General features: G+C 42.8%; 20 protein-coding genes and 1 non-coding gene across 51 annotated transcripts; 10 read left to right on the top strand and 11 right to left on the bottom strand.

The window, feature by feature from the left end:
• Positions 1 to 9032: 9032 nt before the first annotated feature.
• Positions 9033 to 13849, top strand: otc (ornithine transcarbamylase). Its single transcript, XM_086221263.1, has 10 exons — positions 9033 to 9210; positions 9329 to 9467; positions 9542 to 9623; positions 10816 to 10903; positions 11077 to 11230; positions 11314 to 11436; positions 11566 to 11619; positions 11696 to 11845; positions 12496 to 12633; positions 12713 to 13849. Exons 1-10 carry the CDS (start codon positions 9134 to 9136, stop codon positions 12770 to 12772), a joined length of 1065 nt encoding a protein of 354 aa, XP_086077389.1. The 5' UTR covers positions 9033 to 9133; the 3' UTR covers positions 12773 to 13849.
• Positions 13850 to 14625: 776 nt separating this feature from the next.
• Positions 14626 to 22220, top strand: gpr161b (G protein-coupled receptor 161b). Of its 4 annotated transcripts, XM_086220429.1 has the most exons (7): positions 14626 to 15103; positions 16698 to 17085; positions 19284 to 19633; positions 19784 to 20005; positions 20092 to 20199; positions 20922 to 21047; positions 21168 to 22220. In XM_086220429.1, exons 2-7 carry the CDS (start codon positions 16742 to 16744, stop codon positions 21443 to 21445), a joined length of 1428 nt encoding a protein of 475 aa, XP_086076555.1. In that variant the 5' UTR covers positions 14626 to 15103; positions 16698 to 16741; the 3' UTR covers positions 21446 to 22220. The 4 variants fall into 4 exon arrangements, with proteins under 4 accessions (XP_086076555.1, XP_086076553.1, XP_086076552.1 ...); XM_086220427.1 differs by having other exon boundaries at positions 14627 to 14882; positions 19284 to 20005; positions 21168 to 22219; XM_086220426.1 differs by having other exon boundaries at positions 14629 to 15103; positions 19284 to 20005; positions 21168 to 22219.
• Positions 22028 to 45813, bottom strand: dcaf6 (ddb1 and cul4 associated factor 6). Of its 7 annotated transcripts, none has more exons than XM_086220425.1 (20): positions 45649 to 45813; positions 39842 to 39903; positions 37831 to 37923; positions 37331 to 37516; positions 37146 to 37259; positions 36881 to 37016; positions 35957 to 36168; positions 34759 to 34852; positions 33995 to 34114; positions 33259 to 33597; positions 32695 to 32859; positions 30394 to 30453; positions 28293 to 28491; positions 27382 to 27491; positions 26730 to 27054; positions 25514 to 25652; positions 24182 to 24338; positions 24007 to 24095; positions 23543 to 23648; positions 22028 to 22971 (listed from the first exon to the last, which is right to left on the bottom strand). In XM_086220425.1, exons 4-20 carry the CDS (start codon positions 37460 to 37462, stop codon positions 22913 to 22915), a joined length of 2556 nt encoding a protein of 851 aa, XP_086076551.1. In that variant the 5' UTR covers positions 37463 to 37516; positions 37831 to 37923; positions 39842 to 39903; positions 45649 to 45813; the 3' UTR covers positions 22028 to 22912. The 7 variants fall into 7 exon arrangements, with proteins under 7 accessions (XP_086076551.1, XP_086076545.1, XP_086076546.1 ...); XM_086220419.1 differs by lacking the exon at positions 45649 to 45813 and adding an exon at positions 43747 to 44152 and having other exon boundaries at positions 22029 to 22971; XM_086220420.1 differs by lacking the exon at positions 45649 to 45813 and adding an exon at positions 43747 to 44152 and having other exon boundaries at positions 22029 to 22971; positions 28293 to 28488.
• A 2577-nt stretch (positions 45814 to 48390) lies between these two features.
• On the top strand, positions 48391 to 54882 carry mpc2b (mitochondrial pyruvate carrier 2b). The gene is made up of 5 exons (XM_086220418.1): positions 48391 to 48729; positions 50222 to 50262; positions 51992 to 52076; positions 52321 to 52432; positions 53868 to 54882. The coding sequence occupies exons 1-5, from the start codon at positions 48636 to 48638 to the stop codon at positions 53908 to 53910; spliced, it is 375 nt and encodes a 124-aa protein (XP_086076544.1). The 5' UTR covers positions 48391 to 48635; the 3' UTR covers positions 53911 to 54882.
• Positions 54883 to 55597: 715 nt separating this feature from the next.
• On the bottom strand, positions 55598 to 59229 carry rpl24 (ribosomal protein L24). The gene is made up of 6 exons (XM_086220417.1): positions 59160 to 59229; positions 58959 to 59034; positions 57636 to 57746; positions 56609 to 56745; positions 56098 to 56161; positions 55598 to 55726 (listed from the first exon to the last, which is right to left on the bottom strand). The coding sequence occupies exons 1-6, from the start codon at positions 59162 to 59164 to the stop codon at positions 55646 to 55648; spliced, it is 474 nt and encodes a 157-aa protein (XP_086076543.1). The 5' UTR covers positions 59165 to 59229; the 3' UTR covers positions 55598 to 55645.
• On the bottom strand, positions 56953 to 57133 carry LOC147252215 (small nucleolar RNA SNORA23). Its single transcript, XR_015118852.1, has one exon. It is a non-coding gene; the product is annotated as a small nucleolar RNA SNORA23 (small nucleolar RNA).
• Positions 58648 to 65360, top strand: cep97 (centrosomal protein 97). Of its 4 annotated transcripts, XM_086220413.1 has the most exons (12): positions 58648 to 59835; positions 59940 to 60015; positions 61090 to 61232; positions 61358 to 61516; positions 61982 to 62083; positions 62194 to 62307; positions 62418 to 62584; positions 62686 to 62850; positions 62988 to 63160; positions 63321 to 63975; positions 64096 to 64171; positions 64278 to 65358. In XM_086220413.1, exons 2-12 carry the CDS (start codon positions 59979 to 59981, stop codon positions 64761 to 64763), a joined length of 2277 nt encoding a protein of 758 aa, XP_086076539.1. In that variant the 5' UTR covers positions 58648 to 59835; positions 59940 to 59978; the 3' UTR covers positions 64764 to 65358. The 4 variants fall into 4 exon arrangements, with proteins under 4 accessions (XP_086076539.1, XP_086076540.1, XP_086076538.1 ...); XM_086220414.1 differs by lacking the exon at positions 59940 to 60015 and having other exon boundaries at positions 64278 to 65359; XM_086220412.1 differs by having other exon boundaries at positions 58648 to 60015.
• A 3649-nt stretch (positions 65361 to 69009) lies between these two features.
• nxpe3 (neurexophilin and PC-esterase domain family, member 3) lies at positions 69010 to 74129 on the top strand. Its single transcript, XM_086220416.1, has 6 exons — positions 69010 to 69207; positions 70692 to 70875; positions 71092 to 71873; positions 72641 to 72711; positions 72800 to 73015; positions 73099 to 74129. Exons 2-6 carry the CDS (start codon positions 70783 to 70785, stop codon positions 73662 to 73664), a joined length of 1728 nt encoding a protein of 575 aa, XP_086076542.1. The 5' UTR covers positions 69010 to 69207; positions 70692 to 70782; the 3' UTR covers positions 73665 to 74129.
• Positions 74130 to 76263: 2134 nt separating this feature from the next.
• me3 (malic enzyme 3, NADP(+)-dependent, mitochondrial) lies at positions 76264 to 89752 on the bottom strand. Its single transcript, XM_086220411.1, has 16 exons — positions 89678 to 89752; positions 88966 to 89165; positions 88312 to 88541; positions 85692 to 85825; positions 83503 to 83652; positions 83069 to 83144; positions 82817 to 82978; positions 82615 to 82718; positions 82427 to 82536; positions 81270 to 81367; positions 81077 to 81190; positions 80869 to 80974; positions 80171 to 80313; positions 78817 to 78990; positions 78519 to 78617; positions 76264 to 77853 (listed from the first exon to the last, which is right to left on the bottom strand). Exons 3-16 carry the CDS (start codon positions 88534 to 88536, stop codon positions 77692 to 77694), a joined length of 1857 nt encoding a protein of 618 aa, XP_086076537.1. The 5' UTR covers positions 88537 to 88541; positions 88966 to 89165; positions 89678 to 89752; the 3' UTR covers positions 76264 to 77691.
• Positions 89753 to 93149: 3397 nt separating this feature from the next.
• ildr1b (immunoglobulin-like domain containing receptor 1b) lies at positions 93150 to 101125 on the bottom strand. 2 transcript variants are annotated; one of them, XM_086221261.1, is made up of 8 exons: positions 100838 to 101125; positions 99442 to 99612; positions 97743 to 97892; positions 96794 to 96913; positions 96562 to 96708; positions 95878 to 96003; positions 94441 to 95336; positions 93150 to 93644 (listed from the first exon to the last, which is right to left on the bottom strand). In XM_086221261.1, exons 1-8 carry the CDS (start codon positions 100887 to 100889, stop codon positions 93606 to 93608), a joined length of 1701 nt encoding a protein of 566 aa, XP_086077387.1. In that variant the 5' UTR covers positions 100890 to 101125; the 3' UTR covers positions 93150 to 93605. The 2 variants fall into 2 exon arrangements, with proteins under 2 accessions (XP_086077387.1, XP_086077388.1); XM_086221262.1 differs by having other exon boundaries at positions 93150 to 93639.
• A 2828-nt stretch (positions 101126 to 103953) lies between these two features.
• On the bottom strand, positions 103954 to 116329 carry ildr2b (immunoglobulin like domain containing receptor 2b). 4 transcript variants are annotated; one of them, XM_086220409.1, is made up of 10 exons: positions 116143 to 116329; positions 113320 to 113649; positions 112103 to 112222; positions 108433 to 108489; positions 107596 to 107742; positions 107343 to 107504; positions 107011 to 107124; positions 106207 to 106408; positions 105277 to 105934; positions 103954 to 104413 (listed from the first exon to the last, which is right to left on the bottom strand). In XM_086220409.1, exons 2-10 carry the CDS (start codon positions 113594 to 113596, stop codon positions 104378 to 104380), a joined length of 1773 nt encoding a protein of 590 aa, XP_086076535.1. In that variant the 5' UTR covers positions 113597 to 113649; positions 116143 to 116329; the 3' UTR covers positions 103954 to 104377. The 4 variants fall into 4 exon arrangements, with proteins under 4 accessions (XP_086076535.1, XP_086076533.1, XP_086076536.1 ...); XM_086220407.1 differs by having other exon boundaries at positions 116053 to 116196; XM_086220410.1 differs by lacking the exon at positions 107011 to 107124 and having other exon boundaries at positions 116053 to 116196.
• A 616-nt stretch (positions 116330 to 116945) lies between these two features.
• On the bottom strand, positions 116946 to 124036 carry gpa33b (glycoprotein A33 (transmembrane), paralog b). The gene is made up of 7 exons (XM_086220400.1): positions 123832 to 124036; positions 123346 to 123512; positions 122274 to 122487; positions 121972 to 122136; positions 121749 to 121865; positions 119309 to 119429; positions 116946 to 119192 (listed from the first exon to the last, which is right to left on the bottom strand). Exons 1-7 carry the CDS (start codon positions 123881 to 123883, stop codon positions 118391 to 118393), a joined length of 1638 nt encoding a protein of 545 aa, XP_086076526.1. The 5' UTR covers positions 123884 to 124036; the 3' UTR covers positions 116946 to 118390.
• Positions 124037 to 127317: 3281 nt separating this feature from the next.
• Positions 127318 to 148258, top strand: pou2f1b (POU class 2 homeobox 1b). 9 transcript variants are annotated; one of them, XM_086220392.1, is made up of 15 exons: positions 127318 to 127363; positions 134540 to 134605; positions 135146 to 135237; positions 136057 to 136152; positions 137056 to 137235; positions 138206 to 138326; positions 138452 to 138543; positions 138740 to 138913; positions 139327 to 139468; positions 139611 to 139765; positions 140065 to 140250; positions 140478 to 140592; positions 140714 to 141050; positions 141181 to 141269; positions 143293 to 148258. In XM_086220392.1, the coding sequence occupies exons 1-15, from the start codon at positions 127318 to 127320 to the stop codon at positions 143562 to 143564; spliced, it is 2163 nt and encodes a 720-aa protein (XP_086076518.1). In that variant the 3' UTR covers positions 143565 to 148258. The 9 variants fall into 9 exon arrangements, with proteins under 9 accessions (XP_086076518.1, XP_086076521.1, XP_086076520.1 ...); XM_086220395.1 differs by having other exon boundaries at positions 138203 to 138326; positions 139620 to 139765; positions 140068 to 140250; XM_086220394.1 differs by having other exon boundaries at positions 138203 to 138326; positions 139620 to 139765.
• A 1381-nt stretch (positions 148259 to 149639) lies between these two features.
• LOC147252206 (T-cell surface glycoprotein CD3 zeta chain-like) lies at positions 149640 to 158994 on the bottom strand. Of its 5 annotated transcripts, none has more exons than XM_086220403.1 (9): positions 158486 to 158994; positions 157268 to 157435; positions 156636 to 156902; positions 154281 to 154384; positions 152554 to 152589; positions 152357 to 152380; positions 152212 to 152271; positions 152087 to 152116; positions 149640 to 151032 (listed from the first exon to the last, which is right to left on the bottom strand). In XM_086220403.1, the coding sequence occupies exons 3-9, from the start codon at positions 156694 to 156696 to the stop codon at positions 150961 to 150963; spliced, it is 387 nt and encodes a 128-aa protein (XP_086076529.1). In that variant the 5' UTR covers positions 156697 to 156902; positions 157268 to 157435; positions 158486 to 158994; the 3' UTR covers positions 149640 to 150960. The 5 variants fall into 5 exon arrangements, with proteins under 5 accessions (XP_086076529.1, XP_086076530.1, XP_086076531.1 ...); XM_086220404.1 differs by having other exon boundaries at positions 157379 to 157435; XM_086220405.1 differs by having other exon boundaries at positions 158852 to 158993.
• Positions 158521 to 167647, top strand: lamp1b (lysosomal associated membrane protein 1b). The gene is made up of 6 exons (XM_086220401.1): positions 158521 to 158863; positions 162580 to 162761; positions 162843 to 162971; positions 163141 to 163207; positions 164323 to 164490; positions 165190 to 167647. Exons 1-6 carry the CDS (start codon positions 158803 to 158805, stop codon positions 165327 to 165329), a joined length of 747 nt encoding a protein of 248 aa, XP_086076527.1. The 5' UTR covers positions 158521 to 158802; the 3' UTR covers positions 165330 to 167647.
• Positions 167648 to 168383: 736 nt separating this feature from the next.
• Positions 168384 to 171870, bottom strand: LOC147252204 (growth hormone-regulated TBC protein 1-A-like). Of its 2 annotated transcripts, XM_086221259.1 has the most exons (8): positions 171734 to 171870; positions 171120 to 171265; positions 170882 to 171040; positions 170683 to 170807; positions 170244 to 170340; positions 169778 to 169950; positions 169506 to 169691; positions 168384 to 168929 (listed from the first exon to the last, which is right to left on the bottom strand). In XM_086221259.1, exons 1-8 carry the CDS (start codon positions 171781 to 171783, stop codon positions 168831 to 168833), a joined length of 1035 nt encoding a protein of 344 aa, XP_086077385.1. In that variant the 5' UTR covers positions 171784 to 171870; the 3' UTR covers positions 168384 to 168830. The 2 variants fall into 2 exon arrangements, with proteins under 2 accessions (XP_086077385.1, XP_086077384.1); XM_086221258.1 differs by having other exon boundaries at positions 171120 to 171775.
• A 2118-nt stretch (positions 171871 to 173988) lies between these two features.
• Positions 173989 to 182422, bottom strand: dcun1d2a (DCN1, defective in cullin neddylation 1, domain containing 2a). Its single transcript, XM_086220390.1, has 7 exons — positions 182289 to 182422; positions 178623 to 178839; positions 178369 to 178537; positions 177931 to 178061; positions 176653 to 176735; positions 174760 to 174856; positions 173989 to 174670 (listed from the first exon to the last, which is right to left on the bottom strand). The coding sequence occupies exons 2-7, from the start codon at positions 178795 to 178797 to the stop codon at positions 174591 to 174593; spliced, it is 735 nt and encodes a 244-aa protein (XP_086076516.1). The 5' UTR covers positions 178798 to 178839; positions 182289 to 182422; the 3' UTR covers positions 173989 to 174590.
• Positions 182423 to 182584: 162 nt separating this feature from the next.
• On the top strand, positions 182585 to 190977 carry tfdp1a (transcription factor Dp-1, a). 2 transcript variants are annotated; one of them, XM_086221257.1, is made up of 13 exons: positions 182585 to 182729; positions 183866 to 183988; positions 184794 to 184878; positions 185074 to 185140; positions 185320 to 185441; positions 186527 to 186648; positions 186801 to 186966; positions 187091 to 187237; positions 187339 to 187407; positions 187695 to 187846; positions 188414 to 188580; positions 189622 to 189700; positions 189777 to 190977. In XM_086221257.1, exons 3-13 carry the CDS (start codon positions 184867 to 184869, stop codon positions 189913 to 189915), a joined length of 1242 nt encoding a protein of 413 aa, XP_086077383.1. In that variant the 5' UTR covers positions 182585 to 182729; positions 183866 to 183988; positions 184794 to 184866; the 3' UTR covers positions 189916 to 190977. The 2 variants fall into 2 exon arrangements, with proteins under 2 accessions (XP_086077383.1, XP_086077382.1); XM_086221256.1 differs by lacking the exon at positions 183866 to 183988.
• Positions 190978 to 193972: 2995 nt separating this feature from the next.
• Positions 193973 to 202999, top strand: LOC147252200 (rhodopsin kinase GRK1-like). The gene is made up of 7 exons (XM_086220388.1): positions 193973 to 194886; positions 195460 to 195587; positions 197551 to 197708; positions 197783 to 197866; positions 197968 to 198092; positions 198174 to 198375; positions 198485 to 202999. The coding sequence occupies exons 1-7, from the start codon at positions 194188 to 194190 to the stop codon at positions 198772 to 198774; spliced, it is 1686 nt and encodes a 561-aa protein (XP_086076514.1). The 5' UTR covers positions 193973 to 194187; the 3' UTR covers positions 198775 to 202999.
• Positions 199372 to 202868, bottom strand: mettl21cb (methyltransferase 21C, AARS1 lysine b). The gene is made up of 5 exons (XM_086220389.1): positions 202709 to 202868; positions 202044 to 202176; positions 201723 to 201877; positions 201533 to 201650; positions 199372 to 199991 (listed from the first exon to the last, which is right to left on the bottom strand). The coding sequence occupies exons 2-5, from the start codon at positions 202165 to 202167 to the stop codon at positions 199594 to 199596; spliced, it is 795 nt and encodes a 264-aa protein (XP_086076515.1). The 5' UTR covers positions 202168 to 202176; positions 202709 to 202868; the 3' UTR covers positions 199372 to 199593.
• An 8348-nt stretch (positions 203000 to 211347) lies between the features above and the next one.
• On the top strand, positions 211348 to 222348 carry jam2b (junctional adhesion molecule 2b). Its single transcript, XM_086221255.1, has 10 exons — positions 211348 to 211526; positions 214951 to 215016; positions 217492 to 217602; positions 217767 to 217916; positions 218258 to 218439; positions 218545 to 218653; positions 218736 to 218843; positions 219782 to 219800; positions 219886 to 219928; positions 220069 to 222348. Exons 1-10 carry the CDS (start codon positions 211475 to 211477, stop codon positions 220105 to 220107), a joined length of 879 nt encoding a protein of 292 aa, XP_086077381.1. The 5' UTR covers positions 211348 to 211474; the 3' UTR covers positions 220108 to 222348.
• The last annotated feature ends 2240 nt before the right edge of the window (positions 222349 to 224588 follow it).

The following is a 224588-nucleotide window of genomic DNA, read 5'->3' as shown; positions in this document are numbered from 1 at the left end:
TTGCCACTCTTGAAACCCTCTTCTGCTGTTGACTCGGCCGTGTGCTGGATTAGGAAACTCATGTCAGACTAAAACAAGCCTCTGAAGTTCACACAGAAGCACACAGCAGAAAAATGAATGAATTCTTTGTACCTGAGTGGACACGTGCACCACACGTCGATGCTTGCATGAAGGAGAGCACGACTTCTCTGACAAACTTGCCATAATAAGCACTTTGTGAAGGTATTTCTCCCCCCCCCCCCCACCCCTTGGTCTTCATTGGAAATCTAGAGGGGAAAAAATAATTAGATTCCCCAGTAAAATTGCCAAAAGGGAAAATTAAAATAAATCTGAAATAGGATTCTTACTTACTTACCACTAGGGGGCGGGACGACTTCAAACGCCACTAAAATATTGGCGATCACAGACTGAAGCCACCAGGGACTGAAAAGCGACGCCATGATCAAAGTGCCTTAAAGCTGCATTCTATCACACGGCCAACAGAGGGCGACTCCCCTGTAAACATTTCCCTGATGGGTTTATGTCTCCATCGCTAATTTCAGTTCTTCTTTTTTAATTTTAGCATTGTGGTTTGTTTTTGTTTTGTTTTTCTCGAAATACAGTTCAGTTGAGCTGCCTGTGAGCCAGGACTCACCATTCTCACAAGGCATCACTCCGAGGACCATATGACCTGCTAGCTAGCATATGGGCCTATTTTCAATATTTAAACTCATCTTTTTTTTCTCAGAATTATGTAATGGGATGAATTTGATTATTCTCCAAAACAATTACTACAATATTATTTAAAAATAAATAGCTAATGAAATTAAATAAAGATGTAATACCTATAGTTAAACTAACAGCACTGCGTTTCATAACAAGACTTTGAAATGATGACAGCCTGTTTACCAGCAGAGAGATGATTCTCTCCAGCTTCACCCTCTCATCCTAACAACCTATATGGTGTCTTATGCTGCTGTTAGCAAAATTTCGAGATGGTGATGGCAAAAATGCTGCACTCAAGACTCCAAGACAACACAAACCTATGGATGACATCCAAGAACATCCACTTATCCCACTGTTTGAAGATGATGCCAACATATACAGCTGCTGCCATGTTGCACTGGTGATTTAGAGTGTTTGAAGGATGAAGCTGCAGGACTGATTATTCTTATCTTGAGCGGTTTATAGCAGAAAACACAAATGCCTTCCTCTGTACTTCAGTTCCCCTGTATGGGGACCATCATTTGCTCTTTTGTGATGATAAAATGTTCCACACACTCCTCAATAGTTATATTTAGACACGTATATATCACCATTATCCATGAAAAGCTGGAACACCATTGTCATGAAGCACAGTAAGACACGGACTCAGTCTTACTTTAAACATGGGTACAAGTTTACGCTGTTTTACTATTTCGTATTGTCCAACAGAATATGATGCAAGTTCTATTCCATCAAGTTTTACCTGAGAAAATAATCTTTTGCTGTTTTGTCACTGATATCACATTTACTGCAATAGTTGCTGGAAACCTAGTGAGTATGATGAAGCATAAACCTTTTTTTGCCAATCAACTCTAGCTTGAAGTCCATGTAACTGAAGCTGATAATTATTCTGTTACATAAGAAGTTAAGACATACATCAAGACACACTGCAGGAAAACCGGGCGAAAGTGTTGAGAGACGGAGCAGCAGTTAATGTTCGCCACAAACACAAGGTCAGTTTGCAGGCTGTGGGTAGAGTGTGCAGGGGGGCAAGTTTACACACGATGATGTTCAGAGATGATCTCCTCATCTGTAATTCCATGCAGCTTCAGCCAACGGGTGCACCTGCTGGGGCATGAACGTGCTCTCAGGTCAGATGGAGAACCGACCGACGTCTTCATCGTTCACTAAAAGTAGTCAGACTCTTTGATGGGTTTATCGGCAGCCAGTGACTTGGGATTATGTCTAGGATTTCTATTCCTGCAGCTGTTAACACTCAGCTGCTGCTATGTATGAGACATACCATTAAATGATTATTGAAATATGAGAGGAAACCTTTGTCTTTTAAAACCGGAAAATCTTTGGTGTGACTGCAATGACCCCTCCACCGCACTAGGTGTCACTGTCTTGCAAAAGCGTGGCTATTACTTTAAGCAACACTGTTACTACGTTTAGTTCCTCAGCTTCTACATGACTCCCTTCTACCTCAATTATTTTCACTTGTTACTATGAAAATAAAACTTTCTTGATGTGTACATCTGCTCTAGTGCTCCATTGGGACTCTAAATCCTCATGTGTACTTTTTCGTCAAATCATTCCTATTGATGACCGCGACTGTGTCTGCTCCAATTCGTAACATCACATTTCCTCTTACGCATCTCCACACTCTCATTTCCAGTCCATATCTGTTTGCTTTTTTGTGGTAAATGTAACTGTGGTTCAACATTTAACTTCTCCAGAAGCATGTTCTCTGTCTCAGCCACCACTGTTTAACATACAGGAATAAACTCCATGGTATCGAGGAGCCTGAGGCTGCTTAATGCTTCACTGGTGTAATCGACACAGCCACACTAGCACAGATGTACAAATGATCGCAACGACATCAGTCACATACATGGGTCATGTGTCCAGGTCACACCAGTCGGCTCCGTGTAGACCAAGCACACGATCATAAATCAGCATTTAGAGCCAGGCTGTGACAAATGGGAGCTGGCCCTGTTGATCTGGTGCTCACAAGCTCATTATGAATGCCGCTTTCCTTTTTTAGTCTTCCACTTTGCTTCATTACTCCTCTCTACATCTTCTTTCTCCTCCTCTTCGGTTTTGTCTCCATGATCCTCATCAGAAGACTCGCAGTTTTTGTCCCTCTCTTTTGTAGTAACGTTGGGAAGTTTCTATGTTTTTTTAGTCGACAATTCCTGTTCACCCTCGACATGCTTCACCGCTTCCTGATAACCAGTGATTTTCAAGATGGTGGCAGGAAACTGATCCTTCCATCTTTTCTTGTGTCTTCTTCTGATGCACTATGTTTCTCGGCGGAAGAAGGGCTGCGTAATTGGATTCTGCTTTGTGAATTGTTTCAGTTGGCTTAAGATTTTAAGTGGAGGAGAATGAGTCAGAGCCTTACTGAGCAGCTGCATCTGCCATCCCAACAGCTGGAAGAAGAAAGGATGCATCACTGATTCGTCATCCCCACCGGCACTTTGTTTTTTTCTTACATCAGAATAATCTTCCTGACTCACTCAAAAACAAGCAGATGTCTGTCAAAACTTTCGAACATTGCAGCGGATGTGGAACCCCAGACGGAAACAATAGGGCTCCGAGCAGTAACGAAGAGCTACCTTTTTGGCAGCTTGAAGCTGCGGATTGATTAGCATTTAGTTTCATATTAGTGTCACCGTCTTAATTACATGGTTTTGTTTTTGCCCTGGAATGTCGCGCTGTCCTGTTCGTGGGAAGGTTTACCTCCTGTTTCTCACTTGTTCCTTGGCCCCTGATTGGAATGTTTTCTGTACAGTATCCTTGAGTTTTCACCAGAGGGCATGTGACCTCTTTCAGTTTCTCCTTGTGTAGTTTCCAATTTTTAGCATCATTCTGAGACAAATTGGTGACAAGAATGGATTTTCTTTTCTTTTCTTTTCTTTTTTTTCTTTTTTTTACCTCTAGTGATGATTTAACATCCTCCACTTTACTTTCACCTTCATATTTATGCAGATCATTTGTTGGTTTTCAGTGGTAGCTCCTCTTTAACAGGTTTGACATTGGGAGGTTTTATCTGGTTTTCTGTATGTTTGCTGGCTTCCACATTAGATTTTCCCTCAGTGGCCTGAATAGTGATGTTTATGATTCTCCCTGCTTCTCTCGTGAGGGTAGCTGGCTCTTGCATTCTCTCTGTAGGTGTTTTGATCTTCTAAAGTTCTATTTATCCTGAATTTTTTTGCTGTTGAGTTTTTAACCCTCAGTCGTGATCATTTTCAGACCCTTTGGTCTGTCTTCTTGTGTTTTCATTTTATTGCGTGGTTTAGTGTTGTTTTGGACTTTGCCTTTTTCTCAAGGGTTTTCTTAGGATCTTCAGCGAGACATCTGGAGCCTCTCAGGAGATCTGCAGGTGAGACCTTGAGGAAGTTCTCCTCCGTCCAAGAAACAGCTCAGCCTCTTTCACAATTCTTGTAAGTACTTGGCCCCTTTTTTTTCTTTTCCTGTAATGAATCATTGAGAAAATAGTTGCAATTTTAGAAAAAGAAAAAAAAAACACGTAAAAATAAAATGGAATTGGCAGAAAAAGGTCATATGCTGCGTAATACTGTGTTTGAAAATGTACAAATGTGAAATCACAGCAGCAGACCTGCAATCAATATAATGAATATGTAATTGTGGCGTTTTAGGTGTATTCTACTGCCAGATTTCATGTCTAGTTTAAGAAAGTGGCATTTTACTGGATAAAACAAACCAATAGAGTATAAATGGAACTTATATGAACAGACTCTTGACATCTTATAGGTGTAGATCTTGTAGATACAAAGGAAAAATCTGCTTTTTCTGCACTTTGATGTAAATGCTAAGAATATCCGTTTAACCATATGGGCAGTGTGGGCACACACAACGGATAATGAAGTAACAAATCTGTGCTCAGGTGTAAAACCACAGATGTGGGTAGAGAGAACTACAGAGAAGGTCGGGGAGAGAACAGGAGTGCTTTTATCTGTTTACTCTGGAGAAGAACAGAGGGTGGTTAATTAGAGGTTTGTGAGGTGTGATTTAAAAACAGCCTCGACGTCAGAGTGATCTACTGAGGACGCCATCCTATTATTTTCTGTCTCACTTTACACACAGGCAAGTTTGACTCTACAACAAGGACCTGCAGGAGTTAATGATATTGCACCGCAACAATGCTGGAGACCCTTTCACATCTTGCTTCATTACTTGCCGTGAAACTGAGATTCCTGCCAATTTTTCCCAGGAAACGTATTTTGTGCGTATATATATATATGCTTCTGGAGTTGCGAGCCCATTTATATCATTCTAATCTCTAGATCTGTTTTAACAGCCATTACAAACATTCCTGGGAGAGAAAAAAAAAGAATGTGGTACCAAAAATAAGAGACGAAAAGATTCAAATTCAATTAAACTTGATGGGTAAACCATTTGCCTGAGTGTTAGATTTAGTGGAAAATGTCTCCACTGACATAAATGTGTTTGCACACACATACACACACACACACACACACACACGTGTGCACGCACACACACACACACACACACATCAACTATGAATGCTGAGCTTTGCACGTTTCCTGGAAAACTCAGTGAGTGTTCAGTGTTGCTACTTCCTGTCCTGGGGTGCACAACGAGTACAGCAAAAACAAGGAGCCTCAAGAGGAAAATAATCTTCTACAACCTCGACAGTGGTTTTCTACACTTTCACAGTCAAACTAAATCACAGCTAGTAATGATTTCTGGAAGAAAAAAAAAAAGAGTCACATTTCACTCCTTCCTTAGAGCTTACATCTTACACGATGATTCTGGAAAGATTCTCTTCCTGAAATCAAAGACACGAGTTGGTTAAACCACTGTGATCACTGGAGAAACCTCAGCTCTGCTCTGGCTACAACTGATATTCCAGTGCTCTAAGCTGTTAAAATTATAGGTTCAAAATACCTGCTTGTGGGGAGGCAGGACACTCATCCTCACTGAGGGGTTTAGAGGAGACAAGACTGGAGGATCTATCGGGCTGCAGGCTTCTCTGAGTGAAAACTGTGTCACTTTTGGACTGTTGTCTCTCAATTTTTGTGTCATAGCGTTGTGACATAGTCAGGGTCAACTGAGATTCTTCAAGTTGAAAAGATATGCTGAAAAATGCGGTCTTATTCTCCCCCTTGATAACAGGAATCTGAAAGTATTCTCTTCCAGAAGGGAGGAGAGGAGTACTATCGCTCCTGTTGTACTACACGGCAAATGATTTGGTTCTTGTCAAGATAAAAAAAAAAACAATTTAGATTTAGAAGTGTTCGAAGATTTGTCTTGTTTTAAGAGTTCCTTATTTTAAGTATTCAACTTTACACTATAATCTTATTTCTAGATTTAATAATCTTAATTCCAGAAATCCTGCCAAGTGAAATTATCTTGCTGCACGGACAGATAATCTCACTTGTTTTGAGTACATTTTCCCTCAGATTAAGTGTTTCTATCTTGCTTGTAGACACCCCTTTTTTGCAGTCTAATACTGTTTGTGCACCTTTTCAGCATCTTTTAGGAGAGTATTACATGTTAAAACCTTTAATCTGTGGTTGTTTATCCAATGCCCACAATTTGCCAATCATGATCTGATGACGCTGTGGACTGAGAGCCATCATGGCTGCTGGTGAGCGGCAAGGCAACCCAAGCCAGCTGTAACAGCAGCACCTCACATCTCTGACAACACCTCATGTTCAACCACTTTAAAGACTGTGAAGCCAGTAGAAAACCTAAAGTTGATTTGATCCTGTATGGCAAATCCCGATGGTGGACTGTCCAGGTCCAGATTAAACAAAAGCAGAGTAGTTGAACAATCACGATGATCCATCCAAATCCGAGTCAACTGAGAAATACGAGTCAGGTAAAGCTTCAGACTCAGCCGGTGAGGAAAAGCCAACTGTTTTAAGTTAGATGAGCTGGCGCTAACGGTTTTATCCTGAAAACGTGGGCCCGATGGCTTAAGAAGAATTTACTGGACTCTCAGGAGATTTGACGGAGATCTGGGGGAGACTGGTTGGCTTCTACCTCTGACTGGGGGTTGTTGAATGATGAGGGGCTTACCAGTGCTGTGAGGGTTTTAGACACTTCGGCTCATGTATGCCAAGAAGTTCTCTGAAAGTCGGAACTGAGATGTGGGAGGTTCAGGAACATCCCTCCAAATGGCTCAGCAGGAAATTCCTGAAGATGTCAATGAGTCAAGTTTGAAAATCATCCTTGGAGCCCCCCCCCCACTAAGTTCCTGCAGCACAGCTCATACATGGCACCAAACTGCTCCCTGCTGGACTGAGAACATGATTACAGTCAGAGCTGATGACAGAAACCTTGTTGAAGGGGGATCAGGAACTCGTAAATACTTTATAAACGCAGCATGTTGTTTTGTCTGGAAAATTTGTGTCACGTTTTCTATGCAGCCAGCTGGAGCAAATGGGTCATGTGAGAAGTATTGGGGGAAGAATTCCTGCACAGCTTATCGTCCACAAATTCTCTGACTCTTACTTGGTTTTCTGGTGGTCGGACAGCTGCCGGGACCAGCATGTGATTACATCCACAGGACATGAGATCACATGGGTCCTGGTGTACTTGTGAAGCCTTTCAGGCCCACGTTAAAGCAGTGTCTGGGGGTTCATTATTTTGAACAGGCTCGCTCTACCATCTGCTCCCACTTCAGACCTTCATTCACTCACTAATTGTACACCGTCCTTGAGAAAACGTGTCCAGGGTGCCAGGTTGAACTGGTTCATGAAGTTCTCCTCCCCCACACCCAGTTTTCCATGGTGACCATCACTGAAAGTGTCCAGCAGCCCACGAGCTGTGGAGGAGGTGCACATGTTAGATCAAGTTCTGTCTCTGTTGCACCACTCAGGTGTATTGCCTGTAAATGGATGCTGATTAAATGACAAAACACACGAGGTGAATCCAGAATCGTATCGACAAGAGATTATTGCGTTTCCAGAGGTAGACAAGATTTTTCAACTTTCCTTCAATGGAAATAACTCTGAGATGAGCAGTGACAAATGTGAACAGGCAAAAATATTTCAGAATTACACAATTCTAGTTACAAATACAGACCCCAAAGCAACACAATGTAGTTCTACTTGAGCAACAGGGACCTCTGCAGGTAGAAGTGATAATTACAGCCACATTTATTTCTATTTTAGGTCGTCTGAAAATGTTCGAAAGATAATATCGCGATTCCATTCCATTCTATTCCATTTTTTCCCGCTTAGCCTGTTAAGGTCACCAGTCCATCTCAGGGCCAACACTCATAGACAGACAACCATTCACACTCACTGTCACACCTACGGTCAATTTAGAGTATCAATCAGCCTCGTCCTCTCTTGATGTCTTTGGACTGTGGGAGGAAGCTGGAGTACCAGAGAGAACCCACGCAGGAACAGGGAGAACAATATCACGATTCGATTTATAAAAATATATTTAAGTTTATGCATACTTGGCATATTGTGGCTATCTTTAAAGAAGTAATGATAAGTCTAAAAATCTGTATCCCCTGGTAATTCTGCTCCGGGAAAAGTAACTGTCCCCTGTTCACCAGTGCTATTAGGTATGATCTGAAATATGGAAAATTTAAAAAAAAAAAGACGGTAGTGCATCATCTGTGGATTCTGAAGGGGCGGGGCTCCATTTGAACATAGAACATATATCCTCTTTTAACTTCAGCTATCGGACAGAGAAACGTTGTCCATATTCATCAGTGTTATCACAAACTATCATTACCTCATGGAAGTTGTGCAGTTACAGCCTTAATACCTCTTCACCTAAAACAAAAGACCTCATCGAGCACCGGTCCTTCACATCACACAAATCCGGTTTTGGTTTCTTAGTCGAAAAGTTAAAACCTGAGGGGGACGGGGGGGGGGGGGGGGGGGGGGGGGGATCAAAATTAAAATTCAATTTAAATATAAAAAAGCATTGACATTATATACACAAGAATTCTGTGTAAAAATAAATGAATTAATAAAAACACGTGTACAAAAGAGACAGTAGCAATGATAGGTTTCTTATTTAAATGAATGGTCAACACAATCGGCTTGCAGTAATTTTTAAAGGGTTTATTATTGCAGAAGTTAGGTTATTTCACTGATTGCAATCAGCGAGCTGGTGTGACGTCACAACAATCACATTTTTGGATTCTGAGTATTTGGCAATGTACAAAAATCATCAAGAGTAAAAAAAATGCAAATGTTTATTCTTATCATAGGCCTATTATTCATTCATGCCTTCATAATGACAAAGTGTTCGTAATATGATACAGACATGAACACGAAGCCACGCCCCTTCACTGCTGTGACGTAGCTTTGCTCTCTGTCTCTCTCTCTCTCTCTCTCGCTGTCATTTGAGTCAATGAAACTTAATTTCTCGCTGATGAAATCGTCTCACTGTCACACTCCCTTACGCTTCCACTTCCTCTTGCGTCATGTCAGCTAAAGTGTTTAATTGTTCAGTTTCCAGGTGTTTGAAAACTTTCCTCAACAGTCGGGCGCGAGGCTTTAGGTGAGAAATTCCCAATGGAACTTTGTGTATAAATGTTAGCCAAGTGTTGCTAGCTAGTCGCATCAGGAGGAGTTAGGAATCCTGCACACACCATGACTTGATCCATCTTATTTTCTAGGACCGGAGCTTCCTCTCACGGCTCGGTGAATGTGAAGGGTCGCAGCTGTCTGACCCTAAAAGATTTCACTGGAGATGAAATCAGGAAACTTTTGTGGGTGTCCGAGGACCTAAAACATCGGATCAAGCATGAGAAACAGGTAGCTAACACTTGCTAACTTGTGCTAGTTTACTGGTTGGTCATCTGTGAATCTCGCTGTCGTTTCTATTTCAGTATCTCCCTCTTCTGCAAGGAAAGTCCATCGCCATGATATTTGAGAAGAGGAGCACCAGAACAAGAATGTCCACTGAGACAGGTGTGTTTGTGCCAATAAATGATAGCTCCTGGAGGTGGGTCTGTGCCAGCGGATTCCTGTAGAAGCAGTCATCAGGTTTACACACTTTTGTTCAATATCGGAGCAGTTTAAAGAAAATGGATCCTCTCGTACTGTTAGCTGATGGTGTATAATAGTGTGTTCAGCAGTAAAACTGTGCACACGTGCACACAAAAGAAATGCTGACACGAATCCCTTCAACAAAAGTGCCCCCCAGCAGCATTTGCACTGAAATTCCTCGTCTCAACTCAGGAACAGACGGGTGGCAAATTAAAGGAGAAACCAGCAGAGTGTCTCAATAGGTTCTGAGGCAGGGGGGCTTTCATATACACAGGTTTAGATTCTACACACACGCCTCTGGTCCACAGTCGGTGGGGGTGTCACCCATAGGTGTCCACCATAACCACAGCATAGCATAACCATACTGAGGAGTATGATCATTTCTTTTCTTTTTTTAAAGTTATCTTAGGGTTAACGTGACTATATGGGAACTATTGTCGGACAACAAACCGCATCTGAAAATTATTGCGATGAACGATATCGTTCTTAATAGACAACAACTTTTCAATGACAGGATATTAGCATAATAATGCAGTTACACCATCCCAGAGAGAATCTTTTCATTCTCCAGAATATTTTTCATCAACGATTTGAATGTGAATGTGGGAAATAATGAGCTCACCTAAATAACTTCTTTGAAGTAAAATAAAAACAAGAAATCTTGGTGGTGTTCTAAAATGAACAAACTCATGGAAAAGCAGTGGGTGATAAATGAAGTTTCTGTTTATTTATAATCTAATTCGTTGATACAGTAATTTTAGCGACGGTTATCGGATGCAGCTTCAAACTTCTTTTTACGAATAGATGGACTCAAAAATGTCATTTTAAAATGCGTCTGAATTTGTTAGCATGCATTTTTGCTCCTGAGAATATAAAAGTAAATACTTATGTCTGTATATGAAAAGGTAAACACAGTTGGTATAAATTCCACCTTATTCCTGTTAATTCCCAATGAAAATGTCCAACGTTGAATATTCCTGTCATTGATCAAGGCAACCCCTCTGTTTAGCGAGCCACTCATCCCTGAGCACATTGTTTGACCTCTTTTGAAACACTGTGTTGTGACTAAAAAAAAACAAACCAAAAACTAAAGTTGCTGTAATATTAAATCCAGGTTTTGCTCTGCTGGGAGGACATCCCTGTTTCCTCACCTCGCAGGACATCCATCTGGGGGTGAATGAGAGCAGCACAGACACGGCCAGGTGAGCATCACGTTTTAGATAGCGGTCACAAAATAAATGCGCCGTTTTTATCAGTTTTCTTGCTCCATCTTGTTAAACACAGTGTCACACAACCTTGCTTTACACACACCATTTAGCTTGTTGCTGTTCATTGCTATGGTCCCCACCTGTGTCATTCTGATCCCCCACTACAGGGTTCTCTCAGGACTGTGTGATATAGTCTTGGCGCGAGTGTACAGCCACTCCACGCTGGAGGAGCTGGACAAGGAAGCATCCATCCCCATCATCAATGGTCTCTCTGACCTCTACCACCCAATACAGATTCTGGCTGACTTCCTCACCTTACAGGTGCTGCCAGCCCTCCCTTTACTGCAACAGTTCTCCAGTCAGTCACAATGATGATGTGCTTCTAAATGACTGCGCTCTTCTAGGAGCATTACGGGTCACTCAGCGGACTAACAGTGAGCTGGATTGGGGACGGGAACAATGTCCTCCATTCCTTCATGATGTCAGCAGCCAAATTAGGAGTTCATCTGAAGGTTGCCACACCAAAGGTTTGTCTTTTAAATGTTCTTTTACATTTAGCCTCCACTTAAATCACCTTTTCACATCTGATTTGTTTGCGGGCAGATGTGACCTTGAGTTTAATCAGACACTAAACTAACCACTGTCTTTATTTTCAGGGTTATGAGCCAGAAAAGAGTGTTATTCAAGAGGCACAGAGACTCTCCAAAGAGGTAAGATCCTCCACACGCAAACACACATTTTTTGTGTGTCTTTTTCAAGAGCTCATCAGGATTGCTTTTGTTCCAGCATGGTACCCAGCTTGTCCTGACCTCTGACCCTATGGAGGCAGCTCAGGGCAGCAACGTTTTGGTGACTGACACCTGGATCAGCATGGGACAGGAGGAGGAGAAGACCAAGAGGCTTAAAGACTTCCACGGCTACCAGATTACTATGCAGGTGAACGAGCCGCCTAGCTGGACGTGGCTCGTTGAGCTGCTGTGCACAACATTTCATCGCTCCATCAACATTTTTTTTCTATCAAGTCTTCAAAATTTTTGCACATCACAAAAGAAAGCAAACATTTTAGTTAGAGTTTGATACTATAGTTATAATCTTAAAGATCCCAGTTCTGTGAGACGTAAATCAGTCGGTCGTGCAGTCTGGAGTCACTGACCTTTTCTTTAACTTTTTTGCTGGCTATGCTAGCTGCTGGCACAACAAGCACCGCTCCCTCTGTTCTGATCAAGTGAGTCCAGCTCTAACAAGGGCAGGCAGACGACGAATTAGATCAAGGTGAAAGATAACAGGTGGGAAAAGTGTTATTAACCGTCCCCACCAACACCTTCGGCTGTCATCAGTGGGCAGTTGGCTCAAACAATTCTGTCTTATACAATTTAGTTATGTAGACATTTATTTCAGTAAAAAAAAAAAAAAATTAACATTACTACTTTAAATTTGCTTGGTAACTTGAGTGTGGCATATAATGTATCAGGAGTTCTAAATCACCAATCAAGCCATTGTTAACAAATTGCAGAAGGCAGAGAGGGGCATGTTTGAGATAAAGCTTTCATTGAAATGAGCTTTAACTCCATGTTTTGCAACTGCAGACAGCAAGTGTAGCTCAACCAGACTGGACCTTCCTGCATTGTCTTCCTCGGAAAACGGAGGAGGTCGATGACCAGGTTTTCTACTCGTCCCGCTCCCTCGTCTTCCCCGAGGCTGAGAATCGTAAATGGACGATCATGGTGAGGAACCCGGTGGATTAGTCATCACTGACAGTTTGATTGTGTCGGAACGAATCTAACGACCCCTCCTCTGTTCCAGGGTCTGATGGTGTCTCTTCTGACTGACTACAGCCCGCAGATACCCATGCTTAAGTTTTAACTTTTAGGGTTTAAGTGGAGTTTTAAGGGTGTCATATTGTGGTCGAAACGCTCTCACCTCAGCTGCCTGTCGTGGTTCATAGACACACTTGAGCGTACTGTAATTATATTGACGTGCCCTCATTCTTGTGTTTAAAAAGAGTAAAAAAACAGTGGGCCAGTTCTCAGCTGAATAAACTAATCAGCGTTATGTTTACATTTTTCAACAGAGTAGAGAAAATTCTGTCTGTACCCCCCCCCCCCAAAAAAAGACACCACACATGTAGCCAAACCCATGAGCATGTAGACCATGTGACCATATTGATGCTGCAATTGTATTCATGTTTTTAACATGACAAAAGGGAATATTTTAACTCAAACCATGATTCCCCCCAAACCTAACCAGATTATTGTTGAGGGTTTAGCATGTTCGCCTCTGTCAGCTATGTGTCATCAGTGTCTGAGCATGTTCGCAGTCTCTTATTATCTAGCAGCAATGTCTTTGCCTGTGTTAGCAGGGTATTAGCATCTGTTCTCAGTGGGTTAGCGGAGTGTTAGCTAAGTGTTTATTTCTTCACAGCGACAGCCTCTGTTAGCAGTGTTTTATCAACTTGTTGCACTGTACTTGCCTCCATAATGTGCTAGCAGTGCTAAAGCAAATGTTATCATCGCCTTCCATTGCCTTGGGTTGTGTTTACAGAAGAGTCCGTATGAACGATCCTGTCTTGTGGTATACACAAGAAGTGGACATTTTCTGAAAGCTCGGCGCTCATAAATTGTGTACACAACTTTTCATGTTGTAAACACAAGCTCATGAGATCCATTTTAAAAGCAGCATATTATCAGCTCCTAGCAGGTTGTGTGTGTTAGCCGGGATTGGGTTGTGTTTTGTGTCGCTGGTGGGGCCAGATTAGTTGAGAGTAATCCCCTCGAAAGATGGTTGAACCAATGAATATGATTATGGATGGAGCTACCTGTGCAGCCGGCTGGGAGGCGAGTGTGTGTGGTTTAGTGTGATAGGGAGAACAGTTACAGCGAGCAGAAGGTTGGAGTGGAAAAATCTTTGTTCCTGAAAACAAGAAATTTATTAAAAACATTATTTCCAATGTTGCTCCAAGCCTCTTCATTCACTGTCAACTGCTTAGTTTACACCACACTCCTCCCTCCATGCTGTTTTTTTGTATCGATGTTTTAGCTTATTTATGAAAAATAAAATGCAGTTTGTATTTGCCTGACTGCAGACTATTTTTCTTGAATGCAGTCATGGTGTTTTATGATTTAGAATCATTTATAAATAAAAATCTTAAATCCTGTTCAGTGTTATGGAAAAATATATCATCACATTCAATGTTTGGTTACTGTGTTTCCATATCATGTTAAAGATGCTTAAAAATTATGGGAAAAAAATATGAAATTTGAATTTCGTTGAACAACTGGGCTAAAGATGGGCTACAACATATCTACGATCTACCATTCAACATGCAATTTGAGAAGAGATAAACACATTAATGAGAGTCTAGATGGACATCATGTAGCTTTCCTTATTTTTTAGCTTTGTTAATTTGGACACACAGTTCGTTTTGAATGAGAAGCTGGTTAGTTGTTATGTGCCTGTAACCATTATCAATAGGCGAGTGTAGTTCTATAGAAATATTATTTTACCATTCACATTATTCAATCTTCTAACTTGTTGCGTTCCACATGCTTCAGACTTCGAAGGAAAGTGCGGCCTCTTGTGGACACAATGAGCAACGCCCGAGCTCGCTGATTGGGTAAGAGCTGGTGACGTAAAAATGCGGGAAGCTTTGATCTACCTGGGTGGTCCGGCCGGATTAAAAATGATGCGACGGAATTTTTCATTCATTAAAACCACGATACTCTCAGTAATTACATCCACATTCTTACGACGACAGACTGAGAGGAGCACATTTAGTTAACTAGCTGAAACACTCAAAGCTGAATAAAATGTCATTTTAATCTTCAACAGCTTTTACGGTGTCTTTTAGTTGAATAAGTATAACTAGTAGGAAACACGTTAAGCACTAAGAAGCAGCCTGTAGGACAGCGATGGCGATTCAGAAACGTTTTTGACGACCACCCACACTGTCTGCTGGGAGAGGGAGGTAGTCGAGGTGGGAGGAGGACGCCATTGCAGCCGCAGCTGGTTGTTTGTGTTTCGGCTGAGAAGGGACAAACGTTCTTGAGTTGCTGGAAGATGTCGTGGGGGTTTTAGATTATTTCGGTCTGGGCTGTCAACTACTTAATGACTTGTTATGTGGAAACGAACGAATAGGATGGACGGCGGGTTGTTACGGAGGAGAAAATGTGCAGGCACATCGGCGAAGCAAAGCAGGTAGAGAAGGATGTTTCAGGGGGACAATGGGGAGAAAGTTTCTGAACTAAATTAGGCTAACTAGCTAGTTGAGTTAGCAGTTGGGAGGCGATGCTAGCGAGCTGGAAGTAACATTAGCGAGTAGTTGACCGGGTCCAAATTTGTAGAAAGATAACCATTTTGTTTTGTTTTGTTTTTCTGCTGTTTGGATAGTTTACGTACACTTGGAGTTAAACTTAACCATTGTTAGCGTTTTCACTGTCTCAGTCTGGTCACTTGTGTCGGAAACGACCCGGTGTGAGGTCAACTAATAAGCTGCTAATTCATGGCAACTAACGGGGCTAAAGTTAAAGGTCAGACCGCTACCATCACTCCGACGAACGTTAGCTAACATACCAACTCCCAACGCCGGGCGAGAAGTTTAATCTTGAATACGTCCAAGTTTTGTACAACGTTCTCATTGAAGTATGTCAAAAATACCTGTTTAATACCTTTTACCTAAATGAAAGTATCTACACAACGTTGTACGATATTTGATGACAGTGCTATAATCATTTAAATGTTCATTATGATTGTGATGATTACAATGTTTTGATCTACTTGTGTAACTCAGCTGGCAGCCGCTTTTAACAGCTATTCGCCCTGCTTGGTAATCAAATCATTCCACAGTTTAAGTACGTCAAACTTTATCTGCATTGTTACTTCAGCTGTCAGATAAATGTTATAGATTTTATACTATTTATCTCCTGATTGTGATCTGGACGAATGTCAGTGCTTCTAATTCTGATGGAGGCCCTGATGGACAGCTGATGTCTTGACAATCAGCAGATGTACCTGTTGAGATAATCCACAGAAGCCCCTTCCTAGGGTTCTGTCTCCGGCAGCAGCTGGCCTCCACTGATCTCTGTGCAATATCAAAAGACCCCCCAGCAAACTGTCAAAACTTAAGTTATTCATCAACACCTAGTCTGTGTTAATGTTAATTTTTCAGTTGTTTTATTGTTTGGTGATGACGGGACAGTTTTCTCAAACCAAACATAACATCAACAGGACTGAAACTACATTGAAAGATTAACATAAACCTGTTCACTTATTTGTTTGATCAGTCTAAAAGATGTTCATTTGCAACTCTCTTGTTATTAAACCTTTAAGCTCATTGTCGAAATATCATTTCACATCTTTGTGGTTTTAGCCAACAAATGTTCAGACCTGCTTAAATGTCGTTTTAAGCTTTTTTGGCAAACAGAGCGCACAGATGGAAGAAGTCACTGATGATATTATTTTCCATAACATTAAATATATATGTTATAAGTATTTGATTGATTTATCATGAGATGGATGCTATTATTTATCCTGAAAGCCAACTTATTAAATAAACCAGTAAAGCAGACGTAATATCCATTGGGATAAGAGACACGGAAACAATTTTTTTATATTCGGTTTGATTGTTATGTCATGTGGAAATCAGTGAGGTAAGAGCTTCGTGGGATGCAAAAAAAAAAAAAATCTAAAATGATCCAGGTTTTACTTGAAGTGTATCAACAGTGTAGAGCCTTGTATGCAAACACACGAGTGCTGATGTCAGTCGTTCATGTGTCATCCTCCTCTGCACCAGGCTCATACCATTCCTTCACCTGTCCAGTGGCCCAGCCTCTCACCATGAACACCAGTAGGAACTGCACCGTGGTGGGGAATGTTCCGGGTCTGGCAGCTCTGGAGTCAGTCTCCATTGTGACCATAACCCTGCTGGCCTGCCTGGGGAACCTCCTGATTGTGGCCACCCTTTATCGCCGGCCTTATCTGCTCACGCCCAGCAACAAGTTTGTGTTCAGCCTGACCCTGTCCAACCTGCTGCTGTCTGTGCTGGTGCTGCCGTTTGTGGCCGTCAGCTCAGCAAAGCGGGAGTGGGTGTTTGGGGTGGTGTGGTGCAACTTCACCGCCTTGCTCTACCTGCTCATCAGCTCGGCCAGCATGCTCACCCTGGGAGCCATCGCCATTGACAGGTGAGGGCTGGCTGTAGTCCGAGCGCAGGGCTAGTAGCCCTAGTTCTGTTTAAAAGCAGAACATTGGCTTTCTTGTTCAGACTTCAGTGAGATTGTTAATTCGCTCACATCTGCCCACTGTGGCAGAGACAGTTTGCTCTTCTTCACATACAGAAATGGAAGCAAAAATTGTTTCTGTTGTTGTTCTCGCTCTCCCCTGTCCCTCTGTCTCTCTCTGTCTGTCTGTCTTTCTGTTTGTCATCTTCATGTTTCCCATCTCTCTCTGTCATCCTCTCCCCCTTCCGTCTGTCCCTCTGTCCTTGTCTGTTTCTGTTTCTGTCCCTTTCCCTTTTCCATCCTTGTCTGTTTCTGTCCCTTTTCCTTTTCCATCTTTGTCTCTGCACCTGATTTCCTGCTCTCTTTCCCCTTGACCAGTCAAAGTAAATGTCCAGTGGGCCTGAGTCTGCTCCATGTTCAGAAGTCAGAAAACACCGACCACATATTTGTAACTTACCAAAGCTACTAGAAGTTCCTAGATTTGAATACTAACAACCTCACAATGTGAACAAATTCAACTAAATGTTTAAGCAGGTCACAATCATTCATGGTTGTGCTAAACCAAGAATTGTAGTTTGTGAGTTTGTAGTTCATGTCCAAGTGTTGTGCTGATGATTGTGAATGCAGCAGGGGTTGAGAACAGACGGACTTTGGAAAGTTTAGCTGTTGTTAGCCTCAAGATGGCAAATGTGTCAGAAATGCGTCGTCACAAAAAGATAGTCTGGGATTCTTCTTGGGTTAAGTATCACTCGGGAGGTTTTGTTCGGAGTGTTGTGGTGAGACAGATCAGCAGATTGGTGTGTCTTACATGTAGTGCTACATGCAAGCTAACAGCTGCTGGCTGTTGTCTCAGTCACGAAGGAAAGGTCATGACAGTTCCATCACTTCCCCTCCCAGGGAGAGACTAAGTAAGCTCAGCTCTCTGAACTCCAGGCTATTCTTTTAAAGTAGAATCCACCGCCTTCATGTGGTGGTATTGGTGGTTTCAACGGAATCTTATAATGAGCTCCTGAGTTAAACAGCAAACCTGTGAAACAGCTCGTCAGCCAGCAGCATCAAATTGTGGTCATGGTTCTTTGCATCCACTTGTGTGTGTTTGACGCAGTGCGTAGCTGCGGAGGAGTGGGCGCCTATTGAAATGAACACATTGTCTGTATGTGACGTCCGTAGCCTTGAACGGTGATGTCATGTTCTCACAATGGTCTCCAGTTGATGCATCGCTCGTGTTTTCTCGACACACGCCACATGTATGCTGTTTGTTCACTTCAAGGGTCAAAGGTCTGATAGAAAACACAGCAAACTAATAGAATAAAATGCCTTTTATTTCCGAAGCTTTGATGGGTGGTTCTGTCAGAAGTTAACCCTCACTAAGGTGATAGTGTTCTTTATTCAAATAATGAGAAGTAGCTGACGATATGGATGGAAGATCAGTGGTTCAAAACATCCAACACCCAACCAGACATTTAAAAGTAAACAAATCTGTGTATTTGACAAAGTAATTCTGGCCAAAGACGGTTCAAAAGAAACAAACCCTTTCTCTTTCATTCAATTAAAGAGCGGAGGTGTCCACCGAGGTCCATGGAAGAAGAAATGCAGTTTTTCCGCTGTGATAAATTTAGCTTCAGCAGAATTTCTTTTAAAAAGAAAAAGAAATGCAACACTTCATTAATATGAAAAATGAGGTCTGCATTCAACCCGACTAAAATAAATAAGATGTGTTTGAATAATGTCAGATGTTTTCGTGCAGTTTCTGGAGATTTTCCCAGCTCAAGTGAGGAGCATCAGACAGACACCATTGCTCCACAGGTCTTTGAGTGGATATTTTCTAAATTCTATATTAATTTATATATCAAAGTCTTTATTCCATGCAGGCAGTGTTTTTGCCGATGCTTCTTGTTGAAAAAAAAAAAATTCATGGGTTCATTCTATGAACTACAGAAAAATGTTCTTATTCCAGACTGAGGGCATGTGGAGTGTCGTCAGTATCATTTCATTGTCTGTCCCAGAACTCCTGTCCCGTTAGCCCTTGTTTTAATTGAGATGAAGGCCTATTAAGAAAAAGTAGAATATAAAACAGCAGGTGACTCAAGGAAGAGCAGGTTCTCTTATTTCAAACCAAAGGCTCTTCTGAGAACGATGTCTCCTGGCTCTCATCCCAACAGATATTACGCTGTGCTGTACCCGATGATCTACCCCATGAAGATCACAGGGAACCGGGCGGTGGTCGCCATCGCCTACGTGTGGTTGCACTCCCTGGTGGGCTGCCTGCCCCCTCTCTTCGGCTGGTCGTCCTTTGAGTTTGACTGCTTCAAGTGGACGTGTGTTGCATCCTGGCACAGGGAACCAGCCTACACGGCCTTCTGGGTGGCCTGGTGTATCCTTCCTCCTCTCCTCATCATGCTGGCCTGTTATGGAGTCATTTTCCGTGTAGCCCGTGTAAAGGCACGTAAAGTGCACTGCGGGACAGTCGTGGTGGCTCAGGACGACTGCACTGGAGCACAGAGGAACGGGCGTAAGAACTCGAGCACCTCCACCTCCTCTAATGGAAGCCGGCGGAGCCTGGTGTATGCAGGGAGTCAGTGCAAGGCTTTTGTCACCATCCTAGTGGTGATCGGGACTTTCCTCGTGACTTGGGGGCCGTATGTCTGTGTGGTTTGTACAGAGGCCCTGTTTGGACAAGGGAGTGTGTCTCACAGGCTGGAGACTCTAGTGGCGTGGCTGTCCTTCTGCAGCGCTGTGTGTCACCCGCTGATCTACGGTCTATGGAACAAGACTGTGAGGAAGGAGCTCCTGGGGATGTGCTTTGGAGACCGGTACTACAGAGAGTCATTCGCCACGCGTCACAGGACGTCCCGCCTCTTCAGCATCTCCAACAGAATCACAGGTTGGAGAAACAGTGAAGAAGGACAATACTGCATTGTCGTGGTTTTATGTGTTGTATTTTGATCACATTTGTTTGTGCCTCAACAGACCTGGGCATGTCACCTCATCTGACAGCCATGCTGGCGGGGGGAGGGCACCTTTTGGCCCCAGGCAGTAGCACAGGAGACACTGGCTTCAGTTTCACTCAGGACTCATGTAAGTGTTGCACACAGCAAGCAGAGTGAATATAGGACTTCTCAAGATAATCTCGAAAAGAGGTGCTTTTAAAAAGGACAAGAGAAGTTAGAACTCCCCCGTGCAATGTCACGTAAATGTGCGCAACTTTGTCTTCGTCTCTGGACAGCCGGTGCAACACGGCCAGCTTCTCTTCATTCTTCAAGACCTCTCTCCATTTTTTCACCGGTGTATTTGCATATTTTCACGTTTCTGTACATTTTCAATGCAAAAACTATTTGTGTTAATCAAGTCAAAAGCTAGTTTCACTTTTAAATATTCCAGTAACTCCATGAAACCTCAAGGGAACATCAGTGACACCTTGGTCAGCTGCTAGTGTGCGTATCTTAACTTGCTGCTGTCCAGGTCCAAAAATTGGATCATTGTTTCTTTGCATTGTTTTCTCTGCAAACGTTAATTAACCAGTGGATGCGACGCTTGTGCTGTCCCATCTAAACTTGAATATAAACCAAGGATGACGTGAAACACAGCGTGAGTATGAGTCTCGCTGGCAGGCTGATGGTCTTAGGAACTCCACCGCATCTTAATCTTACAACTTTGTTCCGGCCCACCTCACATTCCTCTGCTCTCTAACCAGGATGGTGTGGGTGGGACCAGTAAAGTCACGCGTCATAGAGAGAAATGTCTGACGATGGTTCCTATCTATACACTTGGAGTAAATGTCTGCCACATTTCCCTGACAGGCACAGACGTGATGCTGCTGGATAACTTGTCCACAGATGGCTCCACCCATCCACAGTATCACGGGAATCCATCTGGGAAGAGGAGGAGCTCAGTCACCTTTGAAGACCAGGTGGAGCATTCCAAAGGTATCCATCACTCTCTTTACTCTTGGAGAGGATAGGAGACTCACTGAGGGGGTTGAAATGATTAAGCTGCTGTGTGAACAGTCAGGAGGGTCTAACATCCGTCCTCATGCTCCTTCTCAGCTGAGAACACCAACCCATCGTCAGTCCAGGTCCATGCAGAGGTACACAAGACTCTGGACACCTTCGCCTCCTGCCTGGCCAAGGCAATAGAGAGCGACGCCAAGCTCACCCTGTTTGGGGACGACTTGGGTTTACCTGGGGGGTTGTTCGCATCCAGGACAGCGCCGCGACCCAGGTACCTGGACGGTCAGAGACTGAGGCTGGAGAGTATCGATGAAGGAATCGTCAAGGACGACCGGGATGAAGAAGAGCAGGACGTGGAGGACAAACCAGCCTGACCTCTTACACCTGTGCTCACAGCTCTCCATTGATGTATTGGTAGAGTTTCAAAACCTCAACCTGCAAATTCCACCTTCCTGGGACTGCTCGTAGCGCTCTGGTGCAGTTTATGAAGATTTCTGTCAACACTTCATACTGGAATCATGAGGAAATAAAAAGATGCACATGATTCATTCCATTATGTTGTGAGAGAACACCAGCAGTGTCGCTGTCCTTCTCCTGGTAGTGCAGTCATGTAGGAAGCCTCCACTACTGCGACTGAATGGTCCCATCTTTGTAGTCTTTTGGGTACCACTATATATGCTGTGTTTACAGAATGTACGACAAATATCGAACTCCCAAAAAACTCCGCTTACTCTGACGGAAATGAAACGTGTCTGCATTTCTTCCAGTAGGTACACCCAGCGTTTACCATCACGCAAGGCAGCAGTGTGGATTCAGGAAAAAAATCGGAGATTCCAATCAATATTTCCAGATTATGAGTTCCAATATAAATGTAATTACACCGATAAATGAAAATATGACCAAATAGAAGTTACATCTAAATGAGATGCAACACTATTTTAGTAAATATTTAGTGGTGCAGCTCACTTTACTAGCGGAGTCATCAAAGTAACTCGAGGACATTTGTAATAATCGGAGCACATTGTCAATGCGCCAGTCTTACCTCGTGTTTTCATATCATGTTTGAATGGTACTTTTGTAAGATGTAACCTTTTGGAGTTTCACTATACAGTATAATACTTGTATCAAGGTTCTATAAAAGTTCTTTTACATAAACTGCTCTGAGAATGTTGTTTTTACTTCTTTACACTCCATGTTTTCAGAACCTCAGCAGGAATCATGTGACTTACTGAAAGTTTACTTCAAGAAGTTCACTCACGGGTTGATGAGGTCAGTTGTACAGTTAATACGGTTTAAATTCCAGACTCGACATCTGTGAGATGCCATTGAGCTTTATTTTTTTCAAAACTGTGTAAAAGATTAATTTATTGACATAACCATTTGGGCAGAAGAACCACAGCTTTGTTTCTTTTTTTTTTTTTTTGCTTTCCAACAACAAAATTAAAGCATTCTCCATGTAACCTTGTTTACACACTGGAGCAGCACATCTCGTAGCTTTTAGTATCATCAATTCAAAAAAGTCACATGTTAACACTGATCGAAGCTCACACTCTCTCTCTCTCTCTCTCTCTCTTCTAACAAAATAATATTGCACTTTAACATCCTCGCACACCAGCCGCCATTGTTCTCACACAGAATATGTACTGACGTCATTGCATTCACACGGGTGTCCTCACTCAGCAACATCAGTAAGAAAGTCTCTTTAAAAAACACGGGGGAGGGGGGCTAGAAATGACACTAAAAATAAAGTATTCTACACTGTACTTGTACAAATCTCAGGTTTTCAAGTGCTATGCAGCAAAAAGAAAAAGGTTTTTCTTTCGAATCAAACTGCCACCGGGTTACTGCTCATCCTCGTTTTCCTGGCCTGAGCCTTCAGAGCGATCGCCCTCTAGTCGATCTGAAAGATGGAAAAAGCGGATATTAAATCAGAAAGAGAAACTCTTTACGAGACGTATAGAAATGAGTCCTAAAACCCCGAAATAATACATTATTTTGTTTCAGTGCTTTTTTTTTTTTTTGTTAAATTGGTTCTCAGTTAAATGCTGGGAATGAGGATTGGGTTTCATGCTAGTTTGAGATGTTTGTTAAACTATAAATTGTGTTCTACATCATAAAATACAACCATAAATACTGTACTTGGGAATTTTTATGCATCTTAGTAATGGCGCTTGCTAACGAGAGGCTAAACGAAAACTAATATGAACTCCATCACGCTGCAGTGTCGAGCTAGTAGAGGTGACACTGAAGTTGTGGACCCAAGCTGTGGTTTGCTGATAGCACAACTTTAGCCTAGTGTTTTTTCGTGTGTTTTTTCAAGATTATCGGGGGGGGGGGGTGCAAGTCTCAGCGTTGTTTGCTATAGTTTATTTTCAGCACGAATACAAAATCTGATGTAAAAATCCAGCTGCCTTTTGGGAACCCGTAGTGATGCTGACGTAAATATTCCAACCATCTGACAGTGTGTTTACCTGATCTGATGTGATTGAGGGAGGCCAACATTCGGAGCATGAAAGAAGCCGGAACTGTGATTGTATTCCTCGTCTCCTCGAGCATCAGCTCGTTCCGAGTTATTACCTGAAAAGATGAAGAAGCAAACTGTTAGGAAACGTATGTAGAGTTCTAAAGCAGCTCAGCATGCGAGCCACAGGAGAACAGTTCTGCACAAGAAATCCTGTGTAGTCGGGATAATGTTCTTAGCGGTCTTTGAAACCCAAAGCTCTTCTTACGAGATCAGAACTGTGCACAGCATCCAGATATTTACTAATTCTGTAAATAAATAATTGTGAAATGTTTCCTGAACCAGATTCTTGTGATTGTTTTTTCCCAGGTCATTAATAATGTGTCTGTATTTGATGTGTATAACATAGAATTTCCACTCTTTCTGATGTAACCGAGTCCAAATGTATGACATTGTACATGTGTCTATCACTACCTCGTCAGCGAGGACTCTGTTGAAAGACGGGGACTCCTCCAGTGGTGACCAGATCTTGATGTCATAGTCTATCCCTGAGGAGGCCAGGACTGAAACAGAGCAGACAACAAACACGGTAGGAGACATGGTAGTAGAGGAACGTGGAGTTGCAGGGTGAGGCCGCCGCGGGACTCACTGGGGTCGTAGGGGTGAGGCTGCAGGCAGTTGACCACGTGGTTGTCGGCTTCCAGAAGCATGAGGTGCTCTGCAGTGTGTCTGTCCCAGATGAAGATGTGACCACAGTCTGAACCGCTCATCACAAAGTTGTTGCCCCAGAAACACGACTCCTTGATCTAGAAACGAGAGGTAGGGCTCCAGTTCCAAACATCTGTGCATATGTTTATCCTGACCAAGTCGATATTGTGATGAGAAAGCAGATCTAGTTAAGTCTGACATTAAAACGAGCATGTGGGTGCATCACTACATTAATGATCTTCCTTTAATCCTGCCTGCTACAGCGACATCCCCCCTGATTTTGGCACACAGGCGTTCATGTAAACAGCTGATTAGCGCACAAACAGGAAGAATCCAGCTGTGAAAATAAGGTTCAAATCTTCTACATCGGTTGCAGTACGCGATATAAAAGAAGTGGAGGGACCCTCAGGATCTCAAAAGTGAAGCCACAAAGCTGGCAATTCCCTTTGAGAAAGTTAACTCTTTCACACAAACCTATTCCTTCTGTTCTTATTGACATATTGGCTCTTGTCCCTTTAACAATCCAGGTTACTGCAGAAAGTCACCACTAACCGGGTACTTAAGCAAAACCTCACCCAAAGAAGTGCGTGTTGCTTTCCAAATGCGAGCGAGTTGGTTCAGCTGGTCACGCTCCTCGTTCATTCACAGTAGTGCTGGACTGCAAATGTTATCGTTTGTTTTTAACTCATGTGTTTGTGGATTACCGAGCAAATGGCTGGATAAGAAGACAAAGATTATACCACAAAGATGATGTGCTGGAGAGTTGGCGTACAGAAATTGTGGAGGAGTTTTTCTGTTTTCAGCAGCCAGTCACCATTAGCTTCAAGCTAAATATATGCAGCTGGCTCTTTCTGCATTCTGGAATCATAAAATAGTGATGGAGTAGGGAAAAAAAACAAAACATCTTAAAGATCTAAAGGAAGCGATTGGTGAGCACTCAGAGAGCAAAAACACTTTTTGTGTGCTAAGTTACCATGACCCGGGTGACTGTGAAATGTCAGAATCACAGTCCTCACTGGGTATTTGCTAGTTAGTCAATAACAGTTTAAAGTTACCTCTTTTGTGAGCATCAGCTAGTTCATTGCATAATGGTTTTGTGGGGGGGGGGGGGGGGGTTGCCCTCGAATTCAAATGTCATACATGGTCAGGTCATCACATGGTAAAATCCCTGTGCCTTCTTCTAGAGAGTGGAAGTTTTTACTTATCAGGAAGAACTTATTAGGAAAAGGTGCTTTCATCTCCCAAAGAGTGCATCGACGCCTTCAAAACGTACCATTGTCCTGGAGTTGCGGTGACCCTTGTACACCATTTTGACTGAAGGTCTCCTGATATTCTGTGTCTCACTCTCCTCCATCTCCCTTCGTTCTTTCCTCCTACGAAACAGCTCCTGGATACGAGCGGCTGCTGATCGTCTGGAAGACAAGGAAGCCTCGTGAATAAATCTATACAAAAGAAAACAACGCACACCTTCATGCTGTCACTGTCTTTTTTTTTTCTTTTTTCTTTTTGAACCCCCATGCTTCAGATACGATTGATCCGTTCAACCTATGACGAGCGTTTGAACACAAGCTGGAAAGCAGCCATCGCCAAGGCAGAACACCGTCATCACAACTGAAACAAGCTCTTCATACTCCGTTATGGAAAGTCTGAACTCACCACTCAGGAGTCACTAATGCAAATGTAAAGTGATGCTTCACTCAAATATCAACTGCTCATCGATAGATGTCGCTTACTTATTTTGTTGTTAGTCAAAATCAAAGTGTTTGTGGATTACTGAGCACAAGACACGATCGAAGAGACTTGAATTACACTGAACGATGCATTTGAGAGATTTTAAAGCAACGTTGTGTACGATTTTGCTGTAGTTACTTGTTGGTCTCCATTACCTTCCAGCAAAAAAGTATGACGCTAATGTTTTCTGAATTCTCGATTCACCGAGAAGTAACCCGAGGGCGAGAAAACTTTTTCATGAACAGAGGACATCTGAAGGGGAGAAACTGATTAACAAATGATGATATTTGGGTGAAGTATCACTTTAAGTTGTCAAAAAAATTGTTCTTAAAGGATCCTACAGAGGAGACCATTGTAGGGTGTATCTATCTGGCTCCTCTCAGCCAGGATGGCATGCACTCCTCCTTCAATCGTTCAGTCTTGCTCTTGTAACCGTGCCCCTCACACTCCTTGAGTCAGTCCTCTCATGCATGGTTAGTTCTGTGTGTATTAGTGATGTTGTTTCTCTGGTGACACACGCATCATGTTGTGCTCTTGAGTTGCTCTGCAACATGTCACACACCTGACAGGTTAGATGCTTCAGTTTCCAGTGCAAAGACTTTACCTGATCATTCTATCTCCTACTGCAGATCCTCTGGAATTAAATCTAGATTTGCAGTCAAACAGTCAAAGCATCACAAATCAGACAAGTTACTTTAAATGAGACCAGCGTTCGAAGCTAACGTTCAGACACATGAGTAGGGACCTGTCCAGCGTACCTCTGCCCCTGTCCTCTGAACCTCGTAGACGGGATGAGGATCGGATCGTCATCACTGTCATCAGAGTCCTGGTGACCCCGTGCAGGCTGACTCTGGCCCTCCTCGGCCTCTTGGCCCTCCTCTGTCGTGGGCTCCTGTCTCCTGCAGCCTCCTGATGTGTCCTCTGTGGTGTCAGCCTGACTCCTCTCCACGCCGCCCCCCTCAGAGGAGCCCTCAGCTGGACCCAGAATTGACGAGCCCCCAAGGGCACCAGAGCAGGAGGCGCCACACGGAGGCTCTGTGCAGGCTGTCGTCCCCCCCTGCTGCCCTGATGACTCCAAGGGAGCTGGGGGGAGATACAGATGAATACATGCAAGTTTGTACACTTGTGCTTGATTATCAGTTATCTAGTAAGGTGTTATGGTTTTGTGTGATTACAGTTAGTCATGTATTAATGCTGCTTCTCAACCACAGAGTGCTGTTTCTTCTCAACTCAACCCATGTTTGCTGCCACGATTTGCCTGATTGTCTTTGGTGCTCATTAAAACCTGGGTCTGTTCTCTAGACTGGACCTTGAGAGGAACTTAAATATTCATAAACTATATGGGAGAGGGGGGGATCTCATATTTAATTCAACAGTGGCATTTTGATCATGGCCAGGGACACAACTGACCTTGTGGGACCGTGGAGCTCTCTGTGGTCAGGCTCTCTCTGCTCTGCACCGCTGCAGCCTCCGAGGCTTTGGGAGCGCCACTGCCCAGAGAGCTGGATGTGCTCCTGCTCCTGCATAGAAAAACACACTTTTGAAGTTCTCAATCAAGGATAGGAAACATTTCTTTTCCCAGTGAGCCACATTGACTTAGATAAAGTAAGCACAAGTCCGCAAATGGAACAACTGAGTTACAACATGGGTTTGTTTGCTCTTTTGGCTGCTGATTGTTGGATGAAACGCAACGTTTTCAGGGTTAACGTTGTTGATTCTGTGGTCACAACAGTTACCAGCCTGTCACTCTAATGAACAGAAAGCAACATGAGGCCTTCAGTCCCACCTACATGTAGACAGTGCCCTCTGCTGGATTCAAGTACAATAGCAACAGACTTGCTGGAGTCAGTTGCATATAGATGTTATGTTTTCCTTTGAAGACATTGCAGCTCAGATTGAGATGCTGGCGCGCTGGCCGGTTCTGGTCCTGGAGCCATGTTCTTCCCATGTGTGTTCTGAAGGTTTACATGGTTCAAATTTAGTTTTAATTGTTCCTCAATGTGGAAATGAGTTGCTTTTTGTATATCTCTTTACTTGAATTTATCTAAGAGCTCAATATTTTCACCAAGCAAAGAAAGAAATAAAAGAATGGAAAACAACATTTTCAACAGTTCCCTAATTTTCTTTCAAATCATTTTCTCAGGAAGTCCTCAGATGATCTGTCGTTCATGGTGAGTTTGGCTCTGGGTTGACTGGCTGCTGATGCTTTATTTCTACCTATATTTGATTGCATCTGTTTGTTTTTAAAACCTTGTAGTTATTTTATTAGGCTTAAGCAAGCTTGAGGTTGTCCAGCAACTGTTTGCGCAGGTCCAACTCACCACTCGTCCGTGAAGTCCAGCTTGATGGTGCTTGTGGTGGTTCCCTCTGAGCTGTAGTGAAGGCTGAGGACCGGTTCCGCTGCACTGGATCGACTGGTGCCAGTTGTGGAGGTGGTGGGAGCACTGCTGCTGCTGCTGCTGTTGCTACTGCTAGTAGCCGGTGCAGACTCATCAGGAGGTGAAGCTGCCGCTCCTCCTGCTGGAGGAGAAGACGATACACAAGCAGAGTCAGCCAGAATGATTGATTAGGGAAGTTCTGGTGTTCTGCTTTATAGCGACAGACTTTGCTTAAAGATCAGTGTGTAATTGGGTCTTGCAACACACTGGACACACATGCAACCTTCTGTTGCATTGGCTTCCACTAATGAACACCACACACAGATATGGGAACATGCAGTGGACACTTACAGAGTGGGCGGAGACTATCAACAGCCACAACAACATTCAGACACGCATCAGAAATAAAACACCAGACGGACAATTACACGCTTCACCTGACATTCATGAAGACTGAACCATACTTATATAAGCTAGAGTGTGTGTGTGTGTGTGTGTTCTTGTACTTGCTACATATTGAGGACTAGAATAAGTATTTAACCAACAGAGTGAGGACATTTTTGGAAAGTGAAGACATTTTAGCCGATCCTCACATCTTCATAGGGCCGTTTGAAGGTCAAGACTTGGTTTTAGGGTCAAGGTTAGAATAAGGCTCTGATTAGGTTTAGGGTCAAGGTTAGGGTCAGGCAGTCAGTTGAGATGGTTAGGTTCAGGGTGAGGGGCTAGGGAACGTATTACGTCAAAAAAAGTCCTCACAAAGATATAAGTACAAGGATGTGTATGTGTGTGTGTGTGTGTGTGTGAGAGTGTGTGAGAAAGAGAGAGAGAGAGAGAGAGAGAGGGAGGGAGCTCTGATAGCGGTGAACGCAAGCAAAATTTTAGAACAAGGATTTTGTTGCTGTGATGTTTTTAAATGTTTTTATTGTTGGAAGCAACAGAAACAAATCCCTACATGTCCCTGTTATATTTAATCACACAATCAAAGATCAATAGACAAGAAAAGGGCCAACTATTGTGAAAATAATTCATATGCCAAAATGTCACTACCGTAGGAACGTCTGAAGCTTCCACATAGGTTCAACCACGTTAAACCAAATCTTTTTGAGTTTCGCTGGGCGGATATAGCTCAGCTTTAATAGGTCAGGACTTTTTTCTGTGAAGCAAACTTAATGACAACAAGAATCCAACGCTGCAGTCTTTCTGACATGATTGTTCTCCTCCTCTTTACTGCAGATCAGCAGGAAAACACTGAGCAAGAAGACACACAGAGGCTCCATGTTGGCTTCGGTTTAAATTTCGGTTGACGAGTTTTGTTCCCACCATTGTTGAAGGCACATTAATGACAAGAATCAACCTGCTTTGATGATCATTTGAGCACCGTGAAAACGTATGAGCAGATCTTTAGAGGATGCTTCGAGGTGTGTTGGTCCTCTCGTAGCACTATGGGGGTTTTTTTTGGCGATGTAGTGGAGTTCTGCTTATAGTTACAGATTATTCAGAAAGCTACAGGTGGCTGGAATGTGAAGGGAAACAGAAAACAGGGACATAAACAAGGCAGGATTTGATGTTCTTAAAAAAAACTACTTTGCAGATGTTTTATGGGGAAGGACAAGAGGCCCGCACACTTACTCCATGCTAACCAAGGTTTATTAGGACATTTCGACCCTCTAGGATCCTCGTCAGGTCCAACGGTTGACCACAGGGTGACGCTGTGATTGTGAGTCCATTAATGAAAAACTCTGTGACGCTCGTTTTGCCTTTAGAAAATACAGCACCGCCTGAGGCCACATTGTGATAAAGTTTCAACGTATTTTTCTGTCATTCCACCTGCAACCTGTAGACCTTAGCTGAGAAAGACCTGTTCTGTCCATCTGCAGGCTCTTTGATAGAGATACAGATACATGGGAGTGATGGGAAAATAAAGCAATGGATACGGAGAAGCACAGCATGATGGAGGAAGCGGATGTGACAGAAAGCGTTTTTCTGCACATGAGGGAGGGTGATAAGGACAAAGCGAGTGGCAGGGTGGGAGGAGAAGACGCACCCTGCTGTTCATCAAGAGTCATGGATCCCAGCTGTTTGTTTACCACTGACGAAGGAGAATCTGGAACACAAAGACACTGACTAAACACCGGACACAAATCTTGACTTCAATTTCATGTAAAAAGAAAACAAAACAATAAGAACAACAACAACAACAACAACAGCAACAACAACAAAAACGGCCCAAGGCCAAGCGGGAGATGCTGTAAAATCAGCCAAAGTTAAAAAAAAAAAAAAAAAGGTAATGCTTAGCAAACCAGGAGAGCTGTGGGTGCAGCTTCAAGTTTTAATGCAAAATGGGCTTCAGAGATTAGTAATACATGCTTATTATGGATGTACTACTTCCTTCGTAGCCTCAAACTTTCAGACAAGAAACTTTGTTACGTGAATAAAAAAAGCAGTTTTATCGCAGTCTCGCAGCTGAGTAAGCACCCTAGTCGGTTGCGTCAAACAACAATAAAGTTATTGTCGCGGATAGCGACTAACGTTTCTATGACACCGCGGCTCACGTATGCGTTGAATGCCATCAGATTAATGTGAAGCAGACAAGGTTGTATTTGCAGGGACTGAACGCTCACCGTCTTGTGAGCACTGTTCTAATGAACGTGAGGAAAAAAGAAAAGTGGCAAAAGATCAACATACAACATGTCAGGGAGAAAGAAATCAACAAGAACTAATTCAACGTTTTGTTATTCTGTGAAAAGTGTCCGTTATGACTTGCATCATTCGTCTATCGGTTCATTAATTCCAGCTTCCATCGGGGATGCAGCCAAGAAGAAAACAGGTAACATTCATCCTCCTCCATAGCACTACTCTCTCACCAAGAATGGCACCTAAAGACACCCAGAAAAAACCTAAGATATTGTGTAAGTAACTCTTTAGAACTGAGGATTTCCTGAAAAACATGACAGAACTGTCAACGTACACTAAAACCTCGATTTCACAGCCTCTGTAGCAGAGAGAAAATTCAATGAAAAACTAATACCTTTAGTTGCTGTGTAAAATAACGACTTGTATTTGCCCTAATGTTCACATAAACCTAATTCTAATAAAATCAATAAACACCTGAAATGGTTTGGTTTTAAAAAGGCAGAACAACCTATAGATACAGATCTAAATAGGTTAATGCTACTGACTGAATTATATCAATACAACCAAACAATGATTCCTCTGAAAGAGAGAGAGAGAGAGAGAGAGAGAGAGAGACAGAGAGAGAGAGACAGAGAGAGCGAGAGAGAGAGAATCTCTACAGTGTGTTCGGCCCAACACAGGGTAATACACAGAAAGCTGGATTTCTTAAGTTTTATTTCTACTGTAAAATGCAAAGCTGAGTCATGGCAACATCCAACCTTAAGACTGCAGGTCGCCATGAATCTCCCATCTGAACTGAATAGCCTACCAAATGCTAACAGCACACCTGGAAGTTGAGACGACTGGACTTTTATAACTGAAATTGCATTTTTGTTATTCAGGAGAAAGTTAAAGTACCACAAAAAAGAGCAGGTGGGTACAGAGTTCCAGGTACCGGCTCCAATATTGATTCAAAAGTGAACCCTGTGAAACAGCTGCCTCCTTCAAACCGGATGACCAATCCTGTGAGAGCATCATGTCTTCACTTCCACCAAGGAGGTCATGTGATCACCGGTGTTTGACTGTTAGCAGGATAACTCAAAAAGTTAAAGATGGATATTGATAGAGCTCAGGTTGAAGGACACTCAGCTGTATTTTCATCCAGATCTGATGACATCATATCCCCATTTTGGAGGAGGAGGAGTTCTCCAGAGCCCTCTAGTTTCTATAAATACCCTGTTATGATCCTGGGACAGTCACACAGACCCACAAGACAAAAAGCTACTGATACGAATCCAACAACACTAAACATTCTATCAAATTGAGCGGAACACCAGGTAGGGCCAACACTACGGTGACTGTTAAGACAACCCCTGTGAGCGCCATCAAACATGGGCAGCGTGGGATGATGCTGAAGCACAACTCCACACAGGCTGGTGCCACTCCAGCAGGAGAGTTTGCAGGCGAGAACTCAAGCAACAAGTGAAGCGATGGTGTGAGATTACTGGTGAGATGACGAACAGTGGCGAGGCGAGACAGTGATAGCTACAGAGGTTAATAAGCACATGGTGTAGTACTGGGAATGGATGAAGGATCTCAGTGGGATTAGTGGTCAGTTAGAGCAAGACTGGGTCCTCTTGGAGCCTAACTCTGTCTACACAAACAACTGGCGAGGGAAAGAGGTAGGGGGTCCAGGCAAACAGGATTTTGGGGGCTCAGAGGGGTGGGTAACCTGTACGGGGTCGTGTCTCAGCTGCAGCAGCAGTAGCGACCCTTTGTCTCTCAGAGGCTGCAGAAGTGGACGCTCGCAGACCCTGTCCTGGGGGGTCGGCCAGCTGAAGTAACCTCTGCAAACGCCTACACACTAAACTTATAGGCAGCCGATGAGGACCGTACTCTGACGGAGAGGCAGAGGGAGAGAGAGGGAGAGTGGACGAACAATTAGAAGACTGAGGAGGAGGATGTGGGAAGAGGAGCAGGAGCAGACAGTCAGGCAGAACAAAAAACAGGAGGAAGACGACCGGATGCTGAAGGAAAAGAGAGTGGGTGAGGCTGCTGCTTAAGTGGACTGGCTCCAAGAAGTACACACACACACTCACACACACACACACACACACACACACACACACACACACACACACACACACACACACACACACACACACACACACACACACACAGAAAAGACCAAGTTCACCTGAGCAGACCGACTCACTAGAGAGTTAAATTCTGGGATAATCTTTGTGAAACCACCAGTTTAAACGGCAACAGCTGCATAAAGGTGTTGGACTCTTACCTGAGAGTGCAGGCTCTGAGGTGGGTGTGGCCGTTGGTGTGGGGATCCCGGTTGTATTGGCCTGACTCCTCTGCTCTGAGTCAGGAGAGGAGGTCACAGGAGAAGAGGACGGGGCTGAACTCTCTACTGATGAGGAACTGGAAGGAGGAGGTACTGTGACTGTAGACCCTGAGGAGGAAGAGGAAGTCGATGCAGGTAGAGGGCCCGTGGCGGTGGCGGCAGCTGCAGGATTGGCTGACACCTCCGAGACACCTGCCCCCGCGGGCCTCTCGGGGGCGCTGGACTCCTGACTGGAGGCTCCAGCAGGGGCAGATGGAATATTGGGACGCACAGCTGTTCCTGGAATGGAGAAGATAAATAGATGTTTCCACATCTGGTGACAATGGTAGCAGACAAGATTGAACTCACCATCTTTAAACCTGCATGAGTAGAGAACATAAATCTGAGACTTTAACTGAATCCAAAAAGAATAATATGGCCAGTATTCCAAATCTAAAACCTGTATTTCTTATTGCACAAATGTCACCGGAATCAAGAATCAAAAAGGTAACAAAACACTGAATTCTGTCAGTCCCACAAAGTTTACCGGAAGGTAACTGCCAAAGAAACGGTTGACCAGTCACGTCGTAGCTGACTTCATAAGGTCAGAAAAAGGCGCTAAGCTAGCTTATCGAGTCAGTGCTTCCTTACTGCTTGGTGTGAACACATACTCAGGGCGGCTGGGTGGGGGTCTCACCTCTGGGTCGCGTCTGAGGCCGTGTCCCTCTGCTGCTCTGAGCCTCGCTTGCTTCCTCAAACCATCGAGACAACATGTCTGACATCCTCTGCATCAGAGACACGTTTGGGCTTTGCTCCCCTGCAAGATCAAGGATAAAAAAAACAGTAAAATTTTATGTGTCAGGAAGTGTGAGGCAGGCCTCAATATTTCTTTCAATGAAATAAGAAAAAAAAAGGCAGTTTTCTATTCTTTTATAATGTACAATATAAGGGTCAAGATTTTTTTTTTAAATATGGGACCTGCACAGAGATTTCATGGGAAGAAGAGCAGCTCCAGGGATTTATTATTGTTTAATTAATGTGTTTTTTTCATTTACCAGAACATGGCTGTCCTGTGTTAGTTGTAATCAGTTGGGATATAATTTTATTACAATCAGCACTATTTTCTTCAAATTTACTATGATCAATTATTGCTATTAATATCAATTATCATCACTATTATTAGCAGTAGCAGTAAGCGGTTGGGTGAAAGGAGAACACTAAAATTATTTTTTCTGTCAAATAAAAATGTATTTGTTAAAAATAAGAAAAAAAGGAAATCAAGCAACTAAATTATTTCGATTATTATCTTATGTACTTTATTGTCCTCTTAACACCAGGAAATAGACTGAGTGATTTGCTGAGGTTAAATATGCACAATTTCAGGGAGGTGATGAGGCTATTGTGGGTTGGTTGGTTGGTGTCTACTGAGCAGTGAGAGCAACATGACTACTGAGATCTCACCATCCCTCTCTCTCTCGCTCTCAGGACGGGCCCGGGGTCCGGTGTCTGACCAGTCACCTCGTAGACGGAGGCGCTTCACGGGAGGCTGCCTCAGCTGTGGAAACACACAGACAGAAAGATTAGCAGTTTGTCAGTCAAAGCATGGTCAAAAATAGCTCTGCTGCCAAAGCCAAACACTGCTCATCTCTGTCAGTGCACCCCCGCCCCCCCCCCCCACCCCCCTCTTCCTTCGCTGCACGACTGAGGTTGAATTCACTTTCCAGTCCCTGGCCTATCTCTGTAGGGCAACAGGCTCGCAGCCAGGAATAGAAAAAAGGGGGTCTTAGTGGAACAAGTGTCAACCGCTTTACTCTGGAAATGTCATCAGGTCTGAGTGTGTGGTGGTGGTGGTGAAAAGGAGTGTAAGCGACAGCAGAATAAATCAGAGAGAAACAGAAAGGCCCAGAACAAACAGTGCTACAGGTAGAAGACGAGAGAGGGAGGGAGAGAGAGTGAGAGAGAGAGAGAGAGAGAGAAAGAAGGGGGGGGGGTTACTGAACCCCCCTGCAGCTATTTTAGAGGATAGAGGAGAGCTGCCTGCATCAAGGCACTGTATTTGGAAAGGAATGCGTGTGGTGGTTGCATCTCGACACAGCTGAACTCACCACGAGGCTTTGAAACACGGGCACCATGATGGAGCACATTCACTTACACGTGAATGAAGCAGCACGCTCTTCAGTTGATCTGAGTAACGAGGGATCTGATTTCCGCTCAAACACACTGATGTAACGGCCTAAATACTTGTGAGAGAAATATTCAATAAAATGTTTCAGCCTCCGACAACCACCATGTTATTTGCCTCTGTAGCGCCATGTTTCCTCTTCTTTGATTTTCAGGGTCATTTGCTGCGCTGCACTGCAGCACCAGCAGCTACAGATTTAGCTCAGATGTCTGCAGCGCTCTCAGAGAAACAGACACAACAAAGTAGGCTTGGTTTACAATCAACAATACTCCCACCTCAATAAAAATCACGGTGGCCGAATTGTGCATGTTGGGTAGTGAAGGGTTCACTGTTTTAATGATCCAGCATCAAATAGTAAGTAATCCAAACACATAACTTTCCTATGGTCCATAAAGCCACACATCTGAGCGAATACTGACAGTGTTTTATGATTAAACAACAGAAACAAGCAGCTTCCCAGCCTCCGTGCGTGCTCACCTCCTCCCTCCGCTCCTCTGACGGGCCCTTTAGCTCTCGGGCCTGGTCATCTTTGGGATCAAATAGGTAAATGTAATCAGACGAGTAGCTGACCAGAACCTCCTGGCCGTCCTCGCTGTAGCAGAGAGACGTCACTCGGCATGATTTGTTGGACAGGTGAGCGGGGACGAACCTCACACACATGCCCGTCGTCCCTCGGCCCATGTAGTTACCTGAGGATGAGGAAGAGTCTGTTTGACATGACTCAAAAGGTTCCTTGATATGATGGAGCTCATTCATTTCCCAGTATATTTTAGCACCAACTCTACTGTGGTCTTTGTCCTAAAATTCATCAAATATGGGGCTGGTAACCCCCAGTGTCATTACTGAGAGTTACATGATTCAGCTGAGTCAGCTAACATAGCCACCACTACTTCAGCCTCAGGTAAATGATGGCCCAATGACAGCCCATAGAAGAGAAATAAAGATCCACGCCAGGGAGCACCCATCGAAGGAATTAGTTATGCAGTTACAATTCGAGCAAAACAAAATGTTATACATTTACCAGCGATGGCCAAAAACAGCCAAAAGTGTGTGTTGACACACTCAAGAAATCATTGTCCGGGGTGGATGCATTTATGTACCGGAGGTCTTTTATTACCTGCTAAAAACTGCACCCTCTTTCAGGTGAGTGTGGAGGAGATGACTTCCAAAACTGACCTGAGAGTGATAATACTTATAACTACTGATAATACGAATAAAACTCCTCAGATGGAACCGCTGAAAGCCCCGCCCCACGCTGTTGACCTGCCTGGTGTCGGTTAAAATCATTACAACAAAGCTTTGGACTTCAGTTGTGTGCATTCTGCTACAGCAAAACTAAACAAAAAAAACTAAGTGTCAGTGGGAATGTGAAGTCAAAGGAGGGTGATGATGTCACTTTACCCGTTGCTCTGGTGCCCAGCATGCGTCTGTCGTAGATGCGCACCGAACTGTCAGAGCAGCCCACCGCCAGGTAGTAGGGCACCAACGGAGAGATGGATATGGAGGTGGCTGCTCTTCGGCAGTTGATCAGGATGTCCTGTCAAAGATTCATTCATAACAATTTGTTGTTGTTGTTGTTGTTGTTGTTTTCAAGTAGCACAAAAAAAGACTCTCGTAAACAAGTACGCAGACATTCAGGACAATGTGATATTTCTGTTCACCGTACATCTTTGCAGTCTTCTTTAGTGCAGCTAGTTTTCATGCGAAGGTCAAACCATCGCACCGTGCCATCCTCCCCACACGACAGAAAGGTGTAGGGGTCATTTGGTACCGTCATAATCTGAAAGATTGTGAAATGTGAGAGAGGAATTGATACGCGATGTGTGAACTGATGGCCAGAGTTCTTGGTACCTCATACGCTGTTCCGTAATGGCAGGTGAACTGACACTGTCGGTTGTACTCAGGACTCTTCTCCGTGTGGGTGTAGTAGATAATGCCGTCTCCGGAGCAAGACACTATCTCCTGGTCGTTGGTGTGAGGCATGAACTTAGCGCTGAAGATATTCGCCCGGTGACCTGAGCGTATTGACTTCTTGACCTGGAGGAGAGAAGCAAGAATAGATGTTTCCTGACTGGATCAGGCTGCAGGAAAGGAACTGATGAAGCCAGCTGAGAGCAGCAAGGCATCCTCACAGGCACCCACGTTCACCATTGGGTGCTAATTTAGTTTCCACTACAGAGTCATCAGTCGTGTTTCCGTTAGAGATGCGAGATATTTGTGCATGTTGGGTACTGGAAAAAAACAATTCATAAGCTACCATAAAACATTAAGTTGTAATTTCTTTGAAAAGATACAGTGAAATAAAGGCATTATGGGTGAGCTTTGAAGTTGCTTCTAGGTAAGTGACCAACCTTTTTGTTGTAAGGGTTGGTGATTGCCAGAAATGTATCGTCTGACCCTGACAGGATGTATTCTCCCGTGTCGTTCCAGGATATAGTGTTGACCTGCGGACAGACAGATGGACACACGAGAGCTTGAATTAAGTGAACACACTGACCCAGTAAGCAGTTTAGTTACATTAGAGCTGAACGGATTAGTCCGTTCATTGATTGGCAGACGTAAAAGACAGTTAATCTGCCACCGTGTTTGAGACTTTTAGGTTCAAGCTCCCAAATATTCTGTGGTTCCAGGTCGTCCAATGTGAGGGTTTACTGGTCGAACTGGTTTAATATGCTGAAGTTTAACATAACTGATCTGGTGTTCTATGGTGAAAAATGTGGTGTTGACAGGACATTTCAAAATTCATCTCTGGCTGCCGGAAACTGAATAAATGTTTATTTCTAACATTAGAAACGAAGTGAATGTATCAGATATCGTCGATGTTGTATTCTGTTATGCGTATTTTGTGTTTATTGTATGAGGACAACAGATAGAAATGAACTTTCTACTAAATCTGGTGCACCTATCTATCATCTATCTAAGTGCTCCTTTTCTAATTTTAGTTTATAAAAAATTGTCTTAAAAACAACTTAGAATTTATATTGGATATTTTCTGCAATTAAAAAAAAAAAGGGGGGGGGAATCCTCAAATGCAACACAATGGGCTCGAGGAAGACGTGACAGGATTCTTTAAAAAAAAAAAAAAAGTCTTTTCATTTTCAAATAAAAGAGGGCCGAACAAACACAGCGAAAGCTGAAGCGCTTTCCGTTCCCGAAAGCACGGAATTCCATTTCAAATGTGCAGCACAAATGTTTGGGAGCTTGTCAACAAAGTAATCAGCAGCAAAACTCTGATTTTACGGTCTTCAATTGTGATCACAGATTCCATTTCAATCTATCCTTTAATTTAAAGTGGAGCGTGACAACTGCAGATCACTGAGTTCAGGGTTTGTTGTCGCTCTGCGATCAATATTTCATTAACAACTGCTTCTGGTGTCCTTGTGATGCTCTTCATCTCAGAGGACAATCCGTCAGTCTCTCCCACGTTGAGCACACGCTTCAAACGTGTGACATTTTCGCGGGTTTTAAGAGACGAGGCTTAACATCTGTAGATACAAAAGTATGTAGGCGGCTGAGCGTAAATGCTTCTGACGCTGTCTCTCGTGATGAAAGATTAACGGACAGATGGAGACGGGCAGATTCAGTCAGAGGATGAGATGGAGTGATGAAATGTGACGTATCATGGGGCCTTCATCAAAAACCCTGCGCAATGTAGAGTCGCAGTCACAGAGGCACATCTTGGTATTTCTCTGGATAATTCTATGAATCTCTCATTCTTTCACAAATGCTTTACTTTAAAAATGTTTCCTTTCCATTGCAAGACCCAATTCAGCATATTTGTACTGATTCCTCATGTTTGGTGTGTGTCTTCCTTGTTTCATCACCACCAGCTCTCCCATCCTACGTTAAAAGTGTTTGTTTTGTAAGAAAAGCAGATGCATTTTAGAAAAGAAGTTGTGTTTTTGCCACATAAATGGCTCACATTAATATTCTAGACTCCAGCGTAGAACCTGACAGATTAAGGCTCATAAATTTCACTAATACAGCAAATATATTCCTAAAATGTTCCTTATTTCCCTGAGAACCGGAGCAATCCCGAAGTGGAGTTCCCCTGCAACCGAAGCAGTTGTTGTTGAAGTGTGTCGGAGCGCCGGGCTGGCAGCAGGCTGATAGTGTGACAGGACGTGTGACTGTTGTGTCAGCCTCAGGTTTCTCAGAGGCATTTACCACCTGGCCTCGAGTCAGAGATCAGCTCCCTGTCAGACGCTGAGGCTTCACACTCTCAACTCAGGAAAAGTGACAGGAAAGGGGTTTCTCTGCAGTGCGTGCGCACCTGCACCCACACCCACGCACACACACACACACACACACATCTTGATAATGTTTCTCCGTTTATTTCTAAGACTTGTGTGAGGTACTCACGCAGCCATCGTGTACATTCAGCGTCGCTTCAAGTTTCAGCCTCTGGACAAATTCTCTTCTACCTGTGAATAGAGAGAAGCAGCGCACGCTGAATGTTATCTCAGGATTTTACTTTTGATTAAGTGAATTTGTGTCTTCTGTTTGTGTGTGAATCCGTCTAGCAGCAGGATGACAGGAAACAACTTGGTGACATTTTTGAGACAACATGGCTTTCAACATTGAATTTGGATGGTGTGTTCATTCGGTTTGCACTCTTTTCTTTAAAAAAAAAAAGCGATTGAAACAAATACGTCATTTGATAGAATATCGTAACACTAAAACACACTTGTCTTTTTACATTAAATGTTCTTATTACAGGGAGACTGTTTTTGTAGGTTTATTAAGCTTTTCTTATCTTTATCATATTGCTGCATCTATGTCTTTGTTATTTGACTTTTAAAATGACTTCTATAGTTTTACAGTTGTTCCTTTTAGCTTTTGCACCGTGTGCACACTGTAATACTTTGATTTGCCACAAAAGAAAAGGTCCTTTAAGGTATTGCCATTATTATTCTTTGCTATCTGTGTTGTCCATCTGCAAAATTATGCAAAATAAATAAATATATTTTGAGTCAGATCTGGATCGGAGGCATATTGCGAGGCCAGTGGTCATATCCTGATATATACGGTAATTATAATGGAATATTATATGGAGCTTCGTGAAAAGAATGACTGATGACATCTATTCATTTACAGAATGTAACGCATATCCTGATAAACTGGCACTATTGGTCTTAGCTGATGCACGTTTCACCTCACTGAAAATGAACACAATGTGAGTTTTACAGACTAGTAGAACATATCACATCATACGCTCCCCCCAGTGTTTCTGTTCTTTGTACTGATATGATGCAGACCGATCGTCCCCTCCAACAAATGGAGACGGTTCATGAGCTCTTGCTGGTCTTAGACGACACCCAATGCAACGAAAAATGTCTGATAAGCTCATCTTTCCTCCAGCAAATTCAAAAAGAACACGTCTGAGTTCTCATTTTGAACGTTTCTATATAATTCAAGGTTTGTTTTTGTGATGAAACACAGCTATTTTATGACAAGTTAAGAGCTCGAATCCAAAGTGCACACACTATTCACGCGGTGCGTTCACATGACGGTACAATTGAAATGGTCCTCGTGCAAACACAAAAAGTCCTTCATTTATGAGAGGTGCTGTTGAAACACAAAAACTCATAACCAACAGCACTAGAAACAATATAGCAGGAAAAACGAGCTTTCAAATTTTAAAGTTGCAGTATGACAGACATCCAAAGGTTATTCTAGAATTCTCTGTTGGAATAAAACGGGATTGTTGCAACTCGCTGGGTTTGAAAACCCTTCATACAAGTAGGAAGGTTATTTTTCTATCTGGAAAAAAAGAACAATAAAATGTCTGAGATAGATTTTGTGGTAGCCAGTTGCTGCAGAACAGAGCTTCAGTTAACACTGTTGCAAATGAGCCCTGATAAAATTAGAATGAAAAGATATTAAATATGGAAGAAATATCGCTCAGGGTTATGAACAGACTGCAGATGCAAAGGTGGGCTTTAAAGTCACCAGATTAGTTATTGGTTGTTCTTTCTTAAAAGAAAGCATAATCAAGGTTCCAAAAAAATCCTTACAAAGTGTCACAAATCAAGGGCGTACATGATGCGTATGTGCATACTAATATAGGGGGAAAATCAATATATACCACATACGCAGACACTGTCCATCGACAGACACAGATCACAATATCTGCTTTTTGTATGTATGGAAAAATCCGATGTCAGATAATCGGATCAGTGCTCATCATTGACAAATGTTACAATACAAACTGAAACAGTCATTTTCACCTGGCATGTAAGAGAGTTCACAAATCATCTTATCAAAAATTTAGCAATTTAAGTGAACACATTTTCTATTTAATTTTGCAATCTTATAACTCAATGTTACCATGAGTCCTTGATTGGTTATTGAAAAAATTGCACACATATTACTGACAACTTTAACATTTTTGGTTGTACTAAATTTAATGGTAACAGTAATGCCAAAAATATATTTCATGGGAATAAAAGACAACTGATAAACAACTATAAATGTACTTAAAATAGTGGTAGTAGATAGTGGGATGTGCTAAATGGGGATTGAAAGGAAACCATTTGGTAAGTTTGTTATAGTTTTTTTTTGGGGGGGGGGAAATCATTCTGATGTTCTTCCAACGTCCCAAAAGTTTCCACGTCAGATTTTCAAGCAGACAAAAAGCTATTGCCCCCCCCCCCCACCACCACCACCACTTGAAGAGCTAAAAATACCCCACAAGCGCTCTGACCCACACACCAATGCAAAGATTCTCTGACCATACACAATAACAGGTTGAAGCAGATCTCAGTCAAGCTAAATAAAGCAGTGACTAAACCTCAGTAGCCCCTGCCCTACCTACGCAGGCCGGCCTATAAATCTCATTCAAGCACTATCAGGTGCTGACTGTTAGACGAACGTCATCGCACACAAATTCTCGAAAACAGACTCTGGTGTGTAGTTGTGTCTCAGAACGGACACGGAGTCACACGGGCGTGACAGACAGAAACAGGACACTTGATGATATAACGAGGACAAATACTGCAGGAAAATTAAGTATTTTGCTCTGATTATCTACTCAGAAGGGTTAAATGACACTCTTACACACACACACACACACACACACACACACACACACAGGCAGTTATTTACTGTACTGGCAACTTCTTAGCAGCATACCTTTTGGTTTTCTTTTCTTTTCAATAAACATGAATCCTTCGCAGCCTAAAGAGGTCTGACACCCAATAAGGCCAATATCATCTAGGCTGGTATTTCATAACCAATATGGCCGATAGCTGGTATGTACTGATGTCAGTTTTATCTGTATAAAAACAAACCTATGTGATATTCACATTTTGTACATACTGAAAAATGCAAACATTGTGAATTTTAAAAAAAGTAATCGAGGAAATGTAGAACACAGAAGAAAATACTTGACTTGAAAAAGACCAATATTTGCTGATGATGTTTTCATTTTTGGGATTTCGAACCATTTACATTGTATGTTTGTTATACGTCTAAATGTATGAGACTTTGAGAGGGATAATCGAAATAAAAATCATATCGCAATTATTTTTGACAGATGTGATAAGGATATAATCATATTGTCATTATATATGGGAATGGTCATTTAAGCATTTCCCCCCAAAAATAATAAAATAATATTGTGATTTTTACTGAGGAAACTTCTCAGACAGCGCTGTTTCATTTATGGAAAGCTGATGGAATGTAATTTATCTTTAAAAATATAACAGCTCCTGGGATTGGTCAAATTTTGATTTTAATAATAATTGAATGAACTGACTTTCAGCTCTTTGTTGTTTCATGGCAGCTGCCTGCACACTCATGCAGCACTCCAAGATGCCTCCTCATGAATACATTGACTTCATCGACCCATGCTTTCATGTTTTACATTTAGAGCAATACTCCTGCTAATGCATATGCAGCCTGAACAACGCCAATGGCGACTTCAACTTTATCCCTTAATTACCGAGAAATTGCACTCATGCTGCACCTCCTGTGCAATGTAATAACGTAAATAAAGAGAACTGTCACTCAACCCTCAGCTGCACACAACTTCATCTGGTAAATTAGCTACTTTAGCACTGGGATCTCACACTTTCACTTTCACAGGAGTATAGCATATTGTTTGAATATCAGTAGATGGTAGATAAAGGCAAGAGAACAGACGTGTGTGGTCAGTTTATCAGCTGGCAGAGGGGCTATATGCTAAACACACACAGAAATATAGTCCATGTCCTCCTGGGAGCTCACCTGCGACACTGTTAGCATTAAAGATCTTTGGTCCTTACCTAAATAGTTGGTCCTGATGGTGTTAGGCTCGCTGTATCCAATTAAGCGTTTATTTACATCCCAAACCAGGTTGCCAGAGCAAGACATTGTGACCGACGGTGTTTTTAATTAACAATAACATTGAAACTAAGCTAACACTACCCCGCTAATGTCGCCTATTATCTACAGTCGCTTCAGTTTTGCCATCAATATCAGTCCCTGCCTAAGGGGACGATGCTAACGTTAGCTAGCTAAGACACTCAAGGTTTGCATCGCTGGGAGAGAAAGACTGTCTCCTGAACTGTCTCCGCCGTCCTTCTGACTTTCCCCTGGCTGTACTCCTGCTCACTGGACTGCTAACTCTCCGTCCTGCTAGCCTGGCCTGCGGACAACAGTCAGCTGTGACCAAACAACGCGATAGCATACGTGTTTTCAGAGACAGATTAAGTGCGCTCGATTTATATTTATTTAGCCTCAAAGGGGCGGTTCCTCTACCAATAAATTAATAAATTTGACATGAAAACCTCCATACATTGAAATAACTCTAAAATACAAATTCCTATAAATAACGCAGCAGTGAACAATTGAGTCCCATTCCACTGTAAAATTGTTTTTTTGCATACCTAAAGGGACTCCAAATGCAATCTCTTTAAGATAGATTTGAAACAGGAGGACAGCTGATAGCAACCAGTAAAATCTTTAATACTAATAATCCAACTTTCTCTCTGTTTCCTTCTCTCTTTAAATGCTTCCTGTTATCAGTGTTGTAAAGTTTCACATTTGCGACTGTCCGCAGGTTTACAGTCGTTTTACAGGGTAATATCTGGATACTAATACCTGATAAGACGCTTGGTTGAAATGATTGTTTTTGGCAGGTGTGCAGTAGAAACCATAGAGGCTGGTTATGTATGCGGCCTATAATTTGGGGATGCACTCCTCGATTTGGCTATTTGAAAAACTTTAATTTCGTCTATGTTGAATAGGCTTCCAGTCCAACGGGTCCCAATGACAGTCCCTCCTCCAGACCCCCTTCACGGTACCTGGGAAACGTCAGGATATCAGAAAACGAGCCATTCTGTTGTATTTCCAAGGAGTTAATATGGAGGAGTGACGGGGGGCGTTTTTTGCAGGCTCTGTTATTAAAGTTTTGAAACCGTCCAAGACAGACTGTTCTTTGGGGAAAACAACCAACTGCGCAGAAAATTGCATGAAAAACTCCTGCGCGCCAGGGAGTTCTGGTTTCGTCGAGGCAGACCACTTTTTGCTCCTTCCCAACGTGAAGGAGACGCTAACGCTAACGGACATGGACGCAACCTGACGGCCCCGCGGGAGGCAGGTGATGAAGAGGAACTTAAAGAAATAGAGGCGATGAATGGAGAAAACCAGAAAACGCTTCACGACCACACACCACTGCCCAGACCAACCCCCCCAAAAATGAAACCACAGAGTCAAGACAAGAACAAACAGCCGGGTGAGGTTGCAAATCAAACCATCTTCAATTCAAGTCAAGCTCTGATAAAGAGATTGGATGAACAAGATGACGGGCTGAAAACATTGGAAAGTCGAGTGGAAGTAAACACACGAGCGGTGACAGAAAACAAGGGAGAAATACGCAAAATGAGAGAAGAAATGATGTTGCCGAGAATAGAAAATGTTTCTCTGCAGCGGATGTGTGTGGAGCGAGCCAGATTGAAGAAGCTGCTGGAACTCCCCCAGGCACGACGAACACGAGTTATTTCCTTTTCAACAGGTTTAACGAAGCTTCCAACTCTCCATCAACGCTGCGAAAACTGGACAAATAATACAATTGACACAAAAATAATGAGCTCACCGAGCACAACACCAAACCGTATACGACGTAGGTAAAGTATGACATGTAACTAACAACGATTCAGAGGAATAATATACAGAAACGTAAATACCTCGTTGGCTGCGTGCCTCAATGAGGGAATTGTCAGCAGATCTTGAAGACGGCAGTCCTTGTAGACTTTATAGTATCTCCCGAGTCCTAAGATGAATAAAGTTAGAATGTGCGTGAAGGTGAAGACCCATGGGTTCATTCAACACTCCAGCGAGTCAGGAAGGAGACGCCGTCGCGTGATTCGAAAGAAAGTGAAAGTCTGCTCAATAGCGCGAGAACAGCCTCCAGATTTGGATTGTGGTAATTGTCGCGCTAAATGAAATCGTGTTATTCAGTAATTAACGAATAAAATAAATGTATATACCGATCATAATGAATAGGAAATGTAAAGAACTGTAAATTAACTGTGTTTGAATTAAGTATCTAAACAAACCATAGCTACATCCACAGGTGGGAGCTCAGACTGATGGGCCTTTCTGAAAAAGACGAGGAAGACACAAGAGAGCCTGTGATCGGCGTCCTGACAGGAGGAACCCCGCTGTCAGTGGAGAAACTCTGCGAGCCAGTAGACTGCAGCTACCAACAAGATGCCCGGACCTGTACTCATCCAGTTGGCCTTGCAGACCGTTGGTGATGACGTGTGGATGAGCTCAAGAGAAGCAATAGTCTGCAAAGAGATGTACGTTCAGTTCGAGGAGGACTTCTCTGAGGAAGATCGTGAGGCTCGTGCAAAGCTGTGGCCCCAAGGTGCAACAAGCCAAAGGAAACGGGAAGAAGGCCCCCTGAAGAGAAGGATATGCACTCAGTGACGGACGCAGAGTTGAGCCTTCAATGCTGCTTAGCAAGCAAACACACAGGCTCTCTGGTTAACGTACAAATGCTTCTACAAAGCAGAAATTCAGTGACATGGTAAGAAGTATTTCTGTTTACAGAAGCAAACCCAGGTGCTTTTTAGTCAAATACTGAAAGAATAACTCCTACCAGGTGAAACTTTCACTGATTTAACTGTTCAAAGAGGTGTGAAGACTTTTTTTTGGGGGGGGGGGGGGGTACGATGTTATTATTATGTTAAGGACAACATGTTCATTCCTGCATGGAAGAAGAAAACAAAGTTCAGCGCATTTTGAAACAATCATAATTTCTTTAATGTTATTGAATGAAAGCCATTTTTTTTGTTTTTGAAGGATCCATAATCACAATGTGTTTTCCACAGGAGACTCATTCTATTATGGCTGATGAAAAGTTTTGGAAAATTCAGTGATGTAACATCAGACTCAGCAGGAGTTATGATATTCCGTAGACTTCCAGGTAGTACAAGTGATCATGAAGAGGATACTGAGGGTCACTGGTCAATGGTGATGGTGGAGATGAATGACAAACATTAAATCTTAATATGCGTTCACGGCGGAGCCTATGTGGAGCCTATCCCAGCAGTCTTTGGGTGAGAGGCGGGGTTCACCCTGGACAGGTCACCAGTCCATCTCAGGGCCAACACATAGAGACAGACAACTTTTCGAAAGTCCATGTTGTGTTCATTTATTTGATTAGTTTACTACAAATTATAAGTTCATCGCTAAGTTTTCATATGTCTTATGTTATTGAATGCACCATTGTTTTCCTGAGGCTATTGAACGCATCACACTCGCGTGCGGTATACGTCTCGCTTCTGATACGTGCCCGGCAGCAGTTAGTTGTGTTTTTTTTCCCTCTGTCCATTGATTTCCATGGTTTATTTCTGAGTGTAAATGACAGAAGGTGAGTTTCATTACGTTTTACGTTTATAGTTAAATGCTGACACTGTGATAACTTTTTATTTATCTGATAGTTGACTGATGTTAATTTATGCTTATTTGAATAAACTATGCTAATCCATATAAGCCTCCTGTGAGGTGCTGTTTATGAATAATATAATATTGTGCTTATTAATACAGTCCTTTATTACTTTAATTTTATACTTAGTTTGATTTTTTCCTGTATTGTGACTACAGACCGCAGAATAAACCACGTTAAAGGAATATCTGCCACTTACGTGCTCTTTAACGGGAATACCAACCTCCTTACCTTGCCTTTCTATATGCAAGCAAATGTTTCCTCAAAGGAGTTTGTAAATTAAAAGTGAATTTTAAAAAAAAGAAGGTTTGGCCATTGGAAGGGTACTTGGGTACTGGACCTCCCATACTGGGGCAGCACACAGGTTCTCATGCTACAGCTGATCCAGAATGATGCTCCTCATTTGAGTCTGCATACTGCAGCCTTCCAGCCCGCTATCACCCTGACGCCATCAGAGCATCAACCTGCAGCTTCCAAGCTCCCTGCCCCACCTGCTCCACCCCCCAGTGTAGAGTCGACCCTCTTCTACTGGCTCGTCCTCCTGAGGAGCTTCCCTCTTTACCCCCCCCCCCCCCCCCACACACACACACACACACACGCACACACACTCATCCCTTCTCTTTGCCCTCAGACTCATAAATGACCTCAGCACGGAATCCATTTCCATCAAATTTGACACAGTCAGAATTCATACTGGGACATCAGAATAACACAGCATAGGAACATATATATTTTCGTTTTATTTATATATATAAAACATTTATCCTTAAGCAAACCTCGGAGATAACTTTTAACCTCTAGCAGGAGAAACAAAAAGCATGAATTATGTAGACCGGTCGATCCTGCTCAGTTTAGATACGCGGTGTTAGAGAAGCAACGCTCCGGTCTGAACCAATCACATGGAGCTACCGAACAGGCGGGGCGAGGCGGACCAATCAGGGGGAAGGAAAACAGGGTCGGTTGCAGCGCAAGCAGAAAGTCACCTCGGAGCAGCCTGTGACAGCTAGCATCGTTAGCCCGGACCCAGACAGAACCACCCGGGACGGTCGACAGTAGGGCAGCAGCAGCATCCTTCCCTCATTCGAACCACTCTCATGTTTGTTTATTTAATAACATCCAAGCGTATTGTAGAAGTGGGAGACCTTTAAAGCAGCTGGCTAACTGTCTTACCGAGCTTGGTTCCATCTCCGGTCATTTCTAAGAGGAAACTCCACAATCATGGCTGCACTCAGAGCGTCCTATCACCGGATTCTGGACAGAATCGAACACATACTCCCTGCAAAACTGAGACCTCTATACAACCACCCGGCAGGTAATGCTCTTAACCCCCTCAGCAGCCTCCTGGTTAGCGAGCTGCCGGGTCTGCGTGATGTGGCTCGGGGCTCGGGTCTGTGTGGTGGAGGTAGATCGGTTGAATGTGTCGGTGTTGGCTGCAGGAGACCCTAAGCTGCTGGATAACCGCTGCTAAGCTGCTCAGTTTAATTTATCGCAGTTAAGACTTTAACTTTACTGTACTAAAGCCAAGACTTCCCGAAGTTTAACGTGCTGGCTTAGAGGTGTGACCTACACCAGCAGGTGAAATAAGAATTTAACACAGCTACGACCGTCACCTCGGTCACGTGAGCAGCGATCCAATAATTTAAAATAAAAAGGCGAGAATCGTGCGTTCTGGGTCCAGTTTGATTCAGAGGAACTTTGACACTGCGATGACAGCGAAAAGAACACCCAGTTCTTTTGCTCATGTTGTGGGAGTGAGAATCATCATTTTTGATGTACAGAAATTCAAAACAATTCCCTGAAGTTTTACCCAACAGTCAGAGGAAAGCAGCAAATCTTAATTTTTGTTGTTGTTGTTGTTTTGAATCTAGCAAAGTCCCACGTATTCTTACTAAGTTGTCTATAAACTATGTTACAGTTTTATGACGCTTATATCTGGTTTAAACTGCTCCAAATAAATATGCACCTTGTTTTATTTTTTTTACCCCCATTTTTTCACCTGTGATGGTGGATTGAATGTTAGGGTTAGGGTTAGGGTTAGTGCCTGGCAGCAACACAAAGTGTAGTGTGCGACCTGTTCACAAAGATCCCTCCCCGCCTCTGTAGCACGGAGACAATAAACTGGGAACCCTGTGACCTTCATGATGGCAGGAGTGATTGTGGAGCCGCTACGTTGGAGCTGTAGAAGGTGTTTTCAGTGCGTTCAGGCCTGCTTGACATTGGCTAAAGGGGATTAAGACAAAGGACTGGTGGGACTGGACTATGTTTTGTCTGTCCAAGGGTATTTGAGTTCTGGTTGTCAAGGACAACTTTCTGACCAGGTATGAAGGGGGCGGTGACAAAAGCCAACTCCCTCAAAGATGATTTGCAGGAACACGCGTCCCATTTTTTGTTTAGCCTGCAGCATTGTTGGGAAATGTAAAGACAGGAGAGCAGCAGCTCTGTTCTTCCCTGTGTTGTCGCGGAGGAGGATTAGGATCCTCAGTGAAATCATGTAGAATCAATTATAACGTAAAAGCCAGATTTCCAAATTTTAGAAAGGACTGCTTAATAGTTTGGTATTCAGATCCAAATGAAAGATGGTGCTGCTTTGGTGGATTTGATTTGTGCTGAGGGTGTAAGAACATGCTGAGGCTTGGCTGTCCGGATTTAGGTTTCATCTCCTTTCACTCCCGTTGTAAAATCTCAACATGCAGATTTGTGGACAGAAAAGTTTTCTGATGTGAAGTTTAATCAAATGATGTCTACATACCTAGCGTTACATGCTAAATTTCTATTTTCCCTTCTTTTGTTTTTGTTTGTTCCAGGCCCCAAAACAGTTTTCTTCTGGGCTCCTGTGTTCAAATGGGTGAGTGTACTGAGATACAGTCTAACCTGTTCCACTTGTAAAAGCACGCACGGCTAAGGGGAAACTTCCTGAGATCTTCTGATATCGAGTCTGATAGGTTTAAAGGAACGTTCCGCCTTTTGGGGAGTCTAACGTCCATCATTTTTAGAGCCAGGGAAGGAGATTGATCCCCTTCTCTCCTGTCTGAATGTATCATGGAGCTCCAAACCGTCACCAGACCGCTCACTGCTAGTTAGCTTTACTGCAGTGAACGCTAGCTGTGGGGCGGATTAGCAAAAATAATCAAATACACTTTTCTCCCTATCATTCACCTCCATTAATGGAATTAAAGTTGTGCTTCACTGGTTCTGTGTAAATAAAACTGTCGAAAATGACTGTAATCCTTTTAGTCCAGGAGTCTACACCTGCAGTTTTAGACTCCTTATGAATGAGACTCACATAACTGATGAACATTGTTTTGAATGTTCAGCTTAGTTTCTTAAATGCAGCTTCCTTAGGCGATGAACGTCGTTGCACCACGTGAGTCACGCCAGTTCCAGCACTCGCTCTGTCTGTGTGCCTGACATGTCCGGGCCTGGAAAAGCTCCCGTATCCACATGCTCACAGCTTAAATTACACATTTCATTTCACGTAGTTGCAGTAAAGTAACACTCCTCTGATTTATTTTTATTCAATAGATTCGGATTTCTAGAAGTGTCCCTCTGCGTTAAGAGTTGAAGTAATGGTTACAAGTCACCTTTAAACAAGTTTTTCACCGTGAAACAGCAAACTGGAGCTCAGCAGGTCCTGATGGGAAATCTGATGAGACTGTTGGCGTGTAGGGGTGAAACCATACAGAGGTGGAGGGAGGAGTCCTAAAACCAGGAAGTCAGCATTGTTAAACATCTGCTTCCCTCATCTCAGAGTTGATGGGTTTTTACTTCTGTGGCTGAATATTAAGTCTGTGGTTGACACCTGCTCAAATTGATTGAAATCCCACTGGCTTGTGGTTAAGGGAACCCATGCTAATGCTAACATCCAGTTTGCCTTTAAAAAAAAGAAAAAGAAAAACATGCCTGCCGCATTCAAGGACTTGGAGGTTAATATGTTGGAAAAGCCAGATCTTGATCCTGCTACTTTGTTTGATGCAGGGTCCCTGGGGGTGTTTTAAAACCGTCCTCATTTATTTGCATGCATGTGATACAACACTCCGTTGATTTTGTGTAAAGGACGTCTGTGAAGATCAACGGAGGTCTGAGACTGGGACCCACATTGTTGGTGAATGTTGCTGTTGTTCACATACATATTGATACAATCTCTGTCTTGAAAGTGGGACTTGAACCAGCTCAGGTCCGGGTCAGAGGGACTACTTTGGGTCAAAACTGTAAAAGAACGATAAAATGTTCAGATCTGCAGTCTGGACTCCAGGAAGATTTTCCAGTATGAGGAACATCAGAGAATCTGCTCCAGTTTCCCTGCAGACGTCTCTGGGATCTTTTCAACTTTTCCCATTCCACTCACGCGGACTCCTTGTAGAGAATCTGGGCTTTTCATCATAAATCAGAAGAACCCAACGGAAGATTTAGGACGTCATGGCGTTCATATTGCAGTCAACCTGCAAAACAAAAAGTACCACTCTCTCTAGAGCAGTGGGAATGCTGGGAAGTATTTAAAGTAAATGCATGTAAAGGGATGGAACATGGCGAAGACTAAGTCGGTGGATAATGATGGCGTCTCCTCACTGTTCCAGGGTCTGGTTTTTGCTGGATTGGCTGACATGACGCGACCAGCAGAGAAGCTCAGTACCTCTCAGTCAGCAGTGCTCACGGCTACAGGTAAGAGGTTCTCCAGCTGCACTATAAAACTGAGCAGACGGTTTGTAGAATTCCTGATAGGACTCGACTATTTTATTCCACTGTTCTGATTGTATTTTACTAATCTGTGCCAAAGGTTAGCTAATGTGTATGCTTTTGCAATATGTTTCTTCAAACAAATCTTATCATGTCCTCTTGTGCCAAAACATAGACTCTGTTCTCAGCAGTGTGCATAACCTTCGCTCTTCTTATGCTACTTCGCCAGGCCTCATCTGGTCCAGATATTCATTGGTCATAATCCCAAAGAACTGGAATCTGTTTGCTGTCAATTTCTTTGTGGGCAGCGCCGGAGCCTCTCAGCTCTACAGGATCTGGAGGTTTGTGTGCTGATGGTGAAATAGAGTCAAGGTTGAAGGCTCGTGACTGCGTCACTATCCGATTATTAGTTATCTTACAAATGAGCCAAAAGATTCAGGCCCTTATGGACCAATAACATCGCATCATTACCTCCAACCAGGCTGTCACTGACGTTTGTTTGACAGTCAGCAAGATTACTCAAACACTACCAGGCTGATGTTCACCTCACACGGTGGAGGGCTTCAGAGCAGGATGAGGATGAACCCTTGACATTTTGGGGCAGATTAGTTTGGGTGCCACCTGGTGGTTACAGGAAACGAGACATTTTTTTTTCCGCTTTAATATAATCTTCTAGCCTAGAAATCTAGACTGCCCCTAGTGGTAGCAAATTTAACTTGCAGCCAGGGTCAGTCTAGCAGCACACTGCTCAGGCTCGGAGCAGCAAAACCCAAACTCAGGTCAGGCCAATCACATCCTGCAGGCGTATTCGTTGGTGGGCTCAACATCATGACGCCGCGTTTGCGACTGTTTTGCAGTTGTAGTTCCGAAGTTCCTGTAAATAATTAAGATGGCTGCTGCCGGCGAACGGCACTCCTCGGAGTCTGCGTCGGTCTCAGTTAACAACTGAACAATTTGAAGTTAAACTTTTCCTTGAAAGAAGAACAGAAAATGGCATTGAAGTCACTCCTATTAAAGAAAGATGTTTTTGGAGTTTTGCCGACTGGAGACGGGAAAAGTCGGATTCATCAGTTAGCTCCACTGGTGAGTAAGCGCATGGGACCCATCAGCGGAAGACCACTTGTGATTATTGTCTCACCGCCACACCAGCAAGTCAAGTTCAAGTCTCGATAAAAGGGTGAGACACCACTGGCAAAGTCAACACTTTGCTGGCGTTTTCACTCCTGCCACGCCGACATGCAGTAATCTCTCAGCAATACTTAGGGCCTTCCTCAGTTGTTCGAAGATGCCTGTTAAATGTGCGAGCACGGCCGCAATTATCTTTCTCTTTATCGTAGAAAACGTCAACTGTCGCCGGGCTCCTTACCTTTAGAATTTCAACCCCATACGCGAAACACCTCCACGGATTCTGTTCTGTCGCTCCGACCTGTTCACCTTCTGCGTCGCTCTGATTGGTTGTAGCGCTATCCTATTGCGTGCGTAGACAGTCTGAAGGATCACCGTTTATCCATCCCCTCTGATTGAGCCCGTGTTTCCAGACCAACGTCTTGGTGTAGGTGTGGCTTGCCAGGCTAAAAATCTTCCTCACGGGTCACAGTTTGGTCAGAAAGTGCCAGAGGCTAAAAGTTTGTCTTTAATGAACAAATGCTGAAACCGTCACACTGGTTGTATATCTGTTGTGATTCGCAAGCACCACATTAAGCAGGCGGCTGATCAATAAGCTCTATTGATGGGATTCACAAGCAGAGGTAAAATGTCCTTTCTTCTTCCTAACAGATACAACCAGGACCTGAAGGCTCAAGAGGCTGCAAAGTCCTGAGTGCTTCTGTATTGCCAACGCTCCACTGCAGTGGTCTGACAGGGAGACTCCACAGCGGGTATCAGCCTGCCCCTTCTCATCGTCTCTGCATCATCACCATGCTGTCACCGTAACAACCATGCCATAACCATGATACTACCACATTTAGCCTGTTTCCCCTGTTGGAAAGATGCACTTTTCTTTAAGTTTGAAATTTCCTCAGGGTGTAATATTCATATTTAAAAGTTCTTTTTTTTTTTTTTTTTTTTGGGCTTGAGTCAACACACAAGAATGAATGGTCACAACGCACAAGTACCGCTTGTTAAACAAGTTGTATGATTGTACATTCTTTACATGAAGTCATATTAGTTGGGGGAGGTTTGGCTTCTCCCTTAATCATTTTTCAGGTGTAGCAATCATTACCTCATATAGTCGTTTCCCAAAAAACTTTATGTGTCGATCGTGATTGAAGGAATGTTCCGAAATTAAAACCAAGAAGGATGTCATCACATTTATCATTTCTTGACTTATTTATCATTTGTTTGCAGTCGCAGCAGCAGTACTAGATTGATTATTATCCATGTAATGATTCCTTCCATTTTAATGGCTAACCCTTCAAATTTGTGTGAGAACAAATCATCCTTGATCAATTAATACTTATGTATTCTGTTGGGGTTTTTTTGGGGGGGAGAGGTATTCTTTAATGCCACATTTTAAACTTGTGCAGCTTTTTATTCCGACAGAAGAGTCGATAAGTGAATTACACCGGTACAAGAACTGCTAGGGGCTCTCTGATCACAACCTCACTGTTGAATGCCTATGTGTTTTTTTTGTGTGTGTAACGATGAGTTCTTACTCGAGTTATATTCCCTAAACTATTTTAGCAATAATTCACTGTTAAATATGATTTGAGATACTGCCTGTAAGAACAAATGGCACTTTGAGGCTCTGTGGAAAATGTAATGGCATTGTAACTAATAAATCCTGTTTGACATCAACACTCGAGTTACAATATGGACATTACAGTACATGCAGTAGTTTCACTGTACTGCTTCATACTACGTCATCCTCAAGTTTCAGAGTATGAGAGTGCAACATTTACAGAAATGTCCTCATGGCATTCAGAGATAATGTTCACATATCAGTGACCTTTGATTAGAATATTTTCAGCTGCTTCTTTCAAACGCCTGCAGTTTAGTATTTCTTCCAAAAGTGACATCTTCCACTGACCAGCAGTCCCCTGCTGACCTGGGCTGCTGGAGACACTCCCTGCAATGCCATTTTACCACATTTTGACCAGTTACCTCATGCTAGGTGCTAGGTGGACACAGTCGCGGGTGATTTTAGGCCTTTAAGAACTCCTCACAAGTGCATCCTCAGTGCAGTTTAGGCACAGGAGCACCTGGATGCTCCAACAGTCCAATGACGGACCTTGATGACGCATCCTCAGAATGTGGCAGTACGCTGATGGTACAGTACCGTTTCAGTTCTGTACGGGTCCCTGAGTGTCGAACCATGAGTTCATTTAACTACATACTACTCAGAATTCTAGTTGCAGGTTTAACAAACGTTAACCAGTTGGCGTATTTGACTCCACGTCATCGTGAGCTGGTGTTCATAACAAAGGCAAGTAGACACACGAGGACATCACTATGCTTCTGCATGGTCTTGCCACAACACCTTGCTTTTAAATGATCATCACACGAAAGATGGTTAACCACAAAACTTTATTAACAAGCAGATTCGGGTGTCTAGGTTAGCGTTTTCCACCAACACGGGGAGCGCTGACCTTCATGGGCTTGGCGATCTTGGGTTTCTGTGCAGTCTTGGTAGATGCCTGTAGAAAACAAAGACGCCGTGTTCCTTGTTAAGACAACCATAACACGGAATGTTGGGTGAAATAATCATGACTGTTTTCGACTGTGTACAATCGCTTGAATCTACGCATGTCTGTCTACCTACAAAGGGAGCAGGCATCCCCGAGGCCAGAGGAATATCTCCTAAATATTAGCTTGTGTTAGCATGCAAATGCACAAACAAGGACAGGTACTGACAAGTTCTCTGCATGAAGTCCATTTGCTATGAAACACAAGGTCCAAGTTAACAATTTACTCATGAAAATGGAAGCCTTGTGCCACATAATGAGGGACTGACTGCAGTCATAAATGAGTGTTAAACCAAACAAAGTACAAAAAACGGACGTCTTACCTTTGCACTCGGGGCAGCGGGTTTCTTGGCGGCCTGCTTTGCCTTCTTAGCCTCCTTGGCAGCCCTGAAGAATATAGAGCAGAAAATAACTTAACATGACAAAGAAATGATTTAAGCCTAAAATGGTGAGAATAAATAAGTTTCCAGCTAAACCAGCAAATTACAAGGGAAGGTCAAAGAGCTGAGCCAACCAGAAGAACTGAAATGTTGTTAATCACTTGAAACAACAAGCAGGCAAATCCAAGCCTCTAAGGCAGTGTAAGTGAACGCTTAAGATCTAGAGAAAGCTGAAGAGACATGAGAACCATTTAGAACCTGCAGATTCCGATACCAATGTTGTCCAGAGTCAAATCTCTACGAAAACAGATGGAGATTTTCTCACTTCTCTGTGGTCTCCTACCTCCAAACTAAATCTCCTATGCTGGAGTTATAGAGTTTCAACTGTTGAGGCTTCAATAGCAGGACTGCTGAGAACACTGGTTTCTGTGGAAAAACTGGTTTGAAGTCTTACCTGATGGCCTGCTCCCTCTGAGCCTTGCGGACCTCGGGCTTCTGGTTCCTCTTGGCCATGATCTCAGCCAGGGAGGCGCCAGTGATGGCCCTCTGGAACTTGACGGCACGGCGGGTACGCTTTTTGGTCACCTCTTCCTGTTACAACAGAGGAACCAACATTTAATTTGATGGTAATTAAGAGTGGGTGAAATATCACAACCAAGACAGCTGTTACAGTGCTCACGCCTGCGCAAACCTTCATAAAACCTCAAGACCTGCAAACACAAACCATCACTTACCTTTCAGCCTCACTGAAATAATGGCACATTATTAGAACAAACATTTAAGATCTAACGAGGCCAAATGTGTTGGAGAGTTTGGAGGCTGGCCGATGGTGAGAAGTCAGTTAAGACGTCAAGGGCCGGTACTATGATCTCCAGTTGCTCTATGGCCGCAGGTGTGGCGTGAGCACTGCTGCACAGCCTGCAAAACACAGTCCGGCAGCAACACGTAACATGGACCGATACCATGCACCCCATCCACCTACGGCCAAATGGAGGTCCGCTTCACGGAGAAGCGAGATGCAGCAATATCTAATATTTGAAGAAGGGGCTGGGCTAAGGAACTGGAACTCCGCCACCCAGTGGAAAAATATACAGATTCCCTAAACTAAGAGTAGATGATCTTTTCATTCACATTAGCAAATCAATTAAACAGTGAGGATGCATCTTTTCATTTTAATTAAATGTAAACTGCTTGGAAAAAAACAAACCAAAAACACAGTGACGTCATATCAGCCACAACCCTGCATCATTCCCATGAGTTACCCAAAAACACACATCTGGCACAAATAATATACAGTAATACCCGTTTATATTATGTACACTTGGGGTAGTCTGAGAGTATAATGAACAGCTGGGACATCAAGAGATGTACAACTACTTGGTCTCCTGACTGACAGCTAATTACTGATGAACTTGAATTAGGGAGGGAAGCAGCACGGCATACCTTTACACACACAACTTCAACTACACCCCGTTACTTACAGACTGTCCCTTCTTGTGCTTGCGTCTGTACAGCACAGTCCAGTTGATCTGTCTGGGGTTCCTCTTGGCCAGGAACGCAGACTCACATTTGGCGTTCAAAAACTGGAACACCTAATGACCACAGGGGAGAGACGTTAGCGTGGAAACTTCATCATATTCAACACCAGAGGTTTAAGCATTACAGCGACAGCTACAGTGTGAAATGTAACATCATATGCTCTTGTGTAAGCTACAATTGTGGCTGTAAAATTAAGAATAAATCATGTTGAGTGTCCAAATAACACGCATTCAACTGAATAGTCCCTCTGTCACAACTTTAAATTGGTCAGGTAACATCTGGGAAGCCTTTAAAGCAGGATTAAATCATTTAACTACATTTAAGTTTGGAGAGGTCAAACTGGCTCTACCGTAACAGGATGCTCAGTAATGTCTCTCACACTCACACACACATTTAGTGTGAATGGCACACAGGTTTACCTGGCCAAGATGAACTCAACATGGGTTGAGTGAACTCATTTGGAAAGGGCTTTAAATGCAACAGATGTTCATTTAAAAGAAATATGACGCACTGTGTCTTCAATACCAATATTAAAGCCAAATACAATGCTTTCTCTTGATGATAAAACAAATCTTAGCACGTACATTAATGACTTGATTTGTTATCTTCAATCCAATAAGTTTACCTTTACAAAACAGACGTACAACCTTCAAATACCTTACTGCCAATCGACTCAATCTGTAAATTCACATTGGGGTTACTATTCTCATTTCCAGCAAGTTGTACAGGCTAACATCAAGCAAGCCATAAAACGTGGAAAAACATGCACTGATGACAACTGTTTTTAGCCGTGTTAGCTAATACATGGACAGAAACAGGAATATTCATGAAGCAGACTGGTTGCGATTGGGTACAGAAACAGCTCTGATCCAACAAGAGGCAACTGGTCTTGCCCATACGCGACATTTAACGGTTAGATAGAAAATGTGTTTCACTTACGAGAACATAACACCTGGCTTCTCTTCAACTGCGGTTTGCTAAGTACAGCTTTTTAAAATTTGTGATAAACACGGGGGTAATCAGAACCAGCGGTGCCACTGATAAATAAGGTCCCGGTTATAGTGTTTTGTGAGGCTAGCCGGCTACTTTAGCAGCTAATGTAGCCGTTGCATAGGGTTAGGTTGGAACCGGCTAGGCCCACTCTGCTACCCACAGTACACATATTGACGTTGACATAGTGAGACATGTACCACAGTTATTCCAAAAACGTATTGGAACCGTCAGCGTCAATCTGATAGTGGATTTAGGACGGAATGAAACGTTACCTTCCCGTCTATCCTGGCGTATCGGCGGCCATGGCCGGGGTATATTTTATACCCACTGAAACTGCACAACTCGACCCTGAAAACCACAAATTGGATCAATCACTGAAAGAAAAGACTGCGACTTAATGTGAACTTGTGATAGTAACATAACAGCGTTTATTTGAACTTGAGATGGCATTTGATAGTTTACAGTACACTCACTTCATGATGGCTGCAACAGGGCCCTGAACCGGAAAGGAAGATAGCGGAAGCGGAAACTGATCTAGAAGACTCGGAATCGATATTTATTATAAACTAGAATTGGTTCGGACGCTTTGGATGTTCTTTAGTTTAATTGGAATTTTAAATGAAATAAAGGGGGAGGCAGTTCGATTCATTTGCGTTTCGATTTCTCTCTCTTGTTGTAAGAGGAAAGGCATATTAGAGGGGATGCAAAGTTTAGAGATTCAATGTAGACAATTAATGGGCCGCCAAAAAAGACAAATATAAATAGAAAACACACATTTTATATATATACAGAGAGAGAGAGAGCGAGAGAGAGAGAGAGAGAGAGAGCGAGAGAGAGGGAGGGTGGATTTGGTGCCTGATACCGCAGGATGGCAGTAAAACATCAACTTTGATGCAAGTGCCGAAAACACCACCGAAGAAGGAGGCGAAACTAGAACGAAATGGCTAGAAAATTTCTCAGTGCGTGAAAGGACACCCTCCAGCTTAAAAACTCGTCAGCGAACTGTTAAATCACGTGAATAAAAAAAGTACAATTTGCAAAAGACATAGTTTATAATCTCTTTTAGCTAGCTAGCTGGCGGGGTTCTTCAACATTTTGCGCGCTGTGTGAATTGTAGTCTTTTTAGTATCATAGACGATACTTCCTAAGGTGAGAAACGACTGCATGGAACTACATTTCCCTGAAAATCGTGTGGTTACAATTTTCGAACCATTCGGCAACCGACAGATTCATATTGTATTCACCGCTAACAGAGTTGCTAGCTAACGTAAGGTGCTGTGTTGGGCGGCAGGATGGGTGTATCAGATTTACAGTCTAACACAAATGCTGGTAAGTGTGTGACTGGATGTTTTGGTTTGAGCAACACTGATAATCCAACTATGCCAATGCTGTTTGCTGGTGTAACGGTATGTTACCGTGTTAGCTAACGTCAATCATCCTGAGTAACTACTACCTCTAGCCACTACCTTCATAGTGTAACCAAGTGTAAAGATTAAAAACATGATGTGTGTTAATCTGGTCGACGAGTCTCGGCCCGTTTATGTTTTTCAGTTTGTCCCGGTAGACAGAAAGACGCCGGTCACATCTATACGACTATATATTGTTAGATACCGTTTTTCTCATTTTAATTTTGTCAATTTAAATTGCAAATATGACAACAATTCCTGTTATTCTTCAATTTTTAAGTCACCAGCACAATGCTGACGAAATTTAATATGATAATCAGCTCATGTGTTTAGGCAGGAGTAACTTTATACGAAACTGTAAGTGATTGTTTTATCCTGCTTTGTTCCTAAAGGGAAGCTCCGACCAGACAGGCATTGCAGTTTTACCAGGGCTAAATAATTCTTCAATTCAGATATTATCCAATATTCTCGAAAAGTACATAATTACTGATATTCACTCCAGTGACCCTCTGTCCTATGAAGCTAACCATGACATTCTTGCCACATTTTTGCTCTGATGGTCGCAAATTCATGACAAACACCCTCCCATCTTTTTTTTAATTAGCATTCACTGAGGCCATATGTATTAAGAGCAATTGTATCTCTTTTTTTTTTCTAAATTCCTTGTTCAAAATCTCCATTTCTCATTCACAACTTGAAGCTAGCCAGTACAAACAGTTGGGTACATCAATGCCCTTTACTTTATGTCTGTTCATTTTTATTGTCACTGTGTTTCTTTCCATGCATAAAGCAATTTGTAATAGTTACTATAAGATAAGATTAACCTCACTTTTTGTTAAGGGGTGTGCAGATAAGCTTGCTACGTGGGCAGGATATAATCCAGTCACGATGCTACCTTAAACTCACCCTTTTCCAGTTGCTGTTTGTGCTGTAGTCCTGGTAGGTTTTTTTTAGTTGTCTGGTCCATTCAATCTCCATCTTCTCTATCTGTTATAAGGTCCTGTGATGGATCTTTCAGACATGGGGATGCAAAAGCTAGATCCCAGTTTTATCTGCTCTGAGGATACTCGCACTCTCATCCTTGACCGGAACCAAATCATGAAACTAGACCACTTGGAAAGGAACCCAGGTCTGCAACAGGTGCTGAACCCTTCAGACCTCTATATTTATTCATATTGCATGGTGACAAAATACCATAAAGAGTTGTTTCATTGCATTTGTCTTCTTTATATATGTATATACTGTATTTGTGGTTTCCTTTCTAGCTATCTGTAGCCAGTAACCGTCTGGTGAGAATGATGGGTGTGTCTCGACTGACAGAATTAAGAGTCCTCAATCTTCCCAATAACAGCATCGGCTACATTGAGGGACTGAGGGATCTGCCGAACCTCAAATGGCTCAACCTGTCTGGAAACAATATAAAGGTACGGAAAGAAAATAGTGCTCAGCTGCAGCTCATGAATATGTCATCTAGATTTATTTTTTTGTTTTTTATGCACAGAAATGTTCGTGTAGAGAACCGGGCCCAGCCCACATGAGATTTTGGGAGCTGATACAGATATTGGGGAGTACAAAATTACAAATATTACTACAAATTAATTGGCCAATATTCTTTATGAATTGTTTAACACAAAATTTTTGTACTGATCCATTAAGTATGGTTCAAACACTTGTGACAAATGTACATATTTTGGAGGAGGAACATTTCACTGTTTTACATCAAATAACTTTTACTCTCAAAAATGAATTCACAACTGGTTCACTAAAAACGATGCAAGCACATTTCTAAAGCAGACCAAGCCCCTTTGCCTTCACTGAAACAAGCGTTCACGGGTCAATATCAAGTGATTAATCACTGATACATGTTAATTGTGTGTGTTTTTTCATAGGTCATTGAACAACTTCAAAACTGTGTCTCCCTACAACATTTGGATCTTTCTGATAACAACATTTGTAGCATTGGTGATCTGACTAAACTTGTAGCGTTAAAGGTGAGTGCAAGATATTCTGAGGATTTAAAAAAAAAAAAAAAGCAGCCCAATCAATTCTCAATTCAAAGGGTGAACTGTCAGCTTTGATTGATTTGCTGTCAATTTTGCAGACACTTTTACTTCATGGAAACAGCATCACAACACTTCGTACTGTTCCGGCCCACCTACCTGCCCACGTGGCCATTCTCTCACTGGCAGAAAATGAGATAAGAGATCTCAATGAAGTAATTATTTCCTTGTTATTGTCTGGCGGCTCTCAACATTTCAGTTCAGCAGAGCCTTATTGCCACTGACTGTTTCCTTCCTGTCCGTCTGTACTTCTGCGTGCTCATAGGTGTCTTATCTGGGTCCTCTCCATGAACTGGAGCAGCTCTCCGTTATGAACAACCCTTGTCTCATGGCGACCCCGTCGCTGCCAGGCTACGACTATCGGCCATATATCATGAGCTGGTGTCTGAGACTGAAGGTTCTGGATGGTTATGTCGTGTCTCAGAAAGAAAGGTTTGTTCATTGTTCCGTGTTGTTGAAATTTAAGATCAACACTGTTGTTACTTTTCAACACATTTAAAACTTTCTGCTGTCTTCAATGATCACAATTTCAGTCTGAAAGCAGAGTGGCTTTACAGTCAGGGCAAAGGTCGTTCATACCGACCAGGCCAGCATTCAGAACTGGTTCAGTACCTCGCCATGGTCTGCCCTCTGACCTCATCACCAGCTCTGGAGACGGCAGAAGATGCTAAACTGGAGAAGATCCTCAATAAGCAGAGGTAGAAACATGTGTACATAGTTTTTCCTCTGTATGTTCTTTCTTGTTTGCTTCCATAAGTACGTTTACTTTGCTTTTCCAAGCTTGAAACTTAAATTTGAAGCTGCTCATGGTTGTACTGACATTTTTACTTCTCAGGTTCCACCAAAGACAGTTGTTGGAGGAGACCAGGGGAGGTTGTCCCAGCCCTCCTCGCCCAACCCAGCTAGATGTGGAGAGACCTTTAAATTCAGCATCTACAGGGGGAGCCAGAGAGGTGAAGAAAGTCCCGGCAGCATCGCCGGCTGCTGTTCCATCCAGCCAGGAGACGGGTGAGAAGGATGCTTTGTCATTTGATGAGTCATCATTATCTGGCTGGACTCTGGCTTGATTATTCAAATGAGAGACACTGAGTTCCTACTTTTCCTTGACTGTCACTGATGTCGTTGGGTCTTTCTTTTTAACTTTGTGTGTCTTTCTGGTGCATCACAGATTTAGCTGTGCAGTTTAACACCTGGATAAACACTGAATCGTCCCCTCAATCATTGCCGGTAGTGCGCAGCCCCAGACTGATGGAGGACAACATCTGTGTGGAGGATGTTCAGACTGATGAGGACAAACTGAATGGCAGCATTCTCTCCTCAGACTCTACCTTCCTCCCTTTGACATCTGACCTGGAGCCACAGCCACTCCACTCTGACAGTGAGGATGAGACTGAGACATTTGAACCTGATTCTCTGGCCCCAAAGCTGCCAGCACAACCCAGAAAGTACAGTACTAAACAGATGCATCATTCAGCCCCAGTGGATCAACAAAAGAAGGGGACTGAAGAAGAACAAGATGTGAGCGCTAGTGAAGCTACAGCAGCTGGTTCACTGGTTGTCAGAGGTCACACACCACAGAAAGAATTGGAAACATGCTCTTATTTTGAAACAGAAATGAAGGAAATCCTTAAGCAGGAAGAAGTTCTTAATTTTGCCAGTCAGTCATTTTCAGAGGAAGCTGACCAAGCAGCTGTTAAAATACAGTCATGGTGGAGGGGACATTACACTCGGGCCTGTGACCCTGCCGCCAAGGAGGTGCGCAGTGAAATCCGCCTGCGCAGGATGCAAGATCACATCCTCTCCTTGTCAGAACAGTTGGACAGGTAACAGACTAATTTTTAGTTTGTTGTGGGATTAAGACGGCTGCACTTTCACACATATCTTCTTTTTTTTGGGGGGGGGGGGGCAATGGATGCAAATTGTAAGCTGTGATTTGTTTGCAGAGTGCAGAAGCAATGTGAGGAAGAGAGGTTACAAAGGCTGGTCCAGGAGGACGCAGTCAGGTTTCTGTGGAAACAGGTCAGCAGATTCATTTATCATCACTGCATGCTGACGTCAGCCTAAGTGCTGCCTGTGTAACTGATCTATTTTTCTTGCTACATGAATCCCATGGGTGTTCATCTAGCTCCAGTCAATGCAGCAGTGGAGACAGTCTGTAGAGCAGCATCTGGCTCGCATCACTCCAGCTCAGATGTCTGCTCCTGAACTATGTGAGGCGTCTCCACCCGTGGCCTCCAGCCCCATGAACCCACCTGGTACAGATGTGTCCTTCCCTGACTCTGGCTTCCAGTCAACAACTGATCAGCAGGCAGCACAGGAGGACAGTTTTCTGAGCAGTGGTACCGCAGACTCCTTGAAGACGGTGCGAGCGCTGAGCCCCGTTTGTTGCAGCAAAAGTGGGGATGGTGCGGAAAGCTCAGACTGCAGTCTCCTGGATCAATACCTCTCATCTATACAGCAGAGGGAGGAGGAGGATGAGGAGGTGATCAGTGATAGAACAGAAACTCCACAGCCCTCCTCACCAAGCTCCCCCAAAGAAACACAGTCCAACTCCCCACCACAGAAGCCAGAGGAAAACCAATCAGAGGCGCAAAGAGTTGTTGGAAACTAGTCTCAGCCCAGCCTAGTGTGTGTGCGTGCGCGCGCCTGTGTGCGTGTGTTGTAAGAAGATTTGTTTCTCCTTTGGCTCGTCTGAAAACTGCACTTCCCTGTTCCCCAGCCAGATCTAATTACAGTGCACTTATGGACCTCTGATTGTCTAGGCGTCAGTAGATAGCTGGGCACAGGCTTGGGAACTGATTTTACTGTGAATGTAACTGGTGTTTTTACACTTCTGTACTATTGGAGGTGTAAACTGTTTATTTATTTTATATATTATATACATATATATATCTAAATATATGTATACGACCAGAACCACTTGTTCTCCTGATAAGAATCTACTACATTAAATACTTGTGATACACTGCAGTAAATCAAATTGGTAGTTGCTGTGATAGATGTAAAGACGGTGTGACTATAATACACGTGAGTAAGCATACTGTTCATCTTTAAAAAATACCTTCTTAAAGGCTTTTCCTCGTCTTTTTTTCTTTTTCTTTTTTGGCCCAGCGCAAAAGGTTCCATGTTGACGTTCTTGAGATATCATGAACTTGTGAAGTGACTTTGACCTTTGACCCCTAAGGTCTTTTTTGGTTCATCCTTGGGTAATGTAGAGGCAGAGTGGGGTTTCTGGCACAACTTCACCAATTGGCTGCCCACAAAGGGAAAACAAATCCTGAAGAGGTCAAAAAGATCTCCAGCAACACTTGTCGTTAATCAACAGAAAATATAGCAGACGTGTACATCCTGTATCTGATGTTATCCCAGCTCAGCTCTTAGGGAACTCTTGACCATTTTCGACCCCGCTGAACATCAGCCTGACACACAAGTACATCTTACCGTGCAGTGTGACCATTCGCACACGACCATCCTCGCCTCATCAAGTAGCTGAGGGCAGATGTAGGCGTCACTTCACCCAAAGTTTATTTTGTTTTTCCAAGTACTCACAAATTGGTGTCTTGAGATCACGTGGACATTTTTTTCCTGACGTATGACTTTGTGACCCCAAGAAAGCGGAAACAGCCAGCCATGCACACTTAAGCTGAAAATAGCAAAACTGTTCATAACTCTCAAGATCTTTGCAATCCAAGTTTTATTATTATGTATTAGCTAATCAGACTCCAACACCGTACGCTTTGGCAAGACTGCACACAAGTGCGGATGTTATGGTTTAAATTTCACGAGTTAAAATGACAGATGTCCTCTTAGACCAACACAGCACAGTCACAATATATGTTGAACAATTTATTTTATGAACACTTACCTTTGGACAAAGAAGATAAGGATTATACTAGATAATGCACTTGAGTTTGAAAATGGTCATTGTTGAAGTTCGTAGTCAGTCGCCGTTAGCATTAAGCTAAATACAGATGGCTAGGTCTTTCTAGATTCTGAAGTCATTGAGGAAGGACAAAAACGTCTTCCTGAGTTCAAGACAACTAATAGTGAGTACTTGAAAGGCAAAATTTTGAGTGAAGTAGTAGTAGTTATATCTACATTATTGCACTTGTGCTTTTGTGTTCAATTCATTTGAGTATTTACATGCCAAAGAACTCACTGCACCATTACCCTCAGATGTAATGGTCCATTGCCTGCTCCATAAATGTTGACTGCGTTCTTGAAGTGAATGGAGCCTGTCCCAGCTGACATGAGAGGCGGGGTTCACCCTGGACGGGTCGCCAGTCCGTCGCAGTACTTGGACATGGTCGCCGGGGAAAGTGAGGATAGAACCAGCAACCGTTCCTTTGCTAGACGGCCACTCTACCTGTAGAGCGATGATTCAAAAGCAAAAAATGTAGTCGCTAAGAGCTGCTAAGCGGGGGGGGGGGGGGGGGGCACTTTACTTGCCAGATGGGATGTCTTGTCTAAATCTTTGCTTCAAAGATATAACGTTTACATATTTATGGCAGATTTAAAAAAAAAAAACAGCAACAACCACTTTCCAAAGTGGCTATTGTGGGATCATTTCCAAAATGCTCATGGAGCAAAGCCGTTGCTGTGCCGTATCCATTTCCATCAGTCATAAAGTGGCAGCTCCTTGTGGCTGCTGTGGCTGCCCCCTGGTGTATTGCTCCCGCTAGTGAAGGCAGTCCCTCTCATCGTTGTTCTTCAGTTTGACCTCTTTGTTCAAAATGACTGCATGAAGACATGATCTTGCAGTGGATTGCCACCAGAGATCTGAATGTCCCTCTTTGGCAGTGATGCTAGGCTTCGCTGATGCACCAGCTTCCATGTTATTTCATATTGTTTTTCCGTTGCAGACATCACGTTATGTTTGTTGCTGATGTTCCTAGAAGAGGGTACATTCGCATCTTTGAGATGAGACACTGGAGGCGCTGCATCATTGGGATCTGTGGTTTAGTCGGCATTGAGGACCTCTGCCGGGCCTTGACAGCTTCTTCAAATTGTTTTGCCTTTGCTCCTCCAAGTCCACACAGTTCTCTTCCAGCCTTTTCACCTTCACGTGACACGAAAGGCTCTGCATGGACATGAAGCCCCTTCTCAAAATAAGACTCGGTGCAGTCCAGTGTCTTAGAAGAAACACTCACTCAATCCAGCAGATCTCAAAACAATCAAGAACATGATCGAAGCGAAGTAAAATCTGGTCAACTGGACGTAAGTTTAGTTCAGTTGACCAGATTTTACTTCGCTTCGATCTACGATGACCTGGATGAATGAGAACCTACACAGACATCAATCAAGAACATGATTTTCCTTGAGCGACTTCCCTGTGCCAGTAAAGCAGCCATTTTAGCCTCAGCTCTGGGGCGTGCAGATGCAGTAGATGACATATTAGACTTTCCTCCATGTTTCACGCTGCCTTTATTCAAAATGTGGTCAAATGGCATTATTTCATCCTGATCATTTTGGGGATTTTGTTGAAATTGAAGCACTTTTCCATTTTCCACATCCTCCTGTGTTTTCTTTCCTACTGCTGAGGCCTCATGCGGCTGTGACCTTCCAGACGTGAGTTTCTGAGAAGACTTTAAAGGTAGGAAAGAATAAAACCCATAAATGAATACAAAATGAAGGCCAAAAATAAATATTTGTCGTGTGTAAAATGAACATTAATCAAAAGCTATGCTAAAAAGGGGTCTATAATATAAGAGAAGAATTCAGATGCGGAATGTGTCAGTACTCAAGGGTCTTTGTGTGTGTGTGCGCACGTGTACGAAGAAGGAGAGAAAGAGAGTAATTTTGCTTTAAATGAGGCTTTGGAGTGGTCTTTGGTCAGCGCTGTCACCTCACAGCAAGAAGGTTCCAGGTTCAAGTCCCGGCTCCAGCACAGGATCTTTCTGTGTGAGTCTCCATGTTCTCCCTGTTCCTGTGTGAGTCTCCATGTTCTCCCTGTTCCTGTGTGGGTTCTCTCTGGTACTCCAGCTTCCTCCCACAGTCCAAAGACATCAAGAGAGGACGAGGCTGATTGATACTCTAAATTGACCGTAGGTGTGACTGTGAGTGTGAATGGTTGTCCGTCTCTATGTGTTGGCCCTGAGTTGGACTGGTGACCTGTCCAGGGTGAACCCTGCCTCTCACCTGAAGTCTGCTGGGATAGACTCCACACCCCCCCCCCCCCCCCCGCGATCCTTCACAGGATAAGCAGTAGAAAATGGATGGATTACTTGTTCATAACGCTGCCTAATCAATCCATTGTGTGTATGAAATGAAATAGATCTTAATTAAAGACATTCTGAGAAATATTTGCTTTTCATGTGTGATTCAATGTAGCACATTCACACGCCTGAGTTGAGAATTACGTACTCTTTAGGTTCAAAAACTTCTGTAGGTCAAACACAGGTTGGTTGTGGAAGCATGTGTTATGTTTACATATTCATTGCAGATTAAAACAAACAGCAAAAAACACTTTCCAAAATGTAAAAACTACTCATTTGATAGAGCTGAACCATCAAAAAACAGACAACAGCAGTCAGCAAAAGTGAGGACCCCCCATCTTCTTCTTTTGGTTTAACGGTCGCTGTTAAACCAAAAGAAGAAGATGAAATCATCACATATTCCAATAAACTACAGACTTTAAATAGTAAAACGTGTCTTGGTCTCTTTTCTTTGGATCGAATGTGCCCCTTCGACAAAACCCTTGGCCCCACACGGGCCCCCTCAGTGAAATGGGTCTAGAACCGCCACTGCCTGCACGACCTCCAAGCTACGCCGCCCCACAGTCTGACGACGTAAAATTCCCTTTAGTTTCATTTTCTCCAGGCCAGTAGGTGGCGGTAATGCGCATAGAAGAACGCATCAAACTAATGAAGAGGAATAGAGGAGCGGAGAAAAGTAACAGACAAATGGACGGGTTATGTCAGTGACCCGGAGGCTCCACCTGGTGATCATCACCAGACGGACTCGAGACGGCCCCATCACAGCTGCTTCTCCTCCGGCTTGCTACCCTCCAAGCGTTCGCTCCCTCCCTTCAGCATCCATCGACATGCCACCGCTAAGTGAGTATTTACGCTCTTAGCTATGACGTCTTCGCCCATGTGTTTACCTGGTCTAACTAATGCCATCCATCCGTCCTTCCATCCGTCCATCTTCTACTGCTTATCCTGTTATGGGTTACAAAGGGCTGGAGCCCATCTCAGCGGCTTTATTGCGAGAGGCGGGGTTTACCCTGATCAAGTCGATAGTCCATCACAGGGCCAACACATAGAGACAGACAACCATTCACACTCACAGTCACACCTACAGTCAATTTAGAGTATCAATCATCCTCGTCCCCTCTTGATGTCTTTGGACTGTGGGAGGAAGCTGGAGTACCAGAGAGAACCCACACAGGAACAGGGAGAACATGGAGACTCACACAGAAAGACCCCGAACCTTCTCAGTGTGGTGACAGTGCTAACCACTGCGCCACCGTGCCGCCCTCTAACCAATACATGTAACGTTAATACCCGCCAATGGACTGAATACTACGTTTTGTTATGGCTTCTTGCCTCACCGCAGCTGTCGGTATGATGGAAGCAGCTGGCGTCCAAGCACAGACGTCGCTTGTGTCACGCAACGAGAACGAACGGCCCTCGGTGGCTCTCCAGTCGCCAGAGTTCGATATGAACGTGGCGGTGACGTTCGCTGACAGCTGCGGGATCTGAGGGCCATCATATGACTGCAGGCGAAAAAATCTAGTCACTGATTAGCCAGCAAGTAGATAATTCACCAACGACACTATGAGCAGGTGAATTATGTGAGGGAGCAAACTTTCAAAGGCTCCAACAACAAGCAGTATTTGGCCCTTTTCCCGTTCTTAACCCTTATTTTGGTCTTACAAACAGGAATTAAAGGCGCGATGTTCTGGCCCGGGTGCTATTAACGCTATTCATGTAGTCGCGTGTTGCCCCTCCCTTCCTTTAACATGACTTCCGTTGTTGTTCAGTAAACTCCAAGCAAAAAATACACAGATAAATAGTTCTCATTTGAAGTACTTAAAAAAAAAAAACCCTGATCGATAAAGTCATTGAAACAATTATCCTGGGCTGCAGGTTTAGCTTTATTATTGACGAGCATAAAAATAAACCAGCCAGTAACTCTGAAGTGAGGGAGATAAGAGGGAGTCCTTCGGTACACAACGAATGCTAATATTTGCACGTTTTATTGGCTGCGCTTAAGAAGCGCAGGTAAGAGTTTGAAGCGCTTTTGTATCCGTGGCCATAAACTGCAGGAGCAGTCAAAGTGGGACAAGTGAGAATCGTGGCACTGCTGCTCTCAGTGCTGCTCCTGGCTTTAATCGTCATCATCATCATCATCATCATCATCACTGTCCTAATGGTTTGTTATCATCGCACTACGTTGCGCACAGTTTACGTTTGTGGTTATTAAAAAAAAAAAAATCATTTCGCTTCATTTTTTTAAACCTAACCAGGATTCTTTGCTGTTCCTGTGTAAACGTGCATTATTTGTGTATTCAGTTTTCTATTGTGGTTGTTGACAGTTTCATCCGGCACTGAAGGCGAAACGGTGCCATCATCGCCGTGGTGACGGCGTGAAACTGCGTTGATCATGGGAGAAGTGAGGAGGTCACCATGTGCCGAAACATATCCAAATATTCTCCCATCTTCCTTATCCTAGCCCTGTCAGGCCTCATCTTCCTGCTACGCAACATCCACACGGTGGAGGTGAGAAACACAACCTTGTCTTTGTTATTATTTCATCAAGAAAATTGGACAAAGTGATCTTTTTGGAGATATTGTTCCAGCTGAAATGACATAGAGTAGAAATACTTGAAGTCATCTTAACGTGACAGTTGAAACTGTCGCCATAGGAACATGACATGGAACGAAGGTCTGGTGGGTAATCAGACGATCACTTTCAGCTCAACTCTCTCTCCTCAGAACTGGAACTGCCACTCCATCTCAGCCTTGTACCAGCTCCACAGCAGGATCCAGTCGTCCTTCATCCCTGGAGGTATCCCTACTTTTCATCACAACCGAACCTTCTGTGCTCATCTGGGCCAGAAACCGTCTCCTGAAGAGGAACTGGAGGAGCGTTACTTGTTGGACTCAATCACCTGGCCTGAACCTCCGGCTCGTTCCACGCCAGCCTCTCTGCGCCAGACGAGTGACCCGGTGCACAGCCTGTTCGCCATCCTTCCCACCAAACAAGGAAGGCAGTGGCATGTGGGCGATCAGCTGGAAGCCTTCATCCAAATGCACGACTTCCAGGGTCGGCCCAAGCGCTATGGCGGGGACTTCCTTCTGGCCAGACTACACTCTCCGCAGCGTGGTGCAGCTGTGGCAGGGCTGGTGCTGGACCACAGGAATGGATTTTACTCTGCTTTGTTCCCGCTCCTCTGGGTGGGACCTGCACAAGTGGAGGTCACGATGGTGCACTCTAGCGAGGCAGTGGCGGTGCTGCGACGCTTGAGGGAGGAACGCCCAGATCGAGTATATTTCAAGAGCCTCTATCGCTTGGGCTTCCTGTCTGAAACTACTGTGTGTAACATGTGCTTGCCGCCAGACCATCAGCCTCTGTGTAACTACACGGACCTTTACAGCGGCGAGCCCTGGTACTGCTACAAGCCTAAGATGCTCAGCTGCGACACCAGAGTCAACCACGCCAAGGGAGGCTACCTCAAACACATCATCACCAACAAGGAGGCTTTGCTCTTTCAGAGGTTTGTACTTTAAAGACGAGAACAAAATATTTCATAACGGGTTTTGAAAATGTATGAAAAGTTGAAAAGCACAAAGGACACTTATTGCATTTTAAACACTTTTCACTTTGAATTTTTTTGGCATAAAATTTGTCAAGATTGTGTATATTGGAGAGTTTTTATTTAATTTTCAACCTCAGTTCCTATTAAAAAAAAAAGTATAATAAACTTTGCACCCAAAATTATTAAACTTGTCCTGTTGAGTGCTAAAAATGTACCATTTCTTCTCATTAAAACTGCCATTTTTGAGTCCATTAGAGCTTTAAAAACAGGCATTTTATTATTCCCGGGTGTCAGCCTGGATATTTTTAGTTTAATTTCCTTTCCACCGTGTTTACTCTTTTTCTGATAGGGTCACCACGTAGGCTACCAACAAAATGCATTTATGCAACTAAAATCATGAGCATGTTTGTGTGACTGTCAAGAGTGTTTTTTGTGTGTGTGTGTGTGTGTGTGTGTGTGTGTGTGTTTTGGCACAGTCATGTAAAAGTTAGATTTCTATTTAGATCACAATCCCCCCTTCTCTCCCCGTAGTGGCACGCTGTATAAAGGGTTAAATTCTGGAACACACAGGACTGGTGTTGCTCTTTATTGCGTAATATTTTTATAGTTTGATTTTAAAAAGTTGTTTTTGGCATTTTGGGTCCAGTGGGTTAAAGAAATGCCCATATATATTTGTTTTTTTGTTTTTTTTTTAAAACACTGATCAACTTTTTCTCTCATCTCAGTGGAGTGAACATCAAAATTAACATACACGCTTCAGGAACCGACCGAATCGAAGTGCTGCCTTCGAGGAAAGGTAAACCTCCGGTAGATCTGAAGAACTTGTGCGTTCTTACACACAGCACGTTTTGATTTATGATGTCATATTTCTCGGTTTCTATCAGACAACGTAGAAAGCAGCAGCGTAAAACCCGAAGCTGTCAAGCTGGAGCCGTCTGGCTTCTACTACGAGGACTCCTGGAGGCCGTTAGGTGGCTTCACGTCGCGCGGCTTTAATGACTCGTCCGTCATCACTCAGTGTTTGAAGAACAAGATGATCTACATGTATGGAGATTCCACCGTCCGCCAGTGGTTTGAGTACCTCATTGCTTTACTACCAGGTCAGTGTTCTTGTCCCGTCCGTTTGACCCCCCATGAACGTGCAAATCATCTCTCTAACGTCTGTTTATTTCACCTCGCACAGAGTTGAAGGAGTTCAACCTTCACAGTCCAAAAAACGTGGGGCCGTTCATGGCAGTGGACAGCACCCATAACATTCTCCTGAAGTACCGCTGCCACGGCCCCCCGATCCGCTTCTCCACCGTCCTGTCCAGCGAGTTGCGCTACATCTCAAATGAGCTTGACGGTCTGTCCGGGGGCCCCAACACTGTTGTGGTTCTCAGTATCTGGGCCCACTTCAGCACCTTTCCCGTGGAGGTGTACATCCGGCGTCTCCGACACATCCGCCGAGCCTTGGTACGGCTCCTGGACCGAGCACCGGGGACGCTGGTTGTGATCCGCTCAGCCAACCTCCAGGCCCTGGATGACGAGGTGAGCCTGTACAACAGTGACTGGTACTCCCTGCAGCTGGACACCGTGCTCCGCGCCATGTTCAAGGGACTGAATGTGTTACTGGTGGACGCCTGGCAGATGAGCTCGGCTCACCACCTCCCTCACGCCCTCCATCCACCTCCACCCATTGTCAAGAACATGATAGACATGTTCTTGTCTTACATTTGCCCAGAGAAGAAGGAGAAGCAACCATATTAGCGAGAGATGGTGAGTGAAGTTCCTCCAAAGCAACACGTGCTTTAGTGACCGTCTGAGTTGGGGCTCATATCTGGTTTTCGTCAACCTGTCTTATTTTCCTCCGGGAATGCCAAAGACATCGGCACAGCGATTGTCACTGCATGTGTTGTGTTTTACTTTTTTTTGTTTTGTTTTTTTTTTACAAATGTATAATTTGCCAATTTTCACTGTTTGTTTTTTAGTTTTTTATTGTGTTTTGTTCGTTTTCCAAAGTTCAAGACTCAAAGTCTCTTTTTCTCAGGCTTGTTCAGAATTTGCGTTCCCATGCAGGGAACCATGTTCATACCTTCTGACTACTCTCGGGTACTTGGCGATATTTCTGTCAGGTTCACCGTGAAAGTGGAAAAGGAGCTTGAATTCATTATTTTTTGTACCTTATAACCTGCTGTTTACTTGAGTGAAACATCCGTCCATTTTCTCCTGCTTATCCTGTTAAGGGGGCGGGGGGGGGGGGGGGGGGACTGGAGCCTATCCCAGCAGCCTTCAGGTGAGAGGCAGGGTTCAACCTTGGACAGGTCACCAGTCCATCACAGGGCCAACACATAGAGACAGACAACCATTCACACTCACAGTCACACCTACGGTCAATTTAGAGTATCAATCAGCCTCGTCCCCTCTTGATGTCTTTGGACTGTGGGAGGAAGCTGGAGTACCAGAGAGAACCCACGCAGGAACAGGGAGAACATGGAGACTCACACAGAAAGATCCTCTGCTGGAGCCGGGACTTAAACCTGGAACCTTCTTGCTGTGAGGCGTCAGCGCTGACCACTGCACCACCGTGCCACCCTTTGAGTATCACATAGTGGCTGAATTCTTCACCTTATTGCACTGTAATTGTAGCAGATCGTGGTAGAGGAGAAACCTGCCAAATAAGCAGCTGCTTGTTGTTTAATGTTTAAATCTTAACAGGTATATCCCATTTCACCCTCCACATCCCGTCCTATAACCCTTACAAGCATACGAATTCTTTTTTACTGCTTTTCAATTGCCAAAATAATTTTCTATTTTCAGCTTGATCATGTTTATTGTGATTAAATTTATTATAATATCATTTTTATGTGGGTTGATTAGAGATCAACCAGTACCGTTTTCTTTTTAGGGGCCGATATCGATTATCGGTAAGTGACGGAGGCTGGTAACTGATACTACAACACGAGGCTGCCTTTAATAGAAAGTTTCCCTTCCCAGAGTTTACGAATACATTTCACTGAACTGAACACAAAAATAACATCCAGGTACAGAACAATGTTGAAGTGTTTTCTGATGAAAAAGGAACTTACTGATAGCTGATAATAGGTCGATTCCTAATCCACGCTCACGTGTGACGCAAAGAGATGATGTGCCTATTTTAAACTAATTCTCTGTTTTCACCATCCAAGCAGTCAGATTCCGTCCTCATTTTATCAGGTTTGCCAGCAATTGCTATTGTCATGTGTGTTTGTGTGTGTGTGCGCGTGCGTGTTGGCTTGGCAAGATGTCTGAGTCATTATACATATGAATATTGTTAGTATTAACCATTTGTCCAAACATGTCTGTGCCATAATAAAACAAATCATGTAAGCATCAACTTTTTCTCACTTTTCTCGTTTTTTTTTTCCCGCCTTTGACAGCCTGAAACGTCACACCAACTCAGCTCTACATGGTGTGTGTGTGTGTGTGTGTGTGTGTGTGTGCGTGCGCTGCGCAAAATAATCAGAAATTGGAACGCAAATAAAAAATATGACGTTTTGTTTTATTTGATTTTGAAAAGAACTCACTTGTTTTTTCCTGAGGCTCTGGGACCCATCTGTGATCCTGAATGATAAAACAAACCTGGTCGTGTTTTTTTCCGTGCAGGTTACCTGCATCCATGTTCTCTTGCAGTCATGGCTGAATCTGTGCACACAGAAAAAAAAAAGCATACGGCTAAATGAGGACGAAAACCTGGACAAAAGGACATGTAACCACCATGTGGAAGAATGCGTGTCAAAAAATTGAACTACACGTTGGGGAACAGGAAAAGTGGAAATTTATTGGAAGAAATGTAGTCATAAGGACAAATATAAAATGGAACTTTTATTAAAAAAATGCATTTTGGCATTCAGGTGCTCTTGAAAAAGCTTAACGCAACTATTTGTGAGGACTAAGGGTTGTTCTTGCAAATTTCCCTTTGGTGGGTGGAGCCCTGGAGCTACCCTGTTCCAACCAACCCTTCTTCTACCTCCTCCTCTACTTCCGGGAGGATGTTTACAGGACAATCCCAGAATGCTTTTCTGTGTTTCATATCTGTACCAGTGAAATTCGGGGGTGAGGTCCGGATGCAGTAATTATTGTGACTACATTCTGGCTAACGACATTAAAGTATTCCTCGAGTTATTTGTCGTAAATATAAGCACACTAACAACCAGCGTCTTCAATTAAAATGATCTATGCACTAAAATATTTAAATAAAGCTTTCTCACGCGCGGGACTGTAGGTGGACTTTCAAGAATTACACCACATTGATTTGACCTAGACGAAACTCTTCAAACATCACCCACGATATCAAAGAAATCTTTAAGAATTCAACAAGTCGGTGAGATCTGGTCAAACCTTTTATTACAAAGTTTCATGTTCCCTTTGAAAACTTCAAGCATATCTGTGTACTAAAGCTTAATAGAGCATCGTGTTTTCTACCAGTAAAAGATTCAACTCATCAGTAACTTTGGTAAAACACAACAAATGTGTACAAAACTAAAGGAGGAACACATCACAGGATACAAAAACAGCCCGATGCTGAAACTACGAGCACACATACATTCAGTCAACCTCTTCTGCCTTCCAGTTCCTGGAGTGTTGGTTTCTTATTATGTGCAGGTTGTGACAAGCACGCGCATGAAAAGGAGTGTAAAATACAGAGCAGCTGGAGGGATAAACCACATGTTGCTGTGCTGAATGGCCTACAGAAGTTCACTCAGGAGAGGGAAATGATGACTTCCTGAGGTTGTCCAGGAAGAGGCACTATGAGTTTGTTAGATTTACTGGAACTTCGATCTTTTAAACGCGAGTCTGCTGAGGCAGACGTGAGAGAGCATCTGGGTTAATGCCAACTGCTGCTTTATTTTCCATGCACGAGTTCAAATTCATGCCTACAATCAGATTATGAGTTAGTGCGGCCATTTACCCTCTTCCCCAGAGACACACCCTTGTCTCCTCTTTGCTGCAGCTGACCGCTAGTAAGCTTAGCACAATGGATGGTAGTGGATGAGAAGTGTTAGCATACCTCAGTCCAAGTCACATTCCTCTAAAAACAAACAAACAAACCTTTGCCTGCATGAATATAAACAAGGAATCGTCTTATCATTTGCTGTGAAATAATTCAGAATGATGACACAGTCGGGACTACGTTCCTGATGGGGTGCAGTGATTTCACCTTCAGCCACAAAACCGAACATTTATTGATAACTAGCAGAGCTGCTGCTGCTAATAAACATGGCCAGCTTTGTCAGAGAGCATGAGGAGGATCAATGCTGGACAAACCAAAACCTTGAACCTGAACTATTTCATGACTTTTGAGAACTATGCTCACACTGCCATTCATTGTGCTAAGCTAACTAGTGGCCAGGCGGGGGGAGAGTAGGGTATGAACAAAAAGTGTATGTCCCGAAAAGTGGACATGTTCCTTTAAGATAGAGAAACTGTTGTTCTAATGTTTCGTATCCAGTGGTATTATTAGTCAGACCTTCAGCCCAAAAACACAACTAAGAGAAAAAGAGAAGTGTCCACATGAAATATTGAAACTTGAAGGCAAACAAGTTCAGCGTGTTCCACATGGTTTGAGTCATCACCAGAAATCGACTTCATCGCGAGCACTACATGTTAGATTTGTAAATCATCTGTGAACAAACTGAAGAAACAATCGACAACAGAAAAAAACTATTAAAAGGTGAAAATCATTGGCAAAGTTTGACTGGAGGCTGACATTGCACGTGACATCACGGCAGCACATTAATCTTAGAGAGAGAGAACATCAAACATCCTGAACTGTCATGGCCTCCTGCGGCCAGCTGTATGTGTCCAGGACGAAGGAGTCGTAGTCGGGACTGTAGATGTGTGACAGGACAAACGCCTCCTTGTCCTTTGGTTCAGGATACAATGAAGCAATGTTGTGTTTGTATGCATAGTTGACAATCTGATAGAAAGGAAGACACATTAATAGCAGATGAGCGATAACAGTAACTTCTTTCTTAATGAATAAAGGGGGAAATTCAAACATGAGCATCTCTGAGTATATCTTAGTTCCTGTGGGTCCCTATTTTAGCAGCTTGGGAGGAAGTTGAACAAGATGTGTGATACCACTGAGGATATGCTGGAAACAAAGCCAGCTGCCACATTTGCATTGTAAATATTGCTCTTTGTGATCTAGGATGAGATGCAAAATGCACATTGATTTACCTACATAAAAAAAATCAATGTGTTAATATTTGGATGCTGTTATCTGCTATGTTCAGCAGTAGAATCTGAGTTTCTCCTCTGTTCAGCTCCCTGATGCAACCAATACATCCTCCTTGTGATAGCAAGTTGCATTCCAGAGAAGAAAAAGCCTAAACTCAAAGCCTCTGATGCTCTTCAGCCCCCCCCCCCCCCGTGCTATTCAATATGTTGCGCTAACAAGCAGTCAGCTAATCTCAGCTCACTACTCTATGTACAGGAGGGGTATTTAGCTTCCAGTCTGGCTCTGGCAGTGATAATAAACACGACTATTTCCCAAAAAGTTGCCTTGTTTCCTTAATATCATATAAATATGATAGAACTACAGGCATGGTGGCTGACAACTGACTGGCAATGACCACTTACCTTCACAGCGATCTTGAAGGACACCTCTCGAATGGTGTTGAGTGGAGGATAGAGTCTCCCCTCGGCCAAGTGCTCCTCTGTTACCATATCAGCGATCGCCTGACACAGAATCAAGAGATACACCCATTGGATGAAATCTCACTTCAAGAAATAAACAGATGTGGTCAACCAATTGTATTTGCTATTAAAGATACACTTTTAAGTTTCCAAGTATCTACAATCCACTTATGTCTTTACTCTAAAGTCAATTTCATGTCCAAGACATCCTGGTAATTAAATATGAGAGTAATACACAGACCTCTGCTGTGGTGAGGAAGATATCATCTGATATGTGCCGCACTCCGCAGGCTATGACACCCAAAGCGACCCCTGGGAACACGTAGGCGTTGTTTCCCTGCCCGGGATAGAAGGTGCGTCCATCAGCCAGAGTCACCTTGTTGAATGGACTTCCACTGGCGAAGATGCCGCGGCCCTGAACAAACATGAAGAGAAGACTGTTTTTATATTTATTCAATATATAGTTTATTCTTTCGACTCTGTACTGGGATGTTGACACGAAGTAAAGATTTGACCGAAACAGTTTGGAATCCTCACAAGAAAATGGGTCTTTAGAATAAATGGACCCTACCCACAGCTACTTAGCGCCGGATATCAAACTTTGATACTTTTACAACACCGACCGAATCGCTGCAGTACCGCGGAGGGCAGAATGATGCCTTGTCCTTCAACCCCTGAGGAGTAAATCTCCAAGTTGTGATTAAACTGTTAAGTTGTAAAACAGCTTTGAGTGGAAATACGGCCAACGGCATGAAATGTAGTTGAAACCATCCATTGTCTTCCACTTATTCCTATTAAGGGTCGCAGGGGCTGGAGCCTATCCCAGCGGCTACGGGCAAGAGGCGGGGTTCACCCTGGACAGGTCACCAGTCCATCACAGGACCAACACATAGAGACAGACAACCATTCACACTCACAATCACACCTACGGTCAATTTAGAGTATCAATCAGCCTCGTCCTCTCTTGATGTCTTTGGACTGTGGGAGGAAGCTGGAGTACCAGAGAGAACCCACACAGGAACAGGGAGAACATGCAGACTCACACAGAAAGATCCTGAGCTGGAGCCAGGACTCAAACCTGGAACCTTCTTGCTGTGAGGCGACAGTGCTGACCACTGCACCACCGTGCTGCCAACTTTTAAATGTAATACGTAATTTTCATTTGTTCAAATGGGTTTAAATATATATCATGACAAAAAAAAATTGTCAAAGAAGAGAAAGTATCAGTGAGTACCAGTAGAGCAAATTTTGAATGACACGCAGTCCTGCAGGTGGCCATGAAAACTACCTACTAGTCCATTTTTAGTTTTTGCATATTCATGTTTTTTTTTTCTCTTTACTGCAACAACAGAAATGCAAATTTGTACTCTTTAGTTTGTGTTTCTATTACACTTGGGTGTCAATCCAGTTTTAGGAGCCGATACTGCAGGTTGGAAGGAAATGTTTTTCACCAGTTCCCACATGCAAACAGCAGGGGGCAGCAGTGTGTCAGCCTGCTGGTGATGACGGCAGTCATTAAACTTCAAGCAGTCCCACGATGAATTTAGATGAAAATGAAAACAAAATAATCCCACAGCGGTCCCTAAAGTGACTACCTCTGTGAGCGTGTAGCACTGCTCAGCTGTGCACTCCGCCTTGCTGGTGGGGTTACTCAGGGCGAAGATGATGGGTCTCTCGTTGAAGGATGCCATGTCTTTGATGATCTTCTCTGTGAATGCTCCTCCAATGGCAGCCACGCCTTAACATTCAGGACAAAGAACAAAAAGAATCACGATCACCAGCGGTTGGGTGACTTGATTTAACTGTTGCCTCAATTCCCTGTCTTGAAATCTGAAGCAGTTTGGGCGATTCCAAACCAGAAACAATTATTTGTCAATTATCCTGAAGCACAATTACAGCACCAGGTAATGGAACATTTGAAGAATTCCCTTTAAACAGAAGATGTTGACAAAGCAGGGCATCAATATCCATTACAAGTTCATAAGACATGCAACTTATTGATTTTGACAAATGAAAACTAAATAACTAAAATCTAAAAGGAAACTTTAGTGAATCTAATTAGAGAAGCCATGTGAGTCAGTCGATTTGTAGGGATTTACCACGTTGTTATGGTGCTGAGCAAAGTCGAAAAATGAAATCACCTTTAATAAGTTTCTCGGTTTTGCCACAACTGGTGAGGAGCGACCGTGAATGGCTGAGAGAAACAGCGTGAGTTATGACAACAATGTCTCAGAACGATATCTCAGTGTGTTTATCTCCTCTAAGTGCTTCTTTGGGGGGGGGGGGGGCTCACCTATGATAGCAGTGGGTTTGATGGTGTGCACCACCTCCTCCAGGGTCTTCAGGTGCGGGTGCTCATGAGCAAACTCCTCCTTCTCGTGGTTGAGATTACCTCGTCCCTGAATGTGGAGGAAATATCCTTGATCACTTCTGTACATGGTGAGGTTTTGGGATTTGGACATGAGTAGGGAGAGTGGCGAGCGCACGCACCAACGCATTACCTTCACAATGAGACCTTTCGAGTCCACCATCCAGATCCTTTTGGCAGCTTCTTCTCTGGACACACCCTCCTTGGCCATGGCCATCATGAGTAGGTGAGCAATACCCAGAGCAGCCTGGTATCACAAAGACAGTCACTGTCACCATTAGAGACCACCACACAGTTATAAAACTGAAGCCCGATGGTCCTCTCACCTCGCCAGCCCCCTGGAAGACGACGGTGTGGTCTAACAGGGTGTTCTTGGTAATCTTCAAAGCTGCTAAAATTCCCGCCACAGCTACGGAGGCTGTGCCTACCAGACAAACATGGCATGATCAATGATGACAACACAGGTCACTCTCTGCCGATGGAGGTCCAAGGGGCCCAATTAGGCTTTTTTCTGTCGTATAATGTTACAGTGGCTACATTTACATGGACTGAAATAATTCCATCACTTATAGATAAGGGGCTATTTCAGTTTAGGTGTTTACATGAGTTTGTGATAATCAGGAAGATGGGATCCATGCGAGCCACATCTTTTGTTGACTTTTGCATTGAGCTGACATCACCTTGTCACCAATCTCTCTACAGGTAATTGTCTCAGGGACGCTTCCTCTTGACAGGCTCCTGAAAGATGTCAATCAGTGGAAAGGGGGCTTTTTGGGAGGGGCTGAAGCCTTAAAGGCACAATGAATAGCTTCTTTACATTGTTGTGAGAAAACAAACAGGCTCGACTCTCCCTTGTCTCTCCCTGCACTCCTGATGAACATATCCCCTCACCTGTGCTTGACCTCGGTTGCTAGGTGGGGTGTATCCCAGTTCACTACCTGAAGAATTCTACCATCCCAGTGAGTGAGCATGCTTAATAAGCTAGTGATCTTCAAACATGAACTGGAACAAAATATTACAAAACATCGATACATTTGAGCAAACAAACACGCGCTTTGTCTGCCTTCTCATCGTCATTTTTGTGACATCCTCTGAAATGTGTGTGGACCACCTGCTCGAGGCTGAGGGAGCAGACAGAAACATAGACCACCACACACACTTCTAATGGGCCACGAGTTATGATTGTGAGGGATTGTGTTTATTGACAATTAGTGTCTTTTTTGAATGACGTTTCTTAATGTGTATAAAGACAGACAGAGGTGACAATAGCCTTTTTCAGACAAAGAATGAGCTGCATAGTAGAGGGTCTAATCTCTCAGACACTGAACCAGAGCTGAGCCTGACGCAGTTAATGTAAGTCAAGCACTGAGTTGATGCTATGCTGTAACACAACTGCTGGAGCCTGCAACCTAAAGAAATGTGGTGGAATGTCAGACGATCAATGTAAAGTGTAACGTGCAAGAAAAAATACAAAGTGAAGTACCTTGGATGTCGTCGTTGAAAGTACAGTAACGATTCCTGTATTTGTTCAGGATACGAAAGGCGTTGCTGTTGGCGAAGTCCTCAAACTGAATCAGACAGTTCATCCCGTACCTGCAGAGTGACAGTGTGATCAGCCAGGAAGCAACAACACTCCTCAACACCACCTGCTGGACATTTGTTTCTACTCACTTATCTGTTACCGCCTGCATAAACTCGTCGATTAACTCGTCGTACTCCTTTCCTCTAACTCTGTTGTGCTTCAGTCCGATGTACAGAGGATCATTGAGCAGCGCCTGAACCAAATATGACTCAGTCAGTCAAAAAGAGACAAGGTGTCGCTGCCCTGACCAGCACAGCTGACAGGCTGATGTGTGCAGCTCATGAAACAAACCTGGTTGTCTGTGCCGACATCCAGCAGCACCGGGAGACACTGTGTTGGCCGAACGCCACCACAGGCTGTGTAGAGAGCCAGCTTGCCAACAGGAATACCCATACCATAGCTGCCCAGGTCCCCCAGGCCGAGGATACGTTCACCGTCTGTCACCACAATCGCCTAGAGAAAGACAAACTGTTAGCACACAATTATCATCTCATACACAAGCAGCTGTGTGTGTGTGTGTGTGTGTGTGTGTATGTAAGGTACCTTTATGTCATCTTCTGGCCAGGAGTTGAGCATGGTGGCGATGTGGCCTCTGTCGTGGATGGTGATGAAGAGTCCTCTGATAATAAAAGTGAGATTATTATTGCTATTATTTCTATTTTTAGTAGAGATGGTGGTCTTAGAAATTACAAACAAGGCTGCACCCAACAATTTTGTTCAATTGGCCTGCTTTGTCCAACTATTAGCTCAAATTACAAATGTATTTTAGAAAAAACCAGCAGAAATTAACATCTGAGAAAAAGAGAACCATTGGGATATGAGGTCATTGGGACAGAAAAATACCTGTTAAGTTAATTGATAACTGCTGCAGCTCAACTAACAGGTTTGATTAGCTTTCATTCTCACCAGAATGATAAGAAAAACCTTTCAAATTTTGTGACTATTGTATGGTTACAGAACAGGTGAGATGTTCTCACCGCGGTCTCCTGAAGGCCAGGCCGTACTGTTGGCAGGCCAAGCCCACGGTGGGCGTGTACACGATGGGCATGAACTCCTCGATGTCAGAGGTCAGCAAACGGTAGAACAACTTCTCGTTCCTGTCCTGCAGAGTCATCAGCAGGATGTACCTGAGACCAAGAGAGAAACACACAATAGAATAAGCTGCGAGATCTAAAAGCGAGTTGTTGTTGCTGCAAACACACCACAGCATCATAGTCCACGAGGAGAGTTTTGATTGGTCAGTTCTAGCTTGTTGTTGATCAAACACTTACCTCTCTCAGCCCTGCGATTCAAACTATTTTTGAGGCTGAGAAAAATATATCAAATGAATTATCATGAAGATTCAATGACTCACAAATCGCCTGACGTATGGACCTCAAGCCCCAATTATTAAACTGAAGTGTATCAAACGTCCTGAAAACAAAATCAATGGGTGCCACATCATAACAATCACATTACTGATAAAATGTGTGGCATGTTCCATCCATCCATCGTCGTCTTCCGCTTATTCCTTACTAGTAAGGGTCGCGGGGGGGCTGGAGCCTATCCCAGCATCTATGGCCAAGAGGCAGGGTACACCCTGGACAGGTCGCCAGTCCATCGCAGGGCCAACATACAGAGACAGACAACCATTCACACTCACATTCATACCTACGGTCAATTTAGAGTATCAATCAGCCTCGTCCCCAATTGCATGTCTTTGGACTGTGGGAGGAAGCTGGAGTACCAGAGAGAACCCACACAGACACGGGGAGAACATGCAAACTCCACACAGAAAGATCCCACGCCCGAGCCAGGACTCGAAACCAGAACCTTCTTGCTGTGAGGCCACAGTGCTAACCACTGCACCACCGTGCAGCCCGTGTGGCATGTTGAAGAGATTAAATATATTTATAGAGATGTACAAGAATAATAAGAACAGATGTCATTTCAGGCAGTATTTAGATGGTAACATGTAAGTGGACGGTGAGGATGTTTTCTAGCCCTCTGAAAGCACTTTAACACAGTTGTGCACACACACACAAAGTATAAATGTGTGTGCGCCGGTAAAGGTGCCAACTTGCTGATGCTGATGCTATCAGAGGCAATCAAAGGATCCGTATCTTGGTCAAGGACAGAGTATGCGGGGGCACCACGGAGGCTTTTATCAGGCCATAATGAGAAACTGGTGGATAAAAATAAGCAGCCATCATCATTACTGATCATTGCAGTGATAAAGAACATATTATTTGCCAGTAACAGGTTTTCATTACTGATAGGCAGTGATCAAAGGCCATTATGAGATTAGAAATTGAGAGCTATCTCAGCATATAATCATGGACTCATCTCTTAAAAAATGTATTTTGCCCCATGTTATCAGCAGGTCCTTGATCATGTGACAGCAATCAAAGATTTCCATCATGTTGAAGTATGGTGAAAACCTGTCCTCTGATGAGATGATGACCTCTTGTGACATTCTGCGAGACTTTCTCCACTGTTCCTTAATCTTAACAGGTGAGCAAAGGTTTTCTGCTTCGTCTTCATATGACAGTAAAAAGTAGCAGTTGAACGATGTGACACACCACGGTTAGTGCTTTTTTATATCCTGTCCTTGATTAAGCTTTGTGGGTGCTGCGCTCATCTGTCAGGTGGCATCACACGTGTTCGCTGCGCCTACACTCGTGCGTACGCCTGCATTCATGGCACAGAAATGTCACATAAAAGTGTTTAAAAGGGGTATTTCAGATTTGCTGAAGTGGGGTTGTGTGATGTTATCACCCACAGCAAAGGTCTTCAGCCCAGTTTACACGAAAGATTTGCAATAAGACCAGTAATCAAGTTCCCCAGTCCTGTATAACATCTCCCCAAATATCATGGTGTACGAGTTTAATTTTAACCCCTTTTAATTCAATTCACTATCACCCCCCAAAAAAGACAAACAACTGTTTTTATATATGGCAACTTGCCCACACTGTTTACAGCGGGGACGGGAGGCTGCTGACATCAACTGGGGAGATAATTGGACGGTGTTAAGCATCAGAGCTGCTCTCTGCACAGAAGCCGTGCTGACCCACATCTACTGAGGGAAAGACCCTTACTGTGGACGACCAATTAACACAAGACCACATCCAAAAAAAAAAAAATCATAGCTTTCCTTTCAAACACGAAGGACAGTAAATACCCTCACTTGTCCAGAGGGTTGACACGAGTCTCATAGCTCTTCATGACTCGAAGCACTTGGACATCCTGGGAGAGGAAGCAGGGGGGCAGCAGGCCATGGATGCCCAACTGGAGGCGCTCCTCCAGGGTGAAGGCCATTCCCTGCAGGCAGGAGGAAGTGCAGTTATACAACACTACAATCCCTCCAATCGGTGTTTACACAAGCTGAAGTCTGCAAACTAAATAAGAAAGAAGGCGACCCAGACCACAGTGAGTCATGAGTTAGTCATCGCTGTACGAGTTCACTTCTGACTCATACACACCAGCGACTAAACACAGCAGTCTTTTTGATTTTTTCTCCCAAATTATGAATTGCAAGCCCTGTTTCTGTGGTAACAGTGAAACAAAACAAGCAGGGTTCACACACCCTTTCAAACGTAAAATTCAAATGTCTACACTTTTTAACCCTTTGCAAATACAGACTCAAATACCTGACCAGTAATCATGACAATGTGTAATTTTTAGAGTTTAAGTCAAGTTTGGTTTTGCTGCACACGTCACAGAGGTGATCGCAGCTGCTTGATTGGATGAAAAAAATCTGAGCTTTGCTAAAATATAGAATTCGATTCTTATAACCCCAAACAATCATTGGACATAATCTCATCGATCATGATTAATTTATTCTTGCTCATTTTTAATTCCAGGAGAAATGCAATGATACAATTGTTTGATTGCAAATATTACTTTTTTTCCCCATTTACAAACAATGATAGTTATGATAGTTAAAAATCCAACATGTTTCAAGGACATTCCACACTTTGAAATTACACATTTTCCAAACAATCCAGACTTTGCATGAAGCTTGTGTTTGTGTCACTTGATTAAAATTTATGTTCTGTTAATTCAAAGAGCAATCTGTGTTCTGGTTATTGACCGAAAAGCTCAGAGTGGAGTGTGAAGTTTCCTCTATTTATTCTGTCCAATAGTGTGAGAGAGTGAACACACTCCCCCGGCAGCCTGAATTCTCTCTCTCTCTCTCTCTCTCTCTCTCTCCACTGATGCCTTCACACCAGAGGAAAAACTGACCCACGTGGAGAATAAACTGTCCACTGAGGAGCGAATCCAGCATGTCTTCTCAACAAAAACCATCATGAAGGAGAATAAAATACTTTGAATAGTTTCTACTAGTATCATCCCCTACATACACATGCTCCGGGTTTTCTTCTATTGCGGGACAGAACGACAACAGGCGTTACACTGTAAAGAGGCATTTGCTACAAACGCCAAACGCCAAGCAGAGGTCACTGAGAGGAGACATGCTGCAGCCTTAAATATCCAACCAGATGAACACGAGACAATGCCTGTGTGTGTGTGTGTGTGTGTGCGTGTGTGTGTGTATATGTGGGGGGGGGGGGCAGTCCAAGAGTCACATATTAACAAAGCTATGCTAAACCTATTAAAGTGAGCAGGAAAAGAGGCACTAAGTAAACCTATTAAGAATACACTTCCAACCAACCACTGTCATGGACTCTCTCACACACACTCACACACCCAAGAAGAAGCAAAATCAACAATAGCAGATCTGCAACAAACAATAATCTGGTTAAAAAAAAAACTATTATGCATTTGAGAACTTGTAATCAGACTATGCACATTTCTGATCTTAACCGCTGCCTTGCCATTAAAAGCGAGGGGAACTGTGACTGACCTCATAATCTAAATCAAGCAATAAACTCAGATAAAGACAGTGTGCCCTGCTGTGCTGGTAAAGCTAACCAGGCAGAAAAAGAGGATTTCCTGTTTGATCAAAGTTTGAAAAACAGCCGTTAACACCCGAGTGAGTCACTTGGATGTTTGTTTTGGATCCATTCTGGCAAAGTCGATGCATTTTTTAAAAGAACAGGATGAGCGAGCAAAAAGGTCCGTGAATTCACATGAGTTCCTAGACGTTCTTCAGTCAGAGACACAGCAGAGCAGCAGACATATTGAGGCAATACATGGAGGGACCCTTCAAGCTCCAACATAGAGGTTTAAGCACTTGACAATCTCCTAGATAGCAGCTTTGGAATTCATGTTGTACTGCACAGCAGTACAATGCGGTACTTATATGGTATTCTCTGTTTATATATGTTCCACCAACACACAACACATGCAGGACATCATGTTGTCTGCAGTCATGTGAAAGCAGCAATAGTGTAGGTTTGACCCCGTGGTGAGACTGTGCATGCATGGGTTCTTTAATTTTTGTTTTGAACTTTTGTTCCATGTTTATGTTTCGTTTGTCCTTGTTGTTAAGATGTCAGTCTTTTGTATTCATGGAAACCTAAATAAAGTAATATTCTTCAAAAAAGTGTTTGGCGGTCCAGTCCATGTTAATGAAGACAGGAGATGGGACATCTTAAAACACTAAATATTTATGAATATACACATTGTTGATATCAGCAGCAACCTAAACTGTACAGGTAAAAAAAAGTGATACTCCAACATGAAGATGGAGACATGCCACGGCACTAAGATATCATGTTTGAGGTAGGTTATTCAAAATGGCAAGAACTGACTGCTTTTAGTTATATAAAAAAGCAATAGTAGGTCTTTGTTTTGTTGTACATGTGAGTGTTCATTACTCCAGGACCCATCAGTGGGCTCACCTTGTTGAGGTGAGGGTTTCTGGTGATGTCGTAGCCCCTCTTCTTGGTGCTGACGCTGCCTTTTCGGCTTGTACCGGAGTGACAGACCCTCACAGCCTGAAGACAGGCCCTGTCCGCCGCAGGGAAGGCTGCAGGATGACCCAGAGAACCCGGGAGGACCCGCATCCCGCTCGCAGCTGTGCGTCTGCACAGCTGCAGTGCTGCTCTTCCTGGGAGAGAGTTCATGCTGCCTGCACACGGACACATACACAACTCTTACACAAACTGTAACTCGGTAAGGGTAAGTTGAACCTCACATGTCAAGAACGCCGTAAATGATACTGAAGCCTATGCGTCAGGAAAACAACTCGCGTCAAGTGCAACGAGCGGCGAACCCACATCATCACTTTAGTCACATGAGTACACAAATAAACAACAGGTGCAGCCAACGCAGTGTATTTCAGTACCTAACCCTATACGTGAATAAATTCCATCGTAAATTATTCTATTATTCTATACCACAGACCCCCGTGAATTGTGTGCATGAGTAAATCAGCCAGGAACGGTTGAATTAGCACCACTAGCTGCGGTTAGTTCTTTTATGATAATGTTTTCTTTCTGCGCAACTGTTCATGCTAGCTTGCGAGCTAGCTAACTAGCCAACGCGTATCATACCTGGGAAAAATAACGAGAAACTGCTGAGCGCTCGACTTCAATCTTCATAGGAAGCTCCTGCCTCTCTGTCCTTGTTTCTCTCGGAGACTTATCTGTGGCTGGGGAGGAGGATCGACGGGGACCAGCTGATCCAGGATCGTTTGACATTGACACTCTCACCAGAGATGCTCCCTTTCACACTGCGATTCAAGATAGCATACCTACAATGAAAAGACGTAACGGCCGTTTGTATGGCGTTACTCCGTACAAACTGAACTGTGTGAAAATAAATGGGTTATTTCAAACAAACGACCGCTTTGACTATCATTATCAGTCCCCCCCCCTGAAACTAGTTGTTAGAATACCACTTATTAAGAGTGAAGATGAAATAATAGTCATTTTGCGAGACAAGGGAGCGTTAGTAGTGTTGCGACAGACGGTACTTATTTACGGCAGCTTCACATCGTAGCCGACCGCATCCATAGACCGCATCAGCCTGAAATATTTCAGAAATTTGTCACACTAAAACATTACACATAGGTAAAATACTCGAACATAGCGAATCTCTCATTTAATATGGGCAAGCCCACAGAATTCTGCTCTGTCGTACCTAAAAAAAAAAACTGTCGTAACATGAGGAGAACGTCATGTATTTGACTTCAGTGAAAGCTTATTTTAGCTCTCTCTCTGGTCGAGGTAGTTAAACCTCTCTTGATTGACACGCTTCACACACCGTCAGTCTGCACACGCAGAGCGCGGGGTGCCGTTGAGGATGCCTGCGAACCGTAATTGGCGCACTACACTGAATCGAGTAGGATGAGATTTCCGTTATGACTTTCAAAGTAAAACAATTGCGTTTAAAATCAACCTCGAGGAAAAGTGGTGCATTTCTTTTGAAAGCCAAACTCATCAATTTCGTTACAAATCTTTCATTCGTTTATCGTTAACTTGATACATTACGAAAGCGTACATTTTCACAACAAACTACAAACCTAATCTGAATTTATACGAAAGCAATTGTCATATAGCCAAATGAAATGCTATCAAATTTCAACCTCGATTTACATGTAATGTAGATGTATTTTACTTCAATATTCAATAGTCGTCCAGTTTAACGATGACCAGGTTGCTGGAGCTTTATAGGCCTACATCATGCATCTCAATGGCAGCAATGAAATAGCAACAGCTCATCGGTAGTCCAGTCACGACCCAGCAAGAAACAGCATTTACAGTAGAGGTTAAAAAATGTAAGCTGTAAGGTAGGGCAACAGCGACACCCAGCGGTAAAATAATGTTTCAATATTCAAATAGGCAAAAGTCCTCTCGTTATTTACTTCATCTTCGAAGAAAAACAATAAACTAATAAATGTCAATCACAATCTTAAATGCCATTTTGGACACGTAACATACGAGCAAATTCTATTTCCTTTTTGCACGTGAATACAACAGAGGCACAGTTTCTCACTTTTACTAAATCAGAATCAGAATCAGAATCAGTTTTATTGGCCAAGTATGTTCACAACATACAGGGAATTTGACTCTGGCCGTTGGTGTCACTCGTGAAATTTGCAGAAGAAACATAAAATAAACATAAATAATAGAAAGCATATACACCTATAGAAATACAAAATATGGTCCATGCAAAAACACAATTGGTGCAAGGTACACAATGTTGTGCAGACTTAAGTGGGTATCCAGTTGAACATGAGTGTGTGACCACTCAAGAGTGCAGCAGGTTAACAGATCAACTGTTTAAGAGAGTAATGGCAGTGGGAAAGAAACTGTTTTTCAGTCTTGTGGTTTTTGTGCGCAGGGGTCTGTAGCGCCTGCCAGAGGGGAGGAGTGAGAACAGTTTGTGTCCAGTGTGAGAAGGGTCTATGATAATGTTCCTTGCCCTCTTCCTGACTCTGGAGGAGTGCAGTTCCTGAATGGAGGGCAGAGGGGCTCCAGTGAGTCTTTCAGCAGTCTTAACTATGCGCTGCAGTCTGTTCTTGTACTGCTGTGTGTACCACACGGTGATGGAGGTGCACAGGATAGACTCGATGACAGCGGTGTAGAACTGGATCAATAGCTCCTGAGGCAGACCGTGTCTCGAGATGAGACTTGAGCGTGTTCAGCTACAAGTTGTTCTGACTGCACCAGAACACCAGCTGCTCAACCTCCTGCCGGTATGCAGACTTGTCTCCGTCCTGGATCAGGCCGATGACTGTTGTGTCATCTGCGTACTTCAAGAGTTTCACCGCTGGGTGCTTGGAGGTGCAGTCATTGGTATAGAGGGAGAAGAGCAGGGGGGACAGGACACACCCCTGGGGGGCGCCAGTGCTGACAGTCCGGGTTGTTGAGGTGAAATCTCCCAGCCTCACCTGTTGACTCCTGTCTGTCAGGAAGCTGGTGATCCACTGACAGATGGACGGGGGCACGTTGAGGTGGGAGAGTTTGGAGGAGAGGAGTTCAGGGATGATCGTGTTGAATGCCGAGCTAAAGTCCACAAACAGGATCCTTGCGTAGCTCCCTGGGCTGTCAAGATGCTGCAGGATGTAGTGCAGTCCCAGATTGACAGCATCATCCACTGACCTGTTTGCCCGGTAGGCAAACTGCAGGGGGTCCAGCAGGGGTCCTGTAGCAGTCCTTAGATGGCTCAACACCAGTCTTTCAAAGGACTTCATGACCACAGATGTCAGGGTCTGTAGTTGTTCAGTCCAGTGATGGAGGGGTTCTTTGGGACCAGGATGATGGTGGAGTGTTTGAAGATGGTGGGGACTTCACACTTCTCCAGGGAGCTGTTGAAGATCCTGGTGAAGACTGGAGCCAGCTGGTCAGCACAGGCTTTCAGACAGGATGGGCCTGGTGCTTTCTTGATTTTCAGTTTCTGGAACAGCCGCCTCAGCTCATCTTCATACACTCTAAGTGTGACAAGGGGGGCAGGTTGGGGAGCAGCTGGAGGTGTGCGTTGACGCTGGGATAGGCAACCCTTAATGTAGGAATAAGTGGAAGACAATGGATGGATGGATGGACGTCTGAAGGCGGTTTCACACTGAACGCGGCAGACGCGGCGCGCAGCGTGGGATGGGGCGCGAGCACGCGCAGTGCTACCAAGTTGCTGGGCTTGGTTTGCGCTCATGTGACATCACACCGCACCCACATACACAATGAATGGACCTCCCCCGTGCAGGGGGCCTTGCGCGTTCAGTTTGAAACCGCCTTGACACGGAGTCGAGCCCATGAGCGCATCTCCGCATGCGAGGCGTTTCTGTTTGGCTGACAGATGAACACGTGGGTCATGTTACCAGCATTGTTAGCTTTGATTGGTTAAAACCACACGTGTTCTGCTTTCACGGAATGAAAAAAGAAAGAAAACAAAACAGAGGGCAAAATCAAAGAACTCGGCTGCTGGCTACCTGCTTTGGCACAATGCAACGTAAAATAAGTGACATGTTTAAGTGAAAATGTGACAGAGTTGAAGAAGCAAGAGAAAAAGTTAGCAAAATTAGACCCATGGAAGATTCAGACTCATTGTTGAGAATGAGTTCCAGGGAGAGACTGTCTCTGTGGAGTCTGCCAGTGAGAACCGACACGAAGAATAAATCATTGAGTGATATTGATGATCTGTTTTTTCATGTATGCATGTCTGCCTGTTCCCTGTTGTTAGCACTGTAGTGGGCAATTACTGTAAAAAGCAGTTTTCAAAGCATTTCCAGGGATAGCACAGGAAGGGTGGGGCTATGGGGGCTGCAATTTTGTGGGGAATAGACACCTGAAAACTGTAATAAAAATCACCCAAAACCGATTAAAAAACGTATAATTTCGGCGGCGGCGCGCGCCCTTTGGGCGCCGGCAAGACTTTCAAGCCACTTTCACCCCTGCTCACAGTGATGAAGACAAAACCTCACCGTTGACTGTAAATATGTAGACCTGTGGCGCCCTCTGCTGGACACACCATAATCCACCTGTCACAGCCAGAACCTTGTTATTTATACAAACACAGCCTTCTTTTAAGGCTGAGTAAGCGGTCTACCTTCATTAATGAGAATGGAAGGCAATTTGGTCGCCAGATCAACAGCTAACCATTCCTAAAACCTAAATCTAACATAAAGCTTTGGCACACCCTTGTGTCCTCAATCAATTTCATATACAGTATTTATCAGAAACAAAGTTTCCACCTTAATTTTTAATGTAGCTTCATAAATGACCCACTTCACGGTAGCTGTATCTAAAACCGTTTATTGTAAACACACATTTAAGGACACGTTGAACATATTCAAAAGTAAAACATTATTGCAAAATCAATACAATGTTAATGTGGGTAAAAACATTAAATAGAATGCAGTAATGGAAAAAACAAACATTCTAATTCTAAAAATACACAGCGTTAGTGTGTGTTCTACTGCACACACGTAAAGAAGCTATCATCTGCTAGTTTAAACTGTATAAATGACTTCACAAACACAAAGTATATCGTAATCCATCACCACAAAACATACAATTTACAAAATCCAACACAAATTTTCTATTAAAAAAAGACAGTCACTTTAGTTGCAATTACGTTTTAAGGACTCATGATCAAATGTGCTGACCATACAGCTCTCCTTTTACAATATGACAACTACATCTTCATTTTCACCGCTCAGGAAACGAGCCAAAGCAAAATGGACAGAAATGTTTCAGATGACTACGCTGGTGCTGCTATGGGAGCTTCTATCCTAGGAGAGAAAGTGACAGAGGTCAGGTTAAGTCAGAGAGGGAACCTGCGTGAAACGTGAAAAGTATGGAGATCATGATGTAACATTCGAGACAAGCCTGGTTAAAAGTGGCGACGACTGCAACATTCTCTGTTAGCGTAGGTGTGAAGTAGAGAAAGGATGAGGGCTGATGGCCATTTCACACCAAAGACACATGACCAGACACAATAATCGCAGACAAAGTTGCAGCGATGTAAACCGGTTCACCTTAGCTTGACTTATGCTGTCTGGGGGTGCTGCCGTCAACTCAGCTTGTCAGGTCGTCAGAGGCTGGTGTTAGGACGTAAAACATGTCGCTTTTGGTAAAAAGTTCTCATCAGCCGTTCCAATGAAATGCTGTATCAACGGTTACAGCCGTCTCTTTTAATCAGAGGTGAACTGCTCCAGGAGAGAAGGTGACTTAAGAGGGGGATCTCTTCCGCCAAGTTAGCTTCCTGGGTTAACCATTTTTAGCGTCAAAGGAGAGCTCTGAATTCTCTCTTTAATGTTTTCATTGTTTCCTCAGTACCATCTGAGGCACGTACAGTAACTCACTATCACCGCTCTCAATCATTTTTTAAAATGCTGCAGAAAAACCCTGAAAAGCTGGCAGACAAAGTGAAAGTACAGCGAGTCGTTGCTATGGAAACGATATAGTGTCATGTCTAGTTGCAGTGGTGTAAACTGGCCTTAAAATAAAGAAAAGGATGGAAAATAAGAAAGATCTCAGCAGACTACTGGTGCAGTGTGCGTGTCACTATGTGTGTGTGGCTCTTACAGAAAGATGGTTGTAGTTCCTCCGACTGTTACTCTGTCCAGGTTCATTCTCAATGGAGGAGTAGCTGGGGGGCTTCTCAGGCCAATCCTTCCCTTTACCCCCCTTTCGCCTCCTGCTGTCTTCCTCATCAGAGCTCCAGGAGCCTCTGTGTCGCTGAGGCGAGTAATTCCTCTCCCGCCGAGCCGCTCTGCTTTGCAGCTCCTCTAGAAGGTCATCATGACTCTGTTTTCGTGACCTGGATCCACCACTTCTCCCCGCTGATCCTCCTCTCTCGTTCCTGGCACCACTGTACGCTGCTCTTCCTCTCCTCTTCTCCCAATCAGAATCGTCGCTGAAATCACGCAAGATCCCCCGCCTGGGTGGAGAGAGGTCTCTGTACCCACGACTGTTGTGCAGGAGACCCCTTCCAGAGGGGTTTGTGCTCCCACTGGACTGGCTGGATAATCTTTGGGCCCCCCTGGCTCCTTCACCTCCTGGGCCCCTGCGTGATGAAAGGCTGGGGACCCGCTGGATAATAGGAGGCAGGGTGATCACCCGTCTCTCTGTCCCTCGGACCCCCATCTCATCAAGGGCTGAGAGCATGCTTGGAGGCCCGGGGTTGTAGGGAACAGTGGGAGCAATGGGCTGAGGCTGAGGGAGAGGCGGGTGCATATTTTGGATTGTGTGTTGAGGCATTTGAGGAGCCCTGACATCCAGCCCCCTCACCTGGTTCTCCACATAGTCCAGTACCTGTCTAGTGCCCTGAACGCTACCAGCAACACTGCCATTCATGTGGTGATGATGATGAGGATGAGGAGGCTGCTGATGAGGGGGCTGCTGCTGCTGGAGGCCCATAGGTGACAGCTGCATTGGAGCCATGGCAAAGTTCTGTTTGGGGGGGTGGTCTGAGAACGAGCCTGAAACCAGAGAGATTGTGAGCATCAATCATCTTAACTAACCACAGAGTTTTCATGGGGGCTATTGCTCCTCCCAACTATTTCACTTTTATCGTCTCACTAAAATCTCTGAGTTTACAGCAAACACTGTCAGTTCTTCTGCATATACAGTAACATTAGCATGCTAACATGCACACACAGAAAATGCAACTAATATCTTAAATTAGCAGGTAAATGCAGTGACACAAACACAATGAGACTCAACATTTTACAGATATTTGGTCATAAAACCTATTTTGACCAGCTGGTGGCACCAGATAAGGACATAAAAGGATAACCACATTGTCATTGTGTCTGACCACAACCTTTAGGATCTTTTTGCGTAAACTAATAGCAAAACTTCAGCACCCGTAGAATTTTACAGTGAAAGTTAAAGTTCAAGATGCTCGAGCTGAACAAAACAATAAGGCAGAACTGCATCTGGTGAATGCCTTCGAGGTTTGGCAAGAATAGCACAACTACTCATCCAAGGAAATTCTTGTTGCGCTTCATTGTTACTCACCTGAATACAATATGGGCACGCCTTGGGATGAGGCATTAGAGCTGATGGGCGCGTAAATAGGTTGTCCGTGCATCCAGGGAGCCATGGCCTTCTTGGCGTCCCGCAGCATCCTGTGCTGCATCACAGCTGAGAGCAGAGCAGAGAAGCGTTTGTAGGATAACAGTGTTGATTGACAACACTCTGTTAATTATAACCTAGGTTTTAATGATGGAAAGAAATCATGAATCACTGCTGATTCACCTGTTATTAAAGCCATCGTGCAACATATTCTCATATTCATTCCAGCCTTCACCAAACCAGTTCTCACACCACTCATGAAGCTTATTGCTGCCAAGGAAATTCCTCTGCATTTCACGGCATATGGAGTTTGTGTATGTGGTGACATTCCCACGCTGCAAGGAGGAAGACTGAGCATGCTCTACTGGCACAACACCGTAGACCTTCCTGTTAGCCTTTTGCTACCACAAACAAGAATAAATACCTCAACTTTCCTAAAAATACCAGACCAAGTGGAATAAAAAGTGAAACGAGTCATTTCATGGAGGTTGTGACACCCAAAACAAATTCTCCTAACAACGGCTTAGGCTACGATGTTACTGTATGTTTCCCTACAGCTGTAATTCAGGTGAATGTATGAGGGATCTGGCTCATGTGATACAAGGTGCATCTAGTAGTCGTTTGAACCTTTTTCTGGGCAGCAGCACGTCTGTGGACAGCAGGGGCAGCGGACGTAGCAGCAGCACTTCTGCGGGCAGCACTGGCAGCAGCAGATGCCCAAGAGTATGATGAGCAGGAGGGCACCGAGGATGATCAATAGGACAGTCAGCCAGTCTGGGACAGGTCAGAGGGCACCACACTCAGCTGGACTCTCTCTTTTTTTAGAAACTAACATTCGTGAGACAAGACAACTGCTTACGATACACGATGAGTTTAACTTCTCGATCCGAGTCCCCTGATGTGTCGCCGGCAGCATCAATATTGCAGAAATACACGCCATTATCCCACCACATCACCTCATTGATGACTAGGTCAGCCTCTGTTGACACATAAAACACAATAATGTTACGAGGAGGGATATTAACCCTGCTGTACACACCACTGCAGCCCAAATAGACACAAAACATTCTTTAAGTTGTCTTTTCCTGGACGATATTAAATACATTCATATAAATAAATCAAATATTATAAAAATAGATATTGTTGATGTCTTGTGACACATATACTTTAATGAGATCAGTAATCAGAGAAAGTCATGCTAACATAGTGAACATCGTGACAGTGAAGCATTTGCAAGTGTGTAAGCAGTAAGTCTTTTGACTCAAAATGTCCACCAATATCGTGACAAAGGCCCTTTAACATTGCTGTTGTTCCACATCGCTACTCTGTAGACATGTGCAGAGATAAAGAGGCGGAACAGTTGTCTGTCACAACAGATGGTGGCGCTGACACCACTGCTTGAGCTGAGTCCGTGAGTTGTGAACACACAAACAAGTGTGTATTTGAACCCAAACCATGATCTTTCACTGAACCTATCCTCACGTTTCTGTATAAATCTATTCAGTGGTCCACCATCGTGTTGAAACGTGAATCACCTGGGGCTGGCAATCAACTTAAACTATTCATCTGATTTATTACATGAGTTATAATTAACTGATCTAAAATAATTCTGTATATCAATGCTGGCCATGACAAATCTAAAATATTTCAATTCCAGATGTTGAATTGGATCCCGATGGACTGCACAAACACTGGTTTCCTGGGTTTTATGTATTTCTAGGCACATTTATGCTACCTGTGGTGTTTTTTGTGGTTAAAAAAAAAAATCCGTGGTTCATATGCAACATTGTTATTAGGATCAAACTTACTGTTTCGAATGGTGATTTTGCGTTCTCTGTAGTCGACACCCAGTATGGGCTCACTAAGGCCTCTCTTCTGGATAACAGTCCGAACTGTTCGCTGGCGGTCCGGGCAGTCATTGGAAGGGTCCTGACCCAGCTGCAGAGAGGCTTGGTAGGCTTGACAAACAAGAGCAATACTATTTTACCCAGTGTCCTGTGTTAGGATCAGCGTTCTGAAGCTATTAGTTAATTAAACAGCTCTCAGCAGCAAATAAGAAAACCTGTTGCTGCTGCACTTCCAATGAAATATTTACTTGTCCATTAAAACACTGCTGTCATGTTGATGCTCTTTAGCATGACATTCATCTACACCACTGAAGAACACAAACCATCCAACCATCCATCCATCCATCCATCTCACTTATCTGTTAAGGGTCATTGGGGGGGCTGGGGCCTATCCCAGTTGACACTGGGTTCACCCTGGACAGGTCGGCAGTCTATCGCAGGGCCATCAGGAGCGATTAGGGGTTCAGTATCTTGCTCAAGGATACTTGGACATGGACACCAGGTGAAGTGAGGCTTGAACCAGCGACCCTTCAGTTGCTAGGGAGCTACTCTACCTCTGAGCCATGCCACCCACATGAAAACAAACCATTTATGAGCTAAATCTAAATGTTCTTTCTCAACTTTCTTAATTTTTCCTATATTCAATTCTTATTAATTCCATAATCAAATCATCAATAACAAAACAATGAAATAACCCAAAAAATGAAGCCAGACCTGCTGCAGCATTACTATAACAAGTTGTCTGCATTCACATTTTGTTAGATTTTAAGTGTTGAAGAATGAGATCTCAATTTGTCTTTGGAACAAATGAGACATAATAATACATCAAAGGTTCATTAATTTTTTTGAAAAACGGACTTCAAATGAGTGACACCATTTTTAGAATTTTAGTGACATTTAGCTCCAACCTCTACATGTAGAATCGACTACTGCTATAGAAAACTAATGATGGCTGTTTGCCAAAGCATGCTCGCTGCTTCCGTTTGCGCTCCTACAAAGTTAATATTTAGTCTTTCATGTCTTTTTATCAACTGAGCCCAAACACTGGCTGCTCAGTCACTCAAAGGCCTTTCCACTGATGGCAGGTGCTGAGCTATCAGAGGCGCAGATAAGATCACAATAACAACACACGTAGGAATCTGCAGTTCTTCTGTTATAGTTAAGTTCCTGTTATAGTAACCTTTTCATCCATATGTTCTTTCTGTTAGTTTGTATGATTAAAGGGCGATGTCACAAAAGCACAACTGCAATATTGATGCGACTAGTGACTACCTCTTTATTCCAGTTGGTGAGGGCTTCTACGTTTAATCGCGCCGCGTTCAAGCTGGCAGCGGATATTAACAGAGCAGGGTATGAACGGGTCAGTGAAGATTTGAGGGATATCTAGGTCTTCAACAGCGTTGTTTTTATCCTGATAGAAGTGGCATCGCATCTGTGTAAAACACATCAGCCGTGGCAAAACATCAACAGAGTCGGCTCATGTCGTTTTAGCCTTCTTGTTTAAAACTCCAGAACATTTACACTTTCTTCCATTTTTAAGTATTCAGGAACAGGATCAGTACTCTGAAGAGTTCACGTCCAGCTGAACATTCCAGACATTTTTATTGTGGTTTGCTTTTTTTTTTTTTGGACTCTTTAATATCATTGCGCTCCATCTCACCTGTGGAATAGTATTCCAGCACTGGGTCTTTACAGAAGGACTTGTACTTCCAGGTGACCAGAACATCCTGCGGGTTTGCTGAAGTGGAATAGTCGCAGCGCAGGATCACCGAGGCAAACAGAGTTGTACTCCTCTCAGATTCTGGCACAATCACCTGGATGGAGTGCAGTTCTGGTGCGCACACACACACACACACACACACACACACACAGATGAGAATATATATATATATATATATATATATATACACACACACACACCAGACTGTACACATTGGTGTGTTTGTATAAAGGTTTTACTGCTGAATGCAGGGCCGATAAGAATCTGGCCAGACTGGTTAACAGTTTACTTCACACATCTTTGAACTGTGTTTCATAATAGTGACTGTCAGTCACAAGCAGCGATGTAGAATTCAGGAGGATTTGCTGATGACAGGCAAACTGAGTTGTTTCAGGGGGAGAAAAAAATCATCAACGAAAATCAAACACTCTCCCTTTTAAATATTCAAATGGAGCTCTTCAGTAACATTAGCAGTTTTTATAAGCAGATTCCTAGCTGACACACATAGTAATGAACAACAGTCACATGAAATGGTAAATAAACAATTTGCTGACAACAATAAACTACGCTGACAACATAAACAATATCTGTGAAAATGATGCAAAAGCTAACGTGAAAAACTGCCTTTTTCGACGCAAACACCAAACTTTGCTGGATTGTCTTCCATCTCCTGAAGCTGCAGTTGCTTTTGCGCTTTTCACTGAAATTAAAATCACTTGAAAAAACTGATTTGAAGCTGTTAAATCGGTCAGCAGGAAAGGGAAGCGATTCTTTGCATCAATAAAAAAAAAGAAGTAGATACATAGAGGTATATATATTAGACATTTTTTGTATACATTTTCTGGCCAGGCACCACAAACACAATGTTGCTTGAGGCTTTACAAAATGATACTTTGCTTTTTCTGCTTTTCTATTAAATTACAGGCTACACAAAATAATTAATTAATGGATTATTTGACAAAGAACTGAGCAAAATATAGGCAGTTATATACACACACACACATATACATACACACATACGTGAACAAAAGTATATCTGCACAACTTCACCTAATCATCTTTCATTTTTGCCAGACAACTACTGTATACTCATGACCTTCACACGGGCTGTAATAGATTGTGAATGACGCTTTCAAAAGACAACCCTTGAGTGCTAATATGAGGTCACGTGACGACAGTTTGCCTGTTTACACCTGTCGATAATTAACTACTTTCTAGTTTCGACTGTTTGCTTTAGAGGCTTCTCTCAACATTCAGGGTTCTAGCGACGACAGATAATAGCTGTACTACTTCAAATGATGCAGGGGTTAACCGACTAAATACGTGAAAGTTTCACCTGGAGCTAGGAAAGCCAGCAGCACCAGCAGCACCGGTATCATGTTCTCCATTTGGTTGCTCTTTATTCCTCCGCGGAAGCTTCACTCTCTGTCCTGTCAGCACTTAAAATCCACCGAGAATCCTGAGAACTCGGTGAAACTCGTCATGTAGGCGCCGACCTGCATCGTAATCCAAGTTTGCGTCTAAGAAGACATATTATCCAGGCCGTGTTGATATTTCCTCAGGCCCAGAAAGTATTTAACCGTGCGACTTTCCCCACTAGCAGCTAGGTGAAGAAGGAACATCATCTCTCTCTTCTCCCCCCCCCCCTCCGCCAGCTCCAGGTGACATCATTGACTCCGCCCCCGCAGACAGGTGCTGCACCGACAACAGAGTAGAACTTAGAAGAGAGTGTTCGGTTGAAAATGAATTCAACCTACGTGGGTGGAATTAATTCACTTTTAAAATATGGAGCATGTTCATCTAAAAGTTAAAGCACAGGTAAGAACTCCCCCTTCCAGCTGCAGCAGTCATATTTTATCACTTCGCTTGCACTATTTTAAAACATCTACTGTACTACACTCCAAAAATGGGGGCCCGATTAATTTACTTAGCAACAAATCAATTAACACACTACCAGAAACATTACACACTTATGCCTCTTTTTAATGGTATGCGTGATTCTTCAGCATATTCATTTACAGTAATTATTTGAGTCAATGCTGTTTTGCAAAAAAATAAAATAACGTGACTTGTGATGTGATTTCCTTTTGTTGACAAAAATTACTCAAAATTTAGTGTGCAAAGACAAGTGTTAGAGAACCACGGCCTGGTGCTTGGTTGGTTTAGCGTGAACAATTTATCAATTTGAGTTAAGCCATTTGTGACTGCAGGAATTGTATATTTTTAATCAAACAATTTACTCCAGAGTTTGTTGTCTAAAGTTTTAATCACCCACATTTTGACATGAGAGGAAGCTAATTAGCAAACAACACTAATGAGGAAATCTGCTTTTCTCTCCTGTATTTTGGGGTCGGCGCTAATGCTATTCAATCTTTCTCAACAGTGAGGAAAACAAACTAACAACCAAACTATCATCTCAACAAGACTCAAACACGCACAATCCGAATATAAAAGTAGAAAAACAGAGGCAGGTCAGCTGGGTCGGTGTGATGCTTCTCATTTATTTGTTAGTGGCAAACAGCCAGAGCTTAAAGTTCACTCTCAGGATGAGTCATGACGAGGGAGCGCTGGACCTCTTTGTGTGAGGGTGTTTACATCTCTTATCGAGGATGGAGACCCTCGCGAGGTTAGCGGTAGACACAGAAACCAGCCCGCCTTAACTGAGCTCAAGTGTTGCTCTCAGCTCACTGGAGTGTGTGTTGGCTGCCTACTGGGGGAAAATGCTGCACGGGTGAAAAGATTTCCCACATCTGTTACTGGTTTCACACTGAGAACTGAACCGGGCCCGTTCCTAAATTACTGCTGGGTAGTTTATTGTCAGGCTGTCTGAGGAGCACACTGCACCTTTCACGTCTTTTAACCCCGTTCACACAAAATGAACACATCACGGTTTCTCAGGCTGCGTTATGAAGTTCCCCTCAAATCTCACTGTGACTGATATCAAACGAAACATCTAGGTTTTCTCTCAACAGAAAATAGCCATTTCTAGACAAAAAAAAGCTAGAAAATGTTGGAAAATTCACATAAATTTACTTCTAAAAACATGAATATTGGAGTTAGGATTGACTTAGAAACATGTATTTTTAGTTCATATTGATTTACTTGAATACATGTAGCAGTAAAACCACAGAGCTCGTCACGGAGTTTAGTTAAATGTTCTTGTGTAAGTTCTGACAAGGATTCCTTTTTTCGGTTGTCATTTGTAGAACAGTGTATCAGTGGAGGTATACAGTATGTGGTCATGAAAAATTTCCTCACCGCTGAAAGAAAATCAGGAAAATGTTTGGAGCTGTTAAAAGCACGAACGCTTCCTTAATGCTCAAGTTTATATGTACCATCTATACAATTCATATACATATTTATGGCTGTGTATATGCTTATGTGAATGCTGAGTGTTTGAACTTGTCATATTGACTTGACTCTGTATTTGCGATGATAAAAAAACAAACACGCACACATTTCCCAAGGTACACACAAATTATCATGAACATTATCAGACACAATAAAACAGATTAGATTCTGTCACCGACGGTTCTTAAGCCTGTCGGTCACATCTATTATCACAACTCAATCGTGATTAACAAACTGTCTGATTCCATGTTGACTTGCCCATATAAATAAAATCACATGATCTTAAATGTGTTGTTAACTCCTTAGGGAGTCGGTGAGCACGGAGACAGGACCTGACTCATCTTAGTAGCTTTCTTTAGTATTAAGAAATCTCCAGAGAGGATCAGCCGCCTCGCTGAAGAGTCCGACAGGTGAGAGAACTGATCGGGAGGCATTACGCATTTGTGGAAGAGAGACACCGGATGGAGGATTCCTCCACAGGGAAAAGGACAACCTGTATGTCGCTGCTGCATGAGACACGCAAACATTCACGGTTAAAGGGAAACACTTTGTGTGACTGAGTTGCGCGTCAATGCTGCCGTGTGCAGGGCTCATGTTTGCACAACAGATGTGACACTTGACCATAAAAAAACTGCCATTGCGCCAAAATGTTCAATGAAAACAGAAATAATGGCATTAGTCTGTCAACATGTGATCCACTGACTCGATATCAGTACCATATTTTATCATTTGGAGAAATAAAACACATTTCTTTTTAATTATTGTATTATTAGGGTTGATTCCGTTAATGTATGAACGGAATAATCATTCTATTCATCGGTGTGTTTCATGCCAATCTGGTTTTGCAAAAAGCCAACAGTGATACCTCATCAAATATGTTGTCATGAACATTTTTTTTCCGCAGTCTTGTGTAGCTGGAGGTAACTAATTTTTTTTTTCATCTTAAATTCATGTTGTGACTTGGTCCCATACTGAATATATGACGATGTTACTGTGCTATCATTACTGTTGGATCTTCTAGTGTCTTGTTTATATATGTTTTGTATTTATGTTTTAGGCTGTGATCAATAAAATACATAGTGGAGATATTTCAGAGTTTGTTTTGTTTTTTTTATTCAAAGAATATTTAGCAGTGCAAATAAAATCTTCAGAATACATTTAAGGTAAGTCACTTATAAAACAGTAAAATATCAGCAAAACACACAAGTGAACCTGAGCTGCAGTGAAAAGTAAAACACGATAAGACTGGGACATCCTGTAACAGATGGTGAAAAACATCTTGGCACTGGCATTAAAAGGCACTATATACATGCATTTGTATTGAAAATTACATAATGCACATGAGGCACAACCTGTGCGTCCATCAGAAACCACATACTGATTTGTTGTTTTTTGGTGCCGTTATTTCTGTGCGATGAGGCTTCTGGTGGCTGATGTCGGAACAGTTAGATCCTCCTGCTTTGCGACAGGATGGTTTAAAAGAACAAGTTGGCAGTGTTGTGCAGGCTGAAGCTGGCAAACCTGGTCACACTATGAGAGAGTCCCTGCCCAGTGCTGTGCTCTGTTAAGGAAATACACCAACGTCAGAGACCTGTCCTTCAAGTTAATGCTTGGTTAGTCCAGCGAGGCGCTTGAGTTGTTTTCAAAGCTAGATTAATAGAGATCATGCAGCTCCAGTTGTGTTAGTAGGAATGATGGTCATTCTGATTTTACAGAAAAATTGGGATTTTTTTTTTTTTTATAAGCGAGAAAGTGAGTTGCTTGCAATGCGGAGGTGGTGGCACATAAATTTAATATGATTTTATTTATTCTAATTTTCTGCAAAAACAGACTTAAGACCTAAATCACAAGAACTGTCTGTAATACCCTAACTCTTGATGTACATTGAACAAAAGACAGGTACATACATATACACAATTACTGTTCTAGCTTGGCAAATGCTGTATTCTATACTTTCTTCTTGTCAACAAATCTCACAATAACCAATTTCTCAATAACATGCACTATTTGATTCGAGGTCATATATTGTGCAGTTGTTAGACAAACTCCATCAGAGCACAGACAGGAAAGGAGAGCAAGATGGAATCAACGACACAGAGGTTGGACGTGTCTGGATGAGGGCATGTGTCTGTACGAGCGCTTCCTCTGGTCTGCTCAATGTCATGTGACATGTGTTGGAGGAAGGATGTGGTAGTTGGCCAGAGGTCAAAAACCAGTCCAACAATGTGGCTCACTGGTGTGTTTTTAATCATGTCTGGACAACACTGTAGACCAGTATCAAGCTCTGGCATAAACATGACCTCATTCTGATCTTTCATGGGATTTGTTGAGGAAGAGAAACTACAGAATAATCATCCACAGGATTTAGAGGCTCGTTTCCTGAAGGCCTGAAGGAAGTCCTTTTTCCTGCTACAAGTAACTCACCAGGTTTCGGCTCTTATCTCTGTCCTCTCTGCCCCCCTGTAGTGTGTGGGACATCCCCTGCTGAGAGCGGGTGTACGAGAAAGGCCTCATGGCTGGTTCATTGGCCCTATATCGCTCTGTTCTGGGAGGTTCTATAGTGTGGTACCGGTCTGTGTTCGGGCCAGCCCTGCGGTACCGCTCCGCTTCCCTCTCAGAGTATGGAGGCAAAGAGTCCTCATCTTCTGGACGATTGCTAGGTGACCGACTGTAGTAACTACCACTGCCTTTGCCTCTGGAGCTGCTTTTAGAGGGAGTGTCACTGTCCTCGTCTGCCCTCCCCGCACCTCTGTCTCCGCCCGGCCCCCTTGCTTTACTCTCCAGTACGCTATTGAGGAAGGCGTCATCGTAGCCTCTGTTTTGGGACGGTCGACAGGGGCGATCGCTGTCCCAAGTGTCCCTTCTCTTTTGCAGAAAAGGTGAGGGACTGCGACGACCCCAGTCTTCGTCCTCATCTCTGTAGAAATGCCGAGGAGGACTACAATCCCTATAGCTCAGGGGCTCAGCCCGGCGGCTACGGGAATCATAGGACCTTGCAAATTCCTCCAGCTCATCCAGCGAGGCCGTTCGCCCTCTTCTGCCCAGCGTCTTCCTCTGCAGGTGCTCTGAACGAGGGTTCCACCTGTAGCAGGGGGGGTGCACACAACACAGCACAAGATGACATGGAGGTCTCTAACCTTGGCTACTAAAGAACATGCTGGAGATAACACAACAATACAAATACAAGCATCCGCTATGTCATACATGCTACTAGACCTGATAGATCATGTGTTAACCTGTGCCCCCTAAATTAGCTCTGCTGCACATTAAACTGCAAAACTACACAAAAAACTTGAATTCTCATTGACTGAATAAAGGATTGGAGAAATTATTCTTAAAAAAAGACTAAATTACCTTCGATCTAGTTCATCATCTGAGTGGTTGTCTCTGTTGCGTCTGTGCCTGCGACTCTGGCGGGGCGGAGCTGCTCTCAGCACTGACTGGTCGTCGGTGTCTTTGATGGGCGGCAGTGCCTTCATCTGGACGGTCTGATAGGTGTGTCTGAAGTCTGTGTTTCCTCCGTCGTGGAGGGAACTCAGCTCTGAGAGGCTGCTGGCTGTTTGGACAGATATATTACTGAAGACCACTGCTAGAAATGCAGCTCACAGTTCTCAGGTTCTGAAACCGCCAACTGATATTTACAACACATAAATGACTATTATATAGCTGTTCTTTTCAATTCGCTTTGCCGAACAGGTTGAAATCAATTCACAACACAGAAAGCGTGAGGAGGTTTGTTGCTATAGCTGTGAGCAGACAGTTTGTTTTCTATCCTGGCATAAATGGCGAATTTTCTATTTCCTGAAAACAAGTAACAGTGTTTTGTGTGGTCTTGGTAGGTCAACGCTGATCTCAACCAAGAAAAATGTTTTTTCCTTTTGTAAGAGGCCCTCTCATTAACATGACAATACACTTGAATATATTTCCCTGATAGAGAAGTCATTTATTCAATTTCGGCTTCAACATTAGTCATATTGTTCTCAATCAATGTGGACAGCGAAATGTTAATGGATGTGAGGATTAGATGGAAACTAGGGCTACTTAAGTTACACACACATCATGCAAATGGGACAGAACACGCACACACACACACACACACACACATACACACACAGTTACACTGCTATACAGAATCTGTGCTAATCTGTGCCGTCTTACGCTGGAGTGCAGCCATCTTGGCCGAAGGGAACTGAGCCAGCTCCTTCTCCATGTAGTACAGGACTCTCATTGAGTCCTGGTCTTGACCGGCTTTGAGTCGATAACCACTGCGCACTGTGGATATGGACACACATACACACACATACATGTGCTCACACTCACAGACACATAATCATGCAAGGATTGTACAAACAATGACATTTGGGTTGAACAAAAACCCAAACATATTAAAAGTAGTTTAAAATGAAACATGCGTTTTTGAAACACGATGACAGATGACATGAGAGTTAGTTGACAAAAACACTTAGAACAGTGAAACAGATTCCACTCACCTCCAGCCAGGTTGTTCTCCACTGAGGGGATAGACACCATCTTTGGGTCCACATGAGATGAAGGGGCAACAGGTACCACGGCAGGGACCCCGGGAATGTAGTACGGATACACAGGGACCTGGGCAGCCTGTCCACTCTTGGCCATCTTCCCTGCCTCATATACTGCACAAGGAACAACGAGTTAAGCTCCCACTCAGAGTAATGGATGTCACATTGATGAGGCGGTGAGGTGTGTGTTTGCTGAGTTACTCACAATGTCTCGGGCAGCAGCATGTATCAGGACAGCAGCAGCAGCTGACGTAGCAGCAGCAGGAGTGAGGACAACACTGGCACCAACAGATGCCCAGCAGCAGCAGGAACAAGATACTGCCCAGAGCTACAGAGCCCACGAAGGCCCACTCTAAAGCACACATACACACACACACACACACACACACACACACACACACACACACACACACACACACACACACACACACACACACACACACACACACACACACACATATACACACACATGTCAAAATTGCAATTGTATTTCAATTAATGGAGCAGTGCTTCAAATCCCTGCAACACAAAGGCTTGGAACACAATCCAGTTCCACTTTGTAGTCGCTGAATTTGTGGCTTTTCTCTGCAGTGAGACATTTAATACAGATATCTCACTCGCTTTGGGTTTACCTCCAAATGTCCCTCCCAGTGATGCACCCACAGAACACAAAGCTCTAAAAACAGAAACTCAGGCAACCTCCGGGGAACTCTTATCCAACATCACATTTCTAAATCATCCCGACCCTAACAACACACTTCCTCAGGGCGTGCCGACAAACTTACCCCTCTGAAAATCTCACACTAAGTCAACATATATCCCCGGTGGAATTTACATAAAAATGAAGAGGCTGATATTTGCTTTAAAACGCCTCACTAGCAAACTGTCTGTCTGCATCGGAGTAGACGGCAACTGCTTTCTCCTCATTCTGTTTAGTCAGTTTATTAGTAAAAGAGAGTTTTGATTGGTAAGAGGGAAACACATTTTAGGAAGAATTAGGGAAGCAGATGCCAAAAAAGTGCGAGAGGGTGAGGTGGCGTACCTGGCATGATCTCCACGTCAAACTCAGGTAGGAGATCGTCCTGCTGACCTGTCCTACCTGCAGAGAGACGGAGAGCAGAGGTGAAGGCCAGCAGAGGAAGCAGGAAGTGAGAAAAGGTCAGGCAAATTAGAAATTTTGGGGTCAGAGTGGCTGGTTGGTGGTCATGCATGAATTATAAGGAATCAAAAAGGTTAATTTTACACCGTCAGCATTGGCAAACATATTCTAGTGAAGCATTTATTCAAACGAAAATCTCCCTACAGGTGTCTGTCTCGTTATTCCTACTGTTGGATGTTTGAGCCTCAATAAAAGCGTTTCTGAACATCAGGTACACCTATGAGCAAGGCTTGTAGGTAGAAAGTAGGTACTTCAAACCTTTAAAAACCAGTCTTGGTCCAGATTAACCCCTTAAACTAATGTAAAGTGTAATGTCAATTCTTAGCTGCTGCCTGCCTCTGCTGATGTTTGCGTTTGGCTTCAACTGCCCCCATGCTGCACATAACCAACACACTGAAAATGTGAGGGGAAGTCAAGTCATTGTTGTTCCAACAGTTTAAGCGGCAAAAATCTATGTATCAGCATAAACTGATGATCAGCCGACACTTACTGTAAGTGCAGTTTAGAATTGCAGTCAGGTTTAATACTGGGTTTAAAGCTAAGATTAGGTGACTTAAAAATACTCTTTAGATTAGGGTTTTGCTGGTTTAGTGATGAGACAACATGCATCGGGCACACAATGCAGGACGTCCTAATGTGACAGGACAAAGAAGGTGGTTTGTAAACTGGGGCAAAGATTTACCATGGCAGCTCATAGGGGAAAAAAAAGTCCCACAGTTTAATCGTCAGAAAATAAATGGGTCAAAATAGTAAAACCTGAAGAAGAGAGGGTGAGCTGGAACTAAGATCCAGCAGGTCTTTATTTTGAGGTGAGAAAAGACAGATTACTGCGATTATTGCCTGACCTGCCTGACAGAATAAGCCCCTGCAGGCTCCTGGCTCCAGAGTGCTGAGCAGACTGTTACTATGGAGGAGAGGAAGAAAAGTGTACTATTCCTGTCTGATAAAAGTAATCTAGCTACTTTGGCCTGACACACTCGTCTTCATACCAGGGGGCTCTGAAACACAGTAACCTGAGAAAGACGAAAGTTATGCAGCTCTGAGAGGGAGAGTGTCGGTGATTGAGGCAGGAAGAGACAGAAAACGCGTCATAGAGGAGTACAAGTTTTCACCAGGAGAAAGGGAATGAGACTCAAAGAAAAACACAAAAGAAAAACAAAGAAAAACCTGCATTTACTTGTTGCTTAGAGGAATATGTTGACTTTTTGGGTTACACTTACATGATTAGGAACAGGCAGAAACAGCTAGCTAACGTGTGTTCTCTTCATCTTCATAAAAAAAAACGATAAAAAGCAACACTTGCAGTTTTATAGGATACATGTTAAACTACTACTAGATTAAATATAGTGGGAACTGGATATCAAGCTCAAAGATGGCGTCCATTTGTACAAATGAGAAGTTCACGCGGTTCCTGGTTTGCTTCTGAAGTCTGTGGCTGCTACACATCACCACTTGTATTTCTCTCCTTCACTAACAGGCTTTACTTTAGGAAAACAACAAGAATTTCTATTATAAAATTGGCATATCCAGCTCTTCTAGGCCCAGGGTGAACCTACACGTTGAAATAGCTCATGCAACAACCTGTTTCCTCTGTCTCCACTTTCAGTTGTCCAAGGCAAAATTCCCCCAAATCATCTTAAACAACAGAACTTCTGAGGTGCTGGAAGACACATTTTCCAGAGAAGGCTACTCTCCCTGTTAGTCAGCCTCCTCCATTATTATGTTCACTGAAGCAGTAAAGGAAAGGGTTTACATTTCTATGGAGTAACAAGGTCGTTTGAGAACTGCTTCATACAAACATGTAACTGTAGCAGGGGTTGACATCGGGGTGGAGGTGCCCCTGGGACAGTAGGTGAGTGCTGATGTGACAATTAACAAATAGAATGTGTTACAACTATTAATTACGTGGCTAATGCTAGCTAACAACAGCAGTCCAATGAAGGGACACAGTGTTGGAGGCGCGGCCCCATTTCTTCCTATGAAAGTTGCTAAGTTGTGCATGAAAAATTTAAGCTTCCGAGTGTGAGGGAAAAGCTAGCGAGATATGCGCTGGCCACAGCTTCAAAGTTCCCGCCTCTAACTTGGGTGGGGACAAAATGATTTAGTCTTGTAGCTCCTCTACACCTTCAAAATGTCATCAGACCGAACAGATCAAATTACGATATTTGAAGGATTCATTTCATAGGGGTTATGAATCTTAAAATGCTTGTTTCAGAGAAAGAACATGTCATTTTGAGTGGCAGCGTATCAGATGATGGTGGCCATAACTGTAATTACATGGTCTGACCACTGAGTGGTTTCAACAGTGGCACACATCACGTATGCAGTTCTCGCTGTACATCCATGTTGTTTCTGCCAGGTGCTGATGTCCTTGTAATTTCTGGTTTGTTTTCTGGCTGCTAACAGTAGCTACTGTTAATGTTAGCACAAGCTGTACTGTACATTGAGTATTCTTGCAACCCTGTTAGTAGCAGGCAGAATTGCACAGTGACAAGGGAAGCATAGATAATCGGTCCAAATATTGATGGTATGAGTATCATTTAGTCACTACGTATTGCAATCAGCGCTTAATTCATAGTAATAAGTGGAAGCAAAAACTTCTATCAAAACGTCAATTTATTATTTAGTGGACAAAAACACAATACTTTCACTAATTCCAAATTTGTACCAGTTGATGTAGCAAAGTTAAGAAAACAGCTCCAAAAACAAAATCTTTCTTGTCGCGCTCACAAAGACCCCCCCCACCCCACCCCTGTGAGCTGATCTAATCAGATTAGTGCTCAGTGGGAGAGGGTCGTATGTATCAGCAGACTTTAATATAGTACACATAGGCTGGTCAGTGAAATGACCATCCAAGTGAACTGACTTCACGCTCTGAGTTCAGCCTGGTTCAACCCTTTTCTGTGTCTCTTCATGTCAACACCAGCTACCCTTAACATGCTCGCGGTTCCTCTGGGGGGGGAAAAAAGCCTGTTGCCCTGGTAACGGCTTAGAGAGCAGCTTTTGGCAACAATAGCTACTATAATTTCTCTCAGTGAATAGACCGTAAAACACCACATATGGAGAATCTCTGTCTTTCCATGCTAATTTAAGCAGCTCAGGTTTGAGCTGCTGTGGGTATGACAATGAATCGGCAACAAACATCCTCAGTCAACAAAATGACATGATGCCAAACAAACAAACAAAAAAAAACAAACACTGCTGATGGCGGCAATGTGATCCCATATTGACTTAGCAGCCACACGACACTGACAAAGTGTCTGACTGATGTAGCTGATAGCCACGTCAGCCCTACAGTACATCGTACAAAAACAGCAACTAAAGAGTCTGTCTTGGAATTTTAGGAACAAATGAGGTAAACACCGTTAGCTTGTCTCTATGGAAGCAATTGTAGGGCTACTTTGGAACGCCAATCAAACAAAAACCTCCGATTTCAACATATAGAAATAAATATCGCCAAGCTTTTCTGTACAAACAAATGTACACAAAGAAAAGTGAAGCCAGCGAATCATCATCTTATAATGGCTTTGACTGAAAAGAAGTGTATCCATACCAAGCACCAGTAGCTCCAGCTGGGCCTCATTCTTCCCCTCCAGATCATCAGCGATGACAACTTTACAGAAATAAACTCCACTGTCGCCCCACTTCAGCTCCCCGATCCGCAGGTCTGCCTCTGCAGGAAGACCAGAACCCTGGTTACATGAGCGGCAGGAACTGAGCACTGATGGTCTTAGATCAGGGTCAAAGTTTGAAGACTGATGCGTTAACATTTACCATTCATTCTTCTTATAATTAAAAAAGGTCATTTATTTTCACATGCAGATGCAGTATGAATATACCTGCAACGCGATCTAAAACAATGTGATATCTAATTAGGGCTGCAGTTAATAATTGTTGATGGTTGTCCTTTCCATTTGTTTTAGGCCCATAGAGAACAGAGAACAGTCTAATTTGACCTGTGATTATTTCCTATTACTTAGAAAAGGACTGATAACTAAATCTCATGAGGATGACGTGGTTCTGTTAGCATTACCGTGAGTTTCCTCACATTCTTACACTGGATTTTGGTTTATTGCAGAAAACACATTCAACGGAAGTTTATAAGACTTCCATGTTTAGTTTTGCAAGATAATCCTCACTCTTAGGACTTTTGAAACACAATCATAAAGAGCACAAAGCCAAAACTATCCTAACTTTTTTTTTCCAGGTCATAACACTCACTTCTTAAAGAAAGAAATGGCTTACAGTATATTAATTATCATATAAATCAATCATTATACCAGCACTGATTAGGTTTATTTGTTTCAGAACAATAACTACCAGTTTTCTCAACCAACTGGCACGGGTCACAGAAGAATCCATCTGCTGATGTAGTTTTTTCGGTCGACGACAGTGCGCCCTTCAAGTTTTGACTGTATTTTAGGAGCCCATTGTTGAATTTGTTGCACAGACAAATGTGTAGAGAAGACAGATGTACTCTGTTGATAAGGCTCAAGGTTTAAAAGGAATCCACGGATAAACAAAGAAGAAGAAAGTGTGTGTGTGTGTGTGTGTGTGTGTGTGTGTGTGTGTGTGTGTGTGTGTGTGTGTGTGTGTGTGTGTGTGTGTGTGTGAATAGTGGAGCACCAACTCTATTGTGACACAAAGACAAAAGAGGTGTATTTAGAGAAGGTAAAGTGCCACTCTTCATTCCTGTCTGGGGATGAATAACAGAGAGCAGCAGATTTCGCTTCCATTCTTAAAAAAAGAGGATAGAAATGTCCACATTACTGTTGACGATGGCGATGTCTCTGCCTTTGTAGTGTTCTGCCAGCGTCATGGAGGCTCCCTGCGCCGAGGCCACGACCCGGACTGTGCGGATGCTGTCGGAGCAATCCAGGTGGGACTTAGGACCCAGCTCTGAGGCTTGGACACCCAGATTCTCTGACAGCGTGAAGGACTCTCGTGTTCGGTCACGACAGTAGGATTTGTACCACCACTGCACCACTGGAGTCTGAGTGGAGGCCGTCTGGTAGTGACAGGGGAGGACCACCGACTGGAAAAGCATCGCAAACCGCTGCTTCTCCCTTACTGTGACATGCACACCATCACACACACAGACTGACACACACACACACACACACACACACATACACACACACACACACACACACACACACACACACACACCAAGAAATAGATAAATAGATAAAGATGTGGAAATAAGCGTTTTCGTAGTGAAAATGAACATTTTCACATTCTCTGGAAATTCCACGTCTGCTTCATACAATAATGAAAACCAGGAACCTGCAAACCAAACAATAAAGACTTTCTAATCTAATCTCATTGATATAAATGTTTGCCTGGCTGTTGTATTCACTGTAGTGGGATGTACCTAATAAACTGGCCCCAGATTTAAACTGTTTAAACGCAGGAAAAGGAAGGAAGGAACACAAAAAACAGCTGCATCACGTCTTTGTGTGTGACTCATGCAAATGGAGGATTACACCTGGGAGTTAATTTGTCTAATATCAAAACAAGAAGAAAGACAGGAACAGAGATTAGCTTTGTGTGTTTAAGGAGGGGTGAGGGGGTGGGGGGTCAGGGTCAGGAGGGTTAAATTCCAGTGTGTGTGGGGGGCTGGGGAGGCCTGTGAGGAGGCAGGGAGTCATCACAGACGGAGGGGATGAAACGGTCAGACACTTGTGGGTGCTTTCTGTTGTATGGCTGGTTTATTGGGTCGAGGTGGGGCAGGAACTCCTTCTAAATATTTCCCAGAGGACAGGAAATGCAAACAAAAGCAGAACCACCAGATGAGGAGAACACACCCTAAAGTTACTTTATGTATCAAAAATAAGAGATTCTTCTTCTGATATGAGACAAAGTCTACCTCTTAAACTTGAATATTGATGATTGGAGGATGAAATGAAGCTCGGCTGTATGATGTAGTAGACTTAAGCTGCCACAGGACAAGTGATGATGATGATGATGATGATGATGATGATGATGATGACGATGGTGATGGTGATGATGATGATGATTGCAATTAAACCTAATGATCTTTGAGGGTGACCGAACTCATAAATTCCTCCCTCAAAAGAGCTCTGGTCCTCCTTTTGTGTCTTTTTTTTCCCGTGGACCAGTCCATTGTTAGAACTGGGCAACAACCCCCCCTTTCCGTCCCACTTAAGGATCTGCGAGGGGGAGGAGATCTCACCCTGCTGACCAATCAGACAACTGGCCTGGCCCAGTTGAGTGTGAACAGACCAATCAACTTGTAGAGATTTAAACCAAACCGTCACTGTATGAATACAGTCGGCAGGTTCCTGCAGGAATACGCAATGTTGTCACCTCAAACTGATGGTTAACTACGGTTTACATCAGGTGGGACACACTGGCGGATAATGAGCAGGTTACTGCACACACTCTCTACCACCACCTGCACTAGGCCTCATTTCAAGCCTGGCTTACGCTTTAACCAGTGTGTATGTTCGCAAATGTTTTCCAGGTCAGAGCCTTTCTGGTGGATGCAGCGTGTTTCCTGAACACGGTCAGACTTTTCCTCTGCAAAGCCGTCACATTTCCTGCAGTTACTGTGTCCGACATTCCTTCACATTGACTCAAACAAAAACACGCTGATAAAAAAAAAAGCAATATGTTTGAGAACGTATAACACTGCCTTTTCACACAAATGCGATAACACTTCTGTAAAAAGCTTACTGCAACTTTTCAAGGACGACATCTGGTACAACAAGGGTACTAACTATGCTACACCTTCACTACTGATTGTTCTCTTGATAAACCACCTCTTTCATCATGTCAGGTAACGATGAAAATAACTGGTGTGATTTCACGTGACCCTCTTTTTAAAAAATGTAAAAAACTGAGTGAAGAGTACATGACTACAGAGTAGTGCTGACATTATTACACATGGGAGGCAGTACTAGCAATGCCAATCTGATCTGATGAATTAAAAACTTAAAAATGTAAATGTATGGCGATAAAGACAAATTTACTACAATCGTATACTACTGAAGAAAGAGTATATAATGAGCAATGAGCATAGTGACTTTAAATACTTCAGTGTATTGTATAACAGTTATGTACTTTTACATACATTTTTAAGACTTGTGCTTGTATTGAAGTAAACTTGCAGTATTTCAAATTCTATTTAGGCCTAATAAAAGAATATCACCACAGTATAGATGGTCCTCCTTTGCTGGAGTATATTATTATCATTAAATCTCAGTAGATAAACATATTCCTGTTAAACTAACACTCTACAACACCATCAGACACCAGATATTATAACACCCCCGCCCCCCCCCCCCCCATATAACCTAAATAAATCAAATACTGTAACCATAATGACTCAGCATCTCACTTCGTTCAGGCTAACAGAATAAATATTAGGATAAAGACCGAGGTGCGTGTAGGGAGCAGCAGCTAAGCAGTTAAACTACGGTCGGATCAACCTGTTGCTGATGCAGCAACCACGACGCCTTCGAGCAAAGACACACTTACCCAGCAAAGCTCCCACTAAAACAGCTACGCGATAAAAGTTCATCCTAGAGTCCGTTTTTACAGTCCAGGACAGATTATCCTCATGTTTACCATGGTCGCTGTCCGTCCGTCGTCCGTCCGTCCGCCGTCTAACTCAGCTGCTGGGGCCGGACGCTGACTAACGGGACTGTACCACTTCATCTAGAGGTGAGGCCTCGCAGGACGCTACTATTGTGGAGGTGTCTCCGCTGGAGCTGGAACTTCGGTAGTTATATTAGAGCGCTCTTGATTCTTCGGTGTTTGACCTGTCTGGGAGGTGTAATAGTGTCTGCACCTGGTGGAGCCTTCTGCTCTGTGTGTGTGTGTGTGTGTGTGTGTGTGTGTGTGTGTGTGTGTGTTTTACCAAGAGAGGAAGGACATTTAAGCCGGTCCTCATAATTTCAAGGGCTGTTTGAAGGTCTTGGTTTCAGGGCCGGGGCCAGGTTCATTTTGTTGTGATGGTTGTGGCTCAGGTAGGGCTTGGGAATGCGTCGCAATATTCATTGTCCTCCCAAAGATATTAGAACAAGTATATGTGTATGTATTTGTGTGTGCGTGTGTGTGTGTGTGTGTGTGCGCGCGCGCACATCTTCATCATCACCATAGGCACCTAAGAAGGTTTTCAATCCAGCAAATGTGTAATTTCAAAATTTCTGGTTCAGGTTAAGATTTATGGAGCCAATGAGGATTAAAGTATTGAGTAAGTATTACTTTCCTTATAAGGATAGCTGTATAAATGTGTGTGTGTGTGTGGGGGGGGGGGTCTTTCAAATATTTAAGGATCAAATCTGTTTTGAAACATTCCTGCAATGTGAAGACTTCTATCATGGAATGGTCTGTTATCAGGTTCCCACTGGAGGTACTAGGTTCGTCCACCTCAGAGTTCAGCTGAGACGGTTAAGAGCTCAGAAGGACTGCATGCATCATGTCTTCACAAAGACAGACAAACGTGTGTTTGCCAAAGGTTGAACTCTTGTTGATGAAATCAGGTCAAAGACTTTTGAGAAATTTGTGGTCACTGATTTTCTCACTTTGAAAAACTTAGATCATACAATTACATTATAAACGGTCAAAATAGACAACAACTGACCGCTGCAAGTAACATTCAGTGCTGTATGACTGGGGCGAAATACAGAAATGTTCATCAAGAAGCAAAGGTGCTGAGCACACACATTAGCAACACAAACAAGCAAACAATCAGTTTGTTTTAAACATCAAACTTAAATCACAAAAAAATGAGCAAAAAAAAAACGGTTATGATCTCTCAAGTAGATTGGTGGTTCGGGTTCTTCAGTAAAAAATGCTGTGATTAATTTTTTGATAAAAAATGAGTTTACATTGAAGCACTGGTAAATTATTGTGTCAGAAAAAGGTGTATTCAATTAAATCATTTTATCACCCAGCTCTATTCAGACAGTATAAAAGGCCGTGATCTAAATGGACCCTGCTGCTCCCTTAAAAAGACACTAAAATGCAGCCTTCGGTGTTTCAAAGTATCAAAAAGGAAACAATGAAACCCATAATATTGGTAAAGTTTCATCAATCAAATTTGTATCCATGTTTCTATATTGAAGCACATTTAAAAACATTTCCAAGTAAAAAAAAAAAAGTATGAATATTTTTAGAACGATAAAATCACATTTACATTTAACAACAAAAGTTCAGCGCTGCAGTGTGTAGAAGCTCACTGTAGCCGATCAAACCTGACCTTTGTTGTGATATTTCAAAAACTGTTTCCTCGTTGTGTTGTGGGGGGATGTGACAAGTCATGAATTTACGCGTATTACATTTACTGTAGCACAATTTTTCATCCATTTATAGCAATTTAATCAAAACAACATTTACACAGGGAATCACTTAACATTTTAACTACCTCCACCTCCTACTTTTATGGACCCAGACATGACAACTGTTAGTTCTCTGACTGGAGGCCCTCCAGTGCACGCAGGGCAGCAAAATTCCTGTTTTGGTTATGGTTGACAAAAAATTTTTTTGAAAAAAAGAATAGAGTGGTTTATACATGACATGCTTCTGAGACCAAGCACAAAAAATGCAACCAAACAGAATCCTTGAAGACTGATGACTGCGTTCAGTAACAAACGGGTTATTCAAACTGGTTTCTTCAATTATGATCAGCATTGTGGAAGCGCTCAGCGGTGACACCGTAACATACATCTAAGCGATGGGTGAGTCAGCCATGATGAAGATGTTGATCATCAGGGCGATCACAACTGCGACCATAGTGGTGACATTTTTCAAAGACATGATGATTGTCATCTTGTTGAACCCGCTGATCCCAGGGTCAGTCAAGACTGCCACTCTAACGATAAGGCTGATCGTCGAGCCTATCACGGCTGCCTCCATAATAATCACGACCATCATCCAGCCTATCGTGACTACCACCATAACCATCGCGCTGATTATCAAGCCCGTCACGGCTTCCCCGGTAACGATCGCGCTGATCATCGAGTCTATCCCGACTGCCGCTGTATTGGTCACGTCGAACATCAAGCCTGTCACGACTGCCGCCGTATCGGTCATGCTGATCATCAAGCCGGTCACGACTGCCGCCGTATCGGTCACGCTGATCATCAAGCCGGTCACGACTGCCGCCGTATCGGTCACGCTGATCATCAAGCCGGTCACGACTGCCACGGTGTTGGTGACGCTGATCATCAAGCCCGTCACGACTGCCACGGTGTCGGTCACGCTGATCATCAAGCCGGTCACGACTGCCACGGTATCGGTCACGCTGATCGTCAAGCCTGTCACGACTGCCGCCGTATCGGTCACGCTGATCTTCAAGCCCGTCACGACTTCCTCTGTAATTGTTCCTCTCTCTGATGTGATCACGACTGCCACCGTAGTGGTCACGCTTATCGTCAAGGTGATAGTGATTGAACTGGCTGTCCTCATTGCTGCCACTATCACTGCCCTTGTCAACACGCCTCTCTACACCACTTTCATATCCACGTTCGGCCGTAGCTGCTTCTACATTGATGCTTTTTTGAGGAAAGTCATTGTCTTCTCTATGGTTCAGCTTTTCTTCATGATTCTGATCCCTGTACCCCTTTCCAGCTTCAGGAGCATCGCCATCATAAAACTCCATTTCTGTGGGTGAACTAACAGACAAACATGTAATTAACACACAAAGGATACAGCAAAGTGTGGGTGTGGATGGTTTAAAGAAGTACTCAGATATGAGACGTGGCAGAATCATATAGAACAAACTACATACCCCTCCACATACTTGTCCTTTTTCTTTTTCCTGCAACAGCAGAAGACGAGAACTCCTAGAACGAGGAAGCCTGCAAGGACTCCTACGATTATTCCTGCAGTTGACCCAATGTTCATGCTGCCTGGAGAAAGAACAAGGTGTTTTGTCAAAATTCATATGTTGCTATTTCATTAGAAAAATACTTTGGGGGAGAGTTTCAGTTTTTCGCATTATTAGAATATGAGCACTGAGAAAAGAAAAAAAAACAGGCAAGAGAATACAGTGTGTGGTTGAGTGGCCCGGCGTGGGGTGGACGTCCGGCGGAGCAGTGAACAGAAAGGAGGCAGTGGTCTCTTTCTCAAACCTTACACACACTTTATTCATGCATGAGAGAGAAGTTACAGCACTCATAGAGCATCAGAAGTTCTCTGATGTTTCTGAGGAACAGTCAGCTATTTATCACCGTCGGGGAGGAGACATATAGTTCAAAGGTAGAGTCATGTCACATCCCAGAATTCCCAAAATCTCAAAATAGGCGCCCAGGTTAAGCTCAAATAGCTCAGATTTCCCAAATTAACATACAGAATGCAATCATCAATCTGCCAACCACAAAACAAGTTGACAACTTTGTAACCTGGAACATGGGGGTACACACTTCAGCACCTGTGGTTCGACCTAAATATATTTTAAAGTCTCTGCAGAAGCATCCTATCTTGCATGAATAGCACATTTGCATCACAAGCAAACATTCTCTAAGGTTTTTAATAATCTCAGCTGTGACGCTCTTTCCCATTCTACTTGATCTTTTGTAGAGAAACATAAAAACCAACAGGTCATCTTCAGGTGCACAAATCCTGAGTATATTTTCATTCGCTCTTTTCTTAATAACTCACATTAAATAAAAAAGATAAACAATAAAGATGTTAAAAAAAAAGATTCTACAAGTGACTTCCCTCAATATTCCCTTTAAAGAACCCCCGACTCGGGCCTGAGCAGTAAAGCAAAATATGTTTCTGAACAAATACAATGGCACAGAAACAAGTCCTTAAACCGGCCTGTATTCTTAAACCTTTAGTTAACTTGTCTCAGTGTCTATGAGCTTGTCTCAGTGTCTATGAGCTTTTTAAAATAAGACCTGTGGTTAACACAAGGTCAAAACAATAGTCAAAACAGTGTTCATTTGTGAAGACAAAACAAAATGTAGGTTTCATTAATGTAACATAACTTGGTTTGCTGCAGAGCTAATTTTCTGCAATAATGCCAAATTTACTGTAATAATCACATTGGCTTTTGGTGAAGGGAAACCGTGGTAATGCTAAATTCCTGACATACTGGCCTGAAAAAACACATCATCCCTGTGGCTTTCTGTTTACGGTGACAAATAACCACGCTCTACAAACTCGAATTTATAAGTTTGCTTTCGCCTCTTTCACAGCAGACCTTTAAATCAGATAGTGTAACGTGAGTGAAGATTCGGCCACTGTATTTTTGCCGTTTCAAGTAAAAGTTTTGCTTCACACAACACAACTCTTCTGTGCTCAGACCTCTCCTAGGGAACCACAGTTGGACCCTTCTCGTTCAAAACCGTGGTCGGCCTCAGCTCTGAGGTCAGGAGCTGCACTCACATGTTCCTCTATCTCCTAAGTCAGATCAGGGGCCTTTGACTTCACTGCTAGATGTCACTGGATCCTACCCACTAGACCAGGGGTCGGCAACCCGCGGCTCAGGAGCCGCATGTGGCTCTTTCATCCGTCGGCTGCAGCTCCCTGTGGTTTTTGAAAGTAAATGAGTATTTGATTTAAATTTATTTTATTTTAACTCAGCAGTTTTTTAATGTAATACTAAATTTGAAGATTACGGTGATCTTGGAGTGTCAAAATAAAATGCTTTCAATTTCTTGAAACTCCTAATAGTCGTTGCAATTGCGGATCTGCGACACCCGTCGGCACATATTTTATTGAACTTTTCAATCCTCGGTAGCAGAACCATGAATAAAGTCAAGAAAAGAAAAGTTTCTGAAGAAACAAATTTTGAAATAAATTTTCGTTTTCACCGCAGCAGTTCGTTGACTTCATAACGGGTTGTTTTGTTTTCTTTCCTATGGTTATCAGGTCCAAATGGCTCCTTGAGTGTTTAAGGTTGCCGACCCCTTGTCTAGGTCCCAGTGTTTACTTTGATCTGAGTTCTTGGATGGGCTTACTTTCTGACCACGCACCCTTCTGGTAATATGATGAATTGAATTTGGCACTTCATACACATTACCTTGGCTGAGCTACAGTTGCTAAACTAGAACTGAACGGCGACTGCTTGGGGGAGAGATGCAGATGTTAAATAGACTGAAGAGAGGGGACTATGTGACCTGCATATTTAAACTCCTGAGGGGACCCTCCGGGGTTTGCAGTAATTCTCTTTGGGTTAATTACCAAACAGGAGAGCAGTTAATTCATATTAAAATACTCACCAGGCATCACTGCCAAGGTAAAGTTGCAGCTGGCAGAACCAATTCTATTCGATGATGTGCAAATGAAGAACCCGGACGTTTCTCTTGAGATGTTAAATAGCGAAAGAACTCCATTCTCTGAAAGATAATGTCCAAAATCAAGAAAAACAAATTGGGACGAAAATACTGATGAAAGAAAAATAAATGTGTGCTTCAAAGACACACGAATGGTTAAAATGCATACTGTCAGTCGTCGGCGGTGTTAATCGTCTTGGTATGTTTTCGACACTGTAACTTCTCCATTGATAGACAGGTTTTGGGGACCCCTCCTCAGACTTGCAGGTGAGGGTGATGTTTTGCCAATACTCTGCTCTTCCCTGAATCGTGCAGAGGGGCACAGATGGAGCAACTGGAAGAAAACAAAATAAGTTGATTGGTTCGATACAAAAAAATATAGGATTTGATTACAAAAAAATTATTAAAAACGCAATATACATTTATGTAGAGTAAGCATGACCACAAAGCATATCAATAGTCAATGCTCACCCAGGACTAAGAGGGAAGTGGCGGCGGCTGTTGTTCCCTCATCATCACCGGGGATGATGACGCTGCATTGGAATGTACGACTATCCTTCACGGTCAGCTTTGTTAAGCGGAGGGTGCTCACTTGATTGGCGACGTCAACTTCCAAAAAGGCTCGACCTTCATAAGCAGGTGCAATATCGATGGCATTGTTTAAAACAAAGGTGGCCACAGTTTTCTGGGGAAATACACAAAGATGAAGAATGAAGTGTGTTAATGATTTCATTTAATTATAAGTCTATCCATCCATAGTCTTCTGCTTATTCCTGTTAAGGGTCGCGTGGGAGGGCTGGATCCTATCCCAGCAGCTAGGGGCAAGAGGCGGGGTTCACCCTGGACAGGTCACCAGTCCATCACAGGGCCAACACATAGAGACAGACAACCATTCACACTCACAGTCACACCTACGGTCAATTTAGAGTATCAATCAGCCTCGTCCCCTCTTGATGTCTTTGGACTGTGGGAGGAAGCTGGAGTACCAGAGAGAACCCACACAGGAACAGGGAGAACATGGAGACTCACACAGAGAGATCCTGTGCTGGAGCCGGGACTGGAACCTGGAACCTTCTTGCTGTGAGGCAACAGTGGCACCATCGTGCCACCTGTCACACTGTATTATTTTCATGATCATCTTCTTTTTAATCTTTTTATGTGTGCAAATTATGACAAAAAAACAACAGCAAAGTGATACCATGAATTTTGTAGTGTATTCTCCAACATATAATGAAAAAAGTTGAACATGAATTTTCTGTCTGTCTCTGTGTGTTCAGGTCATGTTTCGATTTATTGAGAAACTAATCAACTGCTGACAGGCCATCATTACTGGATATAAACCTCATTTTTGGTCTTAACAATTTTAGGAAAGGGGTGGCATGGCTTGGAGGTAGAGTTGCCATCATGGAGGGTCACTGGTTTGCTCCTCAGTTCCCACAGTGACCATGCTGAAGTATCCTTGAGCAAGATACTTCACCCCTAATCGCCAAAAGTCAGCTGGGATTTGATGAATTACTGCAAAAATCGCTTAACTTCTTCTCACCATTGGATCTTGGAGATTGTCAGCGTCAGCGTACCAACTGAGAATGAGTGTTGTGATGTCAGGATTGGCTGGGATGAAGGAGCAGGTCATGGTGATCTCTCCTCCACTTTGAGCCTCATATTCCCTCTGTGGAATAGAAACCTGCAAACTCCTGCAGTTGGGAAGGACTGAAATAAAGCCAGCAGAGAGAAATGAATAACACGTATAATCCGTGTCTCATTCATCGCATTAGTTTGTCATCCGGCATAAAATTTTACAACATCTGCTTGTTTATTGTGTCATAATCAATGATTACAATATAACATTAATCAACTTTTTTTTTTTAGAGAACTTTATTCGATTTTTTTTTTTTAATCAAACATTTTAGTAAAACGGCAACCTGCTTCCGGTTTAGCAGCAAAGTGCTGGATTAATGATTAACAGCAAGAGAAAGGTGTGGTAGACGTTAAGGAGAAAGAGAAAGAACCCAATTTTAAATGAACCTACCTGTGAATATCAGAAGAAGATTTTTCCATTCAAGTATCGATGTCGTTGCCATTGTTAATCAAGGATGCAGGTTTAAATCAAAAACTGTAGTCCTGATGCTCTCACTTTGAAGGAAAGAGACCACCTAACCTTCACAGTGAACTTCCAGGTATGAGCACTTGACACTTCCAGGTAATGAGTCAACAGTTATAGGTCACATGTTAACAAAGGGCCAATCACTGCCCACTTTGATGTCTTCCTCATTAAACTTTGGCGTTAGAGCGGTGATAGTAAATCATTTTGAAGCAAGTAAACTTCATTATATTTACTGCTCGCAGTTTTATTTTTGATTGTTTTAATTGTTTTACAGACATTTCAATCTTCTTTTTTTTTAACCTTGTGGGACATTATATATAAAGTGAATTGTATCATATATGGGTGGCACGTGGTGCAGTGGTCAGCACTGTCGCCTCACAGCAAGAAGGTTCTAGGTTCGAGCCCCGGCTCCAGCACAGGATCTTTCTGTGTGAGTCTCCATGTTCTCCCTGTTCCTGTGTGGGTTCTCTCTGGTACTCCAGCTTCCTCCCACAGTCCAAAGACATCAAGAGGGGACGAGGCTGATTGATACTCTGAATTGACCGTAGGTGTGAGTGTGAATGGTTGTCTGTCTCTATGTGTTGGTCCTGTGATGGACTGGTGACCTGTCCAGGGTGAACCCCGCCTCTCACAAGGCTGCTGGGATAGGCTCCAGCCCCCCCCCCCCCCCCCCCCCAGCAGTAGAAATGGATGGATGGATGAATTATATATTTTCTGAGGTAGTGTTGTGCCAAGTTTGACCTGTAGGCTGTAGTATTGGGCTAACAGTGAGATTGTCTCTCTATGCACACTAGTTGACTGAAAGGCAAACTCATCCTGGTATACGAACGTCAAAAAAGCAGCTGAAGAAGTCAGTGACCTTTGACTCTCTTGTTTCAAATTGTCGTCTCTCTTCAGGGTTGTTTCTAGGCTGAAGGGCTGAAAGCATAAATCAAAACTCCTTCTGGTTTGGAGATAAAACCTTACTTATTGGGAAGTTTGTGACATTTTTACAAGACAGTGTGCAGTCATCAAGCGGCTGGAGTTTTAGAATTAGACCTTACAAATAAGTACACTTGAAGTTCATTTTTATCAAACTTAAGTATATTTCCCCAATGTAATTTCCATAAGGGACACAATATCAGTCTACAAGTTGTATACTTCTACTACATCAATACTTCTTGGGACTATACTGGTCCACTTTAAAGTTTGTAAAATTATTCTTTCAGCTTGATATGTTCATTTCCCTACAACTACTAGGGGTACACATCCAATATAGCATTCTTACACCATATTTCATTCAACCCTCCCTCCACACTCGGGAAACACAAAAAGCACAAAATACATCAAGGCACGGTTGCGATATTAAAGATTTGATGAAAATTAATAATCCAAAATGGCAACAGGAAGCAGCAGTGAGCAAATTTAAAAAGGATTTAGTTTAAACCAAACTGAAAACATAAAAGAGACAGAAATAATTATATAAAAAGAAGACGGGACAGTTTCAGGGAGGAATATTTAGAATCCCGGAAACACAGCTTAGCGGATTTGACAATGTGTGCGAAATATGTTCTGCTATAAAGAAAACATTAACTTATTAATAAGGCAAAAATATTTTCGTAAGTATATCTTTATTCAGAAATTAAGCACAATTTGTTCGTGTGTGTATTTTGTTCAAATAACAATTCACATTAACAAACATTTTTGTAACTGTGTCAGTTAACTCCTGTTAGACGACCATTTGTATTTCTATCATCTAAATGTACTTAAATATACTCTTGTTCTGTATATATCAGGTGAGTAGATAAACGGTAAACTGCAAATATTCTCTATTGTTTAACAGAAGTTTAACAATTGTTTTTCGTGGCCCAACAGTTCGGTTGTCTTAAAATATTAGGTTACTCATCGGCAAAATATCTAACGACTTCTGAGACTCCAAAGGTTTTTAATATTAATGTATAACCGGTAACAGAGGACGAAACATACAACCCCACAGATGATTTGAAATCCTTGTGTTACCTTGCACAAAAGGACTAAATAAATAAGTAAACAGCCAACACTAATGTTTTTTGGGAAAACATGCAAAAAATGTTAAAAGAACACAAAAAAACAGCTCTGGGTGGAGGGTAAACCCAAGTGGATGTCACATCAAGTGAATTGGAAATTCGAAGCAAACCTACAAATGTATTTTTACCTTCCGGTTGCATCAAGTGATTTCATACTGCGTGGAAATCACTTGGTCAGTTCTCTTTAACTGGTCATAGTGTCACTGACCCCTCACCTCACTGACAACGTTCTAAACTCTGGGCGGTTTGTTTTCAGACTCTCAGCTCCTTTAAGTCCAATACCAACAGTCGACACACCACACACAAACCAGTTCACCGCCAATATAATACAACCAGTATTTATCTCTATGTTTAATTCAGTTAACTGTTCACAGATGATGATGCACTCTAAGGTATAAGCATTTGTAAAATAATTTCTTTACTGATTTAATTTATCTTTCAAAAACTTCTCTTGGTCTTCAAGTCACTGATTTTAAAAATTCCATGGCATTTACAGGCTTTTCTTGACCATATAATCTGACAATTCAGGACCCACTTCAAATTTACATAATCATTTGACAAAGTAAGTTATGCACCCTTCACTACTGATTGTAGTTGTGTGAAAATAATATTCTTTTGAAATTATAAGTGTACAATTCCATTCCTGCCTCTGAAGCATCCTTAAACATATGAATACTTATGTAAACAAGTTCCTTCCGGGGTGTTCACAACATATTATCTGTTTATGCAGAGTTAATCCCTACATAGATTAAAAATGTTTCATGGATAATATCTGAGCAGTATTCAAAACTCATGTTGTGACTGAACTGAAACAGTTGTCCTTTTTAAACTGTACGGTTCTTGTAGTCAGTAAAAAATGTCCAAGTAAAATATTCAGCAATAAACATGCAAAACTTCTGCTATGTTGAGCTCAGTGGCTGATGTATAGAATGTGGTATGTTTTATTAATTACAGATCAATGACAAAATGCAGGAAGTGCCTGGAAACGAAGTAAATGTTCCCACTTCACAAACCTCAAGATTGTAGAAGTGAAATTCCCTTTTTTGAGTCAAGGAGAGGTCACAAATATATCTTACTATTTATCCAACATGGATGTAACATCTGTGTATTTAGGATGTTACAAGCTATTATCGCCAGTTGTCTATATTTCCATGCCATTTCCTGTAGAAATTCAAAGTGCACGAAACAGATTATTATTTAAGTATGTAAATAAGATACAGCCCACACACATTGTTCAATCTTCAGTTTGCTCAGGTTTGTGTGTGTGTGTATTTGTGTGTGCGCGCGTGTGTGTATGTATGTGTGTGTGTGTGTGTGTGTATGTGTGTACAGGCTCAGGGCTGGGATTTCGGGTTAAATATTCAAAATGGCGGACGGAGGAGCAGCGAGTCAAGATGAGAGTTCAGGACCAGGTAATGATTACAGCATTTTACATATTCATACTCATATTCAAACCGTGGTAGAATTTATGAAAACGCCATACAGATGAAACGCAGATTGACTAAGAGAACGAGATGGTAATGAGCGCTGTTTGAATTTACGCTCAGCTAGCCAACTGTAATTTGACATAGCAGGAAGCGAGCTATTGCAGTACGACGACAAATTACATGGAAACATGCCTCCCCCCTTTGTGTGATTAGACGGCTGTACGCCGCTACATATTCATACCTCTGTCGACAAATACAATTTAGCATATTTTATTAATAATCACCGACGTGACCCTGGTTCAGATATGTCCTGTTTAGATATTTCACTAACACAGTTTGACTGAAATCAGTATGCTAGCAAGCTAGCGTTAGCTCGCCTGCTAGCGCTCGGCTTTGTGTTGATGCACAGCGGTGTGAAGCTTTTGAACGGGCTTTGCATATTCATTTTAGCCTGCCGAGCAGCGGCTGGCTAGCTTATTTTCAAGTGTTGTTTTTTTGCGGGTAAATATCCAATGATGAGTGAAGACATTCTTTTGTGATATACCGTGTCAGCTCGGTTTGCCTGTGCTCAACGTGATTATTTAGCAGAGCGTTTTCCTCCTCCAGTCTTTTGTGCGGGGCGCAGCCGAGCTACAGTAGCCTGTTGTGTTATTCATGCGGGCCTGCCTGAGCCAGAGTGCGAAGTTCAGCATATTCTATCAACCGACGAGGAGCGGGGGCTCATCTGGCACAATCAATGCATGTCAACACAGGCGTTTGTGATCGAGGGGCGTTCTGAAAATCAGACATCGTCTGCTAAAACCAGAAAGGTTGTTCCCCTGCTGTGTTACCGTTCTCTAACTTGCTCCAGTGGTGTGGAGGCTAACTTACCGTTAGCGTTTCGTAAACGCTGAGCAGACTCGGCGCGTTCGTCAGGTGAAGGTGTGGCGTCAGTGTTTGTGTATTGGACACAGTTTGCTTTAGGCTGGGCGCCTTTTAACTTGAACCGGGGGTAGTTTGAGCTGCTAGTCGATCGTATTAAAATATTTGATATGTTTGTACAACGCTGTAATGCACCTGAAAGAGTAGTTTCGAAACTTCCAAGCTGTGGTCGTTCCAGTAGTTTGAGCCTGGTGTGTGTACTAAGACTATACCTGTGTAGTCGTGAGGCCCACTTCCGGAAGGCCACATTAATAACAGGCATTCTTACCCTATCACCATTCACTCTGCGGGTTTCATGACTGGGCAAGACTCAGCTTGATGGCTCTGGTTTTCTCTCCTTGCAGTTAAGTTTATTTAGAGCAGGGGTGCCCAAACTTGAAGGGGCAAAACTAAAACTCAGCAGTGTTCTTGAAGTGATAAATGGTTACTTAGGTCCCAAGGTCCGTTAGTTATATATTATTTTAGTCGTAACACTATGTATTCTGATGAATTTACTTTATAAACTGAACCTTACAGTGTTGGCCTCCACAGTCCCCAGTGGTCATTCCTGGTTCAAAGAAACTATTGTGAAGTCTCTTCAGACTACAGGTCTTTGTTGTGTTTTGCACAGGAACATCTTTTACACACCCCCCCCCCCCCCCTCCATTTTAAGTCACTCTTACACTGAAAGGTGTGCACGCTATCGCAATGTCTGAGTAACTTAACCTTTTGAAAATTAATGATTTTAACAGATTCTGACCATGATGTGTGGAAAGGCTGAGGGAGACCTGCCTATAGCGTCTTTGCAAGTCAAAACAGGACATGGAATGAGGCTCGTTTCTGTGCTTCACTTGTTTTGATAATTAAATTCAGTCTCATATATTATGAGCCTGAAACATTTACAATGTATTGCATTGTCATTCCAACATAATAAAACCACACTAAACCTCTTCTCAGGCTGGGAATCCCAGTATTCACAGAAGTATCAGTTTCTTGTTGTGTTGGTAAAACTAAATACCTGTCCATTATTCTAAGGCAGTTAAAAAAAAGAGTAATTTTAAATCACTGCATTAAGTTTCTGTTTTGTTTGTTTCTTAGCCCGTCTGGAACTGTAGAGCATGCACTCTGGAAAAACAGCCTTGCTTCCTTACGAAAAAATACAATTGACTTATTAAACTGTTCAACTTAAAGAACAGATGAGAACAAAATTTGCATCCTCACATGCTACTTTTCCTCATTTAATCAGTTTTACAGTTCCACCCTCATTCCAGCCTTGTAGTTCCATCATGAATATTCATCGATGTAAACACAGTTGTTATGAATAATGCATCATTGGCAGTAATAAATTCAGGACATGCCATCTCAAAGTACTGAGAAGGCCTGCATGAAGGTTCTCTCCAGTCACACAAGGCTTTTTACGTTGGCGGAAGAAAATCATAACCAAAAAATGCTGTATGGTGTGTGCAAAACCGATAACAGCCTGTCTCTGCTGATCTGTTGGAGAGTGAGACATTCATGAGTAAACAATGCAAAACAGCGCTGCCTTTTATCCAGCACAAAGCAAACTAAAACAGACAATTGACTGCAGGATAACAGGGACATACTGACTTGTCACATGCAAGCATGTTTACCGAATGTGGCAATTTAGGCTTCATACTATTGTAGGGTCTTTTAGAACATGAGTGCATATGTTTCAATTCTGTAAATCCTGCCTTTTGATGTGTTGTATCACATAAATGCATCAGAAGTACTAAGAAGAGGTTTGTACTGCCTGTTAAGGGAAACTTGTATTTTTTGCAAAAGCAGCCACTGATGTTTTCTTCATTTTGCCCTCATCCATCTCTTCTCTACTCAGTGTACCACCCCATGATGTAATTTGTTGCACGGAGTTGTGAATGAGTTGTGTACGTAGTTAATCTACAGGTTGTTGTCTGTACCAAGCAACAACAGCTATGTTGTCCCTCCCCTGTCTCTTGTATTATTAATAACCTCAGCAAATATTAGCTAGAATTTCATTAAAGATTTTAGATAAACCGGGCAGTAGTTTATGACCTGGTGAAGGTTGTGCGGAGGCATCAGAAAATATCGCGAAAAATGTGTGCCTAAGTATACAAAGATGAGGCAAAAGTTTGAGAAAGTTGCAGAGAACATTCAGATCTGATAAAGTATAATTTGTTCATATTACAAGAAAGTGAGCTCTGCAGTTTGCCGACTGTTGTAGTGACTGTGTCCTCTGCGTGTGCTGATAGGAAGGATTTAAATAGTCCCTCCTGCATCTACAAACCCATCTTTCATTTCGGTAAATTTCACACCTTCCATGTAGATATTTGACTAATGAGCTTAAGAGATTCTACAGTAGCTTACAACGGCCCCTGCATCTAATATTTAGTCTCAAAGGCCGCATATTACTGCGAATACAGTGTCAAAAACAAATATGTTCAAAATGTACTGAGTTTTTCTCCTCTGTAAGTGAGATTTTTCAAAAGAGATTTCTCACATTTTTTCTGAAAGGTTTTTTCTAATTACATGGCGTGACTCATTTTTAAACATGAACTCCTATGAATTCTTAAAATAACTATGTAGTTTCATAATGACTCACTATTAAAGCAACCAGCATTCTTCTTTTACAATGACAGGTTTTTAACATAGGTTAGACTTGACTTTAACTCGCTAAGTGTCTCTCCAGTGTTTGCCAGCTGACTTCAGGTATTATCTGTTGAGAACAGACATGACTTCCTCGCCGTCTCATGATGGCGGGGCCACAGGTCCACTGCTGGTTTGAGCACTGCCTTTTCTGGTTATTAACACAACTGCTAGTTTTGCATGATGTGTTCAATCATTGGTCACTTAAAAATATTCCTCGTCCTCCTCACTGTGAATGTGCTGTGTATGTGTCAAGCCTGTGATGGTCTGACGCCTTAACACAGCCACTTAATGATATTTTATGAGGAAAAGTGTGTTTATTTTTGTGGGGGAAAAAGTGATGTGTGACTTAGAAATGTTCATTTAAATGCAAGCACTAAGGCAAATTGTAATAATGGGACAATATCTCAGAATAGCATGATATACGTATTTCTGTTTCTTCAAAATTTCCTGTGCGGTGGCAGCAGTGGACTCCTGTAATTGACGGATTTTAGAAGCTACTCTCAATTGTTAGTATATTTGTAATGATCTGCATTGATCTCGGAAGATTTACTGTTTGGTATTAATTTCCTCAAAGAGAAAGATTATCTTTTGTGACCTCACACTTCCCGTCTGTTTTAACTCGGGCTAGTCTAGATGTGGACGAGCTCTTGATGTATTCAGTGTGTATGATGGACAATATAGGCAGTTGAGGAGAATGTGGATGTGCTAATTAAGTTTTTGCTCTGTCTCATGCTGAATCTCCCCGCTCACATTAACTGCTCTCTAGTATTCAGCCAGCCTTCCCACATAACGGCACTAATGAGATACCTGTTTAAAATTCTCCATGCAGGCTAATTGTCTACAGCATTGTTCCACAGCAGGGTTTTCAAACCATTCAACCCAGTAACTGTACAAGTGCACTGCTGAATACTGCCTTTGCTTTCACCTCTCCTTTGTTTTTTCATTTGGTCGTATGATGTGGTTGTCAAAGAGGTCAGAGCAGACTAATCTCTTGACCTCTCAGACAGAGTTCATTGGAATGACCTCTTTAAAACTTTTGACACTAGTGTGGCATCTGTAAGCCCTACAGTAGCCACTTTGTTAAACAAAAGGCTGCAGTCAGACTCAACCTTGCGTAGTTTGGAGGGATCAACAGCAGAGAGCGGTGTGGAGCATAATGCAGTCTTTACTGTCTGGGATAGTAACTGCCAAACAAGCTATATTTCATTACTGCCATGTGATGTACTGAATAGCTTTGCTAATGTGACAAAAATAACAATCATCGCATCTTGGCATTGTATCCCCATTATATGGTCATGGGTAAAATAAGCACTAACAGGACTGCAAGCAAGGCTGACCTTTGGATGTGTTTCTTATTGCAATAGTAGGAACAGAACGTGTTTATTTTCATCCAGCTTAACATATAACAAAAACGTGATTATTCTCCTGAACACTGTAAATAATTAGAAAGAGATTAGCTGCTATTTTAGCCAAAACTACCAGCTACGACAACCAGCCCCCCACTGGTCGGAGAGACTGCATCACCTTTAAAATGCCTTTGTGATGGGAAAACAAGGTAGCATGTGATCAGAGTCAAAAACCAAAGTTGCAAGTGACTGAAAGCTCTACAAGTGGTTGCAGTACATAGCCACTTGTAGACTCAGTGGGACATTGCGGTTATTGGCATTGAGGAGGACTTTTACAGTGTATATCAAGACACAACATTGCTTGCTGACTGAAGATTTGTGTCTCTCTTTGTCACACTGCCGTGTCCGTTAAAGGTCTGCATGTCTTTCAGCATGTCCTGTTAACACCACCGTGCCCTTCTAGTGTTGTTTGATTTGGCTGACTGGTGGTATGCAAATGCCATTCGTCAGGCAGAGGGGATAAGTGAAGAAGTTGATTAGAGTGAGGAAGAAGTTGGAGTGGAATTAGTTTGTAAGCCCCGTCCCCTGTAGACCACAATACAGGCATGCATTCCAGTCCAGTCACTGGGATTCACCGGACACATGTGCTGCCCCATAGCAGGGCTGTTCTCCCCACTGTATTAACTTGCAGAGTTGGGTGAAAATAAATTTAAAAGGGCTTCATAATGAAATACTAATGGAATGTAAAGCTAATCTAAATATGCTAATCCCCAAACACTTCATAAACATAGACAGCAACCTGCCCGCCACCCACTCGTTGGAATTGCTCGCTGTGGAATGCTTTAGCCACAGGGGGTCTTGCAGTAATGACAGGCTTGTGATGGATTAATGTGGAGTTATTTATTTCCGATTGAGCGATTCCCCCCTCCCTCTCATAACACACTCCCCCTTCCCATTTTAGCAGTTGGACCCAGTGTCATTGAGTTCTGGAGATGCTTGGAATGAGCAGTCTTTTCTATTAATGCGAACATGCCCAGACCACCGCCAACAGGCCTCACACTGCATTCTGGGATATCTATAGCCCTTTACCTGCTCTCAGCTAATTAATTTTTAGCTATGCGCTCACACAATAATTGGTCGTGTGCTGCTCCTTTCCCTCCCTCTGCTGCACTGGTTTGAGCACTTTGCCTGTCATCCTTATTCCCCTGTTTTTTATCGTCTTCCAAAAGCCATCCAATTAATATGCTAATGAGATGATAAATATTTATAGGGGTTTAAATTATGCAGAAAGCTTTCATTTCATCCCGGTGTGAAATGCGTCGCTCGCAGGACTTCAAAGCCTTGCATTGCTAACGAGGAAGAGGAAGATTTGCATACGGCTTTAATCAGCTGAATACTGATTATGCTTCATTGTAGAGTTGGAGGGGTGGGGGGGGGGGCAGGGCTGGCGGAGGCTGCCAGCTGCACTTGTCGTTTGTTTCATTCCAGTAAGAGAGGGAGAGGGCGAACTTTTTCAGAAGTACTGACAATCTTGGCACACAAGAGAGAGAGAGAGAGAGAGGGAGGGAGGGGAAGAGGGAGAGCAAGTACACGTTAGACGAGAGAGGGGCAGAGCTATAAGAAAAGAAATGAGTAAGAGTGCAGAGTTAGGAACTGAGAGCTGTTTGCCTAAACCCTGTTGGCTTTCCCAGTGTGCGTATCCCAGTGTTGTTCAGTGAACCGTGTGGTGGACAGTGCTACTGTGTTTGTGTGTAGCTCTGGTTTTGTATTGAACTCTGCTCACTGACCAGTGGAGAGTGAAGAGAGGGAGGAGTGGGAGGAGGAACAAAGTGCCGGACGCCCTGTCGGTGGGTTTGCCCGGCAGAGGCAAATTTCCTTGATAGGCTCTGCAACCATGCTAGAAAACACGGGTGGAGCAAAAGCGGGTGAGTTTTTGATGAGGTTATGATGGAGCGTAGCTAAGTTTGCTTTGTGTCCTCTTCTGAATCACGACAGGCTTATCTGACACACTTTGCATTGCATTGCATTTTTGGGGGGGGGGGGCAATAATGTGACATCAGTTGTGATTCTAAATTCCAGTGACTGCAAATAGAGCTAGGTGATTATATTTGCTGCTTTGAATGGAGGCAGTGAAAGTACCATATTGTGGAGAATCATACAGTTGTGGGATATACGCTTCTAAAAGTGAGAATTCTCCTCAAGTCATGTTTTGAAATGATGTTTGAACCAAGTGTGAGGGTGTCTCATTGGCTCTGTCTTCCTCTTCCAGATGTTAAAGTGAATAATCAGTCAGAACCTACTAAATGTGCAATGGAAACTGGTGACAGGAACACCGGTGAGTGTTTTTTTTCTGCTTTTTTTCCTCTCATTTCAGTGCTGAAATTAGAATGGCAGACTTTTACACACTCATTCAACAGGTTTCAAATTCATAGCCAAAAATTTACATTGGAAAAAGCTCACGACTGTCCACCCTTTGTACCACTGACTCACGCCTCTAAAGGAGCAGCTCTCTTTTTGTCAGATAAAGTGTTTACCTCTCAGGGCAGTTTGCTTCACTTGCTCGCATCACACTAATTTGCTGTTTCTCAGTGCTTCAGTGACTCTGTGATGCAAATGAGCTGAGAAAAGATTCACTGCGTGATTTTGTTATTTTGAAATTGATATTAATGTTACTGCATGCTCCCAAATAAGCCCGTTGGTTCAACCGTGTGATAACTCATCTGCATGTACTTCCTGTGTTTGTTTTTCTTCATTGTTCACCTGTATACTTCTTAACTGCTTTGTGTTCCTCTTTTGTCCTCATGTTGTCAAGTCGCGAAAACAAAAACACATCTTTGAAATGCTCCAGTTTATGAACTGTATTTTCTGTGTGTAGGAATCCAAACCAATGGATTGGACTTTCAGAGGCAGACGGTGCCAACCACAAGTGCAATCACTAATGCACATGCACAAGCCCTCCTCCAACAGGTAACACATGAAGTATAGCATCACACAACTACACATTTAACCTGAAGTAACTTAAAATTCTGGTTTCTGTGGGAGGAGCAGATGTCGTTGATAATGTAGTTATTTTAGATGTTTAGGGATTTCAGCGGCTGTGAATATGAATTAGATTGCATCCTCACTCCTCCTGCTTTGCTTGCTAGCACCCCGAGGTAAACAAAAGCAAAGTGTCAGCTCTCGAAAGCAAAATGAGCTCAAACTGATTCCCATGTAATGACACAGAGTTGAGTTTAATGGTGAAAGAAGGACTTAAGTTTAAATAGAGGTTTGCTCATCTGCACTCATATATGCACAAGTAAAAAGAGTTCATTTAAATGAGCCTCGCTCTCCTGGTGTCGCCTGGCAACAAGGCAGATTAATCAACCCTGTATGCTAATTAACTGCTCTGCGGTTGCCCGGAAACAGATGGCCGAGAATATGCAAATCTATGCAGAATTTACATGCACTGCATAACAGTTATTTTAATTAGCATCTCAAATCTGCCCTCCCTTCCCTTCACTCTCGTTGTCTCTGAAGGCTGCGGCACATTTTAAGTACCCACTTGCTCACTTCCTTTTCAATTCAAATCCTCTCCCTGCTCAAAGACTGAAGGCTCATTCTCAGAGAGGTGCTCAGGTAGCAGAAATTAGATGTTTATTGCATTTTCAGCTTTATGTTTTTTTCAAATTTAGACCAGTCGGGGTTTGTCTGAATTACATATTCTGTCAAATATTTACAGAGTCAACAATGTATGCCTCTAGGAAGGTTTCCACTAAGCCCCGCTCTTTGCTTTACCTCCACTAGTCTAATTCGGAAGACTCGAATGCTCTTCCGACCTCCGTCCAGCAGAGTGTATTGCCTCAAACCCAGCTAATGTTGGCCGGGGGACAGATTGCTGGAGTAAGTGGCCTGTTGCCTCATTGATCTGAGTGAAAACCTGGTTGTAGCCATGTGTCCGTGGTGACACCTCCAGACATTTAACACTCACTGAAAAAGTTGGAGAAGAAGTGATCGCTTTTCCTTATTCTGTGACTAAGTCTGGCGTCCCCTCTGCTTGTTCATCACTGTGGTTGTGTGGCTATTGTCTAATTCCTCCTAAACCGTTTGGACATAGTCCTTGTGTATCTCATGGCCAGGCCAACCACTTGTCACACTGGCTACATTTCACATCCATGGTCTCTCATTTATAGCTCAAGCCATCCAGTAGCTGCAAAGATCAGTTGGGTTGAATTCAGCTGTTTTCGATCCATGGGATTGTAAATGTTTACTGTGCATGTGTATATGGGTTTGACTGCCATCAACATGCTCATTTGCACTCGCTCAGCTGCATGAGTCGCCTGTCTAGACTCATTAGTGTCGTTGTGATAGCTGAAGTTTCAACACTACTTTGATACCTTTGTGAAAAGTTAAATTCAACGGAGAAATGTGCATAAACTGTCAGCACTTTGATCTGTATACAGCAAGATGGTAAATCTCTCAACTGTATGGATGTGAACTGTCAAACTGGCATCATAAAAACAAATAATCAGAACGTGAAAGGAACTCTGCAGTCTAGATGTTGACGGGGTAACTGGAGCAGCTGTTTTAATAGCTGCTGATAAGCTCCAAACCCCGTAAAATGTTGCAAACGCTTTGCAAGTTAGTCATCAGTATGTCCAATGTTAAACTTTACAGAGGTATCAAAGCCAAAAGTAAAATACTGTTGTTACACTAACTCATCCAGTGCTACTTAAACTGAGTTATATTGATATTATTTCATGTTTTTCTCTATAATATAATCTGTCTGTCTCTGTGGCTCCTCAGTTGACCTTGACCCCAGCGCAGCAGCAACTGTTGATCCATCAGGCCCAAGCTCAGCTCCTGGCTGCAGCTGTGCAGCATTCAGCCAGCCAGCAGAACAGCACCACTGGGGCCAGTATCTCAGCCTCCGCAGCCACACCCATTACCCAGCTACCCCTGTCACAGCCCATCCAGATCTCTCCCGTAAGACCCAATCATGCAGCCGACAGTTCTTTTTTTTACCAGTCATACTCGCATATTATTTATGCTAATGTGTGTAAAGGGGCAGCCCTGAAATGAACGTTCCCTCTGCTGGTCAAGATAGGTGCATGCTCGTTTTGAACAGCTGGCTCAAAATGGCAACAAAAATGGGGATAACAGGAGTTATAGGACGAGGAGTAGTTTACTACGAAAGTACATATGAAGGTTAACGAGTCGGCATGTCGGGAAAGTAGATCATGATGCAGACGCAAAATGCTGTTGTGAGGTTCTTTGAAGAAAGGGGATCTCCTCCTCTGGGAGAGACTGTAGGCTGAAGGTGGTGCTTCCAGAGCTGCACCCACAGAACCCTGGTAAAACCTTCATTCATCATGGAGTCCCTGCAACATAGAGCAGACACCTCCCCACACCTGGGTTCACGTCAGGAAACCCTGCAGGCAACGTAACATATCAGCTTATATGCATACAGATTTTACCTTTTATTCATTACTTTTTGTTGAGTTTCAAACCAGCAATGCCAGCCGAACTGATGAGATGAGCTTGTCATTAGCTCTCTTTTGAGACACATGTAAATGATGCTGGAACTTGTTAATGTAGCCAGTCAAATTCTGACGGCGGTCAGGTTGGACCCACAGACCTTTAAGTAATGGTATGCAGCAAATCTTGAGATCCACACCTTGTTGTTAGTGGAGACTTATTATAGTCTATGGTCTGGCATCTGGCTGTTAGTCGCCCACACTTTTTGAATGGATGGACCTGAAAATCCTGTTGTTTGCACTCAGCTGTTGAATCTATAAGACAAAGCATGTTGCTTCCAGAATGCCTCATCACAATCCGGTATCTTATGCAGGTCTTCTGTTTGTGACACATGTATGTCATAGGAGTTCCTAGTGGTGCATTGATGTAATTCTATTTAGCCAGTTTCCTTCTGATGGTGATGTTTGTGTTTCAGCAGCTACAGCAGCAGAATCTCAGTCTGCCACAGTTTGTTCTGGTGCAGCCCGGCCACCCGATCGCCACACCACTGCAGCCCACTCAGTTCATCATCTCACAGACACCGCCGCAGGCCCAGCAGAGTAAGCACAACACGAGTTATAGTGTTTGATCAGCTTGTAGAATTAGGAAAAGACTTGGATTCCAAATATGGTATAATGTAATAGTCTTTTTATCTTCCCTCCCTCGGCTGTGTTTCACTCTGCAGGCATATTGCAAGCCCAGAGTCTTCTAAATCAACTACCTCAAAGCCAAGCTAACCTCCTGCCAACTCAACCGAGCATCACCCTCGCAACTCAGGTCGGTTATGATGCAAGCAGCACCATTAAAATCTGAAGATACATTGTGGCTATACTGTTTTTATCAGTAAATGATATAATTACATCAAAAAAACAAGATTTTAAGATTGACCCAAAACATTATCCCACATCTGTATTGCTTATGTTTGAATTCCCTCCCAATCTTAGAGAGTATAATTACATGTTGTATCCTGCAGCCTGCAACTCCAACCCTCACAACAGCAGCCACACCTATCCAGCCCCTACCCCTCAGTCAAACACCCCCAAAACGGCTGGATACCCCCACTCTGGAGGAGCCCAGTGATCTGGAGGAGCTCGAGCAGTTTGCCAAGACCTTCAAACAGAGGCGCATCAAACTGGGCTTCACACAGGTGTGTGTAGAACTGAATAATACTTGATCCGTCATGAAGGGTTCACCATCATACTCTCTGTACAGCAACCCTGGACTAATATTGTAGAAAACCAGATAGTGGACACTTCCCTAGATCGCCAAATCTACAGAGCACATTTCTTTCAAACTTTATAAACTCTACTTGAAGGCTTAGAAGGGACCCTAGACTGCTGGTTTCATATGTCAAATGTCATCGTACTACACAAAAGTCTCCTGAAGGCCTTATCTGTGACATGCAACTGGATCTGAAATATTATTATATTACCCCCATAAAGCACAAAGAAAGAAAGATGTCTTCACAGATGTAGTACAGATATGTTATTAATCACATACATCCTGTATTCATGCTAGTCTGTTCATTCTTGGCCTGTCTTTCTCCCTCTCCTTCACCAGGGGGATGTTGGCCTGGCCATGGGGAAGCTGTACGGAAACGACTTCAGCCAAACTACGATCTCTCGCTTTGAGGCCTTGAATCTGAGCTTTAAGAACATGTGTAAACTCAAGCCATTGCTGGAGAAGTGGCTCAACGATGCAGGTTTGTCCCTGAACCAACTTGAGCCGCTGGCATAAGGCGCCATGAGCACTGCCTATGGAGCCGTCCTCGCATCTGTGCTGTGGGAAACCTGTGTGTCTTTATGTTGTCTTTACCTGCCTCTCCTTCCTTTGTGTCGGTGCTGTTTGTGCAGAGAACCTGACATCTGACCAGGCCCTGTCCAGCCCCAGTGCCCTGGGCTCTCCAGGCATGGGCATAGAGGGGATCAACCGCAGACGGAAGAAGAGGACCAGTATCGAGACCAACATCCGAGTGGCCTTAGAAAAGAGCTTTCTGGAGGTGAGAAACCAGCGTTAGCTTTAAAATTCAAGAGGTTAACAAAACTGATCCAGTTTGTGAAAATGACTAATAACCTGAGAATTAGCTGTCACCATTTGTTGCTGAAAACAAAGGCAATGTACTTACCAATAGACACAGGATTGTTGGAAATTTACTGAACATATTGATGATGGAGGAGCAGCAGATTAAGAGGCAGGTGTAAGTAATCTGGTAAATAATCCCAGGAGATGTGATGGGAGTGAATGACTTGGACTCCTCAGTGCTGACAGGGAATTCCTGGCTTCTTTGCCCTCTTCAAGCAGAACCAAAAACCTACCTCTGAGGAGATCACCATGATCGCTGACCAGCTCAACATGGAAAAGGAGGTGATTCGGGTCTGGTTCTGCAATCGCCGGCAGAAAGAGAAGAGGATCAACCCCCCCAGCACTGGCAACAGCGGAGGAGGCACCCCCATCAAAACCATCTTTACACCCAGTAGTCCTTTGGTGAGGATTGACACTTTTGCTCCTGAAGGTTTTTTTCTTTCTTTCTTGACATGAAGGAAATGCAGTCTCAATTTAACACTTTTTTTTGGCTGCCTTTTCATGACAACTAGATCTTTGTGAGTTGTTTTATGTGTTCTATAGCCAAAGCTGCTATAACAAAACCTTTATTATGCTTGTGTGTGACTCACTCACACTCATCTCTTTGAACGGTCCCTCCTGTTTTCCAGGTGGCCAGCACAGCAAGCCTGGTGAGCAGTCCGACTATTAACACACCCACCACTCTGACTGTAAACCCAGTGATGCCTCTCACCAGCACCAGCGTCTCCAGTTTATCTTTCACAGGTGTGTGTGTATGTGTGCGTGCGTGCTTGACTGAGCGCATTTGTTTTGGTCACAAGACACGATGATTGAATTAAATGTATGCTCTCTCAAATAAACCCTAATGACCTGCCCTCCCTCAAAGGCACGACAGTCGGCGCCACAAATACTGCATCCGTCATCTCCACTGCACCGCTGATTACCACAGCCACCAGCTCTCCATCTTTAAGCCCGTCACCGACGAGTATTCAGCCCACGACCACAGAGAGTAAACCTGGCACTCAGGCGCACACCATTGTCACCCAGGCTCCGACATCCATAGCCACCTCTCTGGGGACGGGTCAGGTGATGGTGGCAGCTCCAGGGCTGTCTGCAGCACTGCAGGGTGCTGCCCAGTTACCCACCAGCGCAAGCTTTGCTGCCATGGCTGCTGCTGCAGGACTAAACCCAGGCCTGATGGCCTCCTCTCAGTTCACCCCAGGGTTAGTATTATTCCTGGTCACTTAAGTCCTCTCATGATCACTGGTGTGGATTTCACTCATTATCTGGTGTTTTTGTGTGTGTGTCTGTGTCTGTGTCTGTGTTTGTGTGTGTGTGTGTGTGTGTCCCCAGGGGTGCCCTGCTCAGTCTGACACCTGGTGGCCTTGGCAGCGCACTGAGTCCTGCCCTCATGAGTAACAGCACCTTGGCAACTATCCAAGGTGTGTATCATCATTGTGGCAATTACAGTACTAAGTTGAAAGTATTGAAAAGTTTGGTGCATTGAGATTTCTTGGGGGGGGGGGGGGGGGGGCACGCTTTGTGTCGCCTTTAACCTCAATGTTGTTCTGGAGTCGAATTTAACCTAATTTCAAAAGTATGTTTTTTTTCTCAAAATTATATTTTTATATCAGTTAAATCTTTTGACCATAAATTAAAAAAAAAAAGTAATCTAGAACTTCTGGTAATAAACTCGAGTAAAGTCAACTCAAAGGGTATAACAGAATTTGCTAATAATATCTAATTCATTCCTTATAAACTGCCATTCCTAATCAACAGTCGTTGTCAACTTGAAGACAGCACAAAATTGTGCAACAACATCTTATAACAGTCAGACAACTTATTCGACTTCTTAGGGTTAATTACCGCATCACTTTGAGACCCAGAAAGTCCTCAGCCTATAATTCAGAACATTTGATATGGAAGATCACACAAGACTCCCTAGGAAAGCTATTAATTAATTAACAGTCTAATAAATTAAATGGCATAAATTTCTGTTAATTGATGGTCGATTTAATAGTATGTGATTAAAAACTACACAAAATGAACAAAAATGCACTTAGAAAACGTCCATCACAGGGTTTTGGTGGTAAATCATTACACTGACTAAAGTCCAGATCCCCTCCAGACATGATATAAAATATATTATGTTACTCTGCCTGGAATTACAATTTACGCCTGATGGTTATTCCACTAAAAAGTTAATTCATGTCATTAAAATTATATCTTCTCCTTATCCTCATTAAAATCCCAGAATCTATGAATATGCAAATACCGTTCCTTTTAAAAAGGTCAGCTGTAGGACACAAGACGTCTTTTACTTCAGTGAAAAGGCCTTTCTCAATGTTTGGCGACATTAGGTTTCAATTATCTACAGCACTCTTGTTTGAAAGGACTGGAACTCAACTACAGCTTCGTATGAGACTTGCCTCGTAATGTCAGAGGCAAAGGAGACATGTTTGACATTCATCCACCGGCGCGCTCAGGGCCACACCCTCACCAGTGCTTCTGTGGATGTAAAACTTCGATTTATTTCTCATTCGAGCCTTTCATGAATTGGTTTTGGACTCATCAGAGTTAGACTAACTCATCCACTGGTAGCACTGGTGCTACCAACTTTATCCTTTGGTTGCACAGGAACATGATTTGGTCGCACCCTTTTTTGGGGTTACATGATGGAAGTAATCAATGACTTCGCAAGTTAATAGACAGTGGCCTGAATTTACATCACTCATAAAAACACTTGACAATGCCTCGAAATGTGATATTCTCAAAATTTTTTACTTAATAACCATGTTTGCCCTGCACAGTGTATGATGTGTGTGACGTAGGAGTGATATCCACTTGCTGCGTTTCCACCATTCGAGTCAGCCCAGAGGTGCTTTGCAAGGAATACTGGACAAGTCAACATTTAACAGACGGCGTGTCAAGCTGCAGAAAGCAAATCGAGTCAGACAGGAAGTCCTCACACGCAAGGCATAGTGAATCTGCTCAACTTCCAAAATAAAACACCATGTGCAGGCACCTGAACACAAAAACAGACAGCAAAGGGCACAATATGAATATGTGCCCGACATGCACATGATAGAAACACACAAACCAAGAGACAACTGACTAATTCAGCAGAATCTGAGCTTGTTAACAAAGCTGGGCAGACAAAACACGCAGGAAATTGCAGCTTTGTGGAGGAGGGATGTGATCAGCGTTGCAGCTGGGACGTGACAAAGACGTTCCCTAGACAGAGGAGAGCGCAGGAGGGGGAATGGGAGGCTGCACTGGTGAAGGAAAAAATAACATCTGAAATTTCAAATGCTCAAAGGTCGGTCATGCACTCACGAAAATGCGACTAGGTAAAGACTGAACTCGCATACTTCCAAAACAAGCGTAGGGTTTGGTAACCAGCCCTGCTCATGTGTCAAGTTGGGTCCCGTCTCAACATTTGCTCTCTTGCTGTCGTCTCTTCAGCTCTGGCATCGAGCGGCACAATCCCCATCACCTCCCTGGATGGCAGCAACCTGCTGTTTGCTAACACCTCTGCTGGTAACACACCCAACCTGGTGACCACGCCACTCTTCCTGAACCCCCAGAACCTGTCGCTGCTCACCAGCAATCCCGTCAGTCTGGTGTCTGCCGGGGCGGGGGGGCTGCAGGTCACCACCGATGCTCATCATCAAGCCACCACGACTGCTGTGCCTGTGCAAGCCTCGACCATTACCACTGCCTCCAAGGCTCAGTGAAGCCAGTCAGGCTGCATCCTGTTTCTGCTGGTGTTCACTCGTCTCTGACACCATGTAGGGAAGCGGGAGGTCGTTAGATAGACTCTGTGCTTCACTAACTAACCACCCATCCTCCTTTCCATTCTGTCTATTATTATTTAATCCTTTTGCTCTCACCAAAAAGAAAACAACTTCACATGAGGTTGGGGTTGAACTTTATGTTTTGTATTTGGTTTCTCGTCTTTCTCTTTATGATTCTTGGATATATTTTTCCCACAAACAGTAGCCAGATGTTGGCCTGCCGCTCCTCATGAACCTTAAAAACACGCGTCCAGGAAGACAAGAACCCTGGAACCATCACGTTTTGTATATATGTCCTTCTCTTTCACTCAGAACTTTCTCTGAAGTACTTCTAACCAAAAACTTTTAACATTTTAACTATTTACTACTAATGTCACAATATTCATCATCACTAATGGAGATTTGTGTGTCACCCCATCTTCAATTATCTCTCCTGGGGTTTTTTCGTTTTTGTTGTTTTTTGACAGGCCTTGTTGTAAATCATATCAAAGTTATATTTTAGAGAGTTTTTTCCTTTATCTTTACTGTCTGTTTTTTTGACATTTTCTGAACTTTGTAAGTCTAATATTAAGTTAAGATTTAACTATCAATTTGTAATCGTGGTTATAAGGCTTTAAAAACAAGTAATAAGTGGCCGATATAAAGGTTATCATTGCTTTAAGGATCGGAGGGACCGGATGCGTCTCTCCGAGTTTCTCTTTCTGGAAACACTGAGTTTTACATTTTGCCTTGGTGGTGACGTAACCACCGAGCTTCTGTAAAATGGTGCAGATTATAGACACTGATAGAATATGACTGAAAACTTGCATCGAGAGCTTTAAAAAAAAAAAGAAAAAAAAGAAAAAGAAGAGCTGCAGACGTGCAGTCACGTGTGGGACGGAGGTTTGTTTTGGCTGGTAAAAGATGTCCGCCATGTTTGAATTGAGAAGTCTGCATGCGTTGTCTACAGCTCAGGCAGGCGCCCAGAGTTGCGTAACTGCATGATCCCACAAGGCTCTGTGGGTTGTAATCGGAGGACCTGTCGGGGTGCGTGGTCGTCATACCAACCGTATGGTGACGCTGGCTAAATGGGGTTAATGTGTTGTTGTTTGAGTTTTCTTCTGTTTCTGTTTAATAGTAGTACTGTCGTATCTACTTGTGCACAGTATCTGTACCAAAAAACTGGATTGTTGAGCTGCAGTCTGCCTGTTTTGGGAGGAATGAAATTGTCTTTTTTTTTTTTTCCTTTTTTTTTTTTTTTTCCTTTTTTTGGTCTACAGTCATTGGACTGGCTTACGTACTTTAAGATATACCAAAAATATTTGTTAAAATAATTGCTGTGTGTAGTGAGTGTAGCTTAGTCTTGTTCAATATATTTATGAGTACAGAATCTTCACCGTCAACAGAATATAGAAATGCAATATTTTGATGATCATTTTCCAAAGATTACCTTTTTTTTTTTTTTTTTTTTTTAAATTTGACAAAATGTCTCATAGCTAAACTTTTAATTGGCAGCACAACTGACCAAAAACAGAGGGATTGGCTTGGTTGGAACATGAGAAAGTAGTTTTCCTTTCACACTATTGGTTTGTCACCGGGGCCTCGCCCTGACACCTGACCCTGTGTGTTCGCAGCCATGTGATGGCTTGTTTTCACTTTTCGTTTTGGCCATGTTAGTAGCAGTTTCGGACATTTATGAAGCATTACAAAAAGAAAAGGTCTGTTTTTTTGTTTTTGTTTTGTTTTGTACTAATATTCAGCCATAAATTAACAGCTTGAACCAAAGTGGTTTTCCTCAGTAGTTGCTGTGCCTGTGCGAGCACACGAGTTGCCGTTCATATGATATCTACTCTCCACACTGCTGACAAATGATTTCCTCTCCTCCCGCCTGTCAATTCCTGATATCCCTGATGTGGTGCTGCTGGAGAAGATCACTGAAACTTAGCTTTAACAACTTGCTGCTGACGCTCCGGGTGGAGTTGAGCTGTTGACAGGCCCGCGTGCTTTCCTAAAGCTTTATGACTGCGTCCTGTGAAAAATCAGGTGTTACGGTTCGACCTTCCCCGTCTCAACTGTGCTCATTGATCTGATCATCCTCGCCACCGTTTTTTGAACCAGCATATCATGAACCAATATGCTGCTTCCCCGGTCAATCTTGAAGACTAATTTTATTAAAACCTGCCAGATCATCGTACCCAACTCAGTGTTGGGCTGAGTGCAGTTACGTGCTCCATATCCTACTAAACCCCCACACAAACCAATCATTGTTCTGCTGCTTCCAAATAACAATGAATGACCTAAACTGTAAGCAGTGCAAATTGTCTGTTATCCTCTTGTGTACTTCATTTCTGTTGTTGAATAATTATTTTGACTGAATATACCTCAGCAGCACTTAAACATAAGGTTCACCTTGAGACACCTCTGTGTATAGACCAGTGTGGAATGTATAAGTACTGTCTGGCTTGTCATTCACAGTTTATACTGATGAACCATACATAGGAACCATACATAAAATGACAACCTACTACTGCTATTTTCTAGTACTACTATTTATGGGGTATTTCCAGGTTTAGATATTATTTTGAGATCCTTCTTGCCAAAGTAAAAGCCTTTCTCTTTGCAGCTCGGCGGGTGTCTGGCTGCTCATGTTGCTGGTTTTCTGTCTCGGAGGCTTCGACCGGCCGATAGGACTGTTTGTAGTTACTTAAGCGCGTGCTAGCAAGATGAACCAGTTGCCATCGGCACCATAGGATGTTACTGAAATATTTATCTGAGGAAAGAATTAGAGAAACGATCTTTTCTTAATTCTATACATATAAATATATATATAAACACTTGTAAGATATTCATATTTTATATTTGAACCAGTATGTTATCAAGACTGAATGTAGTGTTTATCATGCTTACTCAAAAAAAAACCTCCCCTAAATCTTCCTTTTTTTTATTGCATTTTTTTTTTAAAAAACAAGACCAAAAAGTAAGAAAATAAGCCCGAGACCACGCGATGGTGGTGATGCGTGAGTCGCTGACACCTGTCTGTCATGTATAGGTGAGGTCTTTTCACCAGGAGGGGGCGCTCCTGATGGACAGGTCCTGTGGTTGGTTGGAGAATGGAGACTCTGAAGTATCTTAATCTTTTCATAGATTTTGTTTTGTTTTGTATTTTGGTTGAGTCTTGGTGGACTTGATTTGCTGTGCTGTCTTTAACAATCATTTGATTCTGTTGTTATTATTTTTTTGTAATTTTACTTTATGCCTTTAACTGTTTTGTATAGTGTGAGAGGGCAAGATCACTGGCTTTCTTAGTTTGACAAAGAAGATAAACATTATCATTTATGCCTTATTGTTACGTAGAAGACATGAGCATTGTAGCATTATTGTTTGTTTAAGTGTGTGTGTGTGTGTGTGTGGGTGTGTGTGTGTGATTGTGAGAGAGCACTTGAGAGGCGAGCTTCCCCTCTGGCTCAGCGTTGAACTCACCCAGTGCATTGTTGGGCATTTGGAGTGTGGGATGATTATGTTGCTACCTATGTTTTTTAGGTGTGACTCGGGACAGGTCGCTGATACCTGTAAGAAAAGCTTTACTAATAATTCCAGCAGGTGGTTGTGTGTGTCTGTGTGTGTGTGTGTGATTGTGAGTATCTTAAAAACAGAGAATAGAGACAGCAGTCTGCAAACCATTATGGTGCATCCTCCCATCTTCCAGCAGATGTTTATCAGTGATGGGTTTTTTTAGATACTTTTCATAGAGAGGGAAGTTCACCGAGCTTCTAAGCGAGCCAGTTTTTGGTTTATAAAATTGAAACAGCAGTTTGTGGTGTTTCATCTCTACTTGTGATCTACTTAGCACTAGCTTTGCTCTAATGCTTTATTTTCGTGACGTGATCTTGATATTTCAGGCAGATCAGTCGTACGTTATCATATTGACCCACCACACTGGTTTGCTGGTTTGTAACGTTGATAAATGAAGTGCGGCGCACCAGGCGAGGCAGAAGGAGCTGTTGTATACCTCATTTCTAACTCAAAACTGAGTGAAACCTGCTTTAATCTACTAAAGAAATAAGAAAAAAATATTTAGACACAAACGTGTCACGAGAGAAGCCCATTCACACCCGTACCTCCCGAAAAAGGCCTCCACTAGGGGCAGGCGGAATACATACCAGCACTCACGAATGTTTCCTTTCTTTCCTTCACAGTTCGGTGTTCTGATGCTGCACGCTGATATATTTCAGCCTTATATAGAAATGACTAATAAATGTTTTGTTTCCTTTGCGTTCAGTTGAAAAGATTTCACTCCTGAAAAGCTCCAAAAAAAATTCTACGACATGTGTTTTAACACCTTATTTTATGTTTGACAATCCTGTTTGTTTTCATTTCCACTGGTATGTATACGTCCTCCCTCACGGCGGTGTGCGCTGTCACAGCTAGCTCCCACGTTCCCACGGTAACAACATAAACCAAAGACTTCTATTTGATTGTATATGAACGAGAGCGCCCCCCTCCCCAGCCCCTTGCCTCACTGCTCAGCATCAAATCCCCAGCTGCACACTCACCGCTGTAGTCTGCTTTTTCTGCATGCGAATGTGTATCAGCCCTCTGGAGAACACTTGGCGTGGTCACTGCAGCATTTTCGGTGCCTGTGGGTTGGTGGCTTGGTGGGTGGGGTGGGCGGGGGGTGTGAACGGGACTGAGCAGGCTTCTCCGACAGACACGTCAAGGAACCAATCTGGTGATAGCTGGGTGGTGTTTGTTAATACACACTGAGGGTTAATCCTGTGCACACTGTAAATGCTCAGGACTCCGTCTGTCTTGAGCACTGTTGCTAGGGTCCACTTGTTTCCTCGTATCCACTCTCCCTCTCTTCCTCAAGGACTTAGGTGAAAATGCCTCTCGCAGTGCGTCTGTCTCTTCCTCATCTGTCCACTGGAGGACATTATTCTGTTGTCTCCAGAAATACACATCCTGCTGTCACTGGTTTTCACTCCCTCTCCTCTTCCTCTGCTCTCTCTCTTTTCGTCACATTGTCTCTTCGCTACAGACTCTGATCAGCTGTGACACTATGCATCATGGTCCGTCACTCTGCATGGACTGTGTCCCTCCGGCTCAGATCTCTGGCCCGGCGGGCTTCAGTGACACTTTGTTTAATGCTTTACTCCAAGTGAGGTTGTCGGGACCTCACAAGCGCTATCCCAAAGCAAAAATCCAAATATTTAACTTTTGACAAATGCAGATACCAAAGATATCACTCTGTCCTGTGTCTCTGTCTCTCTCTTCCTTCCACCCTGCAGCATGTGTATTAAGAGACAAACCCAGCACTGGCTTTAGTCCTAGCCTCAGTAATTCCAAAGCTTAGATGTATATTTTGGTATATTTCTGAGAAAAACATACGTGGAAAAAAAAAATGTCTGTTTGTGGTAATCTCCTTTTTTTTTTTTTTTCCTCCTGTCGCAGCATGGAACTAATTGCAGAACTGTCTTACTCTTAGTAGGTTAAAGATATAGTATTTTTGTATGTTTTTGGGTGTGTCGTGTGTGATATCAGTTCACAGCCCAAGTGACCATGGCGTTCAACAAGAGAAAAATTAGAAGAAAAAAAAAAACAACAACAACACACAACCATGTACATATTATGTCTGTGTAACTCAAGAAATGCATTCTGTAAAACATAAACTAGCCGACTCACAGTGGAAGCTTGGGCTCATCTAAAGGAATGTGTCCCCATCCCCCCCCCCCTTTTTTTTTTTTCTTATTCTGCAGTCTGATAAGAATTCATTTTTCTGGAACTCTAATGTACAAAGTTCTGTTTCCACCATGGACTATAACACTGAGGGACACTGCTCTGATCTAACTACAAAAACCCACCTCCAGTCACGGCGGTGGCGTAGAACTGAAAGATTGTGTAGGAGTTTTAAGTATGTGAATCAGGATACATAGTAGATTTTGATGCATTTGTCTGCTGTATTTTGTTTTTATACACATATTAAAAAAATAATCTTTTACTGTAAATGTACAGTTCTCTTTTGTTGTAAACATCATTAAACCATTTTCAAGTGTTTTGACATGTAATGCGTCTTTTTAATTGAATTCAGTTTACGCAGCGGAGATGATCTTAAACAGCAGGAGTGACGACCCAGTCTGGGCTTTAAAATTAAGTAGTTTAACACTGTGGTGAATATTTTTGAGACAGGTTTCAGTTTCTTTTTCCTGAATGGCTTTCCTGTTGAGTCCTTTTATTTAAAATTCTGTTACCTCAAGACGTTCTTGTTGTTAACTACTGCATTGTGAATTATTCTGATAGCATTGTGCTGGAACCTCTTCAGTCAGAGCGCAGACACAAACATGCAGGGGGAGTTCTTGAGATTTATAGAATTAACGGGTATATACAGAGACGATGGGAATTAGCTATGCAAGCAGAGGAAAGAATACAGAATAGTATTGGCTAAATCACCAACCTACATTAACAGATAAGGAAAAAAAAACCCATCTATTAAGCAAACAATAGCAGATTAGCATCAATGTGGCAAAAACAGTATATTAGCATCAATGCGACCAACAACATAGACAAGCCTTAAAGTAGCAAACAAACAATGGCAGATTAGCATCAATGTGGCAAAAAAAACAACAGCTTATAAAAAGATTCATAAATGCACCCAGACTCAACATTCATCTCCAAAAATCAATAAGTGCATCCTGCATATCATAAACATCTTAATAAATGTTTTCTCTGCCCTGATGATTTGTCACCATACCACTAATGTCTGTATGAAGCAACGGGGAATAAAGTGTGTGTGTGTGTGTGTGTGTGTGGGGGGGGGTTATAACAGAAAATACAACAATGGATATCTCACAATAACTGCTGATAACCCTGCCGGAAAATGGCTTTTAAAAAGGACATTTATTATCTAAAAAAAATAAGATAACCACTTAATTATCTTGTTATCTCAAGACGACGGCATTACAGAAAGAAGAACTACAAGCGCGGCCATTTTCAGCTCCAGTACAAAAAAGATAGATCCCATTCTGACATGTGAAAGACGGCAGCTGAGCAGTAAAACTGGGGGTGAGGTTCGGACTAAACTGGCCAGCAGGGTTACACCTCAGTAACGAGAGCTGCATTCTGCTCCTTTGTTGTTTACTGTTCTGAGTTGCGGCTCTATTCAAACTTTCTGTCTCTATGCTAATCTGGATTTATGTTTAGCCTTCCCCCTGAACTGTAAAGCCTTATCATCAGACACAACCAGCAGGCATGAGTGGATTCTAACTTCTTGCCCAACTCTGCGTGACAATGGAAGCTTTTTCACCCCCGAGCTGTAAGTAGACCAAAGCTCAGGAGTCCTCTTGTCAGGCTGTGCAGGAAATCACTGGGGAGGCAGCGGCAGAGAGGAGGGGATGAACATTTCATGGAGATCCCCCTCACCGGCCTGGCCAGACTGGAGGGGAGAGATAAAGTTCTGCTTTGATCAATGATTTCCAACCTTGTGACCTTAGGAGGGAACATCATGAACACTCAAACATGGATCTGTGTTCATTCCAGGTAGTACGTGAACAAAATCCTGACTCATCTCATGATGCGATCAACTATGCTTCCGCTCGTCAGAAACATGGGATTTACTGTCTGATACTTGTCCTGCATGAGTAGTTTCCAACCTACTTGTTTACACCTAACAAGAAGATAGGAGCACCACAAAGACAAGACAGGGCTTGATAAAGATGATAAGACTCTGATACAGTCATATGTAGATAGTTGCTAACACAAAATAGTGATGGACTTCTGTATTCTGATCGCCATGTTCCATTCAAGTCTCTGCATGTCAGTAAAACAAGCAGCAGCACTGTCATCAGAGTTTGTTCCTCTGTACCTATTTAGCAATCGCTCTTTTGCTTTTACTTCGACTATAACAGTTGATTCAAATTTTGCATGAACACAGTCATATATCAAAACGTACGTTTGCCAAATACAACTGCAACAATACAGCAAAGGAGTAAAAAGAAAACTTGGAGATAAAAACTTATTTGATTATATTCGATTGTGTGTTCGAGGTACAAGCTGCCGTACTTTAAGTTTCCATGATGTATTAAGACTGAGTTCAGTTGACTCAATTGAAGCTGAGGAAAATCAACATTATTCATTTCTTTTCCTTTTGATGACTGGTCAGAAAATAGTACCGTTTTTTTGTAATGACGCTGATATCATGTCATGTTATTTTTTTATTCCTGAGAGAATTTTATTGTTGAATGTAGACATGTCGTTATCGATTGTTTTGACACTTAAATGCGCAACCTCTGACGGACGATGTAAATATGGCTGCCCTACGCATCCTACGGTGCGTGGCAAGGAAGGGGTGGATGTTGGAGGGGCTCTTTTTTTTTTTTTTTTAGATTTGTGGTGTTGATGTAACTTGTGGGTTCTGTATATAGAATGGAATGTCATCTGCATAAAGGTTTATTTCATGGTTTTGAGTAAGAGGGAATTAACAGATGTACCTGAGAGCTCTTTTTCTTGGCAGGTTTCATCTGGAGATAAAATATTACACATTAATTTACAGTTCATGTGCCAGAACAGTTGGAAACCATTTAAGAAGACTTTGCGGACAGAGGAAGTGACTTACCTTTCTGTTTGATGGTTCAAGCACCTGGTAGGGGTCAGCATCCTTTGGCCCTGTCAGTTCCTGCGAGAAAAGAATGTTATAATGTCTAAATAAATGACAAAAAACACCAAGTTGAGCTGTAATTAAAAATAAAATTCTTTCTCACCTGGTAAATTCCATTATCAGTGCCCTGTTCATTCAGTCCCCCCACCCCCAAAAAAGAAATTTAAGTCAACTTTAAATGCTCACACACAAATATGCACATTATACCTGTCAATAAACGATCAATAAAACCAGGATTCCCCGTCAGAAATAAGCATGCTGAGAAGATCTTTTGGCCTTGAAAAAAACATAGAGACTTACAACCACTTCCTCAGCAGCTGACGGGATACTGGAAAACTAAAAAGAACAAGCACACAAACCCTTTAAAAAACAATAACCTACAAATGAACATATTCATATTAGCAACTAAAACATATAATAATGTTAAATAAACCATTATCTGCTGCATTTATATATTACATTAAATTAAAGCTTGAGCCTTCAGCTATCGGGCTCCCCTCCTGTGGAACCGTCTCCCAGTTTTGGTCCGGGATGCAGACACCCTCTCCTTGTTTAAGAGTGGACTGAGGACTTTTCTTTTTGATCAAGCTTATAGTTAGGTCTGGCTTAGGCTGGCTCTCAGATATGCTGCTATGGGCTCAGACTGCTGAGGGGATCTCCCATGGTGCACTGGGCTTCTCTCTCCTCCTCTCTGTCCTCCTGTATTCATCCGTGTTACAAACTCGTCTTCTTCGTCAGAGCCTGTGTGCTTCCCCACTTCCCAGATCCTTGACTGCTGCTGCTGCTGAAGGAGGCTACAGACCTGAAGAGGCTCAAGCTGCCACCTGTAGCACCACCTGCTCACGTCCCCATCTGTCCATCATTCTCTTCTCCTTTCTCTCCCTCTTTATCTCTGCCCCCTCTTTCTGTATAGCTGTTATCCCCCATTAACTGTCTTTGTCTCTGCCCGCTCTCCTGCTCTCTTTCCCCCCAACCTGTCAAAGCAGAAGGCCGTCCCCATTGAGCCTGGATCTGCTCGATGTTCCTGCCTGTTAAAGGGAAAGATTTGAAGGATGTGCTTGCTGATGGAGAATTGTTGGGTGTAAATCTATTGAAGGAGTGTGGTACTGGACCTGCTCTACTTGTAGAGTGTCATGAGATAACTTTTGTTGTGATTTGGCGCAATACAAATAAAACTGACTTGACAATTGACTTGACTAATTCTATTTTGGGGCTGTCAACATTAGAGTCTATTCTATGGCATTTTGTGCACTAAAGATGTAATCAAAACATTGTGGTTGTACTTTGAGTTGTGTGGACTGATGAACAAACTGCCTCAGTGATATGTTTCATAATAGGCTAGGCAAACATTCATATAGCATCTAATCATGAAAAAGACAACTTAGTCATTTACAGAACCAATGCAATAAAGTCCATCCATCCATTCATCCACTTATCCTGTTAAGGGTCACGGGGGGGCTGGAGCCTATCCCAGCAGCATTCAGGCGAGAGGCAGGGTTCACCCTGGACAGGTCACCAGTCCATCACAGGACCCACACATAGAGACAGACAACCATTCACACTCACAGTCACACCTACGGTCAATTTAGAGTATCAATCAGCCTCGTCCCCTCTTGATGTCTTTGGACTGTGGGAGGAAGCTGGAGTACCAGAGAGAACCCACACAGGAACAGGGAGAACATGGAGACTCACACAGAAAGATCCTGTTGGAGCCAGGACTTGAACCTAGAACCTTCTTGCTGTGAGGCGACAGTGCTGACCACTGCACCACCGTGCTGCCCCATAATGAAGTCTGACATCCAAAATAACATTGAAACCAACAGGAGGAAACTTTACTTTTTCAACAGCAATGTAAATAAGCCTCTAAATGTTTTTATGAGGTAATATATAGATAAAAAGAGGGTTATTGTTGCTCACAACTTGAATTGAACGACTTTAAACTCATTATGTGAAGAAAAAAATGTATTCCTGTATTCAAGTACTTATGTAGTGCTAAGCCAGATGTTTTGACTTAGGGAACAACTCACTTTTTCCCTGAAGAACAAACCAGTTGCAATAATGCAGTAGGAAATCAAGATCCCATCCAGGATGTAGCAGACACAAGGGTTGGTCCAAAAGCTTTCCTCTGCCTCTGCAGAAGAGAGATGTATTATTTATACATTATTAAAAAGCTGTCTCATTAATAACTGATGACAGAAATGTTTTTCGAAATAACATTTCTCTATGATCCTCCACGAAACTCATTTCAGTGGTAAATTTTACACAACCACACCATCCAAAAAATGTAAATACCAATTATTCATTTTACAGATTTACATAACATAGAGGAGGATATGCAGCTACTTGCAACCCACTACCTTCTGATCACGAACATAATGGAAAAATCGATAGAGACACACTGAGATGTTGAAGGAGACAATTGAGCAAGTCCTCTAAAACAGGAAATAACAAGCTATATATAAGTCGTCCAGTGTCTTCCTGTCAGTGTGACGAGCTGCTGCGTGGCTTTAGTGAAGTTTATCTCATTTTGTGGTTGGAACACAACCGACATGTCATGAGATCATGATTGGAGGTGGTGATGATTTGAGGCTGTAACTTTTCAGTTACATCTCCGAGGTCTAAAGTTGCAACAGTTCTTTGGATTATTTCTAACTTTCAAAGAGCTTAAAAAATGGGCAGATATTTTCACAAAATGACGGCTGAGGCAAATCTTGATTGTATCTGCTTTATCTTATTTGTCTCCGACCCAGAGTCTTCTTGTGGTGAGGGGACTCTCCGCCACTATGCTGCCCCAGAATAAATACTTGAAAAAAATATTTTATTGAAACCACAGGTTCGTAACTATGAAAGCAACTCTGGTTATTATTTCTGATTGTTATCTCTGGATCAGAAGTGAATTATTGCATAAAAAAAACACATCTTCTCCTGATGATGGAGAATTTCTGTTATTATGTCAAGAGAGTAAAAGATTTAGTGTTTTGGCAAAGATAAATCTGGAGCACTTTTCCATTAAAGAAATGGTGGACAGACTCTATTTATCCAGAGCCTTTCTACCTTAGCGGCGCTCAAAGTGCTTTACAGTGTCACACCGTTCACCCATTCACACACACACTCACACACTGATGGGGAAAGCTGCCTTGCAAGGCGCCAACCTACTCATCAGAGGAACTCAGGGGTTCAGTATCATGCTCAAGGACACTTCAACATGGTTGCCAGGGGAAGTGAGGATCGAACCGGCGACTCTTTGGTTGCTACACCACCAGTCTACCTCTGAGCCACGCAAAGAAGTATAAGAGCGTTTAGTTCTGTAGTCCATGGGCAAACAAAATTTGAAAAAAGTACCACAAGCCAGCGTGTTTCAGCTACATATAAATGAAACACACTCTAAATTGACCGTAGGTGTGGGTGTGAAAGCCAATGGTTTTCTCTCTCAATATAAATCTAAATATATATGAAATGGTATCTAATTGAATACTCTATTTCATTGGCATAGGCAGGTAGAATTCAAGGCTTTTTACTTGGACATTGTTGCGTTTATCTTTATGTTAAAAATTTGACAAATGTGTGTGTGTGTGTGTTTTTTTTGTTTTTTTACACAGGAAACAAACATTTTTATTGATTGTAAATGCTATTATATCCCTACCCAAGTACCTGATTGTCGTTTGTCTTGGAGGAGGAAATGAGGACCCCCACCACACTCCAACATTTCTTATTTATTAATACTTGTAAAAACAGTATCTTATATCATTATGTAAAAATCCAAGACCTTAGAGTCCACATAAACCTAAAAATTTCAACCTACTCCGTCACTAAATGCTATGTTTTTCTCTTTTGACAGAAAACAACAAGGTGATTTACCCCTCCTTTTACTTTTATGCTCTTTCTCCGAAATGTGAATTGATCAAATGTCATTCATAAAACGCAAATCAGAATTTGCCTCAAGGAACCATTACAATCAGTACACACTGTGACATCCTTTGTCTGCAGGCGTTTGATCAGAGTGAGGAAGAACTGGCTAAAAAAATCATTTTCGGCAGAACCGAACAGACTCACAGAGGAGGGGTCCTTCTCCCAGGAAAGATGCGTAATTGATGACTCAGGTACAGAGCAGATCAACTATTAAAATTTCATAATTTTATCATCACAAATGATTTGGTATGTGAAGGATTATGCGAAGGATTTCGAGCTATTCAAAGTTCTGAATGCAGCAAATTGTCTCCATTAGAAGAGAAAGCCTGTGATTTAGTCAGTAATTCCGTTAAAGGGTGTGTGTTGATAGATTTTTGATACGAATTTCCTTGTGCATAAACATGTCAGGCCCACTGTTCAACTCCATTTGGAAACGCAGCAAGAAAACGCATCTTTAAATCTGCATCACTTACCTGCAGCTGATACAGACGCCAGTGGGACAAAGAGCAACATACACGTCCCCAGGATGTTCATGGTTCTCCCTCCTCGTGTGAACGACACTTCGCTTCTTCCTCCCCTGGTTGCCTCTCGCTTTATATTTTCCACTCACACACATCAGAGGAAGTGGCTGAACTGAGCTGACAACATCTTCATGGACTGCCACTCTTCAGCGCATTACACAACCTCCAGCACCAACAGAAACTCACAGAAACCTGACTGCATCAGCTCATCAAGGCCGACTGTAACAGAGGGAAGCAACCAATACGCTTGAATCAATAATGTATTGACTGTAATATAAATGTGGGAGACCACAATTCACTGAGCAGAGGTTAAAACTATGGCGAAAAAGTGTTGGTTAATCAAGAACAGAAAGTCTAAAATGTGAATCAGAAGTGCTGCAGACGATTAAATGGGAAATTCTACTCCGTTGAAGAAGCTGCATGTTCAAAAGGTCAAAAGACGGAGAGGCCTCATCATGCATGTTTGTTAGAGTTTGTGTAGAGGAGAGGTTACGGACATGAAATGTCTGCACTTTCTAAAGCGCTTGTTGCATAATCACACTAATGTGACACCTAAGAAAGCTTGCAGGCAGACAACCGCTTACATGGCACAGAGAGGAGACTTCATTTTGACAATGGTGTGCGAAATGTTCTCGGCACTTTAATTAGAAGGCCACATCTGCTAGAACCAAGGCATGTGGAGTGATTTTCCTGACCGTGTGGTTTTGTCCGAGGCGGTATGCCTGGGCAGCTTAAACCTCAGCCCGGTGACACTGTTAAGGGAAACAGAGAGGGAGTTTAATACCCAGGCAACTTCATCTATGATAGATTGTCAGGGAAGAAAATAATGACTGAATTTTCGTTTTTGGATGAACTATCCCTTTAAAACTGATATTATGATTGTATTGTTTTTAAAGATGTCCTCATGGGCTCTGTGTGTCAGCTAACACAAAATTAATGCACTTGATCCACTCTCCAACTGTTTTCATCTCTTATCCTGTCCCGTCAGGAATCAAGGGGGAAGACAGATTGTTTTATTTCAATTTTTAAATTAAAATGTTGACATTTGTCCATCACAAATCTCATTTTTTTAAATGCTGGATGTGGCTTCATTTGGACAAAAACACTACATTTTTGTAAGTATGTATGCATGTATGTATGTATATATGTATACAATATATGTCTTTTTTTGCCAAAGGGATTTTTCGACTCCAGTACAACGTCCTGCAAAAAACTCAATTGAAACTTAGGTTGTTAGGTTGAAGTATAAAGCTAACATTATGCTATGAACAAACTACACCACAGGCTCATCACTTTAAAGTAAAGGGGAAAATCTTCTGATTTTAGTGTGATGATATTTAATATCTGCCACAACCTCTGTAGTCTTATTTAGCCACTTGTTAGAAACCAGTGTTTTAACTGCTCAGTCTGTCGGAAACTGTTGCATTTACCATGTGATTTATACAGTTTTATTTGTTTTATAGCTAGCGTGAACCGCAAAACTTATTTAAGGGCATTTAAATGTGGACCCCCCTCACTTAGAGATGGAGGACCATTGGTCCCAATAATGCTAACTTACTTCCGGGTTTCGAGACTGATTCTGCGCCTCTCAACCACACTGAGGGTCGCCCCGCATGTGAGGTCCCCTTGTTTAGCCTTTTCCTCGACGCCAGTAAAGACCTTCAGAATAAACTAATCACTCCGTACACACAGACGGCAAATAACGTATCAGTGTATACAAAGTACGTCTTTAGAATAAAACTAGGCTTTGTGTAGGTACGTGTGTGTGTTTGTGTGGTGGGGGGTGTTTTTCGGCTGCTCACCACGTGACTTCCCGAGTGTTTCTTAAACCCTGGGTCACATGATCCTGATGTCAGTCTTCGCCGTGGTACTAAGAGGAAAGTGTCGTCGCCGACCAACATTTAGCCAGCAAACACAAATAAAAGTCTGGGAGACGTTTATCGAGTCCAGCTACGGAGAACCGCGGCTACCCATCTCACCTTAAGCGCGGTTTAATTTCGTAGTTTTTTTCCGGGTTGCTGTTGCGGCTCAAACGTTAGCATAGCGCGTCACAAGCGAGCCAACTAGCTCCCGCTTGCCTGTTGTTTTTGTTGCTGTTATTGACCTGAAGCTGAAAACCATGACGCAGAGTGGTGGTGTCCAGTCCTGGTGCCTGACAGTAACCTTACCGCTGATTTTAGGTACGTATTGTGGTTTTAGTTTATCCAACCCAAGCTAACTGATGAAGCAGTTTAGCGCTACAACTCCGAAGGTCACAGATATCTTGTCATCACTCGGCAAAGTCAGCAAAACAGCAGCGTAGCATGAGCTAATGCTAACAGTTTAGAACTGAAATCGCGTGGAACGCAAATAATTACTGTAATGTAAACGTGTCGGTGTCTTTATCAACATGCAGCTCTGCTAAATGAATACTCGTTAACTCTTAAACACACTGCTCTTTGTTTTGGCTTCTTGTTGATATGAGTTTTTGCAAGCACTTGCATCTTTCGTCGATGAAAAGATGGATTCCCCCAGTTTTCACTAAGTTTCCTCCTCTTTCTTTCAAGTGAAGCAATTTCTATCAGTTTGACGGTTAATAATAAACACTTTCGCAGAATATAAAGAGAGTTAAAGATCAAATCAAAGCAAACAGTATCTGTCTGTTGACCAGAAGTATGGGCCAAGTTCCAAAAAGTCTGTCCTCAGTTAACATATTTAGGTTGCATACGGGGCATTGAGTAATATGTGTGTTTCCGCTGCAATGAATTCTTTTTTTTGGGAAATGCATTTTCAGTTGGATTATTTTGTTTAAACGCTGTCCAGTAATCTGAAGCACATGGAAAAACTGCAACCTTTTTCATGAAGTTAAAACAAAATCACAGTCGCCTAACAAAAACTGTAGTTGCAGCCCTTAAAATCAACAAAATGATTACATTACTTTTTTAACTGTATTTTTTATTAAACATTGAAATATACAATACAGATCCGGATTTCCAGCAATCTACATAGCCTGTGAAAGGGCGGCTCTCCCTCTTAATTCTCGTTTTGGATTGTTGACCATACTTTTAAGGTGTGTCTCACCCAAATATTTGTGATTTCCAAGTTTTTCTTGAACTGCTTGCTCGAAATCACTGGAGCGGATCGAGGTAAATCTGGTTGTGAATTCTATTCTGTTTATCCTGAATCGATGTCACTGATAATCCAGGCTACCACTGTTAGTTGCGCTGCCTGAAAATAATATTTCATGTTGGGGAGGCTGAGTCCACCCCCGTTCTTCTAAGAGTGTTTTAGTCTCACTCTCGATCTCTTCTTTTATCATATGAATCTAGAGAAAAGCCCGTCCAGCATATTGTAGGCTGATGTCAGGATCCCGAAGTAGATTCATTTTAACAACCTCTTCTCTACTCAAAAGGGGTAAGGGTAGCGCATCCCATCTTGCTAATTTATTTCTAAATATCTCAGATATTTTTTATAGTTTGCCTGGTATAGTTGTGTTACTTGTGGAGTGAGTGTGATCCCTTAATACCTGAAACCCTGTTCAGATCGTAAAAGGACACTATCATTAAGCCGAGAGGCCATGCCCCAGACACCGTCATCGCTTCGAATTTACTAGGATTCATTTTCATGACCAGACACTAGATCATATTGAAGATGTTGTAGAAGAGCTGGGATGAGTGGACGGGATTTTCAATAAATGATAAAATGCTTTCCGTCTAGAGCTATTATATGTTGGTTTGTATACATGTGCTTCTAATCAATTCCGCCAGGGGCTCAATGCTTAGAGCGAACAGGACAGGTGAAAGTGCTTCCCCCTGCCTCGTCCCCCATCCCAGATCGATGAAATCGGAGCATTGGCCATTAACTGTAACTCTTGACCGTGGGCTCATGTAAAACACTCCAGTCCAAACCCAAACACTTTCATTAAAGCCCAAATGAGCCAGTGTTTGCTCCAAAGAAGTCCAGTCCAATCTATCAACTGCTCTGTCAGCATCCAGGCTGAGAAGCATTGATGGAGTCTTTCTATAAGAAGCAGTAGATTGTAGTCTTCGAGCTCATCTTACATTATTGGTGCCCTGCCGTCTGGTGATGAACCCCGTTTGATCTGAGTTAACTCATTTCGGAATGTATCTTTATGCTCTGTTCGCCAAGGTGGAGGTCAGGATTTTTAAGTCCTGACAAAGCAAACTTATGGGCCAATATCGTTTACATTGAGATGGGTCCTCTCCGTCTTTGTGTATGACTGTGATGATTGACTCTGACCAGGTTATCGGGAGGTCCCTTTCGTCCATTGCATAACTATATACCCAACATAAAAAACTCGCTTACAAAAACGTAATAGTACTCCCCAGAGTATCCATCGACACCCAGGGATTTACCGTTCTTTATCTCAGTAATACTATCTATTATCTCCTGTACTGTTAGGGGGGGAACATGGCATCGCAGGCTCACCCTGTAATCATCCAGTCAATTGGATCGAATCCAGAAGCGTATGACTTATCTTCTGAAGAACTACGTTTTCTTTCTTAACTTATTTACTCAGGAGACGGTTCATGAAGGTATGAGGCAGGAATACAAAGGTGCATTTGTTCCTATCAGTAGTAAAGAGGACTGCTTTTAACTTTGAGACTGAACTAAGCAGCATCTCCGTGGTGCTGATTCAGCACTGCTGGAAAACCGCAGCTCAGTTGCCTTCCCCTCAAAGGCTGTTTATCATCTGTTGTTATTATTATTATTATTATTATTGTTGTTTTCTTCATTCATAAAAAACATACTCAGTAAGTTCATCATAAATAATCTATCTGCTGTTTCTCAGGGTTTTTTTGCTTTTAAAAAAAGTAAAAATGGGGTTGACACATTCTTTGTCTTCATGCATATGTTTAGTGTCAACAGTTGTAATTAAAATTTTAACACAAATGATAGTATATTATCGTCTGGCATAGCTGAGGATGAAACAAAATTGTTTCCAAAAGAATTCCATAACTCTCCTTTGAAACTAGTTACATTTTTCAAACATAGTGTGTCTAACACACCTGGCTTCATGGTCCTGTGCCCTGTTTTTACATCCACGCGCCTAGACACTGTAATGTTGGCATGATACACACAATATGCTCCTGCAAGGTGATTTAAAAAAAAAAAAAAAAAATCCTGCTGATTAGCCTGGGGAGAGAAGCTAATTTGTTGTCTGTCTGTTCCACACAAAAGCTTGTCAGTTAGCTCAGTTGTAGCAGGTTAGGTGTCTTTGTCAGCACAGTTTCTGAATTTAGCGTGAAATGATTTCATCATACTTGACATACACTCAATGAACCAGAGTGACATGGGGAGTGGGAAACCGACCAATTACAGCAGGAATCCCCAAGTCTGTTGATCCATCAGAGAGCGGACGTCCCCACCCACCTGCCTGGTCAAATGCATTTCACCTCTGATTCTACTTGAAGCCTGAAGCCACAACCTTTTAATAGTGCGTCCATATTAACAAGTCTGCTTAATATATCTTTCTTTTTGAAGGGAAGCTCTTGATCGTAAGCTTCATTAGCAAGAGACAAACTGCACTCTGATATTGTGGCTCATGTCAGTCACCTGCAGTAACACAGGCCTGTGTTGAGCCCGGTGTGTTCAGGGCAGGGTTACAAGTGAGCGCCACTCAACGACCAGCATCATCAGGTGCCGCCGTATGTTTTCATGGACGTGTTCAAAGTGGCATTAGGGTGTCATTTATAAATTGGTGCTGCCAGAATTCAATGGAACTACAGCTTTTATTATGAAAGTTAAAACAGTGAAACATAATATTTTATGAAAATGTGTTGCTGCGTAATTAAAAAAAAAAATCCTGTATATTTTGTAATGATTGGAGAGATTCTCTTTGTTTCAGAAGTACCTTTGATATTTTCCAGTGATTCACTCTTTGGTTCTCTCACAGCTCTCACCCTGCACCAGTGTTTTGCCACAGTTGCGCCACCAACAACCGAAGCACCTCACAAGGAGCCTGGCAGGCCTGAGAGGGGGCACTACCAGGTGACCAGCAGCAACGGAAGCGTCTGTTTACTGGCCTACATGGGCCTCCAGCTCAACGTCTCCTTCAGCTCCTCCTCCCTCAACAAGGTGCTCAAGTCCAAACGCTCAACTCTGGTCTGAATGTAGAGACACGCCGGCGGTACTAAATGTTGTGTTGTCCGTGTGCAGATGGTGCAGGAAGTAATGAACCTCCAGCCCAACCTCACAACCAGCTCTGGGTCATGTGATGCTGACAGTGCTTCTCTGCAGCTCATAGCAGATGCAGAAAAAACCAACCTTACCTTCTTCTTCACTCTGGTATGTTTCTCATTCTCCCATTTTCCAAGTCATCCTTAAAAACCCATTTGTTGTCTTGCATCACTTGTTCTTACTTTCATGTTGCACTTCCTGAAAGAACCACTAGATGGCAGCTGGATATTAATTTAATCTCTGCTTGTTTGTTTGAGCTTTCTTGCCTTTTTTCCAGAATTCTACATCCAATAAATACCACTTGAGTGAGGTGTCTCTGTCAGCGATCTGGCCAGACATGAAGGGTGAGTATGCTGCAGCTGCAAGAGTGAAATATTCCTCCAGGTCTAAATCTACAACTGACAGTAATTTGCTGGTAAACAGTTTCAGTTCATACACTGAAGGGGCATGTTTTTTTCCCCCGTTGTTTTGTTAAAAAGTAAATATGACAAAGGGTCATTTCTACAGATGCTTGTAACAAAAAATAATTTGTCATGAAAAATGGCAAAAAATTTGAAAGCAAAATACCAGAAATATAGGAACACCTGGCAGTAAGTAGATTCTTATCCTCATTCGTACATTTAAATGCAGCACCTGGAAACAAAATAAGATCCTGAAAGCTGGTAGTTGGAATTTCAGTGTTGTTGCTATGGAAACAATACAATGAAGCTTTGCAAGTATTTGCATGTTTTGACTCATCTTGAATATTTAGTCTAAACCAGCTGCAACACGTCAGTCCAACATCTCCCTCTGGGTGCTGTCTTGGTTTTAGATCTGTGGACTCAAAAGCATCTTATGTGATTCACATCAGTTCATACTGCTCACACCTTCTAGACAGCACTGCCCTTCGAGGTGTATCCTGGATTGTTTTTCTTTCGTCACCCGTGTGTGTGTGTGTGTGTGTGTGTGTGTGTGTGTGTGTGTGTGTGTGTGTGTGTGTGTATACATGTAACCTAGAACAAGGTGTGTTTTGGTGGTGGTCTGGATTATAATATAACTAGACAAGTCTATGACACTATAAATCAAGTTGAAGGCTATTAATCTAAAATAATCTTTACAAGTCAAACGTGTAGCGAGCTGGTTATTTGTTGCGCTCGTCTCTCACTGCTACATTAGGTCAAGTCAGGTCAAGTTAGGTCAAGTTGTATTGACAACAGAGACGTGAGTAATACGATGGTCAAGTGTGATTTGCGTGATATTCATATTTAACTACAAGCAGTCACCCTCACTCACATTCGATTAAATGAATTTAATGTTACCAGAGTGCAGGCTGCTTTTGACCCCCAACAACTGAGCCATAAAGAGAAGCAATGACTGAGATCTTTAGGTGCCATTGTTTTCAATATTGCACATTTCTCATTTGGTTTTATGAAATTAAACAATAGAAATATCTTTTCTCTTCAACTTTCTGTCCTTTCAGAGAAATTCTCAGTCCGTAATAGCAGTCTGGACTACCTGCGAGGCACCCTGGGGTTCTCTTACATGTGCCGGGAGGAGCAGACTCTTGACGTAGCCCAAAATTTGTCCATCAACACCTTCCAAATGCAGGTTCAACCCTTCGGCCTCACAGAAAACCAGTTTGGTGCAGGTATGCAACTGTGACACAAAAGAAACACACCACATTTTGGCGAAATAAATGTATTTACCGTCCCTGTCAGAGCCAGACAAGCAGATGGGTCCCCCTCTCCTCTGTGTGTATTAGTGAGCCGGGAGTCTCGGCGACCTGCAGATTGCTACTTAGCTCAGCAAAAGGAATGATAGCAGGTGGGAAGTGTTGTCATTCTCCTGTCAACAGCCATGAAATACAGCTTCCTCCAAACAGCCATTTGTTGACATTGATAAGACCAGGGTTGTGTGTATGTTTCATTTGTAAAAACTATTTAAACGATGAATTGCTGTTATTTTATAATCAGACACATTGTCAGAACCACAATATTGCTGGTAGCAATGATTTGATGCCACACCTCAAAAGTCCCTTTGTGGTTTTTAGCTACAAAACGGCTAAAAGAGTGTCTGCTGCCACTAATAATCATCAAGTTTTGGAAAGCTGAATGGAGAAGACGTGCTAACCTGCCCGTTCACTACCATTCATTGTGCTAAGCTAACTGTCAGTTTGATGGTCTCTGTGGTGCTCAGCTCTCTCATGCACACACACACAGGAGCTCTTGGGAGGATCGAAAATAATGTCCTAAAGAATTTGTGCACTCCTTTACCGAGACGATGCTCTTCCTGTTGAGTTGAACCCGATGCTTTCCCTTCTAACACTTGCTCTGCTGGCTCCCTTCAGCGGAGGAATGCCAGTTGGATGAAGACGACATGTTGATCCCCATCATAGTGGGAGCAGCTCTAGCCGCTCTTGTCCTGGTCGTGCTTCTGGCCTACCTCATTGGCAGGAAGAGGAGCCACGCTGGCTATCAAACCATCTGAGGAGGCTTGTCATCTCCAAGTCTCCCTGAAGCCAGAGGGCGCCCTCCTACCCTTGAAATTAACCACTGTTACACAAGACTTAACACCTCTATCCTCCATCCTTCCACTCCCTGCCTCTGTGCTCTTCCTCTGCCCTCACTGGTAACACTAGTCATTCTCTCTCTGTGGATTTAGTCAGAGGTTGGTATGCGCTTTCTGAACTTACCTGCTCTTTTGTTTAAAAAGGGAAAAAAAAGGGGCAAGAAAGGACTTTGTTTGGAGATTGTGATGCAATGAGGAAAAACTGTATCGATACTATAAAAAAGCAGAAGATGGATGTTGATCAACGGGTCTCTGAGAGTCCTCAAGTTGTATTGTACTATTTATTTCTGTAAAGGGGATTTAAGGGATTTGAAACTGTTGCTTTTCTTGTTTGTTGTTTTTTTTTTGTGTTTTTTTTTTTTGGGAGACCGTTTTAGCGGTCTTGACTTAAAGGAGGTTGTTCTTTAAAGGGAAATTTCTGGCTGGTAACAATGTATTTTTCAACTCTACATTTCGCTCCTGTATTTAGGGAAGCACACTGTTTCACAGCTTCTAAACACAGTGGCAAAGGTGCATGAAGGATTTTTATGCATCTTCACGAGCGGATCATATTTGTCAGTCTATCTGTCTGTTTTTGGCCGGTAGTCACGAATTTACACTCTTTTAGGAAATCACAAAGTTCCACGTGGATAAAAAGATAAAGTGATAACACTACATGTCCTAAAAGACAGTGATGTAACTTTGAACAGAAGGGGTTCATTCCTGATCTTTTCATCGCAGTCTTCGCTTCACAAATGCTGAACAGACGTGGATGTAAAGTGAGTTTGCAGGTCGACGGAGGAGTTAAACCAGGCCCTTTTCCTCGCTCTGTGGCTTTATGAGAAGACGATCAATGTCACTGCAAGTTATTGAGCCGAGGCAGTTTGGTGAGTTTGCACTTAAAACGGCAGATAAATATTGTCGGAAATAACAGGGGTTTTGTGAGGGAGCCTTCCAGAATATGAGTCTTGCCTTTGTTAGATCTGGGTCAGCGCGTCTTCTGTGCTGACGGCAGCGCTGGCGGTCAGTGTTGTGCTGCTGTTTTGGGGTCCTGGAAAGGTCTTATATCTACCAGATAAACACCCACTTAAAAATGAATGCTAATCTGTTTACTTGCACCTTTTTATATTTGTACATTTGCCCTCCCCGTCAGACATCCTTTTCAAGCCCTGCCATGTATTACTCAGTAGAATTTGGGTGTGCGTGTAAACAGATACTGAATTAATTATTTGTGTGGGTTCTTATTGGATGGCTCTACATATTCCAGGACTTCTCTTCAGTATTCTAACGCTGAACATCGAGCTGCCGCTCCTCTGCCTGTCTGCACTGAAGATGCGTTGACCAACATGTACCGAAGGTCAGACTAGAACTGTGGGTAACCGCCTCATGCAACCCTGCGTCAAAAGATGGAAACCTGTCACTTTTAAATATATATCCAGGAGCTGGGTAGCTCATAGGCTGGCAACAGGGGAACTGTTAGCCTGGCTCTGTTCGAATAAATCCAAAATTGAGCCAACCATTTCTTTCATGTACTTAGAGTAACGACAGCTGAACATCCTATTGTGAGTAGCATGTTGAAGATGGGCTGAGTTCTAAAGCCCAAACAGGTTACAAGTCTCACTACTCACCCTGTTTTATCTTGCTGGTCTTGAGACAAGTATCCTGGCAGCGTAACTGCGTTGACTCTTGGCTCTGTGTGTGTTAGCTTGTGATCTCTTGAGCTGCACGTCATGACCTGGAGCCAAGCTCGCCATTTTCCCATTTCTGAATCTGTATTTCTCAAAATGTCAAAGTATTTCTTCAAGAGAGTAGCCTCATCTTTGGATTTTCCTGTTACAAGACGAACACACACACACACACACACACACAGCTGGAGTCAACTCCAACTGGAGTTCACTCCTTAAACAACCCTGTCTGATGTTTAAAAAGGCCAAAATTTGGTGGTCAGGGTTTCTTAGTGCCTTCCCAGCTGTAAAGTAGATGGGATTAAAGTAACGCCAATAACCACGAAGGTACACGGTCCCTCTCTGACACTACCTGCTGCCATTTTGGGGACATTGTCTCATATAGCTTTGTCATACGGTACTACATTACCATAAGTATTGCATAGTTTAATGTCATTGGGGAAAATACGTGCTTGTTTTTTATGTTTTCCGCCCTCCCCCCTTAGAAAGGTCCTGTAGTGATAAAGTGTGATTTTAATGGATTGTTTGAAATGTTTTCTAAATGTATGGAAAGGTCAATAAAAGTGAATGAAAGAGTCAGTTAAGTCTTTTTGCTTTGCTTTCATTCAGTCATCACTTAAGCCTGTTCCTCCTTATTATCCTTATTCAAGAAACTATTGTAACTGAAGACATTTGAACATTTCCCAGGAGGAAAAGCAGAGTAGGGCTGCACGGTGGTGCAGTGGTCAGCACTGCTGCCTCACAGCAAGAAGGTTCTGGGTCCGAGTCCCGGCTCCAGCACAGGATCTTTCTGTGTGAGTCTCCATGTTCTCCCTGTTCCTGCGTGGGTTCTCTCTGGTACTCCAGCTTCCTCCCACAGTCCAAAGACATCAAGAGGGGACGAGGCTGATTGATACTCTAAATTGACCGTAGGTGTGACTGTGAGTGTGAATGGTTGTCTGTCTCTATGTGTTGGTCCTGTGATGGACTGGTGACCTGTCCAGGGTGAACCCTGCCTGTCATCTGAAGGCTGCTGGGATAGGCAGTGTGACACCAACATGTTTGACACCAGTTCAGTCTTGTCTGAAACTCCACCAGATATTAATTTTTAAACCTAAGTTCTCAAGGAATGCAAACACTCAGCAAAAAGACCTCTGACTTTTACTGGAAGGAGCGTTTTTGTAACTCTGCTTATGTCGCTAAACTTTTGCATAATTGTTGCATAATCAAACAGAGGAGCTTTGCATTCAACACTGAATTGAGAGCAAACCAGTCACAGCAATTGATCCGAAACAGATGTTTTATTGCGAGGAAAAATAAACGTGTAGTATTAGAAATGCACTACTGTGGATCAAATGGTTTTAAGTTTCAAATCCAACAGTTTTGCTTGATGTTGACCAGAATCTTGCGGGCAGGACTCAGGCCTAGCTGTCACTGACCATAACGAAGTGATTCATATCATTGTCATATTAAGAAAATACTATAATGAGGATTAAAAAAACCACAAGTTTTAAATCGTATTCGCAAAGCATCAGGTGTGATTATCTTTAAGTGTATACAGCAACAAACAGGACCTGCAGCGAACAACGAAACTGTAAAACATTAGTTGAGAAGCTTCTCGGATGTACTGATAACGGTGTGAAATAGTTTCCACGTCACGCGAGGGACCGCTCGCATCTCTTCAGTAGTAGGTGGTCACTCCTGATCGTGTAGTGTGAATGAATGAAAAGCACTACAAATCCCAGCAGTCATGTGGGGAAAGGATGGATCCAAAAGTTCACGGCTGTTGCAGTTCCCCTTGAGTCTGTTGTCTGCATTTGTCTCTCAGTTTATCCACGGTTGCCATCGACAGACTCCCAGGTTCTGCAAAGATTTTCTGCAAAAAAAACCCCCAAAAAACAGTGATTTAATATTCCATTGAAGAAGCACATATCTTGTGTATTTACCTTGTATGAAGACACTGTAAACACACTGTGTAACCTTTTAAACTCCATTCACAATCAAGTTTCCTTAACCATAGTAAACTGGGGCTGTCCTGGCAGGTTAAAACTATCACGGTCCAAAAAAGTTGGAAAACTTATGACTAATGAGTTGAATTTCCACCTCAGCAAAGCCAAAGGTGTTTTCCAGTAAAGATGGACTTAAGTTTCCTAAGTTTTTCCAATAGTTTTCCTTGTGTTTAATCTCAGAAAAGTAAAATAAAATACTTGTGTCATCTAGTATTAAAAGATAAATCAAAAGCTTACTTTCCATTTAGGTTGCTTTGTGTTTTCTGAAAAGAATCTTGCCTTTCCGCCTATTTATACAAAACATGTGGTGCAGGTCATTTTTGTGGGATTGCCAGTGTTATTATCTATTTCTCTGTATTTAGCTTGACTGAATTTAAAAGTGCTTCGCTGGCCTATGTAAGCCCATGGGTGTTTGTTTGTCACGCCGCCCTCACTCGTCTCACCTGCATGAAGGTGTGACAGTCCAGAGTGAAAGCACCGCAGGTGATTTGTTTGAAGCACTCACACACGTCAGGCAAAGAACGAGCCCTCAGGATCTCAGGCTGGTGGTGAAGGATGAGAGTCAGAGCGACACGGAAAAGAACCTTGGACCCTTCGTAGAAAAGACAGTCCCAGACCCGTAGGACAGTCTGGAGAAAGAGGAAACAAGACTGATAGCTTTGAACAAACGTTCTTTACGAATTCCGTATTTGTACCTACCACAACTTTTGCTAACCTCTATGGGGAGGATGTCAATGTAAAGGCAAATGAACCAGCGTGACACCACCAGCATCCATATGCCAGGATACTGGTCCATGAGCTGGCCCACTGCAGGAGCTTTAGCCCTCACCAGCTCCTCGAGCACTGCCTGGTCAGTCTTCAGTCCCAGCATGGCAAGGCTGTAGTAGTCTATGACAACAAACATTTACAGAAGGACCCTTTTTCCTTTATTCATTTATTTGATTTTTTTTTTAAAAATCAGATGAAAGTCATATTTCTTGTGCGAATATGGAACGTCACAAGGTTCTAACCTTGGTCCACTTAGTTTTTTTTATGTTGTCATTTTGAGCTTTAATGGGTTTACAAACAACTCTTTTACATTTTACTCTTTACACAACCAATGTCTGAGAGAAAAACACCGGACTTACCCTTGCACTTTGCAACCTAAAGTTAATGTTAAAGAAAAAAAAAGAATAGTCCACCTGGGAGGATTCTGCCCAACAATGCATCCATGAGCCAGAAAGATTTCTCTTCATCTTTTGTAATGATGATGATGTAACCTGCAATAAAGTTCATACCCTGGAATAAACACAGACATACGTGAACTATCGGCGTCACAGAGGCTCACACAGTCAATTTTCGATACCTACTAGAACATTTTTCCAAATGGGAAAATTAACCTTGTCATTAATATGTTGTGACTTGAATGTGTACACGTCAGGTGATCAGTCACCTGACTATTCACTCATCACGGCAGTTCAAAGGGACGTGACTCCTTAAAAAAACACCTCTACAAACTAAATTAATGTGACAAGGAGAGTCAAGACACGTTGTGTATGGTGGAAATCTACACACGTGTGAATAATAAGGAACTAGTTCTTCCTGTTTTCAAGGTAAACAGATGTTCTGTCTCTTCCTCACCTGACAGTAGCCCACCGCCTTGTTGTGGTGGCCATAAGCCAGCAGAACATTGTAGAGGGCCTTCTGCAGGCCTGGTGCTGCTTTGCTTTGGAAGAAGACATTATCAGGAAAGGTCCTGTGCAGGTCTGCAGTAGAATTAGAATAAATGTACTTGTATGTATTTTAATGAAACGTGCATTGGTTGCTGCTGTTGTCACACCTATGTGAATGGTTTCCTTCAGCTTGGTGTCGTGCTCCATGGCCAGTAGAGACTGGTAATATCCTGTGTGGTTTTCCAGGTGCTCCTGGGCTCCACTCGCTGCCATCCACACTCTGGCACGGTGCTCATTTGGTACACCTTTTCGAACATACCGCTTCACTTCCAAAACACATTTTAAAATGGCATCATTTTAACTGCAGAAACCATCAAAGCACGGCAGAGATCCCCGTGGGTGTACCTGTCAAGTTCTTCTTCACGTGAGGTTTCTCTTGAAGGAGCTTGGACCATTTCATGGCCCTTCTGTTGAGGACAGCTTCATACTTGTTCATCATTTCCTTATAGGATTCAAAATCCTGATGTCTCAGGAAGCCATAGGGGTCGATCCTGCGGGGGCAAAGGCGGACCTCACAACTGTACACAATGCTGATGTACACGGTGAACAAAAGACCGACCGCAGGGTCAGTTTTCATTCCCACCCTTCGTTCTGTGTCAGTTCCCTAATGACAGACTTCAACAGCCAACCGTGGCTAGTGTTTCTGTAGCTGGGAGATCAAATGCCCTGGCCAGGTTACTACTACGTTTTAAATTACTTTGAATAGAGAATTAGGAGCAAGGGGCAAAAATTCAAGCTCAAAAATATTCTTTTAAATGTTCACTTTCTTTGGCATCTCACTGAATCTAAGGAAGTAAGGATTGATGAGGAAGTTGATGTAAATAAATAAACGCGTAACAGCTCCAATGAGGACTAAGGTTTAGCAAAAAAAACAAAACTACAACAAAACCAAAAAAGTAAAAGAATGTAAACTCAGAAGAAGTAGACAGAGAGAAAACACACCTGACCACGAAACGTACCTGTCATTAGTACATGTGGAAGCATTTCCTGTTGTCTCCCTCTCCATCATGCAAAACGTGGTAAAATACAATTACCCGCTTAAATACATAAACAACCTGGTTATTTCATGATTAGCACCTGGTAAAGGACTGACTCATGTCAAGGTAAATAACAAAGTGGTCTGTTTTAAATGTCTCACCTTACCTTACAGCATTCACCGAGGGGAGGAGCTAGATGAAGTCACACCCAGGTATAATTCCTCTGGCATTTGCATGAGAGACAATTGGAGGAAGAGAGACAGCGTTTGCTTGTGCGTTACAGTCAACGATGTTATTGAATATGATTGTCTGGTCAGACACCTTGAACTTCAGATTCCTCAAACTATGATTTACATGAATGGGTTGGAAAAAAAGAACAGAAACAGCTGTCAGTCGAACCCAACGCTGTTGAACTGCTTGACCATTAAAAAAAGGTCCACACATCTTATAGTTTGCTCGGTGTAATGGGATGAAGGGGCTTACTGTCTACTAGTTTACGAAATTAAAAATCAAAGAGTTTTATTTAGATGAAGACAGTTGATGCAGTCGGATATTCGTGGTTGGGGACCAAACTAGCGCGAAGACGACCGTTACTATGAACTCCTTCTAAGAAGAAATATACAGTGTAAACTCAGGAGGCTAAATCCCAGCTGTCCACCAGTGATGACAGTTCATGTTCTATTTGAATAGGTTGTGATGTCAAAGGACAAAAGTCAGGTTGGGATGTGAAATGCCATCAATTTGTCATGATGGCTGCTTTTGTTAATTTTCACTGATAAACATCATGTAAATGTCTATACATACATTGACTGATGCCGACACTTTGCTGGTTTTAACTCCAACGTCAGCCTGATTGCCACGTTTAACTCAAATTTAACATCTCTTCTATGTCACAGCTGAAAGACTTTAGGATCTAGAACCACTGCTTCCTAAAGACAGCGGTGGCCTGAAGTGGAGGGAAACTTTTGAAAGGTCACTTTTTCATTTCCTGGACTGGCGGGACGTATTTGGGTGAGCTTGTTGCTCCCTCATTACCACTGAGATGCCTTCTGTTTGTGCTGAGCGTCTTCCAGCTGTGAACATGTTTCTAACCGCTGGAATGTGATGAGGGTAATACTCAGAGAACTTTCCCTGAATGAATAGAGGGGAAAATAAGAGAATAAAGGTGCCAGACATCCAAATTTCTAAAAAAAACAACAACAAAAAAACAAAGAATGCAAAAGATGTGACCACTATCGTCAACAACCCTCATCTTTGCTTTTGTTTCAACAGATTTCCTTGTCAATACTGATAAACAAATTTGATGTGTGAAATCGGTAGTCGTCCAGAAGAGTCAGCAACGCTACGACGAGATCACTTGACTTGACTTGAGATTTTGACGGAATAAAATCCATCAGAGAAAAGCTTGGCTGTTACCCGACTGTGGAAACACGCCGAGCGCCTCAGAAATCATGAGACACACGCGTCTTTTCACAAAGTTGGACGAGACATTTTCACCGGCTCCTTCAAAAACCATTAACTCCATCAAAATTGAGCGGTGGACCATGTGATAAAGAATAGAATGCTTTGTTTCACTGCATCACATCAGTATAGGAATAAATACTTGGGTTCATTGTAGGATTGTGAGGGGAAAAAAATATGCTGTGTATCTCATCAATGACAAATGAGCTAAATATGTGTATGGATATGGAAAAACTCATGCTTTATTCATCTTTCTTTAAATGAGCAATATACTTCGGCTACTTACATGGACTTATCGACAATATATTCTAATTTCACTACCTTCAGTAACACTGGACAGATGGGCTTGATCAGAAACATAAATATTGAACAGACACGTATCTATTCTTAAGGCTTACGTTGTCGCGTTGTTGCCTTCTGTAGCGTCGCAGCCTCTGAGCTCGGCCATAACAAAGATATGTGCCGTGCAATCCTGAAGGCCACTACTTAATTGTCCCTTAAATGCTGCTCGATGACCTTAATGATGTCTCAGACGGGTCGAGTGATTTAAACGAATCAGCTTTAGAAAGCAAAAAAATATTACTGCCGTGGATCAGACTGGTACCGAAAATGATCGACGAAATAAGAACCATAATCTTACTTGACCGAGGATGTGTTTCTGAACCCAGCCCGGGGTGACGTAAAATGTGTTTTCACATGCTTTCAAAGAGAAGCTCACAACTCCAGTACTTGACAGAGCCACCTGACCATTAAACCCACAACACAATATCGAGGCATCCCAATAGACATCTTAGCATTTACTGTACATAAAAGAATCATCTTTTGCATTTATAAATTGAACATATTTATATTATTCTTCATATAGCTCTCTTTGTAAACTGTCCCAATAGATACAGTATGTACAGTTTTTGGTGCTGGTGTAGCAAGCACTCTGTCCCGATGGTACAGCGAGACATGGGGACTTAGCAGTCATTCAGAGCTTCATATCACAAAACCAAGCCGACTAGGGAGGATCTCTCAAACACGCAGCCTCTTCTCCTCTCTGTTCAGCCCCCACCCCCACCTCGGAGCTGCATCCATCCCCACAGATAGGACTCCTCCTGGAGTGGAGCAGAGGGGTGTCCAGGCTGCTAAGAGTCCAACAGGAGAGTGCGGGGTGGATCTGGCGATGACGCCTCAGTCGAATGAGGACAAAAATGAGGCCAGTTCTTCTCATCGTTTCTTACTCAGCTCCCTGAAAGGTGGTTTCCTGACAGTTTCGAGTGCTTCTGTTTTCTCTCTGAAGTCTACAATTTTTTTTTTTGTACAAGTCTTAAAAAAAACTATGAAGTCACTGTAAGAGAAACAACGTTCTGGTTTCCCGTAGTTGGGATGTGATTTAGAGAGTTTTACGTTTTGATCCTGTTACAATTGGCCGGGCAAATTCCACAAAGTCGTCTATAAGGACTGGCCACGCCCCTGAGAAATAAAACAGAAGATATCATTCACACAATGTTATAAGTCAAAACTTCCGTGTCAACTAAAAGAAAAATGGAACCCACACTCACCTTCCTCATCGTAGTTGGACATGTCATCTGCAATCATGTTACCAAAGTCCAACAAAAGGTTCCATGTGTCTTTTGGGATGGATCGTTTATGGTGTTCCTGAAAGGGGCACAAGCTGATGAGCTTCAGAGAATCGACGGTAAAATGCATCTTCATTTTCTACGTCTCCACAATTAAACCTGAGCGGACGTTTGGTGCCGTTTCACCTCAGTGTAAATCACTAATTGGTGCCAGATTATTCTCTGGATGTCCAGGGGTGCTCAAGTCTTCATTCCCATCAAACACCACGCGGTTTCACGAAGTGGCAGCACTGAACGGAAAACTGCACAAGTACTGAGGGAGGTGTGTCAGTTCATGTTATGTGGTGTGTGTATTTTATGTATTCATATACTTTCCAAATCTATTCTAGATACAGAAGATGATTCCGTATAAATTATGCTGCAAAAGCCCAACGAGGGACAAGAGGTACAAATTAGCGGGAGCTTTAATCTCTGTGCAACACATCGGTTTCATGATTTCTATCAGCTCTATCTTAACGCCGTGATCGTTTTTAAATAAAATTCAAAATAATCAAGAAAATCCTCTCTGAAGCCAGCAATAAAGTCAGGCGGTGACTGACATTTGGCATCATACCGCGTGTGTTTGAAGTCTATAAAATTTCATTTTGCAATTGAAGTGTTTAAAAGGTGTTTAAAGTGACAAAGGCTGGGCAGAAGCAGCACTAAATCTCTCCACCGTCCAATCAATCTGCCAAATTAAACCAACTTCAGCCAATTGGAACACTCTTTAGTGAATTAAAATGTCCTTCCGAGTAGCAGTGGAGGCTTTCATCAACAACACACAAGCCGATCCAAATCTAAAGTCCATGATGATTTCCAGTGACACCGAGTGCTCGCATCGGTTTTTGACAAAAAGAGACACCTTTTCTGTTAAATCTGTCAGATTTAACCATATCTGCATCATCTTTTCTGCCTACCTGCAGGGGACTGGGAGAGAAAGCCTGTTGTGTGTGTGTGTGTGTGTGTGTGTGTGTGTGTGTGTGTGTGTGTGTGTGTGCCTGTGATCAGCTGTCCTACAGCGGCTACACAGTCAGATATGTTGTAGTCGCCTACTACAAACCAATTTATTTATACATTTATTTCATCCATCCATCCATTTTCTACCACTTACCCTGTTAAGGGCAGCTTTATTCATTTATTATTTTAGGAAAAAAGCTAAGATCAAAGTCTTGTTTGTATTTTACACTATGATTTAAGAAAAGGAACAACTGGAACTTACATTTTTCTGGGATTAAAAAAAAAATACAAAATGCACACCAAGACAGCTCCTGATGAGTTTTATGGGCACCTCACCCTTCATATGTGTGTGTGTTTGTGTGTGTGTTTGGGTAAAGCACCATCAATGTAGAGAGTCGATATTTTTACCATGGCTATAAAATCAACCTGGTTTACTTACATGTGTTTTTAGACCTCCATTAAAGTTTAGCTCTGGTTTTCATCTCAGTCCTTCATGTAACGTTGGACCTCTCAAATTTGTTTGAGCTCAAAGTGTATAGAAACAATCTTCTTGGAACAGAGACAAAGATGCCATTTGAGAAGAACACTGACACTGCAGATACCATTAACGTACTAATAATACCCAAGTCATTTAGGTTACAATTGCCTCATTTTTAAAATATTTTAACAGAAAAAAATTGATAGAGCACCAAATTTAGAGAGAGTATCTCTTACTTTTAACCCCACAAAAATTTTAATCAGTATGTTAACTGTCTGCAACTGGGAAGCATGAAGCCATAACTTAAAAAAAAGGAAAAAAAATTAAAAAAAATCTCAATTTTCATGTTGTAACCGAGAGAAATAATTGGTGACATGACGGTTTAATTTTTTTGGACTTACCAAAAGGAATCTATTCCAGAGATCAAGGAACTTAAATCTTCCCGACAGGACCAGGTTCCAGTAGGCTACAGCCATATCCAAGTCTGCACACAGAAATACCACAACACACAAGCCCCTTTCAAACACACACACCTCTTCATGTTAATCTGACGGTTCCGTTTGAAGCAAACACCCTGGCTTGCAAACGCAGTTTTACTACTTTGTAGCCTTATCTTCCACAAGCTCGGATATAGTATCATTTCTGTATCACGCCACAAGCCCAAAATAGATGTAGCTTTTCAATCATCGTTTATCTTCCATAGAGCAGAAACACTGTGCAGCCTGTTTTAAGGCCTCGAGGATGTGGTCACATCAGCTCAGTGAGACAGAGGAATTTAATAGACATTCAGTAATTATGCGTGTCTGGCTGTAATGCAGGCAGCAGAATCTGCTCTCTAATGACGTTAAATGATGAAACTGACATTCGTGTTGGTGCATTCACTGACAGACGTGGGGGGTCTGTGTTCCTGGTGCTCATGATTTAAAGGAACATGCCAACAGCCAGTCAAGAGGACAGTCAGCCTTCTCTCCTGTGTGTGTGCATACACAGAGATCACTTAGCACAATGAATGGCAGTGGGTGGGAAGTGTTAGCATACCTCTGTCAAAAGTTCTCAAAAACACTTTTCTTTATAATGGTCTTTGCCTGCATCAATATTACTAGTGGGTTCATGGCATTCATGATGAAAGAATTTGAAATTATAGGATGTTATAATTTTAGAATCTGACATGGTCCAAACTGCTTTCCTGGGTGCACTGACTTGCCGTAGCACCTCAAGAGCCCATTTGCAACTTCAGCCCTCAAAAGAACAACTGCAACTAATAATCACGGCCAACTTTGTAAGAGAGGATGAGGACGAGGATGAGGACTAGGACGAGGACGAAGACTCGTTCTGAACAAACCGAGATCCTGATCTACCTGATGACTTTTGACTGAGGTATGCTAATACTTCCCATTAACTACCATTCACTGTGCTAGGCTATCTAGCAGTCAGCTGTGGGTCTAACACACAGAACAAGGCCCACACAGAGGAGAGAGGACTTCCCTTCTCCTTGTTTTGCATGATGAACAATATGCAAAGTTCCCAAAAAGTTGGTGTCTGCATGTCAAAAAGCCACCGGTCATCATTCATTCATGAAGCCAGCAAAGGTGTATATTTCCCATCTAAAAGAGGCTAAACCTTCTTTTAATGAAATCTTTCTGACTCACATGTTTGCATTTTACTCTCACTCTTCTTACCTAAACCCTTCTGTCCAGGATTTTTGGCAAAGTTAAAGGTAAACTGGTAGAAGTCCTTAAACTTCCCGGTGTCTTTGAGCTCCTGCTCTAATCTTGGTAAAAGGGCCTTCAATTTCTCCGGGCTGTCACACCTACAGAGAGAGAGAGAGTCAATATGAGCTGTTAGTCAACAAACTAAATGATCACACAAACAACAGCAGTGTTGACACTGACGACATACACGGTGGCTGAAGTTAACACTCAAAAGATCCTGCAGCTCCTCCGTGAAGACACACAATACCCATGCTGTGATTGAGAAGGTCTATATATAGACCGCCTTCCCTCCGTGTATCTGCACTGAAAGAACCACCATGCCATGGTACCTCAGCTGCAGTGTTTATGTGTTTTTTTTCTGTCCCACTTCAGAATAAGTCACGCGCTGTTATTGTCAACACTCACCCCAGCTCCGTCATTCCATCTAGAAATTCCTTCTTGGTGAACTCGCACTGAGTGGCGGCACGAAACTTCCACGCCACCACCAGCACAGTGATGCTGGCTGGGTCCAGAGACAGGTCATCACAAAACTGCTGGATTCCATCGATGCCGATCTTATTCTCATCCTGGGGATCTAACACAGAAAGAAACAGACATATGCGGAATAATGTAACTTTTAAGGACCATGGGAGACACTGACAATTAAATACCCCACTTACCTTTGTAGCGATTGAAGAGCTGTTCTAGCTTTTTTCGGTCAACTGAGGTTTTCATGGATTCCTTACAGTAGAGATCTGGATTCTGAAAGTAGTTGTCAATAGCAACTTCTAGTTTCCAGTCATTCTGTGTGAGGCAGTAGACGGCTGTCTTCTCCCCAGCCTGCGTGAAGGACATGAACTGCCGTACCTTGTCCCTCTGCGAAGACTTCAGTTTATGCTGCACAAGTACAGGACATGGACAGTCAGACACGGGTGCCACCACACCGGACAACACAGACAGCAACACACAAACACAAAGTGAAACACAGACAAGCACAAAAAATGAGACACAAAAATCAACAAGCATTCAGACAACAACGAGGATGCCCTGACGCATGCTTCAAAAGGTTAGTCTTTCACGCCGACAAACACACACATAATCAGTGGTGAGCGAGCGAGCTGGGGTGGTGATTATGTCCTGTCCAAGAGCAACACGGACTGTTCTGAAGGGGGATGTTGTGGATTCTCAAAGCACATGTTGTACCCCTGAGGGCCCCTCAGATGACTACATATGTAATATGAGGAGGGAAATGGGATGCCATCACCAAGACCTAGAGGTGCAACAAGTCTGGAGTGTAACACAAGCGCCCTGTCAGGAACACTTGGCAGCAATCTATATATATTTAGATATATGAATATTTATCTATCCACAGTAAGTGCAAATATACCCTTTCTTGAGATTTATGCATGTGTTGTTTGCCAGTGTAGTTTTTAGTTTCCCCCCCTCTATTAAACCCAACCAGGCATATTGAGAATACTGTATTATTAGGTGTAATACAGCCTTCATAGACAGGAGTTATTAACTTTGACACATGATCGGCTCTGCTGGCATCATGTTGGATATTACAGCTGTAATGATGAGACGATAACAGCTGCTGACGCATTCAAACGTGTGTACTGGATGCACATAACGGATCATTGTGCGACGACACGGGTAACGGTGAGGTTAGCATGGTCCACATACCAAAAGCTAACGCTAGTAACTTCTCCAGGCTAGCGATAGCTAAATTAGCAAGGATCTATCACTGACAGTAACAGTGGGGATAACATCATGGGAAAAGGGTGTCAGTATGGTTAATGGTGTTCCAGGATCCTCCCCAGTATAAGTGTTTGCGCTCTTATTGCTGACCTACTCCCAGCCGAAGTTACAAGACTGCTAAAAAGGGGCATATAGCTAGCTAGCTTGCTCTCAAAATATCAACTGACCTTCCCTGAAACAGCAGCGAAGCCCACTAACTGATCAATGCAGGCTTGTCAAAACACCCCACAACGCTAGCTTTCATTCTGCAATAGTACTCTTAAATATAAGCCAGTCCGGCACCAAAACCAATGCGTGGGTTTGTGTTTATTTTGGTTACCTACCATTTTCACACCCGCTGTTTGACCAGTTTGGTAGCCCGACTGTCGTACATCGTGCGCATGCGCGGAAGTAGTCCCGCAGATTAAAGGTTTGCAGTAGTTTCATTGATTTTTACGTGCTTTGTTTTTCATTAATTCCGTAATATTGGTCGGTGTGTGTGTGCGCGCGATCAAGTGAGAGAATTAAGAATATTTACACAATTGATTTATGTAATTTACATCACAGCAAACCTTCTTCTAAATTCCCTAAACTGTGAAAGAAAAAACATGTTCAATATAAACTTGGTGAAAAAGCCTACACATGCATTGTTACAGATAATAAAATATGCTAATTTAACTAATAATAAGTATGTAATCCTCAAAGCATCAAGCACTGATCTAAAAACAACTGGAGAGTTTAGGTTTAATCTAAATAACAGCCATTTGTTAAAGGTGACTCATCATTAGTGATTTGGAAGTGTCTCTCACAAACAAATCTGCAGCAAGCATGTACAGTGTAGCATTTATTTGTTATGACATCATTAAAATTTAACACCTTTACGAGCCGATTTGGAATGATCTCTTTATTTAAATCTTTGAACGATCGCTATTGCTGCTCTGTCCTGTTTCTATACATACATCCCTACTTTGTCAATCAAACCACCACACAACATGGGTCCAGACAGTGTTACATATAAAGAGTGTGCTCGGGGCATAAATAGTTAGAGAAATTAGGGTTTAATTGAAGCCTAATTTTTTACACCTTGTAAATCTGACTATCCTGTATCAGGAAACACATAACAGACAGACGTACAACATCTGTTGCGCGTCTGTCCGTCCTGGCTGATGGATCCTCGTGTGCTGCTCACCCTGAGGTTTCTCAGATTTTTCCCAGTTAAAAGGATTTTCTATGGAGTTTTTCCTCAGTCGATGTGAGGGTCTAAGGGCAGAGGATGTTCTCATGATGCCATGTAAAGCCCTTTGAGACAAACCGTTTGTGAAAACAGGCTCTACAAATAAAATTGCCTTGCCTTGCCATGACATCTACTTCTCTCTTTCCTTTGAAATCAGAGGTGTGAAAGCGTAGCCTGAAAACACGGCTCTCAATCCAACAGTGCATGACGGTCAATTGTCCTGACTTCAGTACATTCATATTCAACAGTAACATGTACACACTCTTCACCAGCGGTAATCATGTCCTAAATAAAAGACTGGTATAAGATCCTGATATTATTTAAGTTTTTATGTATTTGACTAGCATACACATCAGTGAGAGTAGCATTTAGTTTTGTCAGTTGACAAATTACAGGGCAATTTTTCAAGTGCAGCCAACTCTGTGTGAAACAATACGAAGCAGGAGAAAACAAATGGAATGCTGCTTAAGAAAATAGAGCTTAAACTTCCTCCTTATTTAAAATTAAATACACCCCTTACAAGCTACCTCCTATTTTTTATGAAGTTTACAAAAAGAGAAGTCAAAAATTCAAAAAAAAAAAAAATCCTTTAGTCTCCATTACAGTGCTTTATATTGCCAAAATAGGAACAAGACGTTCAGGAAAACAAGTCAACCCAGGGATATACCTTGAGGCTGTGTTTCTTTCACTATTGTTTGATGTTTAGTCCACAACAGACAGAGCCCCTGAACACGAGTGAGAAACCCCCCAGTGGGCGCTCACCTTTGGGTAAACCTAGAGGAGCAGAGTCATTTTGTCTGATGCAAGTCAGCTGAATGTTATCTCAGTGAATCCACCCTTCAACGTGCGCCAACACCACACACACAAATGGTGCTGATAGAGTATCTGAGAATGTCAGCCCCCTCTCCTGTTCTACGGTGAAGCCGCCACACAGGCTGAGTGTGGTCGTCAAACCTCTGAGAGCGTGGAGCGTTCTGCTAATGTTTGAGGGCCCTTCAGAACATGGCGTTCCCTCTAACTTTCCAAAAGGTTTCTGTGTTTCAGTGGAGTTATTTAAATTGCAGGGGGACATTATTTGGTAAATACTCAGGCAACACGAAGTTTGTGAACGGAACAATAAAGGGATCTGACAATCTTTCTTCAAAACCCATTATTATTTTGTAGTTTTTGTTAGACAGAGTTAACTCCTACATTTTTTCTATCATCATTTACAACTGTTAAATTAGATGATTGTTAATACTAACACCTATGCTTTCTTCTGTTTTGAAGTCATATTTGCCAGGTGTTGAATAATATTGTAACATTAAAATTCCACTCAAGGATTCATTGTGTTTTATTCAACATTCCACTCATCCATCTATTTTCTACCACTTACCTTGTTAAGGGTCGCAGGGGGCTGGAGTCTATCCCAGCAGCCTTCGGGCGAGGTTCACCCTGGACTGGTCGCGTTTGTTCAATATGGTTGTATTCTATTACTTTATTATAATACATGTCCCCAATGCGTTTGCGACGCAAACCCAGCTTACCTGCTTTGAAGTGCTTGATGGGAAGAACAGAAGTGTAATGCAGCCTCCTCTCCAGTAGATGGCGATATACTCAATTTTATACCTGGTCGTCATCCAATAAACTCTGAGATGTAGGTTGTAGGCATGACCTACTTTGCCTACTTCGCTTGCGTCTCGTCGATGCTGACCAATCAGAAGCCGCTAAAGCGAGACACCGCCAAGATCAGATTGTGAGACGCTCTGCTGTAGCAAGGCTAGTGGCGAGTGGATAGAGGAAGCTAATGCAACTTGCTAACTTGTGAAGTGCACCGGTAAGCCGCATTTATTGAATTGTGGCTTGCGATAGCTTGCAGTCGCAAAACTGTAACCTACGGTCGGTATAGACTTTATTGTGTGTTAAAAGTGATTTAAAAGCATATGATGAGCCCATACCTGGTTAAAATTGAAACAGGGTCCGGTGGGGTTTTCGGTGACAGCTGTAAATTAGCTTGCCAGCTAACTGCTAGCTAGCGTGACGCCACTTTGGCTAACAAAGCGCCGGTGGTCCTGGCTTTTCAGCCCGGATTGTAGGTTAGCTATTTGCTGAAAGGATCACGTTATCAGTACACAATATAGACGATAGGTGCTAGTCATAATTAGTAGGACTACTTGTCGGTGCACATTCTGATTAGGTGACATTTACGTTAGCTTCTTACAAGTGGCTAACTTAGGCTAACATTAACACTCTTTGGCAGGGTTTTGGCTAGTTCCATACAATGGTAGCGACAGCGTAACGATAATATTTTTTTTTTTAAATGTTCATGATTGCTTGAACCGCGAATGTGCATAGTGGTAGCAACACGTCGATTCGAATTGATATTGAGGTTCATGTCATTAAAAGTCTTAACATGTTCGATAAGTGTAAAGTTTATGTGCAGTTTGGTGACAGTATATCGTAAACGCAACTAACCTAAATTACTTGTCGATAACTAAATATATCACTCATATTATTTGAGTGCATTTTGTAATGATGCACAACTGAAGACAAGAGGGGACCTCTGTTGGAGTTTTTAGGTCACAAGCTCACGGCAACATTTGTTGTTCACCTTCCAGAATTTGCTAATAAAATGTCTATGACTGATAATAAACTCCAATAAACAAAGATCAAGCACCAACATGAATTTCAGTTCTGCTACCTGGTATGCACCGTGACTTTTACTTATTTCAGCGCCCCTTACAGACTGCATGAAATCGTAATTTATTACTCGACCATTGATATTCGTAATTATGGGTATATCTTTCTGTTTTGCATTGAAAGGAGCGCTGTACATACAGCCTCCATACTCCACCAACAGGCACGTCCTACAATACCTTGTTTAACACCAACACATGGAAACGTATGGAAAATTAAGCTCTATACTTAATTCTCCACAAAGATAAACATTTTTTTCTCTGAATCTATTCATAGAATTGCTGAAAGTTGCTGGACTTTGCTTAGTATGTTTCCTGTTCGGTGAGGATTTAGACCTCCTCTTCCTCCATTCTCAAATGCCAACAACAACAGCCGTCGAAGAACCACGATAGTGCACTCGTAAGTGCACATAATCTCTATATTAACTCTAATCGCCGTGCTAAATGCACATATCTCATGTGTTAACCCATACAGGTTTGATTAGAATCTGCACTACTGAACCAATAATCGCCAAATGTGATCTGAATTAGTTTCAAAACGTGTATTAGCTAAGTAGGGTTAGCCTGCTAACGCCAGCAAGCTGAATGTAACGCTGTTAGCAGTGTCAGTTAGCTAGCTGCACCTAACAAAAGATTGTTCATCGCTATCGCCGCATGATTTGGATGCTGATACTTTTGTATGCAACGATTTCAGCTGCCGTATATGTCATTTCATGATGATATCACTTTTGTTTTAATGGCAGTTTTGGGCGGGTTTGGTAAAGTTAGCATGTTTGCGTGACCTGTAGCAGAAGTTCCCCAATGCCTCTCCTCCGGACGTGCTCGGTACCTGAAGTAACGCTAGGCCTTGTGCACACTGAGCGTAGTAAAAGTTGTTTACACCAAGGATGGCTTCATGTAGTTTTCTGCATCCACAATTTATTCAAAACTCCAAACGGTTTAGATCATTGGCTTGATATTCAATATACACGTTCCTGCCAAATTTTGATTAAGAGCAGTGTCTGAAAATTCAAGCTAACGTTTGTGATGTAGCTGTGTACAGTGTGCATGCAAGCAGAGTAGATGGGCCCCAAAACTTGAAGGTTTAGTTCATTTTCACACTACATACTTAAATAGAGGAAAATGTGTGTGAAAAGTATGATATTAGGGTAAAACTGAACCAACTACTCTCATTATTAATAATTTACCATCTTTGTGATTTTAAGGGTCTGAATAGAGACAAATAGAAGAAAATTTCCCTTTTAACCTGAAGCTCAACTTCCCCGGTCCTTTTGGATCATGGCTAAAGATGTAAGTAACCCACATTCAGGACTTTTACTGGAGAATGATTGTGTATCTGTGTGGCACCTGTGTGATAACGGATGAAGGCGTATGTGTCAGGTTCCCCCTGAGTTTAAGAATTTTCTCGTAGCATTGTTTGTCTGTCCTTTGATGTTTAAGTGGCTTTGTTTACTATCTTTAATGTTGCTGATTTGATCTCCGCAGGCTGGTCTGATTGAAACAAATGGAGAGTTGAAGGTTTTCATTGATCAGAATCTGAGCCCCAGCAAAGGTACAAGTATTACTTTGTGCCTCCACACGCTACTATCTACAGTCCTTGCAGGATATTTCAGTCACATGAATATGGTTCCTTCAGGTGTAGGCCTATGTCTTAGAAAGTGAACAATAGGGGGCAGTGGAGATTCAATCAAGACCTCCGCTCATTACTTGTCCTCTCATGTCTTCTGTCAGGTGTCTTGTCTTTGGTCACTGTCCAGCCTACAGCTACCCCCGTGGCCAAACAGCTCCTACCCAAAACTCTAGGGCCATCCAATGTGAACGTTGCTGCACACATGCAGCATGTGCCACACATGGTGAGTGATAGTCCTCATAGCCACTATGTTGGGAGATCCTGCTATGTCTAGGTTTTGTCCTTACTTGATTGTTGTTTGACAATTAAGATGCTTCCAACAGATATTTGAGTGCCGTCCCTCTCAGTTCAGCGACCCACAGACGTATTTGTGAACACAGCCGCGTGCTGGGCTTCTCTGCTCTATCTTGCTGTTGTGTAAGCCCCTCCATAATCATTGAGGTGACCGGGCGGAGGCTAGCTGGAGGCAGTTGATCCTAAGCTTATCAACTCTATAGTCAGCAGGATTACACTCATCATCTCATTATATACAAGGAATGTATACATAATGGAAATCAGCTTAGATCTCACCTCAGTGAAGGAATTGATCATGTCTCTTCTCGATGGCTCTCATTGTCATTAGGGATGCAAATTTGAAGTCTTACACTTCGCTGATCAACAACCACGTTAATTGACATTTCAGTAAAAGTTCATGATCATTACACATTCTTCCTCCATGAATGAAGTGAAACGTTGACTACTTTTGCTGCAGAGGCAAACCTGTCAGACGGAAGGTTAATTTAACAATGAATGACATGATTGTAACTCAGCTTTGCTGCCTCAGCCATTTTTATCATCAAGCAAAAGACCCTACAAGTTAACGGAGGGCTTGAAGTCGTTGCCTTTTAAACATATGGAGAAAACAGGATTTAGCCGTCAGCAACAGTGTGAGTAAGGCATCAGAGGCAACAACTTGTCTCTCAAACTCAATGAGACCAAAGAAATAACAGTAGATGTCAGGAAAACGCTGCATACCAGCCGCACGCTACCGTATAGTGAAGAGGGTCAGAAGCATCCATTCCCTCAGTGGTTATATAACCAATTGCTTTTTTTTTTCCTCACCTATAACACGATCAGCTCATCATAGTTTTCATCAAAATCTTCCCTAATTCCTTTACTAAAACCTAATGATGCTCTAGTGTACAGCATTTCAATAAACCGATGAGCACATCTACATTGGAGAATACATTTCAGAGAACTTGTCCGTCATGTGAACAGGGGAAGTACCAGTGTAGGTGATTGATTCTCTTGTATTGCTCTCTTATAAAGGTGATTGGAACACCTCAGAGGCCCACAGTATCCAACACTATATTGGTAAACAGCCCACATACACCCAGCTCCCAGTTTCTCACTCAGAGTCAACCATCCGACGCCTCTCCTTGGTCATCAGGGTAAGTTTGTCTGCTCGAAATATTACTGAGTTCTGTAAAACTCTGTGCAAGCATTTTCAACATGTCGAAAGTAGGAGCTCAAGGGGGTTGATGACGAGCGTTCCTTTTGAGGTTGATCTGAAAACCGAGCAATGTTGCTGCTCCGCCTGCAGGAAGCGTGGTAAGAAAGGGGAAAAGAATGGCAAGGGCTTGCGGCATTTCTCCATGAAAGTGTGTGAGAAAGTACAGAAGAAGGGGGTAACCACCTACAACGAAGTGGCGGATGAACTGGTCGCAGAATTCAGCTCTTCAGACAACCACATGTCACCTAATGACTCAGTAAGTGCTGCGTGCTCTCAAAAGGATGCCCACCTAAGTCCCATGCGCAAAAATGTGTACATCGGACTGTTCCCTTTACCAGTTTGTGTGTATCAGCATTTTTATGTCAAATTCTCTTTTTCAGCACGTTTACGACCAGAAGAACATACGGCGGCGCGTGTACGATGCACTTAACGTGCTCATGGCAATGAACATTATCTCCAAAGAGAAGAAAGAAATTAAGTGGATCGGCCTGCCCACTAACTCCGCGCAGGAGTGTCAGAACCTCGAGGTGCAGACCCACTCAAGACTGCTGAAATGTTCACAAACATTGGGAATGTCAAGCCTGTTATCTAATCCGTCTCAACCATGAATCCCTCACATCAACTGTAGGTGGAGCGACAAAGGCGACTGGAGAGGATTAAGCAGAAACAGTCACAGCTTCAGGAGCTCATACTACAGGTGGGGATGAATCACATGCTCGTATTCTTACGCTGGGATTTCTGTCCGGTTTGACATGCGCTTCCTCCGATTGTATAGCATTTAAACGAGGCGAACTTAATGGAAAGTAAATAATTAAACATATAACGGGAACCTATTATAACGCCTCAGCTTGATCGTTTTCACTCGTTCATCAAGCTGACCTACGGCAACATCAGTTTCTTGCAACAAATAAGTGGTATATAGCCATCATGAATATTTATCAACATGGTTAAAAGTGTCCATCTTATTTTCATCTCATCTCACAGCAAATAGCTTTCAAGAATCTGGTTCAGAGGAACAGACAGACAGAGCAGCAGGCCAACAGACCCCCTCCTCCCAACTCCATCATCCACCTTCCCTTCATCATCGTCAACACCAGCAAGAAAACCGTCATTGACTGCAGCATCTCCAGTGACAAGTAGGTGCTGAGCCTCATGACAGCACTTGGTAAGAAGATGTGAATCTCGTGTCTCGGCCGGTGGCTTTTTTTCCTTTTTAAATAGAAGCAACAAAAATGCAGCTTTTAGAAATTCACTTAACATGGAGGTGTCGGTCCTCCAGTGAGGTTTGAGTTCAAATGCCTCATCATGAATAATGTTTAAACAGCTAGCCCTGGTTTAGTATACACTCATGATGGACTTAGTTGTGTGGTGTGTGTGCGCGCGCTGTCCTCCGATGCCAGCAACCTTCAACATCATTTGCCCCTCCCTCTCCTAGCTCACATCCAACCTTTGTGACGTATACCTGTGTATGTTGTCCCCCAAGGTTCAGCTCTCAGCCCCTCCCCTTCATCCTGTATGTCCTCCCGCTAGACAACATAACCGTTCTTCAGTGTTTACCTTGGACTTAGACACGCACTAATGTTTACTCTGCAGCATCTTGTCAAAATCGTCTGAACCTCTTCAAAGTGAGATTAGGAATTGAAGATGTTGGATGCCTGATAATGCACCCTCTTACTCACCTCCTCTTCCCCGGTCATTTGCAGGTTTGAGTATTTGTTCAACTTCGACAGCATGTTTGAGATCCACGACGACATCGAGGTGCTGAAACGCATGGGCATGGCCTGTGGTTTGGAGGTGGGGAAGTGTTCTCCAGAGGACCTGAAGGTTGCACGTAGCCTTGTGCCCAAAGCTCTGGAGCCCTACGTTATAGGTCAGTGTCACAACTCAATGCTCTGAGCGTTCAGTTGTTTACGTATCATGCTAGTAAGCCAGCTGCTCAGATACTCAAACAAGATACTACCTGCGTTCAACCTTAAACGAAGCATCATCGGTGCCAGGAAGTTAATAATTTCTGATTGAGTATCATCAGAGAAACTTCAGGAAGAAAATAGTGTCGTCTGGTTGTGGGCTGGAGCTCTTTGACATGCAGCTGGAAGAGAAAATCAACACCAGGAGCCACCGTCAGCCTGCTAATCACACAATAGGCGGAGCTACACTGACCACATTAGCTGCACGCACCTCCAGCCAACGTGTAGTGGCAGAAACTCAACAGCACGATGTAAAAAATGTTAAAGTGATTCAGACCTCATTTTATTAGGCCACATGAGGCAGCTCATTAAAACAGATAATTAAATCTGTTCATAGACAATCCTTCTTTACAGTTCATTTTGTCTGTTACCAGCATTTTGTCTCTTGTTCATTCTCATCACAAGTTAAACACTGGTGATGTGAACAGCTGGAAAACACTGTGTCTTGTGCTGAAAATTCCTCTGAAAACTCCCAAGAACACGCAGCTGCAGCCCCGCAGCACAAACACATTTGAAAATGGTTTCAGAAAATCTGCTATTCCAGCTGTCAGCTGTCATTGGTGCCGTAGGACGAAAACTTTGCCTTGCCGGTGCTGTAGAAAGCAGCCCTGTGGCTTGTTGCTGGGTCGGTGGGCGGAGCTGTAAGTCTGCTTGCGCTGACTCATTTTGAATGAGCAGCGGCCTCCAAGAAACCTGCGACTCCTTACGGATGGCTCAAAGATCACCACACAGGAACTATGGTTAAATTATGGGCTCTTCCTTGGTCCATGATATTATTGCCGCCACCCCCCCGCATTATTCTGCTACCAGATGGCACTGATCTCTTTGGCGGGGGGGATTTCACCTGGAATGAACCAGTGATTTGCTTGCTTGCCAGAGCTGGAGTTGATGCCAGATGATTTGGAGCTGTATTTCATAATTGAATTATATTTTTTCCAAACCAGAGATGGCAAAGGGTCCCATCAGTAACGTGTACATCACTGGAGGTTCCTCTGCCAATGGAGCTCGTTACCCTGCAAGCAGGTAGGAAAGCTTCCCTGTGCAGTGGCACGCAGCCTCACCTCGTCATGGTCTCTAAGTGCTCCTCTTCTCTCTGCAGTGACGGTTGCACTGATGGCACCATGGCCTCCAGCTCTAATGACTCTCACTACAGCGGGTCTCGCGTGGAGACCCCAGTGTCTTACATGGGGGACGAAGACGACGAGGACGAGTACGATGAGAACGACGATGAAGACTAACCTGTCTACACCTCGCGACTCCAATAAGCACAGTCCTTCAAACCACCTTCACCGTGGAAATGTAGTCCCCTGTCATGTGTGCTACTTCAACCTTTTCCCCTGTTTCCCCTTGCCTGTTTCTCTGTGTGGCTTTCTCAGGGGTGTAGATGAATATTGAAGAACAGGGGTGCCGACTGCACCCTCTTTTTCTGCTCCTGCATCACGTGTACCTGCACCACAGCTCTGGGGGAGGTGTTGTCCAAGGGAACTGTAATCTGCAGCCTGACCTCGAAGCTGAAATCTTTGTATGTCTAATTCACCTTTTCAATAATAAGCCATCCCACTAAAAACCTACTGCTGTTGGAGAATGTATAATGTACTTGTTTGAGTAGTTATTCATATTATTTTGCAATTGCATATGGCAGGCGTGATAATGACCCAGTGTTCCGAGATGGCCAAACTGTCTGCTTATGAACATGCTGTGTTTGTGTGCTACCATGAATTCTCAATGGCCTGATACAGTTGCCATGGCATTCTAGGATTGGGTTCCATCACATGCGTTGATACTTTTTTTTTTCCTGTGTGTGTGTGTGTGTGTGTGTGTGTGTGCGCGTGTGTGTGTGTGTGTTCTGGGCAATAAGTTGCAGTTGTTTATCCCTCATTATGTTGGACTGGCTTCCTTCTGTTCTGTAGGCAGCTGCTTTCCTTCTCTTTTTTGCTAGTTTGTTGTTTTTGTACTCCGGAATTGAGGAATCCTCAATCACCGCCCTGTAACGCCTTGGTAGTGTTTACAAAATAATGGCACCAGCAAGGTAAAGACTTTGATAACCCAGGCTCCTGATAGGTAAATAAGCTTTGTTAATTGCGTATATGAATCCTATTGATGATTGTAGCTTATAGTATCCTTTTAGAGGCCAGTGGTTAAGATACTAGACCTTCAAACATTATTGATGTAACAAATGTGTGGTTGTATAGGTCTTTATGTACTCCCTTCAAAAATCTCCCTTTTAAAACTGAGCAACACACTTACTGACTCTTCCAAATACCCTTTCTGTAATCTAATATAAGTTTTCAAATTAAATATAGATTGTTTTAAAAGTTTGTACATGTGAATATTTTGCTGTAGAAACGTTTCTGTAGGTGAAAATTCAAGGGCGCCCAGGTAGAACAGCAGTCTCTAGCGTTGCCTACCAGCACAGGGGTGCTGGAACGTCTGCTCCGTTTGCTGCTCCGACGTCTAGGTCGGTAGTAGCGCCTGTTCAAGGGGGAAATCCTCGGCATCCGGTAAAAGGATGTGGCCCACAAATCCATAAGATGGAGCTTGGATATTAGACAAAATTGGCAATGGGGAGAAAAAAAAGCAGAAACATTTCGAGGACCTGGAAGTCAGGCCTTTTAATATTTCAATATATAGCATTTATATTGCATATACAAAAATGATGGCGCCTGACCCTCCTGGTATGTGTTCAACTCCCATTTCCCTGAAACTCCTGTCAGACCTTCCCTAAAAGCTCTTGAAACATTACACCTTCAGGAGGAATTCACTTCCCTCACGAGTTTGGGAGCAGACGGTCGGACGGTCTTATCCAAGTTCAGGGTGACATTTGGGATTTTTGGTGTCAGAAAAAAATCTAACTACATTTAGGGCAAAAAAAAGTCCTGTCTCATCTCGGGAGGGAAGGTCAGCGCTTCCACAGCTAATTTAAGGGGTGAAGTTTCTGAGTGGATGGATAAGCCTGCACCTAAATTTTCAACCGAACTATTTGAATAAGCGGCGGACTTGCGCGGTCTCAAATAAAATCTGACTTGAGGGCTGAACTCACCATGAGATGATGCTTTAATTTCCCAGAGCTTTTTTAGCGTCCTCCTGTCTTATCGTGTCCATAGCAGGTGACTAGCTCCGCCCTCACATGGCTCTATAGACATGTTTCCATGTCACTACTAAAACGCTGAAAACTCTGAAACCAGTGGAGCAGATTTCCAAGGAAGTTTTTTTTTTAAACCGACCAAATATCAGCTCTAAATGCTTTATCACCTGGCAAAATAAAAGCAACGTTAATGATCCTCGATTTTACATTGCGAAAGCCTCGTAACTGTAGTCTTATGTTCATTTTATTCAGATGGGCAAGTGCTGCATGAAAAGGGGTTAAATTGTAGTTGGTACACAAGCCCAGAGAAAGGATTTGTGATACCAATTTGTAATGAAACGCTGAGATTTTTTTTTTCCCCCAATTTTTGAAATTCAAGTTCAGACGTTTGTTTTGGGGGTTTTTTTGTAATTAGTCCGGTGAGGTGTGAAGGTTTTTGGTTTTTTTTTCCACTATTGACCAATCAAGTTGTTGCAGGATCAGACCCATATCAGCTAAAAGTTTTAAGAGAACATGTCACCATGTCCTAAAATGCAACGTTGCAACATATCTGCAATGTCTAATGGGGATGTAGAGCTTTGCTCTATCTGCAGTCATACTATCGTATATGTAGAGGTTGAAACAGTATCGGTGTCATCTAGGTGTCTCAAATTGCAAATCAAACCATAAACAAATGGAAAAAGGAGCTTTTATTGTAGCGATCTGTCCCTGGTTTCCTCCGGCACCACGTGTATCAACTGTTTCACTGTCTGAATAACGCAAAGACAGGTACAGATCTGCTGATAAAAACCGGGTGCGGTGTCCCTTTAAGAGGCCCAACCACGAGACTAGTTCGAAACTAGTCTGATACAGATGGTTCCTTGACTGTTGTCTGGGTTTGGGGAGTTGTTCTGGAAAAACAGAAGAAGAACTGAACTTCTGCCAAGATGAGGTGAGAGAGCAAACGTGAGCTGTCGCAGATTCCTCCCTCCCTGTGGACCCTCTCATGGAGCTGTGGTGGATTCACGCAGCGTTTTCATTTTGTGGAGTTTTTCGGAGGGATGGAGGTTGTGGAGCAGGGAGTTGTTAATCAGGTGCAACCAAATGTTTTTGACATGGAGAGCCAATCACGCTTTCAAATCCAACGTATTCTGCGCATTAAGAATTTTCCCAGTGTCTGTGGCTTTTTATTAGCGTAGAAGCACATTTACATCTACATGGGTTTTCTTTTACAAATCTAATCACATCAGGTATGAATGCATCGGTCCTAATATCTCTTAAGTTAATGTCAAATGAGGCTTTTTCCCCCCAATATGTTTGGATATACAGCGACTGTTTGATTGCAGTGTATTTCAGATTCATAGCAGCTAAATGTGACTTGCTGACATTCTGAAACGGAATAGGACTCAAACTCAGCTAATGGGTAGACACTCTAGTTCTTCAAGGGCTTCTTGAAGAAAAGGAAGAAATGCGATGTGGCTGTATGCCTCTGCAATACCTGCCTGTCACAATGACTTTGCCCACCACAGATTTTTCAGTTCATCCTTGAGTCCCGGTGGATATCTGAGCCAAATTTGAAGGAATTCCCTCAAAATAAAGAACAGTACAGATGTACGAACAAAGAAACGTGGCTGATGGATTCACTGCAGCACGCCATCTCCTCTTTATTTGACAAAACAGGGGAAACTTCAGGGATGAGTTTTACTTTCCAGTTGCATCACAACCTGTATGCCTCTGCCGTAGAGCTCCGCCTCATCAGTCACACAGACTGAAGAATAAATTTCCAAGAGTTTAAACGTCATTAAAACTAAAATTTCTTCTCTTAACTCATCGTGTTTCAAGGTAGCAAATCGTGTTCTGCTTTTTTTTTTTTATTCAAAAAACGTTATTTATGGCAACAAGTGTTGGTTACCATGGACACATCTCTTAATTTTGAGTAAGGTGGGGTTATCTTTTTTTTTTATCATATAAGTTATTATTCTGAAACTTACACAACACTAATCTAAGATCAAAATTAAGACTGGCTTAACATTTAAGACCAGTGTAAAATCTTATTGTGAAACTGGCCCCTGCTGTCTGTGTTCTGTTTCAGTATTTGCTGCTTGCACACTTTGTCTGGGGCATCAGGGTGTTAATGGATTACCGAAAGGTGTTGACTCAGGTGTGTGTGTGTGTGTGTGTGTGTGTGTGTGTGTGTGTGTTTGAGAGAGAGTGTATGTGTGGTTGCGCCCATGTGAATGAGGGTGGTACAGTGCTCACAGCGTGCTGGTGCAGACACCAGTCTCATGCTCTCCCTGTCACCACTCTGTGATCTGTTACCTCTTGTCACCCTTGCTTCCTCCATCTCCCACCTCACTCCTGCACATTAGTTAGCAGCATTTCTCCTTTTCCTCTGGTTTCTACAATGTCTCCTCTGTGCGTTGCCTAACAGCCATCTATCTTCAACATGGATATTGGAGGTCTAACCACTGTGGTTGCAAATTCTGCTTACATCAATGCCCGTGGAAGCATCGATGGCTCCAATCCAGCAGCAGCTCGGGATAAGAAGTACCATTCTCGTCTCAAACTGCCCCACATCACAGTGTGTGAGGGTCTGAGGGATACCCTGGAGTTGGGTTTTGACACCGTCTGTGTGGAGCAGCCGATTGGCAAGCGCCTCTTTAGAGAGTTCCTGGATGCAAATAAAGAGTATCACGGGGCTTGCCGTTTATGGAAAGACATCGAGGACTATGACCTGGCGGAGGAGTCTGACCGAGCAAAGAAGGCCTCAAAGATCGTTTCACGTTATATGGACCCCTCTGCCAAAAACTACTGCCCATTCCTGTCTGAGGACATCATAGCTAAGGTGAAGGAAGGCCAGGAGGCCGTAGAGGATGATTTGTTTGCTGCAGCTTTGGCCACAACGCTGAACTATTTGCGTGAGGCCCCCTACACTTTCTTTCTGGAGAGCTTGTTTTTGAAGAGGTTCCTGCAGTGGAAGTGGCTGGAGATGCAGCCCATGGATGCAGACTGGTTCCTAGATTTTCGTGTGCTTGGGAAAGGTGGGTTTGGGGAGGTGTCTGCCTGTCAAATGAAAGCTACGGGAAAACTTTACGCCTGTAAGAAACTCAACAAGAAGAGGCTGAAGAAGAGGAAAGGCTATGAGGTGAGAGAATAGTAATGGTCCTGTTACATTTAGGTGCTTCTAGACAGCATTTCAGGTAGCCTGTAGACAAATACACACTAAATGAAATACTGCGGCCGCTGGATGATTAACAAATGCAGTATTTTTTGCTGTCTGACATGAGAATTGCATGATGTACCATAATACCTTTGTTTCCTTTTATGAGATTTCAGCCAAACATTGATCTTTTAGCTAAGATTCAAGCATTGATATGATTATTAAAGGCTTTATGAGCCAGAGAAAGTGATGGTGCTAATCATCCTTGTCCCTGCCTCGCTCTCGTTTGGCCTTAGCCTGCAGTATTAAACACTAAGACAGGGATAGAGTGATTACTGGGGGCTTTACTGAAAAGCTCTTCTGAATGGAACTCCTTGGCACAGCTGTATCTTGCCCTTGACTTGTCTGAGGTCATTCTTTAAGTACTTACCAATTGTGTGGTAAACTGCTTTTTTTTTTTTAAAGAGAAAATGCCCCTGTAGATTAACTTGCTTTTATCTTTTTTTTTTTCTTGAAGTGCTCCCTAAGCATTTAAAAACTCTTCATTTTCTCCCATAGGGGGCGATGGTGGAGAAGAGGATTCTTGAGAAGGTTCACAGTCGCTTCATTGTGTCATTAGCGTACGCCTTCCAGACAAAGGAAGAGCTTTGTCTGGTCATGACCATCATGAATGGAGGAGACCTCAAGTAACTTTACATTCTGAGAAACTCTTGCATCACAAACATGAACACATCAGACCACCGAGGAAGCTCATGTAGCGATGACGCCTCTCAGCAACCTTTCTGACATAGAACGTTGCTCTTTTTACAGATGTAACGGGCAGACAGAACAATCACCCAAACGTTCCTCAGTCCATTCAAAAATGTTGGCTTGTAATGAATCATCGGGGTTCATTGTGATTCGTATCTTAAGAAATTGTCGCTACTGATTCAAAATGTCCTTAATGTCCACGTGAGCAGGTCCAGAATCAGCTGGTGACTGATCGTGCTTTCAGGTATCGGCGCCTTCTTAAAATAATCGCTTCAGTCATTTTTCAAGTTTTTCAGAAAACAAAATAAACTGGAGACAAAACGCCATGAGGAGTTGTTTAAAGCAAAAAAAAAAAAAAAAAAAATTGTCCAAAAAAATGACTTAGACAATTATGTTAAGAAGGTGACGATATGTTGAAATAGTTAAATGTGCAATCACACAGGTATAACACGCTAAAGCTCAGAGATTTAACCCAGACTGACTGATTTAAAAGCTCCTACTCTGTGGAACGCAAATATATAAAGGCAACACGCATGATTCAAAACATTTTAATCCAACAAAGGAAGAGCTACATGATATCAACAAAATGCCTCCCAAAAATGTCTCCTGGAATAATATCATTAGTGTATATGTCAGCCCTTTCCCCTTGACTAGTGTGTGTGGAAAGAAGGTGATGTAAGAAGGCTAAAGAATAGAGTTCTGCTGGGATGACGTGTTTTTTGTTGCCTAACCTGGACGTCAGCCATTGGTTCCCGTGGCCAAAAGACAATGGACATTTTTTTTCTATCGAATTTTGGATTATTGCTGAAAAAAGATCAGCCATCATGCTTTGTACAGCATGAAAATCTTCCCTAATGAAAACCACTTTAAGGATTTTTGAAGCACGACTGGAATCTTTAGTTATGTGGAAAGCGTGACTTCAGCGTCACAGCAACTTAGCTTTGCGTTTCTTTGTTTAATGTAGTTAAAGTCCCATTGTCCTTGACAACCTTTGCAGTCTTGTTTAACTACCTTTTTACAGCTGCCTTAAAAAAAAAACACATAAAAATACTCCAAATATTCAAATGTGGTATTTATGGACATATTTAATAATCAAAAACCTGAATGACTTGGAGAGGATTAAACTGGTCCTTCAACAATTCTAATGAATGAATTTGCTGATATCTGCTGTTCTTATCCCTCCTTAAAAGTGCAGGAAACTCCGGTGTTGTGACATGTTCTCTGTGGGCATGCGGTGGATTGACTCTGGTGCTAAACTACTGGAACCGACCTCACAGACGGCTTATTGTTTAGGATTTACCGCAGCGGCAATTTGACATTCCATCATGTAACATGCCACCAAGCCCTTTTCACAGCGGGCATTTTGACATGTCATCGCAGGTGTAAGTGATCAAATCGATTATACTCCTGCTCTGGTCGGTCAGCCACTCCGCTGAGCCGCGAGCACAATACCAGGTCACCTAAATGGAGCAGGGCCATGACTGATGCCAGTAATTCCTCTTGTTTTGACCCTGAACTGAAATGACACGTCTCAATCGCTACTCTAGAAAGAGTTTACTGCCTCTTCCTGTTGACATCTGCAGTATAGAGATGAAAGACATTTACTGACGATATATTCGGCTCCTGAGCAACTGCATCGCAATCATGGCTTTTAGTCAGCATCTTGATAGTCTGCATGTATGTATGGCAGTGTTGCATTTATATTTTTGTTCAGTGTATAAAAGCACACCAAAAAATAAAACGAACATCTGATTTTAAGGCATGAATACAATTTTAGTCAAACCCGTACCTAATCACATTCCTTTGATTCCGAGCGTCATACTAACATCGCATTTATACGTCTTATTATTCGAACACAAAGCTTTAATACATAACACACCACTTCTGTCTTTCCTCAAGGTACCACATCTACCTGGTGGATGAGAACAACCCGGGCTTTGAAGAACCCAGAGCCTGTTTTTATATTGCTCAGATCATTCAAGGCTTAGAGCATCTTCACCAGAAAAGAATCATCTACAGAGACCTCAAACCCGAAAACGTGCTGCTCGATAACGATGGTAATGATTGCTCCTCGTGACTACAAATCTTACCTTTGTGTACATGTAACTGATTAAGATCTCTTGGTTATCAGGGAATGTGCGTATCTCTGACTTGGGTCTTGCTGTGGAGCTAAAAGAAGGCAAAACACTGACCAAAGGCTACGCTGGAACACCAGGTACGTCTGACCTGGATCCACCTGGTAGCAGGTAGCGAGTGTTTTTCGTATTCTCAAGCTAAATCCAAACTTATTTTGGGCTTTGTTTCACTCTCTTGTAGGGTACATGGCTCCTGAAATGCTGAAAGGAGAGAAGTACGACACTTCGGTGGACTACTTCACTCTTGGGGTGACGCTGTATGAGTTCATTGCTGCTAAGAACCCTTTCAGAAACAGGGGGGAGAAGGTTAGTCTCACGCCACTGAACAATTGGGCTGATTTATCCTTTGTGCAAAAATCCTTTGTGAAATCATTTTTGTCCGTCCAGGTTGAACGGGAGGAGATGAAAGAGCGTATGTTGAACCGGGAGGTGAACTATTCCGAGAATTTCAGCGAGAATGCCAAGTCTCTTTGTGACGGGCTGCTAGCCAGAGAGGTTGATAAGAGGATGGGTTTTAAGAACGAATGCTGTGATGAGATCAGAGCGCACCCCTTTTTTAAAGACATCAACTGGAGGAAACTCAATGCAGGTACTTCTTCTATACTGTCTTTTCCCATTTTGCTGTAACTTCCTATGATTAGCATTTGGTTCAATATGAATCCAAGGGGCTAAAATCCTCCAACTCTTATCTTCTCCAGGTATCCTACCTCCTCCATTTGTACCTGACCCCAAAGTGGTGTACGCCAAAAGTCTGGATGATGTGGGTGCGTTCTCCTCAGTGAAAGGAGTGAACCTGGAGGATCCAGACAAGACCTTTTTCGACGAGTTTTCTTCAGGCAACATCTCCATTCCCTGGCAGGAGGAGATGATCGACATGGGAATTTATGGAGAGCTCAACGTTTGGGGTCCTGAAGGCACCATCCCCAACGACCTTCGCAGGGAGTCTATACTAGAGCAGCCAAAGTCATCAACGTGCTGCACATCATAGACGCTGACACATTGTGAAAACACACCAAGCGCTCATTTCTTAAGTGCGTGTGGCATCAAAAACTCAGGTCAGTCTCTTCTGAAACTTTCTGAGGGCAGAATTACAACAGTTGAGACTCTAAGTGTTTCCTGGTGGGAACAAGAACAGAAGAGTTGGATTTTCAAACTGGAATGGACTTCAGCAGTAGACGTAGGAGTTGAAAATGGCATTATATCCTTGTAACCCCCTTCCCCCCTTGTGTGAATGTATTGCAATGCTTTTAGATTTACGGTGTTTACTCCCCTCTGTCCTGTATGCGCTCCTTGTATTGTGTATTATAAGTGCACCATTTAACTGAAGGTGCTTTTGTTTTCTTAGTTTTTATGATATTCAGTTTAAACTCAGTGCTGCTGTTGGAGTATAAAAGCTGACAGATCAGAAAAAGCAGAGCTTTTGGAAAACTTTTTGTGTTCATTTCATCATTGCTAATTGGCTCACAAATAGCCAAGAGAAGAACACCTTTGATAAAGGTTGATGTAGATTAGAGGGACAAATATCAACATAGAGGAAATTGTTAAACCGAAGAAATTTATTCCTAAATTCTTTAAAAGTCAGAAATGTATGAAAAGTATTGGTGAATAAAATATCTTACTGAGATGGAAATCTGAGTCAGGAACTTCTTTTCTGCTTAATAAGAGTGATAAAACTGTCCAGGAATGTTGTGTAAACACATCAAAATCAAACCTTTTCTGCGTAGATGGAAATCAGCTACAGGAAAATTACATTTTTTTTGGAGTGCTACATGTTCTCGAAGCTTCAAGTTCTCAGGAAATGCCACTGTTACTTCTTCGCTGTGGCCTTATATATCCTCACTTCCTGCTGCGGGAGCTCGGCGAGCAGAGTGGCGTTAAAGCTGTTCTCAAAACGCTCTGCGAACCTCAGGTCTGACTCGAATCGGACTTTGTTGGCCCACAGCAGAGTTGTCTGACTTCCTGGTCGGCAAAAATGTCTCATGGTTTCCAGCAGCTCTTCGAGGCAGTTGTGGTGATAAACCACGTCTGCTGCCAGCACGTAGTCGTAGTGGTAGCAGGGGTAGGGGAAGTCTCGATGGAGGTCCTGACCCCAGGTGAGGGCCATCACTTGGGGGGTGTAGCGAGAGCGGCCTCTGGTGTTCCGCAAAAGGTTAAAGGTCAGATTGGACAAAATGTCTGGCAGGTCTGTAGCTGTCACCCAGGCACCTGAAAAAGAAAGAGGGTCAGCAGGATACAGGCAGGAAACCATGTGGACTTCAACCCTGACAAGCCTGAGCAACTGTCACAGCTGGCTACTGTTATCTCAGTGCTTTGAGTTTATCATGACAGTTGGCAGGAAATCGCCTTAACTCAGGAATGCAACGCTGCAACTCATGCTGCGTGTTACCAGCCCTTGACTTTACATTTAAAGACGCTAGTTGTAACTATTTTAATTCAAAATGTTCAAAAATGGAACAGAATGTGAAGTAATTACAGTTTTAACACTGTTTTGCAGCTGAAACTGGGCTGTCCTGTCCCATGATACCAATCTTTTCCTCAATATTGAGTTACAGTATCATCCAGTCTTCCCTCAGTCCAACATGAGAAGATGAAAAGCTTGGATGCAATATCATGGTGTCAACAAACCCAGATGCCTACGTGTTTAGACAATGCAAATGGGATCTTTTCAGCAACAAAAGCGTATAAAAAAACAAAACAAAACAAAAAAAAATCCTTCCAACTGGTGAGGAGGTGTGTTTTTCCTGTTACTACACATGCTACAATAGGTATGAGCGACTCGTTTGGTTTTCTTAGAGGTCAAGTCCAATATTTGATGATAAAACTTTGTCTACTGATAGAAACAGAGGGGTGAAGAGAAAAGACGAGTTGTTACGTGGGAACTTTCCATGTGGAATAAATTCACACAAATAATTCTGTATCATGACTCCTGGAAAACTCTTTTGTATGGACACTCGAGACTTCTTCATCTGATTTACCTACAACCTCTGGCCTTTTAGATGTGCCGAAAAATTGGGTGCATGGCGATACACATGGTCCTCAGGCAATAAATCCCAGGGTTTAGTTTGCACAGGTAAAAGGCAGAAATTTCTGTTGTACATGCACATTATATGTCTGAATTAAAGAATAACATCCATCCATTTTCTACCGCTTATCCTGTTAAGGGGTGGGGCCTGGAGCCTATCCCAGCAGTCTTTGGCGAGAGGCGGGGTTCACCCTGGACAGGTCACCAGTCCATCACAGGACCCACACAACCATTCACACCTACGGTCAATTTAGAGTATCAATCAGCCTCGTCCCCTCTTGATGTCTTTGGACTGTGGGAGGAAGCTGGAGTACCAGAGAGAACCCATGCAGGAACAGGGAGAACATGGAGACTCACACAGGAAGATCCTGTGATGGAGCCGGGACTTGAACCTGGAACCTTCTTGCTGTGAGGCAACAGTGCTGACCACTGCACCACCGTGCTGCCCACAGTGAATTACATCATTTTTAATTATGCAACTATTGTATTATTATCAGCACAAAAGTATTTATTGTGAATTTCATTTTTGAGTTTTTTGTTTTGTTTTACTTATGGCTTCCCAAATTTGGTCCTTGGGCCTAACTTTGAGCAGCCTTGATTTAGAGTGTGTTTTGTCTTGACAGATAGTTCAAAGCAAATGTCATCATCATCATCATCATCATCATCATCATCATCATCATCATCATCGTCATCATCATCATCATCATCATCCCCTCAAACCTACCAAGCAGGCTGGCCACTATTGACAGCAAACCTGTCCCAGCTCCAATCTCCAGCACTGCTTTGTCCATCAGGTTCATCTGCCCCTGGTTGTTCTCCAAGAACTGGCACAAAGCGATGGCCTACAAAACAAACACTCGTTCGTCATCACGTCTGGAAGAATCTGGACTACACACCAGCAGGGTAGAACTTACCCCCGGCCAGATCAGAGCGCCGTATGTGTCCATAGACTCCCGGATGCTGATGTCATGGCCAGCAAAATAGAAGGACTCCTTCCCCAGCGCGTAGTACACACTGGGCTCCCAGATGCTCCTCCTGTCCAAGGCTTCGCCTGCCATCACTCTGTAATCTGTTAATGCCTCAGAGGAGGAATCAAGTTACAATTCTGCACAATCATGGCACAGATTGGGAATGATGTTAATTTGTTTACCACCGAGATCAAAACTAGAGCAGTGGGGGAAGAGCAGAATATAGCTCTTTGGAAATTATTCAAACAAAACCAAGTCCATATTTACCCTCATCTGTGGTTCTCTGCTCTACATGTAGCTTTGCACCATGAATTGTGTCTTTTTGCACCTCCTCCTGTCCAGGATGCTTCTGCCTGACAGGCTTGCTGACAGGGGACAGTCCCTCCATCATCACTGAATACTGGGGAAGGCAAAGAAGTTTGATTATATTTTTTTAAGTCAAATAATTTATCCCACATTACCACCACTGTACCATGTCAAATAGTAAGAAACACACACACAAACTGAATGGTGTATACATACAACTGTCATTAGCACCAAATTTCGAGGGATATTTACATCTTTGCTGGTCTTTTCTGCTAAATGTTGTTATTTTGTGTGTTTATGTCATATTTTAAGCTCAGTAGAGTTGGAATGAAGTGGATTTAGTCCTATAGTCCCTTTGGCCTCCACTGGACCCCAGTTTGGAGCCCAGAATCACAGCTGGTTAAAGCCTGAAGTCAACAAGCTACAAGCAGATGATACATTCGGATACTTTTACTGACCCCCCAGGAATATCATATCCTACTGGATTTCAAACATACATGATGTCATTGAAAAACAATGAGTAAAACTCCAAACCTATTAAGTCATTTATCTATAAAAGTAATAAGTAGAAATATATGTACCGTAAAGCTTTTAACATGTTGCCCATCAGGAAGCATGTAACGTACCTGTGTGAGCCGGTGGTCCTGAGCCTCGAACCCCTCGTCCTCTGTGTGCTGCACCTCTGTGTGTTCTTGTGTTTATAGAACCAGCATCGTCTGGGACACACCCCTGTGCGAGGCAGCGGTCCCGGGGTCTCTGGCAAACAGAGATGTGAGACAGGGGAGATTTAAAATGTCAGACAGAGAGATGTATAACCCACCCACCCCTCCCAACTCTGTTTGTACATCATAGGAACAATATAATAAAAGCCAACACATTGTTATCATCTGCCTCCTATCATTTTCCTCCTGAAGGGACCAACACTAACTAGGACAATAAAGGTTTTTGTTTCCTCACAATGTGACAATGTGTTTGCATCAAGTCTGTTATAAATGAAATGAAACAAATTAAATAAAGTGTAGCACCTGGTGCTACAGCAGGAGAACAGAAGACGGCTCATTTCTGATGCAATTGGCGTTAAAAAGATGAAACCTGACATAACCAATAAAGCTCTCTTCCTATTCTGGACACATACCATGGCTTATCCTGCATGCTCTGTCTCCTTTAAACTGGCTTGTTCATAAAAACCCAGGACTGAGAAGCCACAGACAAGGAAACAAGAGGAAACCGTGTGAAGTAACTCAGTCTCATTAAAAGGTTAAATGGGGGAGTTGTGGTAGCAGTGGTAAACTGGCAAATATTTGAAGAATTGTCCAGGAGAGTTAAAATACAGTTTGTAATAAGAGGGGTTTGTAATTAAAGCTGCAGGCAGCGTTGCAGACGCCCCCACTCCTATGCACATCGCAGTATGGGGTTGTTCCATGGAGCAAGAGGCAGAAGGAACATGGTAATATTGGGTTTTGCATGAAGGGGCATGCTAACTGTCGTGCAAACATCACTTCCTGCATCCAATAGGTGGCCCTCAAGAACACACACAGGTATCGTGGTGCTGCACATCACATGGAGAGTGTAAGTGAAATATACATCCTACAGATGCGCTATGACATATCATCAGTGATGTAACCTGGGGTCAGTGGGTGTTTTGGGTCTTTCAAGCATCAGTACCCCAGCAGCATTTGTCCAGGGTTCCTTATTGATCCGAAGCCATCCGGTGGCTTTCTTTGCAGCTTTGGTTACAAATCTGATAGCCTTCCTCTCTGCTTTCCCGGTGATGCCCAGTCGTGTTAATGCTTTGCAGAGTGATCTCCTCTGTAGCCTACCCTCAGAGGCTCACAGCAGGTTAGCCCGCCTCAACTCCCGCACTCTCCCACTTGCTCCTGGTACTTGGCGTCCTTCTTTTTATTGGCCTCGTCCATGCACTCTCCTCAGGGCACTGTGAGCTCCAGCAAGATCAGTTGCTTGGTGGAATCTGAAACAATGATCTGGATGTAGTCGTGTGGATGTAATCCAAGACGGGAAATTCAGCTGTTTGCCGAGATCCACTTCCAGTTGCCAGTCAGTGGCGGTGCTGAGGAGGCTGGACTTTGCTCTTGGAAATTGTAAATTTGATGCAAGTCAAATGATGTTTGTTACATCATGTTTACTTCGAACTAGATGGCGCTATGACTGGGACAGTTTTGTGTTTTATGATGAAATACCAAAATTGGTAAAAACTCACCATGGTAACACCATCACTGTAGAGCCCATCACCAAGTTCTTGAGGTCTTTCTAACCAAATTTGGGTGATATCTACTGGACCTGCTGGGAGTGCATCAGGTGGAATGACAACATGACATTTCATCTTGCCACTAGGTGCCACTATGACTAATCCACCCCAAGGCTGAATGGATTCTACCTTGTACAACATGAGTACCAAGTTTGGTGAAAATCTGCTGTACAGATTCTTCTAACAGACAAACACCACTGAAAACATTACAAGGTGCCATCTAGCACAAAAGATCATTATGTGTCCATATTGTAGGCCACTCTCAATTTACAGTAAGTTAACTTAATTGGATTGCTCATCTTGTTTGTTGAAGTTTTTAGCTTTGGTAGCCGTGGGTGATGCTAGCAGAAGCGCTAATGTTAGCTTGCTGCTACCAGTTTGCAGTCAGTACTGGTTCTGGAGGCTTTGTTGTGTCCTTGTCCGACTCATACGTTCTCTTTGTTGCCCGTTGGAGCTGCGTGGTAACATCACTGGCATGAATGTATTGCATCAACATAAACAGTTGAGTAAATACATTTATGTTGTATCGCTTTCTGTGTTTTCGTCATTGAAATTCAGAGTGATTCTTTGAGTTGTGGATACTAGCCAAAGTGTGAATAGGGGGACTCGTGCTACTTCAGGGATCCCATAGTTCTGACCTCTGCTGTTTGACACACGAGGCAAACAAACACCGCTGTAAACCAAATTTGTTATAGTTTGTCTGTTATGGTACCAGCGCCATCTTGCACACACACTTGGAAAACATATATGAATGAAGCACACAGACTAGTGCAGGTATGCATCCGCACTATAAAAAGATGCAGTCTAAACAGTGCTTACCGTCTGCTTCTGTCACACTGGCTTGTAACACAAAGTTTATGACTATCTACAGAAACAGTGGCATTCACTGTGCTGAGTGTAAGCCTGTGAGACGCACACACACACACACACACACACACACACACACACACACACACACACACACACACACACACACACACACACAAAACAAGAAAATGAGTTGAACTGACAGATGGCAAGCAGCACCACTGAGTCTCTCTCATCGGAACAGCATCTCTAATAACCCGTCCAGGTATTAGGGGATTTTCATCACAGCGGAGCAACAAGATCTCCACCAGAGGAATCCAGCCTGCTCTATTTCAATCTCTACATGTTGAAAAGATATATTGCTTAACTCTCTCATACTGGTTTTAATAATTACTTGTGAGAATATTTTGGCAGAGCCTCAGTTTTGCTAAAGATGCCCGCTTATAGATATGATTATGTCCAGTCTAAAAATATGAACTGCGTGTTCATATTTTAAGCTAGTGGAGATGTATTTTCAGTTACACTCATTCACCAGTGATCTCTTAAATCCATCCAATGGTCACTTTTCCTGGTAGGGGAACAATGGTGAGTCTACAAGGATCACACATGTCAAAGATTGTGTTTCTGAAAGGTAAATATTCATATGAGGTGGTTTATGTACGTGGACAAGTCAGCAATAAAAATAGGAGGATAAAGAGCTGCCAGTCATCACTTTATAGATGGTAATCCTCACCTACATGTCTAAAGGTCAGCTGCAGGTTGCGTGGGCCAGTGGAAAATGAGTCACCGTCACACACGGTAACATGTGACGGCCAGCAGGCTTTACAGTAGCTGCATGTGCAGCACAAGTGTGTGAATACAGCACTTAATGAGTGATAAGCTGCTGTAATTTTGAAGAGTAGAGTTAGGATTGGAATTGAATGGCCTACATTTACACAGGAGCATAATCAAACATATGCATCTGCCTGATGACTTGACGGACAACAGACGTGAAATCTGAAATCTGCTCGTAAACAGCTCGTGTTGCAGCGAGAGATTCTGGCAGCAGAGACCAGAGCAGATTGCTCTCTTGGACACAGCGACTGGTGCCTGATCCTGTAAAACAAGCCACAATGCCCGGGCTGCATGAGTTAACTGAGGTCAGCTTGACAATAGTAGCCAACAATGACTGATGCTTGTTGTCTAGTAAACACACTTCTCATCCCACTTTCAGATGTGGTATTATCAAAGTATATAAATAGAAGTTTATCAAGTGTATTTTGCCCGTCAAGTACTCACAAATAACTGTCTGGAGTTCACAAAGATTTTGCCACTGCTGCATCACTTCAGAAAACAGAAAGATCCAGCTACGTATATTCAGCTTGAGGCTAATGATGGCTGATGGCTAACAACAGCAAAACTGTGCAAAAATGTCTGTTTACAAACTCTCAAGTGCATTGCCTGGAATAATTCGCATCTTCTCTAAGCAACTGTATGCTCAGTGATCCACAAAGACTTTGACTTGCACTAAATCACTTTCATTTTCTCCGCTTTCCTTTAGCTTCAAGCTAACTATATGTGGCTGGCTCTGTCTGCGTTTTGGAGCCACAAAGAAGTGATGCAGGTAGGAAAAAAGTCTTTGTGAGTGCCTGAAAGATAAAATACACGTTATCATCAATATCATCAACAGATTAGGTTTTTGGAGTATCGTCTCATTCCTACGCAAGAGATATTTAGTCAGACACACTGACGTACCCAAAGACCCCGACCATACAACGGCTGCTCAGTCGTATCTGGTGGGATGTTTTCAGCTCCCAGGAACTGTGTGCACAACCTAGTGACATGAGTCCAAACATCATGACATTTAGAGATGACATCATGGTGAAAGACAAAGACACACAACCTCATTCAAGTGCGTTCATGTTCCCTTGGCTGATCTCCAGCTGGGTCCATGATGTATGATATCCCCTACCCCCACCCCCGTGCCCCCACCATAACTCTGCTTGCATCACGAATCAGTCTGCAGATAACATTCACATCAGTGAAGTGTGCGCCATCACCGCGACATACACGCTGCCATCTCCAGTATAAAAACAGGTGCCACCATTTACAGTGCAGGCATCCATCCTGCGTGGGTATTGGGTCACATCACCCACCTCTCACATTGGCTGTTGGTGCAAATACGCTCATGCAGGCTTATTTAGACCTAAAACTGTTTTGAATTTTATGATGTAAGTTTCAGAAGCTATTTCTGAAATGGCTTTTGACCCTCCATATACGCTGAGCAAGGAATCAGAAAACAGATGATAATCTTTAAACAAAGTTATCACAACCCACACATACTTTAAGGGATTTAATTAAGAAACAATGGTTAAATCACAAGTCTCCACCCTGCCTGACCAAACCACCACCAGAAGGTTGTCCTATAGATCAAGTTCCTTTAACAACTTTTTACCATGAGTGAGGACATCTGCATCAGTGAGCTGGTAGTTTTAGATGAACATATCTAATTTTGTATGTATATATATATATAATATAAATATTAAAAGTAATATTTATTCATGCTTTTGCACAGTCAAGTGCACTCACGTGTATTTTAGCTTGTGTGAAATTGCAAGGATTATATTCAGCAATGTAAACTGCACAAGTGTAGGGAGAGAGGGTGCAGGTGCACATGAAAAAAAGCCATCATCCATGAAAAAAGAGGTGATGCACACCTACTGACTCCAAGCCACAAGAGCGAATGCACTTGCACATTTAATAAGAAGAATTTATACTGAGTCATGTACAAATCACAAGCTCAAGAGTAAATTCAAACCGGCTTATATAAATTCTTAGCTGGAAAGTTTGGTTTTCCACTAATACTCCATCAGTGTTTCCCTTCCCTTAGCCAGTGTGGTGGTTTTCCATTTCCAGCAGGAATTTACAGCATAACAGTAACAACTCTTCAACCAACATGGAATAATATTATGAAGTTATTTGGAAATGAGTTCTCAGTGTTCTCTACTGAGTTATGGAGAAGATGAATTCTTGAGGTTCCCCGGGTGAAGTCACTGAACGTCCCTAGAATTCAAGGTGGCACGATATTCATTCAACATAAGGGCCTTCTGCACCCTTTCATCCTCAGAGTGACTCTTACCAACGCTTCGCTGGTCAGTGAGAGGCGTTCAGAGATCCATCACAGCAGCTGAAACATGAGGAGATAAATGAAGCGCAATCAAATGGTTTGGTAGAAGTCAGAAGGACTGTGAGAGAATAGAGAGCAGTAGTGTGAAAATTCACACAAGTGCGCTCATTAATGTTCTCAAATTCATGATCTCCTCTTCAGGATAGTGTCAATACCTCAGCATGCTGCCCTCTTGGTTCTTCTGAAGAACTGCTTGCTTCTCCTCAAGTGCCACACTGGGTAAATGGCGCCGCCTTGTGGAAGAAAGATAAAATTACAGCATCTTCACTGGCGTCAGTCCTGAGAAACAGTTACTGGTTGCTGTAATCTCTTTCTGATGTAAACCACAGTTCTCATTTTGTACAAGACTAAAGAAAATATGTGGTTCTGCAAAGTGAGACATACTGTAGATCAGGTAGATATCCTCCATTTGTGGTCTTTCAAGTATCAGTTCCCTTCTTCTTCTCCCCTCAGAATTTCTTAACCGTATCTCGGTTTGATAAGTGGGCTTGCTTTTTTAAGAAACCCTTATAATTACACTTCGCTCACTACACTGGCATATATTTCACCTCCGACCAAAAAAAAATCCTGTTCCTTTGAGATTATTTATGTTTATCAAAATTAAACTGCAGGTGGCACGGTGGTGCAGTGGTCAGCACTGTGGCCTCACAGAAAGAAGGTTCCAGGTTCCAGTCCCGGCTCCAGCACAGGATCTTTCTGTGTGAGTCTCCATGTTCTCCCTGTTCCTGTGTGGGTTCTCTCTGGTACTCCAGCTTCCTCCCACAGTCCAAAGACATCAAGAGAGGACGAGGCTGATTGATACTCTAAATTGACTGTAGGTGTGACTGTGAGTGTGAATGGTTGTCTGTCTCTATGTGTTGGCCCTGTGATGGACTGGTGACCTGTCCAGGGTGAACCCTGCCTCTTGTCCAAAGGCTGCTGGGATAGGCTCCAGCCCCCCCATGACCCTTAACAGGATAAACAGAAGAAAATGGATGGAAAATTAAACTGATCTGTTGGTGCAGTAAGCAATATATCCCTGATAATATTTCTTGAAAAACTACTTTGCCTTTAAAATAAGTCCATTCATTCCACTGAGATGATATTTATACATTTCTGTCCTATACTGAGTGCAATGACATTTATTCACTCAACATCTTCATCAAGCACAGGGTTGGAAAGAAAGAAATCTCCTCTCCCTCCTCTTTCTCTATCCTTCATCTTGATAAATCCCTTTTAAAAATGATATTTGTGGATAATTGTATGTCATATTTTGCAATCAGGGCATCATTTGAAAGGGGTGCTGACTCCAAACTGGGCAAGTATGAATCTGGATTTATACAGGGGCATACAAGATTGCCCACCACCTCTTAACCCTGCATGGGGACTTCGTCTCCCAGCAGGGGGCTCTGGACCCCTATCATCAAAACAGAAACTGAACCTATTACAACAATTGTTGCTGACATTGTGCAGATTCTCTTCATGTCACAATGCAGGATCAGTAGGGATCATGTTGGTCTGCAGCTGATGTTGAGTGAATATGAAATCAAACCTGACTAGAGATGTTCAATCATAAATTACAAAGGCAAAAACAATGAAAAGAAATCAAATTAATACATTTGAATTATTTTGCAATGTTTTAATTCTTATACCAAGAAGTGTCTTTATTTTTGATGACCTGCCTTTACTCTTTGCACCCTTACAGCAGGATTAACATCTGCTTGACTCATGCAGACACTCATTATTTTCATGTGTCTCCATTTATCCTTTATTCAGGTTTTTTCTACATTTTCTATATTCATAAAAGTATACCTCTGACTTGTTTATAAAGGAATTGTTATTTGTGTGTGTGTGTGTGTGTGTGTGTGTGTGTGTGTGTGTGTGTGTGTGTGTGTGTGAGTGTGTGAGCGCATATGAAACATGGACACTAATGTTGTAGATGTGTGTCACATGACATCAGTGTCCCACTCACACCCGAGCAGCTGGGATTGTTGATGGTGAACAGGTGCCAAGGCACAGATTTTGCACTCGTACTCTGTGCTTGTGTGTGTGTGTGTGTCTGCATGTTTGTGCGCGTGTGTCTTTGTGTGTATATGACCACAAATGTAAGCATGTGCTCAGTCACCAGAAGGAGCAACAATGCCCTGTTGTGTGGCGGTGAGAAACCGAATATCCAAGGACACGGTAGCTGAGCCAGCAGCTGTTTCATCCCTGCAGCTCCTATTACAGCACATCAGTGTTGACGTGCGTGTGGAGGCCTCACCACAAACTCGGCTTCTTCTTTAATTCTCTGACAGACGACCGTATGTCGTCATCCTTTCAGATCCTCCTCAATAAGTGCAAATGTGCGACTCAGCTACTAAAGTTAAGTTGTTTTAAAAGATTGATTTCTCCACAGGTGGCGTTCTCTATGAAGGAGACACAACAAAATGAGAAAACCTGCACAACAAAACTCTTATGATGCTTGTTATTACACAGTACACCAATTCAAGTCTGGCGTTCCCAGTTTTGCTTGTGTGAAAATGGTTGTAGATGTTCAAAAGCAAAGGTATTCTCCATGTTCATTTTTATGATTAGGGTTGAATTCATATTTCATCCTTTTCATGTTTCAGCTGATCAACATGAAGCTGTTCACACATTCAAACAATCCAAAGACAGTATATTATCTCATGATGACAGCGGCAAAGTCAAATTATAAGATACTTATCATGTGAAATACTACTAATAAATACCAATCACTAAAAGCTCATAATACTAATGTGTACATATCAGTGGACCACCACTTGTCAGTGAGGAATGTGTGTAGTAATATACTCGAGTACAGCACAAATACCTCGAAATACCTTTAAGTTGTCCTTGAAGCAGATAAAAGCAGTTCAACAGGGAAATAGTATCAGAGAGGTTGTTACTGATATTACATGAGAGACTATCAGTGCCAACAGGGCAGATCAAAGACCCAGACCACGCCAAAATACGCGCCCTCGTTCCTCCTCCCCGCTGACAGGACCACTGCGTACCCTACACTCGTCTGTGTGCGCGCTCCCCCTCATTAGTGAGGGACACGAGAACGCGCTTGTTCTGCATGAAAGTTGAAAAACTGCAGAGAGTTTTGAGGAAAACTAATTTGGACCAGCGACAGACCTGAGGGCGGATCTGAACTCAGCGTGACTGAACATGAACACCCTGAAGATGTTGGCGCTGCCTGTCCTCCTCATCCTGACGCACAGTGAGTGACTCTGGTCCGCCGGACTCTAGGAACTTTCCTCTGCACACCAGTTTAATGACTGCTGGAGTCCTGGAATGCAAGACGTTTCCAGAGGAAATAAAATTCTATAGTCATCCCTGTAGGCCTGAACATTACATGTCGATTGATAAAGTGAAGGAGTGTGTGTGTGTGTGTGTGTGTGTGTGTGTGTGTGTGTGTGTGTGTGTGTGTGTGAGAGAGAGAGACGGGTTTAAGTTGTTTATTTTTTAGAGAAGATCGTCCCTGGTGTGTCAGACTCTTGGTTCTCTTTGGCTTATTCAAGTTATTTTAGAAAAATGAAAAAAAGAAACGGAACAACAAAAAATCCTCAACAGAGGAGATTCAGAGCAAAAGTGATGGATCTGCTGTGATGAAGCATCCTTATTATTTCCCTTTGTAATTATTTTTAGTGTTCAAATGAAGTTTTATGGAGTGACTTGATGCAGATTGAACTTGTCGCAGATGAATGTACTGTAACAGATCAATGAGTGATTTATAAATTAGTGTAGTTTGGCGCGTGCGTGAAGGGTGTTAGTGTGTGCGCGCGTGTTTTTGTTGTTGTTGTATGATGCGTTCAGGGACTGCAGAGCAGAGATAGTGCGAGGGTGTGGTGAGGCATCATGTTTACACTGGACCCGCTCTGATGCCGTTTGAACCCGAGATCCACAATCTGATGAGACGCATCACAAGGCACCTCGGAGGAGTTGGAGATAGCCCCCGGTTGACCCCTCTCTTAATTGGACTGAGATGAAAACGAGTCCCGTAGAGGGAAATTCATTTGATGTTGCAGTGGGAACTTAAGAAATCTAAACGGTTTATGATTGTAACATTGGCGTGAGTTGTTCTAATCTTTCTGGCTGAGGAGCAAATGTTCTCACAGAGGTGAAAACACTGGAATCCTGTTGTTTTTTTTTTGTTTTTTTAAAAACACAGTGAGGACACATTTCCAGCTCTTAGGAGCCACAAACCTAAAATACTCAATATTAAATATCTCTGACACAGAGTTCAAGCACTTTGAAACATTTAAAAACTCATAAATTATCACGAATTATCTTCTTTTTTGCTTGAGCTATCGCATAAGTTTCTCTCTCTAAAGCCAGATCATGGCAGCAAGTTCGGTTTCAAGTTAAAATGAGGGGCTGGGGGGCTGAGGGTCGAGGGTTCAAGTAGTCAAGTAGAGTAGACCCTCACCCAAGTGTCATATATGTGTGTGCGTGTGTGTGTGTGTTCTGTGCCAGCTGAGATGGGTAAGGTTACTGTCATAAAGAGCAGCTTTGTATCGAAAACACTTGCTCTCTATGTACCCCCCCCACACACACACACACGCACACACACACACACACGCACACACACACACACACACACACACACACACACACACACACACACACACTCATACTTGTACTTGTGCACATGGACCTCCTTACTCACCTCAGTCATAAACACCTCATACCCCAGCCCTCACAGTAACCTTGACACCCCCATCACTACAGAGGACATTTGTAGCGCAGTGAAATCTCTTGTTGATTTGATGACGTCGGTGTGCCTGTTTGAAAATACATTTCTTTACAGCAGAGCTTTGGCTCAGTCATATTTTGTATGTTACAGTGTCAAAAGCATTACTTACCTGCTTGCCATGGAGGGAGGAATATTTTGTACTCACCCTTTAGTCAAGGGGTGACGCTATCCCTTTCAGAGAGCAATGAGAGGGAGAAATGTTCTTGTGCTGAACCCTGGTCTCCTCTTATGAGGTTGCAAAAATGAAGATGGATTTTTTTCTATTTGGTAGTTTATGTTAAGGGTGCAAATCATTCATTTCCTGGAGACGCACGCCATCCTTAGGTGTACATTAAACCTTACGTTGTCTCCCAAACCTTACATAAAAGAAATTGAATTTTTGTCCCAAATAGAGTTGCGAATTCCCACGGATTTATTGCATCTTTTCCCAACACACACACACACACACACACACACACACACACACACACACACACACACACACACACACACACACACAACTGCTTCTTAAATCAGTTTATCTCATTATCTCATAGACTGTTTTGAGGTATAAAAAAGGGATTGTGAGCACGTGTGAATTGTTGGCCAGGTAGAATGTAGTTGCTTGATAATAACAGTATGTGAACTGGAGTGTTCAGCAGTGTGAAATCACTGCATATGTACATGTAGACAAACACACGCACACGCGCACACACACACACACACACACACACACACACACACACACACTGTACAGTGAAGATCTTCCTCCTTTAGCGCTTCAACCTTCCAAGGAAGTGTTATTTAATAGTTTACAAGTCTCTCAATCCCTGTCGTTGGCTCTAATTAAAGTCAGTTCCTTCAATAATTTCCCTCGCTGGTTCAAAATGTATTCATACAACAAATTTTCTTCTGTGTACCTGCAATAAATATAATGGGTTTTACAGCAGGGGATTAAACCACACAGTCCCTTAAAGCCACTAAGACATGTTGCATGGTCATCTTTCTTGAAACTACTTCTGCTCGTCTTAACCATTATCGAAACTTTGATTCAAACCTCTTTGAAAACCTGTCAAAGACAGAGCACCATCGTTCTCCTTAGTGAAGAAAAGTTGAGCAGTTTTACATTGTCTTTTGAACTGATTTTGATACTTGACAGAGAGATTTTTTTAGGCACTGTGTCACTTTAACTATATTTAAGAATTTATACAGACATTATTTTTAGGTGGATGCCTGCGCATGTTTGTGAGGGATGTTTCTCGTCACACTTGGTCTTTGTGAATGTGTGAGCGCATGCTGAAGTGACTGATCGCTGCGGGAGGTTATCAGGACGGGATAAAACAGCTCATCTGAAAACCATCCATCACAGACATTCCTACGCACCACCGCTCCTGGCACCACCAGGATGTACGCTGTGTGTGTGTGTGTGTGTGTGTGTGTGTGTGTGTGTGTGTGAACATAAAAAAAGCAGATGTTTACATAGCATACTGTGGGAAATGGATGTTTCTGTATTTTCTTTGAATCCATGACTCCCACATGTTGGCTGCGCACACTTAAATTATATTTAGTTTCTGGTTTTACATCTGTTGCACTTCTTCTTTCTGGCTGCTGCATGGTAGCTTAAGTCTCATCGGTCCAACTACAACCAGCTTCTTACCTTTTTCACAAAAGATGCGTGTATTTTATCAGTTACATTGCAGCAAATCTGATTTTTTCATTCTCATCATGAACGTGAATATACGGGCTGGCCAGATCGTCATCCAATGACTGATATTTGACAAAATGAATTGGTGAAACACATTATTGTCCACTTTTTTTTGTACAGATTTGTGTATGCACTATCCATACACTGTTTCTTTGAAGGTATCTCATGATTTATAATAGCTGACTAATCATTTCTCTCTTGCAGGTCCAGCCAGTCTGTCCGTGACAGTGAGCAACAATAAACCCAAAGTGGAGGTCCACGAACACACAGGTGAGAGCCTTTGCTTTTTTTGTTTTAAAGAGCATAATTTTCTTCTGTGGTGTAAGTTTCACATAGCAAGTCAAAGTCAAGAACTTCATCGAACTTCTTTAATACTGGAGAAGCTGTAGTCGTTATGTATCCTCTCGAAATTTAATTTAGGTGACAATTTAACCAAATAGATACCTCATCCGCATGCTTGTCTCGTGTTCATCACAACATTAATGTGTGTTGCTCCATTCTTGGACTGGTTTTACCCCCCCACATGTCCTTTGTCTCTTTTCTGGGTTGGTCTATGCAGGTTCTACTGCCATGTTAGGCTTTTTTATTTGCTGTTCTTTCTTATTGTTCTTTTGTGTATTGGAAGATAAATTACACGTCTTTAAAAGATCTCATCAAATTAAATGTATTATTAATATTCCTATTATCAGCTTGGCTCTGTGTTGCATACCCTGTATGCAGATGACACCTAAATCTATCTAAACAATTCTGAAACATTTATTGTAAGAGCAGTAAAAATATTTCACCGCTTTGGCAGATTCTCAGGCTACAAATTTATAAGTCTGAGGTAATTCTCCAACATGTCTCGGTCTCTTCCCGCTTTCATTTGGCTTTGGTTTTGCCTGTTTGGTCATAAATATAAAGCCCAGTGGACTGCGCTGTCACAGTCTCCTCTGGGGAGAGTGAAGCTTTTTTAAGATAGATATACAACAGGGGCTGCACGGAAAGAAGGTTTCACAGAAAGAAGGTTCCGGGTTCGAGTCCCGGCTCGGGCACGGGATCTTTCTGTGTGAGTCTGCATGTTCTCCCTGTTCCTGTGTGAGTCTGCATGTTCTCCCTGTTCCTGTGTGGGTTCTCTCTGGTACTCCAGCTTCCTCCCACAGTCCAAAGACATCAAGAGGGATACTCTAATACTGATACTCTAAATTGACCGTAGGTGTGACTGTGAGTGTGAATGGTTGTCTGTCTCTATGTGTTGGTCCTGTGATGGACCAACATGGAGCAACACACATTAATGTTGTGATGAACACGAGACAAGCATGCGGATGAGGTATCTATTTGGTTAAATTGTCATTGACCTGTCCAGGGTGAACCCTGCCTCTCACCTGTTGACGCTGGGATAGGCTCCACCCCCCCGACCCTTAATGTAGGAGTAAGCGGAAGACAATGGATGGATATACTACAGTTGCCTCATTTGTTCCAATAGCTGTCTTTGTTGTTCTTTTCCACATCTGCAAATATGCAGCTTTGTCACTGGTACATTTTGCTATTAAGCTGTACCTCAACGAGCTTCCTCTCTTGGCTGTGGAGGAGGTCTACAAAATCCTGACATTAAGGTTTTTTAGGCCTCTGTGGGACTTTTGGGACGCTATCACCAGTGATGACTGGGACAGTGCCTGCAGGTACTAAAACTAAAATAAAAGGCTATAGACAAACATGAAATCCCTGCAGTTGAATTGTTTGCTTACAACATACAGCAAAAAGAGTAAATCTGCTGAAAGCTCATATTTGGTCTCTCGTTTGTTCTCTTGTTAAGGGTTTCTGGGTTAAAAAGCGTCATATTTTATTCATGAAACAACCAGCCCTGGACCATCCTCTCTGTATTCCGGGAGCACAATAAACATTTCAGATTCTCGGCCCTTTAGACTACCACTTATTCGAGAAAGGAGAGGTTTTCTTTTTCCTCTGGATTTCAGATTCTGTCCCTACAGTTTCACATTGGACTTTGTGTGTTATGGAACTTTTTCTTTGAAAGCTCAAGGCTTCTGGCTTCAGGAAAAAAATTTTTTCCTTTTTTTTTTTCTTTTTCCCATATTTGGGACCCCTTCTTGACTATACTGGAGCTAACTGAAGATGGTGGGGCCCAGGCCCTCCCTGCTGGCCTCTATGGACGAGCATGGACTGACATCCCTAAGTCTTATACCCCTTTCTCACTGCATTCATGGGTTTTCCAGACCCGGACAAACCCACGAATAAAAGCTGAATGTTCCTGTTCCCATAGCAAAGAGGGAGTTGCTTGTCTGTGTTTTCCCCTGGTGATTCACGTTCAGCATCATAAATGCAGTAACTGCACCAGAAATAATTGAAACATGTTGTCAAAGTAGTACTTGAGTGTAGTAAAGGCTTGCAGACAATCTTCAGTAGCTGCAGCAGCATAGAGGACAAAGGACTGTTTTTTTGAGACAAGCTTTCATGCCTACATGTGTATTGTTGACAGCGGAGCTCCGAGTCGTCGTGTGTGTGTCGATATTGTAAGCGATGGAAGCTGAACCCAAATTACAACCTCCAAAATGATCGTTAAAGTAAATCAAGACTGCTTAAAGAAGATCCAGCAAAACGTCAATATACTCCTCATGACTTGAGGATTTATCACAGGACTCTTGCATTGATTTGATCTAACTGGCAAACAGGTACATGTCTGCTGCTGAGTGACAGCTTGCTGTAATGGTTCCTCTTTCACCAAAATTCTGCTTCCTGTTCCTCCAGATGCTGTCCTGGTCTGTGAATTCAGGACCGAGAAAGATCCGAGCCCTCGAATCGAGTGGAAGAAGAAAGAAAAGGGGGTGACGTTCGTGTACTTTAATAACAAATTCACCAGTGAGTGACAACTTCTTAAGGTTTCTCTGAACTAAAAAAAACCCCAGGATGATACTTTGCTACTTTTCTTGCCATCATTCTTTAAGCACACCTTTTTTAGCTAAACATTGCCCACCTTCCACCATCTTTTCACGACACTCCTCTTTTCTTTCCCCCTACTGTAGGCACGTACGCAGGCCGGGCCAAGATAGAGGGAGCGACGCTGACAATACACTCAGTTACAGAGAAAGACTCGGGGGAGTATCGCTGTGAGGTCACTGCTAGCAAGGATAACACCAACTTTGGAGAAGCCACTGTAACCCTCAAAGTGCTTGGTATGCCTTTATGTAACTGTCAGAGCACGTTTCTACGAGGATGGAAACAAACATGTGTATGTCACATGCACACAATCTCCTCTCACAGGTGTTACTGTTGCTAGGCAATTGACAACAAAAATACATCCTAGTTTGCTGCTCTATTTTTCAAGACTGGTAGGTACTTTGTGCCTTGAGGTCCCAAAGATGTCCTTCCCTCCCGCATCACTTCTTTGTTACTCTAGAATGCAGAAAGAGGCAGCAATGTACAGTATATTTGCAACTGCTGAACAGAACAATACATCAAGCAGTGTATCAGAAAAAGGTTTCTAAGTATTTATGTGTAACTATCTGATCTCTAGTGCCTCCTCATGTGCCGGCCTGTGAGGTTCCCAGCTCTGTGTTTGTGGGTTCGGGCCTGGAGCTTCTCTGCAAAGACAAGCTGAGCGTGCCGCCTGCCTCCTACCGCTGGTACAAAGACAACAAGGTCCTGACAGCCACAGCTGACACGCCATACAGCATCGACACTCACAAAGGCACACTGGTGAGTTCACATTAAAACATGTACGTGTACATACATGGACACGCATGTGCAGACGCACAGCTGTTGCTCTCTAATCTCACACCTGTTATTGCTTGTCTGGAGCAGAAGTTTAAAAGTGTGTCCAAAGTGGATGCTGGGATGTATCGCTGCGAGTCCTCCAACAGTGTCGGTGCACCCAAGAGCTGTGTGGCCCAGCAGCTCAAAGTCGTCGAGTGTAAGGGGTTTGATCCAACAGTTCATTACGCGCCCTGTTCTTCTGACAGAACACTGAGTAAACACTCTCTCTGCCCTTGCAGATCCTTTGAACATGACCATACTGATAGCAGGTGCCTCAGGTTTTCTACTGCTCATCCTCTTGTGCTGCATCTGTGTGTGTGTCTGCCGACGTCGCGGATGCTGCAAGAGTGAGTAGTTTGCCCGGTCGCATCCATCTAACCATCGAATTATCCTTTCGATTCAAAAGTAGCCTCTTCACTAAGATACCCAACAAACTTGTCTTAGGGGAGTTTGTAACAAGTGACCTTGATAGAAAAGACCAGGTTTGTAAGCGGCTTTTCTCATCGTCATCTTTGTTTAGGTCGAGGAGGAAAAACAGCATCTTGAAAAAAAGAGAGTGAAAAATTTCACACCATGTTCATTAAAGAAAACACACAGACACAAGATAGAACTTCCTCGAAACACGAAGTAATAAACCCACCGGAGTTTTTCATTTTCTAATTGGCCTTTGGATTAAAGTAGCGGTTTTATCATTTTACATGACTTTTAAACCACTTCAGTCCAAATAACGAGATGTCCCGTGAAGTTGTTGGCTACTAGTTGTGTTTCGGTGCTGCACTTTTACAACAAGCTGCTCTCACTCACGCTTTGTAAATAAAAGGTAATACACAAGAATTTGCATGAAACCCACAGAACTGTGAGAGACGCTGGCACATTTGCAGCTGTTTTTATACACGTATTTATTTTTATTTAAGTCAGAAACAATATCGAACCTGAACCAAGTGATTTCGGTGCCTAACTTAACCAGACCTTAACCACAGCATTGTTACAACTCCTCTAAAATATTGTGTGCATGTGTACAGATCACTCATAGAGCTACACTGGGTTATTCATAAAAAATGTGTAAGATGTTGTACGAATGTTTTCAGAATTATATGTTGTTTTACATTTCAAGCTTTTGACTTTATCTGCTATTTTAGAGGTGAAATACGAGTATAAAAAGAACAAAGGAATGACCTGTTTTGCAAGTAAAATGGAAAAGTATATGTTATCATTCCTCACTGTTCACAAAGACTGTGAGGATGAAAAAATCTTAACGTCTGCTGTTCTTTGTGTCTTCAACCAGAGGGAAAGAAAGCAAAAAAGTGAGTCCGACTTTTATTCGTCCCGTAGCTACGCCGCCCCAGCTGGTGTTGAACTTTGACTGAACTGGCTCTTTTTGTCTTTCAGCACCAAGTCCTACAACCCTCCTCCACCTCCTCCCATCCGTAACGTGAGTAGCTTTGTTTTGTGATCACACCGGGGCTCATTCTGTTTGGGTCGCCAGTTAACGTTGTTGATAAGAAGCTGATAGCGCAGTCTTCCAACTAATTAAAGGAAACTGTTCATTGTGTGTCTCTCTGCTCTCTACAGCTCAAGAACTACAAACAAACCCAGTCCTTCATGATCTGATGGCAAAGCACCATGCTCCTGTGTCAGATCATCCAAAAATGAAAAAGGTACATTTATTTGTCAGTGCACTGGACATGACTGTGTGACACTGGTGCCTTGGATGGAAAGATCAGTGCTTATGAATAAAACAAAAGGCCAAAGATTCCAACTGGTTTTATAAGATCCCTCCGGCGCCATGCACTCCACTTGTTTGTTTAGGGAAAGACTGTCTGTATCTATTATTTTATTATAGCTTGAGACTTAGAGTACAATATCCAGGGTTATTCTCATTTCACATTTTTTTTTTTTATACTTAGATATGTTTATTGATGTCATCCTTGGCTAGTAACCGCACTTCAGCTTAGGTTTTTGCTCTCTTGTGCCATCTATGGGCTAATTACTTTAACTGCATACACTGATTTTGGCAGACTGTATATAAATTGTATCCTTCTTACTGCCTTGAGATGTTTTAAATGTCGTCGTTCTCTCATTATTGCTTGTGTTTTTGCGCGTTAACATGTGATGATTGTTTTGTCTTTGATTTTTGGTTGCATAAACTCAAAACTGGTGAGCTGTACAACAAATGAACAGGTGTCGGCAAACACTGAATGGTGCTTTGTACGCTTTTAAAACCTTTGAAACTCATTTATTTCACTGAATCCAACTCATGTTAATTGTCAAAGAAACATAAAAAAATATGTAGCCTAAACTGAAATTCATTGTTTATGAGTTAACTGGCACATAACTGGGTTGTGAACAGAGGTTGTATAGGTGGCATGCCATTGGTTTAATAGCAAATACATGCAGATTTCCAACAACCTCTCAGTATTCTTTGTATTTATGAGGTATATAGCCAATGTCAGCATGCTCATACTAACCAATATGGCGACTGTGGTAAACATGAACATGTTAGCATTCTGACATCAGCATTCAAACTCAAAACGGCTTCATAGCAGCCTCACTCAGTTGCTAACATGGCTGTAGTCTTTTTTATTCATCAGCATATTCTTATTATATACATGCGCCATTCTTGTTTATAGTTAGTGGCTAGTTCAAAAATATACAGGTACATTTTTCGGTCATAATTCATCAGTCATTGCCCTCTGAACAGTATATTTATGGTAAATATAACAAAAATAATAATTACAGAAGCTGAGAACGATAGTGCTTGCGATGATTATTCTAATGTAGTGATCTGGAGATCCAGAGTGAATTGTTGTGTTGTTTTGTTGCTTGTTTTTTTTAATGATGATGTGGCTATAATAGATATTAAACTTGTGATATCAAGATAATTGCAGTCATGCCTGTGACACCATATTACTGCCACAGCGAAATATTTTCATCCTGTGTGACCATGTCTCCTTTTGACTGAATTCCACATACCGGCAGCTGTGTTGGGGAGAGGAACCCAATGATGACATCACTCTTTTGCTCCCGTTTAATTCACTGCTGTTTTGTGCCAGTAAAACCAACATGATGTCTCGCGTCTTTTGTAGTATCAGTATTGGTAGACAAACAGCTTTAGTGTCATGTAAGGAAATCCTTGTGTCTACCGACATGTCCACTAGATGGCACCACAGCACTAACTGTAGGTGTCCAGACAGACAAAAGGCCTCCAGCTACATGATGCCAGCCTTTATTCATTATTTGTCCATGAACAGTAGCGCTATTGTTACCCCGCTTTTGTGCTTGTTTTCCTCCTTTTTTTTGTGGTTCCCATAAATTAAACATCTCTGAATGCACTGATTTCTTTTTGTCTGGAACAACATCGACTGTGTGCTCATGGAGATGCAAGTAGGCTGTTTGCAGTTTGAAGAATTGATTCATGCTCATGTCCTTTAGCGATTTAACTGCTACACCAGTGCCAGGGAGCAGTAACAGATCTATTCTCTTACATTAACCTTCTGAGTGATCACCTCAGGTGGATCCATTGATCTGCTATTACTGTTGTTGGCTCTCTCACATCCTCATTATCAGCCTTTGAAGCTACAGCACTATCAGCCAAGCTCTAAAATGTACAAATGATATGACTCAGCCTGTCAAGCTCAATGAAAACAATGCATTTGGAAATTGTAGAATTCTTTTATGGATAAATTCACTTGCCCACGATGTCTAGACAGAAACATTCACTCGTTACTTTTGTCATAATTGTTTTGAACTCATTTCTTGCGTCTAGCGTGCATTATTTTTCTTTCTGTGTACATCTCACGATTACAGCTTGTTCTGAGCTTGTCGCAATTAATTTTAAACTCCTTGTGTCCAATATAAAGACTTTCATCATTTTCATCAGACATTTGGACAGCACTTCAAAATGAAACACACACACACACACACACACACACACACACACACACACACACACACACACACACACACACACACACACACACCACCAGAGAGGGATGGTTGTCCCATCTTTCCACAGCGTGTGAAAAACACATGCAAAAAGAACCAAATTGCATGTTAAAAAAATGACCTCAGTATGATTTTGTTGTGATGGTGTTAACTGATGTGGTGCACTTGTACTGTGCGTTGTTGTGTTTGGCCAGCTCATGTTCTTAATCTTGTCTTTCATGAGAAGTGGCTGTGTGATGAACACAGGAGATGCAGTAACCCCTCTCTTTCTCTCCTTATTCTAAGACCTCAACTGTGGTTTTTGGCAACATTTGCTCCTGCGCGTAAGTTTTCTGTGCATCAGATTGTGTCAAAACACAAAGTCAGGTTTCTATAGGAGTGTAACAGTACACGTCTAGGTTTGCATTCCAATCGTGGGGTCAAAGTTTCAGTTTTTAGTTTGGCTGCTTTTTACATTAAGAAGAACATCTCCAGCAAATGGCAGCAAAATATAGAGACGCACTGCGATGAAATGGATAAAATAAACAATGTGTTAAGCTCTCTTTATGGTCGTTACAGCCTCTACTTCTCTGCAGTTCTTTGGCTCCGCCCTCCCCACAACTTTTAATTTCCTTGTGGAACCCAGAATATTGTGGTAAACGTGTACAAATCAAATCTAGGGCTGCTGGATTGAACGGTTTTTACTTTCTGTTACATCTCTACACTACGCCTATACTCAATAAATGTTGAGTTACAATTCCAAAGTAATGTGCTCAAATAGGCGGCACGGTGGTGCAGTGGTTAGCACTGTTGCCCCGCAGCAAGAGCCCTGCCCCCCCCAGCCCCCCCCCCCCCAGCCCCAGCTCGAGCATGGGGTCTTTCTCTATGAGTCTGCATGTTGTCCCTGTGCCTGTGTGGGTTCTTTCTGGGTACTCCGGCTTCCTCCCACAGTCCAACTGGACCCCGCCTCTCGTCCAAAGGCAGCTGGGATAGGCTGCAGCCCCCCTGCGACCCTTAACAGGATAATTGGTAGGAAATGGATGGATGGATGCTCCCAAACAGCAGCAGAATAGAGTGATACTGGAGGGTGTCCAAGCTTTGGTGCATCTTTGTGGATGCTAAAGACATATTATTCTCCCCCTTGTAAAAAAATACCCCTTATATGTCCATTATGTGTGCATGGATGTTTAGATGCAGTTGTCTGGTGTAATGTGATGGATAAATAACCCTTTATGGGGCGCAGCACCACTTGTTCGGTTCATGAATCAAGCTACATTGCTATTGTGAGTGAGGATGTGACAAATGTCCAACAGACAGACCTCTGAGCAGGCAGCTTCCAAAGTCGACCTTCAAATCCGCACAAAGAAGAATAGATAAATGGATTGAAATGAAGCTCGGTCAAACAAAATAACCTTCCAATATTGTTAAAGCAGATGAAGACATCATAGAGACGAGGGGCCGGGAGGACCTGGCCTTTCAGTGCCTGCAAAAGCTTGGTAACATCATTCTCTTGGATAATGGAGACATGGATGGTCAATTGAAAGATGCTGCCCTGGCTTGCCAGTTATTACACATAGTTCCTCCATATGTAAACTGGACATTCATAGTCTGATACAACAGCCTTGTTCCTACAGTAATGAGGACTATGATAGCTCATGGCGACAGACCTCTGTCTTTTAGTCCCTCCCCCCAACTGTACATGACCAAGGAACCTACTTCCACATTGTCCAGTCATTGGTTTATGCCTTTGCCGGTCTTGGACACATCCTTCCTCTGATAGATGGGGCGTCACCTGTTCTGTTCACTGAAGAGTTTCACCAGGAAAGAAAATGTACACAATGCTCCCCAGCTCCCCTCTCAACTGAACGGGCGCCCCGGCTGACCAGAGGAGGCGCTAGTGAACCGTACAGCACAGATTCCCCAATCAGGCTTCCCACTAGTAAAACAGACGTGGTCAGTTCTGTACTTGCCCAGCCAAGCCGAGAGGTAACGTCAGGTCTCTCACAGAAACAGACCTGCTGATCTCTAACTCACACTGTGAGAGTCAAACCTTAACCTCGATCTTAGCTATCTCATGATAGCACGAGGCACTTGGACAGTTCAACAGCATTGGTGACACATCTGATGCCTGTCTGGCAGGACACCCTATCAACACAATTCATAATGAT

Source organism: Aulostomus chinensis, chromosome 12 (genome assembly GCF_037954235.1).
Source record: "Aulostomus chinensis isolate RoL2024-O1b breed Wild chromosome 12, RoL_Achi_v1.0, whole genome shotgun sequence".
NCBI lineage: Eukaryota > Metazoa > Chordata > Actinopteri > Syngnathiformes > Aulostomidae > Aulostomus > Aulostomus chinensis.
Note: the sequence above shows the minus strand (reverse complement) of the source record. Positions and strands in the feature narration are given on the sequence as shown.

Excerpts from the sequence above, each read along its gene's own strand:
- dcun1d2a (XM_086220390.1), bottom strand. The coding sequence starts at position 178,797 with ATGTCCTTCACGCAGGCTGGGGAGAAGACAGCCGTCTACTGCCTCACA. Across the intron at positions 178,062-178,368 it reads GATGGAATGACGGAGCTGGG|GTGTGACAGCCCGGAGAAAT; the intron begins GTGAGTGTTGAC and ends CTCTCTCTGTAG. Across the intron at positions 174,671-174,759 it reads GTCCAACTACGATGAGGAAG|GGGCGTGGCCAGTCCTTATA; the intron begins GTGAGTGTGGGT and ends TTTATTTCTCAG.
- tfdp1a (XM_086221256.1), top strand. Across the intron at positions 187,238-187,338 it reads AGGAGTGTCAGAACCTCGAG|GTGGAGCGACAAAGGCGACT; the intron begins GTGCAGACCCAC and ends CATCAACTGTAG. Across the intron at positions 189,701-189,776 it reads GCTCGTTACCCTGCAAGCAG|TGACGGTTGCACTGATGGCA; the intron begins GTAGGAAAGCTT and ends TTCTCTCTGCAG.
- LOC147252206 (XM_086220403.1), bottom strand. The coding sequence starts at position 156,696 with ATGAACATCCTGGGGACGTGTATGTTGCTCTTTGTCCCACTGGCGTCT. Across the intron at positions 152,117-152,211 it reads TTGAACCATCAAACAGAAAG|ATGAAACCTGCCAAGAAAAA; the intron begins GTAAGTCACTTC and ends TTTTATCTCCAG. Across the intron at positions 151,033-152,086 it reads CCAAGAAAAAGAGCTCTCAG|TCTGGCCAGGCCGGTGAGGG; the intron begins GTACATCTGTTA and ends TCTCCCCTCCAG.
- jam2b (XM_086221255.1), top strand. The coding sequence starts at position 211,475 with ATGAACACCCTGAAGATGTTGGCGCTGCCTGTCCTCCTCATCCTGACG. Across the intron at positions 211,527-214,950 it reads CCTCCTCATCCTGACGCACA|GTCCAGCCAGTCTGTCCGTG; the intron begins GTGAGTGACTCT and ends TCTCTCTTGCAG. Across the intron at positions 217,603-217,766 it reads CTTTAATAACAAATTCACCA|GCACGTACGCAGGCCGGGCC; the intron begins GTGAGTGACAAC and ends CCCCTACTGTAG.
- gpa33b (XM_086220400.1), bottom strand. The coding sequence starts at position 123,883 with ATGGCAACGACATCGATACTTGAATGGAAAAATCTTCTTCTGATATTC. Across the intron at positions 123,513-123,831 it reads TCTTCTTCTGATATTCACAG|TCCTTCCCAACTGCAGGAGT; the intron begins GTAGGTTCATTT and ends GCTTTATTTCAG. Across the intron at positions 122,488-123,345 it reads ACAATCTCCAAGATCCAATG|AAAACTGTGGCCACCTTTGT; the intron begins GTGAGAAGAAGT and ends GTATTTCCCCAG.
- LOC147252204 (XM_086221258.1), bottom strand. The coding sequence starts at position 171,351 with ATGAAAACTGACCCTGCGGTCGGTCTTTTGTTCACCGTGTACATCAGC. Across the intron at positions 170,808-170,881 it reads GAAGGAAACCATTCACATAG|ACCTGCACAGGACCTTTCCT; the intron begins GTGTGACAACAG and ends ATTCTACTGCAG. Across the intron at positions 170,341-170,682 it reads AGGCGGTGGGCTACTGTCAG|GGTATGAACTTTATTGCAGG; the intron begins GTGAGGAAGAGA and ends TGTTTATTCCAG.
- otc (XM_086221263.1), top strand. The coding sequence starts at position 9,134 with ATGTCAGCTAAAGTGTTTAATTGTTCAGTTTCCAGGTGTTTGAAAACT. Across the intron at positions 11,437-11,565 it reads TGAAGGTTGCCACACCAAAG|GGTTATGAGCCAGAAAAGAG; the intron begins GTTTGTCTTTTA and ends CTTTATTTTCAG. Across the intron at positions 11,620-11,695 it reads CACAGAGACTCTCCAAAGAG|CATGGTACCCAGCTTGTCCT; the intron begins GTAAGATCCTCC and ends CTTTTGTTCCAG.
- mettl21cb (XM_086220389.1), bottom strand. The coding sequence starts at position 202,167 with ATGATGGAGGGACTGTCCCCTGTCAGCAAGCCTGTCAGGCAGAAGCAT. Across the intron at positions 201,651-201,722 it reads GCGCTCTGATCTGGCCGGGG|GCCATCGCTTTGTGCCAGTT; the intron begins GTAAGTTCTACC and ends TTTGTTTTGTAG. Across the intron at positions 199,992-201,532 it reads AATAGTGGCCAGCCTGCTTG|GTGCCTGGGTGACAGCTACA; the intron begins GTAGGTTTGAGG and ends TTTCTTTTTCAG.
- me3 (XM_086220411.1), bottom strand. The coding sequence starts at position 88,536 with ATGAACTCTCTCCCAGGAAGAGCAGCACTGCAGCTGTGCAGACGCACA. Across the intron at positions 82,719-82,816 it reads ATGTCGGCACAGACAACCAG|GCGCTGCTCAATGATCCTCT; the intron begins GTTTGTTTCATG and ends TATTTGGTTCAG. Across the intron at positions 80,314-80,868 it reads CAAACCCACTGCTATCATAG|GCGTGGCTGCCATTGGAGGA; the intron begins GTGAGCCCCCCC and ends CTGAATGTTAAG.
- dcaf6 (XM_086220419.1), bottom strand. The coding sequence starts at position 43,834 with ATGTCTTGCTCTGGCAACCTGGTTTGGGATGTAAATAAACGCTTAATT. Across the intron at positions 39,904-43,746 it reads CATCAGGACCAACTATTTAG|GTAGAAGAGAATTTGTCCAG; the intron begins GTAAGGACCAAA and ends CTCTATTCACAG. Across the intron at positions 27,492-28,292 it reads CTGGACTTCACGGACGAGTG|GAGCAGGAGCACATCCAGCT; the intron begins GTGAGTTGGACC and ends TTTTCTATGCAG.
- mpc2b (XM_086220418.1), top strand. The coding sequence starts at position 48,636 with ATGGCTGCACTCAGAGCGTCCTATCACCGGATTCTGGACAGAATCGAA. Across the intron at positions 48,730-50,221 it reads TCTATACAACCACCCGGCAG|GCCCCAAAACAGTTTTCTTC; the intron begins GTAATGCTCTTA and ends TGTTTGTTCCAG. Across the intron at positions 52,077-52,320 it reads AGCAGTGCTCACGGCTACAG|GCCTCATCTGGTCCAGATAT; the intron begins GTAAGAGGTTCT and ends CTACTTCGCCAG.
- nxpe3 (XM_086220416.1), top strand. The coding sequence starts at position 70,783 with ATGTGCCGAAACATATCCAAATATTCTCCCATCTTCCTTATCCTAGCC. Across the intron at positions 71,874-72,640 it reads GAGGCTTTGCTCTTTCAGAG|TGGAGTGAACATCAAAATTA; the intron begins GTTTGTACTTTA and ends CTCTCATCTCAG. Across the intron at positions 73,016-73,098 it reads CCTCATTGCTTTACTACCAG|AGTTGAAGGAGTTCAACCTT; the intron begins GTCAGTGTTCTT and ends CACCTCGCACAG.
- pou2f1b (XM_086220391.1), top strand. The coding sequence starts at position 127,318 with ATGGCGGACGGAGGAGCAGCGAGTCAAGATGAGAGTTCAGGACCAG. Across the intron at positions 137,236-138,202 it reads AGCCCATCCAGATCTCTCCC|CAGCTACAGCAGCAGAATCT; the intron begins GTAAGACCCAAT and ends TTTGTGTTTCAG. Across the intron at positions 139,766-140,064 it reads TAGAAAAGAGCTTTCTGGAG|CAGAACCAAAAACCTACCTC; the intron begins GTGAGAAACCAG and ends GCCCTCTTCAAG.
- gpr161b (XM_086220427.1), top strand. The coding sequence starts at position 16,742 with ATGAACACCAGTAGGAACTGCACCGTGGTGGGGAATGTTCCGGGTCTG. Across the intron at positions 20,006-20,091 it reads CATCTCCAACAGAATCACAG|ACCTGGGCATGTCACCTCAT; the intron begins GTTGGAGAAACA and ends GTGCCTCAACAG. Across the intron at positions 20,200-20,921 it reads CAGTTTCACTCAGGACTCAT|GCACAGACGTGATGCTGCTG; the intron begins GTAAGTGTTGCA and ends TTTCCCTGACAG.
- ildr1b (XM_086221261.1), bottom strand. The coding sequence starts at position 100,889 with ATGGAGAACATGATACCGGTGCTGCTGGTGCTGCTGGCTTTCCTAGCT. Across the intron at positions 96,709-96,793 it reads AGTTAAACTCATCGTGTATC|ACTGGCTGACTGTCCTATTG; the intron begins GTAAGCAGTTGT and ends GACCTGTCCCAG. Across the intron at positions 96,004-96,561 it reads GTGCTGCTGCCCAGAAAAAG|CTGTGATGCAGCACAGGATG; the intron begins GTTCAAACGACT and ends CTCTGCTCTCAG.
- LOC147252200 (XM_086220388.1), top strand. The coding sequence starts at position 194,188 with ATGGATATTGGAGGTCTAACCACTGTGGTTGCAAATTCTGCTTACATC. Across the intron at positions 194,887-195,459 it reads AGAAGAGGAAAGGCTATGAG|GGGGCGATGGTGGAGAAGAG; the intron begins GTGAGAGAATAG and ends TTTCTCCCATAG. Across the intron at positions 197,709-197,782 it reads CGTGCTGCTCGATAACGATG|GGAATGTGCGTATCTCTGAC; the intron begins GTAATGATTGCT and ends CTTGGTTATCAG.
- rpl24 (XM_086220417.1), bottom strand. Across the intron at positions 56,162-56,608 it reads CAGAGGGAGCAGGCCATCAG|GGCTGCCAAGGAGGCTAAGA; the intron begins GTAAGACTTCAA and ends TATATTCTTCAG. Across the intron at positions 55,727-56,097 it reads CCGCTGCCCCGAGTGCAAAG|GCATCTACCAAGACTGCACA; the intron begins GTAAGACGTCCG and ends TGTTTTCTACAG.
- cep97 (XM_086220413.1), top strand. The coding sequence starts at position 59,979 with ATGGGTGTATCAGATTTACAGTCTAACACAAATGCTG. Across the intron at positions 62,585-62,685 it reads GTCGTGTCTCAGAAAGAAAG|TCTGAAAGCAGAGTGGCTTT; the intron begins GTTTGTTCATTG and ends TCACAATTTCAG. Across the intron at positions 64,172-64,277 it reads TCAGGTTTCTGTGGAAACAG|CTCCAGTCAATGCAGCAGTG; the intron begins GTCAGCAGATTC and ends GTGTTCATCTAG.
- ildr2b (XM_086220407.1), bottom strand. The coding sequence starts at position 116,095 with ATGAACTTTTATCGCGTAGCTGTTTTAGTGGGAGCTTTGCTGG. Across the intron at positions 108,490-112,102 it reads GCTGGAGCTACTGGTGCTTG|GTAGGACAGGTCAGCAGGAC; the intron begins GTATGGATACAC and ends GTCTCTCTGCAG. Across the intron at positions 107,743-108,432 it reads TGACGTGGAGATCATGCCAG|AGTGGGCCTTCGTGGGCTCT; the intron begins GTACGCCACCTC and ends TGTGTGCTTTAG.
- lamp1b (XM_086220401.1), top strand. The coding sequence starts at position 158,803 with ATGACGCAGAGTGGTGGTGTCCAGTCCTGGTGCCTGACAGTAACCTTA. Across the intron at positions 162,762-162,842 it reads GCTCCTCCTCCCTCAACAAG|ATGGTGCAGGAAGTAATGAA; the intron begins GTGCTCAAGTCC and ends GTCCGTGTGCAG. Across the intron at positions 163,208-164,322 it reads GATCTGGCCAGACATGAAGG|AGAAATTCTCAGTCCGTAAT; the intron begins GTGAGTATGCTG and ends CTGTCCTTTCAG.